The following is a 284,763-nucleotide window of genomic DNA, read 5'->3' as shown; positions in this document are numbered from 1 at the left end:
ATAACCACAGCATAGTCTTAAGGCGGTCCTTCTATACACCACGCTCATCTTTTGAGCATTGCATGCGGTATGCAATACAATTGGCCAAATTGGCGCTGCGTAAAGCAGTACAGAGCTCACCACTCTAACTATAAGCAGCTTACGAGTGTGTCGCGGCCCTCAAAATTTGGCATCATCCTTGCCCGGGTCATGCTAACATTAGACGACTTGGTCCAAACGTTTTGTAAGGGCTGCTTTAAATTCAGTCTCACATTTATCATCACTCCAAGATATTTAATTGCTGGCTTTGAAGTGATGATAAGGTTCTCCGTTCTGATACGGGCAGTGGTTTTCTTATGCCGCTTCGTGATAAGCCCTGAGTCCGTTTTATCGTTTGCGAGTGCTAGACCTTCATTTTTCAACCACCTCTTTATATCAGTGATTGCTTTGGATGAATATAATTCCAGATCCACTAGATCTTTGGCAACAACAATCATCGCTATGTCATCGCTAGGAATTGGGACGTTGACGACATCATTGTATATGATATTTCACAATAGCAGTCCCAGCACAGAACCCTGTGGAACACCCGCGGAGACAATGGTTTGGTTCCATGGTTTGTGTCGTACCAGAGCCTTCTATCTGTTAAATAGTTGTCGACTAGCGCAGTTAAGTGACACCAATCGCCGCCAATGACCCCCTTATAAGGTTCTAACTGGCAGAGTTGAACGCATTTTGCACGTCAAGGGTAATCACAGCACAATACTTGCTATAACCACCCCTTCCGTGCATCGCATTATTAGTTAAGTCAATGACCAGTTTGATGGCGTTGACCGTTTATTTGGCCGTACCGAAGCCGAATTGTCGGTCTGAGTTTCTACAGCCGGGAGGAATCTGCTGTAGATTATTCACTCCAACATTTTCCTCACAATGTCCAATAGACATATAGGCCTGTAGGAAGATGGTTCACCAGGAGGCTTACCAGGTTTAGGCAACAACACTAACCACCAAGCATGCTACAAACAACTCTACGAATATGTCTGGCCTCGACTTAATGGCCTCGACTTAATGGCCAGCTCAAGGGCTTTGTTTGCCGGGCGGCGGCCGGGCACTTTGTTGTCTCCCAGACTATCGCAAATCGCCAGTACTTCAGTCGTCATTACTAGGGGTATTACAGCCACATCTAAAAATGTCTGTAGACTGTAACCCCTTGTGCTCTCCTGAGGAAACAAACCCTGAACGATTGTCGGTAGGAGATCGGAACATGTAATTCGTGGAACTACCTGACCTCTAAATATCCACATCAGAACCCTATAGGCGCTCCCCCATGGGTCTATATCCGCCTCTGCGCGGAGTTGTTTGAAGCAGTCCCTCTTGTTTCGCTGTATAGCCAGCTTCAGGTTTCTGTGGGCTTCCTTGTAAGTTGGCTGTTTCACCTCATGGCCAATCCTACCCATTGCTCTCTGAGTCGCTGGTCTGGTCCGATGGCACGCCAACCGAAGATCTGACAATTCACTATTCCACAAGCAGTTGGGCCTCTACTGGGGAAAGTATAACGTCTCGGCATCGATGAATCGCATGCCTTCGCGATGCACTTCGTGATATGAAGGGCTCCTTCCGCGGGTGTACCTTGTATAGTGTCCTGGTCCAACCACACATCTATGAATTTTTGTTCATCAATTACTTTCGCAGACCAACCTGACGTTCTCCTTATTTTTGTACGAGCAGATTTCCAACCGCTTGACTTGCTTTTCAGGTCAAAGACTATTGTCTGATGATCACTATGGGTGTACTGTTCACTGACGTTCCAGGACATCAAGAACTAGTGACGGACTAACAAAAGTCAGATCTGCAATCGATTCAGACCCCCCTTTCCGGTAAGTATTAACCTGATCATCGTTAGACAATACTAGCTGCGTGAAAGCCTCCAAGAAACAACGCTCTCTTGCATTCGTCAGTGAACTTCCCCATTCTGTGCCCCATGCATTGAAATCACCGGTGATGACTTTTGGTTTCCGTCCTTTTGCATCCAGAACCAATCTGTCCAGCATATCCTTGAATTCGGCTAACGTCAGGGTTGAAGGATTATAGCAGCTGTAGACGTATATGCCGTCTATTTGTGACCATATGAACCCACTTGTGAACTGCCTCATGCATTCCTGTATGGCAAGGCCACCCCACCTGTTGGATCGGCTACCCATACATTATTGTTAGGGTTTCTATAGCGTTCCCTTTTTATAGCCACCTCTGATTCATGGGTGGTCTGCAAGAGCAGATCTTGCATGACTCTACAGTGATTGAGGTTGACTTGGATCAACCTCATTTTCTCGCTCCACTTAGCGCCTTTTTGAACTCGGGACACTTGTCGGTTGCTCCCTGTACTTTTCGAGTTCACAGACCTGTTGGTTCTCCCATACTTCCTTTTTCCGTCTGTGAAGTCGCTTCTCCGCTCGATGGAGTTCGTGATAAGTCTCCGTGCGTGCCCGCGTTCTTTGAGAATGCAACATTACTCGGTATGCAGCATTCTTCCGTTCCGTTGCTAGTTTACATTCATCGTCAAACCAGCCATTCCGACTCGTTTTGCGACTGGCGCCAATTATGTTTGTGGCCGTATGGCCTACTCTAAAAGTGGGTTCTTATATTCTCATCTTGAGAGCATTTTATTCATGTTAAAGGTTTTGTAAAGATGCTAACCTTATGAAATTATGTACACTTTTAACAGATAAAAAAATATATGGGTTTCGGGATCCCTTTCCTCAATAAGTAAAACAATCTGCCTTTATTAATTTGACTAATTTATTCCACGTTATCTGAACATTCACGCTAGTTATAGAAAACAAAAATTAGATGTGTTTTAATTGTAAGCGGTAAGAATTCAGTTTCTGTTTTTCATTAAAACTGCCGACGGGTTGGCCGACAAGAGTAGAGAGTCTATTTGAATGTCACTCTTGACATTTCTCACCCCAGTCTCCTTTTGGGCCGTCAGCTGATTCTACAGCCGTTCAATGCGGCGGTAGAGGCGAATTCTCGATGGCGTTCAAGGTTCGCACCTTCGATGTGCCGCCACATCACCTCCAACTGAAACCGCGCGGTTTCAGCGGAGGAAACCGACCACGTAACCCGCCCCCGGGGGCACTAGGCGAACCTGATGCCACGCGGGCGTTTTTTTTTTTTGCAGCCACAGGCGGCTCATTAAACGCTTTCAACTTCGACAAGAAGACCCACTTGGGTTCGCCTCGAGCGTCGAACTTGAACAAGTGTTCGCCTCGGCTCAGAACTCAAAAGAGGTCCCCGTATAGGGATTTTAGCGGCTTCCGAGGAGCGTCCATACGAATGAGGACCTGTGGACAAGTGTGCCGGGAAGGTGCGCAGCGTACGTGATGATTACGGATCGTACACCAAAGTGCGAGATCCATTCTCGACAGAAGGCCTCGGCACATGATTGTGCCGTAATGTCATTCGGAGGCATTGTTTCAGGCTACCGCGTAAACCTGTTGATGATTGTTATGCAAAATGTGTAGATGTGCCAAGATTGTGTATTGCGTGAAATACTTCTCGGCGAAAATCGGCGAGAATGAATGATCTGGGCCCCTTATCTGAGGTCTCCCAGAGTAAATAAGAGTTTGAGCCGAAAATAGGAAATTCCTTCAACTTGAATTTGGAGTTTTCCTCCAAGCTCTGAAGCTCTGCGTCGCTTCGGCGATTGCCGTATAATCGACCGCCGCGGGGACTATAACCTCCGAGATTTGAGACAAAGCGTCTGCAACAACATTGTCCTTTTCAGACACGTGTTGAATATCAGAAGTAAACTGGCTGATATAGCTCAAGTGCCGAAGTTGGCGAGGGGATGCTTTGTCGGGCTTTTGTCTAACCGCGAAAGTGAGGGGTTTGTGGTTCGAACGGTCTGCCCTCAAGGGAGAAACGGAAGTATTTAATTGCAAGGTACGCGGCAAGTAGTTCACGATCGTAGGCACTGCAATTGCGTTGAGCTGAGTTGAGCTGCGTCGAAAAGAAGCTCTACGATTCCCAGGTTTGATTCACCCGTTGGTGAAGAGCGGAGCTTCTCGCTGTATCAGATACGTCGACGAACACAGCTAGGTGTGCATCTGGCTGAGGAAATGCCAGCAGTGTTGTATCAAAAATCTGTTCCTTGACTGTCTCAAACACATGCGTGAACTCAGCAGACCATGCAACCTCGCGGAAGTCTTTGGTTTTGTGCGCAGATAATTAGGCGTTAAGGATCACCTTGGGTAAGAAACGACGATAGAAGTTCAACATGCCCAAGAACCTTCGCAGATTCTTCACCGCTCTTAATGGCCTTAACCTTATCTGGGTCAGTCGGTATCCAGTCAGGGGTAATCATATGGCCAAGAAATTTGACATGCTTCTGTAGAAATCTGTATTTTTCAACGTTTAGGACAAGTCTGGCCTCAAGGAGAAGTTGAAAAACGCGCTCCAAATGGTTCAAGCGCTCAGATTCGGACGAAGAAACGACCAACATATCATTCATGTAAACGATACAAAAGTTGAAGTTTCGTAGGACAGAGTGGATGAATCTCTGGAAACTTTGCGCACCATTGCACAAACCGAAACTCAAACTGGTGAACTCGAAGAGACCGAAAGGTATGCAGATAGCCATTTTCGGAATGTTTTCGGAAGTGACAGGGATTTGGTGATACGTCTTGGCTAGATCCAAGGCCGTAAGAATACTGCAGTTCATAAGCGAGTGCGCAAAATCATGGATGAGTGAAATGAGGTATCGGTCTGGAACAATCTGAGCATTCAGACGCCTATAATGTCCGCATGGCCGCCATGTGTCATATGGCTTAGGTACCAAATGAAGCGGAGAGGACCAACAACTATTGGATGGTCCCTGTTTCATGAAATCACTAAACACTTTCTTCGCAATAGCTAGCTTCTGGGGTAACAGTGGACGCACCTTTGAGAAGATTTGAGAGTCGGTAGTGTTGATGTGGTGCTTCATGTCGTGCTTAATTGGCTGAGAGAAATTACGTTCCGTAGTAATATTGCGGTACTTTCTGAGGAGTGCGCGAATGCGGTGGTCAGCAACGTCCTCGAAAATAATTAAAGGAGTGTCGTTTTTGCTGTTGGAAATTTTCCCTGACGTGTGTAAAGAGGTTACGGGGTCTATCAAGGCTATGTTCTGCAGGCCCGGATGGAAGTGGAGTTCGCGGCCGCCAGTTGTAGATTCTGTGGGGTTAAAGTGTTCGGACGGGGTATAGGGAGAACCAACACCTCAGCGCCTGTGTCGACGAGGAAGCAACGCCTGGTTAGGAGGCGATGATTATAAGACGACGTGGTACTGCGCTCGAGCCTAGTTTTTTGTTGCGTTAAACGTGCATCCGGTGGTACATTTAGTCGCTTGAGTTCTGCATTTGCGATGGTACCAGCAAATCGTTCTGGCCGATGACTTTTCTGGCGTGCTACTACCCGAACGTCCTTTTCGGGAAGCAGGCCTCGACCGGAATTGCGATCGAGATATACCCCCGAACGCAAAATACCGACCGTCACAGTGAGCTTTGTGACCGCGTCGGCCAGTGTCGCCAAAGTAACGACCGTCGCAATTAGCTTTGACGACTACGTCGCCTAGTACCGTCACCATGGTCTTGAGCTTGTTGACCTCCCGAGTCGCCTCTCAGGAAACCTTTGCGACAACGGGGCGCTCATACACCTCGTGTACCTTGTTGGCCGTGGCGGACAAAACCTCCAACGAACCCGAGTCTGCGCAGGCTAAGATGACGCGGGTGCTCTCCGAGAGTGACCGAATCAGCTGCAAATTTCTCCTTTGGATGACACTTTATCGAGATTGTATATAGCAGGTTTTTGGGCCCATACTGCTACATTTTCCCCAAGTGAGTTCTTAACTTGAGTTCAGAAGCCATCAGTTTTTCTCAAACTGGATTTTTTCAGCTCAAACACCTCACCCTTCTGCGGCATTCGAATGTTGCTGATATTTCCACCTAGATCTTTTAGGTCGAAGTCAGCTTTGACCTTTTTCAGTATCTCCGCTTAGGACAATTTTTTCTTGCTGGAGATCAGAATTGCCTCTGGGCGAATTCGCAGTTTTGCCTTTTTATTAACTACCTTCGTTCATCCACTGTTTTCATTCCTTTGGATTTTGCCGATTCGATTGCCAGAGGTCGCACTTGGGGGACCTGCTTTTTCTCTTCGATGCTTTTAATTCGGTTTTTCCTCTTAGGGCCTGTTGATTTCCCAGAGAATCCACATCTTTTCCCAGCACTCCCTTCTTTGTTGGGAGGTTAATTTCAATACGATTTGGAGTTACTTGGGTCACCTGTGGCACTAATGGGGCAGAAGATTTCGACTTCTCCTTGGAATTTTGTTCCTCCTACTACGAGTTGTTGTAGAGCACGCTAATAGCACACATCATAATTTTTATGGCTTGGTGCACATGGTGCTTGTCTTCGATGAACTCGGACAGCTCAACTATTTTTGCATCAGGCTGTGTGAAGGATAATTCCTCTGGATCAGGGCTCTGACCTTCATGAGTCCTAACTGGATTACTACTTTTAAATAGTCCTTCACATGTGGCATTATCTTTTATGATGTTTGGCATTGGCGGAGATTTCAAAGTTGACGAACTTTTTCTGAATCGGTCCTTTTCTTGATCCTGGGGTACCTGCTGCTGTCGGTCCTCTTGAATATGTGCGGTCGATGTTGTTGTCGTTTTTGTCGCCCAGCGATCTACTTTCAGCTCATCTCTCTTCGTTATTGGTGTTCTCCGTATGCATTAGATGTCACGGCCAAGTTGTCCACTGCCGAAGCGTTGCAATCGAGAGGTATAGACGATCGGGAGCCCGGTTGCTCACTCTTAAAAGCCGCAAGTACTGGGATTCCGAGCCCCTGCACCATAAGTTTCCTCCTTCTTACATCCAATCCGCCAGCTGGGGTCGTGCCTGATGGAAGAGCTGGCCACTCCTCCCAGGTCTGCGTGTCTGTATGTCTGTCTGTCACATGCACGGATAGCGCCGCAAAATTCATGTCAGGCGTATTGCTCAGCATGCTGGGCGGGTAACCCCCAAAGTCCATCCCAGTATTATTTCGCTTCCGTTACCGAAAACTGTACTGTCTGGATGCTTTGTTGGGATTCGTTGAGAGATCTGAAAAAGCCCTGCTGGTTTCTCGCGTATGTTGCGTTCTGGACACGTCTGGAGTGACTTTCGACATACCGTCGTAACCGCCTGCATACGGCAGAAAGTTTCTGCTTTAGTGTGTCCAGAATTTCAACTACTGGATGTTTCACTGGGGATGGCATAGTTCCTATAAACCCTCTGCACTTTATTCTTCACACGTCTGCTGGCATTGCCAGTGCTGATTTGGATCAGCGTAGCAATGTCCTGTGTTAGTGAGTCCCGCCGGCGTTCCAGACGAATTTTCTATGGTGGATTTCTTCGGTCACTCAAACCAATAAAACGAAAATGAATTTTCTGACCAACCTGGCACCACAATTGCGCCACAATACACAAGTGATTGCAGTAACAGCAGCGACATATCATCACACCGCCGGGATGCAATCTCATCACTGATTTGAGATTGAATTGATTGATGAATTCCCGGATTTGTTGGAGATGCATACAGCCCGGAGATACCTGGTCTACGAAAAGGATCCATTTCCGAGAATTCTGTACATGCTCTTTGTAATTCGTCCAAACCTCAGCAAAAACCTCAGTTGGACGGTGGGGAAAAGTGCTTCGGCGAGTACTGAAACTGTTGCCCGCAGTGGGGCGTGGTGTTATTGATGCCGCCGCCTCTGCTCCCATCGACTTTCAGTCACCAGTTTCCGCTCCCTGATATTGGTCGGGATTGTGTCGCTGCGAGTTATAAAGCGGTACTGGTTTGCGATTCGCTTCACAGGCACGTGCGTGAATTGCGGGAAATGCTCGACAAATCTCTGGTGCAACAAGAGGCAGTAAGATGTTGTCCCTGCCTCCGCCGTTATTCCGTAACTGCCAGGTTTGAGGATAGCTTCCTCAGTGAGTAATCTGGAAGACTGCAAAGTTCCTGCACTTTCCTCACCTACCTCCTGAGACACTACGGTCATTCAGACTGAAGCTATCCGTCCCTCCTCTTTTCACAACCGGGGTTGGGACCGGCTACGACGGAGTTTTATTATTATTATTAGTTCAAGTTAGCAAGAACATATTGACAACACTCTGGTCTACTCTCTTTACTTTTCCTCTTATGAACATTTATAATTTACATACATTATGTAAGGTGACTTGAATTTAGATTCAATTACTCCAAAGTTAATTACACGAACTTACAAATTAATTTCGAAATTTCCATAATAGTGCACCCTTAAGTCTGCCTATCCTAAGCACAAACCATCTGAATTGAATATGTTTTTAGAACAGAAAGCAAAGCCATTAACCGATTTTAGCAGAGACTTGAACAAGTTGTTTTGATGTGAGTGAAATTGACTTTGAGTGAGTGCAATATGGATGAAACGTTGTCTCTTCATTGAGTAGATTTCGCTTTGAAATCGAAGTTGAATTGATTTTTTTAGGAAAATATCTGAGGCGAGACGGAAAAATTTGGAAATCATTTTCATTTCAATTGTAAGGTAAAAGTACGGCCAGGATCTAAATGAATTCACTTAATTCAGGGCGACTTTAAGGAAATGAAGAGATGTGTCATCTGCAAAGGGTCAAGTATGAGATTTAATGCGAATACCTGTCACCTTGCTCAGCGCTTGGGTTTGAATGAGGAAACATTTCTACTTCCCTATTTCACCCCTATTTACCTTAACAGCGTAACTTAATCTAAGGACTAAACTAATTTATCACTGGAGAAGTATACAAAGAACAATCTATAAATATTTTGGACGAAAAGTCGAAAGAAACCTCCATTCGTTGAAGTTTAGATAAAAACTGACGGGCGGAGGGAGGAACTAGGATGTGGGTTGGGATGGGGAGCATGCGGGAGGGGTTTGGGAAAGGAAGCTAGGATTGGCGCTGGGGATGGGTGGGTTTTGAAAATTATGATGAGGAGTAGTTGTCGGTGTAGAAGATCACTCTTCTGTCGGGGTCGAAAAGGAGGCTTCGGGTCTGGAGAGATAAGATTTGAGGAAGCAGGTGAGTTCGTAGAATATTCTCTTCGACGATCGATCTGCATGGCCTGGATATGAAGGGAGTTGGGGGGGGGGGGGGATAGACATTTATCGAGGAGGTTGAGGGTATGACGGGTTAGGACGGCGTCGATGCGGGGCGTTTGGCAGGAGTCATAGAGGATCTGGTTGGAGATGTATTTGGAGCGGTCTTCGATTTTGTAGCTGTTAGAACAGTGGCCCAGGATTCTGCGAATCCGTATTGCCAGACGGAATTGAAAGCTTTCTTTATGTCGAGGAGACAGGCTAGGGATGGCGCGTTCCGGTTGAGACCCAGCAGGACGTCCGATTTGAGCGCGAACAGTGCATGCTCAACGGAGTGTTTGGATCGGTTGGCGAATTGAAAATCGGGGGTGTGAATGATTGGAGTCACAGTGATGTCAATGATGGCTTTTATGGTCCGCTCGAAGATCTTCACAGAGGATGATAGGATCGAGATGGGCCTGTAGCTATCGGCATTCAGAGGACTCTGGTTCGTTTTTGGGATTTGAACTATCGGAGCACTCTTCCAATCTGTTGGTAAGTGGGCATTGATTAGACAGTGGTTGATAATAGAGGACATGATGGGAGCAATGATAGGAACGCATTTCTTTAGAACAATAGAGGAGATTTTGGGGTTGTTTTAGGGTAGGAACGCGTTTTGTTGAACAGATTTGCCTAAACGTGAAAGGTTCTCCTGAGTTTCCTGTATGTACCAGCGTTGAGTTCGGTGTTGGAGGGGCGGTTATGGAGATATTGGGTGTAGAGGGTGAGGACTCTTTTGCGGATGAATCTGTCCAGTTCACGAATTTCTGAAAGTAGGTGGGAGGATTGCGGAGAGTATCAATTTTGAAATAGTCTCCACTTGAGGGTGTTTTTGTATTGGATATCATCAAGGAGAGTAATGAGGTTGCGTTAGTTTAAGGGACGTAATAGGATCAGTTCGTCAAAAATTTGCCGAATTGCTTCGGTGTATTGACGAACTGTTTAGTCGATGGTTTCGTTGGAAAGTGTACGGCTGGATGGGAGTAGGAGAGGTTGAAATTTAGTTTTGAGGGCCAGGTTGATGTGTTTCCAGTTTGCGCGCTGTAAATCTGGAACGGAGGGCGGGCTGGAACGAATGACCTTGCTTGGGAGCTCAAGTCTAGGACTATGGCATTATGGTCTCTGATGCCAGGGACTGTTTTGAGGAAAGGAAAGGTGTTTGGGTTGGGAATAACAGTTAGATTACTGCTAATCCGGAAGTGGTCTATGTAGGAATGGAAGTAGCTTTTATTGAAGGTTCAAAGGGCCGGCCTGAAATGGTCTAGGTTGATGGTGGGATGGGAAGATGTGAGGAAACGGTGGAGCTATCGAACCAGAACGGGTGTCTGGCGTTGAGGTCTCCATCGATAATTAAAGCTGATCGTTTTTCAGGAAGACGGGGCTGAGAAGCGCAGAGAGACTTGATGAGGAGGAAGTCGTATGTGTTGAGGGATTTGTTAGGACAGTAAATGGAGGCGACGAAGACCGAGGTTGATTGGGTTTCGAAGGAGATGGGGGTGGCTTCAATCGATTTGAAGGTGTTGGGAAGTCTGCGTTGCTGGGAATTTTTTCGAAATAAGGATGGCCGTTCCACCGCTGGTGCTGGGACCCTGAGGGTTGACCTATCGTCGGTCAATCTGGGAGAGGTTAAAATTGGGAAAGGAAGGGATTGTATCTATAGTTCAACCTAGTTTTACATAGGACAACTATATGGGGTATGTCCTCGCCAAGAAATAGTTCGAACTCGTGTCTGCGAGCTCGACTGATGATAGAGTTGATGCTCAACTCGATTATTTTAACGTCCATTAATGGATGCCAAGATACCAACCATTGAGTTGAACATCTGCAAGAATTCTTGCGATTTCGTCGCTTGAGAACGTGGTCTCTCGACTGGAGTTCAGCAGTCGGTCTATCAGCTTGCCTTCCGATACTTTTTCCCCGTCACTTTCGTGAACCCGTCGGGCTGTAGCGCGCTTATTCTGCTCTAAATTGCACAAATTTCACTTCTCTATAAATGTGTTCTATCATTTTGAAAATACTCCTGCTTCAAAGATAAATGTTCGCATTAAAAATCGTTTGCACTCGCACTAAACTGTCACTGTCTTGAAAAAATCTTCCGCTGTGAAAACACGTCCGATTTCGTCAAGAGCCAGACACTGACGCAAATCCAAGATCGTTCTATTTATACTTACTCTCTCTCTTTCCTCCTGATTGCTTATCTCGTCGATGGAACGGCTATTGGCATTTTCGACTACTTGTAATTTCCTTTCCTTTTCTCTGGAAGCCATGTGGGGGGCGGGGGCCGGGCGGTCGATTGAAGGTCACCACTTGCTGTTAGAGCGTCCTCCTCCTTTTGCTCTTGACAGTCGCCAGCGGAATACCGACTGTACCCGTCGAAGGACTGCCAAGAGTAGAGCCCCGCCTGGCCAATCGGCCAGCCCATTCATTCTTCTCTATGTTCCTATGATCGAGAAGCCAGAGGCGGGTAAAATTGAGCATATCGCCCAGACTCTTCACGGCGTTCCTGCACTGCCCCACCAGCCTGGAGGCTGGAGGAAATCCCTCGCTGGATACAAGGCCTTTATGGTCACTCGGTTGTCTGTCAAATTGCTAGGTGATACTGAGGCTCGGATTATGCCCAGCCATCGACAGGCTTCGAGTATCGCCAGTACTTTCGTTTGGAATGCACTGGCGAAACCTGCGAGACCATACGACTCGAATACACCACGTCCAGAGCTGAATTAATGATGTTGCCGCTGGCCGGTACGTGGATGGTGATTTCAGTTCAACTGTCGCGCGAGTACATTGCCGTTTCTACCGGTGTAATTGAACGTGGATGGTGGGCTTAACGCATAAACTTTTATGAGTTGTCGGACGAAGCAATATTTGCTCTGAACTAACCTTAGAAAATTTTGATTATTGTGGAGTAGTTGATGTACTACTCCAAGGGGAGCATCCGGGCTTAAAACTAGACGAAGCGACAGCCGCTATTATAGGTATAACCTGAATAGTGGTTGCTACGGGAACATTCGGAATAGGTGCATAAATCGACTCTGCTTCAACCTCGATGGATGGTAATATTTTTATCGGTGCAGCATGAGGTTTAGTTGCATTGCCAATAGTTTCAGTGATATGCAGCACAGGTAATTCGGTAATGGGCTGTGTTTCTATATTGGCAGGTACTAAGACTGACGAAAGCTGATACCCCGCCGAGGCAGATTCGCCGATTGGGTCTGTTTGTGTAATATTCGAGATTTTAAGCTCAGCTGACAGTAGCAGGTTCCTTGTTTAACGCTCGAGTTGCTGTGGTTAGTGCTAAGTTCCGGGGATATGATATTGGCCACTGATGAAGGAAGAAACTCGTTTTTTGAGAAGATCGTTGGATCATAAGGTCCAATTCCGCATTTTTTGAAGCAATTTACTGCTGCGGCCAAGGTACATATTCCTAAGAAGGCTATTCAAACAATTTGCTCATATTTTCTTCCGACCAATTATCTCTATTACTTTTTCTCACTGACACAAAGCCAGACATACGCGTCATAACCATAGAAACCGAAGCTGGTTCAAGATGGGGTATGCCAAGTTGTTATGGATGGCTTGAGTATTCACTCGCACCTGATTGTCAGACGGAATTTGTGGCGGTGTCATCATTCGAACCTGAAGTGAGATCCGAGTCTACATTGGCCTCCCTATATGTTCTGACGTTCAGCAAAGCTGAGGGATGGCGGTGTTAAATTATCACGTGACCGATTCGGTTAAAAATTGTCCCGTCTGCCCCCCCCCCCCCAAACGGCAGCTTTCATCTTTTAGTTGACTAGGAAATTCGCTCCTAACACATGGTTTACTGGATGCCTCTATAGTATGTGCTATAGTCACTCTTCTCTAGGAAACCAGCCCCTGTCCATCGAATTCTTATAACGCTATGATATTAGATTTATATTGGGATAGGGTGGCTTCTTATCGGCTCCTGTTCTGTGCAGGGAGCGCACGTTCCTTGACAAAATGTGCAAATCCTTTGTCCGTTTTCATTGCTGGTTCCGTCGTTGCAATGTCAGTCCGAGGCTCCTCTGGCGGTTGTTTGGCAAGTTGTTTTTCCATGTCGGTATGTCAGCCCTTCCCGACCCCTACCCTGGAGGATCAGTTGGTACAATTTGGCCCATTTTTAGGCGAACTCCCGTTCCTCCTTCTCCATCTGGAATTTTTCATTAAGAAAGAATTGCTAGCGCTCACAATGTAGAGAGGGGGATATGATTTCCTAGTAAAGCTGTTGGTGTTAGTTCAATAGGTGTTTCCCAGATTTTATGTTCCATCGTGTGTACCATTTCACGTTTTTGTTCTCTGATCTATTCTTTGACTGCGCGCCTCATGATCATTTTGCTTAATGGTAGCAAATATTGGTCGAAGGTCTCTTTGTAGACAAAAAATCCAGGCTTTTTTAAGTTCTCCGCAGTGTCAAGCAACGCATCAATCCTGAAAAATGCGTCCTCGGGAAAGAACAGGTAGTATATCTGGGATATTTTGTCTCCGCCGATGGTTTAAACCCCCCCCCCCCCCCCTCACGAAAAAAAACAAGAGTATCGAGAGTTTCCCTCAACCGCAGTCTTCCACCAAGCTTCGTCGCTACATGGGATTGCTGAATTATTACCGGCGATGCATCCCAAAGGCAGTCAGAATCCTGGCAACGCTTAGCGAATTGCTAAAAAATTTCCGCCCAAAAAGACAAAAGTCGAGATCGCCTGGACGCCGAAGCCTTTCTCCAAAACAAAGTCGCCATCGCTGAGGCAGCTATCACCACCTTCCTTAAACCCAATGTCCTATTGGATCTATGCACCGACTCTTCGGACTTCACCATTGGTGCGACCCTCGAACAACAGGATCTTCACGGATTATGGAGACTGCTAGCGTTCTTTTCTAGGGAACTATCCGACACCAAGATGCGCTACAGCACCTACAACCGTGAGCTTTTGGCCACCTATGCTGTGGTTAAGAATTTTCAGAAAATTCTCGAATGTAGATCATCCACGATTTATACTGCCCACAGGCCACTCGTTTACGCAGCATCCCAATGCTCGGATAAAGCGTGGTCCAGGCAAGCGCGCCAGCTTGAATTTATTCTGCAATGTAATAACAAACTCGCTCTCCTCAAGGGAGAAAACAAACTCTCCCGCGCCGCCACCATCTCCATATCCGCAGTGTTTGATCCAGAGTCCACCTTGGCTCAAGCCGAAGATTAGGAGCTTTAGCATATTCCCAGTACATCAAGCCTGGATCTCCAATTGCTCATAATCGACGATTTCTCCATCTCTTACGACGTCTCTAGGGGAACAGTTAGATCCTACCTGCCATCAGCTCTACGAAGTACGACCTGCGAACCAAGGATGCCATGGATAAATCTACTGCCTCTGGTCTTGCTTGGCATCCGTACCACTTTTAAGGAGGATTTGCAGGTATCCCTTATGGGGATGCTGTATAGCACGACTCAGGGTTCCGAGAGAATTCTTCTTCACTCAGAGTCTGCCCGCTTCTTTACATTCGCAAAGAGTTTTAGCAGCGTGGACTATTAAGCCAGCGGCAGCTTCGAGATATCCCGGAGAAGTCCGCGTTCTTTGCCCGCTCGTGTTCCCACGTTTTTAGAAAGGTAGAGACTACAGTGAGTTCTTGAGTGTTTTACGTAGGTACCTATTGTGGAGACTTAATCCTACTGACACGGATTGATTTTGTGACCACAATCAGAGCCCCGTTGTGACAAGTAACAATTGTACCAGTCTATACCAAGTGCATGGCTTAGCATTCATACTGGTGGATGCAAGACCTGCCTAAATCTCTACCGAACTAAGGAGTACGGCACCTGTGTTGAAACGCAACACCACGCCGATGCCCGAAAGTCTCTTTTCGTTTGAGCATCACCACAACCCCCATGAAGCTCCCACTAGGGGGCCAACCGCTAACAACCGAGCTGTACTCATACACAACAGGAATTCTCCCGAAGTATATGAGTCCAGGGGCTTATCTAGGTTCCCATGGTACCAGTATACCCCTAGTAAGGTTTCGTGACTATTACCACTTCAGATGAGTCCCCGTGCAGACTCGGGTCTGATCGCCATAATTAGGCCTTGCAGCATTCGCCTACTGCATCACGGCCGGCAAACCAATGCGATACAGCGTGTCCCGCTGCCACTACTTGGAGGTTCTCCTCGGCCACTTGGTTTTGGTTCAGCCACCCCGTCTTCCTCACCGCCACCTCTGAGCACCGGGTAGAGACTACAGAGAAACCCTCTAGCCGCTATACTTTGGCCCGTACCGAATCATATGCTGCAATGACGGCACGGACGGACACTATAGACATCAACGGCCAACATCTTACTGTCTCCACAGATTCCTTGAAACCAAAAGTTTTTAATTTTTTTGGAACTGATTCTCCCTTTGCGGTCCACTGTTTTAACTATATTTTTGTTTCGGGCTTATAATGGTATATCCAAGTTTCATCTACAGTAATTAATCTTCAGCAAAACTCTGATTTATTGCGCTTAAACTTCGCCAACAGAACGTTGGAAATGTTCATTCGAACACGTTTTTTGTCTAACATGATTAAACGCGGTACCCAACGCGCGGACAGCTTTCTCATGCTTAAATCTTCATTTAATATATGAGAAACACGTTCTTTTGACATATTCACATAGCCTCTGCTATCTCTCTCATTTTAATTCGACGGTCGTTTAGCACCATTTGGTGAACTTTAGCAATGTTATCGTCGATGATTGCAATTTCTGGACGTCCCGAACGTTCATTGTCTCCCAAGCTTATACGGCCACTTTTCAATTCAGCTGCTCAAAATTTCGAGTTGGTAAATGGTTGTGCAGAGTCCCCATACACAGCGTCTAACTCATCTTTGATTTGCATAGGCGTATTGCCTTTCAAAAACAAATTTTAATGACAGCTCGACACTCGATTTTTTCCATTTTTACAAAAAGACTCTCATCAACTCACTCAAACGATTGTCAAATAACAATTGCGCGTCTAAAATGGCTGAAATTTTAGTGAGTATCTGTCAAAAGCTGCGCAACCACATTCCTTAGTTTTTATTGACGAGTGCTGCTATCTTTACGTTGAGGTCGGAAACTTGGCAGACCACCCTCGTACCAGTTAAAAAAATGAATAAAATAAACTTTGCGTAGAGAATTAACGAGCTTAGGAAAGACTACGTTCTGTCTGTCTATTCAGTCTCAGGTTTAGTTTAGGTTTTCTTTTCAGATTTAGGTAACTTAAAAATATACCGCACACATCCTGCTTTCGGCACCATCTTCGCCTGAGCCGTATTGAATATTCTGTTACGAGAATACGACACGAGCTGCTTACGTTACGCCAATCACCGTATTGGCCGACTTAAATTTGATTTTCAATGCTTATGAAGGCAAAATATATCTTATAGAGCGTCGCGATGATTACTATTGTTTCCACTTCCTCCTCCTTGAGCTTTGGCCTTCGAACTCTCTATCCTTGGGATAGCCACGGAGATAATATGCCCTTTGATTGTTATACCAGAGTACAATGAATGTTTTGCATAATTCAACGAGCATTGCAGCCTTTTCTTTGGCGCGACTTCAAGCTCGCCTTATTAGGTTTACTTTTCGGCCCCAAAACTTTCTTACCTTTTATCCTGCTCAAAATTTCCAGAAGCTCTTCTCGAACTATTACTGGCACTACTATTATCTCTGAACTCCCTTTTGGCATTCAAGGTCCCTGCCTTGTGGAGGGAGGCCACCTCTTCCTTCTCCTCTCGTCTGGCCTACTCACATCTGACGAAGTTTTAAGTCCGACTTGTTCAGGATACTCTCAATGGCGATGATCTCTTACTTACTTCCTCCAAGGCCTTTCTAGTTGGAACCTTTTGCATTTTTGGAGCAGGTTTCTTTGGGCTGAAGTACCTACAAAAGTCGTCTACGAACCAAGTATATTTCATTATTTGTGATTTCAGCTTGGATAAAATTAGGAACAACAAGTCGGGAAACCGGAAGCTCGACGCTTCAGGCATGAAAGGTTTTGTTTGCTTCTTCTGGGAGTATATTTGAGTGTAGAACTATCCCATTTGTACGTAGCTCGTTATGTGCATGCATTAAGCATGTCTGACTTCCCACTTTAGTGCGATATTGCTATTTAGTTGCAGTAAATTTACACGGTAAAGTCAACTTTGAGCTACTGTAACTTTGTTGCTAATAGAATGATTTTGACTAAACTTGGGGATAATATGCTTCATATTATATTTTATACTACTACCAACTTTTATAATTCTGGGATAAACTTAAGGGGGGTTTTACTGAATTTCCCCAAAAATATGGTAATATACTATTATTAACTTAATTTGGACAGATATCGACTTGGAGAGTACTTTAAAGCCAGGACACCATATAGAGGTAGCTTCATCATTTTTTCCAGATTTTTCAGTTGAGTAGTTTCTGAGAATGGGTCCGTTAAAGAAATCATCCCTTTCCACCCCTCCCACTCCCCGCCTTTTTAACAAATCTCAAAACTAAGACCGGAAAAGTACTAATCGGGACCTTTCATCTGATACCCCACATGACTATATTCGGTGAAAAAAATTTTTTACACCCTCCTTTTACTCCCCCCCTTAAATCTCAACGTAGAAGTATATCACTGACTGCATGTTTGAGCATTCACAGTTCCCACCCTCTCACCAAATTTCGTGTCAATCGGTATAGCCGTTTCTGAGAAAAGTGCGTGTGACAGACAGACAGACGGACAGACGGTTTCTTTCGGCTATGGGTGGAGTCACCGAGCAGAAGACCATCATGCTCGAAACCGAAAAAGATTTCAGGCTGGTCCGCTAAAGCTCTGGATGAGCAGACTTTCATAGAGGTGTGGTTAGACCAACCTAATAAAGCCAGCACTTCAACGGAAAGAGATGTCCATGTGGCCCAATGCATCGCCAAAGCGTGTGACGCGTCCATGCCGAGGAGGTGCTCATTCCTCAGTAGAAGACCAAACTACTGGTGGAATACTGAACTGGCCAGCCTTTGTTCAGCCTGGCACCAAGCCAGAAGAGCGGTAGGCAGAATCGACCATGGGCAAAAAGAGCGCACCTATAAGGAAGCCCGCAAAACCCTCAAGCTCGCCATCCAACGGAGCAAGAGGGAAAGCTTTAAGGAGCTCTGTTCGGAAGCGGACGTAAACCCGTCCGCGATTCAGAGGTCGATCATCTCTGCAGATCACGTGCCCTTCACTCCTACTAAAAATTATCCAGGGGTTATTCCCTCAGCAAGAGGATTGCATAAACAGCTTCCAGTGACCTCTGAATGACACGGCAATACCACCAGAGACGAGCTGCTGGAGATCTGCGCTAGGATTGGAGATAACAAAGCTCCGGGTCTGGATGGCGTTCCGAATAGGGCCCTTAAACTTGCCGTGAAATCCAGACCGGACATGTTCGCTGAGTTGTTCGAAGCGTGCATGTCCGAGGGGATATTTCCTACATCATGGAAACGACAGAAGTTGGTGCTACTGCCTAACGCTGTCAAACCTCCAGGTGAGCCAACCTCCTATAGACCTATTTGTCTTTTGGACACTGCGGGCAAAATACTAGAGCGAGTAATCCATAATAGATTACCCCCGGTTGTTGGGAGCCAGTGAAGTCTCTCAGATTGGCAGTATGGGTTCCGTAAAGTCAGATCAACCATTGATGCCATCAAAATGGTTACTGGCTTGCTCGAAGATGCAATCCACGGAAAGGGCAGTACTAGCAAATATTGCATAGTAGTGACCCTGACCCAATTGGAACCTAATATGGGAATCTCTGGCGAAGATTGGTATTCCCACTTATCTTGCAGCTATTGTCAACAGCTATTTACAAGAACGGAGGCTTTGGTATGACACCGATGACGGACCCCAGGAGTACGTTGTCTCCGCGGGTGTCCCACAGAGCTCCACGGTGGTGGGCTACGTCGACGATATAGCGTGGTTGTGGTCGTAAAGGACCTCGAAGATGCTAAGTTATACTCATGCGAAGCGATTAGTGCTGTTAAGGGTTGGCTAGAGAGTTCTGGTCTGACACTTACGGAGGATAAAGCGGAAGCGGTCTTCATCACCAAGCGCCGTAAAAGAAATTTTGCCCGTATTCAAATTGGGAATCATATCATCACTTCTAAGTCTGCCATCAAATACTTACGAGTGATGATAGACCGGAAGCTTAGCTATAAGCAACACGTGCAGTATGTTTATGATAAAGCATCCACTGCAAGTGTGGCCCTGACAAGAATGATGCCGAATGTGGGAGGGCCACGGCATGCTTCCAGGTTGCTTATAGCTAGGGTAGTGTGTTCGATCCTGCTCTATGCAGCTCCAGTTTGGGGAAGGGCGTTGCAGGTTGCATTTAACGCTAACAAACTGAGTTCAGTCTACAGAAGAACAGGCCTTAGGGGAGTGTGCTCGGCATTCAGGACTGTATCAGATGATGCAGCATTCGTCATCTCTGGAATGATGCCCATTGACATATTGGCAGATGAGATGACGAGTATATATAATGCGAAGTCTATCTCTCCTTTATCGCAGATGAAGGACGCCGAAAGGGAGAGATCTCTAAATAGATGACAAAGCGTTGGAAATACACTGGAAAGGGTCGGTGGACTTACAGGCTCATCCCTGCCATCAAAGAGTGGTTGGAGAGACGGCACGGTGAGATTAATTATAATCTTACTCAGTTTACTCAGTATCTCACGGGGCATAGAGGATATCGTTATTACCTGTTTAGGTTTAAACTAGATACCTCACCCGATTGTCCAAATTGCGATGGAGTCCCAGAGGACCCAGAGCATGTATTCTTCCACTGTCCACGGTTTGTGAAGGAAAGGAAGAACCTAGAGGAGACTCTAGGAGAGGTGCTCGTACCAGAGAATGTGGTACGAAGAATGTTAGCATGTCAGGAAGACTGGGATGCGATCTCCATGGTCGTATCTATCCAGAGCAAACTGCGAAAGATAGAGGAGAATAGAAAAGCGCGGTTACGTACGCCGCGTAGAGACGAAAGGGGGCCAAGCTAAAATGAGCTGACTCCGCCCCATGATGTAATACCGCACGGTGGTTCCACGGGGAGTCGGGGGTGGTTTTCGTGGGTAAGAATCCCACACGCTGGCGTGTCCAGGCCAGTGTCTTTTGAAGATTTCCACCTAATCAAAAAAAGAAAAAGACAGACAGACAGACATTGAACCGATTTTAATAAAGTTTTGTTTTGCAAACAAAACCTTAATAAAAAAGACGTCGTAATGAAAACTATCAGTAGAAGGAAATTATGATGATTGAAGATTTTTTTGAAAAAGAAAACACAATTATTATTGAATAGGTTTCGGCGTTTGGGGAAAAAATCCAAATATTGAAAGAATAGAATTGTCCAGTCATGATATGCTGATTCAAATGCCAGGAAGTTGATGGACAACTTAATAGAAGTCTCCAGGAAATGTTTATACTCCTAAAGACTCAGACAAACTGAAAAACCGGCCCTAATTATTTATAAATACTACCCATTACCGGCCCAAGCGAGCCGGTGAGTTATTAAAGAAAAAAAGAGCAATTACAAGCAAAAAGCGCTCACTAATGGCCATTAGAGCTGACTAATGTTCCACGTTCTTGCGGATAATTGCCGGCTCATCTGCTACAAGCTCAGACCCAGTCGTGACAAAATCGTAATTAATCAAGTTTTATGTAAACGCCAACAGAAACCGCTCACCTGCCTGCTCAACACGCCTACCGCGAAGACAATAAGACTCCTCAGAGGTAAATTTCTGGTTTTCCGTTCCCAGCGTTATCTCAGTGCCCATCATAACCGCAAGCGTGCGAATTTGGCACAAATACCTTGGCCGAGTCATCGACCTAAAAATTGCGTATACTCTAGGCCTCCAGTGCCTTTTTAGCCCATCTTAAGCTGAAGTAAGTGATAAACACAGAGAGAGAGATTTCACCTGACTGCGAAGAGGCTTTCACGCTTACCACAGTGCGTAGAGTCGAGTGATTGGGCTTTAATATGGATTTGGTCCAGATTGGATGCTGACAATGGGATCAAAGCCACGCTCGATGATGAGGTAAGCTTTTCCGTATCCCAAAAAAAGATCGCAGCTTGGTTCTTGGGGCAACTTGGCAAGTCATGGCCTGAAGACTAAAATGCACTTTATTTCTTTTGGGGACACGCCAAGATCTTAACGGTGAGCATCTCTTGAGTGAAGCCGCGAAGAACCTGAACCTGAGTCAGTGTTTATTTGTTTTGATATGCCGCTGGGAAATGGACTGGCATTTCACTAAGCAATTAGCACGAAGATGAATGGAGAAAGTTAAGGGAACACTTGAAGCATTTCAATAACATTTTCTCGACGGGGCTGAAAATTGAAAGACTATCCAGTTTAGCTAAAGAGGCAACAATAGATTCACCAGCATATAATTGGCATTGTCTGTGGAATGTTCTCTAAGATATGATATATTGGCATAAATAATTCAACCTTGTGGTGAATGAACTGGAAAGTACCATTTAAAATAAACTATGTGAAACACCCTAACCTTTTCGAGGTTCATATTTTATAAAAGCATAAACATAACAGATATTTCGGGAGAAAAACACAAGATCAAGAGCACACAGGCTTTTTCTCCCTCTCCCTTGCCCTGGTAAGGTGTTTGAAGTTCTTAGGCCTGCTTGAGCGATTGTTCGTTTTTTCCAGCTCGGCCCCTATTGCTGTTAGGTTTCCAGTTCAGTTGTCTTCACGGTGTCTTCTTACCTCCTCTGTCTTGTTTGACCAATGCTTCGCTATCGTTGGTAGTCGCGTTTCCGATCAAAATTTGGCTAGCTGTTAATGCTTGGCCCAAACTTTTGTTTTATCACTACACCCCCCCCCTCCCTGGTTGCTGTTTCGCAGCATATTTAACTCTCCGCCTCATGGAATTTCAGGTCCGTGATTTTAATACTCAGGGATGCAGTTCTGACTTACCTCTCAGTAACCCACGTACGTTTTTTTTTTTTTTTTGGGGTAGGGTAGGTGAATGCATTTACGCACACAGTGTTGGACTCCCGATTCGGTACGTCGTCGGACTACCAACTAAACACCTCCCATCGTCAGAGAGCTAGCCTGGAACCGTTTGTCACATTACTTCGGGCTAGCCCCCGAACTCTCCCGCCTTGCGGAGCCTTCAAATCAGGGAATTCCTTTCACCAACGGGAGGGGAGAGGAGGAAGGGAACAGTCAGTTCAAGGAACCCCCTGCCATCCGGCTCCTCCACCGGTCGAGTTCTATCTTCTTAGCAACGAGAAGGGCCCGAACGTAATGGGCAACACGGTTCCAGCTGCCAGCAGTCCTCAGCATCTCTTCCACAATGTTGTCTGGAGAGAGATCCCCTGTGACGAACCCCATCCCACCTTCCACAAGAAAAAAAGTGTGGTGGGCGTCGTCCACAACTTCATTGCAAAACACACAATCCGGAGAACGCGCCTTTCCAATCTTGTGCAGGTAAGACTGAAAACCTCCATGCCCACTTAAAAATTGGGTAAGGAAATAGTCAGTCTCACCATGCTTCCGATTCAGCCACGCACCTAAGTTGCCGATAAGCCGCGCAGTCCATCTGCCTCTAGTTTCATTTTGCCAAGAGAGCTGCCACTGGTCTAGAGTGTGTTACCGTTCTTCGCGAGCAACCACCTCTCTTGGCTCATCTCCCTTGCGCTTGTATATGGCCTGACGCTCCCTAGCAAGAAGGGCAACGGGGATAACTCCCGCGATCACTATCACGGCCGGTTCAGAGACTGTGCGGTACGCAGACGCCTCCCGTAAAGCTCCCCGCCTCTGTACTTGCGCGAGGCGTCTACGATATACCTCCTTGTTAAGAGCGCCAGCCCATACCTCTGCACCGTAGAGCAGGGCAGACTGCGTTGAGCTCATCAGGAGACGTCGCCTACTAGACGTAGGACCCTCAATGTTTGTCATTAGCTTACTTTACGTCGAAACTCCAGTCGCAGCCTTGTTTGCTGCTGTTTGGATTTGCTCAGAAAAGCTCATCTTTGAGTCAAGAGTCAACCCGAGGTACTTTACCGCTGATTTGATTCGATTATCGACTCGCCTAACGATATGGGACGCAGGGTCGGAATTCTCTTCTTAGTCAGGATGACTACTTTGGTTTTTTCCAGTGCAAGGTTGAAACCATGAGTAGTCATCCATCCGCTTACCCGTCGCATCAATATGCCGAGTCTGCTTTGCGCCTGTTCGACAGTGCGTCCAGCAACAAGCGCTGCGACATCATCTGCGTAGCCGACCAGGCGCGACTCTTCTGGCATGTCGAGTTTAAGCAGACTGTCATAGGTAGCGTTCCAGAGATCCGGCCCTAGGATGGATCCCTGTGCAACCCCCGACGTGACCTCCATCCACCTTTGACCCTCTAGTGTTTCATAGAGCAGGGAGCGGTTCCCCATATAGTCCCTCAAAATCCGTAAGAGATAGTTCGGTACGTTGAAGGTATTGTCTAGTGTGCCTAGATTGTCTTTCCATCTTACGGAATTAAAGGTGTTTCTGACGTCAAGCGTTACGAGGAGCACCACCCGTCGAGTTCGGCGGCTATGTGCCTCTGCTCGTCGAACGGTGTCCACGACCTGCATGACAGCATCAATTGTCGATCTCCCTGCCCTAAAACCAAACTGCCGGGGAGATAAATCTCCGGCAGCGCGTATCGCTTCAGCGAGTCTATTTCTGATGAGCTTTTCGAGCAATTTACCAGCAGTATCAAGCATACATAGTGGGCGGTATGAAGATGGCAATTCGGGATCGCCTTTCCCTTTAGGGATCAGCGCAAGCCTCGCAAGTTTCCAACGAGCAGGGAAAATGCCCTCTTTCAAGCAAGCGTTGAATGCGCCGAGCAGTAGGTCTGGCCGGTGTTGGAATACCAGTTTGTACACCTCTGCTGGAATACCATCGGGTCCTGGCGCCTTCTTATTTTTCATAGGGAGGACTGCCTGTTCCAACTCTTTTACAGAGAAAAGTGGACAGTCCTCTGCGCTCTCCGCGCCGACGTCACCATCCCATACGGGGTGTGCAGGGAAGAGTGCCCTCACAATGCGGTCCATCTGCTCGGCCTTAAGTGAACAGGGTTTCCGCAGAGCCCCGATTTTTCGGTTTACAAGTTTGTAACCGAGTCCCCACGGATCCCCATTCACCTCGTCGATCAGCTCTTGCCAGCAGCGAGCTTTGCTCTTGTTTATTGCGCTGCGGAGTCTCCTTTTGGCTGATTTGTACTCCATCATTATGGTACATGCCTCCTCCCGGTCGCCTAGGCGTTGTGTTAAGCGGCGGAGCCTGTGGCACTCCTTCCGGAGCTCTGTGATTTCCACTGTCCACCAATACATGGAAGGTTTGCCGCGCCTCGATATCTTCCTGGGCATGGAGGCTCCGCAGACCGTCGTTATCAGGTTCATAACTGAATTTACGACAGTGTCAGCCGCGGCGCCACCGCCCCCAGGAGTACCCTTCAGCGTGGCCCCACCTGTTCCCAGAGTTTCGACAAACTTCCCGGTGTTCACTTTCGCGACGTTCCATACACAGAAAGATCGCTGGGGTGGCGCACACCGAGAGTTTGTGTCCACCACTTCGAAAGCAATGTATTGGTGGTCACTTGCCGAAAAGTCTTCCAGAACTCGCCACCTGTTCACCAACGACACCAGTGATTCCGATGCAAAGGTTACGTCTGGAATGCTTCCTTCGCAGCCCGGGCGTCGGAACGTTGGGGTGGATCCGGTGTTTAGAGCTACCAGTCCTGTTCTCGCCGCCATTTCCAGAATTCGTTTCCCTCTGGAATCTGTGTGAGGCATGTCCCATTCAAGTGCCCTAGCATTGAAGTCACCCCCGACCAGGATCCGCCCATTCGTGCTTAGGATAACGTCCTCCAAAGCCTCAAGCCTCCGACGAAAGTCCGGCATCGTCTCATTCGGCGTAAGATAGACACTAAAAAACGTTATCCCTGAATACCGAATCCAGACAAAGCCGTCTCCCCGGCCTTGGGCAAGAACCCCCAGAAGGGTGCCGTCCCGAACCCAGATGGCAGCGGTACCTGATACGTCTGGGTGCCATGAAACTGGGCCCTTGTTTCGGTACTGCTCACTGATGAGTACTAAATCATCATCATCATCAACGGCGCAACAACCGGTATCCGGTCTAGGCCTGCCTTAATAAGGAACTCCAGACATCCCGGTTTTGCGCCGAGGTCCACCAATTCGATATCCCTAAAAGCTGTCTGGCGTCCTGGCCCACGCCATCGCTCCATCTTAGGCAGGGTCTGCCTCGTCTTCTTTTCCTACCATAGATATTGCCCTTATAGACTTTCCGGGTGGGATCATCTTCATCCATACGGATTAAGTGACCCGCCCACCGTAACCTATTGAGCCGGATTTTATCCACAACCGGACGGTCATGGTATCGCTGATAGATTTCGTCATTATGTAGGCTACGGAATCGTCCATCCTCATGTAGGGGGCCAAAAATTCTTCGGAGGATTCTTCTCTACTAAATCAGCTGTACGTTAATGCAATGTACCAAAAACAGCTGCGAGGGGCGGGGTTTCACTGCCTCTTTGACTAAGATCGAAATTATCCTTAGGGTCCATCTTTGCTGGATGTTAGGTTCTCATAATGCTATTGCACGTTCTGTTTTCTTTGCCTATCAGACGTCTTCTCAAACCGCTCTGCTTGCTACGAGATAATTTATAGGTCGACCGTATTATTCACCGAAGTGGCGACAAAAAAACTTGAAATCAAATCCTTTGATCTGAACCTCGGTAATATTCACCATTTTAATTTCTAACAATTTCTAACACCAAATCTATCGACTACGAACCTGGCTCGGATGGAGAAGAATTAAGTATGATATAATGTCAGAGTCACATGAGCCAGCAACTCTTCCCTCACTTTCACAATGACTCGAATTCTCAGACGATTTTGACCTCCCCCGCTATCGCATTCCACCCTGCGCTTCTCCTCTTCTGAAAGAAGGAAGACCAGATGATGCGCTGCTTGGCGGACGTCATCCTTGCTCGCTGTCTTAATTCTAACTTGCCGGACAGCTTCACCAGATTTAGACAAGTCCTCGACTACTGGAACCAATTTCCTGTTCCGCAGGCAGCGATTCCTTTTCTTGACTAAGCCCAGGTCTGCCCCTGAATCCCCACCTATATCGTTTTTGCAAGTGTCTTAAGTACTTAGTTTAGAACTTCGCCTAAAATTTACTCTGTAGCGCCTGAACTTGTAACCAATGTTCTGTCGCGCAAAATCCCTCCTTGAGCCCTTTGCCTATTGAAGATGCCTGAAGTATGGCGCTTAATCAAAAATTGTGCCGGATCCAGCACCTATAGATCATTACCATTGTCAGTTAGCTGATGCAGTTGTACGAAAGTCCTCGTATGTAAGGTTCGCGACTGAGGGCATTTTTTAATAGTGCTTAAAACTATTATATTAACTGCAGCCTCAAATAATCCTCCATAAGAGTTAGCGACTAGTGCATGGCGGGTTGTGATGGCTCCTCCATCTGACACTTTTTATTTGATGAGGACCACATATGTTTTGGAATATGAAAGAGGGCGGCATCCTACCTCTATAGGTTGCCATTGCTAGCATCATCCTGATTGATGAGCATGTCTCAAAAGCTCCTCAAATTCAGTTCGAATTCTTCCATAGATACGTGCTCAGGGGAGATCTTCGAAACGATCGCTTCACCCGAACCAAAAACCACCCAGCCGAGATATGTGTCCTGCGCAAGTAACTCTTCAGCAACTTCTAACTCCTTCCGGAAGCAACTGTAGAATGATATCGGGTCTTAACAGAATCGGTACATGAGATGCATGCTTCGCGATGGAGTCAACTAATTTCTTATTAGGGAACATTGATTTGAATTTCAGCGCAGACGAGGGAGATCCCTTTAATCACTCGTTTAACAACGTGCGTTTTGGCCTCCATTTAGAATCTATCCTCAAAGTGGAGAATCAGACTTACAATCGATGACACCTTGCCTCTTGGAACTCCTGCTTTGGTTTCCTTGGTTCACCAGGCACCGAACTGAGACTTAGCGCATTTCTTTTGTTTAATCTTGATCATTTCATTTTTCGTTGCGACAGGGACCGCACGGCGTCGTATTAGTCCACTGGTGGTGGAGTCCTAATTGCAATTGAATATCAATTCCGAGCCGAATTCATCTTTTCTTCCTCTGGCTCACCATATGATTCTGTTGTTCCTCGTGTCTCCCCGCCTAAGACCCACCCGTTTATTTTATCTTGTATTTACCTCCCCTGTGCTAGCCCTTCCCATCCCAACGAATTGTCCGACAGCTTGCCGGAAATTCTTTCTCTCAAGTTCTCTTTCCTCTGAGGAGACTTTAACCCTCCCCATGTTCAATTTGGCCTAGTCGTCCTACCCTTCCTATTGCTTCCAACCACCTCTTCCACTCTTCCCTACTACTTACTTCCTTTATGAACATTTCGTTTGTCAAGAATTTCAAAACTTCATGGGCCGCACTCTCGATCTCTTCCTTTCTAAACTCCTTTGTGCTAGCTCTGTTTATTTCCTCATCTATCCCTCGCCCAGACGCCAAAAACGCATAATTCTCTTAAATTTAACTTTCTTTCCTTTCTTCTATCAATTTTGCTGATTTCACTGCGAACTCTCCATAACAATCCTGCCACCTTCTTTCATTTTACTACTCTTCTGTATTTACTCCTTCAATTACTACGCCCTCTACGCTTCTTCTTGATCCAGACTGCGCCGAGTCTCTCATCATTCCTCTCCTCACATCTTCTTTAGTTGAGTTCCTCATTGGTAATCTTGACACGGACCTGATCCTGACATGCCTGCTACCCGAACTACTGCCTCCAACATTTTGGTCTTTACCAACTTCGTTGCTAAATACCTTAATTCACGACATGCTATTTGCATCGATTTCGCCAAAGCTTTTCATACTGCTGTCCTCAATGTCTTCCTCTCCAAACACTTTCCACTCAATTTCTCCCCTTCAATCATCGCTTGGCTTTCCTCCTCTCATACGTTTCCTGCAAAGTTTCTTTCAATGGACACTCATTCCGTTTTTTCTTTCCTTCCTCTGGTGTTCCCTAAGGTTCCATACTTGGTCCTCTATTATTCCTATTTTTTATTAATGTCCTCCCCTACGTCCTCTCCTGTCCATGCTTGCTGTACGCTGACGACCCTAAATTATTTGCCTTTGCTTCGTCTCCACTGGACTGTATTCTTTTACAGTTCAACTCCAACTGGTTCGTTGGTGCTCGGTTAATGAGCCGGCTTTAAATGTCAGCTAATGGGACTGTATGGGCTATTCATTTAAATCATCCCCAACATCCATTCTAACTAACTCTTGGCAGATAACCCCTTTCAATACGGACCCTCGGGTGTAATCTTCTTAGTTTCAATTCCCACTTCGTTGACATCATCAATAGAGCGTCCAAAATGTCTGGTTTTATCCTACGTTCCTCCTCCGACTTTACCTCAATTCAGCCCTCCTTAACACTCTTTAACTCCCTTGCCAGAAACATCCTTGAATATTGCTGTGTAGTCTGGTCCCCCTTCCGCATCCGTGACTGTAGCGCTCTTGAAGTTGAACAACGCAAATTCACCCGGACCTTCTTTTACAAAAGAACCCTCCATTTGACTATCCGTCACGACTCCGCATCCTCTATCTCCCCTCCCTGCAGCAACGCCGTATCTTCCTTGATATGTGTACTCTTTTCAAAACTCTGCAAATAAATAATCATGACCGCAGACCAACTTCGGTTCTTGGCCTCTCCAAGAATTCATCTGCATTCGTTACGCCCTTGCGACTGCGTTCTCCAAAACTCAGCCTTATCAATCGAGTTCTTCCAATTATTTTGCGACTTCCTAAGTGATTGTCGACCAATTTTCACTTTATTGTTTGTCCCTCCGTTCTACGTGGCTAGTTCATGGGTGATTTCTGCCTTAATATAATGCAATTCCGCTATGTATCGTGTTTACTATTTACCATGGTCTCCTACGAGGTTTAAAATTTCCCTGAGAACTGGTCTCACGAAGGTCCTTACCTTACCTTTGGGTATAGAAACCGGACTACAATTGGTTGTTCGAATATGTTCACGCTCCTCGACAACGATGGCGCTCACTTTCTCCAACTTGAGGGGCAATTCCAACGCGATATAAGCTAGACATCCTTGGCAAAGTAAGATGCTGGCGCTGTGGAAAGTACTCCTCTCCCTCTTGTCATACTAATCGCACTGTGCTTCTTACTCTGGAAAGCCAAGTGGTAGCAGACGGAAATCCGGTGTCAGACTGTTTTTGATAGCTGCCGTAAGGTGCGCTCTCTTCACCTGGGGGCCGGTTTCTGACAGACTTCTAACTGCAAGGTTCCGGTGCAGGTTAAGGAGCATCACAATTGTACAGTGTTATGCACCAACGGAGGCTTCCTATATAGTGAAGAAGGATGCTTTCTACGAGCAATTACAGGCAGTACTGGGGAGCGCCGTAAGAGAATTGTGAGTCATGTTATTACCACAAGTCAGCCATCAAATATCTAGGAGTGAGTTAATGGCTTATTTTACGCTTAAAGCTAGAGAGGGACATAGAGTCAAAGGACCCAAGCTGTAGGGCATTGTAGGACCGGCAAAACCTCAGAATCGGAGAGTGAAAGTAAATCTCGAGCTCCGCGAAGGGTACACCAAAAATGTCCGCACTACGTGTGTTATGAGACTAGGCGATACGGAAAGTAATATCCGAGTTGGCGGAGCAGTCCATCAGACAATTGCAGAGTTTGAAAAGAGTACACATATCAAGGAAGATACGGCGTTGCTGTAGGGAGGGGAGATTGAGGGTGCGGAGTCGTGACGGATAATCAACCCGTGGAAGGTTTTTCTTGTAAAAGAGGGTCCGGGTGAATTTGCGTTGTACAGCTTCAAGAGCGCGGCCGTCACGGATGCGGTAGGGGGACCAGACTACAGAGCAGTATTCAAGGATGTTTTTGACAAGGGAATTGAAGAGTGTTAAGGAGGGCTGGATTGAGGTAAAGTCGGACGAGGAACGTAGGATAAAACCAGACATTTTGGAAGCTCTATTGATGATGTCAACGAAGTGGGAATTGAAACGAAGTTTATCGTCGACTATTACACCCAGGTCTTTGAAGGAAGTCAGTAGTGAAAGGGATTGTCCACTGAGAGAATAGGAAAAAGATGATGGGGAGGATTTAAGGGAATAGCGCATCCAGTGGCATTTGTTAACATTCAGTGTTAGCTTGTTGACCGAACACCAACGGGCTAAATTATCAAGGTTGGATTGTAAGAAAGCACAGTCCAATGGAGACGAAACAGAGGCAAACAATTTAAGGTCGTCTGCGTAAAGCAAATACGGACAGGGGAGGATGGAGGCGAGGTCATTGATAAAAAACAGGAAGAGTAGGGGGCCAAGTGTAGAGCCTTGGGGAACACCAGAGGAAAGACAGAAGGGACCAGATGAGTGACCATGAAAAGAAACTTTGCAGGAACGGTATGAGAGATAGGAGGAAAGCCAGGAGATGACTGAGGAAGGAAAGTCTAGCGATGAAAGTTTAGAGAGGAGAATATTATGGTCAACTGTATCAAAGGCTTTGGAGAAATCGGTATAAATAGCATGTACCTCCTGTCGTGAATTCAAGCATTTAGCAGCAAAGTTGGTAAAGACCAGAAGATTAGAAGCCGTTGATCTATGTTTCACGAAACCATGCTGCTCTTTGACAATGAGGTGACCGAAATGCGCGGTCAACCAGTCGTTGACGTATCTTTCTAGGATTTTGCAACAAGAGGAGAAAAGAAATGGGGCGGTAGTTCACAGCAAGGGAAGGGTCACCACTCTTGAGGATAGGAATGATAAGGGCCTCTTTCCAGAGACGGGGAAAGTAGCATTCATCTAGACTTTTGTTGTAGACTATACTCAGGGGGAACGAAATGAGTTTTCTACAGTTAAGGAGGAAGAGATTAGGAAGCCCATCGGGGCCAGGTCCGACATTGGGGTCAAGATTACCAATGAGGAACTCAACCAGGGAAGGCGTAAGTAGAGGAATGGCTAGAAATTCGGAGGAGTCTGTAGTTATGAAAGGTGTAGAGGGTGGGGAGAAAACATGGAAGAGAAGTAGGTTCAGAGAAGGGCGCAGGATTTTGTGCGGAGTTGGCAGTGGAGTTAGCAAAGTTGATAAAAAAAGGGAGAGATTGAGTTGGATTACGAGAGTTGCGAGCGTGAGACCAAAAGGGTTTTAAGTTATCGCGGATAAGGGCGGGTTCGATGTTCAATAGGTACCTTTTACACGCTTTTCTGACCATTGACTTCACAGTAGAGCGTTTAGCTTTAAAGTGAGCAAGGTCGGCGTCATTCTTAGAAGCTCGAAACTTCTTCCGCAGTGTATGTTTCAAGCGAATGTTAATATGAAGTTCCGTTGTGAACCAAATTGGGTAAGAACGTAGGCAGGGAGGGGAAGAAGGGACATAACAGGAGAGGAGATCAGAGAGGATATTGTAGAAGGTGTTAAGACCTTGATCACACGATGAATTGCTTAATATATGAACCCAGTTGAAAGAAGCTAAAGCTGAGTTCAGACCGTCAAAATTGCATTTGCGGAAGTTGAATTTAGTGAGTTTCGCTTCAAATTCAACTGCGGGGTGGTGAGCGTCAGTTTTGACATACGGGGATGTGCAAGGAAATAAAGAGAGGTGGCGCTCGGGGAGGGTGGAAAGGAAGAGATCCAGAGTGCGGCCCAAGGAGTTTTTGGTGTTATTGAAGCTCAGGGCAGAGCAAGTATACGTAAAGGAAGAAAGTGGGAGGGAAGAATGGGAGAGGTTGTTGGAAGGAATTAGAAGGCTAAGATGATTAGGCCAGTTGAGCATGGGCAGGTTGAAATCTCCAGAAAGAAAGAAAGGGAGGGAAGGGAATCTGATGGTTAGGAGTTCAGACAAACTGTCAAACAATTCTTCATACAGATGAGAAGGGCTAGCTAGCACAGGGGACATATACACAAGAAACAATGAACGGGAGGAATTTGGGCGGGGAGACACGAAGAGCAATACAAGCAAAAGGAAAGCCAGAGGAGGAGAAGACGAGTTCGGCGGGGAGTGTATCTTTTATAGCAATTAGGACCCCACCGCCGGTGGACTTACGAGAAGCATTCCGATTATATGATGATTATAGTTTTTAAAAATGCTATTCAATTACTATCCCGGAACGAATCTAAGGATGATAATTTCTTCACTGCCTTTTTAATTTTTCCAATCGCCACCACATGTGCATTCTTCATGTCCTCATCTCAGCATAGTTCGAACAGTTTTCGTAGTTGATGGTGAGCATTTCCTGAACACAATGAAATATTGTTCATAGATTTTCACGGTAGCTTGGAAATAACCATTAAAACTGATTAATACCGACCAAAGCCTCTCTATCCACTTCGTAATGAAAGTGTATCCTTCGTCATGCGACCTACCTGCCTGTTCATTTTTAGCCCACTAAATTCACTTCTATGCAGGACGAAAAAAGCCACCCCCGAACTTTTGATTTCCAGAAACAATGCAATTTATTTATATGCAAGGGAGTACCAGGCAGACTGGAAATGGAAGCACGGAGTCTATCCATTAACACAGAAGCCATTGTCTGGTCCCACCATGTAACCAGAAGCAAGAGAATGACACGTGACCATCAATAGATCAAATGATGTGAATGTCTTGGGCGACAAAAACCCTTTTAGGAAAATACTTTTCGACGTTTTACGGAGAATTTCATTCCCACAGAGGGGATGAAAGTGTTATTAACGCCCGGGGACAAGGCGAGACGAGGCAAGCACTGCCGTTTATCGGTTAAGGTTTCAACATTCATTATCCCCTTTAATAGCTGCCAGGGATCGATAATTATTGAACTTGGCATCCTTTATTCCGGAAGCAATTTCGTGCTTTGATCGCCATTAAGGTAATGCGGTTTAAGGGAAGGTTGTAAAGTTGCTTGGAAATAAGGATTATGTTCGTGGATGTTATACACGTGGGGTGTATTTTTGCTTGTTCAAAAATGGATTAATTTAGCAATTTTTATTGAAATTTTACAAATATATATTTGTTATAGAAAGAATTGATGGTTTATTAAAGATATTTTCGCATCAATCTAAATTTCTGCATACGTGAATGCTTCGGAAAAATAATTGTATTTGATCTTTGCTTTCATCATCAGAGAGGGACCTTAATTTAGGGAAGAAGTTGATGCTTGGAGGTATTACATATTGCACAGGCTAATTAATGTCTATTTCCTTAATTTGGACCAAGTAAAGAAAAATAATCTACACCTGCGGGGGATTGACTGCCAGAACATTGGACTTACGCATTTAGCCTCTGTGAAAGTCCGGGGAGGAGCTTTAATAAAAGGAGGGGATGAAGGAGGGAGGCGTGATGGTTGAGAGGAGAGTTAGCCTTGTCACATAGTACCTCTGCTCGCGTAACAATGCATTGCGTTTAGCGAGATTTTGTATCAGCGGGTTAGGGTGAGACAGCCACTTTTTCAGTCCGACGCTTGACAACTTGATCATGTGCGGAATTATGGGGCAAACCCCAGAAAGGTCGTACAGAAGAGAGTTTTGGTGAAATTTTAAGTTTGGCCTTCTGTATTTGGCCGTGCATTTCCTGAGTATCGTCCTTTCAAAGCGTTGAAGGGCTTCTGCTACGTTCGGTGACATGGTAGCCCATGCTGGGAAACCGTAGGTCGGGATTGGACGAATAAGATTTTTGTATAAAAGGGTTTTGGTGGCAAGGAACAGGGCCCGGCATGAGAGGAGGTTTTTAAAGGCAACTGAGGCCTTAGAGACATTGGCAATAGCAGATCTGACGTGAGGGTTGGATTTGAGTTGGTTGTTGAGGGAGATTCCCAGGTATTTAATGTTTGATTTCGGCTTGAGTGTGTGGTTAGCAATGCGTAAATGCAGGTTTCTGCTTTCTGGCACTGTGCGCCAGTGGCACTTCCCACTGGGGTTTCTGAAGCAAATAACCTCATAACGGTAAGGGCCCACCGGTTGAAATAAGCGATGACCCTATTGGTTACGATATTGAGAGAGAGGGAGGCTATTGAGGGCCTGAGACCACTTGCATATAGGATGGTGCCATCAGTGAAGAGGATCCCTCCTGACGCAGGAGGGCCATTGTCGTTGGGGGAAGAGGGCGGGAAAAGGAGTGCCTGAATTGCCGGAGTTGCCGTGGGGGATAAGTTTACGGGAGGGAGGGGAATATCGTGGAGGAAGATGTTAAAAAGTTTGGGGCCTAGAATAGATCCCTGAGGGACTCCTGAGTTTACCGGGAAGTCGATGGAGCGTAATCTATTGAAGCGGCAAGTTCTGTTGGAGATGAAGTCTGCGAGGGTTCTGAATAAGGGAAGGGGGCAATTGGACTGGATTAGTTTGTAGAGCAATCCCTCTTTCCAAACTGAATCAAACGCCTTTTCGAGGTCTAAGGCGCAGGCTACGGGTCAATGCCTGTTTTCCAGTAGATTGAGGATATGGTCTTGCAGGAGCAGCTCTGTGGATCTGAGGTTTTCAAGCCGAATTTATTAAGTGGAATGATAGTGAAGTAGTGTCTATTGAGGTGACTTAGTGGGATACGTTCGAAGATTTTTCCAATATTGGAAAGAAGAGAGATAGGCCTCATATCTTTGAGATCGCCCGAGCACCCTTTCTTAGGGATAGGTATGAGGAGGGCTGATTTCCAAAATACCGGGACGTGGCCGTTGTTCAGGCAGTTGTTGAAGAGGATGGCGAGACGTTCACTGATGGTAGGCACATACTTCCGCAGAACAAAGTTAGGGATGTCATCGGGGCTTGAAAATTTTTTATTGTTGCACCGGGAGATTGCAAGTTCGAGTTCTTCTAGGGAGGTAAAGAAGGAGGCGAACGGGCCTGTTCTGACTATATCAGCCAGGCATCTGAGAGAAAAGGACCAAAGGTAAGACCCTTCCAAGCTCAACCTTTTATCGCTGACAGCATTGGCGGTCGCCAATGGGGTCCGCTCGCGATTTGGCTCTGAATAAGTGGCTGAAATAGTCTACGCAGACGGATATTTTTTCCTCAGGGGAGTGACACTGAAGGTTACCTATTTTTTATCGGGACCCCAATTATACACATGCTGAGCATGTTCTGAAAATAATAGAACTGTTTTTTCCTAGGCGGACGAGTGAACGAGAGGCGGTTTCCAAGCATAGGATCGGTGGGGGGATATTGAAAGCACTGGAAAAATCGGCAGTTGGTTCTCGGCCGTTGAAGAGGGCAGGTCGCTTGTGTGAATGCCTGTCGAAATGCCTCGTCAGGCAGAATTATGGATCGTTTACTGGAGCAGCGATACACGATCAAATTTTGTCTAAAGATTAGTAAACCAGGCAAAAAGGCGCATAAGATGATTAGGGAAGCCTATGGTGGAGCTGTTATGATTAATTGCGTGTTTTTGAGAAGCATAAGTTATCCAGAGAAGTAGAGGAAGAACGGAAAAGGACGATATTCAACCAGTAAGCACGACGAAAATGTAGCGATGGTTGTTCCCATGCAACCAAATAACTTCCGGTGTGGCTTCGTCGCAAGAGCCACTTCAGATAAGTCCATTGCAAACTCGGATCCTAAGTTTCAGAGCATTTACCTACTGCGTTCAAGACCAGATAGTTGATGTGAATACAGCGTTTCCCGGTGTCACCACTTGGAGGTTTTCCTCTGACGATTTGGTGTCCTCGCCACTTCTGAGCACCTGAGATCGTGACAGAAAGCGTAGCCATGAGGAAAGTATGTTAAGTTGGTGCCGCGAGTTATCTCAGAGGAGCAAAAGGCCAACCGAAAAATAATCTGCCAGGATCTTTTTCATCATGTGATTGAGGACTTCGACTTTAGAAGACGACCCGAAAGCAAGCGACAGGGCTCAGAATGGCACACCATTTCTTCTGATCGACGTCATTCATAAAGAATCCGCACCACCCGAAAGAAGCATTTCGCGATGACACGACGATAAGATCCTTTTCATGTCATATTATCAAGGATGCCGCCAGAAAACCGTGCAATTAGTCCCTTATAAAGTTACAACTAAAAACATAACTAAAGTCTTGCTTCTTCTTTCTCTTCAGTTTTTATCCCGTTTACAAGTGGGGTCGGCTCGTCGTGACCGGTTTCGTCATTTAGTTCTATCGAAAGCCTGATCTGGATGCACTCGCGAGGCTTTCAAATCCCCATCCAGCGTATCAAGGCACCGTTTTTTTGGAAGGCCTTTTGGTCGCTTATCATCGAATTCGATGTTCAGACCAATCTTGGCAAGTGAATTCTCTTCAGAGCGAATTACATGACTATATCATCGAAGGCGCTTTTCTTGCACTTTTTCCATAATCGGTGCAACCCTATATCGATCGTTTTCACAACGTGTCACGCAATTATTCCAACGCAACATCTTCGTCTCCATTACCGCAAGATGCCGTTCATTGTCTTTTATAGTCGGCCAACAGTCGGAACCATAGATAGTAAGAAAACGGACGATATTGCCGGAAATTTTAGATTTGAAACGTTCGTCGATACGTCGATCACAAAGAACACCAGCTATGGAACGCCACTTCATTCAGGTTGCGTTAATACGTGAAACAGTTTCATGACGCAGTTCTCCATTGGGTGATAGCGTTGACCCGAGGCATTTAAATCGCTCAGTTCTGGGCGCGTTGACAGTGATTGTGCCTGTTTCATGGGGATCGGCAGTCAAAAATTCAGTTTTCTTCAGATTCAATCTGAGACTGTGTTGTTTGAGGCTAGAAAAATATCATTTGCGTAAAGCAGTGTACAGGGCGCTGGACATTGTATGTCCCGTGTGACAGTGTACATAACAAGAACAAAGAGGAGTGGTGAGAGGGCGCTTGCTTGATGAACACCAACAGAGACAGGAAACTAAGCTTAGGAGCCATTGCTTGATGATCACGTAAGATGGAATATCCTTCTTCAGAACTTTTCTCATCATCACTTTGCATCGAGGCAATAGGCGTGCCCCCGCCTGGGTAAAATGTGGGATGGGCGGACTGCGTGTCCATCCTAGGCCTTCTTCGTCAAAAAGTGGTGAAGCGAGCATAGAGAGGACAAAGTCATATGATAGGCGGATTCCGCTTCTATCAATCGAGAGTTTCTTCCATTTGTCTTGTAAGTTCTGATGACTGCAGTGCTGCGTCCGGTTTTAGGTTCTTCAGAGTCTTAGGACTAACTCCAAATGCAAATTTAGCGAGTTTCTTATGTTTCGCTTAACGTCCAGTATATTCTGCGAGACTTCATACAAGGACTAAGGCTCTTTACATTCTGGCCGATTTCCGTAAGAAATTTTTTTGCGCCTTTTACGACCTAGATCACCCAGGCATCCGGAAATGAATCGGTTAGTCACTGTAAACTATATCCGGCCATCCATGAACAAGGACATTCATTCTTGGGCCAAATAGTGCACAGTATGACAGAAGTGCAAAGCTACGACTACATATGACGAAAGAGGCAAACGTGTTCCCTCGGCTCACCAAGCGATTCCACACAATCCACCTCGATTTAATTGACTCTTTTCGAGACCCGACCGATTTTAGGTATTGTCTCACAATCATCGATAGGTTCACGCGATAGCCTGAAGCAATACCTCTCAAAGATATTTCTGTACAATCTTGTGCTAAAACTTTCTGTCTAGAGTTGATTCCACGCTTTGGTATTCTTGTAATTATAATTACCGACTAGGGAATTCAGTTGAGTCCTCCTTTTTCTCAGTTAGGCAAACTCCTCACCTTCAAATACTGCCGGACAACTACGTACCATTCGTAGTCCAGGGGGTTGCTAGAAAGTCCTACTATTCGTTCTACTTGGCCTCCAGATGGTCATCGCGGAGAATTTATTGCAAGTCCCGCGGAGCTGGTAAACAGGGACAACCTAAGAACACCCAAACTCAGTCGGGATTTAACACTACAGGTTTATTGCGTCTGCTCAAGGAAGCAGTATGAAAGCTGTTTTAGGGATATCGAATTGGTGAACCTCGGCAGAAATGTCGGCTTTCCGCCTAGCGTTTTTTACTTAGCCAGGCGGATACCGGTTGCTGAGCGTTAATTCGGGCGAAAAATCAGGTGGCTCTAATGTCCGCTGATCATATGATTTCCGCAATTGTCTTTGGAAAGAAATAATTTGCCATAATCTCCAAAAGAAAAGAATGGTCGACAAGTGCCCATAAGTTTTCTGCGGCTTCGACGACCAAGTGATGGAAGACGGATCGGGCTCAGAGGTATTCTCAGAAAACTCGATTATGGAACTGACCCAGTCTCTCGGCAAAATGACGACCAGATGTATACCATTTTATTGGCAGCAGAAAAATGTTTTTTACAAAAATAGCAAGTCGCGCCATTCAAATCTGTTCCGGCAATAGGGCAGCATTTTTTTTTGGAGTAGGATAGGTGAATGCGTTTATGCCCAGAGTGTTGCACTCCCGCAACAGTACCCAGTCGAACTACCAACTAAACACCTCCCTGTCATCAGAGAACTAACCTGGAAGCGTTTGACAAATTACTTCGGGCAAGCCCTCCCGCTCTCGCGGATTTTGGTGCCTTCAACCCAGGGAATCCCTTTCACAAACGGGAGGGGAGGGGAGGAAGGGAGTTGTTTGATCAGGGAACCCCTTGCCATCCGGTTCCTCCGCCGGTTGAGTTCAATCTTTTTCACAATAAGAAGAGCCCGGACATAATGTGTAACACGACTCTAACTGCCAGCGCTCCTCGGCATTTCTTTGACAATGTTGTCTGCAAAGAGCTCCCTTCAGTCTGCATGAAGCTGCTGACGAAACCCGTCGCACCATTCGCAAGAGAAAAAGGTGTGTTCAGCGTCGTCTGCCACTTCATTAAAGAACACACAATCAGGAGATCGCGCTTTCCCAATCTTGTGCAGGTAAGACAGAAAACCTCCACATCCGCTTAGAAGTTGGGTAAGGAAGTAATCAATTTCATCGTGCGTTCGGTTCAGCTACGGGTGTGGTAATAGCCGATGAGCCGCGCAGTCCATTGCCTCTTGACTCATTTTGCCGAGAGAGTTTCCACTCGGCAAAAGTGCGTTAACGTTCTTCACGGCCAACTACCTCTCTTAAGTTTTCGCCCGTACAGAGAAAGATAGCTTTACGATCCTTCGCGAGGAGGGCAACGGGGATCATTTCTGCAATCACCATCCCGGCCGGTTCTGAGACAGTACGATAAGCAGACGTCACTCGCAAAGCTCCCCGTCTCCGCACTTGAGCAAGGTGCTTACAATGTCAAGGGCATCGGCTGAACTGACTGCGTTGTTCCCATAAGGAGACGTCTTCTAGTAGATATAGGGCCCCTAACAATCGCAATTAAGCGACTCAAGGCCGAGACTCCAAATGAAGCCCTGTCCACTGCTGTTTTGATTTGCTCGAAAATCCTAATCTTCGAGTCGAGTATTTAACCAAGGTATTTAACCGCTGGTTTTGATTCTATAGTCAACTCACTGATCGATATGGGACGCAGGGTCGGGATTCTCACTATGGTCAAGATGACTACTTCGGTTTTTTCCAGAACGGGGCTGAAACCATGAGTATCCGCTTAGCCGTCGCATCAGATAATTCCTCAATATCCGCCAGAGATAGCTTGGCACGCGAAATGAGTTTTCTAATGTGCCTAGAATATCTATCCATCTTACGGAATTGGAGACTTTTCTGACATCAAGCGTTATGAAGAGCACTATCCGTCAAGATCGGCGGCTCTGTGCCTCGGCCCGATGAAATTCACCCACGACCTCCATAACGGCATCCACTCTGTATCGCCCTATTCTGAACCACCTTGGGGATAAGTCTCCGGCAGCGCGGATAGCTTCAACGAGTCTACTCCTCATAAGCTCCTCGAGCACTTTCCCGGGTCAAGCATACATAGCGGTGGTATGCAGATAGCAGCTGCGGGTCTCCTTTTCCCTTGTTGATCAGCGCGTGTTTCGATACCTTCCAGCGACAAGAAAAAATTGAGTAGCTTCTGCCAGCTGCGAGTTCTGCTTTCATTTATCGCGCTGCGGAATCTCCTTTTCGCTGATCTATACTATGCCTTTATGGCGCATGCCTCTTTGTTGGCTTGTAAACGTTGTACCACACGGCGGAGTTTATGAAACTTCCTCCGAAGGTCGGCAATTTCTGCCATTCACCAGTAAATAGAAAGCCTGTCACGACTGGGGACCCTCCGGGGCATGGAAGCCTCGCACGTCGTCGTTATCAGGTTCATCACCGAATTTACGACGGTTTCAGTTGCAACGCTACCACCCACAAAGAGTTTCGACGAACTTTCCGATGGTTACCGTCGCGACATGCCACAGGCAGGGGAAGCGTCGGGTTGGTGCACGCCGGAAAGTAGCTTCAACTACTTCGAACGTGATGTACTGGTCTTCACTTGCCGAGAAGTCGCCGCCCGTCCACGATCCTTGCAGAGAATGCAATTTTCGCTTGGTAACCTACATGACCGCATCTCGGCATGCTGTCCTCTTGTCCGGTCCTTTGCAACCTGCTGACGTATGTCCATAGTCCAGACACATGCAGCACTTGATCGGAACTATCCGCATTCATACCCTGCGTACTACCCACCCAATTTTGATTTTCCTCCTGCTAAGGAGTTTCTTCGCATATTGCTCAGGGACTTCCACCACGGCGAGCATTTGACCTCGAGTATTTGTAGAAGTGATACCTATCCAGACATTGATTACCTCTGGACATTCATGCTTTATGGACTCTTTTACTTCGAATTTTTCTGTGAGGCAGTCAAGATCTCCGATGTCTAGAGAGCAGACCAGTTTTAGACTAGAAACGGGAACCTTCTCCTCCAATAACTCCTTGACCGCTTCGCAGATCGTACTTTTGTTAGCAGTCTTCGGGCCCAGCTCGACACGAGGACCCCGCCACCCCTCGTTTTCCGTAAGGAAATAACCTTTGCTTCGTTGTCATCGAGTTTCATCCTGTAGCGGATTTCACTAAGGATTTCCGCAAATGTCTTGCCTTCCATGGGGTTAATGAGCAGAACCGAAGGTCTAGTCCTTCTTTGTTTCCTCGTCTTTTCTGCTATTGGCTTTTGGTTTGCAGCTTCCTTGTTTTTGGACAGACGGGTCTCTGGCGGCGTAGTCAGTTGTTTCCTTTTCCAAACGCACTCAGCTGTTCCTCCTTCCCTGATATTTCCCCGATTTTTTTTTGTTGGTTTAGGTTTATTCTCCACGGAAATTTCACCAGCGCATTGGGTGCGAGGGAGCCGGCAGCAGTAGTCAAGAACGAATGTACCGTCGGGGACACAGCCCAAGCTCTGGGCAACGCGGTTAACTACCACCGGTTCAAAGCACACTTCCCGACCAGGGTTACGGAAGGGTTGGCTCCTGATACACGCCACAACAAACACCTTAGCAGATCTAGGTTTACACTACCCCATCGGTATACTGCGCACACCTCGGGGACGTCACACACCGTAAGTGAGCCGTCAAAGGTCGCTGATCACCCCTGAGAGTCAGCACTAAATGGTAACAACATACCGAGGCTATTAGAGTGGGGTTGCCACCAGTTGCTGCTGAAACTTGTCCAGCTGAACGGAATATTCTTGATGTGGGTGACAGGACACTCGAACATCGCTGGTAATGGACGAGCTGACAGAGCTGAATCTGTATTGATGGAACCTTAGGCAATATTTGGAATCCACCGTCAGGTCTAGTTTGAAGGGTGAAATCGCAAGGATACAACCAGCCGAATAGGGAAATTTAAATTCCTGGCTGCGGATAGAATGAACTAGGGGCCATTAGACCGGCATTTTGATTGTTCCTTAAGTAGTGGGACAAGAAAACCCTGATAAGACTTTTAATAGACACTGCTCTTAAACTACCCATTGTGATGATGGATTCAGCTATATGTAGGCAATATGAGCAAGAGGGCGAGACGGACGTCACCTCATATCTAGCTACCTGGCCTCCTTATATCTCAGACGAAGATCCTCCAGTAAGGTTTTCTTCAACGAATAATCGGCGCTCTCTCCCTCTACTCCTGGAAGTTGTTCCCAGATTCATAGAAACCTAGGAACGTCTGGGCAAGCGGGTAGCTATTGGACGGGCAATTTTAAGTGATAGCATAATGGGCCTAACGAAAGGACTATGTACTTGGAGCTGCGGTTCCTCCTACTACAGTAAACTAACTAGGAAGCTAGTACCCCAGGAAGAAATTTGATTAACACAGAAAAGTAATGCTAACGCTAATTGTTTTTATTGAGGACTCGGGTATGGAGTACAGGAAAAATTCTTTGCCATATGCAAGGGAAAGGATAAGAGGATATCTAGATAGATTTCCTTGGCGAAATCGGAACAAGCTGGAGGAATGACGGGGATCAGCCGTGACCAACAAACGACAGAAATGGGTAGTTTCATGTGGCCAACTATTATCCAGGAATTATCCTTACTATGACTTGGACATTAATTCATCCAGGGTGAGAACCGAATCTTAGATAAGGTTTAATGCCCGCCCACCCAAACCGATCAATTTCCTGCAAGGATGTCAGCATCAGGACCTAAGAATAGAAGCAAAAAATCTTTTTGAATATAGAGTTGTGCATAGTGCATTGGCGAAGAGTTGCTACTTCTTTCCAGGACATAAAATTGAAAACCAGCTTTTCCCAATTTTTCTGTAACTGAATAGTTCCTTGCTTTATTACAAACTTCCGACAAATGGAATCATTAAGAGTGATTTAAACTGGAATAAATTGTAAACTTCAATTAACAATAATTAATTCCCATTTGCTGATTTCCATTCCGTCCACATCCCACGGGGAAAATCAACGGAAAATTCCCAAGATCCTCCTTTGATTTTCTTAAATATTCATAACTAATTAACGTTGATTGTCGTCACAATGAAAACTGCACTTTCTCGAAACATCCACAAACCCACTCGAAGGAAAACTAATATCAACGCCAACACAAAAACAAAAATTTCCCAAACTTTCATGTCCTTTTTTCGCGTAATAACCGAAAATGTGCAGAGTCGTTGATGCGAGGGCGGAATATGCTTCCTCCTACAAACATGGAGTTGTTGTTCGTTCGGCGATTGGGGATGTTTTGACCGACATCTATTTGGCGCGTATCAAATCAAGGATTCTCTGGCTCTGAGTACTACGCGGTGCATCAGAATATCACGATATGATCCTGACTATGACGTGTATTGTGAAACGCCTCCAAACTTGTTACACGAGACAGGACTGTGGGCCGATGTGACACGGGGCATGCGTTATTTGTCCGAGAGTCCTTCGGGGGGCGGTGAAAAATGGAGGCAACGTGAGGCAGGAGCTGTTTTTTGTATGGGGTGCGTTGGGCGTGTGGTGGGTGGTGGTAGTCCTTTACCCAATTAGTGTGACTGAAAATTTGGGGCATCTACCCCCGTCTCATCTCAGGGGCTATTCAGGGCTTGGTGTGGGGCCTTTGGATTGCTTTTTGCACACAACGTTATCAAAGCCGGGAAAGCTTTCGGGAGAGTTTCATTCCAAGTAATTTTGATGTTAATCCCTGAATAGTTGATTCAGACTACTTTAGTGTATCTGGTCGGAAAATTGCAAGGACTTCTGAGCTAGTAAGTGGTCTGGGTGGATATGAAGGTTAGAGTAAATGTTCTGCAGCGACGGAAGCAATTAAAATGAGGCATGGAGCTAAGAGGAAAGAACTCGAAGATGTTATTGGGGCGCTGCTTCTTCAGCCAAGAGCACATTAACGACTGTTATTCTGACGACAGCCAAGGGTTAAAGCCAAGCCGGAGTGTGGGTTGAAACGAACAGGTACTCAGCGTAGGTGTCGAAGCTTTCCAAGAAGGAAAACGGAGCCAAATGAATAATTCTTGGAATTCGATGAAATACGGAGCACACAATCAGACACCGGTTCGACGTTACTCAATGGGGTCTCCTCACCCGTAGGTTCGCTTCGAACAATAGTGCTCGCTATGGCGAGAAAGCGTCCATAGTAGCTTGGCACCTACACTATAGTGGGCCCCAAAGTTCCAATGTTGTGCTGCATGTTTCCCATAGAAGTTTATAAGATTCGAGCTCCATTTGAATAGACTATAACTGACTTCTTCTTCTTGTGGTATGTGTGCTTTTTCAGAGAGATCCAACCGGTAATGGAGGCACAACACGACGCTGTGCAGACTCTCAACAGCAGCGCGGTATCCACCGATCCACCACCAGCAGCTCCATAGATGTCAGTCCGAGACCGTATTCCCTGGCGAACGCTTTGGAGATGAGATTTTCTTTGAGTCAATCTTTAGAAAAATTGTTAAGTGTTATAATTTTAAGTCCAGAAAAGTTGAGTTTAAAGATTCGTTAAGGTCGGCAAATAATAGCCCAAGAACTGTGATCGTTATATAGTGCGGTTACGTTTTACTTTTCTTTTCAAGTTTTTTTTTTATTTCGAATCTTTTATGGGAAGTATCCGCGGAACTACGAGATAAATGTGATAATTCGCGACAATAATTTTATGGGTTTGTGGACACGGTACGTCTCTACGACAAAATAATAATAATAAAAAAATGTGAAAATCCAGTTATATAAAAGCTAAATAAATCATTGTATCTATAAAAAAAAATCCATTAAAAATAATCTAAAATGACTGTGCTGTGTCTGCCTATTATGATCCGCTGAAATTCAAATGAATTACTTCCAAATAAAATAATATTTTTGCTCTTCAAAGTGTCCCATTTACACTCAATCAATTTATTTTCATTTAATAAATAACAATCTCCGACTTGTCTACGTTTATTAATAAAAAGTTAATTCACGACAATAACAAATTGTGTGCATTGCGCCGTTTAGAAGAAGAAAAGGATTATCCGTGAAACTTGAATGTCAGCCATTTTGAAAAAAAGCCCAAAACGGATGCCATAATGCTACCACCAACACAACAACAACAACAACAACAACAACAAAACCAAGAACAACCATCGCTACCGTTACAATTTGTGAGTCCTTTTAAGCTCTCATCTCCATCATTCACCAATGTCAGGGAAAAAAGGCAACCGAACCAACAACAAAAGCACCAACAATATCGACAACATCATGTTGGGCTCTTCATCGTACTATTATTCGTCCTTGCATTGGTAATCGGCCAAGGTAAACATTTATAGAATTTATTCTTGTCTTTATGTAGGTCCTTTTTCCGCTTTGGCGGTGGGGGGTAGTTTTCCTATGTAGGTAACTGGAAAAAGTGAAGTGATTTTTTAAGGAACAAAGGAAGTTTTTTGAAGTTGAATTTGTTACTCTTGAAGAGTTGGTAGTTTTAATATGTGACCCCTTTCGTTCCAAGGAATATCTGATTTGACTATTTCAAGAAAGTCCTTTTAGAATTTTAGAAAATAACAACTAAATCCATTTTATTTTGATATTTACGCGAGTGTAGTTCAGTTTGACTAACATTCATAGGAAATAGTGAAGTTTTCCCCGAACCATTTTTGAAGTTACAGGACTTCCTTCTGATCAAATTATTTCAGTAAAAAACATTGTCCTGAACCCAGAAATCCTCTAAAACATTATTTGACCACCAACTACAGCCATAGTGAATGTTTGCTTTGTAATTTTTTTTTGTTCAAATCTCAGAGTAGTAAGAGACCCCCCACTGAAGAAAAAGTTAACTCCACTAGTTTTTCGAAAAAAAAAAGATCCGGTTTCATCCACTAATAAGCTCAGAATTGGCTGAGTTTCAGCTGAGAATTTTTCAATTATTTTCAAGGATATTCGTCGAAAAGGTGACAGTGCAGCCCCCACCGTGGCTTTATCCGGGAGGTTTGTGTCCTGGCATAGGGTTGGATTAGTTAGTTAGTTTAGTTAAATGGGGGGAGCCGCAGCTCCGAGCGCTCAGGCCATTATTAGGCCCATTGTACTATCCCCGTAAGTTGCCTATTCAATGGCTTCCCGCCTACGGTGTTCGCAGGCTTTAGCGAATCTGAGAACATTCTCAAGTAGCAGAGAGTGTGCAGATTCTTCATTGAAGAAAACCTTGCCAATGTGTCTTCGTCTGAGATCTGAGGATGCCGGGCAGCTGCATAAAAAGTGCAGGGCAGTCTCCTCCTCCACCTTACATTGGCTGCACACAGCCGAAACCACTACCCCAATCTTTTCCATATGGTAGTTTAAGGGGCAGTGTCCCGTCAAAAGCCCTACTAGGGTTTTCATGTCCCACTTCTTAAGGGACAACAAAAATGCCGCTCTAGTGGCCCGCTTGCCGGCAAGAGTCCAAATTTTTCCACTCGGTTTCGTGAATCATTGCAATTTCACCCTTCAGAGTAGACTTGACAGTAGATGGTCGGATTCCAAGAGCTGGTTCTGGGCCCACCATTGTGGATCCAGACCCTCGGCGAGCCAGTCTATCAGCCCCCTCATTACCGGCGATGTTAGAGTGCCCCGGCACCCACATCAGGAATGTTTCGTTCAGTCAGCCAAGTTTCAGCAGCACCTGATGACAACTCCACACCAACTGGCTTGATATGTTGTTGCCATCTAGTGCTGATAATGCCGCCCGACTGTCGGAACAGATTCGAATGGTGCGACCCTTCCATTTTTGTCGCAGACATTCTTCTGCTGCCAATGAAATGACATATATCTCCGCCTGGAATATGGTCGTCATTTTTCCGAGGGGTCGGGCCAGTTCTATAATCGGATTCTCCGAGAACACGCCTGCACCCGATCCATCCTCCGTGACTGACCCGTCGGTGAAGATTATTAGGTCTGTAATCTGAAAAGACTCATGGCCACATGTCGACCATTCTTCTCTTTCGGTGATTACGACAGTGTATGTCTTTTAAAAGACGAATCTGGAAACCATATGATCGGTCGGCATCAGGGCTACCGGATGTTTTCCAAGGAATTTCCAGATAGACGCATGCCCGTTGGATTGGCCGCCTTTCCACGCCCCAATGGTATCGAGCCTATATGCGTCGTTGGCTGCTTTCCGTTTCACCTCCAAGTGGATAGGGGGTAAATTTAGGATGGCTTCAAGTGCCGCAGTCGGCGTAGTACTCATTGCTCCAGTAATACTTAGGCAACCAAGTCTCTGAATCTGCGTTAGCAGCTTCCTGCTGTTAGCAAAGTTTAGTCTTGGCCACTAGACGATGCATGCATACATCAAAATGGGTTTTATTATGAATGTACACATCCAGTGTATCCGCTTGGTGAAAGTCCTCAGGCCTTCCCTATCGCACTCCTACAGCACCAGAGCAATCTGCAGGATTTCTGGTATTGTTCCTGGATATGATGCTTCCACGCTAACTAGGAGTCGAAATGTACTCCTAAGTACTTGACTGTTTGCGCCAGCTGGATTTCCGCCCCTGCTAAGGTGAGTAGCGTATAGCTGCCCCACCTGACGTTCCTAGTGAACATAACTAGTCCAGTCTTTCTAGCGTTCACCGTGAGTCCATTGCGGAGGCACCAGCTGTGGATTACATGCAGAGTTGCAGACAAGCGGTCACATACTGTGTCCGCAAACTTGCCGGTAATTATTACGGCTAGGTCGTCCGCAAATGCTTGCGCGAAGACTTTTTTGTCCTCCAGGAGCCACAGCATGGTATCCACTACCAAGAGCCATAACAGTGGAGAGAGAACCCCTCCCTGTGGGCAGCCCCTGAGACATCCTGCTTCAATAGATTTCTGGCCGACCGATATGTGGTTTTTTCGCCACTCTAGCATGTGAAGGATCCAACTGATTAACAGCGGTTCGATTCCATGCTGTCTTGCTGCATCACAAATTGGCGCAAATGAGGCATAATTGAAGGCACCTTCGATGTCCATGAATGCGCCTAAAACGTATTCTTTTTCGGACATCGCCTTTTCAATTTTTGCCGTAAGTTCATGGAGTGCTGTCTCCATGGATTTGCCTTTCTGGTAGGCGTGTTGCCTATGGTGAAGTGGCCATTTGGGAATGTGTGTATCCCTTATGAACCGATCTACTAATCTTTCTAGTCCTTTTAGCAGAAAGGACGTTAGGCTGATCGGTCGAAAGCTTTTTGCGTCTGTGTAGGTGGGTTTTCCTGGTTTGGGAATGAACAACACCTTCACATCCCGCCATATAATTGGAATATAAGCGTGTGCTAGGCATGCCCGATATATATTCCGAATGTGTCGACCCAGGGCATCCATTCCTTCTATTACTAGCGCAGGGATGATGCCATCCGGACCTGCAGACTTATATCTGTGGAACGAGTTAAATGCCCATTTCACTCGCTCCAGTGATACTACTTTGCATGCCAGATTCCAGTCTCTCGGTTGAGGGCTGTATGCACCTGTTGACCCCGAGATTAGATTTTGGATGCTGCCTGGGAAGTGTACTTCAAGCAAATGATTTGCCGTTTCTTCATCGCTTTCTGTGTACTTCCCATTCTGTAAACGTAAGTAACCCAGTTTCTGGCTACGTTCTTTGACCAGAATTCGCTTCAGCTTTGAGGTTGCCTCAAGAGAGTTAGTCTCTTCGCAAAAGCGTCTCCAAGATGACCGTTTGGCCGATCTTATGCTCTTCTTTAGAGCCTTCTGTGCCTCTTTATAGCGATTCCAGCTAGTGCTTGATTCGCCCTGCAGAGCACGATTAAGGAGCATCCTTGTCGTTCTCCTCTGTTTTGCCAAATCCGAGTTCCACCATGGTGTTTTCCCCTTCTTTGGCATCTTGAGTGGACAGCTTTCTTCGAAAGCTTTTCTCATGCTAGTTGTGATCATCTGGGTTGTCTTCTCAATTCCAGCAATGGATTTGATGTGCCTCCCAGGGATCGTGACTCGGGCGTTCAATTCTGTTTGATACATTACCCAATCTGTCTTCCTCGGATTCCGAAATGGAGTGGGTGGAGGTAGATCCATGCCCATAACGAAATCAATGCGTCTGTGATCCGATAGTGTGATATCGTTTGATACTCTCCACTCTCCGATCAGAGCCGCGATGTCAGGAGATGCCACCGTGATGTCGAAGACCTCTCGCCTGACCACGTTGAAGAAAGTGGGTTCATTACCCACATTTAGGATCTGCAAATCGGTTCCTACTAGATACTCCAGTAGTCTCGATCCTCTTGCATTGATGTTCGAACTTCCCCAGCATATATGGTGAGCGATGACATCACATCCTGCTATTAGCCCCATGCCTCTACTTTTGGCATATTGGATAGCTCTGATGAATGTTCCACTGAGAACGTCTTTTGCGTCGTAGGGGAAATATGCAGAGCACCATAGTGTCTCTTTATCTCCCTGTTGACTTTTTATGGTTAGCTTAGCCGATGTGGTGTCGCCATCACATAGGTCGTTAACCAGGTTAGCCTGGAAGTCTTTGAAGACTACCATTCAGGTGCGGGGTCGAACGCTTCCATTACCATACAATAGGTCAGCATGTTGGAAGTTTAGGCCCCTGACTGCCCCACCAACAACCCACGGTTCTTGTTTGAGGTATATAAATGTCTTGCAGCTATTGATCCGACGACTGATAAGTGCAGTCGCCGCTTTACAATGCTGCAAATTTACTTGGGAAATGTGGCACCTCATTTACGTTTCAGATGTAGATGCCGGGGGCTGCATGTCCCCTTCCATGGTTTTAGGAGCCGACACTTGTAACGTGACGGTCCCCAGCCCATAGTAGAGCCGGCAACCCGATTTTTCCCGAACTTTCTTAACATCAGGTTCGGAAACGCCGATAGTGAGAAAAGTTCCCGGCCTATCGGTTCTCTCTCCTGTTTTGCTGCCTAGCAGCAACCAGGTGGAAGTGTTAAGGTTGTTCTGTACACCAAGTTGTTCCAGAACCCCAACACCATTTCGCTCTTCTTCTGGAAGCCAGAGAAAGCACTTTTTGATCGATGGAAGCTCAGAGACCCTTTTCAAGGTTAATCGCGCACCCTCCCACACATCGTTAAGGGAGGAGCAGTACTGCCTGAGCCACTCGTTCGTGTCTTCGTCGGCAAAGTTCAGCCGTAACATTTTACGGTATACACCTACCGACTCAAAGCAAAGCTTAATGCCTTGCGCGGACGCAGTCCTTACAGCTAGGAGGAGTTTCCTCCTAAGCTGTTCGCACTGCTCAGTATCGTAGCCAGATGGATTAGAGTCGTCATACAGGACCCATCCATCGGCTTCGATATCCTTGACTGCAAATGAAGACCTAGCCGTTGTCGGCCGAGCCCTCTTTGCCGCCTTTTGTGTCGAAGAGTTAGGATCGTCCGAGGACCGGTGCCGCTTCGGTTTCCCCTTAGCCGCAGGTGCCCCGAACGCTCCTTTCCCCTCAACCTTGGCACAGCTCTTTGGTTGTGCGTTGCCCGGAGGCGATTTGCCCGGAGGCGGTTTGCCCGGAGGCTGTTTGCCCGAAGGCGGTTTGCCCGAAGGCGGTTTGCCCGGAGGCGGTTTGCCCGAAGGCGGTTTGCCCGAAGGCAGTTTACTGTGCGTGGACAGGTGCTTACCCATGGGCAAGACTTTAGCCTCAGCAGGTGGCTCCGATTGGAGCCTGGGGTCAGGAGTACTGACAGAAGGGGCCTGCTTCGGCTCATCCGTTAAGGACTGGGTCCCAATTGAATTGGTTCCCACTTGAATAAGTGGAGAATCTGAGTCTAGACTCAGGTTCTCCATCGATGAGCTCAGGGTTGCCCCTTCACTCGGGGTTGGATCGTCACGATCGAAGTTTAATTGTGTTTGCTTAGTAGGTTTGTGTTTTTGTTTTTTTTTTCGGGGAAAGTAAGTCGATCTCGGCAGAGCCCCTTTTTGCCGAGACAAGGCTAGTTGAAACTGGGGGTCGCCTGGTACCCAGAGTTCACCGTTTACGGCCACATCTTAACCCCTGTGACCATTCAGCCCTCGGCACGGTAGTCAGACCTTGGCTTGGGGTTTTGATTACCGCTTGGCTTCAGGTGTCACCTCCCGTTTCCTGAAGGATCTTCCTTACTGAGCTCCATCACCACGTCAAGGTAGGTAATCGTCGAGGGAGTTTTTTTTTGAAGTTACAGGACTTCCTTCTGATCAAATTATTTTAGTAAAAAACATTGTCCTGAACCCAGAAATCCTCTAAAACATTATTTGCCCACCAACTACAGCCATAGTGAATGTTTGCTTTGTATTTTTTTTGTTCAAATCTCAGAGTCGTAAGAGGCCCCCCACTGAAGAAAAAGTTAGTACCTCTAGTTTTTCGAAAAAAAGTTCCGGTTTCATTCACTATCCTCATAAGCTCAGAATTGGCTGAATTTCAGCCGAGAATTCTTCAATCCCTTTTAAGGGTGTTCGTTGAAACGGTGACAGTGCAGCCCCCACCGTGGCTTTCCCCGGGAGGTTTGTGTCCTGGCCTAGTGTTGGATTATCTAGATCCCAATCACTTTTAGATGGATACAAGAAAAGTAGCTATGGGTGCGCATTCAGGCAGTCGCCATCGAATAGTGAATGGAAGTAAAGATATTCCCACTTAGAAATATAAATTTCTTGCTGATCTGGGCTGCCATCAGTGCTCTTTTCTCCGGTGTAAGTAAGGTCTGGTTATCTGCCGCCTTATGAAGGCGTATCGAGGAGCGTGCCGTAGCCAGTCAAGCTGCAACTGCCGTAAATAATTTTAATTTGACTACCATATAACGCATACTACAATAGTAGCACAAGTAGCTTCAGAGGCGCAGAGAATATTTCGCCTCGGTATTTAACCGTATAAATATTTGGCCAAGTTTCACCTCTTGTGCATGAAATGGCTAGTCACTGTAACAAGCGGCCAAAAACTACTTCTACTAACAAAAGAGCCGTTTGGGTTCACGATCCTTCTGTGAAACTGCTCATTGCAGATCCAGTTGACTCCCCCTTTCGACCATAAATCCTGAGAGCTTAAGATCCTTAAATCCTGATTAATGAAAGAAGAGATGATCGTCAAGAATCCGAAGAAGGGAACAGGTCGTGAGTGCGATGATTGGAGGGTCATTTGCGTACTTCCTTCCGTCACGAAGGTAAAAGCTAAGATTATCACCATCATCAACGGCTCAACAACCGGTTTCTGGTCTGGGCCTGACTTAGTAAAACACTCCAGACATTCCGGTTTTGGGGTGAGGTCCATCAATTCGATATCCCTAAAAGCTGACCTATGCCATTGCTCCTTCGGTTTATCCTGGAACGCATTAAATAACATCTTAAAAGCTTAATCGATAGAGAGCAGGTTGGTTTCCGTTCTGGATCTTCCTAGATTCATCAACAACAAAAGCTTCCACTGCATTAACAGGGAGTAAATGTGAAATACTCTACGCAAGAAGGGCTTTGTGAAGAAACTAATATCTATTATCAGGGCGCATCGAGATAAGCTTTCTGAAGAAATTGAAGTTCTAAACGGAATACGACAGGGTTGCATTCTGATATCGATGACCTGCTTTAACCGGAGCAGCTGGAGAATCAAAGTGAAGCATGACATCTTTCCGCAAGCATCTTAGCTGTGCCAACCGCTTACCGGGTCATGGACTTTGGCCAAATGGCTCTGAGAGGCAGACAAAGTCAAATCGAGTACACCGTTGTACATGACGTACTACAGTAGTTGGCGGAGTTTGGAGTCTGGTGGAACACCCGTGGAGGCAACGTACTCCTGAGGTCTGTCATCGATGTCCGGTACCAGATCCTCGGTTCTTGTAAATCCCTCCGTCCCTAATACCTCACCCACCCTTCCCTTCCTTTATCCACTTTCATGCACACCTGTGTCGCCCTCCAGTTTAGCCTTTCTAGAAACGATTTAGACCGCACTCTTGACCTTTTCCTCTCTAGCCTTCCTGTCCGTTGCCTTTCCCAATCCCCTCATGCCCTGTCCCCCGTTGCCCCCGACGGCCATCATCTTGCTCCCGAATATGATATCCCCACTCCATTCTCCTGTTGCGCGCAAGCCTACCAAATTCAACTTTCGTAAGGCGTACTTCGAAGGTCTGAATTCTGCCCTGGCGGCAATCAACTGGACTCCCTTTCTCTTTCCATTAACGTGTGACCTTCTATGACATTTTACGTGATCTTCTTTCCTGTTATGTCTCCTCCTCTCCTAAGTTTTTACACTCTTACCCTGTCTGGTTCACCACTGAAGTCCACAAAAAAATTCATCAAAAACACACTATGAGGAAGAAGTTCCTCTATCTTCTAGAACCTATGCTGATTTAGTTTTTTTTAAAACTCTGCGTTCCTCGGTCAAATCCTTAATAGCTATGTCAAGAAACGAATATTTGACCAGTGTTGAATACTGACTAAAGCGCGGAAACCTCAAATCTTTCTGGTCCCACATTCGCAACTCTGGCTTTCTGCTCCATCCATTAAATTCTCTGGCTCTTCAGCAAACTCCCCCTAACTATCTTGTGATTTACTCTGTCGCTACTTTTCCTCAGTCTATGTTCCCCCTCCTTCCTCCGCATTCCTCCCGCTAGTAAATGTAGCCTGCCCCGCATCCCCTCTTACCCCTCTCCTTGTCGGGTACCTCATCGTCAAATTTGATGCCAACGTTAGCCTTGGCAACGATGGTATTCCAAACCTTTTTTTGCTCGAAACTGGTAAGTCCATTTCCCTTCCCCTATCTCTTATTTTCAACAAAAGCCTCGAAGAGAATCATTTTCCCGGTTTGTGGAAAGAGCCTCTCATCTTCCCCATTCATAAAAGTGGCGCTTGCCGAGAATTATCGTCCCGTATATTCCCTGCACTCCTCCTGTTCCAAAATTTTGGAAAAATATGTCAGCGACTGATTGTCCGTCCATTTTGGCCACCACATAGTGAAAGAGCAACACGGCTTTGTTAAGTGTAGGTCCAATGCCCACAACCTGCTTGACTTTATCAACTTTGTCGCCAAATGTCTTCACAGTAAAAAGTACGTACCATTTACACTGATTTCGCTAAAGCCTTGGAGACTGTAAATCACAAGATACTTCTATCCAAACTTTCGTCTCTAAGCGTTCCCATACCACTGCCGCGTCTTTTTTGATGGTTGCACTTCCCGCTCCTTTTCTCCTCTGGCGTCCCAGAGGGATCTATTCTGGGCCCTTTATTATTTTTATTTTTTATCAACGACCTTCCCCCTTCTTTACTTGTCCCTGTTTGCTTTATGCCGACGACCTTAAGCTGTTTTCCGCAATATCGTCGCCCATGGACTGTGTTTTCCTTCGATCTAACCTAGACACTCTGGTTCGTTGGTGCTCGACTAATGGCTCAGCATTAAACGTCGGAAAGTGCTCCTTCCTAAAGTCCTCACCCACTTCTTTCTCCTACTCTCTTAACGGACTTTTCTTATCATGCTTAAATTTCAATAAAGACTTCGGAGTTACCTTCGGCAATAAGCCCGCTTTGACACCCATTGCCTCGAAGTCATTAATCGAGCAGCAAAATCGTCAGGCCTTATACTTCGCTCCTACTCTGATTTTGACTCCATTCAACCCTCCTTAGCTCTCTTCAATTCCATCGTGAGGAATACCCTCGAGGACTGTTCCGCGATCTGGTTACCTTCCCGTCACTCTGATTGTCTTGACCTTAAAAATGTGCAACGTAAATTCACCCGGTCCCTCTTCTTTAAGAAAAGCTTCTCTCGTGTGGATTACTCCTCCCGCCTCCGGTTTCTGAACCTCCCCTGCCTACAACGATCATTCTGAGTGGCCGGAGACGACCTAGAGGGGAGAGCTATACCAAAACCTAAAAGAAATTGGCTAAATTTGCCGCGAAGGTCAATCCGCAACCAAAGCGCCCAAAGGACCCACCATATCCCCGAGCCTGGCTATCACAAAGGCGTGCAAGCACGTGTGGACGACCTTCACAGTCAATTTAGAAAACTTCTTTTAGGTTTTGGTATACCTCTTCCCTCTAGGTCGTCTCCGACCACTCAGGATGGTTGTTTGGTAATCGCAAACCCATTTTTAGCCATTACACATCCCACTGGTGCCGCTACTTTTCCAGCGACTCCCGCCTTACTGCTCTTTGACGCACTGTGTCCTTTTCAGATAAATTAATTCTTCTTTTCTCGTCCATTGGGACAATTCCTGCAATAACACACGCAGCCTCGTCTAAGATTGTCTTGAAGGTATATCCTAGGTGCAACTAAGCAAGCAGTCATGTTTTCCCCTCCTTCGATTACTTTCAAATTCTAGCGCTACCTCCCAGACCGGAGTGGCGTATGCAATGTTTAGCTAACCACTCCGACCGCAAGTAACCTGCGGTCAAATCTTAGACCTCCTATGTCTGGCTTTTTCGGAGGCATAGTCCAGGTGACACATGTATTTCATAGTGGACTTTGAAATGATGTTGTGGTCACCAACCCAAATATTAATTCTATTTATTTTCCTAAGGGTTGGAATCATGGTAGACCGCCTCAGTTTTTTGTCCGGCAAGGTATAACGTAACCATCTCCCGCCACGCTTATATGATGTTGATAGTTTCATCAGCGTACACTGCGGTATTTGCAAGATGTTTGACGGCAGGAACTGCGGCTAAATCATCCACGAAATTGGTTATTGTAGCCTCCTTTGGCACAGGAAGGACAAGAACCCTATTGTACATTACCTGTTATAGGAGACCCACGCCCTGTTCCTCTAGATCGTTGACAAATCCTCGTTGCTCCAAAGTGTGCAGCCCATAACTCCACGTTCCACCAATAGACCGTCTATTGGCGAAGGTCCACCCCCTCATATGGCTACATTCCATGGTGTCATCTCTTTCAATGGTTTTCAAGGACCAACCCTGATTTCTAGCTTTATTTGAACAAACCTCGTCACATGGCCCATTTTTCATCTGGAGGAAAATTTCCTGGTGGTTGCTGCGAATATAGCGCTAATTGAGAAACCAGACCATTCTCCTTGCTAATGTGGTGCTCGTATATTTGAAATCGGCTATTGAATCCGAGCTTGTCCCTCGAAAACTGCACATATTTGTGTCAAGTTTAGGTCCTAAACTAGCAGCGTATTATGTCATGGTTGCGTTTGGTGGTGCACAGAAACTATCTATGCAAATACTAGATATTTTTGTCCTGTCTCAAAATTACGTCACTTTTTGGGAGGCTTTACTTTCGCATGCCAGTTACATCTAGGGTTCAGTTCCTGCTCTTATTGTTGCGATGAGGCTCGGCCACTTAGACCACTTCGACCCCTGTCTCATAGATGGTCTCTGAAAATAGGTCCTGCGCTGCCTCGCAATAACTGAAATTGATTTATATCAGTCTCATATCTTCATCGCATCGAAAGCTCCCCCTACCCCCTGGGTATCTGCTCCTGGGTACGGCGTGCCAATAGCAACATTTTCTGCACCGCATTGAGCTATTACAGTGACCGGTGCATATCGCAGGAATGTGAACAAATTCAAGGTATTTAAAACAGCGCTTGAGGGATACCTGCTCTCTGTGTCGGTAAACGACCCAACGTATTTTTACTTCACCAACTGCCAGCTGTTGCTTCAACTGGCAGAGAGCCAACTTAATTTTTCGTTTGAAAATTGAAGGAACCTTAAGTCCGCGATCCGCTTGTTAGTCGGTTGTTCAGATCCACCTAAACTTGTTAGGCGGATTTTCTTTCGATATAATTCGCAAGAGTGAAAAACTTCCATTACGGTCCCACTGCTTCCAGGGCAAAGGTGAGGTAGCGTCTAATGAGTTGCTAACCACTTCGGTCACGATGCTCCCATGGCAAAGGTGAGGTAGCATCTGATGAATGGCCTCTGCCCCGGACGAAACGGCAAGTCGCCTTTTTTGAAAGATTGAGGGGTTCGTGGACCACAAACGATGGAAGGAAATTTTTCGTTGATGATGCAAGGAGTCCTGAGTCCGCACCCACCTGATGACGGGCCAGGCCACCTGGGAAGCAACTTTCTTTCTCTCTTGTGGCCCACAGTGGTTTATGCAACACAAACTGTGAAAGTAAATCTTTTGTTGAGAATGCAGGAAGTTTTGCGTCCATATCCACTTGATGAGGGACCAGACCAATTGGGAAGCAACTTATTTCCTCTCTGGTGGTCCACGAACCTCTCTTTTTTGGATTAAACACCCAAGTTTATCAAGACGTTTTCGTCCAGGGTAGAGGAAACTAATCTGACTCTGCTTCACCACAAGAGAGGAAGGCCTGGTCTGTCATCAAGTTGATGCAGAATCAGGACTCCGTCCAAACGCAGGACTAATTTGCACTCATGCTGTGTATGCGATTATAATTAAATGGAACGGTTGCCACCTGTTGCCGCTTTCGGTTACGCTGCTCCCAGGGCAGGGGTGAGGCAGCGTCTGATGAGTTGCCTCTGCCCTGGATGAAACTATCAGTCAACTTTTTTCAGTGGAAGTAAATTGATCTCAATTGGGCCGGTCTAAAGGTCTGGCCAATGTTTTCGCCTGTAGAACGTTTGAGGATTGATTGAGTCCCACGTCCGCCATCCACTTGATGATTTGGATGATAATCCATTTGAATGGAGTTCGTCTAATTGAAAATGAAATATAGTGAAGGGTTTGCGTCTCATTATCTTAACTTTGGGGAACATGACAATCCCTGGAACATAATAATTCCTATACAGTTTCGTATTTCCCGATATTGATTCTCCATTGTGTACCAACTAACTGTCTGGTATCCATAAATAAACTCCTCATCCTGCAACTTTGATATCGAAAAACAATGCCTTCAAGCTTTATTCTCGGGAAAACTGCGTGAGTAGACGAAAGGGTAGACAGAACGACCCCAATTTTCCAAGAATCTACTTTATGTCCAAACCCTTTTTGTTTCTTATTAACTAATTATCCTTTTAGAATGGAAATCACTTTGTCAGATATTCCTGGAAGAGTTTTTGAAATGTAAATTTGTCTGTGTATGTTGACATTGATTTGGATCCTAGCTAGACTCTGGGTCATACAAAATTCACGGGAAGGCTGTCGGTCTATTAATCGGTTATTTGTACTTTTTTTCGTCCTTTATTTATTATCGTAGCACTTCTTATTGGGTCCTGAATTTTATGATATATTTCAAATTCTTTATTGAAGTTTCCTAAATTGTGTGGGTGCAAGACTGAATTCTTCTGAAGGACAATTGTAAACAAAGCCTTTCCTCAGTGCGTAGTTTGGAAACTGTTAGTGGTTCTTCCGAGCTCAATATATATATTGAGTGGGTTGGTTGCCTTATTCAAGGGATAGTATCTTTACTAAAATCCACGATAATTATGTCAAAAAATTGAGCACTGGAGCCCCTTCCTCCTATCCTTTTGTAATGAACTAATGGGCACCGAGATGGTCAAACGAGCATCCCGAGTGGCCGGAGACGACCTAGAGGGAAGCGCCATCCTGAAACCTAAAAGAAACTGACTAAGTTGACCGTGAAGGTTTGCTGGCAAATACTGAAGCTCCATCAAAGCACTCAATCGACACGGACTAAAACCAGAAAATGGAAAACATAAAAAAACAACGGTTTGACCGCGCGCGGTGAGCCTTCAATCTCCGGACCCGAGGGCTGTGATCGAACGGAAGATCCTCGACGAGTCACAGTCTCGATCCCTGCTTCTTCTGCCTCAAATGTTTATTGAGGCGCGGCCTCTGGGATTCCGTCCCTTCCTCGACATTCTCAGGCAATTCAGGATAGTCGTCTAACCATCAATATCCTTTTAGTTCATCACAAATGGCGCCCAACGTAGGGTCATGTGCTTCGTAGTTTCAGGTCTAAAATATCTTAATTACAGGTTCCTTGAATCCGTGGAAGATAGCCTATTCCGGCTCACAACTTCATTTTGCATGTCGGATAGAGAGTCAATGGATTCTCAACTTCTCAACTTCCCGACTAAGCCCCACGTTGGGCGCCATTTATATCGGAAAGGGAATTGATGGTCGGACGACCATCCTGACTTGGGATAACTCTTTCCTCTAGGTCGTCTCCGGCCACTCAAGATGGCCATGTGACCATCTCAATTTCTATTAGTTCATTACAAATGTTAGGGACATCCTCCAAAATAATGGCCGGAGGGTGTCAAGGAAGGGAGAGAAGCTCCATCAGTCTTGGGTCTCTCCCCCCCCCCCCGCATTGCGGCACTCGGGTCCGTAGACTTACGGCTTAACGCGCGCGGTCGAACCCTTTTTTTTATTTTCCAGGTTTTCGTTTCTGTTCTGGTTCAACTCGTTAGGCCGTCACAAATTCCCTTGTTCGTTGACTAATTTTTAGATCCGGTACGGGCCTACGCATTGGTATAGACACGTTGATTTTGTAAAAATGGCACTTGAGGGATCAGCGCGTTCAAAGGACCCCCCCCCCCTCTACATTCCCAAGCCTGACTAGCAGAGGTGTGGAAGCAGGTGTCGACAGAGCGATTGGATGTGGGCTAACCTTCGTGGTCAATTTTGCCACATTTTTAGGTTTTTAGGATAGCCCTCTTGGTCGTCCTTGGCCACTCAGGATGGTCGTTTGACCATCAATTCCCTTTTAGTTTAGTATACTTTGCTGGTTAATTATGGATGAGTTCTTAGAGAAAAACCATAGTTAATAGAGTAGCGTATGCCAACAATGTGGACATCCTAGTTTCGGAATTGTTTCCCTTCGCTATCAATGAGTTAATGAAGGATTCTTTGAATAAGGTATGCTGTGGCGCCGGTGATAATCCAAGTTAAGCAGAAAGGATGCTGAAAATTAAAGTGCTAGACTTTAATCCACGCCTGCTGAGTGGTCAAAGTGTGAAGTATATTAGCCACAATGCTTACAGAAGTTAACTGGGAACAAAACATTGAGCTGGGGACCAGTTTCAGCAGAAAATGAAGGTTGCTAATAAAGAAGGTTTGTTGGATGTAACAGCTGTAGTACGTTCCATCTTCTTTTATGGGTCTCTTGTGTGGTGGCCTACACTCAAGAGAAGCTACAATACAACCAAGCCTAAAAGACTAAGGAGAGCAGCAAGTGCTGGCAAATTAACGCTTTGTTTTAGACTCTATCGAGCCTAAAAAAAATCATGTCTCCCTTCCTATATCATAGCATGCAAGGCTATCCGACTGCGAGAAGCAGGGTGTTGACGCTTTGTCCCGGATCTCTGAAATCAACATCCCAGCATTCAGAGCCTGCAGCCGAACTTGAAGGAATTCCCTTTTTTCTGCTCACCTTCTTTTATTTGCTCTGCGATCTCTGAAAAGGAACCTAGGATATATATTCCGACCAGGAAGTGTCTCACTCAGTGCAAGATCTTGTGCACTCTGGCATTCGGACAATGAACTGAGTAGCCTCCAATAAGTAATTCTGGCCGTCCATGAATAAGGACACAATAGCACAATCTTGTCTTGATCCTTTCTGTCGAGAATGGATTCCGTAAATGGGAGAGTGCCACACCGTTCCTATTGCAGACCAGAGAAAGTAGTTCGGATCTGATCTCTTCCTGGAGCTCGAAAAGATCTTACGTTTCAAACGCCAGCTGCATACCAGATGCAGTCCATTTGGATATTGGAACAATAACAACTGATAGTGAAGAGTATCATTACGGCGCGCAAGAAACCCTTCTATTGGCAGGTCTTGCTTTACTTGCTTTACTTGGCCTCCGTACAACCAGCCGCGAGGAGTTTGCCCTGTTGGCCAAGTATACGGGGAGGATCTATGATTCTCTGGCGAGCTAGTCCGCGACAAGAAAAACAATCTTGGGGAGACCGGATTGTTGCGCCTGCTATCCTTGGGAGCTAGTAGTATGCACCCACGTTCTGGTAAGGACTGTTGCCACCCGGAAACCATTGCAGATACCATACGAGGGTCCCTATAAAATGCTCGGAACACTCCTTCAGGCTGAACGTTGAAGGCCAGCCCAACACGACCTTTCACGTGACGAACGGCAAACACGAAAATCTTGATACTCCCCGTCATCCTTCCCAATATTATCTCCACAATAGCTAAAATAAGCCGCAGCAAACTCCTGCGACAGGTAAATAGAGGTGGGTCTTGGCTTAGGTAGGACCTCCTCGTGGAGACTTCTTGTGTCACTATGGTTTGTTGGTGGATATGCAGCATAGATCCCTGATGGATCCCATAACCTCCCTTAAGTTATCAGCAGTATTAGCTGTTAGACGCTATATTTTTGGCATTCCCACAACAGGATTCACTCCTAGCCATCCATCTTCACTGATGCCTCAGATTTCTTCGTCAAATAGTGATTCGGAGCAGGCAGCCGTTGGATTTCTCTCAAAGCAGTCGCTCAACTGAATTACAGCGCCTACGATTGTGAACTAATAGTCGCGTATCTGAGCATCGCATTTCTACCATTCACTTTGTTCACAAACCATAGGTCTCTCACTTCTGCTTTACGATAAAAGCTCGACAAAGCATCCTCTCGCCAATTTTGCGACTTAACCTTGCCCAGTTTACTTTGAACATTGAACATGGGTCCGGTAAGGACAACTTAGTGGCTGGGGCCTTATCCCGGATCTCTGAGATCAATATCCCAGACGTAGTCAATTTTTCGGCAATCTCTGCAGCCACACCCCCCCCCCCCCCCCCCCCATTTATTGCTGGCTGCCCAGCAATAAGAAAATTACAGAACAATCATTTGCTGATTCTCTCTGTCGAGAGTAGAGTAGCTTTGGTGTCCCACCGTTATTATTACAGACCAGAGGATGTAGTTCGGATCTGTTCCCTTCTCGCAGTTCGGATAGTTTTATGCGCAAGCGGACAGTTGCATGCCAGCCACAGTTCAATGGGATGCCAAAAAGCTGACAATGAACGGTGAGGGCCATCATTATAGCTCGTAACAATCCATCCTGTTCGCAGGTTTTACCTTTTGCTTCATTGGCCTCCTCGATGAAGCATATGCTGTTATTCCTGCTGATCTGGTGTACGGAGAGATCTTTCGACTTCCTGGCGACCTAGTCCAGGACAAGAGATGATCTTAAAGATACAAGCTTTTTGCGCTTGCTATTGGAGGCCGTCTCCAAATTGAAGTAGCCTCCGTCATGCTGTCACGCGTAGCCAGTGGTCAGCACCCCTAGGGAGTTCAAACTCTGCACCCACGCCCTAGTGAAGACTTATGTCACCCGGAAGCCATTGCAGCTACCTTATGAGAGTCTCTATAGAGCGCTCGATCGCGAGGAGTACTCCTTCAGACTGAACGTTGAAAGCCAGTCCTAGATGACCACCTACTTGACGGACGGCAACTGGATGAAAGTGTGAGTACAGCGTCCACTTTGACGTCAGCTAATCAGTCCCTGCGGCCGAGCAATCTCGCCACGGATCCTCTCGCCGAAACCCCTCGGTTTTAGCTGAGAGCAGAGTGAATTGGCGGAGCAATGCTTGAGACCCGTTTCATATCCCTGGTAGCACTGAGCAATGAGGCAAAATGTTAGCAAAGAAGCGGGAGTCTGCCCAGTTCAGCGAAATTTTTCGAAAAGTAAAGATCACACAAAAGTTTCAAAATTATCGAGTAGAATTAAATTGGAGGTAGTTTTTCACAAATTACTGTGAAAAATGGTAAAAGGTAATACCATATTTAGTACAGTAAGAAGTAATACCATATCTTGTTATATCTGTTATAGCTGAGCAATCTTCTGGCGTTCTGTCTTAGGTATTGGTCCTTCTTCTCTTTTTCGCAAATTGGCACTGATGTATTCATTTGAGAACCGATAATGTAGGGTAGTTTGAAAGGTCCGTTCTTGAAGGTCCTGGGGGTTTAAGGTGTGTACTTGCCGTGCAGTTATGATCTCAGGGTCCTCTTTGGACACGAAATAATTTAGAGATCACAATCAGAGCCCGCCATGACTGGTACAGCGATACTGGCTTATACAGAGTGCAGGCTCAGCATTCATAGCAGTGGATGAAAGGCCTATCCAATACCTCCACCACAGCTAAGGGGTACGGCACCCGAGCTGTACAGCGCCTGAGTCCCAAGGTGCTCTTTTATGTAGGCATAACCGCAACCACCATGAAACTCCCACAAGGGGCCTAACCGCAAATAACCGGGGCAGAGCACATACTGCAGGAATTCTTCTGCAGCATATGGTCTCAGAGGGCCATCCCGGTTCCCATGGTACCTCCGGTGAGGTTTCGTGACTCCTCGAGTACGTGGGGACGGCTTTCCTATAAAGTCCATGCAAAAATAAAAACTTCTTAATTGTTGAGGCAAACCTTTTTTTATTTTTCGACATAGCCTTCTCTTAGGCTTGTAGTCTGGAAAATAGCCATTCATTTCTGCAATCTCCTCCTCTTTTGAATAAAATCTATTTTCCGCCACAGCAAATAGTAATCCGAGGAAGGCAAGTCTGGAAAATAGGAAGGGGGTTGAATTGAGTTGGAACTCTATTTCCATTAATTTTGCGATCACAAATGCTGAAGCAGGAGCTGGTGTGTTGTCGTGATGGAACTGGATTTTTTCGTGGGCCAATCAAGGGGAATTTTTGCAGCTCGGTTTTCGGATGGTTTAAGGACGAAGGGCAATATGCACCTGTAACAGTTGTATCCTTTTCCAGATAGTCGATGAGGATAATTTCTCGCGAATCCCAAAAGACAGGCGTCATAACTTTTTCAGCCGAAAGAACTGGCTTCCTATTTTTTGGCGAACATTTCCCCTTGAGATAACCCATTGTTGAGATTGTTCCATGATCTCAGGAGTGCATTGGTGGATCTCACAGTGAAAAGACGCTTAAAGTCTTGCGGATTCTTCTGGAACAGCTGTAAGCCGTCCTTGCAATACTTCGCACGATTTGGTTTTTGGTAAGTTATTCGAGATGCCCCCAGCATCAGCAATGGTACGCACCTTCACTTTCCTCTCACCCATCACCATATCATCGATTTTATCAATGATTTCTTGAGTAGTAACCGCAACAGAGCGTCGAGAACATTCAGCGTCACTTGTGCCCATATTGCCACTCGGAAAATTTGTTCTAATCGAAGGATCAGATTCACCATAACGCTTATCTAGCCTCTCTTTAGTCTCCTGAGGTGTTTTCCCTTTCATAAAGTAATGTTTCATCATCGCACGAAATTCTTTTTCGACCCTATTTTGAAAATCATTCGACATCCTCGATTCAAACGAATGATAAATACAAAGAAATATACCGATTTGACAGAAACCGCGTGCTTGTTCTTCCCAGATATGCGACTAACTAAACATACAATACGCGCCGGCAATGCCATCTCTCTGACTTTCCACGGACTTTTCAAACGACCCTCGTACATGCGTCTATTCTATGGTTCTGTCGGTGTCAATTTTTTTAGAAGGGCTGTCTTTTTAAGGGTTGGTGTAAGATAAGGGTTATTAAAATAGGTTTAACGTCTCTCTGTTTGCCTGTTTTTTTCAGCGTTTTAAGGTGGAAAGTTTCAAAACCTACTACTGGCTCCTGCCATGCAGTTATGTGGGACTTCTACTCACTAAAACTACCTCCTTCTCATTCCACTCTCCCCACAGAACTCCTATAAAGTATTGGGTCGTGGCGCTGGACCAGCCTTAGCTACGGTTCATTATGGTTCACTCCCTTTCTTATTTTCGTTGGAGTTCTTCCTGCCTAAGCTGTTGGTGAATAGCTTGCAGTTCTTTTACAACTTGGTTCCAAGGATTCGTTGACTCTAGCATGAATTCCACAGTATTTTCGAGTGTTAAGCGCCTGTCTGCGATCACTTCAGTTCTTATCCGGTGCGCGATGTACCTAGGGCAATTAAATATGACATGCTCCGCATTTTCAACAACCTTACCACATCTTGGGCAGTTTGATGACTCGTCGTGACCAAATCGATGTAAATAGGCACGATAACCTAAATATTCCCTTAAGAATTGAATTAAATTGTAGTTTAATTCGTCGCTCACCACCAGGGTCTATTTAGCACCTTCTTGTCTGGACCTAAAATCAAGGAACCGCGGCAGGTTTTATGATCTCCAGAAGCCATTCAAGCGTTTAATACTACCAAGGAACAGTTGGTAGGCGGTACATTTTTAGCATTCCCTCAATGGTATACACCCCTAGCCGTGCTCACCAATGACTTAGACATCGCTGAACCGAAGCTGGCAGCCTACAACGCCTACGATTATGAGCTGTTAGATGCGTATCTAATCATTAAATATTTCCATTTTTCGCTCACCTATGCTGCCACACACAGACCATACTTTTGCTTTACGACAAAACCCCGAAAAAGCAGCCCCTCGCCAAATTCACCAGTTTAGCCGGTTTACTTCGGACATTCAACAACAGCATTCAAATTGTTCCGGATCTTTGAGATCAATGTCCCAATCGTGGTCGGTTTTTCGGCAAACTCTGCAGCCCAGAAAGATACCACAGTTCTTCAGATGCCTGCAATCGAACTCGAAATACAGGTCCGAGGCCCTATCTTCAGCTTACCTCCTTCTATCTGTTGTAAAATTCTGAAAAGGACCGCGACAATCCGTTTTGGTTGTAGATCTTCCCTTTTGTTTTACTTGGCCTCTGTTCAGTCACCCCCAAGAAGCTTGCCCTCCTGGTCTTGAATACTGGGAGGATCAATGATTCTCCGGCGACCTGGAGAGACAAATCTTGGAGAGACCAGATTGTTGCGCCTGCTACGGAAGGCCGCCTCCAAATTCTAGCCGTCTCTACAGGTCGTTACCCGCATCCAGTGGAGCTCCCTTAGGGAGCTCGAAGTCTTCACTCACGTTCTGGTCCGGACCGATGCCACCCGGAAACCGCTGCAACCACCATACAAGGGCCCTTATAAGATCTTCGAGCACTTCTTCAGATTGAACGGTGGAGCAAAGTCCAAGCCGGTCTCTTTAAACATACCGAAGTCATTCTTTCAGGCAACGGACGACAACTGGAAGGAAGAATGAGCACTGCATCTATTTTGACGTCAGGCGATCAGTTCCTGTGGATGAGCAACCTTGCATGAATCCTCTCACGGAAACTCCTTGGTTTCGGGTGGGGACGTAGTGATAGTTGAGACCCGCTTCATAAAGTGATCTTTTCTTTAACGGGCTCATTATCAGAAACTACCTAACCGAAAAATCGGAAAAAAATCAAGAGGCTGCTACTATATGGTGCCTATGCTTCGAAATAGCCTCCATACCGATATCTGTTCAAATAAAGTTAATAATTATACATTACGATAATTGTTATTAATTGGCTGGAAAACTTCCCTTAACTTCATCTTAGTATCGCAATGCAGCAATATAGGTTATGATATAGAGCATGATCCTACCAAGTTTGGTGGAAATCGCACTATTACTAACAAAGTTATGATAGGTCAAAGTTGTAGTTTCTTTGCAAATTCCAGACTTTGAATGTCAATATCATTTGAAAGTGGATATTTTCACATAATATATGCATATGCTACATGCTACGCACTAATGGGTCAAATGCACACTCAAATGTCTTTATAAAAGAAATACACAAAACCTTTCATACCTGAAGGGTATAGCTACCGGTTTCCCAACCTGTTCCTTCTCCAGATTCTGGCCTGTTCAGAAGCGAAGTTGGCTCGTCTTGATCGGTTGCGCCATCTTTTCGGACATATGTAGGCCTGATCTCTTATGGTTCTTGCTGGCTCGGCAATTGACGACCCACCTGGAGGACCAGGTTGATGCTCTGTTAACCTCTTTTTCGAAAAGTACGATTTAGTATGATGAAGTTATCTCAGCTAACCGAGAATCCACCTATACCTCAGTTATCGCTGTCTCTTATCTCTGCAGATTTGTCTGAGGGGCTGGGGTTTTTTTTTGGGGGTAGGGTAGGCGAATGCATTTATGCACACAGTGTTGGACTCCCGGTTTGGTACGTCATCGGACTACATTACTTCGGGATAGTCCCCGAACTCTCCCGCCTTGCGGAGCCTTCAAATCAGGGAATTCCTTTCATCAACGGGAGGGGAGAGGAGGGAGGGGAACTGTCAGTTCAGAGAACCCCCTGCCATCCGGGTCTTCCACCGATCAAGTTCTATCATCAGACTGAAAACCTTCATGCCCACTTAAAAATTGGGTAAGGAACTAGTCAGTCTCGCTATGCTTCCGATTCAGCCACGCACCTAAGTTGCCGATGAGCCGCACAGTCCATCTGCCTTTAGTTTCATTTTGCCACGAGAGCTGCCACTCTTCGCTGCCGGTCTTCGCGAGAAATCACCTCCCTTGGCTCATCTCCCTTGCACTTGTATATGACTTGACGCTCCTTAGCAAGAAGGGCAATGGGGATCACTCCAGCGATCACCATCAAGAACTCATCAAGAGACGTCGCCTGCTAGACGTAGGACCCCCAATGTTTGTAATTAGCCTACTTAACGCCGAAACTCCAGCTGCAGCCTTGTTCGCTGCTACTTTGATTTGCTCAAAAAAGTTCATCTTTGAGTCAAGAGTCAACCCGAGGTACTTGACCGCTGATTTTGACTCGATTATCGACTCGCCGAAGGATATGGGACGCAGGGCCGGAATTCTCTTTTTAGTCAAGATGACTACTTCGGTTTTTTCCATTGCAAATTTGAAATCATGAGTAGTCATCCATCCGCTTACCCGTCGCATCAATATGCCCAGTCTGCTTTGCGGCTGTTCGACAGTGCGTCCAGCAACAAGCGCTGCGACATCATCTGCATAGCCGACCAGGCGCGACTCTTCTGGCATGTCGAGTTTAAGTAGACTGTCATAGGTAACGTTCCAGAGGTCCGGCCCTACGATGGATCTCTGTGCTACCCCCGACGTGACCTCCATCCCCCTATGGCCCTCCAGCATCCCATAGAACAGGGAGCGGTTCCTCAGATAGTCCCTCAAAATCCGTAAGAGTTCGTAGTTCGGCACGTTGAAGGTATTGTCTAGTGTGCCTAGAATGTCTTTCCATCTTACGGAATAGAAGGCGTTTCTGACGTCAAACATTACGAGGAGCACCACCCGTCGAGTTCGGCGGCTATGTGCCTCTGTTCGTCGAACGGCGTCCACGACTTGCATGACAGCATCAATTGTCGATCTCCCTGCCCTAAAACCAAACTGTCGGGGAGATAAATCTCCAGCAGCCCGTATCGTTTCAGCGAGTCTACTTCTGATGAGCTTTTTAAGCATTTTCCCAGCAGTGTCAAGCATACATAGTGGGCGGTATGAAGACGGCAATTCGGGGTCGCCTTTCCCTCTAGAGATCAGCGCAAGCCTCGCAACTTTCCAACGAGCGGGGAAAATGCCCTCTTTCAGGCAAGCGTTGAATGTGCCGAGCAGTAGGTCTGGCCGGTGTTGGAATACCAGTTTGTATACCTCTGCTGGAATACCATCGGGTCCTGGCGCCTTCTTATTTTATCATAGAGAGGACTGCCTGTTCCAATTCTTTTATAGAGAAAAGTGGAGAGCCCTCTGCGCTCTCCGCGCCGACGTCACCATCCCATACGGGGTGCGCAGGGAAGAGTGCCGTCACAATGCAGTCCATCTGCTCGGCCTTAAGTGAACAGGGTTTCCGCAGAGCTCCGATTTTTCGTGTTACAAGTTTGTAACCGAGTCCCCACGGATCCTCATTCACCTCGTCGACCAGATCTTGCCAGCAGCGAGCTTTGCTCTTGTTTATTGCGCTGCGGAGTCTCCTTTTGGCTGATTTGTACTCCATCATTATGGCACATGCCTCCTCCCGGTCGCCTAGACGTTGTGTAAAGCGGCGGAGCTTGTGACACTCCTTCCGGAGCTCTGCGATTTCCACTGTCCACCAATACATGGAAGGTTTACCGCGCCTCGATGTCTTCCTGGGCATGGAGGCTCCGCAGACCGTCGTTATCAGCTTCATAACTGAATTTACGACAGTGTCAGCTGTGGCGCCACTGCTCCCAGGAGTACCTCTAGTGTGGCCCCACCTGTTCCCAGAGTTTCGACAAACTTCCCGGTGTTCACCTTCGCGACGTTCCATGCATAGAAAGATCGCCGGGGTGGCGCACACCGAGAGTTTGTGTCCACCACTTGGAAAGCAATGTATTGGTGGTCACTTGCCGAGAAGTCTTCCAGAACTCGCCACCTGTCCACCAGCGACACCAGTGATTCCGACGCGAAGGTTATGTTTGGAATGCTTCCTTCGCAGCCCGGGCGCCGAAACGTTGGGGTAGATCCGGTGTTTAGAACCACCAGTCCTGTTCTCGCCCCCATTTCTAGAATCTGTTTACCTCTGGAATCTGTGTGAGGCATGCCCCATTCAAGTGCCCTAGCATTGAAGTCACCCCCGACCAGGATGCCCCCATCCGTGCATAAGATAGCGTCCTCTAAAGCATCAAGCCCCCGACGAAAGTCCGGCATCGTCTCATTCGGCGTAAGATAGACATTGAAAAACGTTATCCCCGAACACCGAAACCAGACAAAGCCGTCCCCTCGGCCTTGAGCAAGAACCCTAAGGAGGGTGTCGTCCTGAAACCAGATAGCCGCCGTACCTGATATGTCAGGGTGCCATGAAACTGGGCCCTTGTTTTCGTACTGCTCACTGATGAGTACTAAATCAGCTTTGGTCTCCACAGCGAACTGCGCTAGCAACTCGTGAGCGGTTGCACTCCGGTGCATATTGATTTGTAGGATGCGAATCATGCTGACCGTGTCCTAGCTCTTTCCAGTTCTGCTCTGAAAACTGGATACCGCCCCGATCCCGCAGTGTGCGCAACGCTCTCATCAGTCGCGCTAAGGTCCCTGCATAGGACGCAGCTTTCCTTTTCATTGCAGGTGTTTGCTTTATGGCCTGCCTAACCGCATTTACGGCATGTTGCCCTTCTGTCAGGTCCCCGACAGTTTGCAGATGTGTGCCCATAGTCCAAACATCTGTAACATTTGGTTGGGGCGGCCCGAATTCGTATCCTACACACTATCCAACCAATTCTTATTTTCCCGCTGTTTAGAAGCTTCCTCGCGTATTGCTCGGCAACTTCCACCACAGCGAGTTTTTGGCCTCGGGAGTTCGAGGAGGTGATACCAATCGGGACATTGGTTACCTCCGGACATTCGCGTTTGATGGCCTCTTCTACCTCGTTCTTTTCCGTAAGACAGTCAAAGTCTCGGATTTCCAAAGAACACGTGGGTTCGAGCCTGGAAACCAAAGCTTTTTCTCCCAGAAACCGCTTGACTGCTTCACAGAACGTGACTTTATTTATAGTCTTCGGACCTAGTTCGATTAAGACTCCACTACCCTTCGTTTTACGAATAGAAGACACTTCTGCTCCGTTACCTTCGGGTTTAATCTTTTAACGGATTTTGCTGAGGACTTCCACAGAAGTCTTGCCTTCCGACGGCTTAATAAGCAAAGCTGGAGGTCTAGTCCTCCTTCGTCTCCCCACCTTTTCTTTTGGCACTCCGTACTTCGTGCCCGCCTTAGTTTTAGGCGTCTCCTTCAGATGTCCCTTCCTCCTTTCGTTTTTTACCAAGTTCGCTCTGCAATGGGCTGTCAGCGATCCGTTTGGTACTCGTGGTGTTCTCGTCGGAAAGCGAGGGGCTGGGTTTGGCACTAGCGTCCATGTACACCTCATCTAGTGGCAAGTGTGACAAATTTGAGTGTCAGATAGAACTCCCTAACTCTGTGCAGTATGAAGGACAATACAACACTTTCTCATACTCAACAAATAAGTTTGACAGCTTAATTATGCTTCACAGCTCCCAATCACTAATTAAAATCTGATCATGCAAAACAACGCTTATCCAACTACTCGTGAAGCAACAAACATTGTTTTTCTCGCCATTTACAGTGAAGCGTTCACACAATTTAGTAATTTGAAATTCAACTGGCGACCATTGTAAAACTTTTGCTTTCAGCTCGGTCGCCTTCCGCAATTAACGTGAGCCATGTAGAAAATTTATAGACCATCTAAAAGTGTTTACTTTCACAATACAGCCGGGCCCGGTTCGGCCTATTGCTGCGATACAATTAATTAAATATTCCGGCCATACTTTGTCAGTAAACATCTAGTGCAATTGCAGACAGACAACGAACGGCAGCAGCACCATGGATGGGCGACCAGTGAAAGTAGTTTCAGATGTAAAAGTTTCCATCAGGCATTTTGAGTGATTCCTGCAAAATAAACCTGCCGCGCTGTTTGCCAATAGTGCCCATATGTACGGGTAGACTATGAGCATTGCATGCTGATTCCCTATATGTGTGTCTTACGTGTGGCTCTGCTCCGCATGCAACGTGCAATTGCACTTTTCTCCCGATGAGTTCTTTATGGACCACTTGAATCGCATCGTTCAGATACGAGTATCTGGTCGTTTTGCAACGTCCGTGATGTCTTTATTTGCTGCAATGAATGCAGCGCAACCACTTTACTGAAATCTGTGAAATTTCTGCCTTTTGTGTTCATTTCAATTGAAGGCTTCCCCGGTTGCGAGCTCAGTATGCGGTAATAGTTGATATCTAAAGATGGCCTTATTTCATTGTTACCGTAATAGGAGCCATAGAAATGGAGGTAGCAGGTTCGTGCAGCATTTTTTGGATGAAAATGGTTTCGAACTATTTCGCGGGTATTGAGTGTTACTTCCATCAATCTCGTCAGCCCACATCATAAAGTCTTGCATACTGTTTTTGGTCAACTTCGCATAACCGCGATAGTAAACTCTCTTTTCGTAAAAAATGAAGCAATTAACGTCGTTCCCTTTACTAGTGGAATCAAATTCCTTTTATTTATTTTTCCTTTGAAAATTCCAAAAGTCCACCTTCGAAGGGGGATCGGCTCATCTAGGTCGGATTCGCCACTTTCTTTGATCATAAACTTGGTTCAAGTGTAGTCGAGAGGGGTTGTTAGTAGTGTTAAGCCTGTCTATCTATCATTATTTCAGAGGACCTTTGAGCTCGTTGAACCTTGAGGCCAGTTCCACTCCCCTAAAGAGAAAAAATCTGCCTGCGTAGACTACTTCAGCCACTTATTCAGAGCTAGAGCAGCCCCCCCCATCAGGGGATCGTCAGTCACCTTTAACGGGCCGTTTACAATGTGGGGAGTGACGTTCTCGGGCACGTTGGGCAAGTTGCTCTGACCTCCTAGCTGGCAGTATACCTGCGTCGTAGGTAGAGTGAACCGCGAATGACCAGCATACGTCGGGACACACTGGGAGTCCCCTGAGCCGTTGACAGCTCTCTGTCGATGTCGATGGGGTGATGTGAGCCTAGCTGTGCCAAGGTGGTAATTGCGACCTTTACAAGTGGCCAGCCCCTTCGGGAGCCTGGTCGGGTAGTGTACATTGACCGAAATCGACGAAGTAGCAGGGAAGAAGGATGAGCTGACTGCGTTTGGGCGCAGTACAAAAATCCGTCGCCTACCACAGCGACCAGCGAAAGAGGCAGGGAAGTTTGAAATACCCGATGTGACGCCGAGACGCCCAAATAAAGAGGAAGCCTTACGCACGACTAATGGTGCGGGGACGGCAACTCCAATACCCTGCAATGTCCCTGTTTCGAAAAAAAAGTCCAGTCAAAATTGTTAGTGCTGAGCAACAAACCGAATCGGAGAGCAGTCGACCATGCTAACTAGAGCCGAAGAGGAAAGGCTCATCAGGAAATGCGCGGCAGTGGTTAAGCGTATGCGGTCAGCAACGTTTCTCCAGAGTAACGTCAGCAAAGGCGTCAAAACCGAGCTGATGAAACTGGAGGTACTACTGGGCCGCATCTCCTTCTACATGCGAACGTGGAGAGCAGCGGAAGACGATTGGAAAGCAGAAACAGCCGCACTTCCCGCTGAGAACACTGCTAGCGCCAAACGGACAGCAGATAGCAGGGAGCACTGCAAAGCGAACTGAAGAAAAAGCGGAAAGAGGACGACGTGTCTGATGAAGACTTTATCAAAGTAGTTGCCAGGGCCCAAAAAAAGAAGGCGAAGAAGAATAAAAGGAAACAACTAACTACGCCGCCTGAGACCCGTCTGCCCAAAGACAAGGAGCCTACCCACCAAAAATCAGAAGCAAAAAAGATGAGGAAACGTCTGCTCTGCTCATTAAGCCCACGAAAGGCAACACATTTGCGGAAGTCCTTAGTGAAATTCGCTACAGAATGAAACCCGAAGACAAAGGAGCAGAAGTGTCTTCCATACGGAAAACGAAGAGTGGCACAGCCTTCGTCGAACTGGGCCCTAAGACGACTAGCTCTTTTTTCTAGTCTTGAGCCTAGGTGCTCTCTAGAAATCCGAGATCTTGACTGCCCCATGGAAATAGTCGAAGTGAAGGAGGCCATAAAGTGTGAATGTCCAGAGGTAACTAATCGCTGTGGTGGAAGTCCCCGGGCAATATGCGACGAAACTGCTTGGTAGTGGGAAAATCAAAATTGGGTTGGTAGTATGCAGGGTACGAATGCGGGTAATCCCCATCAATTGCTACAGGTGACTGGACCATGGACGTCAGCAATTTGCAAGGGACCTGACAGGAAGACAGTATGCCGGAGATGCCGTCAGGTAGGCCACCAAGCGAAGACCCTGCAATGAAAGGGAAAATTGCGTTCCCTGCATGGATTGTGGCGCGTTTGGTGAGACTCGGAATGGCGTCCAATCTTTAGGGTGGAAGTAGAAAAGGCTAGGGCGCGATTACTACGATCCACATTCTACAAATTAATATGCACCAGAGTGCGACCGCTCACCACTTGCTAACGCAGTTCACTACGGAGGTAAAGCCTGATCTAGTGCTAATCACCGAGCAATACCGGAATAGGGACCAGGCTTCATGGCACTTATTGGGTACCGCCGCCATCTGGGTTCGGGACGACGTTCGACTTCGTGTTCTTGCCCAAGGACGGGGGAATGGGTTTGTCTGAATTCGGTGTTTAGGGATAACGTTTTCTAGGTGTGACGCCGAATGAGACGATTCCGCACTTTTGGGGCTGGCTGGATGCCCTGGAGGACGCTGTTTGTGCTGGTGGTGATTTTAATGCTAGGGACTTTGAGTGGGTCATGTCTCAGCCAGACTCCAGAGGGAAATAATAATAATAATCATTGGCGCAACAATCCATATTGGATCTAGGCCTTGAAGTGTGTTAGAGCACTTCATTCAAGACCGTAACGGTACACTACAGTATAGTGTAGGAGGCAATGTGGTCAACATTGCGCTGGCCCGAGATTGTTACCCTGATTTGACTCAGGTACTCATTCACAGCTGAGTCGACTGGTATCCGACGTCAAATCACGATACAAATTCCACTGTCACCAGTGAGACTTGAACTGCGACCTTCTGTACGACAACCTTGTGCTCTAACCACTTGAGCTATCCGGACACTCCAGAGGGAAATGGATCCTGGAAATGGCGCGAGAACCGGGCTCGTAATTTTAACCACCGGATCGACGCCAATGTTTAGGCGTCCAGGCTGCGAAGGAAGCATCCCTGACATCACTTTTGCGTCGGAATGTCGGGCACCATCGGTGGACGGGTGGCGAGTCCTAGAAGATTTCACGGGAAGTAATCACCAGTACATCGCGTTCGAAGTAGTTGACGCTACTTGTCCGGCGTGCGCCAACCCGGTGCTTCCTTTGCGTGTGGAATATCGCGTGGGTGAACATCGGGAAGTTCGTCAAATCTCTTGGAACATGAAGAGTTGCTCTGGAGGGGGTTTGGGGGGAGGGGATGGTAATGTCGCAGCTGATTCAGTGATGAACCTGATAACGATGACGTATGAGGCTTCCGTGCCCCGCAGGGCTCCAGCCGTGACTAGCCTTCTATGTACTGCTGGACGGCAGAAATTGCCGACCTACAGGGGGAGTGTCATAGCTCCACCGTCTTGCAGAACGTTTACTCGCCGGCAAGGCGGTATGCGCCAGCAGAGTATAGATCATCAAAAAAAGAGACTCCGCACGCGCGATAAATAAAAGCAAAACTCGCGGCTAGCAAAACCTGGTCAACGAAGTGAATGGGGACCCGTGAGAACTTGGCCACATGCTTTTCATTTGGAAAATCGGGGCTCTGTGGAAACTCTGCATACTAAATACCGACTAGATTGACCGTGTTGAACGGGCGCTATTCTCCAGATATCCCGCACGGGTTGACGTCAATAGCACGGAAAGCGTCGAGAATTGCCCCCTTTTCACAATGAGGGAGCTCGAAGAAGCGGTTCTAACCATGAAAAACAAGAAAACCATAATCCCGTATGGAGATTCTCATTCTGAGATATTAGGATGTCCATGAGATCTTCCGTCTCTACTGTTGCAGTCTTCGGGAGAAAAACTGTCACCATGGTATATCTTCCCCAGCACATGTCGACAGTTCTGCTCCTTCTCAGGCTCGCAATTTAGGAACTATGATCCTAAGCCAATCTGCAGTGTCCTCCGTCGCGCAGTCCACCAATATGTGACCTGGTCGAAAGCGAATCCCGGTTAATACAAGTTTCGTTGTCCATTACTTGTACAACCGCCTGAGGACAAGGTCTTCGATAGTTTCCTTCTCCTCACAAGTGGGCATTTGCTCGGGAAACGTTTTTGGCAGTATGACCAGTCGAATGTCCTTGACCGCGCTAGGGCAGCTAATTTTGGGCTTCCTGTTTCCGTGACCCCTGACCTACCCGGTTTTTCTCCCCTCTTAGGTTCAGGTTTGGATTTTTCGGGAGCATTCCCTCATGCGGGCTAATCTCCGCTTCACACCGCTTTCATGGCTCCGATAAAGATGGCTTAGGTCTGCCCTGAGTCTTCTTAAGGGCCTCTTCTGCTTTCAGGCAGCTGCGTCACTGAGACATGTCTCCTTCCTGACGTCTGATATATTGGTTTCCGACGCTCTTTTGCTTGTCCTTGCTTTTTGAGCAGTGGTCTTTGTGGGTTGTTATTCTCACAGCATACCAACGTTGACTTTTGATCTACTTCTTGACGCCCCAACTTCTCCGTTCTTGGGTGTAATCACCTGGTTCTCAGTATTTCGGAGATGTGCCTCCGTCTGGTTAACCAGTTTGTGTGCGGTACGGGGTCCCACTTGTTTGGATGCAGTTTTCTTTATTTTTATAATTTTATGCATTTAATTCCCACGAGTATGGGTAGCACGGTAAAGTCAAACTTACTCACTGAGACGATCAGGTATCATTGAGGCCCCGTTCGAATACAATCAGTAATCCCGACTGTAAACTATCCAATGGGCACAGTTCGCATGACACCCTGGATTGGGGGAGGCGTTTTTCGATTCCCCAGTGTAGATTCGTGGTATTTTGTTAATAGTATGATCCTGTCGTAGAGGGTGTGGCTACCACCGTCCACTAACGGTCATGGTAGACGAACGGCTTGGCCCCTGGAAAACCACACATCACCCTAGAAGAGAGACAGCTCACTCTCAGAGAGAAACGGGTTGGCCCTAGGGAGTTATATTCCGCATCAATCTTCCCTGCTTGACTCAAAACGTGGTGCCATCTAGTGAAGCCCATGGTGTTTTACGTAGGCACCTGTCGTGAGACTTATTCCTACGGTTCTCTTAAGACACGGATTGATTTTGTGACCACAATCAGAGCCCCGCTGAGACAAGCAACAACGGTACCAGTCTATACCAAGTGCATGGCTTAGCATTCATACTGCTGGATGCAAGAATTACCTAAATCTCTACCGAACTATGGAGTACGGCACTCGTGTTGATACGCAACACCACGTCGAGGCCCCAAGGTCTCTTCTCGCTTGAGCATAACCACAACCACCATGAAACTCCCACTAGGGGGGCCAACCGCAAATAAGCGAGCTGTCCTCACATACAACAGGAGTTCACCCGAAGTATGTGAGTTCAGGGGCTTTCCCGGTTCCCATGGTACCAGTATACCCCTGGTAAGGTTTCGTGACCAATTTGCCACTTCAGATGAGTCTTCGTGCAAACTCGGGTCTGATTCGCCTACTGAATCACGGCCGGCAAACCAAAATGATTACAGCGTCTCCCGGTGCCACCACTATGGAGGTTCTCCTCGGCCACTTGGTTTTGGTTTGGCCGCTAGGGTTGCCGCCCCATCTTCCTCGCCGCCACCTTTGAGCACCTGGTGCCATCTAGTAGAAAATTCCGGTTTTTAATTCACACATTTAATAAAATATTTTCAGTCAGTGGATCTGAATTACATTTTTTTGTGGATTTGTTTTGCCGTAGTTCCTCCATGTTGACTGAATTAAAAGTTAAATGAATTTTCCGACAAGGATATACACGAGGGGCATGGGTAGTGAGAGTATAACTCAACTACCTGACACAGTCCAATTTTCATCATATATTACCTCAGTAGCCAGAACCATATTCCTCGGAAAACATAACACTCTAATTAGAAATGTGTTTCTCCCTTGGGTCAAGCACTACATGGCACAATGCTCCAGTCTATCAAATTTCCGTAAATGAAAGAAATCCCATATTAAAATCAAATCTCAGCCTTCTGGATTGAGCTAATCTCGTATTTCAAAATATTTTCAACGCATCCCCCATGACCATTTGGTCCGTCGTCGGCAGCAAAAACAAGCATCCATAGTATCCTGTGCAAACACAAATCTAATAAATGTCTCATTTCAGCTCGTCCTTGCGTTCAGTTTTCTCGCCAGGACGAGGGAATCTTTTGTGGAAGTCTCAATACCCAATGTGTAGACGACCTCGTTTTCCTACTCATCGTTTGTTCAGGACTTGAGTCAACAACCATCGTCCTGCTATCTATCAGATGAATGAGGATAATATGCAACCCCCAAAGGCAAATACAAGAGTCAGGTCACAAACATTAACCGACGCCTTATCCATCTAGACTCATCCGAAGTGCGAGGAAGACACCACCAAAGTATTCCAGTGACCCTAGTCCTCCGCCCCCCTCCCACTGCACCGAAGATGCACACGGAATAAGATGTCTCCAGATAAACAAGCATATCAATGAAGGAAGCTGGAAATTCGCTCCTGGGTGACCTTTTTATATCCATTCAGCAGATAAACACCGCTTCCCATCAATCACAATCGAATAATTGACAATTTCTGTATCCTCTGTCTTCGTAATCAATCGTTTTCTGATTTTCACCGACACCTACTAAGAGCCAGGCCCACGCAGCATTGTCATCCTGAGACATACATATTTCCTGGAGCTCCCCTCAAATGGGTGACACGCTCATTATGCGTGAAAATGAAAATGCCAAATTCATTGACTTTTATTACAGCATCATCCCTTCGAAAGGAATATCTCAAGGAAGAGGTCAAATGTCAAAAGAAATGAAAATATTTTTCTCATTTTTGAATTGGAATGAGTGTCAGTGTTTGATTTAGGACGAAATTGGAGATGGGAGTCGTCAATAAAAATGGAAGAAATTGGAGAGAAGACACAGTGAACGAAAATAAATGAAACATTTGGGTTAAGTTTAAATTTTTTTTTAAAAAAAAGGAACTATGTCTAGTGTTTGTAAAGCACGAATTGATCTGGTCCGCAGGAGATTTTTGAGCTCCAGAAGCTCGGACATTTCGCAGGAATCACCTATTTTTAACTTGCTTACTTACCTGCGAATTTGAGGACCGGAAGGCATATTACAAGGACATGACAGTTAGGTATACCCTGCTCTAAGCAGCAATAAAATTTCTTAAAAAAATCCCAAATGAGAACTAAAATTGGTTTGAAATGAATCGAGTTTCCAAGTTCTGGACGTTATGTCCTGGCAGGCAGCCTGGACATCCTTGATTGTGAAAATCACGCGAAGTTCTTAAGTTTTTAGCGCCAAACATTACACCGATAGCTTCATTTATCATACAAAGGCAGGTTAGAGTAAAGTAAGTATATATAAAGGATGATGATGGTGAGGAAAAAGAAGGTTAAAGATTTCTTTTAGAAGGCGCGGACATGCCACCTGGGATAATCTTTGTCGTCTTTTCACTATCACCTTGTAAGCCCACTCAAAATTTGCATGAAATCTGCATGAAACATGCAGCTCTCAAAGTTGATTCGTCGATTTCGTTATTCTATCGAAACGGGGGGGGAGGGAGGGGGGGGGGGGATAAGGAGACGTATGCCTCCGTCAACCAATGAGTGATCTGGATAACTTTTTGTCTATTCGTATTATTCAGGGATAAGTCGGGTTCGAGAGCCGCGGAAGATGTGTCCTCCTCAAAAGTTTTCGCGATCCACCCGGGCAATCAGCGCGCTATTTTGCGAGAGCCCTTAGTAGCCTGGAGTCACTGTGAGTATAATAATAATAATCGTTGGAGAGGATCAGGAATTTGAAACGCGTTAGGGTACTTTCTTCAAGGCCGTAGTGGTACAATACAGGACTTCGGTACCCTGGAGGTACCGCGATAAACATTGCGCTCGTCCGTGATTATTACCCTTATTCGATTCAGATACTCATTCACAGCTTAATCGACTGATATTTGACATCCAGTAACAATACAAATCCCTCTGCCAACAGTGAAATTTGAACCGCCCAAAAGTCTAGTGTTCTAACCTGAGCGACCCGGACACACACACAGAGTGTGAGTATAGTCCTCACTAACTTGTCAAGCAACTCCTCTGCCTAAAGTAACACTGACGTATGTTAAGTCCAGTGTATGAGGTCTCAACATTTACGAAAACCACTTTCAGCTATGCGAATGGCTCGAGTAGAACAGATGTTTTCACCTTCGTAATTCGGCAGCCTCATTCAAGAGCTCGTGCGCTAAAATCTTCTACTGTGCTTATCGGCCTACACTCAGCAGCTACTCATACTCGTCAAGTGCAACGTTGGGTTGAGCATAGTAGCTGTACTTGTCAACTCCTTTCTCGGTCGCTCTGATAAATCCTTCCCTCTTGCGGGTGATCCATAATTTGTTGGAATGCTTGTTCTTCGCAAGCTCATAATGCCACTTAGCCGGTTCGTCAAATGGAATCACTGTGATTTCGTTATGGCCCACTAATTACAGCCAGACCTCGTGGCTCTCGCGGATGATTTGCGAGAGTAGGTCCTGCACCGCCTGACGGTAGTTAAAATTGATTTGTATCAGTCTCATTTGCGATTTATGTTCAAGGCTCTTCTTTTCTCCGCGCATCTGCTGCTTCCTTCTTCTCTTTCCTGTACTTGGCGATATTACCCTCCACTTCGAACCTTCTACATTGCTTCGTTTTTTTTGCTCGAATTGTTACATGTCTACGCGATATGGCCGGAGCCGAGACACCTAAAACACTGTTTCAGTGCCAGCTACTCCCTTAGTTGTCACATAACCTACGTATCACTGCTGCCAACAGTTTCTTACTATAGGAAGACCCAGCCGAACACTGATCATGAAAATTGCTCGTCAAGGTTAATGTAGTAAGGAGTAGGTAGTAAGTAGTACTGTTTGTTGGAATATGGTAGCCATTCATCACTTGGTGGGGTATAGCGCGTCATGCATATAGGGAGTAATAACATTATTTGTAGTAGGAAAGCTACTAGATTTCTTTGTTCCTCCTTTCGTGGACCGTCTAATACAGTTAACGTTATCCCCCAAATTCGTGAGTTCCGGTTTTCCGCCCGCCCTCCTAAGAATATCAGCGTGATACCCTTACCCTCGTTTAAAGATGATGAATACCTCTGGTCCTATCAAAAGTCACCTTTTCTAAGCTTTCTCCTGGCTTCCACATCCTCCTTGGGAGTCCACTCACTTTATCCGTAATTGCGGCTTCAGCCGTCAGCCTCATCTGATCCACTTTCTTCTTCCCCTTCTTTCCCTTTTTCCTGTCCTATTGATTTGCTCAAACTTTCACGTAGCGTCTTTCCCGGTTTCTACTTTCCCGTATTGTGAATGAACGTCACATCTTTTGCCTCGATCATTTTTCGCTCTACGTCTTTTGGACCTTGCCGTACCCCAAACTGACGCCTCTTATCATAGTCCTAATATTCTTACAAATATTCTTTGAAAAATTCGCAGAGCTTCATGATTAACCAGCGTTCCCAATCGGTCGCTATATATTACCTTGCAAGGGTAGTTAGGCGCAAGAGTTTCTTCCTTTGCGTATCCTCCGGCTTCTGGGGGAAGTACTTTAAATCTCAGCGACGGGTCAGAAGATTAAGAATCAAGTTTGTTCTGAACAGTTCCATCGATAAAACTGGTTATACTCTCTCCCGCGCGCTTGTAATATTTAACACAGTAGCCAAGATTCCCGCTACTGAGGCACTGCAGTCATTGGATATCAACGGCTAGCACTGAGTTTTCGAAGTCATGCACCGTAACTTTAGGCTTGCTCTTCCCCTTCACGTTCCATCATCATCAACGGCGCAACAACCGGTATCCGGTCTAGGCCTACCTTAATAAGGAACTCTAGACATCCCGGTTTTGCGACGAGGTCCACCAATTCGATATCCCTAAAAGCTGTCAGCCGTCCTGACCTACGCCATTGCTCCATCTTAGGCAGGGTCTGCCTCGTCTTCTTTTTCTACCATAGATATTGCTCTGATAGACTTTCCGGGTGGGATCATCCTCATCCACACGGATTAAGTGACCCGCCCACCGTAACCTATTGAACCGGATTTTATCCACAAGCGGACGGTCAAGGTATCGCTCATAGATTTCGTCATTGCGTGCGCGGATTTCATCATCGTAACTGTTATCGGTTGTGATTTTCGACCCTAGATAGGAGAAATTATCAACGGTCTCAAAGTTGTATTCTCTCTCCACGTTCCAGCCAATTTTTATCCACGGGTGGGCGGTTTGTTCTCACCTACCCCGCCTGTGGCTAAGTAGACCCGCAAGGTTGCATCTACCTTTTCGTCCTACTTTAAAATACCAATTATCATTCGTTTTGGATTTTCTGTTCCTTCCTCAGCCTTTGTCAAGTTCAGAAGCAGGGTCTGCGCATGTTGATCAGTTGTGCCATACTAGGTCAAAGACCTCGCTATTCAAAACAATCTTGGCATGTCAGCAGATGTGACGAGAGGAGTGTGTGAAGGGGTGATTTTTCTCAGGCCTCAAGTTTTTTTTGAGAGCCTGGAATAGTAAAGTGTTTACTCCGGGCTAAATGGATATTTGGTAATATAGAAGGGATCCTTTGTCAAGGCTTGCAAAAGCGTTTTGAACAAAACTGACCATACCAAAATTGTGGGGATAAAGGGTCTTTTGCCAAGGAGTCCGAAAAAATCCATGCTATTCGAAGGATTTAAGGACATAACAATAGTCATATTGCTCCTTGTGCCAGTTACCCAGATCACTTCCAAAATTGTACCTACAGAAATTTTTCAATTGATTTGGGGATCGTGAATTAAACAGGTGGAGCGCTAAAATGAGCGCTCCGCGGTCAAACCAGATGGAATTACAAGATGCAGTTTTGTGTTCTCTTGGTAGGCTGCGTGTATTTGAACAATTGCTATGATCCTTGAAGTCTTATTTTGACAGTGAACGAGAACATGCTTCGAAAGCCATCTCTCTTCGGCCTATGATTGTTAATGACCAACAAACACCCAAGGAAGTTCGACTGACTGTTAGCAATTGGACAATTGGAGATGGTACTGGTATCGAAAAGAACGGTCTGGTTCACTGTGTGATCGAAATTCTTTGGCACGGTGCTGAGGCACAATATGTCTTAAAACACAATGACCACGAAGTAATACTTGTCCATATCGAGGAAGCCTGCAGGAAACCTGCAAGGCTGCAAATGGGGAGATTATTAAGCCGTTTAGAAGAAGAATTGTTCCAGCTAACTTTCATAAGAGTAAGGTTAAACCCGCATTAGAAAGGTTCCTACAAAACCAAGTGGAACGAAACGAAACGAAAAAGGAGACATTAATAAGGCCTTCAAAGACGCGGTAAAGATAAAGCCAGACACGTTTACCAAGGTGAGGGGAGATCTTTCCAGCATCATCAGGATAAGCGATCCATTTTCTCAGTGTCCCAGGTATGTATCTTTTAAGCATTATGGGGAAAGTGTTGAAGCGGATACTGATTGCGCTAGCTAGCTAATGGCCTGCCAGTTCCTCAAATTGCTAGCTTGAGTATAGAACTGAAATTTTAAAATTGGATACCACCTAACTGATGTAAAGAATGCGAATTGGGCCGATTGGAAGCAAATTGGGAGATATCTAGCCACGGCTGATATCCCCGGTTATCTTGAGGAGATACGACTCTGATAAAACAGTGATGGTGGTCTCAAATAATATATCGCCTTCGCGGGTATTCCACAGTGCTCTGTGTTGCGGAAGCAGCAGTGGAAACTTTTGTAACTACGATACAAAATGTCCAGCGATAGTATGGCCCAGACGATAATAACGTCGAGAGTAGTTTATTTTACCAGGGCCGGATTTCTTTTAGAGGCTGAGAATTGACACGATTTAGCGGAAATTAAATGAATAATAGAAAGGCCATAATAATTTTCACCCCGGACCCAGTTTTTCTCTCTATGGTCCTGCATTTCAGTCATCGTCAGCGCGAATTATATGTCCATACTACCGAAGACAACTTCCTCGTAATTTTTCCACGGTCGTTGCAACCCCATGTCGATCGCGGATATACTTAATTCGGATGTGATTATGGTGTGCCTATTGCTGCGAGGCACTGTTCATTGTCTTCTATAGTCGGCCAACACTCAGAACCATAGAGGGCAACAGGGTGGACAACACTCCGGTAAACTTTGGGTATGAGATGTTCGTTGATACCTCGATTAACAAGAACGCCAGTTGTGAAACGCAACTTTCGTGTGAATTTCACCATTGGTTGATAGCATTGATCCGAAATTTTCAAATTGCCCAGTTTTCATCAGGTCACTGCCACTGAGAGTGACAGTAAGGTATCCATTCGACTTGTACCTTGACCCCGTTTGGGGGAGTGCAAACTTTTGCTAAGAATCCGACCAGGATAACACTTTTGGTGCTACCAGTTTGGTATACATCACTCATTCAATTGTATGGTAACACCTTCGGAAAATCACCTGGTAATTATCTTCAATCGATCCGTAGATTCCTGCAAAAGTATATAGAAAGAATATCTTCCCCTTCATATAGCTGAAAATGGTCTTCCAATGGATTAAAGTATCACTTTTCATTGTAAAATCTCACAGAAAGGATTAGCGAAGTTATTCAATATCAAACGCCTATAAAAACATTTTCGCTAATGAATGAATGCCACTATTATCCTCCCCCTCATTCCACGCTATTGCCAAATCCATCTTCATTTATAAACTTCAAACAATCCCGAGATTACCCTAGATTTCAGCTCCAGGCAAAACTCCCATTTCCACGAAAACACTGCTGAACTGAAACGGGATTTCGCCTATACTCTCCACCCCTGATTTGAAAGATTTCGCAGATTTCGAAAGAGTTGTTCGTTGCTTTTGTGCACCCTCTCCACGAAGGACATGAAAAAAAAACATTGAAGGGATTAGAAAACACTAAGCACCAAACTCCTGGCAATACGAATAGTAAGCACTTTTACATTTCACGAGCTTATCTCCCATTTGAGAATCTCCTTCTCCTTTTCGTCTCCAAGGAATAAATCCTGGACGAACGGGTTTTATTTGCCCATCTGTGAGTGGTTCGCCTGGTATTTTCGTCCAACCTGGCATTTATGATAGTCCGTAGTTAGCTGGGAAAACGGGCAAGACCATACGACGCGATTAATGCTGAAGTTTGTGCAAGGATTTGAGACGAATATAATCCAGCGAAGCAGCTATGTAATGGTCGCGAATTTCGATATCGTTCAAGGATGGTACGTGGTATGGAAGAGCAGAGCCAAGGAGGTGACAATGAAGCAATTGTCCCGCTTGGAATTATTATTACTTCTCATCCTTTTTCTCGACTATTCGAAAGGGTACCCATTCCATTTGATTTTCTCTGCATTCTCTTGTTTGCAAAAGGACATTTTTTAAAACGAGGACTATTCAATCTTAATAATGTGACCCCAATCTCAACTTCCGCTCACATCCCTGAGCAAACCGGCTCAAAAATAATTTTTCTTCATATTTTCAGTGGAAACTTAATGCACAATTGCGATGGAATACCAGAAAAAAAAAACCCCTAGGAACACGTTCATCCTGACTTTTTTATCAAAAACAGAGCAGGTATCCATTCACCGCGTAAATCCTTTAAGATCCTGTTTAAGCAATTTACTGTAATGGCCGTAAAACCCTTATATGTGTGATTATGTCGTATACATTATATTCTACGATACGCTTGCCATCCAAGGACGTGTGCATCTGCGTTTCCATATCCTTTTTGCTTCCCGTTCATCAGCAAATCGTCCGCACGCCAACGTGAAGAACGTGAGGAGTTGAACCGAAACCTCATCGGTTGTCACAAGGGAATCAACTTGTTGGTTTCATCAACAGTCTCGTCCTGTCTGCACGGTGTAAGGACCCATCAAACATTGCTGTATGCGTTCGCTCTGCCAGAAGTGACACTAACCCCGGGTCCAAATCTCGCATGCGCCAATTTTCGCAATTATCCTACGATTGTACGATACCCGGCCAGGATACGTGGATGCGAGGGATGCGAAGACGCTGATTTGTAATCGCCGTAAAGGGATGGCATTAGACGCAGATTAGAAAACATTTTTCTATTTGATAGTGAATTGGAAGCGAATCAACACCGACGTGGTGGACGTCCTGGTGCTCTGTCTGGTGATTTGCGATAAGTTGAAACGATTAAGTCAAATAAATGGTAATACTCGGGGATTATTTCCACCCTGGCAGCTTTATTTGGTCGATTCGCGTAAAAGATTCCTGTAATTTGCAGGGATGAATACCGTGACCTGTTTTAATTTAGTACAATAGATAACGCGGAATGGAAAGATTGCGAGAATATAATTATGCTCTTAGTTGAAACATGTGCCGCGAAAGGAGCAGATAAATGCTTCATAGGACATTGAGGAAATGAGGGTCTTGCTTAATGAGGGAATGCTTCTAAATTCTGATTATCTGCTCAGGCTCACGCCTCCGATGAAGCGGCCGCGGGGTCGTTGAAGGCCTTCAGCATCGACAAGGAGACCCACTTGGTGAGCGCCTCTGACATCGAATTTCAACGGGTGTTGGCCTAGTTCCAGAGGCCCTCGTATGATAGTTGCAGCGGCCTCCGAACAGAGTCCACCCGAATAAGGACCTGCATAGACGTCTCAAGGTCCTTGGGGGTGTTGATCTCCGCTGCCGCGTGTCGGGAAAATGGAGTTGGCCGCACCTTCGAAAATGCGTTCCTGAGCAAAGGCAGCATTCCTGAGTTGCTTAACCCCGACGAGGACGGGAGACAAGGACCGCGACCACGACCGATCGTCGCAAGCCATTAAGGCGGCCTTCAGCGTCCAGTGCCAATGTTCCAACGTATCATTGGACTGCCAAGGAGCTTTCCTAATTCCACGAAAAGAGTAGATTCGAATTGCATTCCCTGGTCCGTGATGATTACGGCTAGAACACGAAAGTGAGGAATCCACTCTAGACAGGGAGCCTTATTTATTTATTTATTTATTTAATGAGGACAATACACAGAAAGCAAATTTCTTATTACATATTGTCCTCAGAGGGAGGAGCAAGTAAATGACATATTTTGCGCTTAAAGCTAGAGAGGGACATAGAGTCAAATGAACCAACCTGTAGGGCATTGTAGGACCGGCAAAACCTCGGGATCGGAAAGTGAAAGTAAATCTCGAGCTCGGCGAAGGGCACATAAAAAATGTCCGCATTACGTGTGTCATGAGACGAGGCGATACGGAGAGTAATATCCGAGTTGGCGGAGCAGTCCATCAGACCATTGCAGAGTTTGAAAAGAGTACACATATCAAGGAAAATACGGCGTTGCTGTAGGGAGGGGAGATTGAGGGTGCGGAGTCGTGACGGATAATCAACCCGTGGAAGGTTCTTTTTGTAAAAGAGGGTCCGGGTGAATTTGCGTTGTACAGCTTCAAGAGCGCGGCCGTCACGGATGCGGTAGGGGGACCAGACTACAGAGCAGTATTCAAGGATGTTTTTGACAAGGGAATTGAAGAGTGTTAAGGAGGGCTGGATTGAGGTAAAGTCGGACGAGGAACGTAAGATAAAACCAGACATTTTGGAAGCTCTATTGATGATGTCAACGAAGTGGGAATTGAAACGAAGTTTATCGTCGAATATTACACCCAGGTCTTTGAAGGAGGTCAGTAGTGAAAGGGGTTGACCACTGAGAGAATAGAAAAAGGATGATGGGGAGGGTTTCAGGGAATAGCGCATCCAGTGGCATTTGTTGACATTCAGTGTTAGCTTGTTGACCGAACACCAACGGGCTAAATTATCAAGGTTGGATTGTAAGAGAGCACAGTCCAATGGAGAGGAAACAGAGGCAAACAATTTAAGGTCGTCTGCGTAAAGCAAATACGGACAGGTGAGGATGGAGGCGAGGTCATTGATAAAAAACAGGAAGAGTAGCGGGCCAAGTATAGAGCCTTGGGGAACACCAGAGGAAGGAGAGAAGGAACGAGATGAGTGACCATGAAAAGAAACTTTGCAGGAACGGTATGAGAGATAGGAGGAAAGCCAGGAGATAACTGAGGGAGGGAACTCTAGCGAAGAAAGTTTAGAGAGGAGAATGTTATGGTCAACGGTGTCAAAGGCTTTGGAGAAATCAGTATAAACAGCATGTACCTCCTGTCGTGAATTCAAGCGTTTAGCAACAAAGTTGGTAAAGACCAGAAGATTTGAAGCCGTTGATCTATGTTTCACGAAACCATGCTGCTCTTTGACAATGAGGTGACCGAAGTGCGCGGTCAACCAGTCTTTCACGTATCTTTCTAGGATTTTGGAGCAAGAGGAGAGACGGGAAATGGGGCGGTAGTTCACAGCAAGGGAAGAGTCTCCGCTCTTGAGGATAGGAATGATAAGGGCCTCTTTCCAGAGACGGGGAAAATAGCATTCGTCTAGACTTTTGTTGTAGATTATACTCAGGGGGAGGGAAATGTGTTTTCTACAGTTAAGGAGGAAGAGATTAGGAAGCCCATCGGGGCCAGGTCCGACATTGGGGTCAAGGTTACCAATGAGGAACTCAACCAAGGAAGGCGTAAGGAGAGGAATGGCTAGTGATTCGGAGGAGTCTGTGGTTATGAAAGGTGTAGAGGGTGAAGGGCTCGAGGGGGAAAACACTGAAGAGAAGTAGGTGCAGAGAAGGTCGCAGGATTGTTGTGGGGAGTTGGCAGTGGAGTGAGCGAAGCTGATAGAAGAAGGGACAGAATGAGTTGGATTACGAGAGTTGCGAGCGTGAGACCAAAAGAGTTTTAAGTTACCGCGGGCAAGGGCGGCTTCGACGCTCAATAGGTACCTTTTACGCGCCTTTCTGACCATTGACTTCACAGTGGATCGTATAGCTTTAAAGTGAGCAAGGTCGGCGTCATTTTTAGAAGCCCGAGACTTCTTCCTCAGTGTATGTTTCAAGCGAATGTTAATATGAAGTTCCGTTGTGAACCAAGTTAGGAAAGAACGAAGGCAAGGAGGGGAAGAAGGGACATAACAGATCATCATCACATCATCAGATCAGAGAGGATATTGTAGAAGGTGTTAAGACCTTGATCACACGATGAATTACTTAATAAATGAACCCAGTTGAAAGACGCTAAAGCTGAGTTCAGACCGTCAAAATTGGCTTTGCGGAAGTTGAACTTAGTGGGTTTACGCTTGGTTTTGGGTTTTGAACGAGGGAGCTCCGCTTCAAATTCAACCGCGGGATGGTGAGCGTCGGTTTTTACATACGGGGATGTGCCAGGAAATAAAGAGAGGTGGCGCTCGGGGAGGTTGGAAAGGAAAAGATCGAGAGTGCGGCCCAAGGAGTTTTTGGTGGTGTTGAAATTCAGGGCAGAGCAAGTATACATAAAGGAAGAAAGTGGGAGGGAGGAATGGGAGAGGTTGTTGGAAGGAATTGGAAAACTAGGATGATTAGGCCAGTTGAGCATGGGGAGGTTGAAATCTCCACAAAGGAAGAAAGGGAGGGAAGGGAATCTGACGGTAAGGAGTTCAGACAAACTGTCAAACAATTCTTCATACAGGTGAGAAGGGCTAGCACAGGGGACATAAACACAAGAAACAATGAACGGGAGGAAGTTGGGCCTGAGGAGGAGAAGACGAGTTCAGCGGGGAGTGAATCTTTTATAGCAATTAGGACTCCACCGCCAGTGGACTTACGAGAAGCATCCCGGTCCCTGTCACAACGGAAAGTGGAGTACCCTTCGGGGAGCTCGGAGTATAATATGGCATCGTCTAGCCAGGTTTCGGAGATACAGATGGCATGGTGTTGCTGAGCCAGCGCGGATAAATTGAAGGCCCCCAGCTTGGTTCTCAAACCTCTGACGTTCTGATAAAATATACGGACAGTGAACATGGATCCAGTTATATAGCTCAGCGAGGCAGGCGGGTTGCCCTGAAATTTACCCGCGAATTGGGGCGCTTATACGGCTTTATGAATACACCTTCAGGCCAGAAAGAAGGGTTGCCGAGGACATCAACTTCGTGTGGGTAAGTAACCTTGAAAGATGCAATGACCCGGTCGGTGTTGTCGTCTTTTGTGAGTTTAATGCAGGACAGAGGAGAAAGTAAACCAACTTTGCTTCTTATATACTCCAGAACATCGTCCGTAGACGTTGTGAATGCTAGCCTGGAGATGAAGAGCTGTTTAGGTGGGGATGCCACCTTTAGCTTGGGGCCACTGGTATGGCTGGTTGAAGTGCCAGGATATATGGCGGTAGCGGGAGGCGGAGCTTCGTTGGCGACTGGAACGATGTCATAAAGTGGGGCGGCTGTGTTCCGATTCAAAACTTGCTGAGGAGGCTGCGGATATTGTCCCCTCGTAGGCGCGATGGAGCGAGACAGGATCGGAGGCTCTGTGGACCGTAACTCGTCGCATGGGGGCCGCTGGATTAGGGGTGTAGAGCCAGTGGAAGCAACCCTGATGTAGGAGGGCATTGCAGGCGAATTCAATACAGAATGAGAGGCCTGGTGCGTAGACTCCTGAGACGATGTTGAGGCCACATTGTTATGCACAGTAGAAAGCGCCTTTTCGGAAGCCACAGTCTCGTCTAACGGATTCCTGAGCCGTAGGGAACACGCAGATGACGACGTCGATCGCTGCATTTTTGGCACTGCACCAGTGCTGCGGTTCACGTTTTCGGCGGAATTCAGTGATTGGGCTGAATCGGGGGGCTTGGTATGGTCGTCCTTCGCAGAAGGAGATGCAGACGCGGCTGGAGGTACAGTAGATACAGTAGAAGAAGCCGCCGGTAGAGGGAATCCATTTGAATTCGGTACCAAAGCGGAAGTCTCGTCGGCACGCTGAATGGCGGCCAAGGTCGAGGACTGTTTATTGAGCAACTGTATTGCCTTGGCACATGATTGACGTAATGCCAGACAGAGGTATTACTTCAGGCCACAGCGTAAACCTGTCGATGATTGTGAGCCAATACTTGAATTCGTGCGAGTCTCAAAAAGGGCCGATTATGTCGAGGTGGGTGGTGTCGAAGTGCTTGGTTGACCTAGAGAATACACCTACCTCCTTACGTACGTCCTTGTTAACCTCCCACTTCTGGCACGCGATGCACTGTCTGGCTCAAGAGTTTACGTCCTTGTTCACGGATATTATTTTTCAGTGACTAACCGGTTCGTCATCCTGATACCTGAATGCGCAAGATTGCAACGCAACGTCAGTGAAGGGATGAAAAACGGGCTAATGAAACTGGAGGAGCTCTTGGACAGAATTTCGTATTACAGGTGGACATGGAATGTACCAGAAAATTCCCGAAAATAGCCGTGTCCGTCGCTGAGAACAGCGTAACCGCCAAACGAATCGCAGACACGATTCGCTGGGAAAAAATTAAAGTAGGAAGGGGCATATGATGGAGACTTTATTCAGGTACTCTTCAGGGGTCAAAGAATGAAAGTAAAGATGAACAAAAAAGAACAACACGCCGTGCCATCAGAAAAAGCCCTGCTTAAAATTAAGGTGGATCCGAAGGATGGAGCGCTGAACGAAAAGGCGGGGAGGCGATGGAGGACTTGACGGCCAGCTCTGCTTATTAAGCCGATGGAAGGCAAGACCTTTGGGGGGGCGCGTTAGCTAAATCCGATATAGGACCAAGCTCAAAAACAGCGGAGCGGTTGGGTGCTCAATTCGGAAAACGAAGAGTTGATCCTCGTCGAATTAGGTTCCAGGACGACAGATGAAGTTATCTGCTGTGAAGCGATCAAGGGCATACTGGGGGAGAAAACTTTGATTTCTAGCCTAGAATCCACGTGCTTTCTGGAAATCGGAAACCTTGACTGGTTGACAAAAAAGACCGGGGTAGAAGAGGCCACCAAACACGAATGTCCGGAGGTAAAAAATGTCCGAATTGGTATCACCTCTGCGAACTCCCGAGGTAAAAAACTCGCTGTGGTGGAAGCTGCCGAGCAATGCGCGAGGAAGCTTCTGCACAGCGGGAAAGTCAGAATTGGTTGGGTGATCCGTAGGATACGAATCCGGGTCGCCACAACCAAATGTCCGAATTGACAATCGGCTGGAATGAATGGCCTGGGCCCTTTATTTGAGATCTCGCAGGTAAGTAGAAATTTGAGCCGAAAATAAGAAACTCCTTCAACTTGTATTTGGAGTTTGCCTTCAAGCTCTGAAGCTCTGCGTCGTCCTTTTGTGCCTCAGCGATTACCGTATAATCGACCGCGGCGGGAACTGTGATCTCCGTGATTCGAGACAAAGCGTCTGCAACAACATTGTTTTTACCAGACACATGTTGGATATCAGAAGTAAACTGGCTGATATAACCCAAATGCCTAAGTTGGCGAGGGGACGCTTTATCGGGCTTTTCTCTAACCGCGAAAGTAAGGGGCTTGTGGTCCGTGACCACGGTGAACGGACTGCTTTCAAGGGAAAAACAGAAGTATTTTATAGCGAGGTATGCGGCGAGTAGCTCACGATCGTAGGCGCTGTAGTTGCGTTGAGCCGGGTTGAACTGTTTTCAAAAGAAGCTCAATGGTTGCCAGATTTGATTCACCCGTTGGTAAAGAGCGGCGTCTACCGCTGTATCTGAGGCATCAACAAACACAGCGGCGGATGCATCTGGCTGAAGAAATGCCAGCAGGGTTGCATCAACAAGCTGGTGTTTGACCAACTCCAATGCATGGACTTCAGCAGACTACGCAAACTCGCGGGAGTCTCTAGTTTTGAGCCCAGACCAACGGACGTTCAGGATCGTTTGCGCAAGAAACAACGATAGAAGTCCAACATTCCCAAGAACCTTCGCAGATCCTTTACCGTGGTTGGAAGGAGAAACCCCTTTATCACCTCAACTTGCTCCTCTGAATCAGGTTGGATACCGTAAGGGGTTATCAACTGGTCGAGAAATTTTACATGCTTCTGGAGGAATCTGCATTTCTTAACGTTTAGGGCAAGTTTGACCTCAAGGAGACGTTGAAAAATGCACTCGAGATGTTTCAGATTCTGAAGAGCAGGCTACCAAAATATCATCCATGTAGTTGTTTCGTCTAGTTCAGTTCAAGTTTTGCAAGAAAGAGTGGATTATTCTCTGGAAAGTCTGCCCAGCATTGCCAACCCGAAAGTCATCCTGGTGAACTCGAAGAGTCCAAAAGGTGTCCAGACAGCCGTTTTCGGAAAGTCTTTGGAAGCGACAGGGATTTAGTGGTACACGTTGGCTAGATCCAAGATCGTAAAAAAACGGCAGTTCATAAGCGAGTGCGCAAAATCATGGATGGGTGGAATGGGGTAGGTATCTGGAACTGTCTGAGCATTCAGATGCCTATAATCTCCACATGGCTTTTTAGTTTAGGGACCGAATGAAGTCGAGAGGACCAACTGCTATTGGAAGATCTGCCAATACACAGTTTCACTAAGTCATCAAACTCTTTCTTCGCAACAGCAAGCTTCTGGGGTGAAAGTGGACCTACTTTTGAGAAGATTGGAGAGCCGGTAGTGTTGATGCGGTGCTGCACATCGTGCTTAACTGGCTTGGAGAAACTACTTTCCGTAGAAATGTTGGGATACTTTCTAAGGAGTGCACGAATGCGGCAGTCGGCAACATCCTCGAAAATTATCGAAAGAGTGTCATTTTATCGGGTAGATATTTTCCGTGACGTCCGTAATGAGGTTGCGGGGTCAATCAAAGCCTTGTTCTGCAAGTCCATCAGCAGCCCATAGTGACACAGGAAGTCTGCGCCTAATATGGGGATGTTAATGTCCGCCAGAACGAAACCTCGGCGTAGTCTGAGACTCAAGTCCTGCTGCCTGTAACTATAGGCGTGAATGGGAGAAGAGTTCACGGCCGCCAGTCGTAGATTTCGCGGAATCAAAATGTTCGGACGGGGTACAGAACCTCCGCACCCGTGTCGACCAACCAGCAATGTAGTTTAGGGGGTCCAAGATGGTAAGGCCACGTGGTACTGCGCTTCGGGTAGCCGTCGCCGAGGCACCCAGGGAACCTAGTTTTTTGTTGCGTTAAACGTGCATTCGGTGGTACATTTAGTCGTATTACAATGGAGCCAGCAAATCCTCGAGGCCGATGAAGGCCCCGGTGTGCGACTACCCGAACCAAAAAGCACACCTCGACCGCGGTTGCGCTCCTCTTACGTGTCTTCATTTTCTAGGTGTCGATCTTGGCCCGTACCTGCGCGATTCTTTTTTTGGGGCATTGAATCCCTGTGCCGCTGCCTTCACGATTTTGGCAATTTTATGGTGGATTTGTGGTTAGAAAATTGGTAACTTTGAGAAAATGAAATCTGTGAATTAAAAGAAGTCAAATCGTTCAAGCCAGTTAGTGCTGGAACATCAAATGAGATCCAAGGGAGGCCATTCAAGGAGATTGCGTGCCTTGCGATTTGATGGATCAGTGTTGACGTCTGTTCTTCTGATTTCTCTGTAACCGGAAGAGCTCCGCGCACAGAGTTTAGCAGAACGTAAGTGTTTGAGTTTACTTTGCTATTGTGTGCCCAGGACAATTAGCCCTCGGGTCTATCCAGGACCAGGACAGCCATAAATAAAGCAACCTAGATACCTGCGCATTCATCGCAAGAGAAAGGAAGGGAGAGAGGAGGAGGGGGGGGGGGGAATCCACGACGGATCACAGCATCCATCATTGTTTCCCTTTGCAATGAGATTTACAATGAGGCCCGGCTCCTGAGGTTCCCCCTTCCTTGACATCCTCCAGCCATTATTTTGGAGGATGTCTCTAGTGTGTACGAGTTTGCGAGGTCAAGCAGGAGGAGAAAGGAAGAAAGTTCTTAAATTGAAGAAATTATCTAAAATGCATGGTATATTCATTCAAGCGAGACCAAAGCGTGGAAATTCTTGCATTTCCGAGATTTGGGTCGCCCCCCCCCCCTTTCCATCAAGGTACCACCTATGCGAATCCCACCACTCTGCATTTTTGATCGACTTTTCGACCCGGGGGTCGTGTAAATTTTTGATTTTCTTGAATTTCGGCCAGCCTCTCCGGAGTCAGAATTTTGTACTGAAGTAAAAGACCTTCCCAATTATCCTCCGAAACCGACTCAACAGGGGGTCAACAGGTATGTCTATTACCTTATTAATAATTATGCTGCATTTTGGCGCTGACGAATCTAAACGGTAGAAAATTCGCCATTTTCCCGGTTTTGTTCAATAGGTTGAACCTCGTCAACTCGGATGTATTTTCTGTACAACCTTGATCATCTGGATCTTTACCTTGTTCAAACTCATCTATGTGAAGCGCTGTCTAGTTTGGTGTGGAAGCCTGCGATACTTTACACTGGCTAAAAACTATCACTTTCTACTCCCACTTCCAAAATTATCGAGGGATACATATGCTAAGAGACTGCCTGTCGTTTTGTTTCGGAGATTTCATTGTGAAGATGCAGCAAACTATCTACATTAACGTAACCTAAGCATTTCATTTCGTGGGTCACTACATGTCCCCTCCCCCCCTTTCCGCATAATGCAACCTAATTTCCTCGTAGGCTTCAAGCAACTGCTCATCGCACTTTCCTTCCTCGAATCCTTCTTCCCCTGTATGGTTGTATGTTGTCTTTGAGAGACTCTTGCAAATTTCTCCTCTCTGAGTAGTGTCTTCGAACGCGGAACCAAATTCAGGACAAGAGAGAGAATCAACCACCAACCGACTCATCCAATCCGAAGCGATGTAAATACTTCCTCTATGGACCGGGTCCAGCAAGGGTGCGTTAGGTGAAAAACCAATTATCCATATTTTCGCTCGACCCATCTCTCAATACAAAGGATCAGTGTATGGGCCCAACGGTCTTTTTCGGAATTATCCCACCGTTGCTGCGATCTCGTGTACAGCTCTTTTCGAAACCCCGCAGTCACTTCCGCCGGATTCACTGTCCTTTTCCGGTAGAGACAGTGTGCTTGATTCGTTAGAAGATCCAAGAGAATCATTTCCACGGTGACACAACCTGCCTCACCCAATACCGTCCTATGTGCACTGTACACCCTCAGCGCTATTAACCGATGTGCCGAACTTACCCTTCCCTGGTTCACTGTGTTATTCGGTGAGCACGCCCAGAGAGGGGCCACGTAAAGCAGGATGGGTTTCATCACCTGCAGGAATCTAACGATCGATTTTGAAACATCCTTGTGATTACAAACCCGAATTTTGACTGTGTTGTCTTTCCGGCCAGGTCGTCTGCAAAACCAATCAGCGTTGCTTCCCTTGGCAGGGGCTCCAAAACGGGGTCTTGGGGAACACCTGCTATCACAACATATTCCTCCGGCTCATCGTCCTGTTCGTGCCAAAGAAGGCTCTCCGAGAGGCAACTCTCGATTATCCGAGCTAAGTAACCAAGGACATCCAGTTTAGAAAGAGTGCCTTTAATCCAACACCAGTTAGTCGAGTTAAAGGCATTGCTGACATCCAGCGTTAGCGGCTGGTGCCTCCCGGGCTAGCTCTACGACCGTTGCAATGGCATCCACCGTGGAAACACATACTGCCACTCCGATAGACCACCCGCTAGCTCGACGAACGGAAGCATCCAGTTATATGTTACCTTCTCTAACGTCTTTCCCTGACAATCACTGTGGGTGTACTGTTCACTCACCTGTCAGACCATCTCTCTCGTCGACGAGGCACTGTGGTAGGTCAAATTGACGATCGAGCCTAGCCCTTTGCCTCGGAAGATGAGCAGGCATCCAACGTTGCTTAGTTCAATGTCCAACTCCGGGACACAATGTCGGAATTCAATTTTTAGTCACATGAAACCACTAGCAGCAGTTGAAACCATTAGCAGTCATCCATCCATCCGTCCAGCAACAAGTGCCGCGACATCATCTGTATTACCGACCAGGCGGGACTTTTCTGGCATATCGAGTTTAAGCAGACTATCCCAGGAAGCGTTCCAGAGGTGCTACCCCCAATGTGACCTCCCTGCTCCCCTGACCCTCTAGCGTCTCATAGAACAGGGAGCGGTTCTTCAGATAATCCCTCAATATGCGTAGGGATAGTTCGGCACGTGGAAAGTATTATCTAGAGTGCCGAGAATGTCTTTCCATCTTACGGAATTACAGGCATTTCTGACGTCATGCGTAACGAGGAGCACCACTCGTCCAGATCGGTGACTGTGTGCCTCCACTCGACGAACGGTATCCATGACTTCCAGGACAGCATCAACTGTGGATCTTCCTTCTCTAAAGCTGAATTTTCGTTAGGATAAGTCTACAATGGCACGTATCGCTTCAGCGACAACAGTATTAAGCATACAAAGTGGTCGGTATGAAGATGGCAACTCAGGATCGCCTTTTCCTTTGCTGATCAATGCAAGCCTCGACACCTTCCAACGAGAAGGATAATACTCTCTTTCAGGCAAGCGTTGAATGCATCGAGTAGTATATCTAACCGATGTTGGAGTACCAGTTTGCATACCTGTCCTGGGTGCCATCGGGTCATGGCGCCTTTTTGTTTTCCATAGAGAGGAATGCCACTTTCGACTCTTTTATAGAGAAAAGTGGGCAGTTCTTGGCGCTCTCCCCACTGCCGTCATCATCCCGTTCAGTGTGCGCAGGCAATAGTGCCGTACAATGCGGCCCATCTGTTCCGTCCTAAATGAACAGGGTTTTTGCAAGGAGATTTAGACCCCGGGAGTTCGCACGGTTGATACCAATTCGGTTAGTGGTTACCTCCGGACATTCGCGCTTGATGGCCTCTTCCGGATTTCGAGAGAGCACATAGGTCTCAGGATAGAAGTCAAAGCTTTCTTTTTCAGTAAACCCACTCCACAGAACGTACCTTTATCTGTTGTCATCGGGCCTAATTCGACGAGGACTCCACCACCCTTCATTATACGAATGGAAGACATTTCCGCTCCACTATCTTCGGGCTTGATCCTATAATGGATTTTGCTGAGGACTTCCGCAAAGCTCTAGCCTTCCGTCGGCTTAATAAGCAGAGCTGGCGGTCTAGTTCTGCTTCGTTTCCCCGCATTTTCTTTCGGTGCTCCATCCTTCGCATCCACCTTAATTTTAGGCAGAGGTTTTTCGCGGCCTCCTGTCTCTCTTCGCTTTTGAGCCCTGGAGAGTACCTGAGTGAAATCTTCTTCAGAAACCCCTTCCTCCTTTCTTTTTTTCCGCAGTTCGCTCTGCGATGAGATGTCTGTATTCCGTTTGGCACTTGTGGTGTTGTCAGCGGTGGCCCTGTTGTTTCTGCTTTTCGCGTATTTTCTGTTACACTCAATCTCCGTCTGTAAGAAATTCTGTCTAAAAGGTCCTCCAGCTCCATCAGCGCATTTTTCACCCCTTAACTGCCATTTTCCTGGAGGAAAGCCGCAGACTGCATGCGTTTCAGAACTGTCGCCCATTTCTTGATAAGCCTTTTCTCTTCGGATTTCGCAAAAATAGTCGGCAGTGCTCCCACTCGGCTTAAATTCAAAGCCATCTTCCTCAGCAACAGCACTGCGTGGTACTGTCTAGGTTTCCGTCTCCTTCGCAAGTGCCGCATCACTTTGCGAGTCTTCTTCTCTGTTTGCGCATCTCAATGTCTCGTCGAGTACCTCGGCCCTTGCTGCACCCTTCGCTGGGTGCTGGGGCGAGTGATGCATTTTCGTGTTGCGTTCAAACGCAACTCATTTGCCATTCCCACTATCTGCTCATTCGTAATGTTTGTATTCGCCATTTAAGTTTTTACCAGCCCATCGAGTGGGGCACAATTATCAAGAACGGATCTACCCTTTGGGACAAAGCCCCTACCCCAGTTCCTTGAAGCCTGACCTACGCTTAGCTGATCCCGGAGGTCAACTCAGGGCAACGTAGTCTACTAAGACTGGTTCAGTGCACACTACCCGACCAATCACGAGGGGATCGAGTCTCTGGCGGTGCGGTGTGGGGGAAACCCCGTCATACGCGGACTGCCGCATACGCTTCTAACTGTTTTCCATAAGACAATAGACTAAGCTTATGTCGAAAAACATAAAGATTGGTCAAATCAACCTGCAGCATGCCAAAGCTCCCTCCTACCTGTTGGCAGCGAGAATGACAAAGCTACAGGATTTCCCCTATATCTTTTTGGTGCAAGAACCATGGGTTCGATTTAACAGAATCTGTGGTATTGGATCAGTAAAGGGGGCTAGGATCTTCTACGACGAAATATCCATAAGACCGAGAGCTTGCGTCTTGACGGTTAGAGGCAACTATGCTGAGACAATATTGTTTCCAGGACTTAGCTACGGTCATCATACAATACCAGATAAATGGCGAGAGGAAAAACATCATAGTTGCCTCCGCTTATTTACCCTATGATCCTTTGTATCCTCCACCGACGCAAGAGCTTAGGGATCTGGTGGCGTATGCAGAATCAAGTGGTCTCGAACTCTTAACAGGTTGCGATGCGAATGCTCAACATATTTGTTGGGGCAGTAGCAAATGCAATCTAAGAGGGGAGAAGCTATTTGATTTCATCACTTCAACTGGTCTTATGACTGCAAACGTAGGGTGCGCCCCTACGTTCGTGGGACCGAGAAGAAACGAAATAATTGACCTAAGAATCTGTACCCCAAAATTGTTAGAGTTGATTACACACTGGCGAGTGCTAGACGTGGTCTCACTGTCAGATCACCGATATCTAGAATTCAATCTGACTATTGCGGGCGAACAGTTTGCAGTACAAACATGGAACCCTAGGAAAACGGATTTGGCAAAGTTCAATGAACTTCTTGGCAATAAAGTACAGTTCCCTAGGCGACTAAGGACTCCTTTGGTGCTGGAAGATGAATTGAAAACTCTGAACTGCACACTTTTAGAGTGCTATGAAGAGGCTTGTCCTATTTCCGGAGGCCAAAGCGGTAAAACGGTTCCTTGGTGGAACCGAGAACTGCAAAAACTCAGGAAATCAACCAGGCGACTTCTAAATCGTGCTTGCAAAAGTAACAAGAACGAAGACTGGTTAAATTTCAGGAACTCACAACGTAAATGAAACGAGACTCCTTTAGAGCGTACTGTGAGGAACTGGAAGGCGAAAGGGAGACGTCAAGGCTGTGCAGAGTCCTCAAAAGGGATGAGTCGGCCAAGTTGGATTCTCTTAGAAAACCCGACGGTACTTTCACGAGCTCCAGACTGGACTCAGTAGAGACCCTCCTGGAAGTACACCACCCGGGAGAACGGGTGAGAGAAGTGGTAGGGGGAGAGTTGACGGTTCTTGCAACCCCTTCAACACGCAAGTGTTGCAAGGGGAACTGGAACACTGCGAAAGCGGTTGTTACCCATGAAAAGGTGAGAGCTGCCATACTGCCCTTTGAACATTTCAAAGCACCTGGCATGGATGGCATCTACCCGGCAATGCTAAAGGAGGGTATGGAGCATTTAGAGCGACCTCTAAGAAATATTTTTCGAGGATGTCTTGCTCTGGGCTACGTGCCTTCTTCTTCGTAACAGGTTAAAGTAGTTTTCATACCGAAACCTGGGAAAGATGACTATTCTAATCCAAAGAACTTCAGACAGATCAGCTTGACTTCATTCTTGCTAAAGGTTTCGAGAGACTCGTGGAGCGTCACATTCGTGGAAACGCACTTAGGTCACACCCACTTAGTGAAAACCAACATGCTTACCAACGTGGAAAGTCCTGTGAGTCTGCTCTTCATTCTTTGGTCACAAAGATAGAGGATGCAACTTTGAATGGTGAGTACGCGATGGGGGTGTTCATGGACATTGAAGGGGCTTTTAATTAAGTGGATCCATGCTATGCTAACGCAAAGATTGTTGCGCGCTGAGGTAGAGGTCGATCGCTACCTGACTACGGAAGCAACGAAGGGCTGTCCCCAAGGAGATGTGCTTCCGCCGCTTCTGTGAAGTATGCTGATCGACTCACTGCTATGCGAACTGTAAAATTTTCCAATACACGCTCAAGCTTATGCTGATGACGTGGCTGTACTTGCTGTTGAGCGGGATCTTGGAACGGTGTGCAGGAATATACAGCGTGCTGTTGATTTGATAGACAGCTGATGCCTTAGACATGGTTTGTCAGTTAATCCAAATAAAACCACAATGGTTTTATTCACAAAAAGGAGAAAACTGGATGGACTTTGCCTGCCTGAGATAAGGGGTACTGTCCTTCAACTCTCCGAAGAAGTGAAATACCTGGGGGTCACTCTAGATAACAAACTTCCTTGGAACAAACATGTAGAGGTAAAGATAAAACGAGCTCTCACAGCTTATGGGCTGTGCAGACGGACCTTTGCCTCGACATGGGGACTCAGGCCTCATGTGGTAATGTGGATATACGTTGCCATCATTAGGCCGATGTTTGTATATGCATCCGTAGTGTGGTGGGTTAAGGTGAGACAAAAAGGTTTTCACCGTAAACTAGCCGCACTGCAAATAACTGTTTGTCTGGGTATCACTGGTGCCATGAGCACGACATCCGGCGCAGCTCTGAATGCACTACTCAAATTGCAGCCCCTGGATATATTTATTCAGAGCACTGCAATGAGAGCAGCTCATAGGCTAATTCGATTAGATCTATGGGAAAACAACGGATGTGGGGGGGGGGGGGCACAGAGCATTGGAAGAGTTACTGGGAGGACTGAATCCGGTTCTTACAATGCCTTCCGATTTTCGTGTCCCCACACATCTGTTTGGTAGAAGATATGTAGTTACCCTGAAGCGTAGAGAGGACTGGGAAGACCCAGAGGAATGCGTGGCGGGATACACGGAAGTCTTCTACACCGATGGCTCAAAAACAGAAGAGGGTTCTGGAGCCGGAGTCTACCTCTCGAATAAAAACGAGAAGTGGGCTTTTCCTTTGGGGCAATATGCAACGGTTTTTCAAACCGAAGTTTATGCCATCCTAAGGGTGGCAAACTGGGTGATTGACGAGTGGTTGAAGGGCAGGCGCATCGCAATCTGCAGTGACAGTCAAGCTGCACTGAGGGCATTGAGCAGTCCTTTGATCACCTCGAAAATCGTTCAGGAATGCAGAAACCGTTTGAACTCTATGTCTAGATTCAATACGGTGGAACTACTCTGGGTACCTGGTCACTGTGGCATAGAGGGAAATGAAATCTCGGACTCTTAGCAAAAGAGGGGTCAATCTCCCCTATGCCGGGACCGGAGCCAGCAATTGGAGTATCAGTGGCATTGGCTAAATCTGTTTTCAAAAACTGGGAACAAGTTTCCCATAATGACAGGTGGCAGAGCCTAAATGCTGCTCGACACACCAAACTTTTCCTGCCAGAACCCAACATACGAGCCGCAAAGTTTATCCTGTCGAAAAGCAGGAGGACTTGCAGGTGTATTGTGGGCATTCTGACAGGCCATAATTCACTAGCTGGGCATATGTTCAGAATAGGAATTACCGAAGATGATACGTATCCATCCTGTAATGAGGAAGCGGAATCCACGGAGCATTTCCTATGTGAATGCCCCGCCTATGGACACATCAGGCATCAGATCTTTGGTGCCGATGTCCTCCAATTGCGACGGGTAGCATCACATCCACTAACGGAAATCCTGCGATACGTTAACGAATCCGGAAAATTCCGGCCTGAGTGCTCAGAAGCTGTAGCTTCTCCCACACCATACACACACACACTGTTTCGACTGTTCCTTGGCTTTTGGTATGTACCAGTTAGGCCGAGATGGTGATCTGAAGTGGTCTTACTGCTGCGCTTGTTATTCCAGGTCAGCAAACGTGACCCCCATCGCGCCGACACCTCTCTAATGGCCAAAATTTCATACAGGATATGACCCACACGCACTGTCTTTCGAGATGCTTACTGTCTCAGCTATCTCGCGCACCTTCAATTGGCGGTCTGTCAATACGAAATCGTGAAGTTTTGTCACGCTATCCTCCATGATAGTCGTTTTCGGGGCATCTGGGCGTGACTCATTTTGATCGCTGGTGAACATTTTTGATAAATACTCATAGGCAAAAGCAAAAATCTCGTCCCAAGGGCTTTTGCGTCTAGAGTTGAACTAATGATGTTGCGGCTTGCGGGTGCATAGACGGTGCATTCAGTTCAACTGGTGGGCGGGTGCATTGCGGGCTCTTCCGGCATAACCGACAGGCCGAACTGTACGTGATGGCGAGCTTTACTCGGTTTCCTTTTGTTGAATAATTTGCCTTGAGAATGGCTACTTATTACTAGGGAATCTTTTTTTGCTTTTCTGACTTCCAGCATTTGATTATAGTAAATGAAAAGGGTCACTTTCTTCTATTTGTTGATAGGAGGTGTCAAGGAAGAGAGGATAGCCTACAAGCTGGACCTCATTAACTCCTGAGTCATAGAAGAATCAGTTCGAAGTTGCAATTTTTTATGGAAGTTCGCACCCTCAGTCGCGATATCCAGGTTTCCCTTATTTGTCTGAATGAGCTATTTATTATAGCTTATTTCAGCATTGTCCGTCCAATTTACAACTTAGTGGATCACTACATGTTCCTCACTAAAATAAAATCCATTAACTGTTCTCTCATGGTTGGCTACATAGTAAGGTTTTGTTTTTTTCCCAATAGCTGCATTCGGTTCCCCTGTCCCCCACATGGGGAATTATCGGAAACGCCCAAATATTTCACAGTAATTCAAACTTTAGATGCTCTTTCTCCCGTCCTTTGTTATGGAAATCTTTTTGGCATCCCTGACCTCTAGAAGTAAGGTTATAATATGGATGTCTACACCTTTAAAAGGTAACTAGCCTACCCAAATTAATTTAGAGCTTTCCTCCTTCTTTTGGTAGCTTTTGATAATCATACTAAAATGTATATAAGATACATTACTAATAGCAAAATCTTAATTATACAAATGCCTTGTGAAAAATATAAAGGTATACTGCTATTCAAATAAACTAAAAGGGAATGATAATATTATTTATCGATTGCCAATATTATGAAAAGCCATGAAATCTTACCACCTTTTCTAGTTTTTTTAGTATCCATTATTCACAGGTCGATGCCCGATTATAAATTCAAAATTTACCAATAAATTTGCATAAAGATTTGTATTCATTTTAAAATCAGTTAAGTTTGCCTCAGGCACGCCCATTATTCATGAACAATTTAAATAAATTCAATGCGAATCGACAAATTTGAATATTTTCTGTGGTTTTTTATCCGAAATCTATAAATAAACCAAGCATGAAATTATATTTTAAAATATTTATTATTTCCGCGAAAGTGATATGATTTGAATTTTGGGTTCATGCTTGGATATGTGTTATCGAACAAAACTGGGAGGGTCAAACGAAGACAAGGAGGGTAAACAGTCCATGCGTTAAACATGGTTAGTTTTTAAAATTTTGAAGAAACTCAAAACGCGTAAAACTAAATTTTTTATTTATTATAAAAACCCTTTTCTACACCTCCTTGCAGCATCTAGCAGAACTCACTAAAAGGGGAAACTCTAAAATAATTTATTCCTATATGGTACATCCAGCTGATCTTCATGACAGCAATAGCAGCACAACAATATCAACGAAGAGAAAATAGAACAATTTTTTTAGCAGAGGAGTAAGGAGTTTTAGAGAGATACGTTGGGCGAAATTTTTTTCAATTAAGATTTTTCTCTTTGTGGGCGGGTGGGTGCAAAGAAATTTAGAATCGAGAAAATGATATGTTGGCAAGAAACAAGGATCTGAGGATAACTTGATGTAGGCAGTACATATCCACGTTCATTACCAAAGATCCATCTTTGCACCATGAATTGAAAATCCCCAATTTTTGTAGATAACAAAAAAACAATTCCTCCATAGAAGCGTCTACAAAAAAAAACCTCTGATTAAGATTTATCTCCTATAATTTCATCGCTATATCTACATTCAGAATATCTTTTGCGAGTTTACATTTTAGTTTCTCAACAAATAACAGGAGCCATTATCCACGCCCGTCAATTTAGTTTAAAAAGAATAAATTTAATTCTTTTTTTTTGTTGAAATTCCCACTTAACTCTGATGTAAAATGCAATTAAATTATTATAAACTCATCTCTTAAAAGCTCGATTATTCACATGTGAGACACACGCTATGGATTGCTTCCCTGGGGGGTAATATGATTCGCAGTGGGAATACCGACAATATGCTATCGAATGATAATTGAAATGTCGATAATTCCACTGGTTTGTGCCGGTAGTCAATCTTCTTGATTTTTGCCGACTTTCAGTGGTGGTAATTTGAAAATAAAAGTTTGCAGTAGATTATGGGTCTTATGGACACCTTCCGTGATTACATAGATACCAAGTCTTAATCTTCGCGTTGTACTTTTGTAGATGGTAATAAACCTGTTGGCGCTATTAAGCTGATAGTTTTTTAGGAAACTGGTGCTTTATGATTTATTGGTCACTTCGGTATTATTACTTACAGAGTTATCCCTATTTTTTTACAAATGTGAGCAGACAAGCTTATTCATATGTACCTCATATGTTCTGCTTTGTCATGGGAACAAGGACCTAATTCTTTCCATTATAGCATACATATTGGTACAACACAATCGGCTTAATGGTCGAAAGGACATTTCAAGCACAGAATGTTGGTCCTCATATACGAGGATGCACATACACAAAAGATGAGGTACAATCCTTTTAATGAAGCATCATTTGTGCATATGAAATGAAAGAACCATTAGCTCATGTCCTTCTGCTCAGTCACCTGCACATTTTAGCCAAATTGGTATTCACTAATGCAACTGCAGAAATATTAATAATTGGCCTTTTTACTGACATATATGTACGCAATCAAAAGTTCCTTTCCGGACTTTATTTAAAATCCTCACCATACTCATCCTAGCGATGCTTGGTAGGTCCATCAGGATCATATTCATTTTTAAGGGTTTGTTTGTAAAACAAAACCTTATTAAAATCGGTTCAATGTCTGTCTGTCTGTCTGTCTTTTTTTTTTTTTTTGTGAGGAGGTGGAAATCTTCAAAAGACACTGGTCTGGACACACTAGCGTGTGGGCTTTTTACCCACTAAAACCACCCCCGACTCCCTTCCTGCCCCGCGGAACCACCATAAGGTATTACATCACGGGGCGGAGTCAGCTCACTCTAGTTTAATCCCATTTCTTCTATACGCGGCGCACGTGACTGCGCTTTTCTCCTTTCCTCTGCCTTTCGCAATTTATCTTGAATAGATGCGATCATGGAGTTGACCGCATCCCAATTCTCTTCATGTGCTAGCATTTTCGGCACCAGATTTTCTGGTACCAGCACCTCTCCTAGAGTCTCCTCTAGATTCCTCCTTTCTTCCACAAATCTCGGACAGTGGAAGATGGATTCTCTGGGACTCCATCACAATTTGGACAATCGGGTGAGGTCTCCAATTTAAACCTGTGAAGGTATTGAAGATATCCTCCATGTCCCGTGAGAAACTGGGTAATATTATAATTAATCTCACCGTGTCGTCTCTCCAACCAGTCCTTGATGACAGGAATGAGCCTGTGAGTTCACCGACCCTTTCCCGAGCATTCCCACCGCTCTTGCCATCTATTTATGGATCTCTCCCTCTCAGTGTTCCTCGTCTGCAATAAGGGAGAGGTTGGCTTCGCATTGTATATATTCGCCATCTCATCTGCCAAGATGTCAATCGGCACCATTCTAGAGATGACGAATGCTGCATCATCTGAGACAGTCCTGAAGGCATAGCATACCCTCAAGGCTGTCCTCCTGTATACTGCACTCAGTTTGTTAGTGTTAACTGACATCTGCAGTGCATCCCTCCAAATTGGGGTCCAATAGAGCATGATTGAGATCACCACCCTGGCTATAAGCAACCTAGAGGTATGCCGTGGCCCTCCCAAGTCCGGCAACATCCTCGCCAGGGCCATACTAGCAGTGGACGATGTATCGCAAACATACTGCACGTGTTGCTTATAACTGAGCTTCCTGTCTATCACCACCCCCAATATTTGATGGTCGGCTTGAAAATGATGATATGATTCCCGATTCTTATATAGGCGTAGTTTCTCTTCCGGCGCTTCGTGATGAGAACCCCTTCTGTTTTTTCCTCCGCGAGTGTCAGACCTGAGCTCTTTAGCCAACTTTTAACAGCACTGATTGCCTCGCTTGAGTATAATTCAGCATCTTCAAGATGCTTTGCGACAACAACCAGTGCTATGTCGTCAGCGTAACCCACCACTGCGGCTTCCTCCGGAAGGGGAAGATTAAGTACATCGTTGTACATGATGTGGTGATGATAATGGTGATGTAGTGGGCCCAATACGGAGCCCTGTGGTACACTCGCGGAAACAAGTACTCCTGCGGTCCGTCATCAGTGTCATACAAGCGCCTCTTTCCGTTAAATAACTATCGACGATAGCAGAGATAGGCGGGAATACCAACCTTCGCTAGGGATTTGCGTATTAGATTCCAATTGGCCGAATTGAATGCATTTTTCACGTCCAGGGTTACTACCACGCAATATTTGCTGGTAGTACCCTTTCTGTGAATTGCATCTTCGGCCAAGCCAGTAACCAATTTGATGGCATCAATGGTTGATCTGGCTTTTCGGAACCCATACTGCCGATCTGAAAGGCCGCCTTGGCTCTCAACAACCGGGAGTAATCTATTATAGATTACCCGCTCTAACATTTTCCCCACCGTGTCCAAAAGACATATGGGTCGGTATGACGATGGTTCACCTGGAGGTTTACCAGACTTAGGCAGAAGTACTAACTTCTGTCGCTTCCAAGCCGCCGGAAATATTTCTTCGGACATGCACGCTTCGAACAACTCAGCAAACATGTGCGGCCTGGATTTCACGGTAAGCTTAAGGGCCTTATTCGGTACTCCGTCCAGGTCCGGCGCTTTATTCTCTCCTATTCTGCCGCAGATCTCTAGCAGTTCGTCTCTGGTGACTGGAGGAATTGCCGTCACATTCAGAGGTGGTTGGAATATGTCGGTGCTTTCCTCTTACTGAGGGAATAACCCCCGAATGATTTTCAGCAAGAGGATGGGACACGTGATCTGCGGAGAGGAGCGGCCTCTGAATCGTCCCATCACTATTCTATAAGCACTCCCCCACGGGTTTATATCCGCTTCTGAGCAGAGCTCTTTAAAGCATTTCGTCTTGCTTCGCTGGATGGCGAGCTTGAGGGTTTTGCGGGCTGCCTTAAAGGCGCACTCTTTCTGCCCCTGATCGACTCTACCCACCGCCCTTTTAGCCGCTCTTCTGGCTCGGTGGCAGGCTGATCGAAGGCCGGTCAGTTCATCATTCCACCAGTAGTTTGGTCTTCTACTGGGGAATGAGCACCTCCTAGGCATAGACGCGTGACATGCTTTGGCGATGCATTGAGCCAGATGGACGGCTCTTTCCGTAGAGGCGCCTGCTTTATCAGATTGATCTAACCACACCTCTATATAGGTCTGCTCATCTAAAGATTTTGCAGACCAGCCTGAAATCTTTTTCGGTTTCGGGCGTGATAGTTCTTTGCCCTGTGGCTCGACACATGTCTTAAAGAAGATTGCCTGGTGATCGTTGTGGGTGTAGCGTTCGCTGACGCACCAGGACATACCACGCGCCAGCGCAGCGCTAATAAAGCTCAGGTCTACAACCGAGCCTGAGCCCCCTTTCTGAAAGGTGTTCACAGCACCTTCGTTAGCCAAAACCATGTCCATCTGCGCAAAAGCTTCTGATAGACTGCGCCCCTTAGCATTTGATTCTCTGCTACCCCACTCTAGGGCCCAAGCATTGAAATCACCAGCAATCACCTTTGGACTTCGTCCCCTTGCGTCGAGAACAAGATTATCAAGCATTTGCTCGAATTCAGACAGTGTCAAACTTGGTGCGGCGTAGCAGCTGTATACATATACACCACTTATTTTCGCACACACAAAGCCACTGGCTGCCTGACTTGCAGTACATTGTATGGCCTGTCGACCACAAGCTCATATCGCCGCTCCACCAGTCGAATCTGTGACCCATACGCCACCGTGACGGTTTCTATACGGTTCACTTATGATGACAACTTCCATCTTCCATTTTCTCATTGCAGTGAGCGCCTTCCTAAATTCCGGACATTTGCCACTTCCGGCAATGTGCCGGTTATTCTGTCCCTCTTTTGCTTCGCACAATAGACATTTGCACTCTCTGGCAATATGGCCTTTCTCCCCACACCTTCTGCTCTGTCTGTCTGTCTGTCACATGCACTTTTCTCAGAAACGGCTATACCGATTGACACGAAATTTGGTGAGAAGGTAGCAACTATGGACCTCCAGACATGCGGTGAGTAATATCCTTCTACGTTGAGATTTAGGGGGTGTAAAAGGGGGGTGTAAGCATTTTTTTTTACCAAATATAGTCATGTGGGGTATCAAATGAAAGGACTCGATTAGTACTTTTCGATGCCGGTCTTAGTTTTGAGATTTGTTAAAAAGACGGGGAGTGGGAGAGGTTCAAAGGGATGATTTCTTTAACGGAGCCATTCTTAGAAACTACACAACCGAAAAATCTGAAAAAAATCGTGAAGCTGCCTCTGTACGGTACCCAGGCCTCTGTTCAAATTAAGTTAATAATAGTATATTACTGTATTTTTGGGAAAATTGAGTAAAGCCCCCCTTAAGTTTATGTCAGAGTTATAAAAGTTGGTAGTAGTATAAAATATAATATGAAGCATATTATCTCCAAGTTTGATCAAAATCATACTATTAGTAACAAAGTTACAGTAGCTCAAAGTTGCCTTATCGTGTAAATTTACAACCCGAAGTACTAAATCTGATATGCTAAATGTTGTTAACGGGCTACGTACAAATGGGATAGTTCTACACTCAAATATACTCACACAAGAAACAAACAAAACCTTTCATACCTGAAGCGCCCAGCTTCCGGTTTCTCGACTTGTTTTAATTATCTCCCCTCAAATCTAAAATTTATTGCAGTGTCGTCTGCTCTTTCGCTTTCTATGGTTCTGAGTGTTGGTCGACTTAAAAGACAATGATTCACGAAAGAAAGCAGCTCTCTAATCCTGCAGCTAGAGATCTCTCTCAGGTCCTCAAAGAATGGTTTATTGATTGTCCGAAATCTGGCTGGACATCCGCAGAGGAAGTGCTTGAGGGTTTCTCCCTACTCTCCGCAGTTTCGGCAGTGTACGATATGCCGAGTCTGGCGGCATAGTTCCCTGTAGACCTGTGCCCTGTACAGACCGTGTATCTCCACGCATCTGGTGCAAGAACTGTCAAGATCAGGTGCCTTTATGTACGGGCTAAATCCCCCTTGACTGGGGGCAAGTGGTGAGCTTTTTCCATCTGACAGCTGCCAACGAGGCACATACTGTGCTTACCTTGTGACTACCAAGAGAAGAGCCCAGTCTGACCAATCTGTCAGCCCACTCATTCCCTTCTATGTTCCTGTAGCGCAAGTACCGTATGACTCGGCTACACTGTGTGTATCCAAGAAAACTTCCACAACTATTCAACAGACCATCTTTGATTTACCGGTGAAGAATACAACCTTACAACAAAGCTAGGATGTTATTACGGGAATAGGGCTTCGTTTAATATAGAGGTCTAGAGGGGTAGGACTGCAGAGGATCCAGGATTACATCTAGATACTTTACATTGGCGGAAAGAACCAATCTTTGTTCATTCAGCCGCTGGAAGTGGAGTTTGGGTACCCCTGTGTTAGTGATGAGCAGCATCTGCTCCGTTTTGGTTAACTTTATGCTGACTCCGCATCGAGCGGAGGGAAACATATATGACGCCAAAATCACCAAATTGTCGACATTTCTTTCATTGCTATCAGCCAGACCACCGGGGAAATGGCGTCGCCCTGGGTGAAGTGACTACCTCTCAAATCAGAGTGGATTATTGTAGTTCTAGTCATTATCAGTCAGTCAGTCAGAATCTCTCCAACCCTAAACTGACTGAGGCTTCCTTGATAGATATAGTAATAACTTTGTATCCAAGAAGGCAACAAAAAGCTTGCACTGCAGTGAGGGTTTGACATGCTAATTATCTCGTGGAAAGCGGTTGTTATTGATTTGCCTTTGAGGTAGGCGTGCTGAGACTTACAATTGTTCCCTTCATAAGTGTCCAGGACGCACTCTAAGGTCTTCAGCACGAAAGAGATTACGTTGAATGGTCGAAAGTTCTTCACGGACATGTGGCTACGCCTGCCCGCTTGCGTTATAAAAACCATGGACGTGCGTCTCCAAGAGTGTAATACGTATCCCAAAAAGATACAACTCCGATAAATTTGGACAAACCACGCACAACGTTTTTCTTGCTGCATTTGTAGCACGACTGTCATTATGTCATATGGGACCGGGGATTTATAATCGGAGAAACTGTTTATATCCCAGGCGATTTTATCCTCGATAATTCTCAATTTGATGGTCTCACAATACTGGGTCTTTATAAACCCCAAGTAAGGTTCTGATTCACAGTCTTTCTCGCTTCCGGGGAACTGCGTCTGAACCAGAAGATTCCGTCCAGCAGTCTTTCGAGTTTTTAAAAAAGGATGGGTTCGCATTTTCCTTGAACACAATCTTACTGAGTCTCGCATATGCTTTCAATGTTCTGATAATAGTCCAACCAGGACCGCCTCTTGGATCGACTTGTACTTCTTCAAGTAGTCCTTATATGGCTGCCAATATTTGGGTCTGTGGTAAATTTTGGGGACCTAACTGGTCAGCTTCTTAAGGTTGAACAAATTCAGGGGTGCCAATGAGGACTTCCGCAAAGTTTTGAATTTTATCGGCTTAATAAGCAGAGTTGGCGGTCTGGCCCTCCTTTTCTTTTAGTACTTCACTGTTCATGTTCGCTTGAACTTTAGGAAGAGGATTTTCTAACAGCGCTGCGAGCTGTTGCTTCTTGTCCCTTTTTGCCTTCTTCTTTTGAACCCTAGAGACTACCTAGGCGAAATATCCTTCCGATTAATAATTTACGATGGAAATTGAAGACAGCGGAGAACCCACATTTTTAGATTTGAATATATTAAGGGAGAAAAGGGGATCCTCTTTGATGTTTAAGGGAAACTCACCCATACCCAATGAACAATTGCGGAAAGTTCGAACCACTGCCCCCCCCAAAATGACTCCATTCTATACAATGATCTACAGACTGTTCTCAGTGCCCTTCAGTACCGAAAAATTTACAATGAAGAGGAGTACATCATCCACACTGAAATTAAGAACAGCTTCCAACCATCACCCATGAAAAAAAAGCTAAACATCAAGAGCTCTGGATGTTGGCATCCTTCGTCAATAACATCGAAATGAACAGGAGATTACATCTCCTAGGCATAGACGCGTCACATGCTTTGGAGATGCATTGTATCCCATGAAGGGCTCTTTCCATGGAGGAGTCTGCTTTAATTGACTGGTCTAGCCACACCTCCCTGAAGGTCAGCTCATCCGAAGCTTTTGTAGATCAGACTGGTTTCGGACGTACAGGTTCTTTCCGCTGTGGCTTCGTTCAAAGTTGAAAGGAGATTGTCTGGTGACCACTGTGGGTGTAATACTTGCTGACGCACCATTGCCGGGTTGATATAGGTCTCTCTTGAACCAGACCCCCCTTTTCGAAAGGTGTTTACTTCACCTACTAACTAAATGCCGCTGATGTGGAGTTGGTAGTGGATGAACTCCTGGACGTGTTAACAAATACTGGAATACAAATCCAGGGTTACGCGGACGACATTGTTTTAATCTGTAGGGGCAAATATGAAGATACCCTATGTGGTAGAATCCAAACTGGACTAAGGATTACTAGTGCGTGGTGTAGGAAGATGGGACTGCGAATCAACCCCAACGAGAAACAGAGGTCAAATATTTGGAAGACACATGTCGGAAAGCCACGAGGGCTCTGATGACTTGCAGATCCATAGCAGGAAAAAAATGGGGTTGCAGCCCGAAGATACTACTTTGGATATATACTGCAATAGTAAGGCCAATGACTACCTATGGAGCGGTAATCTGGGCAGAAAGAACCCAACTCAGCACACAAGCCAGGGAATTACATAAGCTCCAAAGGCTGGTTTGCATGTCTATCTGTGCTGCACTAAGGACATGCCCAACGGCATCCCTGGAGGTCCTTCTGGGATTAACCCTCTCCATCTGCACATACAGATGCAGGCAAGGAGGGCAATATTCAGGATGGCCGGTAGTATGAGTGAGGCGGGGACCTGCCTAAATCGAAGGAAGATCGATATTCTTTCTAGGCGGTATCCCGAATTACTGATACCAAGGGATAACATGACAACGAGGTTTCACTTCGATAAGAAGTTTGAAACACGTTGGAGTAACAAGGCAAACTGGGAGAGCGTGGCTGCGACATATGGCTTAAACCAGCGGCTGATTAATTGGTACACTGACGGATCCCTCACAGCAAAGCGGGCGGGTGCCGGTGTCATTGGTCCAAGGAAAATGTACTTTGAACCAATGGGCAGGTACACTAGCATATTCCAGGCGAAAATATACGCCATAGACAAATCTGCCTCCTTTAATCTGGAAAGGAACTATAGGGGGCAGAACATAGCTATTCTCGTCGATAGCCAAGCAGCGATCAAGGCACTTAGGTCCAACCAGGTGAACTCTAAACTAGTATGGGAATGCCTTGAGAGACTGAATACACTCGGCTCGTCCAACAAGGTCTGGATACTTTGGGTTCCAGGCCATGCTGGGTTGGAAGGCAACGAGGCAGCGGATGAACTAGCCAAGAAGGGAGCAGGGATGCCTTTACATGGGCCAGAACCCTTCTGTGGAATCGGAAACGGTTTCATGGCTATGAATCTAAGAAACGAAGAGAAACGGTTGAGGGAACTATATTGGGCGGGCCTACCAGGGATGGAGCAGTCCAGAGTGCTTATTGGGGATACGAACCCATGCGTACAAAGGAGTGCTTAAATCTCACCAAAAAGAACCTCCGAATCATAGTGGGAATTCTCACTGGTCATTGACGGTTGAACTATCACCAAGGGAAGCTAGGGATATCTACGGACACTGGCTATAGGTTTTGTGAGGAGTATGACGAAACCTCTATACACGTCCTGGGACAGTGTCTGGAACTTGTGCAAAGTAGGTCGAGGCATCTGGGAGAACACTTAATACCAGATGCAAGGCTGAAAGGTCTAGAAGTAGGGAACATACTAAAGTTCCTAACGATTATAGGCCTGCTTGAAATACTATGATCAATAGGTACACTATAACCAGTAAAAAGGGCACAATAGTTCTTCAAGGACGCGGTGCAACTTTCCCTTAATAGAATAATAATAATAATGTGGGTGCTGTTATCACGCGTCAACAACAACGAAATGAACAGAAGAATGGGGAATGTGCATCTCTTAGGTATGGACCCGTCACATAGTGGTGCATTATACCATATCCTAGAGCGCTCTCCGTGGAGCGGCTGCTTCAATTGGTTGATCTAGTCACACCTCTATGAGGGTCAGCTCATGCGAAGTTTTTGCAGATCAGCCTGATTTCAGACGTACCAGTTCTTTGCCCTGTGGCATCCTTCATAGTTGAAAGAAAATTGGCTGGTGATCATTGTGGGTGTAATCCCCGCTATCACGCCAGTGCAGGGCTGATATAATTCTCTCTTTAACTGGACCCCCTTTTCGGAAGGTGCTTACTTCACCTTCGTTGGTCAGAACTATATGTAACTGCGCCCACTTGCATATCCATCTGCTGTCCTTTTGCATCAAAAAAAGATTGTCAAGCATTTTTTCCAATTTAAGCAGTGTCGAACCTAGTGGGGCATAGCAACTGTACACAATACAATATTTACGCTTGCTTACCCAAAGCCACAATCTGTCTATCTGTCTGCCACATATACTTTTCTCAAAAGCAAAATTTAGTAGAAAAGTTGGAATTGTAGGCATCCAAACAAGCAGTGAACGACGTCATTCAGATTCGCAAAATAGGGGAGAAGTATTAATTCTTTTTGCGGAGTATAGTGAAGTGGGGTATCAAATGAAAGGTCTCGATTAGCACTTTTCGAAGCAATAATAACGGCCATGTAAAATTCTATTCCTTAAACAAAGTATTTCACCTCTGGCCAAGCTTTCGCTTAAAATATGGCTGGATTTACGTTCAATATAATTCGCAGTCATGTCGTGTTCTGCGAATTGTATATAAAGGAGCATTCAAAATCTGCGAACCAGTCACGCTGCTCGTAGGTCAGAGGTGAGGCAGCGTCTGACGAGTTGTTTCTGTCCTGGTACGAATCTATAAAGCTGCTACGACATATGGACGATTTGGCAAGTGCACTAAATTGTCTAAACAAACTGATTCAGCCTTTTATCTTCATTTTTCACGCGAAACTGCGCGAATGTACATAACCGAAGGGTGCAATCATTAGCGAAATGCCCTTAAGAGAGCTAGAAGCACTTTCTCTTAATACTCAATCTGCATAACGCATTTCAAATTGCTTCAATTAAGATATCATTGGTTTAATGGAAATTTTCTGCGCCCTTGTTATTATTGCGTGCATTTATTGTTGCACTTCTGAATAATAATTACTTATTCGTGGAGTATCCTCAAGTAAAACGCGAATCGATGGTTCTCACGTGATCAATTGAAGTATGTCAAGTAAATACTGTTCTACTTAGAGGTAGTAATTTGATACAATGAAAGTGGTTAAACTTGATCGTGAAGTAACTTAAGCAAAATCTTGGCAAAAGCACTACAGAACGCTTAAATTTAAAAGTATCTTGACCATCAATTTTAATAATATAATACTGTTAGCGATAGATACATATATACCACAATGGATAATTAGGTCAAGAGAATGATTTCAATGTTAATCTATGCCAAAAGGTGTTAATAGTATATTTTAATATATGAACAAACGACATATTTTCTGATTTAGATATTTTATCTTATATTTGATTTATTTTCGCCTTTTTTGGGATAATGCGAAGACCAATTGACAATATATGTACATGAAAAACTAGTTTCTTATGACGAACTCATTATGGAGGACCAATGTATCTGACGGGAAGGTTAATGGATTAATATAATAAAATACAAAATAAATGTGACACTTCAGAAGCAGCATATGCTGCAGCCATTTGCGTACGTATTGAAAACTGTGATGGTTCCATCGCCATTAACATCGTGGCGTCAAGGTCGCAAGTTGGCCCGTTGAAAGTACAATTGGTTCCGCGCTGGGAACTGTGCAGCGCAGTGCTGTTGTGACCTAATGGCAACCACATAAGAAGCCTCATCAGCCTCTATTACTGGACGGACACAATGATCGTCCTACAATGGTTTCAAAGTCCAACAGCAAAATAGAAGGTGTCTGTCGCCAATAGAGTGAGCCACATCAACTCTACGTCTGTCATTAAACAATAGCGACTTATAAACGGCCAAGCAAATCCAGCAGATGTTGCATCATCATCATCAACGGCGCAACAACCGGTATCCGGTCTAGGCCTGCCTTAATAAGGAACTCCAGACATCCCGGTTTTGCGCCGAGGTCCACCAATTCGATATCCCTAAAAGCTGTCTGGCGTCCTGACCTATGCCATCGCTCCATCTTAGGCAGGGTCTGCCTCGTCTTCTTTTTCTACCATAGATATTGGCCTTATAGACTTTCCGGGTGGGATCATTCTCATCCATACGGATTAAGTGACCCGCCCACCGTAACCTATTGAGCCGGATTTTATCCACAACCGGACGGTCATGGTATCGCTCATAGATTTCGTTATTGTGTAGGCTACGGAAGCAGATGTTGCATCCCCTAGAATTTTCCCGAAATTGTTAGTTAACGATAGATTGTGGTGGATGGACCGGACTAGCTAAGTGAACATCAGCACAAGTGGTCAAAATCGAAAGTTCCTTCCAACGAAGCTGTCACTAAGAATTGCGGCAAAAAACCACATGCTTGACGATCTCGAAGACAGCAGAGAAGAGAGATTCTCTTGATTAACAAAGACCGCTAAAGTGATTGCGTATTGCAGGAGGTGGAGGACAACCCCCTGTAACTCATTTTTGAAGGCAGATGATCTCCAACAAACGGAAACCACTCTTATTACGATGATCTAGCAAGAGGCATTTCCAGATGAAATCGATTTACCCAAAACCAACAAACCCTTGGCATGAACTAGTTCGCTGATTAGCTGAACATCATTCCTCGATTCCAACAATTGATGGGAGAACTACCGTACGAACGAGTACAACCCGGCAATCCCTTTGCTCGAGCTGGCGTCGACTTTGCTGGGCCGAGCACGATTAAATGAAGTAACCGAGCTAAGACCACCAGAGCATATATAGTTGCGTTTGTACGTCTGCCCGTAAAGGCTGCACATCTTGAACTCGCTAACGATCATTGCAAGGAGGGGTGGGTGTCTCACCTTGATAAGGGCCAATAGCACCAATTTTGTACGCGTTGTCAAACTGTTGTATGAGGCGGCAAGAAAGATGATTGATGCAGCACAAGGAAAACTAGCAATAAAAAACATCAATTGGAAGTTTATTCCACCGGGAAGTCCCCAGTTTGAAGAGATTTGGGAGGTAGCATTAAAGTGTCATTTGGTCGAATCCATCGGTGCGCACTTGTTATACGTGGAAGAGATGTTTACACTGTTAGCACAGATCGAAGCATGCATGAGTTCGAGCCCCTTTGACACCATTGAGCACTGATCCACATGACCTCACCGCTTTGACTCCTGGTCACTTTTTGGCAAAGGAACATCTTCTTGAATTACCAGATGCGGAAGACAACGTAACTAAAAAATGGCAATTAATACAAAGGCTCAAGCAGCAGTTCCGGCAGCGATGGAGTCTTGAATATTTAACGCAATTACAGCAACGACCAAAATGGTTTAGTGAAAATCGGAAAATAAATGGGGATGATCTAGTCCTCATTAAATATCAAATTTATAGTAACTGTCTAATATGCCCTAAAAGCTCAATCATCAATTTACGGATCATCATGGTAGCCCGTCCCAGAGGACTTATATCTTCGTCACGAAAACTTGCACAAATTATTAAGTGATGGATCCGGCCATCGAGTTCCGTCTGCAGATACAGATCTCGTATTTATAGCTCTTCGATAATAAATATTGATAGAACGACACTTTGGTTCCATTAATCCTTGAAATTATCCACTTTTATTATCCCATCACAGGGAGTAACCCGAGCTAATTCTTGATTTCCGCTCCTGACTTCTGCCCAGGTAAATATTAAGGGCTTCTTGAATGTCACTTTCTTTTCCACAGTCCACCACTTCAAGAGGTTTCCTAGGTATAAATTCTAACCCAAAATAATTTGACTCCCTAACAAGAGACTGGAATATTTGTCAATAAGCAAGAAATCAAAGAAATATTGGGTTTCGCTTTCATAGGGTATCTGTTTGAAAGCATCATTGCAAGTGAACTTAAAGAAAGATCGGGGGATGGAGGACCAGCAACCAAGTGACTAGAATTGCACCTTGGCCATTTAAGCATTAGGGTTATTTTTATCGATATCTTTTCTTGCCCCGGAGTTACCTGGCTCGTGCCTAAAATCTCTTCTTCGCTCCACTCCAGATTTCACTTCACTCTATAAATAAAACAGGCGTTGAAATTGTGTGCGGTCCACGTCCGACAACAATTTATCGATTGGGCGGCGTAATTCGATAAACAGAAGGTCAATTTTATTGAATCAATTTTTGGAAGTAAGCACAAGCTGCCACGGCGGCTTCGGAAAGTACTAACCGAGACCTTTTGTTTGATACCCCACATGACTATATTTGGCGAAAAACAATGTACACTCCCCTTTTGCATGTATGAGCCCCCCCCCCCCCCCTGAATTCAATGTAGAAGGTTTTACACAAAACCATGAAAAAACCAGCTAGTAAAGGCCATCCACATTTGTAATCAAGCCAATGCGCCACGCACATATGCTGTATTATTCTGAGTTGTTAGTTGAGAGGTTGAGGTGTTCGGTTTTATATAGCCTCATTTTGTCCTTGCAGTTGATTTAGCCTTATTGTTGCTTTTATTCTGCTAAAGCACTCCACTCAAGTTTTCTACGGATAAGCTCACCAGGCGCCTGTCAGTAAATAAGACATTTCACCTGAATCACTTGTTGATGGATCTGACGCTTGGTGACCGCCTCCCCAGCCAGCGACGTCTACCCGAAGCGTATCAACACGTCTTCTTGCACTGTACGACCCCCTACGTAGGCGCATTTATCTGATAGACACAGGCACAGAAGTCTCACCTGTCCCCATCTCCAGACCCAACAATCTATTTCCTCAACTTACGGCTACAGGCAAGCAAACGTGAGTCTTTGCTTGCTTATGACCTTTTCGTGGCACTTCATTTTGGCTAACATCATTGTCCCCATATCAGGCGTAGACTTCCTGTGTCACTATGCGCTGCTGGTAGATATGCAACATAGGTCCCTGATAGACACCACAATCTCTCTCCGATCGTCAGGAAAAAAATCAACCTGTTCTAACAACAACACCCTTTCTGTCATTTTTGAGGACGTTGGCAATCCACGCATTAGCGCACTCCTCCAAAGATATATACCGGAACATTACTACCGAATGTAGTCTCTCTCAGTCAGTTAAGCATGATGTGCATCACCACATCAAAACTACTGATTTCCCAATCTTACCGAAGGTGCGTCCTCTATCACCCCAGGAGCTTGCCGTTGCGCGGAAAAGTTTGATCAAATACTTAAGCAGGTTCCAACAGCATCTCCCCTCGAAATGGCGAATGGCAACTTTGTGAAGATTATAGACGCCTGAATGCTCAGGCGATTCCTGACCAGTACCCGATTTCACTCATCCAAGACCTTGCCAAGCAAGCCCAAAACGATTTCCTTCAACAGGCTGAAGCCTTTCTTCCAGGATGCTGAAGCGAGAGTGCCGGTCGATCGCGGTTAAGTAGCCTCGCCACGGGTTCTCTTGCCGAAACCCCTAGGTTTCAGCTGAGTACGGAGAGCTGTGACGGAGCGATACCCAGCGCAATCTGTCACGAGGCTGATTGGAAGTAGGCTTTGCCGGCTCGGTTGACAATTTTGGAAATTGAAAAAATAAAAGTATTTGAAATGATTATTTATTAAGCTTACTAATACCGATATTTCGGGAACAGCTTTTAGTTTCTCCAAAATACTTATCCTCCCTAGAGAATTTCAGAAATACCCCCTGTTCACACTGTAGAAAGCTTTCTAGAAATCTATACAGGGCAGATAGAGCGAGGACTAAACTGTGTTCTATAATGGCCCGAAGGGTGTTGAAGGGGTCGTTTCAAGTGGATCCAGAATAAAAGCTAGTCTATCCCCACCTTGGTCGGGTTTTTTAAAACTTGTCTGGTCAAAAAAGTTTCATAATCCTTGATGGTAGCAGGGATTGCATTAATGGTCATTTTGAATTTGATGGCAGGAGCGATATTCAAGTGGAAGTAAGTGACAATCAAATGTTGTCCGTCTCGAGGCCAATGTCAATGTCAATTCTTTTTTTCACAAAATTCTCGGTTGGCATTTGGCTAGGTGACCAGACCCTTAGCGGGCCAGTCTGTCAGTTTCCGCAATTATCAGCGAGGTTTGAATACCCTCGCACCCACAGAAGTGTTTCATTCAGTCGCCCAAGTTTCAGCAGTAGTTAGAGCCACCTCAGCACCAGCTGGCTTGATATAGTGTTGCTAACTACCCTATTATCGATCGAAAAATGTTGTCAAGTAATGATCCAGATTTAGAACGAATGTACTAGCAATTTGAAGTAAACTGACTCTGAACAATATTTCGCTTCGGCAGGAGTGGACGACTAGATCTCCTTTTCAAGTAACCTCGGAGCAGACCGAAAGAAGACTGAAGACACTGCTCGGCCGCCAACTCATACAGAAACTTATCTACTTAAAATGGAGATATTGGGATTTAAAGTTTTTCTAAAGATATCTCCAATTTGTTTTCAAAATTTTCCCAAATTTTTAAACCATATCATTTTGCCTTTACCCTGCTCATCATTTTATAACTTTTTTCGGTCCTAGGTTCAGTCTGGATGGAACTGAGATACTGACGTTGAAAACTTTTCAAAACATTCCTCCATTTTTCCCAAATATTTCAGTGTAGATCGATGGTCAAAATATCAGAGATTCCCTCTCCACATGCTCTACATTTTTTTTAACCGAACATAGTCATATAAGGAGGTCATCTCTTTCACAGATCTGTTCGCAGAAGCTACTCAATCAAAATGTCTGAAATCTGAAAATGTTAAACTGGGGCTATTCCACGTCAATATTCCCCTTGTGCTTCCACATTGGAGTAACACATGGAGAGGAGAGGAGACGTTTATAGTAATGCTGACTATGTTATGCAACTCCTGAAAGGAGGAGGAAGAGAGAGAAAGGAACTGGCGACTCAGAAAAGCCGACGTGTGAGTCGCAAGCAAACTAATATTCATATAGCAAATTCCGCAGAATAGTTATAAGTGAACGCAGGCTTCACGAGAAATTCTGCGGATGCAAATTATAAAGCCTTACCCTGATTTTGCTGCTGACAATCCCTTAGGTTTTATGTTTGTAAAATAAAATGGTCTCTTGCCTCTATAAATTGAGCTACGAAAAAAACCATTTTTAATGCAACCTCAGTGGAACGTATCAATCGAGTCTTGCCCGTTTGAGATTGAGCGTGTCAACTCATTTTATCGTTTTTGCTCTGAAAGTTTATTAATGAGAGAGAGGGAGATAACATAAAAAGCTTAAAGCTCTATCGTGCTATCTCTCCCTAATACATAGGGCCTTATGGAGAGGTACACCACTTACTACTATAGTACTAAGGAATTCTGTAAAGAGAAAACAGCTACACTTTGAAGTAGTTGTTTGAATCTGCGAAATACGTTTCATTAGTTCAGTTCAGGTTGCTCAGGATATATTATCTTATCATCACTGACCAAAATGTGTTACGAATTACTTTCGAAGAAAAGGAAAGAAAAATAAAACCGGTGTTAACTTCTGTCCCCTAAAGATCCTTTATTCTAACAGCTACCCACCATTTAACTGAGTCGAAGTCAAAATTTTCAACAAAATTCTTGTCCGTACACAAGAGCTTGTATCGTGATATGTCTAAACAATACTTGAGGTCCTTTTGAGAACAACCCTGCGGTCATCATTTATCGTGTTTACCATTACTCCCAAGGAATGTGGAAAGTTAAATACTTCGATAGCAGTATTGAATGAAAACTAATGAACAGATATTAAGTTTTCAATACCCAGCATAACTGCCGCGATTTCCATACAATTCACAACATCAGCCCTCCCTTTTAATATCCTTCGTCTAATTTACTAAACATCAAGCCAACTACCCAATTCCTCTTTATCAAACCATTTCAATCTCACATAGCTGACAGGTACCCATGTCTATGCAAATTCTTCACATAATGGAGAGATAACATCGTGGAAACCCATGCCCGCCCCACGCGTTAATGTCGGCTCGAAGCTTGCAAGTGAATACAAACAGTAGTCACGTGCCGAATGGAATTAGAGAGTACATCAAATGGGAAGTCCTTTCATCGATATCGTAATTAAGTTCTCCCTTTGGCAACGTTTTGTTTGCTCGGCATTACAGTAAAAATTCAGGCTCCCGATGCGCTGTATTCCTCCGCATAGTCCTGATCCTGGGCATAGTGTTTTCAGGAGCGGCACTCACTGTTCTAATACCATGTCCCGACCGTAGACAGTGGTACTCGAATAAATCCATCTGAAATCCAGGCATGTAATGAAATTTTTTTTTCATCCATCTCAAGAGCTTGAGGACTGAACTCTCTGATGATTTCGCTGGTTGCCTTTGCTGAATGGTCTGCATGCTCGGTATCTCTCTGTCTCTCACAATGAACGATTTCCAAGGAGTCGGACAAATATTTACACAAAAGTCCCAACGCTTAGGAGACGAAATCCTGATGGAACCAACGCATTCGAATTTTATTAATAACTTTTGGGAGCTTCCCGGAAAATGAGAAGAGACTTGGACTATTGATTTTAACCCGGGGTCGGTGGATTATTGGAACAATCTTTGCTCGTTCCAGTCCTCAGAACGACTTTAAATTTCATCCCCAGAGACTGACCCACATTTAGATAGCTTCATTTTGATATCATCGACAGCTTCATGAGGAGACGAAGGTTTCCTTGAAATCGCTGCCAGCCATAAGCTCCAATTTTACTACGAAGTGGATTTTCCGCTCATATACTCCTGACCCATCAGTCGTTGCCTAGGGGTTAAATATAAATTTTCATTTATTTATTGAAAAATCGATAAATCCTGATGATGTGTCCATCATAATTATATTTGAGGGAGAATTGAGACAATGGAGGAAGCGTGGCACCTCGACGTGGTGCTCAGATCGAATAATTGCATCTGACATAGATTCTCTTCAAATTTAATTGAGGGAATGTCGTTGCCTAGTTGACACGTTTCCCAGTCGAATGGGGGAGGCAAATCGATCGGTTACCATGGCTTTCCCGATGGAGATGTTCGAAGTTTCAATGCCATCTCTAATTAGTGTTATTTCAGATTAGAATTTTGCTGATGAATGCTTTTCCCGACGAAGAGTCTTAAGTTGAACTTTGAAGAAGGAATATTAAGGGATGGAATCGATGGATGCATTACGATAATGGGGCTTGATTCTGCTTTGGGTCCGTTAGTGTTCTGGAATTTTTCAAAGTGATTTCGCGACTAGCGTAAATGAGGCAATTTTCACATCAAAAGAGGGACGAAGGCAGCTACAGTTTTGTATCCGGGTAGAGGGAATTCATCAAAGAGAAAGTCCCAGGGAACAGAGCCCTGACCCAGAGACCTACCTGTTATACAGCTTGGGACTAAAATAGTTGAGCTGTCCGAATTCATCAAGGACAAGCACACATGCACCAAGCCATTAAGAACATGGTGAGAGCCATCAGGGTGCTTTACAATAGGTCTCAGGAAGAAGTAAGAAAGCCTAAGGAAAAACCGGATATTCCAGCCCCAACAGTGTCACAGGCGACCCAAGTGACACCAAAGCACAAGGTCACCGATCATGCGAGACAAAGAGGGCGAAGCTTTGGTGAATCAACAGGCACCAAAAAGGAAGAAAGGAGTCTCGACCAGTCCAACAAACGGAACTAAAAGTTCAGAAGGGCCCAAAGTGCCCAAAGTAGGAGCGTCGACTTCAGTCTTTGTCCCGTTCACAAGCGGGGTCGGCTCGTCGTGATCGGCTTCGCCATTTGGCTCTATCGAATGCCTGATCTTGGTGCGAAACCGAAAGAAAATAAAAGCGGTGGTTGGACGAAGGTCCTGAACAAGAAAAGAGACAAGAAACCAAAGATGCGAATTCGCCCGGAGGCAATTGTAATCTCCAGCAAAGGACATCTAACGTATGCGGAGATACTGAAGAAGGTGAAATCTGACCCCGACCTAAAAGACCTAGGCGGAAATGTCAGCAAAATCCGGAGGACCCAGTAAGGGGATCTCATGTTTGAACTGAAAAAATCCAGCGGGGGGAAAACTGACAGCTTTCGTAACCAAGTTTTAAATTCACTTGGGGAGAATGTCGCGGTTCGTTCCCAAAAACATTCAATGCAAGGATCTCGATGAGGTAACATCCAGAGAAGAGATCTGCACTGCCTTGAAGGAACAATTCAAGTTGGAGGATTTCAGGGAAGAATCCATCGTGAGCCTAAGAAAGGCTTATGGCGGTACTCAAATGGCCACAATGCGACTGCCAGTGGAGTCAGCGCAGAAGTTGTTGGCCGTGGGGAAGGTTCGAATTGGATGGGTTGTTTGCCGACTAAGGGAACAGATCTCCTTAAAAAGGTGCTTCAAATGCCTAATGTTTGGACACTTCGCGAAGGCATGCACTAGCGGCATCGATCGGTCCGATCGATGTTGAAGATGTAGGAAAAAAGGACCTATTGCCAAGGAGTGCAATAGAGACCCCAAATGCATTCTGTGCGAAGGAAAGGAGGGAAGGGATAACCGGCATATTGCCGGAAGTGGTAAATGCCCAGAATTTAGGAAGGCGTTAACTGCGGTGAAAAAATGAGGTTAATACAAATAGACCTTAATCATTGCAGGGTCGCACAAGATTTGCTTGCGCAGACCGCTTACGAATCCGCGATAGAGATTGCTATCATTAGTGAACCGTACAGAAATCTTGACGGTGGTGTATGGGTCACAGATTCGACTGGTGAAGGGGCGATATGGGCGTGCGGTTGTCAAGCCATACAATATAGCATGGGTCAGGCGGCTAGAGGCTTTGTGTGGGCAAAAATATGCGGTATATTCATGTATAGCTGTTACGCCCCACCGAGCCTCACACTGCCCGAGTTTGAAGAACTGTTAGACGATCTTGTTCACGATGCAAAGGGACGGAGTCCAAAGGTGATAGCCGGTGACTTTAATTCGTGGGCTATCGAGTGGGGCAGCAAAGAGACTAACGCAATGGGGCGGTGCTTATTAGAAGCATTCGCCCAGTTGGATGTGGTTCTGGCCAACGAAGGCGATATAAACACTTATCGGAAAGGGGGAACTGGGTCAATTGAAGATCTGACTTTTATCAGCCCTGCGTTAGCACGTAACATGTCCTGGCAAGTTAGTGAGGACTTCACGTACAGCGACCACTAGGCAATCACCTTTGAACTAAGAATGGAGCCACAAGGCAGGAGACCCGCACCCCGGAAGCCAAAATCCAAAAGAACACCAGGATGGTATGCAAAAGCGATGGATGAGCAAACATTCACGGATAGAGCTCTTCATGTTACACAAAGCATCTCTCAGGCATGTGACGCGTCGATGCCTAGGAGATGTTCATTCCCCACTAGAAGACCCAATTATTGGTGGAATAGTGAACTTGCCAATCTTCGATCGATTTGCCACAGAGCCAGACGAACGGCTCAGAAGGCAATAGGTAGGATCGATCAGGGGCAAAAGGAGCATGCCTATAGGGAAGCCCGCAAGAACCTCAAGCTTGCCATCCAGAGTAAGAGGGAATATTTTAAAGAGCTCTGTTTGGTAGCGGACATAAATCCGTGGGGTAGCGCCTATAAAATTGTGACAGGGCAATTCAGAGGCCGATCATCTCCGCAGATCACCTGCCCTATGCTCTTGTTGAAAATAATCCAGGAGTTATTTCCCCAGCAAGAGGGGGGTGCTGACACCTTCCAGCACCCCCTGAATGTGACGCCGATTCCACCAGTCACCAGGGACGAGCTGCTAGAGATCTGCAGTCGAATAGGCGATAGTAAAGCCCCGGGTCTTGACAGCATACCGAATAAGGCTCTCAAACTTGCCGACAAAAGTAGACCGGATATGTTCGCGGAGCTGTTCGAAACGCGCATGTCCGAGGGTATCTTTCCAGCGACGTGGAAGCGGCAGAAGTTGGAGTTGCTGCCTAAGGCTGGCAAACCGCCAGGGAAACCGTCCTCCTATAGACCCATATGTCTTCTAGGCACTATGGGGAAAATGTTGGAGCGGGTTATTTATAATAGACTACTCCCAGTCGTCGAGAGCCAAGGCGACCTTTCAGATAGGCAGTATGGGTTCCGTAAAGCCAGATCAACCATTGGTGCCATCAAAATGGTTAGTGGCTTGACCGAAAATGCAATTCACAGAAGGGGTTGTACCAGCAAATATTGTGTGGTGGTCACCCTGGATGTGAGGAATGCATTGGACTCAGCCAATTGGAACCTTATACGAAAGTCTCTGGCGACGATTGGTGTTCCCACCTACCTCGCCGCTATTATAGATAGCTATTTGCATGAGCGAACATTGTGATATAATAATTGTGGACCCAAGGAGTACATTGTCTCCGCGGGTGTCCCACAGGGCTCTGTACTGGGCCCACTACTGTGGAACATCATGTACAATGATGCGCTTAACCTTCCGGTTCCGGAGGAGGCCACGGTGGTGGGTTACGCCGATGACATAGCACTGGTTGTGGTCGCAAAGCATCTCGAGGATGCTGAGTTTTACTCAAGCGAAGCAATCAGTGTTATTTAGGCTTGGCTGGAGAGTGCTGGATTGGCACTCGCTGAGGAAAAGACGGAAGCGGTCCTCATCACTAAGCGCCGCAAAAGAAATTGCGCCTGCATCAGAATCGGGAACCGTATCATCACTTCCAAGCCGGCCATCAAATTCTTGGGGGTGATGATAGACGGAAAACTCAATTTTAAGCAGCACATAGAGGATACTTGTAAAAAAGCATCCACCACGAGTATTTCTCTGGCAAGGGTGATGCCGAATGCAGGAGGCCCGCGGCATACTTGCAGGCTGCGCATAGCTCTATCATGCTGTATGCAGTCCCAGTTTGGGGAAAAGCACTGCAGGTTTTAGGCAATACACATAAACTGAGTGCGGTCTACAGAAGAACATCCCTAAGAGTGTGTTCTGCCTTCAGGACCGTTTCAGACGATGCAGCGTTCCTCATCTCGGGAATGATGCCAATTGACATCCTGACAATCGAAATGATGAACATTTATAACAGCAGGTCCATCTCTCCCTTATCGCAGGTGAAAAAAGCTGAAAGAGAGCGATCTATAAGCAGATGGCAACAGCGATGGGACCAGTCAGAAAAGGGTCGTTGGACTTACAGGTTGATCCCTTCCATCAGGGAGTGGCTGGAGAGAAAGCGTGGGGGAGATTATAATCTCACCCAATTTCTCACCGGCCATGGAGGATACCTGTACAGGTTTAATTGGACACCTCGTTTAATTATCCAAACTGCGACGAGGTCCCAGAGGACCCAGCGCACGTATTCTTCCAATGTCCTTGGTTCGTGGAAGAAAGAAGAGACCTAGAGGAAACCCTAGGTAAAGTGCTATCACCGGAAAATTTTGTTCGGAGTATGGTAGCTTGCCAGGAAGACTGGGATGCGATCAATTTCATGATCGCAGTGATCCAGGAGAAACTGCGAAAAGCAGAAGAAGTGAGGACGGCGCGGTTACGAACCCCGCGGGAAGACAGAAGGAGACCTAGCTAAAGTAGCCTTAGGAAGTTGGCCAATGGGAAGGTGCTACCCTGTTGGTAGAGTTGCCGGATTAGTGGATTTGGATGATTCTCCGTTCTTTCGAAAAACCGTTCCACCAAATTGAGAACGAATTCTCGAAGAGGTTGTACCTTGGCGCGCCGATACACTTCGGCGTTTCTTCCAACCTTCTTGGTCTTTCAATTATAGGAAAGACCAGTGCAGTGCCTTAAAATCCGGCGTTCGAATGCCTCACATTTGGACATGGTTCCGGTGGAGCAAGTGATCCACGTAGGCGCTCCATAGCAGATAATGGGTCTGATCAGGGTCTTGTAGAGAGTCAGTTTGGCCTTGGTGCTGAGTCCTACCTTCTTGCGAAGAAGAAAGCAGATCCTACTGAGTGCACCTCGTGCCTTACCGATAACGAGCTCAAGATGGGGCTTGAACTTAAGGAGTTCGTGAAGTTTAACTCCTAAGTACTTAATGGTCTGGGAATTGCTCACTATAGTGTTTCCGATCTTCATTTTTAAACGTTTAGCTTTTCTGTGGATTCCTCTAGAACCTAGGTATCTAGCTTTCCTCCGAAAGGTCCAGAATTGCGGAAACTCGGGGAAGTTGCCTAATTACGTAATTAGAAATTTCGTCAGGTCCGGCTGATTTTTAACCGTTTAGGTTTGAGGTCAAGGCGGTGAGTTGTGATAAACTCAGGAAATGTTGCGAATCCGTTGGTTTTACTGAGGAGTTCGTTTGGGAGAATGTCACTAGCTTATTTGAATGCCTAGAGACGGGATTGGCGATAGTGGTTTCAACCATCGACACTATTGCCTGGTTACTTTGAGGCGGAGGGGTATTGAGCTGAGACTCAAATGATTCCGCAAGGACATGCGCCTTTCTGGCGTCTCCGCAGATTGGTTCCTGACTTGAATTTGCCCCAATCAGTGTGGGTGAATGATCTGATGGTTACCTTAACTCGCTTCTGCTGTTGTGAAGTTGAGGCCATTTTGAGTTCAAGTACAGAATGGTCGGACATGCCTGGGAAAGTTTTACAGGAACTTACCTGAAAACTTTGCTTGGTTTCATCAGACAGCAGGAAAAAGTCAATGATGGATTGACTAGCGGGTGTTGTCGGCGAATTCGGCGAGACCACCTCAATGTTGGCTGGCGTGAAAGGGTCGTGGATCCATTTAAATTTTCTGCCTTATCACGCCAGGATTTGTGCCGTGAGTTAAAGTCGCCACCGAAGATAAGATATTCTGATTTTAACTGGAGATCGCCCAAGGCCTTTGTGCTGTATCCGGTGAAATTGACATTATATCTATGGCTTAGATGAGTCTCCGGAACGCAAAATATGTCTGCTTTCAGAGTGTCAACCAACGCTTGGGCAGTGGCACGTTGTACATGTGAGACCAGGGACGCGGAGTTAAATGTGATTATGTTTAACTCCATAGATTCATTAACAGTTGGATTGCGGCAATCTGTCGCTGTTCATACGTCTGGGCGGAAGCGAGACTTTCGATCAAGTTCCTGAAGGCCAGTTTGTTGCCTTGTTGAGCTTGAGGTTCTGCAGCTCTAGGAAGAGTATTCCTAGCTGCTTCGGCGTACGATACGCCTGGCCGGGACAAGCTTTGTGACATCTGTGTAGCCGTTTGCTTGGTCTTTGCGGTTTCCGCATTCTTTTTTTTGCCCTGCCAGTCCCTTCTGGCAATCATATCTTTGTATCTCGGGCATCCGCGGTAGTTGGCAGGATGTCAGGTCTGGCCGCAATTGCAGCAATGCGGTGTCTCCGCCGATGGTGTGGGACATTCCCCGCGAACATGTTTTTTGCGCACTTCACGCACCTGTGCACAATAGAACAGTTGATGGCGATGTACCCGAAATTCTAGCAGTTGTAGCACTGCACTCCTTGGATTGGCTTGACTTTCTCAAGTGAAATCTTTTGGTGAAGTATATATTTAACTTTATATACTTCACTGAGCTCTTGGGAGGGCTCGAAAGTAGCTATAAAAAGTCCTTCATCGGGAGCGTCGGATTTTGGCTATGTAGAAGCTATGTCTGCTCGCCTAACTAGGTTTCCAACGCTTTTCAATTTGGGCTCCCAGGTTTTATACGCTCCTTTTTATAATTCCCAAAACACGACAAGGGTACGAATTATATCCAAAGTAAATCCGTTCACAGTTCGATCCAAAGCGGACTTAGTACTCTTTAATCCTTGAAAAAAGTTAATAACATATTTTTGGGCAAAACTATAAAATTATCTTTAGAGGTGAAAAGAGGTGGAAGAGATCCCCCATTATTCCAGAGGAAATTATAACACAATTGTCACAAATATCACTGATTACCCGCCAACAGAAACCCCATAACATAAAATCACCGATCAAATCCCTAACTCCCCCCGGCAAAGTATCAAATCAATGCGACAAGTGAAAATGGAAAAGCCACCCCCAACACTTGAAATGGAACCATCAAATATACTCATTCTGCGGCAGAATCCTAAGGTACTCACAACTTAACGGTTGCCATACAAATCGACATTGCATAGGAAAACATATCGCAAATAGGGTGAGGTGCAGTGAATTGCGAAAAGTGTTCGTGTGTAAATGCGATAACACGAATTTTTAAGGGTGCGGAGGTAAGGCAGGGTTGGAAAATCTTCGCGCTATTGCGAAAGCTGGAAATGAGAACAAGGTGATATCAATACGGCAAGGAGTGATTTTGCACAATTATGTCTTGAGTTGAAACAGTACGTTGACATACTTGCGCCATTATCCTTGAGCGGGTACGTTTGGATGTGGCAGATAGAGTAGGGAAACTGTCGAAATTTTCAAGGAGTTTTCCCCACGCGAAAAATTCTTTCACACAGGAAATATTGTGTTCGAATGCGATAGTCGGATTAAGGCAGCTGGGGATGTAGATAGTACATTCATACTAATTTGGAGTTAATCCAGTTCATCGGCGGAATATACACGGTCCTGATATTACAGGAGCACACGTCTACCCTAATATGGGGGGCCGAATTCAAAAGAGTAGAATCATTTTTGATGTGATATTTTATTTCCGCCAAAAACCTTGTATTAATTTTATTCCTATTTCCCGCAAATAATGAAGACTTAACCGATGTGCATTGAATCCTAAATTCAGTGGAATCTCCTTTCACAGTCCTGAACATCAGGACCTCCCTTCATAGTCCCAACAAAAGACCGAACCCACTTCCAACCCACCATACCCACCTGACTTCATCCTATAACGTCCTCATTCATATAAATAGTGAAAAATTGTTAAAATAAGTCTCACGTTCTATTTTTGAATGTTTCCTAAAAGTGAGTATACGAGTGTGGCCGCACGTGGCAGAATAATGTGCTACTTTGAAATATGGCGTAATATTTCAATTTGACTGAGAGAAATACATCAGCCGTGGATGAACGTAAGAAGCTTTATAAATTCTTTGTCGCTTGAATAAAAACATGATGTAATCAGTAATGCAATCCTTTGGCACTAGAAAATTGCATTCAATATGTCCCCCAAGGTCCTGAGGGTTTAGCGTGAGTTCCTTCTCTGTATGCATATACCCACTGTCCTCTTTGGACACGGATTGATTTGGTGTGACTATGCCAGTGTCCCGCCTTGACTAGACTGGTGGCATTCGTACCAGTCGATGTGAGATTTATCTAACACCTTTGCCTCAACTAAGGGTTACAGCGCCTGAGCTGTCAAGCAGGTCCACGTTTGGGCTCACAAGGAACTTTGCCCGCGATATTGGTACTATAAGACTCCCACAAAAGCGCCAACCGCAAATAACTAGACCGAAAACATAACTTCCTGGAGTTCCCAGAGAGCCATCTTGGTTTCTATGGTACTATATATCCTCCGCGGTTAGAGTTCCTCAGGTAAGAACCTTGTAAAATCGGATCTAATAACCCTCCTCGATTACGTGGAGCTGGTACTCCCCAACGACTAGACTACAATTAGATCGTGCGCAAACCGCTAAGAAGCCTTTCCATCAGTCACATGCCGCCCTGAGTACAACACAAGGAGTCACAGGACAACACTAACTCAAAACAGTCTGAGCTGGTAGCTGTGATTGAAACAGCGTCCAGGAACTTCGTCCTTCGTCGGAACGCTCCATATTCGCATGGATTATCCCATCGAAGCGTATCACTGCAAGCAAGGCACTAGCTAACACCGAAGATATGGTTCGCTGTTGAGGAAAAGGCAACAATACCTTTCTGTCCTACACCGTCATCGAAAACTAGAACAACAGAAGTGACCTATACGTCAAACACACAACAAAAAGTCCCATATATATGAATCTAGGACCTCTCCTGCTTCGACTGTTTTCACATCTCATAATACCCCCCAACATATGCTTCATGATCTGTGCGGGGTCCAGTACCTATCTCCCGAGATTGTGACTCTCAAGTAAGTCACTTTCTTCCGATATTACAACAATGGTTCATTCGATTTGAACGATGTCAAACAACAGAAGTTGGGCTTCAACAACATCGCAACCGGTTTTTCCGTTGAGGCCGCAACACCAAATTTTTAAGAGCGCGCATTAGCAATGCACCTTTATTCAGTATCCCGGTACACTTGCCTCTTTAAAAATTCGCGTAAGCAATGCAGTGATTCACTGAACTAAGGTCACCCAAAAGTTTATCCATCATTAGGCTCCATTCATATTCATCCACACACGCTCTTTGACGCTCTGGACGAATGATTTCCTATCATGGAAGAGAGAGGGAGAGATAATTCTGGTAGACACACTCAACAAATTTGGACAACAGAGTGACTAACTTACGTAGTCAATTCGACAGCCGTACTACCTTTTTAAAGAAAGATGGGATGTTTCCACCAAAAGTCGTTGGACCATAATCCTCTCTAAGATATTGCCAAAAGCCGAAAAAAGAGATATGGCCTTGTACGACCGAACATCTTCCGCCGACTTCAAGAGAACAACAACCTTGGCGGTGTTCCGGAAAGCAGGGAAGTATCCCTCCAGTAAGTAAAACTCATGCAATCATTAGACATGAAATAGGATGACCCGCCAGACGGGGCCAGTCATTCAATCCCAGCCAGGCGACTGCCGAGACCTGAGCCTCGCATGCTTTCCTCGATGTCACAAGACGGCAAATTTCCTCCTCAGGCTCAGGTCTCGAAAACAACTCAAACAACAAAGCACAAACTCTATCACGCCATGTCAACATAAGGTCTCTGTACACCTTAATGCCTGCGCTGTGATTTCGTTCCCCTTTCCATATCGAGTGCGCTTTTCTCCAAGTGTCATCACTGTGTTCACCGACGAAACGCCTTCAGTCTTCTTCCTTCGACAGCTTCAAAAACTTTTTGTAAGACGATCTCGCCTGTAAGAGAACCTAAGTTGTCAATATCAACCAGGGGATTAACATAACTTCGATGACGCGTCCTTTGTAATCTATTCCTCTCAGCGTACTGGGAAGAACATAAGTCCACCGCATCACATGCTTCTGAACCCTCTGTTCGAACTTCCTCAGCATGTCATCATTCATGATACACATCTCCACTATCTCATCCGCTGTTAAAAGCACAAGCTCAGAGAGGGGAGAGCGGCTGGGTAGCTCCTCCATCCGTGAAATATATTCCACTCCTTACACCTAAGCCTAATGCCTTGAGAGACTGAATACACTCGGCTCGTCCAACAAGGTCTGGATACTTTAGGTTCCAGGCCATGCTGGGTTGGAAGGCAATGAGGCAGGGGATGAACTAGCCAAGAAGGGAGCGGGGATACCTTTATACGAGCCAGAACCCTTCTGTGGACTCGGAAACGGTTTCCTGGCTATGAATCTAAGAAACGAAGAGAAACGGTTGAGGGAACTATATTGGGCGGGCCTACCAGGGATGGAGCAGTCCAGGGTGCTTATTGGGGGATACGAACCCATGCGTACAAACGATTGCTTAAACCTCACCAAAAAGAACCTCGGAATCATAGTGGAAATTCTCACTGGTCATTGTCGGCTGAACTATCACCTAGGGAAGCTAGGGATATCTACGGACACAGCCTGCAGGTTCTGTGAGGAGGAGGACGAAACCTCTATGCACGTCCTGGGACAGTGTACGGCACTTGTGCAAAGTAGGTCGATACATCTGGGAGAACACTTAATACCAGATGCAAAGCTGAAACTTCTGGAAGTGGGGAACATACTAAAGTTCCTAACGGTTACAGGCCTGCTTGAGATACTATGATCAATAGATACACTATAATCAGTAAAAGGGGCACAATAGTTCTTCAAGGACGCGGTGCGACTTTCCCTTAACAGAATAATAATAATACACCCAAGTATACACTAGCAAATGATCGCCGGTGGGAGGTCAATACTCAGATTCACACCACTATTGACCAGAAGAACCTTCACGGTCATTGTATCTATTCAACAATCTTGGTGATTGAACAAACACCCACATAACGTCAATATCGCTAACACCCCTGAAACTCTCAAATGTATAAATATTTGACGTGACATCCAAACGAACCAAATCGTGCTTCACAAATGTTTAGGACAACACCTACGTACCTACGGTATCAACAAGTGCGCTGGTCAGTCTCGCCATATAGGGCAGATTGCATACGCGTTCATACTCAGGATGAATGGTGCTGTAAGTCATCTGTAGGTGGACAGTACATGCTTTACCAAAATGATCGTCGCAAAAGCCCCACTCATAAGTGAGACCCTCAAAACAAGCGCAATCAAGGTATGTATAACAACGACCGCCTTGGCCGACCCCTGCATTTCTGCAGGTAAGCCACTGATCCAGCCATTGGCTGCCCAAGATTTCTGCAGCATGGCTACGCTAATGCTTTGCTCGGACATATGGTGGCCAAGATCGTGCATCACGACGATTACTCTAGGGCAGTTCAACTGCAGCAGACTGAGCGCTGGCACCCACCTAATCATCATCATCGTTAACAGCGCAACAACCGGTATCCGGTCTAGGCCTACCTTAATAAGGAACTCCAGACATCCCGATTTTGCGCCAAGGTCCACTAATTCGATATTCCTAAAAGCTGTCGGGAATCCTGAACTACGCCATCGCTCCATCTCAGGCAAGGTCTGCCTCGTCTTTTTTTTCTACCATAGATATTGCCCTTATAGACTTCCCCAACTGGATCATCCTCATCCATACAGATTAAGTGACCCGCCCACCGTAACCTATTGAGCCGGATTTTATCCACAACTTGACGGTCATGGTATCGCTCATAGATTTCGTCGTTATGTATGCTACGGAATTGTCCATCCTCATATAGAGGACCAGACATTTTTCGGAGGATTCTTCTCTTGAACGCAGCCAAGAGTTCGCAATTCTTCTTGCTAAGAACCCAAGTTTCCGAGAACTGGCAAGATCATAGTCTTGTACAGTAAGACCTTTGACACTATGGTGAGACGTTTCGAGCGAAACAGTCTTTGTAAGCTGAAATAGGTTCTGTTGGCTGACAACAACCGTACGCGGATTTCATCATCGTAGCTGTTATCGATTGTGATTTTCGACCCTAGATAGGAGAAATTATCAAGGGTCGCAAAGTTGTAGTCTCCTATCTTTATTTTTCCCGTTTGACCAGTGCGATTTGATGTTGTTGGTTAGTTGGTTTTCGGTGCTGGGTAACACAGATGACCATCATTTAAGTAATCAAATGTGCCCTCGAAATCCATGGACCACGGACACCACAGTTTTTCATATGCATTAAGGGGTCGTCAGTAGATCCGCCAGTTGGGAAGCTGGGCTGCCTTTTGGACGCCAGATGGGATATTTTAATCCACAGTCGTCAGACCATAGTCCTTCCCAGGACTTTGTCAGATATACCCTAAACGAACAATAATTACCTGTATCCTCCGCTGGCGATTTCAACAAGCATTCTTCCAGCAGGAAGGAAATACCCCTTTCGTAAGCAACACTCATACAAACATTGAAAATCATATGGAACGGGCCGCCCAACGGCTCGGCACTTTTCGCCAATCTCGCCCCCCCCCCTTTCCAGCTAGATGAATTCCAAGACCTGAGCCCGCCATGCTGTCTTCGATCTCAAATCACTGGAGAGGAGGAATTTTCTACCCTTCTTCAGCGGAATCGCCTAGCAAATACAGAAGAATCTAACCTCGAAAACCCAGTAAGACTCAAACACTATTAGAGATCCTCCATTCACCTTAATGCCGGTAAAGTCAGTATGCTCGCTGACGAAATGCCGCTAGTCTTCTTATTTGACTGCCTCACCAACTTGGTATAATACGATACACCACGCCTCTAAATGAGTCTAGGTTGGTCAACGTCAACCAGAGGATAACTTCGATGACGTATGTTTTGAAGTTTGGAAATCTCTTCCTCAGACGATGAATTTTCCTAAGCTTATTGCGAAAAGCATTTCTCCACCATATGGCGTGCTTTTTAGCCCTTTGTTCGTGCTTCCTTGGCATGTCATCATTCACGATACGTATCCACCCATTTATCATCTCCACTTGCTTATCTACTAACAAAGGCATAAGTTCAAAGAGGGAAGGTCGACGGGATAACTCCTCCATTCAGAAAACATATTCAACCCAGTTACACCAACGCGTTTTCCAACGAATTGACGCAAGTGCAGGATCGACATTCATAGTCACACTCCTTTTGACTAATACGACCTTAATAAGAGTGTGATCACTGGCATTGCATTCATTCAACAATCCCCATGTCTGGACAAACGCCTTTGCTGTGACATTCATACATGAAACGCCTATATCACTGACGTCTCTGGAAACAAATCGTCCTTGACACCCTACATCCCCTACATATACCAAGGTAGCAAGCTGTACGCTGAGCAAATCCTGCCGTGCCACATAGGGGAAGCTGCATTCTCATCCATGGCCAGGGCGAATAGCGTTATACGAAAATGCGTAACCACCTCATCCAAGTACGAGATATACTCCTTCAAATAATATACAGGTGGAGAGTACATGCTTATCCAAAATCATTGTCCGAAAGGCCCCACTATTTGGAGACTGTCAAAACACACGCAATCTAGACGCGTGTTATTTGTAACAACAGCCGTCTTGGCCGATCCCTTGCCAGTAAATACCTACATATTTGCAGAAGGTTCTTGACGCAGCCATTGGCTGCCCTAGATTCTGTGCATCACAAATGTGGTTCTTACGCAGTTCAACTGCAGCATTCTGAGTGATGGCACCTAATGTGGGCATTAAATATACTCTTCTGGCGTAAATAGGGCACAACGTCGGTCTGAACATATGCCCAGGCGAAAGTTCCCGGGATTCACAGTTCCAGTCGTACATTTTATTGCTACATAAAGAGGCCATATTCTTCGCCTGCAGTCAGTAACCCTTTGATCGAATCCTACACACCTAAAACATGCCGGCAGCATGTCATGCAACCAGATCACGGAACTAAAACACTTGACGTACACTCTTTCGGTGGACGTCAACTTGTCCATCACATCCAGCTGTTTTTTTAATAGTAGCATCGCTAACTACCTTAAGATCCGTCCGTACTGAGCTTAGGAACTGACTTCCCGGAATTAACCGAAGGACATCTGGTCCAACAAGTGGTAGTCGTAGATCTGCAGCTTCTGTTCGTCCGTACTAGGGCACCAATGTGCATCATTAACGATGGTACGAAGTACCAACTTCTGGGTTTCCCCCCACCTTCCTACGCTCCTTTTCGGATGACACTTGTAAGGCTACTCCCAGACTTCCTAACTCAAAACTCTGGGACCACCTTACGCATTACCAACTGCACCACTTCCTGAGGCGATGCCTCCTTATTGCGACTTTTTACCAAAATCGACCATGTCGCTGCTTCGGCAGCGCTGGCAAGCGGATGGCAACAGGAGTAACCTATCGCCCACCAGGCGTAGTTGGCACCGCTACATTGTGGGCTAATTGGCCGCCTTTGCCCGTGTTTAATCCATCAGGCTTGTTCTTATACAGAGCCACCTTCTCCGCCATCTTCGTCAGTGCATTGTTGTTCTCCAGGAATATTGTAGGACGAAAAAGCTGACGTCACCGTTAAAACTCTATAATAATCCACTGTCGAGAAAAGATGCTGACAAAGTTGCTGGTAGGAATCAAAGAGCAGTACAATAAGCAGTAGGTATCAATAAAAAGGAGAATTGCAGGATAAAAAATGGGTTCACCAAAGGAGTGGACCTTCTTCCTGGCGGAACATTCAAGCAGACTCCTGCCCAAGCTTCTTACATTACGACTAGTCAACGTGCACACTTAGACTGAAGAAAGGATCCGGACTTTACAGTCGAATCTTATTCAAATCACTACCTTAAACTGACGATACAATATTGCTCGAGGAGGACGTGCACCAAGGAACAAAAGGAAGGCATAGTCCTCATAAGGTCAAAAATAATTATGACTACCTCGCGTTGACTCCGCCTCTATGAGGAATATGATAGTAATTACCATAAGCTTTCCACATTTCCTCATAGGCAAATAAAACTAGCTATTTCCAGATTTATTATGGCCGCTGTCTTTAGAGCTCAGAGTTAAAAATACACTGCAAAGGTTCCGCCTCAGTAGCGCAACAATCAGAATCCGCCTGCCTTAGTAAAAAAAAACCTGTCCGGGTTTTGCGCTGAGGTCGACCAATTCGATATCCCGAAAAGCTGTAGCCAGCATCGCTAGACTTTACCTCTAAATACTCCACTCCTGGATAGGGCTTCTCGGCTACGGCATTTGGTTATCGAAAACAGTTCACAGATGGTTCCTGGAATGTGCGTCCACACTCTTTGAGAACGGTTCTGTAATGTTCGCAGGCTTCTCGAAATTGGGATCGAAGGACCCCACAATGCTCGCTATCTCAAACTTAACTGAGAATTCCTGTTTTATAAGCCAAACATTCCGAGCCTAAAAAAAGTGAGATATTGGCGCTCTGGAGAATACTCGCTCTCTTGCGAGACTGCTCTTTTATACTCTTGGAAGCCCAATGGTATCAGACGAGAAACTGGTGACGAAGTATTGTTGACGGCTACCTCAAGACATATTCGAGCAACCTGGGAACTGGATTTTGACAGTATCTTCACTGCAAGATTTCGGTCCAGGTTCACCAGGATACTTTCTATGAGGAACCATACTCAGTCCAGAAGAAGCCCCCTAAATATGTGATGGGGAGGATGCCTTGGTAACCGTAACAACAAGTTGAAGGTTTTGTAAATTTCTGTTCCCTTATTTTCAATGGTATTGTTCGAACAAAAGGCCTGCCGCAAGGTCAATTGAAGTTTGGCAACAAACCTCGAATCAGATCGAAGAAGTGCCAGCATCGGCCATCACCTGACGGTCACTTATATTCGCTGACTTTCGGCTTCGTCTGCTTCCAGGACGACAGGGTGCCACCTTGTCAAATTCAATAGTGTCGTCTGTCGGCATACTACAAATTCTAAACAACCAAAGTGCCTTTATCTCAGGTGCGGATGAAATTATCGGCGTTATCCAGAAAGGATGTCGCAAGACCAGGCTGACTGCGGAAGCATGGAGGAAGATCGATTAACGTAAGGAGCTGGAAGCAAGCAGGGATAAGCGCGGTTCACTGAAGCTCCGTAAGCATGGCAAAGTACGAGATGTGTTGCTTACTTTCACTGTGACAATAGGAATGCGACTACATTCCACCAGAAGCGGCCGTAAAGGACACTTATTTCCTTATAGTGTATTGCATTATGAAAAAATTGGTAGGCAGTGATAAGTCGTTTGATGGTGGTGTGACGGACGTACCAGGTGTACTCCTAATTAATTTCCGGTTTTTTTTTGTGAATAAAACACATAATTTCAAGGGAACCGTAATAGTTATTTTATTCGAAATATTTTCCATCGCTTTCTACACATTTCTCCCACCTTTCTGGTGATTTGTGAATACCACGCCAGTGGAACTGACTGTCTTTGGAGTTGAACCATTCAGTGAGCCATTTCCGCAAATTTTCGGAGGAGTCGAAGTGCTTCTCAAAAAGTGCGTGGCCCAATGAGGCGAAGAGGTGATAATCCGATGGGGCCAGGTCTGGTGAGTGAGCCGCATGGTTAAGCACCTCCCACTTGAGTTTTTCCAGCGTGTCGCGAACGACTTTCGACTTATGCGGTGGTACATTGTCGTGGAGCAAAATCACCTTCTTCTGCCTTTCTCGATATTCTGGTCGGTTCTCCGCAATCGCTCGGCTTAAATCTTTCATTTATTATTTGTAGCGAACGGGGCTCACAGTTTCGCTAGGTTTCAGTAGTTCAAAGTAGATCACACCGGTCTGGTCCCACCACACACACAGCATAAACTTCCGATCGTGACGATTTGGTCGTACCGTCGATGTCGATGCTTCACCTGGACTCACCCACGATTTGTTGCGTTTAGGGTTCTCCAAGACAATCCACTGTTCATCGCCCGTAACAATTCGATGGAGAAAAGATTCTGTACCGTTGAAGCAGCATTTCGCACGTCAATTTTCGGTTCTCCATTTGTCTCTTGGTCAGTTCATGCGGCACCCACTTTCCACACTTCTGAATTTTTTCCATGGCTCGCAGACGTTTCGAAATTGGTTGCTGTTAAAGTCCCAACGCATCTGCAAGCTGTCGTTGCGTTTGCATGCTTGCAATTCGGCGTCATCAAACGATTTTCGCTTGCCGGAGCGTGCGGCGTCATTTAGGTCGAAATCTCCATTTTTGAATTATCGAAACCACGTTTCACATATTCGAAGTGTTAATGCACGACCGCCATAAACTTCCGCAAGTGTACAGTGGCTCTCGGGCACTTTTTTTACTTGATTGAACATGAAAAGCAATGCATGGCGCATATGCTCGAAATTCGGTACGTACGCCGACATATTTGACGCGCAATAAAAACTTGCTGGAGGAACTTTTTGGGAAAACGTCAACGCAGTTTAGACACTTGGCAGCAACTAGATAAAATGACAGGTATGTGTGACCAACAGCGACACAAAACATAAAACGCCATCTATCGAAAAAAACGGAAATTAATTAGGAATACACCTGGTAAACGGTGGGGTTCTCAATTACGATGAAGAGCAGCTGAAGAACTGGGAAAAACAATTGACCACGGTTCTAAATCGTAGTCCCGCATCTTCTGGATGATATGATAAGGGTATTGGAGTGCTTCATACTGTCGCAAAGATAATATCTAAAATCGTCCTAGAATACCTAGAAAGCTTGGCCGTCAACGCGGAATGCTGGTATCTCAGAGGAATTTATAACGACTTCAAGCCATTGTCAGGGTACTCTGGTCTAAGACAATAATTCATAAAGAACTTCGTCAGCATTCGGGCCAAATTTCCGATGTCTTGATGGGAAGACGGGAAGGTCTATTGAAGGGAACAAGTGGTTCCCGAAATATCGGAATTTGCAAGCTAAATCAATATCACTAGCGAATAGAAAGAAGCAAGCAGCAGAACGTTCCTAAATATCTCGATACCACGCGTTCACTTCCATCCCACCCAAGCACCATGAACATCATAGACTGCACATATGAACTTACTTTTAAAATGGACTTCTCCCCTCGCCTCAAGTAACTTTTCAACTATTAAAAGAAAAAGGACCAGAAATGAAAAAAGTAATGCTATAACCGAAAAAAACCAATCCATTAAAACCTATATATGGTCGTAAATCAGCCGTCACAAATGAAATGGATTGCGTATTTGTGCTATTTGGTGAATAACACATCAACACATTCAACATTATCAAAAGGAAATGGAACACACAGGACACAAGGAAAAAAAACGTTGATAGCGTATGGAAGAAGTACCGCGGGAAGGAAGCACACCACGTAAACCTAAAAAGGTTGAAGAAAATTTATTGACTTCACAGCAGGTTATCGAAGAAAAATGAAACTGGAGTAGGACGAGTCGAGAATGTCCTTGTTGAGGGCTGGCATGGTAAAAAACCGGTACTGTTTCAAAGGGTTAGGAACAAGACACAGTGCACCTATTGACGTGCATTCACCAACATGTTAAGGGTTAGATATGCGGTTCCCCGTTTTTAAATCTACACTTCTTTGTGGGGTTGGTTGATGCATTCACTTGGATTTTATTGTTATTCGTTTCTTTTTTCGTAGCACGATTAATTTGATGTCGATCCTTCGAGATTATTAATTGATTCGGGAGCTACATATGCATATGTGAATATACAAACATACAAGAGGGTGAATAGCTTACCTTCAAAAACCAAATAAAATTTACGGAATTAATATGAAATAACAGGTATCCGTGGATTACCGGGTTTAACAGTCAGGAACAGGGAGACTTCCCCGATAAAGCCCTCTGTTCAAAAAATACTTGTTAAACAAATTCTCGAACTTCACAAGGACCACATTCTCCTGTCCTTTAAAATTACTAATCCGTATGAACTGGAAGGGGTGAATCTTATATCGTCATCTTCACTGAGTCTCATAATTTAGCACGCTGGTGCATTACCCAAAATGGCTCAATCAACTAATTCCTCGCTACCTACGTGTACCCTGCAGCGCAGTACTAATAAGCTCATACTGAAGCTATAATCTGCAGTGCCTTCATACATCAATGTTGTTTCAACTGGCTCTGCATCACCGATTGAGCTATCCACCAAACTTCGGATGCCCAACTCCGTACTGCCAAGAATAAAGGGTCTACTAAAGATCCATAAACCTGACAACGAATTCTGGGAAATTATAACAGCCACAAACTCGCTCTCATAAAATATCGCCAAATGGCTGTTGAATAGGTTTAAGGAACGAGGTGGATTACCAGCTGAAAAGACCATCTGGAATAGAGAAGTCCTCATCAGAAAACTAAAAGATGTGGAATTTACAACACCGGGTGAACGACTAGTGTCATTCGAAGTGGAAGCCTTGGGTCTAAGCATCCCAGTGAAGGAGGCACTTTGTATCTGGAGGAGTGACTATTAAGTAAAAATCCCACATCCTTGGTGTGGAAACGAGAAACAAGGATGCTCATGAAACTTGGAGGGGTATGCATGTCGGAGAGCTACCTGACATTCAGAAGGAAGTTCTACAAAGAAACCAGATGGGAACCCCCTTTCACCCTTTCTGAGTGACGAATTCATGGACAAGATTGAGAATGATCTACATTCCCAAGGTCTGTTCCCAAAGATCTGGCCAATGTCTGTATATGATATGTTCGCCATTGTCCATGAAGACAAAGTGGAGGAAATGCTGAAGGTCCTGAATAAGGTACATTGGAACATTCAATTTATAATTGAGGTAGAGGCCAATGGAGAACTCCCGTTTCTTGACTTAAGGATCATTAGAGAGGAGAAAGGGATCTCTTTTGACATCTATAGGAAGCTGATGATAATTCGAACCACTCCCATTCACATAAAATGACCTCTTTCCATGCCATGATTCGCCGATTGTTCATCGTGCCCCGCAGTGAAGAAATATTTATGAAAGAAAAGGTATATACAGGGTGCGGCAGCATAACTTCCTTTTTTCAAAACTCAATAAAAACTATTGTATGCATCGGAAAATATTTATTTATTTTTTATAATGTAGGTACATGTCTAAAGTTTTTATTTACATTGTTTTGAAGATCAAATCTGTTAGGTGACGTCCCCCATTCTCTATACATTGCGTAAACCGATTTCTGGCGTTTGTCATGACTCTTGTTAGTATAGCAGGTGTTATGTTGGCAATTTCTTCTTGGATGTTGGTCTTCAAATCTTGTAGGGTTGTTGGACGGTTCACATAAACACGGGATTTCAAAAAACCCCATAGAAAAAAATCACAAGGGGACAGTTCGGGAGAGCGTGCCGGCCATTCCAAATCGCCTCTAATTGAGATAAGGCGCTCTGGAAAGTGTTCCCTCAAAAAAGCCATCGATGCTCTTGAAGTGTGCTGTTGCACCGTCTTGTTGGAACCAAGTGTCCCCCAAATCCAAATTTTCTAGCCGTGGGAAAAAAAATTCTGCAGCATGTTTATATACCGGTCCGTATTCACTGTCATTGTAACCTCATTTTCCTCAAAAAACCAGGGACCAATAATTCCAGCTGAGGAAATTGCACACCACACTGAATGTAGTGACCCATGTAACAATTGATTTGCGGTCTGGGACGGAAGCCAACGGGGCTAAATTATAGCGATTCCAAAATGCACGCTGTGTTGCAATAACCGAACATCCGCTTGAAAAGTAAACCTCAACGGCAAAGGCATGATGGCGACTGAACCGTGTCGGGACAAAACTTTACAGTATCCGCTCTTGAACGAGACCACTAGCGCTCCGCTATGACATCAACTAACTGAGTGGCGCGCATTTTGAAAAAGGAAGTTATGCTGCCGCACCCTGTATAATCGACAATGGAGTGAAGAATGGCTTCCAAATATCGATTATTCAAAGACTCATATGGAAAAAGGCGAAACGGCAAGATATAAGGACAATGACATCCCTCGTTAATAACTTGGAAGGGAAAAGAAGAATAGGGGTCGCACAATCTGCGGTTTCGTCGAAACTGATAAAAACGAAGAAAGGATTAAACATCGATATGGTACCTTGGAGTAGGGTTTACCAGCTCGTCCCCCAAGAACTGCAAACTAAAACATGAATCCAGCGAGATATATAAAGTAACAAGTCCATATTCCAGAGTCCACAACCTAAAATACTAGTTTCGGTACGATGGGGGTTTAGCTAATGACTTTTTCCGCACTTGTAGGAGACTGACCGATGGAGCCCGAAACTCTTCAGACTTATTACCAAACAGAATTTTTCACACTTCACGAGATCGGATCGAAAGCAAAGAAAAGGTTGTACTTGCAATGATTTGACTTGATTTACTTGAGTGTGTGAGTTTGATTATAATATTTTAAATTTAAGAGGAAAACGCTAAAACTTTGTTCAGTCACGAGCGATGTGATCAGCGCCGCGGTTGGATACAGAAGAGACCGACTTATTTCCATCCGGTCCTTACTGTCCCAACCAACGGCATTTTTTTACCGCTGGTTCTCCACTCCCCTGGTGCGTTCAGAAAACGAGTGAGTGGAGAGTTTCGGAGTTCAGCGCCATCTACCCGTCCGCATCCGCAACATCCGAAATAAATTTCGAATGCTGCAGATCCTGCCGCGCCACATCACTCCGCCCCCAGACGAAACCTAGGGGGTTTCGGCGACGGATCCCCGAACTTCGTTCGCCGTTAATCCACAAAGCGGACACGACGTTGCTTCGGGGCGCACACGGGTTTCAGCCTGGACAAAGAGACCGCCTTTTTGTGACTACCGATCTCGAGCTGGAAGAAATGTTCTCCCCGCACGAGAACGCGGTACGGGCCCTCATATGGAGGCTGCAGCGGCTTCCGGACGGCATCCGTCCTGATCAGCACGTGCATGCACGTGTCCAGTTCCTTAGGCGAACAAGCAGGTATGGACGAGTGTCGAGTGGGTGGTGGCGCTTTGATGCGTCGGAGATTGTCCCTCAGCAGACGCACCAACCCCGACTCCGTGAGACCCGATCTCTTGTCGAAGACCGGATCGCTTGGGAGTCTTGGGTTCTCCCCGTAAACCAGCTCCGCGGGGCTGGCAGCAAATTCCTCTCGGCGGGTTGTACGAAGGCCGAGTAGGACGAGAGGCAAGACTTGAGTCCAGGACGGGTCGTCGCGTGCCATAATGGCGGCTTTCAGCGTCCGGTGCCAACGTTCTAGCATCCCATTGGACTGCGGGTGGTATGCAGTAGTCCGCTGGCGTTTAAAACCCAGGAGTTTGCCTAACTCGGAGAAAAGGGTGGACTCAAATTGCATTCCCTGGTCAGTGATAATCACTGCAGGGACGCCAAAGCGAGGTATCCACTCTCGGCAGAGGGCTTCGGCACAAGATTGCGCCGTAATGTCCTTCAGAGGTATTGCCTCAGGCCACCGCGTGAACCTGTCGATGATTGTGAGGCAATACTTGTAACCGTGCGAGTCTCGCAAAGGCCCTATTATGTCGAGGTGTATGGTGTGGAAACGCTTGGTAGTGCGGGGGAATGAGTCCACTTCTTTCCTTACATGCCTGGAGACTTTACACTTCTGGCATGCGATGCACTCTCTGGCCCAGGAATTGATATCCTTGTTCATGGAGGGCCAGAAGTATTTTCCGGTGACTAACCGGTTTGTTGTCCTGATGCCGGGGTGCGCCAAGTCGTGAACTGCGTGGAACACTTCCTTGCGAAATGTGGCCGGAATGTATGGCCGAGGTCCCTTTTCCGAGTCTTCGCAGCAGAGCGAGAGGTTTGAGCCGAAGATGGGCAACTCCCGAAATTTGTATTTGGGGTTGGACTTGAGGCTCTGAAGTGCTGCGTCATCCACTTGCGCCTTGGCAATAGCCGAGAAATCGAGTGAGGCGGGGATGTTAACTTCGGAGACACGAGACAAAGCGTCAGCAACAATGTTGTCCTTCCTGGACACGTGCTGGATGTCTGACGTGAACTGGCTTATGAAGCTCAGGTGTCGAAGCTGACGAGGGGACGCTTTGTCGGGCTTCTGTTTCAAAGCGAACGTGAGAGGCTTATGGTCCGTGAACACTGTGAACGGCCTGCCTTCTAGGGAGAAACGGAAGTATTTGATGGACAGGTATGCGGCGAGCAGTTCGCGATCGTAGGTGCTGTAGTTCCGTTGAGCGGGATTCAACTGCTTCGAGAAGAAGCTCAACGGCTGCCAAACTTGGTCCACCTTTTGGTGAAGGGCAGCACCTACTGCGATGTCAGAGGCATCAACAAAAACGGCTAGGGGTGCATCTTGTAGAGGAAATGCCAAGAGTGTAGCGTCAGCCAGTTGCTGTCTGGATTTATTGAACGCGCAGACAGCCTCTTCAGACCACACAATCTCTCGTGTGTCTTTTGTTTTGGGGCCAGACAAGTACGCGTTCAAAATGGACTGGTGATGGGCGGCCTTGGGCAGGAAACGACGATAAAAGTTTAGCATGCCCAAGAACCTCCTCAACTCCCTCACTGTTTTTGGACGCGGGAAGCTTGTGATTGCTTGCACCTTGTCTGGGTCGGGCTGTATTCCTTCAGAGGAAATGGAGTGGCCGAGGAATCTCACCTGTTTTTGAAGGAATTTGCACTTCTCAACGTTTAAGACTAAACCGGCCTCAAGGAGACGTTGAAAAATGCACTCGAGATGGGCTAAGTGCTCAGACTCAGTAGAAGAAGCGACCAAAACATCATCCAAATAGACGAAACAGAAATCGAGGTTTCGCAGGACTGAGTGAATGAACCTTTGAAAGGTTTGCGCCGCATTGCACAATCCGAAAATCATTCGGGTGAACTCGAAGAGTCCAAAGGGTGTGCATATTGCCGTCTTTGGAATGTCTTCAGGAGCTACTGGGATTTGGTGGTATGCCTTGGCTAAGTCCAAGGTCGAAAAGATGCGGCAATTCGCGAGGTGATGCGCAAAGTCGTGGATGAGTGGAATTGGATATCGGTCAGGAACAGTCTGTGCGTTTAGCCTTCTGTAATCCCCACAGGGACGCCATTCGCCATTTGGCTTAGGGACCATATGTAAAGGGGAAGACCAACAGCTGTTTGAGGGCCTGCAGATACCCTGTTGAACGAGTTGTTCAAATTCTTTCCGCGCGATAGCCAGTTTCTGGGGTGGTAGAGGACGCACCTTTGAGAAAATCGGGGAACCAGTAGTATTTATGTGGTGCTGCACATTGTGCTTTACTGGTTTCGAGAGGCTACACTCGGTAGTTATCTGGCTGAACTTTTGGAGGAGTGTCCGAACACGAGAGTCGGAGATGTCTTCCAAAAGAACGGAAAGGTTATTGTCAGCGTGAGATACCATTTGGCCCGACGAATTTAGTTTGGTTGTGGGGTCTATAAGGGACTTATTTTGCAAGTCCACCAGCAACCCATAGTGACACAAGAAGTCTGCGCCTAATATGGGGAAGCTGACATCCGCCAGGATGAAACGCCACGGAAACGTCCTACGCAAGCCAAGACTCACGTCCACTTGCCTGTACCCGTATGTATTGATGCGGGAGGAATTTGCTGCTGCCAGTTTGAGGGGTTGTGGAAATAGTCGATGATGCTGGGGTACGGGAAGAACCGAAACCTCCGCACCCGTGTCGACGAGGTAGTTGCGCCTGCTGAGGGGGTCGAAAATAGTTAGGCGACGTGGCGCTGCGCTCTGGGTGGCCGTCGCCAAGACCCCCCGCGGACCTAGTTTTTTGCGGTAGGCGCGAATTTGCAAGGTAGCGTACATCTTGTCGCTTTATCTCCGAACTTACGATGATACCAGCAAATACCTTGGTCCGCAGGCTGTCTTGACGACCTGCTACCCGAACGCCCTTTTCGTGTGGCAGACCGTGAGCGAGCTCGCGACCTGGCACTCGAACGCTGAGCGTCCAACGTCGCCCGCATCTCGGCCACGCTGGCAGTTAAGGCCGCGATCTCGCGCCGTAAGTCGCTCGCCTCATCCGACGGTGGTTGAACGGCCGCTATGGTTGGGCGAACGTACACCTCCTGTACTTGGTCGGCCGTCGCTGCTAGTTCCTCCAAGGAACCGGAGACGCAGGCTAGGATCGCCTGGGTGCCCTCCGGGAGCCGACGCAGCCAGAGCGACCTGATCAGATCGTCGCCGATCTTGCTCCCACCCAATTGCCTCATTTCACGAAGCAATTGGCTGGGAGTTCGATCACCCAACGTTAAACCCGCCAGCAAGTGGTCTAATTTTGCCGACTCGCTTGCCGACAGGCGCCTGATCAACTCGCTCTTGAGCTGCGAGTACGATGCCGACTTCACCACGTCGGACACCAGAAGTATGGACTCTTCGTCCAGGCCGACCACCGCGTAGTTGAAACGGGTCGCGTCCGATGTGATGCCGGACATTTGGAACTGTGCTTCCAAATGCACGAACCACAGCTCGGGGTTCCGCCGCCAAAACGGAGGAACGCGTACGGCGAGGGCGGTCACTTGTGGGTCCGATGGGCCTGCCGCGTCTTTATTGTCAAACGACATTTTTCTTACCGAAAATTACGAGATTGAGATGCAGACGCGGTGAGTTTATACTGAAACGCGGTGAACTTTACACCGACACGGCAGGCCGCACCCACAAATGCACGCACGAAACGAGAAAAACAACGACCGAAGCGGACGCTCTCCAGCGCAGACCAAAAACACCAAGGAAATGTAGAACCCGCGATGCGAAACACTTCAACGCCGTCTCTTGCAGCGATTTTACTTTTATTATCACTTTTTTTTTTTAAATAATATTTCAGCAAACAATTATTTTGACAGAGATGGATGAATTGAAAATGAACATTGTTGGAATATAAATTTAATTTGAGTTCCTAAAACACGTAGCTGCTGTTTGGCTTTGCTCTTTCACCAGAATTTTCAAATCGGCAAGCAACTGTTCATCGGGCGGGGTGGGCCACTGGCCGGGGCTCGGCGCAGCGTATCCGTAGGCGCTTCGTCGGCTGCAAGGAAGCAAGAGTTCCGGAATGCGTTGGCTCAGCTGCTGCTGCTGCTTTTTGGCCGGCTCGTTGCGACGGGTACAAAAAGACGATCCCTGCCGCTGCCTAAGTTGGGCGGATGTCGGCCGGACAGCTCCTCCGATCTGTTGATTCCCGGCTCGGGCTGGCGTGAATGCGATCAACAGTCGCGGGTGATTCCTTTCACCGGAGCGGAGGTTTGAACTTGAGATCCTTGGGCTGTTGCTGATCGTTGCCGCGACTACTCCTGTCCCTCTTCTTCTTTATCGGGGTCACCACTTTAGCTAATGACTTTTTCCGCACTTGTAGGAGACTGACCGATGGAGCCCGAAACTCTTCAGACTTATTACCAAACAGAATTTTTCACACTTCACGAGATCGGATCGAAAGCAAAGAAAAGGTTGTACTTGCAATGATTTGACTTGATTTACTTGAGTGTGTGAGTTTGATTATAATATTTTAAATTTAAGAGGAAAACGCTAAAACTTTGTTCAGTCACGAGCGATGTGATCAGCGCCGCGGTTGGATACAGAAGAGACCGACTTATTTCCATCCGGTCCTTACTGTCCCAACCAACGGCATTTTTTTACCGCTGGTTCTCCACTCCCCTGGTGCGTTCAGAAAACGAGTGAGTGGAGAGTTTCGGAGTTCAGCGCCATCTACCCGTCCGCATCCGCAACATCCGAAATAAATTTCGAGGGGGGGAGCTTGTCGATACTAAGGGAACCAGAAGGGAGCAGGTTCAACCACGGCAGGGGCAACGTGCAATCGAAGCCTCTGAGAGTGGTGGCCCTTTTTTCTTTCCTGCATCCGGAATCCACCAAAAACGATAATTAACCTTTAACGGCGATTGAATCTCACAAGGATCTGGGAGTGACGTTTGATAGCAACATCGTATTAACCTTCATTGTGTCGACATCCTCAATTAAACTTCGAGAATGTCTGGATTCGTCCTTCGCTCTTCCCAGTTCATAGATACCTGTGGTTCTGTGATTATCCTTTTTGATTCTTTCGTCCCCAATATTCGCAAGTAAGCTTCCCTGATATGGTCCCTCTACCACAATTGTGACTAGCATACAAAAGAGTTAATTCAAAGGAGGTTTTCTCGTTCCCCGTTCTTTAAGAAGAATCTTCACTAATCGTCCTATCCTGATCGGCTAGGTTTCCTTAATATTTCTACAACACCGAAGAACTTTGATAGACGCTTGCATCCTTCAAATTTTGCAACGATCTGATAGATTGTTCAATAGCTTCCGAGATACGTGGCGATGGATCATGTTATAACGTTCAAATCCTAGGTATTTTCAAGGTGCCTTTCGCGAAGCTCTTTTGTTACTTTTATTCCCCTGAGCCTAGAATGCTTCTCTTTTGTAATCGCTTCCAACTTGATCCTTTGGGTTCATCTTTTTCCTCACTAAAAAATAAGGTTATGGCTGTATTGTAAATTTTATTTTTTACTATTGCAAAAATATGTCACTGGAGTTTCCTTTGTTTATTGTATTATTTATTTAAAATAAAATAAAAATAACAGGTGCCAACACATATACCTTCTAACATCCACATAGCATCTTCCTGAATATCATTTACAGAAAAAAATCTATGACGGAGTTTACTAAGAAAAAAGGCCACCTCCCAATACACCTCCCTAAAGACCGAAGGTTCAGATTTAAAGTCAATGCGTCCATTATCCCATTTTGATGGTCTCCCTTATAAGTCCTGTCAGTCTATCATATTGGATTTTTCCCACACGTGTACATACTGACTGTCCCAAATCAACGTCCTCTCGGTGAACCCTCCAATTAACTTCTTCCGGCCAACAAACAAAGCAAAAATAAAAAAAACTCCGAAAAATCCGAACTCTTGTCCTGAAAAAATGCCCCCACCTTCCACCTTACGACCCAAATCAACTAAAGTTACCATAGCCACAATTGAAACCATTTCGTAAGTGTTCAAACGATTTTTTCACCATCAGATCCAACTACGAGGACCAAGCCCGCCCAGCTTTAAATTGAGGGTGACTTGTTATGTTTGCTTGGCATAATTTAAGCCAAGAATCTACATTCCCACATGCACATGCACCCGAAATCATTTTCTAGCCCAAAAGCTAGCGCGAACACAGCCCGAGGCCAACCTAAAGCAAGCCCAAAACAGTCCAAAAGCCAGTGCGAAGCCAGCTAAAACCAGCCCGAAGGCAACCTAAAGCAAACCCAAAGCCAGTCCGAAACCAATCTAAAAGCCAACCCGAAGCCAGTCCAAAGTTAGGCTGAAGCCAACCTAAAGCAAATCCAGCCCGAAGCAACCAAAAATAAGACAAAGGCCACCCCGATACTCGGCGTCGACATCTACAAATGCCACCGCAACTTGTACTACGAAGAGCGCTGATATTAGGTGATGCTATATTACATCACTTTTGTAATGGGATGATGCTAGCTAATACGGTGATGCTTGGTAATGCGATGATGTTTGGTAATGGAATAATATTTGGTAAAGGAATGTTGCTAGGTAATGTGGTGAGGCTCGGCAATGCAATGATGCTTGGTAATGCGGTGATGCTTGGTAATGCGGCGCTGCTTGATAATGCGGCGATGCTTTGTGATACGGTAATGTTGTTATTTTTGAATCGCGCTCGGTGATGTTAATATGATATCATATTTAAGGTGATATCATTTTTGTAATATTACATGTATCACCTCCCCATCTCTAATAAGCTAAATATCGCAATTTCTATTTTGAAAATGAAAAATCGTAAATGATTTCAGATATTAGAAAGCTGCATATAAGGATCTGGATTCTAGTGAACCAGGGCATCTAAACTCCAACCTATTCAACATTTCCGACATAAAAAGTGTCAATCGTGCCAACAATTCATTCAGATCAAAGTGCCCCATTTTCCGGTTCAATAACCCCATTCCATCAAGGGCCCGGGTTTTGAGATATGCTACAAGCAGTTAACTTCGCCATTAATCATTTTTCGTATCTTATCGATCCGCACCTCTAATGACCGAGTTCAACGGGTAAAATTTTATCTTGAAATCGCTCCGATAAAACCGAAAAAGTAGGTTTATGATGCCGAAAGACCATAGAAAGGTCCCGATGAATTAAACCCCACACGGTTGAAAAGAAGCGAGAGAAGGGCCGGTTGGTAGAATGCAGCTCCCAGGCACAACTTTAACTCAATTTTCACTCTTCGTCTATAATAGATGCCCCTCCCCTCCCCTATTCTTGGACTATGTAGCTTCTCCTTGTAGAAGAACTAGAAGATTTCCAACTTATATTCCGCGTATGGAATTTTCCTGACATTTGACAAAAACGTAAATGATGCAACCTTCAGCGTAATCGAATATTGGATTCAATTATTTGGATCAGTTATTTTTCCTACATGCTAGTATCAGATTTGTTTTACTTAGCAAAAGACGACAATCAATAGACAGGATCCTGAAGAGGTGGGAAATACACGCCATTGCAAATTACCTTTCATACTTTTTTCCGATCTAGGCCTGACTTGATAAGGAACTCCAGACATCCCGGTTTTGCGCCGAGGTCCACCAATTCGGTATCCCTAAAAGCTGTCTGGCGTCCTGGCCCACGCCATCGCTCCATCTTAGGCGGGTCTGCCTCGTCTTCTTTTTCTACCGTAGATATTGCCCTTATAGACTTTCCGGGTGGGATCATCCTCATCCATACGGATTAAGTGACCCGCCCACCGTAACCTATTGAGCCGGATTTTATCCACAACCGGACGGTCATGGTATCGCTCATAGATTTCGTCATTGTGTAGGCTACGGAATCGTCCATCCTCATGTAGGGGGCCAAAAATTCTTCGGAGGATTCTTCTCTCGAACGCGGCCAAGAGTTCGCAATGTTTCTTGCTAAGAACCCAAGTTTCCGAGGAATACATGAGGACTGGCAAGATCATAGTCTTGTAAAGTAAGAGCTTTGACCCTAAGGTGAGACGTTTCGAGCGAAACAGTTTTTGTAAGCTGAAATAGGCTCTGTTGGCTGACAGCAACCGTGCGCGGATGTCCTCATCGTAGCTATTATCGGTTGGGATTTTCGACCCTAGATAGGAGAAATTGTCAACGGTCTCAAAGTTGTATTCTCCTATCCTTATTCTTCTTCGTGTTTGACCAGTGCGGTTTGGTGTTGTTGGTTGGTTGGTTTTCGATGCAACTTTGTATTTTGGAGCAAAAAATTCTCGTCCCTCACAAAAGTTCTTTTACTCGCCTTGGAGCTTGGGAAAGACAGTCTTTGACCACTCTTCTTACCACCAGAACTTTCGTTTTAATCCAGTCCCATCCTCCAACTGGAGTGAAGCACAAACTACCGCTGAAACTTTTCCGGCTGATATTCACTTCCCTCCAGCTTCATGCTGGTCCTTTCCTTTTTGAAACGAAAGACTTCATCCTCAGTTATATGGTTACTGTGCCTTCCCTGATCGATGAGACATCCTAGAGGATTCCCTGGCTATCTTTAAACCAGTAAATACACAATGAATGGTGCCAAAGCAACTTTATTTTCTCAAGACTACCTCGTTGATCATCCGTAAGCAGTATGATTTCCTATAGAAATGAAGTACTTTAAACTTGACGATTTCTCCCCACCTTAGTTGACCAAAAGGCTCACATCTTTGTGGACTTCCTTCTTGCTTTTGGATCCGTCTTCTTCTTTACTGAAAAACATTTATCATGGTACTCCTTCCGCTAATTTATGTTCCTGCCTCAAGGAGGTTCTGGATCGCATAGTGTCTAAGGCCAGCCCTAGCATTCTGGGATCTTTCTGTGAGATTTTAGAGAGGTCAATAAGTACCTGGATATCTTTTTCTCCCTAGGCTCGCTCGTTTCTCCATCCTCGATCCAAAAGGTCCTAGGCGTAGGTATAATCTTCTAAATAGACCCTCTTGGAAGTCTACCATTGGCTTCGCAATGCCCCTCAACTTGCTTTGGGGTAACATCAAATGCTCTCCCTAACGAATACCGGAGCCGTCATAAACCGGATTGGGTCGGGGGCAGTAACCCCGATCCATGAGGGTAATTGCCTATTAACTATAGCCGCCTGCACTGTGCACTCCCTAATCACCTTTGAGTGAGTCCATCGAGATGGAATTCTTCAAAAGACTCTGGCCTGGATTTTTAACCACTAAAACCACCCCCGACTTCTCCCTGCCCCGTGAAATCACCATAAGGTATTGCATCATGGGGCTGAGTTAGCTCATTTTAGCTATTTCTCCACTCTTCTATGCGCGACGTTTATAGCCGTGCCTTCATCATCTGTCCCGCTTTCCGCAGTTGGCCCTATTTAGCTCAAACATGAGGCCGCCTTTCTGAGACCATCGGATCTTGCTGACATTTCCAGATCCAAATCTTTTCGGTTGGGGTCAGATGTCACCTTCGCGTATGATAATGATTGCCTCCGGGCAAATTCGCACTTTTGCTTTGTTCCTCGCGGACCTTCGTCCATCAATCATTTTGGTTTTTCTTCGATTGCTGACGTTTGCACTTGGGGTACAGCTTCTTACCTGCGCTGCTTTTTGCTCCGTTCTTCGGAACTGCTTGTGTGCTTTCTTTCTCTTGGGTGCCTGCTGATTCCCTAGAGGATCATTGCATTTCTCCCGGATTCTTTTCTTTGCTAGCAGGTCGCTAACACTACTGTTCGGTGTGACGTGGCTCACCTGTGGCACAGTTGGAATGGACAGTTTCGGCTTTTCGTTGGGACCTCTTTCCTCCTCCTGCGACTTATTATAGAGGACCCTAATGGCTCTCACCATGTTTTTAATAGCTTGATGGACATTGTGCTTGTTCTTGGGACAACTCAATTACTTTTGCCCCAAATTGGTGGAAAGGTAGTTCCTCCGGGTCAGGACTTTGTTCTCCATGAGTCTTGGCCGGATTACTCCTTCTAAACGCACCTTCCCCTTAGCATTTAAAGTATTTTTCTACGTTTTATATTTTACCTCGGAGATCGAAGAATTGAGGAGTTTCTCCTGAATGGATCAATGGTCTCGGAGTACCTCTAAATCATTTCTAGCATTAGAACCCACGGCGGCCAAGATACCCACCACCGAGGCACTGCGGTCGAAGGATATCGATGGCCGGGAGTCCGCTTCCTCACTCCCAATAGCCGCCGGTGCTGGGGTTCCGAGCCTCTGCCCGGTATGTTTCCCCTTTTCTCTCTCCTTTCATGTTGGTTTTATTTTCTGGGCTTCTTTCCCGTAGCCATTTTGATCCACACCTTCACTCCTCATAGGAGTGTCTGTTTGTCCGTCCAACTGTCTGTTTGTCTTTTTTTTTTTATACGTTGGAAGGTGGAAAGGTTCAAAACCTACCGCTGGCTCCAGCCATACGGTTATGTGAGACTTTTACTCACTAAAACCACCTCCTTCTCCTTCGCTTACCCCGCGGGACTGCCATTTCGGTATTACATCGCGGGGCAAGATCAGTTATCAACTGCGGCTTCTGTCGTTATTTGTCACTTTCCTCCGAAGCTCCTCCCTCCTCAGCAGATTGTGGATCGCCTTCATTAATTTTTCAACCGCCCTCCAAGATGTTTCAGAGGCTAGCATGTGGTCCACGATATTCTAGGGTGTCAACCGTGCCTCGGCGTTAATTTCCGCCTGCGCTCTGTGTGCAGCGAACCGCGAGCAATTAAAAACAACATGCTCCGCATCTTCCGGAATCATCACGCATGTTGGTCGTCACGCCCGAAGCGATAAAGGTATGCACGGTACCCTCCGTGTCCGCTTAGGAATTGAGTTAGGTGGTAACTAACCTCACCGTGCCTTCGCTTGATCCATTTAGAGACATCTGGAATAATCCTGTGTGTCCAGCGTCCTTTAGGTGAATCATCCCACCTTTTCTGCCATTCCAAAATAGAATCACTTTGTGCCAATTGCCGACGATTGGTATAAGACTTACCGATTGCATATAATGGGTCATAGAGGCGTCGACCCTCATTCGTCAAGATGTCGATGGGGATCATGCAGGCTATCACACAAGCTGCTTCATCTGAAGTTGTACGGTAAGCGCGTTCAATCGGTGTGGGGCTGCGATTTTTCTTCTGTTTGCTTCCACCTTCAAAGACGATGCCCAGACTGGAGCTGCAGAAAGCAAGATGGAGCTAACAACTCTCGAGATCAGGAGCCGACGGCTTTGCCTAGGACCACCTATATTTGGCAACATTATTGCCAACAAAGGAGCCACTCCGGAAGCCTTGGTTGCTAAATTTTCAAGATGAGACTTGAATTTCACTCTTTGGTCAACCATAACTCCTAGGTATTTAAGCGTTGGCTGCGACTGTATTATGTGTTCTCCAATCCTGATCTTTATCGACGTCGTCTTCCTTCGCTTTGTAATCAAAACTACCTCGGTTTTATGCTCCGCGAGTGTCAGACCAGCTTCCTCTAGCCAAGACCTGATTTCAAAAATAGCCTCGTTTGTGAGTACCTCGATCTCATCAATGTCTTGTGCGATGATAGTTACTCCGATATCGTCTGCGAAGCCAATGATTGTCACCCCTTTGGGGAGTTGTAACTTTAAAATTCCGTCATACATTATTATCCACAGGAGAGGACCGAGGACTGATCCTTGTGGAACCTCGCAGGTTGTTGTATACGTTTTAGGTCCATCGTCCGAATCGTAACACAATATCCTCTCCCGGAGAAATTCCATGACTATGTGCACCAGATATTTAGGAGTGCCCAATTTGGTTAAAGCCGCATTCTTCACGTCGAGAGTAACGACCGCGCAAGATTTATTGGCCTCCATTGCTTTTTCCGCAATTTTCGTCACCGTGCTGATGGCATTGACAGTAGATCTTGCCTTTCGGAATCCGAACTGCCTGTCTGAGAGACCACCCTCCCTTTCTGTGATTGGTACAAGCTTATTGAAGACGACCCGTTCGAAAAGTTTGCCGATGCAGGCATATAGGTCTATAAGACGAAGGATCACCCAAAGGTTTATTTGGCTTCGGGATTAGCACAAGCTTCTGTTTCCGCCACTTTCTTTGTGGCAAGTGGTAAATGCTTCCGAGAACCGCCTTGGAACTGTCTTGACGCCCACTGTCAGTGCTTTATTCGGAATGCCGTCTAAACCTGGGGCTTTATTTTCGGCAATCTTCTTCGCGGCTTCCAGGACTTTTTTCGTGGTTACCTCGGGAATTTCACCGGGATCTACCTGGACAGTGGGTAGGTTCGACTCACTTGAAACGTATGGGAAGAGAGTGGTAATGATTTCCCGCAGCAAATCAGAGTTGGTGATCGGCGGTGAGCGCTTTCCCTTGATTGTTGCCATAACTGCCTTGTATGCACCTCCCAATGGGTCGAAATCCGCTTCCTTACATAATCTCTTGAAGTGTTCAGTTTTACTTCTAGAGATGGCTGCTCGCAATGCTTTCCTCGCCTTCTTATATTGGTTGTGCAACTCTTCAGACTCAGACCGGTTTCTGCTACGTTGGCCTGACCACCTGTCTGTCTGTCTATCCGTCTTTCTATCTATCTGTCTGTCACACTTTGTATATCAAAAACGCTTACGGACCCGTGAATGCCGTTGCATGCAGGGGCTAACAGTCTTCCGCGTTGAGTTTATGAGTTTCTCCTACATGGAAAAGGCGGATGAAATCAAATGAAGTCGGTATTATTTTTCACATTGGGGAGGAATGCGGGGTCCGAAAGTGGTCAATTACTTCAACGACCGGTTCTCAGAAACTATCGAAAGCAGCGTATATTTTTTTTGGAATTTGACTGGGAACCACCCTTAAATTTATCCACTAACTTTCCGAATAATATAGGCTGTACTGTAGAGCGCGGCACTGCCAACTTTGGTGGAAATCGCACAATTTCTAGCTCAACCTCCGTCCATAATCAGTGGCTAAAAGTGGCATAAAATTTCATAACAAAGTAATGAAAAAAAAAATCTGAATTTGAAATAGAAAGTTCTGAATTTGAAACAATCAATTAAGGAATCTGTTTGGGGAATTCTAAATTTGATTTGGGAAATTCTTAAATTGTCTTCGCAAATTCTCGAATTTTTAAAAAATTCCGAAATTAGTTTATGAAATTCTGAATTTGGTTGAGGAAATTCTGAGTTTAATGCGTTCAATGCAAGTGTTTGAACATCCGAGCTTTGGCAGGAATCTTGTGAGAGACAGGTAACCTCCAGTTGAGTCAATGTTCTCCCTTAGAGACACAAAAGTTACCTTATCTCACATTTTAGGTAAAAATGTAAAAGCTACTGTGTAGTAGCATTCATATTTCTTTCCTCTTGCTTCACAATACAATAACGGCTAGACTTCAGTATAAGAAGGCACAGCATACCTTGCTGTCAAAACTGACTACCTTTCATCCTTCCGTCAAAGTCTGATCAAAATTTACAGGTTTTAAAATCAAAATAAATAGTTTGTAATGTACTGTGTGTCTCCGTTTAAATAAATAAACCAAATGTAACCCCTCAAAACATGTCTCTGCTGCATTCGCTAGTATCCCTTTTCAAAGAGACCTTATTGTCAGCCCCCGTTAACTACACCAGTAGTATACTGGAATTACTTGTCATGCAACCCTTGGACACAATCAAAACTCGAATACAACTGACGCCTCCTTGGCATAGACCAGGTGGAATCATCTTTTATACTCGAAAAATCTATAAAGAAGAAGGTATTCTCAGCTTTTGGAAAGGGCTTACCCCAGGAATTATTGTGAGCATACCAAGACGAGCTGCCAGGAATATATCATATGATAAGTGTGTATCGTTATTCACCTTCGATGAGGATGGGCCGGACTATACTGTAAGAATTTGACACTCCTTGGTCTACCAAAATTAGGTTTCCTAAAAATCCTCCCTTTCTATTTAGACATACGCATTGTCAGGGTTCGTAGCAGGAGTGCTGGACGCAGTTATAATAAACCCCTTCGAAGTTGTCAAAATAGTCCAGCAACTCGATGAATCTAGTCTAAAAATGGCACCAAAGCTAAGTAAAGTAGTTAACGAAATCTACAAATCAGAAGGTCCTGGAGGATTTTTCAAAGGAACACATGTCTCACTGATCCGTGGAGGTCTCTTTAATATGATTTTTTATGGAATCTATGAAGCTTTACAACAAATACAGCCTATAAGGGATACCGAACCTGAGCTTCTACGTCAAGCGAAAATAGCCATGAAAACAGGTGTTATTGTTACGCTGGTGGTATACCCTCTCGATTTAGTGAAATCTTATGCTCAAAGCAACTGGGATGGCTATTCGTGTTGTCCAAAACAGTTTCGCAGATACTCAATTGGTGACATATTTAGACACATTGTTAGAATGCAGGGTTTTTGGGCAATCTACAATGGCCTTTTAGCCCGTTTACTACGAGCTCCTTTAGGGGCAGCTATGGTATTGCTGTCATATGAAAATTTATATGAGTATCTGGAAAGAGAGGCTTAATTATTCCGGAAAGATTCTGAATTGTAACATATACGATTAGGGTCTCAGGGTTTAGATTGCAACTATTTAGATTGTTTCCATCGCATTGGTAGGTACGAATCCATTGCCTGTCGTCGATTGGGGGTGGGTAAAAAGTGTTAATTCATTATTGAATAATAAATTATATATTCTAATATTTTTCGAAATAAGTCAAATTCTTAGTTTTCCCTTTGGGACGAAGATATCAACGACATATTGGATAATGTCAATGTCGGTCTGCCGCGAAACGTTATATAAGATAGGTCCCCAAATGGATCCTTGTGGTACACCTGATGTTACCGGCAAGAGATCGAAAAATTTATTTCTCACACTGTTTTCGAGAAGTTTGTATATAAGCCAGTTTACCCATATGGACTGGACCAGTCCAGTTGTCCAGATTATATCAAGGATCTGAGTGAAATTATGCGGTATTTCCAACGATAAATTATCTGAAATAATAAAAAACTTGTTGTTTCTTTTTCGTTGGTGTGTATATTTATTCTTGCAAATACCGATACTTCGGGAACCACTTGTTCCCTTCATCAGTGCTAACAAGTTTGCTCATCTCCCTTATTGCCTCCAAGTGGTAAGAAGTCACAGACCTCGAATCCACCCGCGGCTTTGAGAAATCAAGTCCTGGCCGAGGCACGGATTTTGGAGGCCCCACCTAATTCATGTTCCCTCACGGAGAAATATGTGGAAGATAGGCTTTCCACTTCAGTGGAAAACTTCTGTCTACAGCGCGGTCAGGAAAAAAGGATAGTAAAGCAACTCCCTGAGGAGAGGAATGATAGAAACTGGAAACCTGACTACGGCCAGCCTGTCGTTAACACTGTTGCCTAACTCTTCCAAAATACGAGGGAGAGGAGGGCTCGTCGTAACTTTAGTCGCAAAGGAGAAAGGACTACAGGCTTGCCTGTCAGAACCTTCTCCCCCGCCTGTACCAGGAGAAACGGAAGAATGGGAAGCTGATGATGTGCACGCAACTTGTCGAACGCCAGTATGTGGAAAGAAATCCATGCAGTCCGGACACCGTGAACCTAGGAGGGCTCCCAGCCGACGACAACAGAAGGCACTGTGAAAGAAGGCGAACTTTTTGTGATTAAGGATATGGATGTTGCTACACCACCAACTGTGGCGGTATCCAGAGAAATCGAACGCAAGAAAGCGGAACTTTCGGTAGAATGTGAGGACAAGCTGGTAGCCCTGGTGCGATTCACACTGAACGCAACAGACTTTTCAGTTAGTGGCGGTGTTCATATTGGACTGCACTTATCGCTACAAAAATAAGAGTTAGTCAAATTAACGTGCAGCATGTCAAAACTTCTTCCTATCCACTGGCGGCAAACTTGCGGTAGTGTCCTTAAATATTTGTGATTCAAGAGCCATGGGCTCAATTGACAGAATCTCTGGTATTGCATCAGTCAAGGGGACTAGGATCTTCTTCGATGAAAGATCCTCGATACCGAAGGCTTGCGTTATGAGGTCAAAACTGTTAGAGGTAACCATGTTGAGACAATTCTGTTCCTAAGACCTGGTTCCGGTCAACTTACAGTGCCAGGTTAACAGTAAGAGGAAAAACGTCATAGTAGCCTCTGCTTACTTACATTATGATTCTTTGTGATCTTTGTGAGCGATACCATGACCGTCCGGTTGTGGATAAAATCCGGCTCAATAGGTTACGGTGGGCGGGTCACTTAATCCGTATGGATGAGGATGATCCCACCCGGAAAGTTTGTAAGGGCAATATCTATGGTAGAAAAAGAAGACGAGGCAGACCCTGCCTAAGATGTAGCGATGGCATAGGCCAGGACGCCAGACAGCCTTTAAGGATATCGAATTGGTGGACCTCGGCGCAAAACCGGGATATCTGGAGTTCCTTATTAAGGCAGGCCTAGACCGGATACCGGTTGTTGCGCCGTTGATGATGATGATTCTTTGTGTCCTCCGCCGACGCAAGAACTAAGAGATCTGGTAGTGTATGCAGAATCAAGTGGCGTTGAACTCTCAATAGATTGTGATCCGAATGCTCAGCAGATTTGTTGGGACAGTATCAAATACAATCCCTACAGGAGAGAATCTGTTTGATTTTATCACTTCAGCTGGTCTGATGACCGCGAACATAGGGTGACCTAACAACCTGTACTTCAAAGTTGTTAGAGTTGATTAGAAACTGGCGAGTGCTAGATGAAGTCTCCCACTCAAATCACCGTTACTTAGAACTTAATGTGCCTATTGCAGGAAAACAGCCTGTAATACAAAGACGGAAAACGGATTAGACAAAGTTCAATGAAGTTCTTGGTGACAAAGGTGAGCTCCCTAAGCTACTAAGGACTCCTTTGGCTGGGAAGATCAATTGGAAACTCTGAATTGCACACTCTTAGAGTGCTTTGAAGAGGGTAGTCCCATTGCCCGAGGGCAACGTGGTAAAACGGTTCCACGGTGGAACTGAAAACAGCAAAGACTCAGGAAATCAAGCAGACAACTTCTGAATCCCGATTGCAAAAGCAATAAAGGTGAAGACTGGTTAAACTTCCGGAACTCACAGCGTGAATATGAGAGGATCCTAAAACGTTCGAAATGAGACACTTTTAGAGCATACTATGAGCAACTGGAAAGTAAAAGAAAGACCTCCAGCCTGCGCAGACTTCTTAATAAGGATGACTCGGTCAAGTAAGACTCTCTTAGAAAACCGGATGGTGCTTTCACTAACTTCAGGGTTGAGTATATACAGACTTGGATGTACACCACCCGGGAGAACAGGAGAGAGAAGAGAGAGAGAGAGAGAGAGAGAATTGATAGTTTCTGCAAAAGGTGTTTCAAGTGGAATTGGGACACTACGAGAGTGGTTGTTACCAATGAAAAGGCGAGAGCTGCTATACTATCACTGGAACACTTCAAAGCACCTGGCATGGATGGTATCTACCCAGCGAGGGTAGAGGGTATAGAGCACTTAGAGCAACTTCTAAGAAATATTTTTCAAAGATGTCTTGCTCTGGGCTACGTGCCTTCCTCTTGGCAAAAAATTAAAGTAGTCTTCATACCTCAGCCTGGAAAAGATGATATTCAAATCCAAAGAACTTCAGGCAAATCAGCTTGACAGCATTTTCGCTGAAATGTCTGAAGATACTGGTTGAGCGTCATATTCACGAGAAGGCACGAAGGTCGCACCCACTGAAAACCAACAAGCTTACCAACGTGGAAAGTCCTGTGAGTTTGCTCATCATTGTTTGGTTTCAAAGACACAGGACGCAATTCTGAAAGGCAAGTCCACGATGGTGGACATTAAAGCAACGTTTGACTCTGCACCCTTCCAAAAGCTCTCTGATGTCGGCAGAGAGCACAGTGTTGACAAAACGAAACAGAAATTGCTGTGTGCTGAAGTGGGTGTTGATTGCTACCTAACAACGGCAGGGACGACAGGGTCCTCAGAAGAAGCTGGCTATCGCCACTTCTCTGGAGTATGCTGGCCAACTCACTACTATGTGAACTGCAAAATCTGCCAATACACGCTCAAGATTATGCAGATAACGTGGCTGTGGCTGTTGGTCGAGATCTCGGAATGGTGTGTAGAAATACACAATGTGCCGTTGATTCTATCTGATCTAGATTCTAGATGATCTAAATTCAGTACGGTGGAATTACTCTGGGTACCTGATCATTGTGGTATAGAGGAAAATGAAATCTCGGACGCTTTAGAAAAGGGGGGTTAAATTTCTCCCATATCCGGACCGGAACCAGCAATTGGGGTGTCAGTATCATTGGCTGATGCTGCTATCAAAAACTGGGAACAAGCTTCCCATAATGGCAGGTTGTTGAGCCTTAATGCTGGTGCACACACCAAACTTTTCCTCTCAGAGCCAAACAAACATATTGCAAAGTCCTGTAGAAAAGCAGGGAGACTTGCAGAAGTATTGTGGGCATTCTGACTGGTCATAATTCACTAGCTAGGCATGTGTTCAGAATAGGAATTATCCAAGGTGATACGTGTCCATCCTGTAATGAGGAAGGAGTTCACGGAACATATTCACATATGTTCCTATGGACGCATCGGACATCAGATTTTTGGCGCTAATATTCTCCAACTGGAGAGGGTGCACAAACGGTAATCCTGCGATACGTAATTGAATCCGGGATATTCCGGTATACGGGGAATCGGGTAGAATGGACTACTAAGGTCTGAGTGTTCAGAGGCTTCGCCTATCCCCAGCTCAAACAAGCCTACCAAAATCTTGAGCGATGTTACGGCGCAGGCATATACAGCCGTCCTGGAAGAAAAACTATCACCTATGGTATACTACATGACATCAGCAACACAGATGTACACGGGTTCTGGGGAGAACTTAAAGGCATGATCATGGAAGTCGCAGAGAAGGTCCTGGGATACAATGCCGAGTGAACGCGAATTGACTGGTTTGACGATGAATTCAGAATATCACTCGATGCAAAGAACGAAGTTGACAGACAATATATCATATTCTCGCCGAGCTGTTCAAATCCGGTGGGTCGGGTCTACTAAATGCCATACACCAACTACTGCTGCGAATCTGGGAGGACGAGGAGATACCAGACGACTAGCGCAGGAGTATCATCTGTCCCATCTACAAAAAGGGAGATAGATTGCCTTGTGAAAACTGCAGAGACATTTCATTTCCATCCTATAAAATACTGACGAAAGTTATGAAGAATAGAATAGGACCATACGCCGGACGACTCATTGCCGAGTACTAAGGTGGTTTCAGGCCAGGTCGCTCCACAACTGACCAGCTTTTTACCGTTAAATAAATCCTGCAGAAGTGTTGGGAATATAACGTGGGCGTGTTCCAAATCTTTGTCGACTTCAAGGAGGCATACGACGGTATAGATCGTGGAGTACTGTACAACATAATGCTGCAATTTGGTATACCAGCTAAACTAGGACCACTGACGAAGATGACCATGACGACCTCTATCTCACAGGCTTCAGGATCCAGAACGCTCTTCGACGTAGCACCCGAATACGTCATCCGAGCAATAGATACCAACACCAGCGGGACGCTACTCATTAAGTCAACACAATTGTTGGCGTACGAAGATGATATCAACATCATATCTCGAAAACTGACCGACTCAGGGGAATTCTGCATACTCTTGACACTACTGCGAAAGAAGTTAGACTACGCATCAATGAGAACAAAACGAAGATAATGGTGCAATCCAAAAGTAGGACGCGAGCTCATTCGAGCATCGATTTAGAGGGCCTCTACATCGAATTCGTACACAGCTTTATATATCTGGGTAGCAGCCTGTCAAAGGACGCTAATGAGACTGACGAGGTGAAGTTAGTGAATAAGACTTTGTTCTTGGACCTTCCCATAATGAAATCGAAGCATGTGCACAGAAACACCAAGCTCTGCGTTTAAAAGACCATCATACCACCTTGAAGTGCGAAACCTCGACCTTAACCAAAGCCTCCGAAAGTTTGCTAAACACATTCGAAAGGAAAAAAGGTTATGAACGGACCGCGGACAGGGCGAGACTACGAAGAAGACCGAGAGCACTGTGGGAAAGCGCAATATATACGGACCTGAGAAACTACTAGGACTCCTTAGCCAGGGGCTCCAGAAGAAAGTAAGAGCCCCATCGTCTAGTTTTGATTCATACCTGCAAATGTGTTGATTGAAAGATGATGGAGTCAGTAGCAATGATTTTATTGTTAGCTGTGGCTATCCTGCGAACCCCAGTTTTCAGCTGAGTCCACCGGTACGACATCCCAGAACTAGATAACTCAGGAGAATCGAAGAGAACTCAGAGTTCCAGGGAGACCTGAACCAACAACTAAGACGTATGCCCTAGTTAGGGGACACCAGCAACTACATATATAATTTCAATAAAGTCCTTCATTTGAAAATAAATGTTCACAAAACATATATTTTTTCGGCATAGTATATGTTTCCGTTTTGAGACATGCTGAAATGGCAGTTTCCGCATTATCCTGTAATCCATAACGAGTTCATTGAACATGCTTTCACCCATATATTCCTCCAATTCAGCAAATAATCCTTCCTCTACCCTGTCATATACTATCCACATACCACCCCCATATGCCTATATATCTAGTACGTGTGGAAGTTCTGCCCATACTAGACACATAATAAAGCCCAGTCTCCATAGCGCTACCAATTTCCTTTGCCTCAAACATGCATGTGAACATACAAACATACGAATGTACCCCCATTTATCGTTACAGTAATCATATCCAGTGTCCTCCCTTTATTACAAGCACAATTGCGGAAACATAAAATTACTCTTCCTGGCACGCTACCAGTGAAATGGTACAACCCGCTTTCAACTTTCTGGAAGAAAATTTGTTCTGTGCATGGAAAAATTCCGCTGGAATGGGAAATAAGTCATATCCGTTTTCCGTTACTGCAATAATAGTGCGATAATAATGAATTGATGACTTTTAGCACCTCGAAATAATCGAATTGGAAACCATGCGTATTTGCGTAGTCTGTGTGGGGGTGGAATTTATATATCGAATTTAGGAGGTGGCGGAGTATAACCAAGTACATATGTATCTGTTTTCACGCACTTATCTGTTTGACATGGAAGATTTGTATAGTTGGTAATAAGGATTTAATCTTCTAAAGTAATCTTCAGCAAAATTCAGCATAACTGCGTCCCTACCTTCCCTACGACAACCATAAAGATGTATCATATCCTTAGATACTTAATAAATTCAAAATAGATAATTCCTCTCCCAAACTAGCTACTTTGATCCTTTCCTTATATTCTGACAAGAGAGGGTTGGAAAGACGGGATTCCCCTCGGGTCCAGAGTTTTGTTGGGGGTCCGTAATAGAAACTTCAATGGAAAAAGTGCTAACAGTTGGGCTCCCATAATTTTTACCCCAAGCCCGTTTGATTTCCACCCCGAGTCTGGATTTCCTCTCTCCCTCCCTCCCTGCTATCTAACGTACTATTTACACATTTTAATTAAACTTAAATAGTTTAAATTCGTACTAAAACCATCTTTTCTTATTTTACTTGCAGCAAACGGGGGTGGACCTCCAGAGCCTTATTACGGTCGTCTCATCGGACAATTTGTAGAGTTTGCACATGGGATTAAAGTATGCATTATAATTTCGCAGATTTATCTAGATTCATTATTTTCAACACTGAATTACCATCTTTTTTTTCCTCTTTTGATAGGGTACCGTGTATGCAGTAGACGAATCAACAATTTTCATAAAAGGATTTGCATACGACGGTACCGGACCAGATGCATTCTTTTGGGTTGGTAAAACAGCTCGACCCAGCCCCGAAGGATATATTATACCATATCCAGAGGAGTATGTTGGCATGTAAGTAGATATGAAAAGATTTAAGTTTGGAATATTTTTTTTTTATAGATGGAGGTAGAAATCTTAGAAAGACCCTGTTGCGCCAGGTTGCAGCAGTGTGTGGGATTCACACCCACTAAAACCACCCCCACTCTTCCGCCCCTCCCCGCGGGACCACCGTGAAGTATTACTTCGCGGGGGAGGCTCTGGTTCGCTATACCAACTCGTCCATGTCACGTCTCCGTCGCGCCGCCCTCCGAGCTCGATCCAACTCCAGGAGTTTTGTCTGCACTACGGCTACTGCCTCATTTACCGCCATCCAGTTTTCCTCCGACTTCAACATCTCTTCCACCAGGTTGGAAGGCTCGATGTCCGCCCCTAAGATGCTGTTCAACCTCCTTTCCGCTGCAGAAATCTGGGACAATGGAACATAACGTGCTCCGGGTCCTCGAGTGTAGTACCGCATGCAGGACAGTTGGGAGACTCGTCCAACTCGAAGCGATGCAAGTACTTCCTATAGCCACCGTGTCCCGTAAGGAACTGTATCAGATGGTAATTCAATTCTCCGTGCTTTCGGTTGACCCATTTCTCGATGCACGGGATCAATGTATGGGTCCACCCGCCCTTGTCGGAGTTATCCCATCGTTATTGCCACTTGCCAGACAACTCTCTCCTGATGGCTTTTCGGAAATCCGCATTCACCTCGGCTGGATTTGCCTTCCGTTTTTCGTAGAGCCAGTGTGCCTCGCTCGCTAGAAGATCTATAGGGATCATTCCTGCGATAACACACACTGCCTCCGTCGACGCCGTCCTAAATGCGCTGCACACCCTTAGCGCAATTGGCCGGTATGCCGAACATATCTTCCCCCGGTTGACAGCGTGGTTCAACGCTCCCGCCCAGACAGGGGCCGCGTATAGCAGGATCGACCTCACCACTCCCGCGATGAGTAGCCTGCGACTATACTTCGGCCCTCCCACGTTAGGCATCATCCTTGCAAGGGATGAGCTGGCATTTGCTGCCTTCTCTGCCGCATAATCCAAGTGTCCCTTGAAACTCAGCTTGGCATCGATCATCACCCCCAGGTATTTGACAACCGATTTTGAGACGACCTCACGATTACCAACCTGGATGGAAACCGTGTTGTTCTTCCTACGGTTGGTAATGAGGACCGCCTCCGTCTTTTCGTCCGCCAGGTCCAGCTTGGCCATTCGTAACCATAACTTGATGGTATGAATGGCTTCATTTGCATAAAGCTCCACGTCCTCGGGATGCTTTGCAATTGCAACTACCGCCAAGTCGTCCGCAAAACCAATCAGCGTTGTCTCCTCCGGCACGCGAAGGCCAAGCACTCCGTCGTACATTATGTTCCACAGCAGCGGTCCCAATGCAGAACCTTGAGGCACACCTGCTGTCACAATGTACTCCTTCGGCCCGTCGTCCGTCTCGTACCAGAGAAGTCTGTCCGAAAAGTAACTCTCGATGAGCCGAGCCAAGTAGCTAGGAACACCCAGTTTGGCCAAAGCGCCCTTAATGCAGCCCCAGTTGGCTGAGTTAAAAGCATTTTTGACGTCCAGCGTCACCAGAGCACAGCATTTGCCCATGGCCATTGCATTTCGAGCCAATTCTATGACCTTTGCTACTGCATCGACCGTAGAACGGGCTCGCCGAAACCCATATTGCCGCTCTGAAAGACCACCCGCAAGCTCGATGAACGGGAGCAGCCTGTTGTATATCACCCTCTCCAACATCTTCCCCATGGTGTCTAAGAGACAAATAGGGCGATATGAAGAAGGCACCCCGGGTAGTTTTCGGGGCTTCGGTAGCAAGACCAGCTTCTGCCTCTTCCACTGGGCGGGAAACACACCTTCCGCCATGCACGATTCGAATGTGCTTGCGAACCATCTTGGTCTGGCCTTGATCGCCACCTTCAGAGCCCTGTTCGGAATTCCGTCCAATCCCGGAGCCTTGCTGTCCCCAATACGTCTGCAGATTTCCCAAAGTTCCTCTTCGGTAACATCAGGGATCGAGAAGACGTCCTGCTGAGCTGCCAGTTGGGGTTCTCTTTCGTCCTGCTCCTGCTGCGGGAAAAGAGTTGCAATTATTTGCAACAAGAGCCGTGGGCATGTCACCTGAGGTGATTTTCGCCCGCAGATCTTCTTCATTACAACTTGGTAGGCTGTACCCCACGGATTCGTATTAGCCTCCATGCAGAGCTTCTGGTAGCATTCCCGCTTGCTTCTCCGAATGGCCTTCTTAAGGTTGCTTCGCAGATCCCTGTATTCCTCCTCACGCTCCTGGTGCTCCGGCCTTCCCCTTGTCCTGTGGGAAAGTCTCCTCGCTCGGAGACAAGAGGATCTCAAGGCAGCGATCTCCGTGTTCCACCAGTAGTTTGGCCTCTTGCCGTGGTGCAAACGTCGTCGTGGCATCGTAGCGTCGCATGCTTCGGTTACACACTGAGACAGCTGTGTGACCCTTTCCACCGCTGTTCCATCCGGATCATGGGCTCCCTCCAATGCGGCCAGGAATGTCTCCTCGTCGAAAGCTCCGATAGACCAGCCAACCACCTTAGCCTTTCCACCTCCAGAGCGTCGTTGACTGCTTCCCCGGTTCCCAATGCGGAGGAAGATGGCCTGGTGGTCACTGTGGGTGTAGTGCTCACTCACTTGCCAAGCCATCCCCCTCACCAGTGAAGTGCTAACAAATGTCAGGTCAACGATCGAACCCGACCCTCTTCCTCGAAAGGTGGGCACGCATCCAACGTTGGCCAGCACGATGTCCAGCTCCGCAAATGACTCCAACAGAATTGGACCTCTGGTGTTCGTCGATCGGCTTCCCCACTCCAGGGCCCACGCGTTGAAATCGCCCGCAATGATTTGAGGGCTGCGGTGTCTAGCATCCAACCAGACTGTCTAACATCTCCTCATATTGTGCTAAGGTTGCACTAGGAGGAGCGTAGCAGCTGTAAATATGGACACCGTTGACCTTCGTCCTTATAAAACCGGCTGCCGGAGGGCCATGACTTCCTGAATGGCCTGTCTTCCGCACGCACAGATTGCGGCGTTGCCAGACGCATCCACCGCCCAAGTCGCACCACCGTAGTTTCTGCACGGCTCGCAAATAACCGCGACATCGACATTCGACTCTCGAATGGTTTGTGAGAGCAGGTCCTGAGCTGCCTCACAGTGATTGAGATTGATTTGTATCAATCTCATTTGCCTGTGCGGTTCAGCTCCCTCCTATATACCGGACATCTGCTGCTTCCCGCAATATGCCGGCCGTCCACGCCCTCTTTCCCACTACATAACATACACCGTGGATCTCCGGTGCAATCTTTGATGACGTGGCCCTCTTCCCCACATTTCCTGCAACTCCTCGACCTATCATGCTGGCTAGTGCATGCCGGCGCAAAATGGCCGAAATCGAGGCATCTGAAGCATCTCTTTAGAGAGATTTGCTCCCTGAGCCTGCACACGACCCAACCTACTCTTACCTTGCCCGCGGTAATGAACTTAATAGCTGATTCCGCCGGCAAACTAATAATAGCGGTCTGTGTGCCACCATATGCCTTCTTCATCCTTTTTATAGCACTCTGGTCTATATTTCCAAGGTTGAACTGCTGCTTTAGCGCAGCACAGATGTCCTCCCGTGAGGTGACTTCATCTAGGTCCCTGCATTCGACCACTATATCCTGTTTCCGAGCTCTTACCTCAGCTTCCTCTCCAAGTACACATTCCACCTTCCCGCGGAAGTTATCGGCCGACTTGTCGGCGGATTTACTTAACTCCAGCATCAGATCCCCTCTCTGTGTTCGCCTGATACGGCTCACACTATCCCCCAAATCCTTCAATTCCGGGTCTGACTTCACCTTTCGGAGGATGTATTTCCCTTCTTGGAAATAATTATTATTTCCGGGCGGAGCTTCTTTTTGTCCTTTTTCCTCTTGTGTGTTAGTCCATTATTCGGGCCTCCGGGCGTTGGTTTCTTCCACTTTTGTAGGTGTTGTGGCTGCAATCGTGAGATTACCGACTTTCGCGGGTACTCTCGCCGGCTCCGCCTTCTTTGGTGAAGAAGCTTTTTTCTTCTTCGGGACTTGCTGTGGTCCAAGAGGCTCGCTGGTACCGTCTCTAGCCCGTTTTCCTGTCTTGCCGCTTGCTTTATCACGGGGAGGCGTCACCTGCGTTTCCCTTGTGACCTTGCCAACTGACGCTTGGGAATTCTTTTCTTCGAGTGCCTTGATATAAGACAATTTAATGCCTCTTATCAAGGCTCGAATATTTTGGTGGATATTCCGCCTCTCCTTGATGAACTCGCACAGTTCATTTATTCGTTCCCCGAGTGTAACGAACGCCATTCCGGTATGTTCCCGTTTGCTTTCGCGCTTTGCGCCACAAGGAATGATCTCGATTAAGGGACTATTCGTATTTCTTTCAGAGTCCCGCAACGAATCTCGACTACCAAAAATAACCATTGTTCTCGGTGGTGATCTCCCAAGCTTCGAACTCCTCCTAAAGGGATCCGGTGTGGACCTAATTTCCACTCCACCATTATCTCTTGTAGCATTAGATGCCACAGTAGCCAAGTTTCCCACTACTGAGGCACTGCGGTCGTTGGATATCGACGGCCGGGAGCCCGCTTGCTCACTCCCAAAAACCGCCGGCACTGGGATTCCGAAGCCCTGCACCGTAAAAAAACTACTTTTCTCCTCTTCCATATTTGGTTTAATTTCTGGGTGTCCTTCCCATAGCCAATTTTGATCCACGGGTGGGCGTTTACTTCCCACCTACCCGGTCTGCGCATAAGCATGCCCATACACGCACATCTCCGGATGCGTGCATGTGCATGCCCATGACACGTTCGCCGAGCATTCCCTTATCCGCACGAAGGGACGCGCCTGATGGGAGATTTGGCAACTCCGCACAGGAAGTTTAGAATATTGAAAGGACTTCTACAGCGAACTACTGATAAGCATTGGAAGATACATTTTTAATTCTGCCAAAGTAAGAAATATGTCCTTGAAACTTCAATGCTTCTGCTTTTGTCTTATTATTTATCTACTGATCCTGCTCAGCTTGTAGATCCTCTCCTTTGTTTAGACTCTACTGAATGGTAGGTAGATAGGAAGGTAGGTTTCAGTGGCCGCTCCGGGGAGCACAATTAGCGCAAACTCTTAAGACCGTGACTGCTGTTATAAGAGAAGGCTGGCAGAGTCTAGCCGAGTCAGATCCCCAGAACCAGCCCATAGCATTCACGAAGGGAAGTAGCTCTCCCAGCCTGCAGCTAGAAACCTCTCTGAGATCCCCAAAGAATGGCTTACCCAATCTCCGCAGCCTGACTCTAACTAGAGCTCGGCAATCTCAAAGGAAGTGTCTGAGAGTTCGCTCCTCCCTTCCGCAGCTTCGGCAATGCAAATTGTAGGGTATACCGAGCCTGACGGCACGGTCCCCTGTAGGCCAATGCCCCGTGCAGACCGCCGAAACATTGTATGCATTTGCACGCGTCTGGCACAGACGTGATCGTGTTTTGATCGGGTTTTGTTATAACCGGGCCAAACCTTCCTTGACTTGGCACAGGTAGTGAGCCTTCGCTATCTGAGGTCCGCGGCTGCCAAGTAGCGCGAGTAGATTCGGCCCTCAACAGTCGCCAGCGAGACACCGAAGGACTACCAAGAACAGAGTCCTACCTGGCCAATCCGTCAACCCGCTCATTCACCACTATGTTCCTATGATCGGGAGCCCTGAGGAAGGTGAGTTTGAACGTTCCGGCCGGAGTTTTCAGCGCGTTTCTGCACTGCCCCACCAGCTTGGAGGATATCGTCGCTGAGTACAAGGCCTTAATGAACGCTTGGCTGTCGATCAGAACATCTTACGTAAGTTACTAACCATTCGACCATTTAAAGGGCAAGGGATCATGCGGGAAGGGCTAACTATGTCAAAATATGACCTTTCCTTTAAAGTAATTCCTTCTTCACTAGCATTTTTATGTGAAAGTATCTTTGGTTGACAGCCACGGCTTAATAATCTCATTAAGTCATGAGTTCAGCTCAAGATTTCATTTCAAAGTTGCTTTAAGGCCATACTATCTGCTGCGATATGATATTATTTCTCTTACTCTAGGTTAGGGTAGTTTAAGGAAGTAGGGTAAACTGCATGTCCAAGCACTGGGGCTTCCTGTATTATAGGTTTGCCCAGAAGGCTTTTTGCCACCAACGCTCCCAGGAATTCGTCTCTTATGTGCGCATATTTTTTGTTGGAGAATACCTCACCGAGTTTTCTTCATCTGAGGTGTGCAGTAGCTGAGCAGGTACATACGAATACAGACTGCCTCCTCACATCCACTGCATATAATCAAGAGCGCATCCCAGTCTTCCTGACATGATCGCTTCGCATGAGCATAACTCAGAATCTTAGAGATCCTTTGCGACTTCAACCAGCGGTGTATCGTCGGCCTTACCCACCACCGTGACTTACACCCGAACCGGAAGATTAAGCGCATCGTTGTACATGTACAATATCCAGCTCGTGTACAATCATGTACAACGGTATTCTGTGGGACACCTGCAGAGACAAGGTACTCCTAGGGTCCGTCATCAGTGTCATACCAAAGCTTCCATTCTTATAAATAGCTGTTGACAATAGCTGCGAGATTGGCGGGAATACCAATCTTCGACAGAGATTCCCGTATTAGGTTCCAATTGGCCGAATTGAATGCATTTCTAACGGCCAGGGTCACCACCACCCAATATTTCCTACGACGAAACCAGTTACGGAACCCATATTGCCTATCTAAGACCCTGACTACCAACAACCGGGAGTAATCTATTGTAAATTACTCGATCAAGCATTTTCCACACAGTGTCCAAAGGACATATAGGTCTGTAGGAGGTTGACTTACCTGGAGGTATACCAACCTTAGGCAATAGTTCTAACCTCTACTGGTTCCACGATACAGGAAATATCCCCTTGGACATCCACGCTTTGAACAACTCAGTCCGGTTTGGATTTCACGGCAAGCTTAAGGGTTTAATACGCTATCAAAGAGCTATCAGATCGTCACTGGTGACTGGCAGTATTTCCGCTGGAAGCTGTCAGTACTGTCCTCTTACTGGGGGAATAACCCCTGGATGATTTTTAACAAGAGGGACAGGCACGTGATCTGCGGCGATGGACGCCCCCGGAATCCCCCCTCACGATTCTGTAGGCGCTCCCCGACGGGCTTACGTCCGTTTTCGAACAGGGCTCGTTAAAGCATTCCCTCTTGATCAGTTAAATGGCAAGCTTAAGAATTTTGCAGGCTTCCTTATGGACGCGCTCTTTTTGCTCTTGGTCGATTCTACCTACCGCCTTCTGAGCCGCTCTTCTGGCTCGCTGGCAGGCTGATCGAAGGCCGACCAGTTCAGCATTCCACAAGCAGTTTGGTTTTCTACTGGAGAATGAGAACCTCTTACGCATGGACGCGTCAAATGTTTTGGTGATGGATTGGGTCACATGGACAGCTCTTTCCGTAGAGACACCCGCTTTATTAAACTCAATGAAGGTCTGCTCATCTAGAGCTTTTGCAGAACATCCTGACATCTTTCTCGGTTTCGAGCATGATGGTCCTCTACCCTGTGATGTCACCCATTGATTAAAGGAGATTACCTGGTGATCGCTATAGGTGCAGTCCTCATTGACGCACCAGGACATACCAAGTGCCAGTGCAGGGCTGACAAAGGTTAGGTCTATGATTGAGGCCCGAGACCTCCCTTTCTGAGAGTTATTTACAAAACCTTCGTTGGCCAGAATTATATCCAACTGTGCAAAAGCGTCTTATAGATTGTGGCCCCTTGCAATTGACTCTCTCTGCTACCCCACTCAAACGCCCAAGCACTGAAGTCACCAACAATCATTCTTGGACTACAACCGCTTGCGTCAAGAACAAGAATATCAAGCATTTCCTCGAATTCGGACAGTATCAAACTGAGTGGGGCATAACAGCTGTACACAAAAACCCCATTCATTTTCGCCCACACAAGGCCACTGCCCATATTGCCGCCCCAGCAGTCAAATTTATAACCCATACGCCACCGTGACGGTCCCAATAGAGTTTGCTAATTATGGCAACTTCCACCTCGGATTCGTAGGTGGTCTGAGTAAATCCTAAGCGATCCTGTAATGATTGAGGTTCATTTGAATAAACCTCATTTTCTATTTTTTTGTTTGTTGAGGATGCTGGGAGTCCTGAGTCCACATCCACTTGATGACGGACCGGACCCTAACACCCTTGTTTAAAAAGTTTCATAAGTTGCCTCTGCTCTGGACGAAACCGTCAGTCAAGATTTTTTCTTTTCTTTTTGAACTTGGTTGTTTAACCCAAAAAGAGGAGTCCGTGGACCACAAGAGAGGAAGTAAGTCGCTTCCTAAGTGGCCCGGTTTGTGTGAATGCGGACTCAGGACTCCCAGCATCCTCAAAAAAAAAAAGACACCTCCACCTGGTGTAGGTTTGAACTTAGGACGGATTTGACTTCAATATAATTCGCACTCAGGTCGTGTTTCCAATTATATATAAATGGAGCGATTACCACCTGTCGCCACTTTCGCTCACGCTGATTCCAGGGCATAGGTAGGGCAGCGTCTGATGAGTTGCCTCTGCACTGGACGAAACCGTCAGACAAGATTTTTTCTTTTCTCATTGAAATCAGTGCCATCCTAAATTCCAAGCGTTTTGTACTTCCGGCAATATGCGGGTTATTCCCTCCTTCCTGTCCTTCGCGTAATAAGTCCCTATTGCACTCTGTGGCAATATGGCCTTTCTCCCCCCCCCCCTCCCCTCTTTGTATCGATCGGCCCGATGAATGCCGCTGGTACATGCCTTCGCGAAATGACTAAACGCAAGGCACTTGAAGCACCCCTTTAGAGAAATCTGCTTTCTCAGATGGCACACAACCAATCCGATTCGAACTTTCCCGACTGCCAACAACTTCTGTGCTGCGTCCACTGGTAATGGCAATGGGAATATTTTCAAATTTTAGCTATGTACGAGTGAAAAAAGTAGCATTAGGAAATTTCTCACACAAGATGAACAGAAAACCTTTATACCCGAAGCAGCCAGCTTCCGGTGTTCCGATTTGTTTTCTTCTTTTGCCGCTCCTCACTGCCTACCTTTGTCCATTGCTCGGGTTCACGACCTGTCGGATTGTCTGTCAATATTGACTCCCTAATCGAGAAGCTACCAACCTGCCCTTCTTTGGGAAAGCGGCTTTTTTCTTCTTGGCCCTTTGCTATCTTATGTTAAGAAAGTGTCACTTGCGTTTATCGCGTTCCTCTTCCTCCTCTACTGCCCCAACATAGGACAACTTTTTTTTTTTGGGAGTAGGGTAGGTGAATGCGTTTACGCACAGAGTGTTGGACTCCCGCAACAGCACGCTGGCAGGCTACCAACTAAACACCTCCCTGTCATCAGAGAACTAGCCTGGAACCGTTTGACACATTACTTCGGGCTAGCTCTCCCGCTCTCCCGGCTTTGGGAGCCTTCAAGTCAGGGAATTCCCTTCACCAACGGGAGGGGAGGGGAGGAAGGGAGTTGTTAATTCAGGGAACCCCTTACCGTCCGATCCCTCTGCCGGTCGAGTTCAATCTTCTTCGTAGTAAGAAGAGCCCGAATATAATGCGCAATACGATTCCAGCTGCCAGCGCTCTTCAGCATCTCTCGCACAATGTTATCTGGAGAGAGCTCCCCTGTGTCTGAATAAAGCTGCTGGCGGAGGCCGTCCCACCTCTCGCAAGAGAAAAAGGTGTGTTCAGCGTCATCCGCCACTCTATTGCAGAACACACAATCAGGAGATCGCGCCTTCCCAACCCTGTGCAGGTAAGACTAAAAACCTCCATGCCCACTTAGAAGTTGGGTAAGGAAGTAATCAATCTCACCGTGCTTTCTGTTCAACCATGGGTCGAATTCGTCGATGAGCCGCGCAGTCCACTTGCCCCTTGGCTCATTTTGCCAAGAAAGTTTCCACTCGTTAAGGGTGCGTTGACGTTCTTCACGGGCAACCACTTCTCTTAAATTTTCGCTCTTACGGCGGTAGATAGCTTTGCGCTCCTTGCCAAGGAGGGCAACGGGGATCACTCCCGCAATCACCATCACAGCAGGTTCGGAGACGGTGCGATAAGCAGACGCCACTCGCAAAGCTCCCCGCCTCTGCACTTGAGCAAGGCGTTTACGATGCACCTCCTTGTCAAGGGCATCATCCCATACCTCCGCACCATAGAGAAGGACGGACTGCGTTGCTCCCATGAGGAAACGTCTCCTAGTTGATATAGGGCCGCCGACATTCGCCATTAGCCGACTCAAGGCCGCGACTCCTGATGCAGCCCTGTCCGCGGCTGCTTTGATTTGCTCGAAGAAGCTCATCTTCGAGTCGAGCATTAAACCAAGGTATTTAATCACTGGTTTTGACTCTATAGTCAACTCGCCGATCGATATGGGACACAAGGTCGGGATTCTCCTTCTGGTCAGGATGACTATTTCGGTTTTTTCCAGCGCAAGGTTGAAACCGCGAGCAGTCATCCATCCGCTTACCCGTCGCATCAATATGCCAAGTCTGCTTTGCGCCTGTTCAACAGTGCGTCCGGCAACAAGTGCCGCAACGTCGTCTGCATAACCGACCAGGCGCGACTCTTCAGGCATATCGAGTCTCAGCAGACTATCGTAGGAAGCGTTCCAGAGGTCCGGCCCTAGGATGGATCCCTGCGCTACTCCCGACGTGATTTCCATCCTCCTCTGGCCCTCTAGCGTCTCATAGAACAGGGAGCGGTCTTTCAGATAATCCCTCAATATCCGCAAGAGATAGATTGGCACGTGAAAGGAGTTCTCTAGTGTGCCTAGCATATCTGTCCATCTTACGGAATTGAGGGCATTTCTGACATCAAGCGTTATGAGGAGCACTATCCGTCGAGATCGGCGGCTGTGTGCCCCGGCTCGATTAAACGCATCTACGACCTCCATAACAGCATCCACTGTAGATTTCCCTGTTCTAAACCCGAACTGCCTTGCGGATAAGTCCCCGGCAGCACGGATCGCTTCAGCTAGTCTACCCCTGATGACCTTCTCGAGCACTTTTCCGGCCGTGTCAAGCATACACAGCGGTCGATATGCAGACGGGAGCTCCGGGTCTCCTTTACCCTTACTGATCAACGCGAGTCTGGCCACTTTCCAGCGACAAGGAAAAATGCCCTCCTTCAAGCACGCGTTGAACGCTTCGAGCAGCAATTCTGGCCGTTGGCGGAACACCAGTTTATAAACTTCCGCCGGGATGCCATCAGGACCTGGCGCTTTCCTGTTTTTCATAGTGAGAACCGCTTCTTCGAGTTCTCCCATTGTGAAAAGGGGGCAATCCACGACGCTTTCCGCGCTATTTACATCAACCCGTACAGGGTGTCTGGGGAACAATGCCCGCACAATGCGGTCCATCTGGTCGGTGCTCAATATGCAGGGCTTCCGCAGAGCCCCGATTTTCCGAGTGACAAGCTTATAGCCAAGTCCCCACGGGTCATCATTCACCCCATTAACAAGCTTTTGCCAGCCGCGAGCTTTGCTTTTATTTATAGCGCTGTGGAGTCTCCTTTTTGCTGATCTATATTGTGCCTTTATGGCACATGCCTCCTCGTTGGCGTACAAACGTTGTGCCAAACGGCGGAGCTTATGACACTCCTTCCGTAGGTCGGCAATTTCCGCCGTCCACCAGTACATAGAAGGCTTGTCGCGCCTGGGGCCTCTCCGGGGCATGGAAGCCTCACACGCCGTCGTTATCAGATTCATCATTGAATTTACGACGGTGTCAGCTGCGACACCACCACCCCCCGGAGTGCCCCCCAGCGCGGCCCTACCTGCTCCAAGAGCTTCGACGAACCTTCCGATGTTCACCTTCGCGGCATTCCACACGCAGGGGGAACGTCGTGTTGGTGCTCGACGGCAAGTAGCGTCAAACACTTCCAACGCAATGTACTGATGATCACTTGCCGAGAAGTCTTCTAGGACTCGCCACCCATCCACCGATGATGCCAGAGATTCCGATGCAAAAGTGATGTCAGGAATGCTTCCTTCACAATCTGGGCGCCGAAACGTTGGCTTGGATCCGGTGTTTAAAACTACGAGCCCAGTTCTCGCCGCCATTTCCAGAATCCGTTTCCCTCTGGAGTCTGATTGAGGCATGCCCCATTCAAAAACCCTGGCATTAAAATCACCGCCAACCAGGATTCGTCCCTCCGTGCTCGAAACGGCGTCCTCCAGAGCATCAAGCCGGCGCCGAAAGTCCGGAATCGACTCATTCGGCGTCAGGTAAACGCTAAAAAACGTTATCCCTAAACACCGGATCCAGACAAATCCGTCCCCCCGGCCTTCGGCAAGAACACGAAGTCGAACGTCGTCCCGAACCCAGATGGCAGCGGTGCCCGATAAGTCAAGATACCATGAGGACAGGTTCTTGTTTCGGTATTGCTCGCTAATCAGCACTAGATCAGCATTTACTTCCGCAGCGAACTGTGCTAGCAGCTGGTGAGCGGTTGCACTCCGGTGCATGTTAATTTGCAAAATGCGGATCATGGCGTTCGTACCCTAGCCCTCTCCAATTCCGCCCTGAAGATTGGACACCGTCCCGAGCCCGCAGTGTGTGCGACGCTTTCGCCAGACGCGCCACGATCCCTGCAGAGAACACAACTCTCGCTTTCCTTGCAAGTCTTCGCTTGATGACCCGCTTGGCCGCATCTCCGGCATGCACGCATGAGAACGTTAGCTCTAATACAGTTGTCTACGACCTTCTCCGCCATTTTGAGTACGAACAATGATAGGCAAATTGGTCTGAAAGATTTAGGGTGAAAAGGATCCTTTTTACCCGCTTGCGGATTAAAGAGCACTTTTGCCCGCCTCCATGCCCTTGGTATATATCTCAGGGCTATGCTGTCCCTTACCGCCCTTAGAAGAAGAAGAGATTCTAAGATTATTTCTAGGCCTCTCTAGATTAGTGCTTGAAGGATGTCCTCTACTCAGGGTGATTTCAGTAGTTTCAAAGTTTCCACTGCCCACTTTACCCTAGCTTCCGGGGATACCTCTTTTGCTAGTTTCCCGATCTTCTTTTTTCACCTTTTATTCGTTGGTTTGTCAAGCAAAATGTTGTCGCATGCTGCCGTGGTGTAGGACCCCAGGAAATAAGTTCTGAGAAGCAGATATACTCTGTTCTCCTCATTCTCGATAAATATCCCTGTTTTTGGCTACAGCTTTATAAAGCCTGTTGCTTCTGTGATCTGTTCGACCTCTTCACAGAATTCCCTGAAGATGTTCCATTTTGCTTCCCTGATCACGTTGCTATACGCAGTCAGTGCATTTTTGTACCTCAGTCAGTCCCCGGGTTGTTTTGTCCGGTTGAAGAATTTTTATACCTCTGTTCTCATTCTGGCTAAGTCCATTGTCCATTGATGAGTTAATTGTCTTAGTCAGACAGCTAGCCTCATATGCATCAATGACGACTGTATTGAGGTTTTTCAACAATGTTTCTAGTTTCAGTTCGCTCCTGATGTCACCGCCTCCTTGAAGGTGATCCATGTTGTTGTTCAGGTGCATTGCATAGGAATCTCAATCCGTTCTCCTGCTATTCCTTCTTATTATTTTTATTTCGGAGTTGCGAAATTGAGTGTTCTTCCGACATAGAGGGCTCATTCGACATTCTGCAATTCCCGATCAGCCCGTCCATCAGAGTATTTTCTAGAGTTATGTATGGTACCACTTGTCAGGTGCTGGTAATGTTGGACTGTTGTTTACATTGTTATATATTTTTAACTTATTGCTAAGAATAGATTAAAGAAGGGATTCACCTCTTCGATTGGTGTGGCAGCCGAGGAGAAGTGGTAACGCCCTCCTGTCACAGTACTTCACCAGTTTAGCGACTAGCTCCGGTGGGATTCGGATGTCATCTCCTGGGAAGTAGCAGGATGGTACGACTGCCTCTCAAGTGTTCCCCCCGGCTTCCAATAAAGCTTGGATAGCCACAACGTCGCCAGGTAGGCACTCTTCACTGAGCTGCAGGTCTACTTCTTTGACTAATTCAGTTCCTTTCTCCGAGGTGCTTTTCCCGGGCTTTTCCCTATGCACACGCGCACAGGTATATTGCCAAATCGATAGATGATATGGTAACTCCGACGTTTGGTTGGTCATCTACCCCGATCGTGAGGACTCTACCTTTGCCCTCCACCTTGCTTCTGAAGACTCTACATAATCGCGTATAGAGATTCACCAGCAATTAGGAGGTCCATAACATCGTTCGTCCCTATGTTTGCGGCTTTCGGGAGAAACACTGTCACCATGTGTGTTCCTGTACATGTTGATAGTTCTGCTCTTCAGTACATGTTGATAGTTCTGCTCTTTCTCGGTCTTGCAAATTCGGAACTACGGTCCTTAGCCACTCTGCAGTGTTCTCCGTCGCGCAATCCACTAGTATGTGACCTGGCCGAAAGCAAATCCCGGTGAACACAAGTTTTGCAGTCCATCCCTTGTACATCTTCCTGACGACAACGTCTTCGATAGTTTCATGCTCCTCACGAGTGAGTTTTTGCTTGGGAACCATTTTTGGGAGTATGGCCAGTCGATTGCCCTCCACCGCACTAGGATAACTAATGGCGGGCTTCCTGATTCCTTGCCTTCTCCCCTAACCTACCCGGCTTTTCCCCCTCTTGGATTCAGGTTTGGATTTTTTGGTAGCATTCCCTTCATGCGAGCTAATCTCCGCTGCTTCCGGCTTTCTTCTCCAATAAAGATGGCTTAAATCTGTCCTGAGCCCTCCTAATGGCCTCTTCTGGTTTCAGGCCTTTCTTCAGATTACGCAGGTACCATTTAGCACCTGCGTCACTGAGGCCTGCCTTCTTGCTAACGTCTGTCAGGTTATTGTCCTCGCAGCGTACCAATGTTGGATCCACTGCTTGACGTCCCAACTTCTCCCTTCTTTGGTGTAATCAGTACTCAGAGATGTGCCTCCGCCTGGTTAACCAGTTTGTATCCAGTACGAGGTCCCGCTTGTTTGGTTGTAGTTTAGGGGTTAGGAGGTCCGCCTTTCCATAGCCGCCCCCCCCCCCCCCCCCGTTACACGGTATGCTCTAATTTACTCACTAAGGCGACCAGGTATCAGTGAGGTTCTGTTCGAATATAGTCAGTTGCTCCCAACTGGAAACTATCCAATGGGCATGGTTGGCATGATACCCTGGATTGGGGGAGGTGTTTTTCGACTCCCTAGTCTAGATCCGTAGCGTTTTGTTAATAGTACGGTCACCTCGTTCAGGATGTGGTTATCACCACGCACTAACAGTCTTGGTAGACCAGAGACTTAGCCCCCGGAAAGCCACACGTCACTCTAGAAGAGAAACAGCTCACCCTCAAAAAGAGATAGGTTGGCCCCAGGGAGCTATATTTCGCATCAGTCTATCCTGCAGTGCAGTGCAGAAACACCGACGCGAATCAAGACGTGTGCGCAGAGATTCAGGTCCCTGGAGATGTTAGCCCTCGTCGAAGAATGACGAGATAGCGGGGTGATTTAAATTCTGCCACGGTGTCCCGGAGCAAACGCAAAAACCCAGTGGTTGAAAGGGCCGACTTGGTATCGAAGGCAGGATCCCTGGGGAGTCTCGAATTCTCCCCGTATACCACCTTGACGGAACTGGCGGTAAACTCGTCATGATGGGCTGCACGTAGGCCAAGTAAAACGAAGGCAGGACTAGCGACGACGAAGAGACATCGTGTGCCCTTATAGTGACCTTCAGTGTCCTATGTCAGCGTTCCAGCATCCTATTGGATTGCACGTTTCCCCAACACCAAAAACAGGGTAGACTCGAACTGCATTCCCTGGCCAGTAATGACTTCGGCCGGAACTCCGAAGCATGGGGGGGGGGGCGAACGATTGTGCGGAAATGTCGGTCAGAGATATTTCTTCAGGCCTAGGAAGTACCGGAAGTATTTTATTGCCATGTACGTGTTGAGTTATATTCAATTGCTTGGAATGGAAGCACAGATTTAGTTCACCTTTTGGTGAAAGGCAGCATCTACTGTGATGTGGTATTCATCGTTGAGGACTGTAGCGCGAGGAATGTAGCTTCAGCCAGCTGTCGCTATCTCAAAAGCTTGGACGGACCCTGTAGACCACACAATCACGCGTGAGTCTTTGGTCTTGGGTAGCCATTGAGGATCGCTTGAAGTTGTGCGATTTTGGGCAAGAAACGACGATAAAAATTTAACGTACCCAAAAACCTTCGCAGATCCTTGACCGGGTTGTGAGAAGTCTATGACGGTCTGAACCTTGTCTGGATCCGGTTGGATACCCTGAAGGAAAATCATGTGGCCGAAAAACTTCACTTGCTGTTGAAGGATTTTGCACTTTTCAGAGTTAAGTACAAGACCCTTCAAGGCCCTGATCCAATATGGATTGTTGCGGAATCAGTTTGTAATTCCGCGATACCGGGAGAACTGAGACGCCTGCGCCTGTGTCAACCAGGTAATGGCGTTTCCTCAAGGAATCCTTTATTATCAAGCGACGTGGGGCTGCGTTCTGAGTAGTCGCCGCCATGATATAGCTGCAGTGAGTTTAAGTTAAAAGGAGTAGTTTCTGCAATCTTAATTATTTCATCTAAGACCGGATAACTTTTCCTCTGGTTACGAGGTCATACAAGAGCGGGACTTTCGCTTTATTAGTAGGGGCCAGGTCCACAAAATTTTGGGGAGCCAAGTTTGAAGCTTCCACCGGAACAAGTTCCGAAGGTGTCCAGGCTTGAGGTAAGTACAGAGATTTCCGAGGGATTAGTGGTAATAACTTTGACAGTTTATGGGGGGTTGACAGTAACCTCATCTGCCACCACACATCTAGGGCGTAAAATATCAGTTTCGCCTTGAAGTGAATAGCCGGGAATAGTCAATACATACATATGCACCTACTACGAGTTATGTACAGATGAGGCAATCACGTTCCTAAATATTCCTAACCCAGCAAGCCTTTGATGCCCGAAACGACAAGTTTCCGGTGCCCGACCTGTACGTAAGTAAAAAAAACGAAAAGGAAGTTTATTAAACCTCTTTCTTTTCTGTATTATTTACTCTTCTGAGAATTAATGAAGATACCTAAATGCCTCAGGTTTATAACCAAAAATATCCCGTAAACATCAGAATTTCAATATAACCCTTGCAAACAAGAATTGTATCTGGAATTATGAAATGTTGCTCTCTACTCCTTAAATTACTTCGACAAACGCTATAATCCTCCTACATCCAAGTTGGGGCCTTCAAAAAAGGACAAATCAGACAACCACCGGGCACCTAATCGGGCCATGGGGTGAACATATTCCCCTTCCCCACCCTAAACAAACCAACACATTTCACATCATTTAATTTTACGGTTCTCATTATTAAAGTCACTGATTCACGGTATTCATGTCAATTCAGCATTGAATCCACCCTTTACGCTTACGTACGAAAAAAAAACAGATTCCCATTCACTTTTCAAACCGATCCTTGTTTCAATTCACCGAATCTCCCGCCGGGAATTCACCGTAACCATCTCTGCTCACCCTAAAAAATCTTTTATCTCACCCACGTGGGTCCTCGCCTTCCACTTGCCTGAAATCATCCTCGTTAATATCAGGACATTGAGAGGTTTACTAACAAGAAAATCCATTCCCTTAAATATCATATCACATAATCCAGTGGAAGTTGGAGTTTTGAATTTCCTCCTGGATGATGCCGATTTCATTTAGTGGATGTGACTTTGTTTTCATCCCCCGAAAATCAGCCGCTGTCTCCACAGTTACTTTTATAACCGACAACAAAGCAGAGTTACTCGCCGGGGGTGAGGTTGATGAGAGAACTGTTCGCAAAGGAGTATCTACTGTGGGGTCGGGGATGTGCGTGAAAATGCCTCCCCTCGGCTCCTTCCTTTAAAATCTACACATCCGCGGAGATGCTCAATACCAACAGAATGCAACAAGAGAGAAGGACATCAATTGATTGAGTTCATCATAGCGTATCAAATAAATTCTGATAGGAAAGATATAAATATGATATCGGTTTGTGTTTTCCCTTGGAGAAGGGGCGGCATTGCGAGTATCTGTTTGCTCTTATTTCGGGAAATTTATCCGGCAGCAAACCATGCAGTACAAACGAGATTTTAGTTGAATAGAATTTTCCTTGGCTTATTCGGTTATGTTGCAAAAAAGATACTTTGTTATCGATTATGTCCGTAGGAACGGCAGCAAAGGACTCTATCGAACGGGACAGATTAGACATAAAGGAATGAACGGATGTGATTAGTTTCACGCTTATTGCTTTCATATTTTCCAATTATCGTCTCGCAACTAATACTTGTGCTTACGTTTGGGGCAGCTTTTCCGGGCGTATGTTAAGGCGAATATATTATATAATATCCCCATGGGAAACAACCGGAATTGATGGTTACTGATTGATTTCCGACAAGAGAATAGTCCAAGTTATTCAGCTATCCTTTGAAGCAGAAGAGCATGATGTGGAGAGGATACTATGCTTTTCCTGAGCAAAGCATCTGTGCTGTGCATCTCGTTAATATCTTTCAAAGTGAAGCATTATTATTGCTGTTCTGATGCTAACCCCATGGCAAAAAATGTAAAAAAGGAGTTGTCAAAAACCTATCAATGGCCTTCATCATCATCAACGGCGCAACACCCGGTATCCGGTCTAGGCCTGCCTTAATAAGGAACTCCAGACATCCCGGTTTTGCGCCGAGGTCCACCAATTCGATATCCCCAAAAGCTGTCTGGCGTCCTGACCTACGCCATCGCTCCATCTTAAGCAGGGTCTGCCTTGTCTTCTTTTTCTACCATAGATATTGCCCTTATAGACTTTCCAGGTGGGATCATGCTCATCCATACGGATTAAGTGACCCGCCCACCGTAACCTATTGAGCCGGATTTTATCCACAACCGGACGGTCATGGTATCGCTCATAGATTTCGTCATTATGTAGGCAACGGAATCGTCCATCCTCATGTAGGGGGCCTTACCCTTCAATAAGAACCTCTTTGAGGGTTTCGCTCTTCTTTCAACAATTTCCGCAGTACATTTTATAAGGTATGTCCAGTGGTCTTCTATTGGCCAATGACACTTGCAGACGATTCAGTTCGTCCTTGAACTGACCCACCAACTTGAAGGATTTGGATGGCGGCTAGCCTATCAAAAAGCTATATTTCCCTTGGGAGTCGGGTCAGTCGCAATCACCCATAAACCTCTCGCATCACCAATATATCCTGGAAGAGTATTTTATTCAGATATATTGTCCTTCTGAGAAAACTCCAGTTCTAAATCACAGTTCACTTTTGATCCGTCAGTCAAAAAGTGCTCTTGGTGCGGAGCCTCGCTGCCATACCTACTTCTTAGTAGCATTATAGCCCATTTCAAGCCTTGACTTTTCAAATGCATTGCCTCCAGTTCCTTTAGTTAATCACCTCGTCAGCTAGTTTCATATATCAAAGTAAGAGGAAATTTCGGCGTCGACTAAGTCCTCTCGTCATTTCTTCGTCTTCCCTACTGGTCTGGAGTTATCAATTATTCCCTTGGAAAACCCTTCTGAATATTCCCGAGTCCACCATTCGTTGGAGTTGGTCACTTCATTAAAGCTGTCGCAATTTCCTCACTCCCTAAAACTACTCTCACTTCTCCACCTATTTCCCCATGAAGTGTTACTAAACGTGTTTTCGCTTGCATCATCTCTCAATACACGGGATCTTTGGGTCAAATGAACTTTTCCGGAGATATTCAACCTTTGCTGCCATTCTCCTGTACAATTCATTCTTAATGGCTTTTCGGAACTCTGCAATCACATAAAGTGAATTTTCCCTCCCTCTGTAGTAGAGACTGTGCGCCTTTTTCACCGGAACATCCAAGGGATTCATTCCCGCAACTGTGCGCACTGTGTCCTTCATCACACTACATCACACCGAATCTGCAGGCATTATCCGTAGTTATCCCTAACTTTCCTAGGTGACAATTTATTTTGCAGTGACCAGTGAGCATTCCTACTATGATCCGGAGGGTCTTCTTGACGAGGTTTAAATAATCCATCGAACGCTTGGGTTCGTTGCCCCCCAGAGTACCCTGCACTCTTCCGTATCCAATCCTAGTGAAGCCCCTCAGCAATTCATCTTCGATTATCAGCATCGTAACCATTAGCCCATTTCAGAAGGGCTCTTTCCATGTAGTCAGGTTCCTACTCCTTTTATGGCCAGCTCTTCCGTTGCCTCGATGCCTTCTAACCCAATGTAGTTTAGAACCCAGATTATGCAGGCCTTATTGAGCGAGCCGAGCATGCTTCATTTGTTGAGGCATTCCCATACCAGTTTGAAATTCACCAGGGTGGACCAATAGTAAGTCCCTGAATAGCCACTTAGCTGTCAATCGAATCAGCAATGGTCTGCCCTCTCTAGTTGCTTTCGAGATTGTAGAAGGCAGCCGATACTGTCCTATATTCGCTGCACACCGTCAGCGCAATAGACCGGTGTGCCGAAGTCATCCTCCTCCGGTTAACGCCATCGTCCATTGCTGTTGCTCAGACAGGAGCAGCGTATAGCAGGATGGATTTCAGCTCCTCTGCGACGAGCGGCCGCCAATAGTTTTTTAACCCTCCGATACAGGACATTATCCTTCATCATCAACGATGCAACAACCGGTATCCGGTCTACGCCTGCCTTAGTAGGGAACTCTAGACACCTCGGTTTTGCCCCGATGTCCACCAATTCGATATTCTTAAAAGCTGCCTGGCCTTCTGACCTACGCCATCACAACATCTCAGGTAGGGTAGAAGATAGATTCTACATATCGGGTTGTTCTTCCCTAATGTCAATATAGTCAGCGTAGGCCATTAGTTGGGTGGGCTTGAAGAGGATGGTGCCCCTCGCATTCACATCTGCATCGCAAATCACTTTCTCCAGGTCCATATTAAAAAGGACGCATGATAGAACATCCTTTATCTTAGGCCGCTGTTGGTGTTGAAAAGTCTGGAGAGTAATCCTGCTGCTTTTATCTGGCCACGCACATTAGTCAGGGCGAGCCTAGTCAGTCTCATGAATTTCTTCGGGATACTGAATTTTCTCATGGCTGTGTACAGTTTTACCCTGGGTACGCAGTCAGAGGCGGCCTTCAAGTCGATGAAAAGATGGTGCAACTGATGGCCATATTGCATGGAGTGAAGCCTCTTTGGTATGAGCCAATGATGTTCTGGGCGTATGGGGCTATCCGGCCCAACAAGGTAACGGAGAATATCTTATAAATTGTACTCAGCAAGGCGATGCTTCTATAATTGCTACACTGCGTGATATCTCCCTTTTTATGTCTGAGTCAGATAATGCCTCGTTGCCAGTCGTTAGGTATTAATTCGCTGGTCTGCACCTTGAGCATAAGTTGATAAACCGCTTGCTGTAGTTGGTCACCTCCATATTTAACCAATTCGGTTGTAATTCCAGCGGCCCATGACGTCTTATGGTTTTTAAACCGATGAATTGCACGGACTGTTTCTTTCATGCTTAGTCCGTCGTCTTCAGTTGGAGGGACCTCCAACTCGCCGATGTTCTGGTTGTTGAGCAGTTCAGCAAAATACTCAACCCATCGCTCCAATCAGTCGGAAATCAGATTTCCCTCTTTTCCCTCTTTTCCCTCTTCTCAGGATGAGCATCAAGGTTTATAGGGCTTCATCCTGATGACTTGTTGCTAAAACTTCCGCGCCTGGTGTAGTTGGTCCCTATACTTTTCGAGTTTGTTGCTTCTCTCAGACTTCCTTTTTCCATCTGTGAAGACGCTTCTCCCCTCGACCTCCCCTCGGGATCCATTTCACCTTATAGGTATTATGAAGGGTTGTGTTGTAGATGGCTTCAGTATTCACTCTCACCTTTAAATTTTCTTATGTCGCGGTTATTGTTACGTTTGTCGCTCCAATTTGCTTCCGACCTCAGGGTCTCCTTACGAGATTATGGGGTCCGATAATTACTTTAAGAGTTCCGTTCTACCTTCCTCTTTTCTCCGCCAATCACGACAATGTAGCGGGGCATACGGAGCAATAGAGGGACTCCCCTAATTTATTACCTGTGGTAATCCATTTATCTATGCTTTCGTTTCGCACATCTCCCAAAACGCCTCATCAGTATATGAGACTAATCGCCTGCTTTGGAGTTATTCCACTGTTGCTGATATCTTCTGTACAGTTCCTTCTTACGGACTTTTCATATTTTCATAGTCACATCGGGCGGATTCACCCTCCTTCTCTGGAGAGAAACTGCACCCCATTCACTGAGAGATTCATGCAACGAGGCACATTGTCTCATCTAATACTGTCCTACATGCCCTCATCTGCCAAACTCATCATTCTTTGATTCACCACGTCGTGTAGAGCTCCCTGTCCCCCACCCCTTCATCACGTTTAGCAGCATGAATTTCACCACCCCTGCAGTAAGCAGGCGGCGACTATATTTGCCCCTCCAATACCAAGCATCATCCTTGCTAGAGATGAATTACCCTTTTCTCCCTTTCTGGCGCATAGTTTCCCTTGGAACTCAACTTGACATTGATCATTACCCTAGGGTTTCTAATGATCAATTGTGGAATCACCCTCATGTTTGCCAACACAGGCTTTGACAGTATTGTTGTCCCTTGCCCGAGAACAACAGGTAAAGGTACGTTCTGTGAGACAATCGAGGGGCTACTGGGAGAGAAAACTTTGGTTTCTAGTCTAGAACCTACGAGTTTTCTGGAAATCCGAGATTTTGACTGTCTCACAGAAGAGAACAAAGGAGTAGAGGCCCTCAAAGGCGAATGTCCGGAAATAATCAATGCTCGGGTTGGTAGCACCTCTGCGAAATCCCGAGGCCAAAAACTCGCTGTTTTGAAAGCTGCCTAGCAATACTCGAGGAAGCTTCTTAACAGCGGGAAAATCAGAATTAGTTGGATAATATGTAGGATACGAACCCGGGTCGCAACAACCAATTGTTACAGATGTTTAGATTATAAGCAGGTCTGATGAAAGCGTTGCACACACTACGGGCTCAGGGCGGTGCTCGGTCTTCAGAGCAGAATTGAAAGGAGCTAGGACGCGGTTAACATGATCCGCATTCTTCAAATAAATATGCATCGGATCGTAATCGCTTGTGAGTTGCTAGAGCAGTTCGCTGCGGAGATCAAAGCTGCTCTAGTGAAGGGTATCGGAACAGGGGTCCAACCTTATACACTTCGACATATCAGAGATTGCTGCCATCGGTTCATGTCGGCACCAACCTTATGATTCCTGCCCAAAGCCGTGGCGTGTCGCCTAAGGATCTTATCATTCCTTCCTTCTATGCTCTCAGCAGTGCCTATATCCATAACTCCTTCATCAATTTGAACTCTCAGGATAGATACTCTAACCGCTCAACCATTCTCTGATTTTCCACCAAATATACCTTGAGGACCCCTGACGAGCCCTGGATTCCTTTCAAGGGTCAATCCAATGGTTTTGCATGTGACAGTTGATCCCGAAAGCCAGCTAGTCCAGGATGCAAACTAATCTAATGTTGTCAAAACCCTCCAGTAGCCTTGTGACTACCGCGTTGAAACATTTGAGATAAGAAGTACTATACAGGTCCAGGAGTAGAGGACCCGCTTTCTCTCCTTATGTAAAAGAATATCAAATCAACAACAAAAATTCGAAAAGCTATTCCTCTTCTTCACTGTATTTCAAAAAGTTTTCAACACCCACTTCCTTCTTTCTCCCCATAAAAAAGATGGTTAAAAAAGAAAAAGAGGAGGCGCCAAACCCTACCTGAAATGTAGCGGTGGTGTTGGCCAGGACACCAGGCAGCTTTCAAGGATATCGGATTCAACCTCGGTACAAAACCGGAATGTCTGGAGTTCCTTACCGGTTATCATACCAATATAAAGGTGACACGAAGCATTCGAGGTAAAGCAACGCCTGACGAATTGCCTTTGCACTGGAAAACCTTCACACCCTTTTTAAAATGTTTATGTTTTTCAACAATAAAGGACAGAAAATTCGACAGCAGTGACAGTTTCATGAGGAAAGAACACGGACGACCTGTCTAAACTATTAACCTTCGTCTCCTTTCTCATTAATAGTACATTTGTCGAGGTTCTACAGTCCCATCGCCCTCCTGGTCCTTGACTTTCATGATCTCCTTTCTCCAACCATTTTGATCTTCGCCAGCAGAATGTACCCAACGCAATCAGGGGTTTTCAATCGGCCTTCGCTCATACGTTCTCCTTTAGAATACCCTTTCCAGTATTCGAGTGTCGCTCATACATTGAAAGTTCCCAACCCATTGCAACTTCCGAAGTTTGATTACTGTATTTTCATGATTGCGGAGGAAACTGTAAGCCAGTTCTCCTGGGACCTCGGCATCACCGGGTTCACAATTCTGCCCAACTTCTCTCAATTACAAACCTGCGAGCATTGAGAAATCACATGCTCTAGAGCCTCCTGTATGCCACTACATCTAGGGCAATTCAGAGAGTCATCCAACCCAAAGCGGTGCAGATACTGCCTGTAGCAGCCAACATGTCCCGTGAGGAACTCTGTGCTATGTGAAAGTTGGCCTTCCCATGTTTCCACGCAAGCCAACCCGTCCCATCTGCGCTGCCAGAGATCATGCGACTCAGTTGTTGCCGCATTCCTACGCTCTGTGTGTCCCTCCATACGTTTCGCCTGGTGTAGCACACCCATTTCTTTCGCCAGAATATCGACAGTGATCATGCCACCACCACCAATACTGCCTGAGGTGGTTCTAAAAGCACTGCAAACCCTCGAGACCATCAGCCGGTACACACGGTCTGGGTTCGGTGTTCAGGGGCAACATTTTTCAGTATCTATCTAACACCCAATGAGACGATTGTGGACTTTCGACGGAGCCCCGATGCTCTGGAGGACGTTATCTTGGAAACAGGTGACGGATCCTGGTCGAAGGTGGCTTCAATTCCAGGGAATTTGAATGGGAGATGCCTCACCCTGATTTCAGAGGGAAACGAATTGTCGAAATGGTGGCGACAAACACCGAATCCACACATATATAACCTTTGCGTCGGAATCACTGAGGTCCGGGGTAGCGAGTTCTGAAAGATTTCTCGACTTTGAAGTTGTTGAGACAACCCCTCGGTGTTTGCCGTCCTAGTGCTCTTTCTGTGCATGGAACGTCACGAAAGTGAACACCGGGAAATTTATCGAAACTCTTGCAGCAGGTGGAGCCGCGCTGTAGGGCACACCTTAGTTGGTGGCACTGCAACTGAGACTAACGTAAATTCAGTTTAGAACCTGACAACGATGGCCTGCGGAGCTCCCATGCCTACGAGGGCATCGACACGTAGCAAACCTTCTATGTACAGGTGGGCGTCGGAAATTGTAAATTTCCGGAAGGAGTGTCACAAACTCCGCGGCTTTACACAAAGTCTAAACAACCGGGACGGAGCATACAGCACAATCACAGAGTGCAGATTAGCCATAAGGAGACTCCACAGCGCAGTAAACTGGAATAAACCGCGCCGCTGACAGGACCTGATCGACAAGGTTAATGAGGACCTGTGGGGTAATCCGAAAAATAGCCGCTCTGCGGAAATCCTCTTCACTCAAGAACGAGCAGATTCTACGGTCACTATTCTCTGCGCATCCCGTACGGGATGATGACAGTAGTGGGGACGGCGCCCAGAACCGCCCACTTTTCTCTATAAAAGAGTTTCTGTCTCCTCTATGAAAAACAAAAAGGCATCAGGAGCCGATGATATCCCAGCAGAGGTATACAAACTGGTGCTCCAACATAGGCGAGACCCACTGCTTGGCGCATTCAAAGCTTGCCTGAAAGAAGACATTTTCCTTCTCGTTTGAAGGTGACGAGGCAAAGGGGGAGGGGGAGCTGACGTTCAGTGGCCGTCCGCATACTGACCAGCAGATAGTCATTCACCTCATCTGATGGTTTCAATATTGCACTGGAAAAAACCAAAGCAGTCATCCTGATCAGAAAGAGAATCCAGATCCTGCATCCATATCGATCGGCTAGTTGATAATCGAATCAAAACCAACAGTTAAGTACCTTGGACTGACCTTTGACGCAAAGATGAGCTTTTTCGGGCAAATCAAACCAGCTACTGACAAGGTTTCAGTTGGAGTTTTCAGCTTAAGTCGGCTAATGGCAAACATTGGCGTTCCTATGTCTAGCAGGTGACGAACCCATCAGAAGGATGGGTTCCACGCAGTATATTCTGCTCTACACTGCAGAGGTATATATAAGTTAACGCTCTTAGCAAAGAAATATATCGTAAGCGCCTTGTGCAAGAACAGAGACGGTGACAGCTTGGTGAATGGCATGTGCGTACCGCACTGTGTCAAAACCGGCCGGTGCTGACGATTGCGCAAGCGATTCTCTCTCTCAGACAAGAGGTTGGAAACTTGGGTGGCTAAATCGGAAGCATGGTGAGACAGACTATTTCCTTACCCAGCTCTGAGGTATGCTTTGAGGTTTTCAGTCTTACCTACACAAGATTGAGAAGGCACAATATCCTGATTGAGTCTTTTGCAATAGGGTTGTGGACAACACCCATCAAACCTTTTCTTCTTGAGGAAGGTGGGATGGGATTAGTAACAACTTTATTTAAACACAGCACTAACAGGTGGAGACGTGTTGCATATTACGTCCGGGTTCTTCCCGTTGCAAAGAGAGGAGAGCCTGACCGGTGGTCGGAAGGCAAAAGGTTTCTTAAACTAAAAGTTCCGTTCCTACCGTTGGCGAAAAAAATTCCCTGATTTGGGGGGGGGGGGGGGGAGGGGAAGGGGAAGCTCGGGGCTACCCCGAAGTAATGTGACAAACGGTTTCAGGCTAGCTTTCTGACGATGAGGCGATGTTTAGTTGGTGCTCCGACAGTGTACCATTGCGAGAGTCCAACACTCAGTGCGCAAAATCATTCTCCTACTCTACCCCCTCTGCATTCCAAGTTTGGCAGATATGACATAACACAGAGTTTTTCTTTGATTACTTGGTCTAGGGCCAAGTTGAAGATCGCTGGAGCTCCGCGTTAAAAAAATGGATCAGTTGGAGTATTTCGAATTTGGACCTGCGAAACTAAGCGCGTCATAATTGCTCTTGCGAGACGAGCCAGTTCGGCCGGGATGTCAAACTGGATGATATCGTCATCGAATACGTTGCAACCGATAATGTCATATGCTCGATTATTGTTTAGAATAATCAGGGGCGTGTTTTTGCGAATATACATAGGAGCGGTTTTCACCTGTTGCCACTTTCGGTCACGCTGCTTCCTGGGCAGAGATGAGACAGCGTCTGATGAGTTGCCTCTGGCCTGGACGAAACTGTTAGTTCCTATTTGGTCATATGCGCGTTTGAGGTCCACGAATATTTGGTGGACGTGGACAATGAACCCTGTTATACTCCTGTATCTAATACTACTGTGTTAGAGCAACGTTGATATTTTTCTCACTAAGGAAATTTAACAAGTTAGATGAGGCAAACTTTGAGTGATGCACGTTCATTTGTACTACGCTCAGTATTACCCTTGTATATAGATCGGGCATGGCTGTCAGTACGTTAATTTCGATTACTAGCAAGGTCGCTTTACCAGTGAATGAATGGTCGTCCAGTTTCGAGAAATGAAAATGTCGCTTCCACTTTTTCAGTACCTCCAGGCACTCTCCATTTATGGGGAATAGAAAAGGCTGTTTTGCGCGGTTCTTCCCCCTTCAACCTGACCCAATCGTGCAAAACGCTTAGAGGTTATAAAGGGGCAGACATTGAGGATTCCGCAGCCAAATCCAAGCAACCAGTCTCCTGGGAATCTTTTCATGCCATAACTGATATCAGCAGATTCCAAGAGAACGAGCCCTCGGATACTAGGAAGTGATGCCCGCAGTCAAAGAAGCACTCTATGATCTTTTCCATTTCACTGTTCCATATGCCCGACTACAGTTTTCCACTTATCAAATCACCAACTACCAGCGCTACCTGTAAGTGATTCCTGGCTACCTTACTGAAGAGAGGAGTTCCATCTCTTCTGCGGTTTTTGATCCCGATAATTTTCCTTCCTTTTCCTTGTTTGTAATCTAGGAAATCCAATACCAAAAGTTCCAGAATAGGTTTACTACAGCTACAGCCATTTTGACAGCACAAGTCTCTAAAAACCGATAGTCCTTATTTCATTCGCCCTACAATTAGTTTCAGCACAGGGGTGCGTGCATGTCTACTAATTGAAGGCAAGCAACTCGCCCTCCGATGATGCTCCTGGGATTATTTTCTCTGCACCTGGAACCATTTTTGTTCCAAGAAAAGATTCCATATGCGGTTACAAGAGTTTTACAGGCGAGAAGTCCTTCCTCGTTAACCTGGCTGTCAAAATAAAGGTTTTAAGTGAAATAAAATATTGAAACCACCCCCTTCACCACACAGTTACAGATACATTCTGCGCCACTTAAGGCATAAGTCCTGATGATGATCTACTAGGGCGGCTCGATCCAGCCCTTTCTTCAGAATTTGTCGTACCCCTTATGATAAATTTCCACCGGAACAGGGCGGAGCAGTACATTATGATGTGGGAAGCTATTTTGTTCCCTAATTTCCTAAATTCTCAGGTTTCGCTGGTATTTCCAAATCAGTTTAGAGTTGATTAGAGGTGACGTCAGAGTACAGAGGTCATACTTCCTGCGTAAATTCTTCCTGACAGGGGAGGGGTTATACCTAGTATATATATTTTGGATTCACTTCGTGGCATTGGGAGAGGGACACCACATATCCTGGGTAACTAGTAAGAAAATTATGGACTCGTTCATGACCATTCCCTCTCGTTATCGTTCGTTTCGATAAGCGGATTATTCGATTAATAAATTAAATTATTCCTTTTAAGGGTTTAAACGATAATGCTTCCCGGCTCCGTCTCCCAATTCAAAGCAGTAAAGCAACTCCTGCAATTCCTATCCTGAACATAATTTATCCACCAAAACTTTCTGACAAAATGACTTTAAATGAAGACAACCCTTTCTAAGATGCACTCATTAAAGAACAAGCGAAACTACCAACTTCCTTGAAAATCTCCCGCCCCCTCTCGCTGTCCCTTAAATCCGTTTTATTATGAAGACTGCATTAACTCATTAAAATGCAAAGGGGTCCGTTTAAAATTCATCAGGACAAGCATTTAAATTCATTATCACGTGATAAAATTACTGACATTTTGCATTTCCTTGGCCTCGTCCTGCCTGTGTTGCGGCTTCATGGAAAAGGGGTGGAAAGACAATAGCGAAGACAATCCAATGGACGATTGCCGATTGTACTGTTTTTTTCATATGCGCTCGTCACACAGTTGGGGGTAACCGAGTTTGAATTTGAGTTGCTCATTGTTAATTGGTGTTGGCTCAATTACTCAAATTCAAACCTCGTTAAAGTGAATGGAAAACAGGAGGAATTGGCGATGGTGTTTCAAGGTGGTGATGCGTAGTGGGAAAATCAATAAATGTCCCTCATTTTGGAGCGATTGACGTTTAGTATCTGAAGTGAAAAATTGGTCTAGTATTTGGTCCGTACTGAGTTGTTACTGAGCCATTTGGGCCCGCCTCCAACGTTAAGCTTGAAAGAGTGCTCCCGTCGCTTCAAGGGTGGATGCAGCGGCCTACGAAAGCGTCCACCCCAATGAGGGTCTGCGAACACGTCTCGAAGTCGCTGGGGATGTCGACCACCGGAGTCGTATGTCGGGAAGGTAAAGACGGCCGCAGTTTCAAAAACAGGCGCAGCATACTGGAGTCGTTTAACCCTACCCCGATATCCAGCACAGGGTCGGCGCGGAGTCGCAAATTCTCCCCGGAGCTGCCCCTGAACTCCTCTCGATGGGCTAAGCGAAAGGTGAGGAAGACGAAAAGCAAGAACCGCGACCACGACGGATCGTCGCGAGCCGTTAAAGCGGTCTTTAGCGTTCCATTCCAACGCTCCAGCATCCATTGGATTGCGGATAGTATCCAGTGGTTCAGTGACGGTTGAAACCCAGGTGCTTTCCTAATTCCGAGAAAACAGTAAACTCAAACTGGATTCCCTGGTCCTTTATAATTACGTCTGGTACACCAAAGCGCGGGATCCATTCTCGACACCTAACTGTGCAGTAATGTCAGTCAGAGGTATTGCTTCAGGTTACTGCTAAAACTTGTCGATGATTGTGAGACAATACTTGCATGCGTGCGAGACTCGCAAAGGGCCAATGATGTCGAGGTGGATGGTGCCCCTACTTGTTTTTTACGTGCTTGTTGATCATACGCTTCTGGCACGCGGTGCACTGCCTGGCCCAAGAGTTTACTTCCTTGTTCATGGATGGCAGATGTATTTTTCGGTAACTAACCAGTTCGTCGTCCTGATACCTAGGTGCGCAGGCTCGTGTACTACGTGGAATGCTTCCTCGAGAAAATCGGACTGAATAAATAGCCTAGATCCCTTGTCTGAGGTCTCGCAGAGTAAGTAGGAGTTTGATCCAAAGATAGGAAACTCCTTGAACTTGTATTTGGAGTTTGCCCTCTGGCTCTGAAGCTCCGCTCTGTCTTTCTGTCCCTCAGCGATTGCCGTATAATCAACCGCGACGAGGACTGTGGCCTCTGAGATTCATGACAAAGCAAAGAAGTTAACTGGTCAATGAAGGTCAGTTGCCAAAGTGGGCGAGGAGATGCTTTGTCGGGCTTTTGTTTAAACCCGAAAGTAAGCGACTTGTGGTCCGTGAGCACGGTGAACGTCACGGTGAAGCGGAAATATTTAATGGAGAGGTACGCGGCGAGTAGTTCAAGATCGTAGGCACCATAGTTACGTTGAGTTGGGTTGAGTTGTTTCGACAAGAAGCTCAACGGTTGCCAGGTTTGGTTTACCCGTTGGAGAAGAGCGCAAGGCTAGTTGCCGTTTGGCTTAGGGACCATATGGAATGGAGATGACTAAAGGATATATGAAGGTCTACGGCGATGGTCGGAAAAGTCCGGTGTCGTTTCGCAGGTGGAACTTTTCCCTGATTGTTTTGGAGAGATTTCGGGGTATATATTTGTTTTGAAGGTCCGCCAACAGCTCATAGAGACACAGGAAGTCTGCACTGAAACTGGGGGTTCTAATATCCGCCAAAACGAAGCGCCACGAAAAAGCGAGTAGACTTTTGGTCCGGAAAAGAAAGGAGGAAGGATCCGGTCGGGAGAAAACGGAACTACGAAAATTTTCCCCTTGACCCAACTCGGCATCCCTTCTGCTCCCCGGACACAATGTTGTTGGTTTCGAGGTGCGCATTGACCCTTCTACGATGTTGCGAATTTGTAGAGAGTTGGTAAGCAAGTAACCGGTCTTGTGTCTGCGGGGTCTTGCACCGTGTCCCTCTTAAGGATAATGTAGGTAATCCCTACAGTGAGGAAGGGTGAAAATTCCTCCGGCCAACCCATGACCTCATTTATACTGTGTCCCAACAGTATACATGGTCGATACTGGTGAACTTTTTGTAACAGAAGTTCTGCACCCGATCCAAACTTGGGCCCCTCCAGTTCTTTGAGCTGTTTATGGGTCGTCGAACTTCCTCTTCGGTAACATTCACAAAATTCATGCCAGGTGTATTGGCATGGCGGGTGCCGTCGGTGGCGATCCACTCAGCATGCTCAGCATGTTGGACGGCTAACCTCCAAAGTCCACCCCAGTATTCTTTCGCTTCCGTCACCGAAAACTGTGTTGTCTGGACGGACTTCCTCTGTTTCTCCTCCGCCTGGACCTCGCAAAGCCTTCATATAGGAACATCCTCCAAATAACAGCCTGAGCATGTTGTGTGTCTGGACAGCTGAGTGGTTAGAGCACAAGGCTGTCGTACGGAAGGTTGCGGTTCAAATTTCTCTGGTAGCAGTGGGATTTGTATCGTGATTTCACGTCAGATACCAGTCGACTCAGCTATGAATAAGTACCGTAACACTGACCACATTGCCTCTTACATGTTACTGTAGTGTACCGTTACGGTCTTAAATGAAGTGCTCTAACACACTTCAAGACCCTGATCCAATATGGATTGTTGCGCCAACGGTTATTTTTATTATCATGTCAAGGATTGCATTGAACCTCAGGGGCCACACCTCAATAACCATCTGAGGCAGAAGAAGCAAGGATCGAAACTGTGATCTGCCGTGGATTTTCCCTCTCGATTGCGACACTCGGGTCCGGAAACTTATGGCTCCAAGCGCGCGGTGGAGTCATTATTTTTTTATTTTTCCAGGCTTAGCTCGCGTTCTGGTTTGTCTTGCCCCCTGTTCGTTAAGCTATTTTTATATCCATTGCGAAACCACGCACTGGTATAGACATGTGAATTTTGTATAATGACACGTGAGGGATCGTAGCGCTCAAGGACCGCCCCCCCCCCCCCCCCCTCGCTTCCGAGTCTGGCTAGCACGTACTCCGATAGAGCTTCAGTATTTGCAGGCGCACCTTTACGGTCAATTCCGCCAACTTTTAAGGTTTTTGGAATAGCTCTTCCCTCTAGGTTGTCTTCGGGCACTCAGGATGGTCGTTCGAGCATTTTTCATTAACTTCATTACACACTTTACCACGTTTCCTTTATTTTCGGCGATTTAGGGAAATTCTTTTGTTTTCTGCCGACCATCACTTTTTTCCTAGCTTCTGACGGTGCGAATCTCTCTGAAAAGTTCAAATTTATTTATACCACTTTTTTTTTAAATCTTACGTTGTGGCCCGCTTCTGCACTCTCCGACGGTCAGAACTAGAAGAAAGAAAAAGGGGAACGATACGGCCTCGTGGCAGGTCACCATATGTGCCAGCGGCAGTTCAGTGCATCGGTGGAGGTGTTCTCACCACCAGCAATGCAGTCGAGCAGCCATACACCAAGAGACGTGTTGACTAGAAGGCGGTAGTGGCAGTGAATTGGTCAGATTTTAAGAAATGGCGATAACTCCGTTGTTGGCTATTACATGTCGTACAACCCACTATCCCAGAGTGCAAATAAGAAGAGTGTGTAAAACTCAGAACCTTGGTTTTGTTAGTGTTAATCTTCAGCCTAACATTGATTGCCTCCCTTTTGAAATACAAAACCATTTGGCCAAATTCCATAACTTTGTGAGCGAGCAAACAGATGTCATCAAAGTAGTCGATTTATTTGAGGGGAGATGTCATAATTCATTGGAGTCCTCCAACCAAGGGACATGAAGAACGTCACCAAAATTTTGCGTTATTGTCTGTTGCTGCGATAATAGTTAGTAGTTTCTATGAAATGCTCCTCCTGCGTATTACATTCTAGATACACTCCCTGCTCATTTTGTCAAAATCTACGGAAAGGAAATGGATCAGAGATCAGCCTGCTCCCTGTTGATCAAACTTTCGAGATCTTCCTTAATGCATCCTAGGATGATTTTAGCTAATATCTTTTCGACAACCCAACACACACAGATACCCCTCTATTGTAGCACTCAAGACAGGTGCTCCTCTTCAAACCTTGCATGAATGGGCACATGTTTCGGACATCGACAAAGGTTTCAGTTACGACATGACCTCTATCCTAAGTAACTAAATATTTCATGATTGTGTATATCCGTGGCCTTAACTCGCAACACAGACTGTTCAAGATTACCATTCTTCTTCTTTTTCTTCAGCCTTTGTCCCGTTCACAAGCGGGGTCGGCTCGTCGTGATCGGCTTCGCCATTTGGCTCTATCGGATGCCTGATCTGGGTGCAATCTCGAGGCTTTTAAATCCCCATCCAGCGTATCAAGCCACCGTTGCTTAGGTCTGCCTTTTGGTCGTTTACCATCGACTTCGATGTTCAAACCAATCTTGGCAAGTGAATTCTCGTTTGCACGAATTGCGTGACCATCGAAGACGCCTCTCTCGCAACTTTTCCACGATCGGTGCAACCCCATAACGATCGCGGATATCCTCATTTCGGATGTGATCTAAACGTGTGACGCCACTAGTCCAATGTAGCATCTTCGTCTCCATTACCGCGAGACGCCGTTCATTGTCTTTTATGGTCGGCCAACACTCAGAACCATAGAGAGCGACTGGACGGACGACATTGCGATAAATTTTAGATTTGAGACGTTCGTTGATACGTCGATCACAAAGGACACCAGTTGTGGAACGCCACTTCATCCAGGTTGCGTTAATGCGTGAAGCAATTTCATAACGCAGTTCTCCATTGGCTGATAGCGTTGACCCGAGGTATTTAAATCGCTCAGTTCTGGGCAGATCACTGCCGCTGACAGTGATTGTGCCTGTTTCATGGGGATCGGTCGTCAAAAATTCAGTTTTGTTTAAAATCAATCTGAGACCGTGTTGCATGAGGCGATCATTCCATTTTTGAACAAGTTGCTCGAGATCATTTTTGCTATCAGATGCTAGGAAAACATCATCTGCATAAAGCAGTGTGTAGGGCGCTGGACGTTGGATATCCCGTGTGACGGTGTCCATAACAAAGACAAAGAGGAGTGGTGAGAGGGCACTTCCTTGATGAACTCCAACAGAGACACGAAGCGGTTTTGATACACCCACCATACTTCGAACTTTACTTTTCGGATCGTGATAGAGCAATTGAACCCAGCGCACGAGTTCTTCTGGCACGAAGTGTTGTCGTAAAGCATACCAGATGAGTTCGTGTGGTACACGGTCAAACGCTTTGTCTAGGTCCAGAAATGCAATGTAAAGAGGGCGATGCTTTTCACGGTGTTTCTCCATGAGTAACCGCGCAGCGTGTATTGAGTCAGTAGTTCCGCAGTTCTTGACGAATCCGGCTTGATTCACGGTTATTTCAACGATTTCGCGAATACGGTTGTCAAGAATGCGTTCAAAAATCTTCATGGTATGAGAAAGTAACCGGATCGGACGGTAATTTGAACATTCTGCTGGGCTACCTTTCTTTTTCCATATTGGAGCAGTGGTACTTTCTTGCCAGTCAGATGGTGTTCTTCCTTCCTGAATAACCCGGTTAAAGAATTCACTGAGCCACAGTGTTGGGTCCCAGCTCTTCGCTTTCCAGAGCTCAGATGCGATGTCGTCAGGTCCTGTTGCTTTCCCCGATTTCATTTGTTTTATTGCCTCCTCGACTTCAGTTGCGCTGACTGGTGGAACTAGTCCAAATGTCGGCAATGATTGTGGAAGTGGAGGATGAGCAAATTCTTCAGTTGAAATCTGCTCGAAGTATTCTCGCCATCTATCCGTTGCGGCTCGACGGTTGGTAAGCAAAGTACCGTTCTTGTCATTAACACAACAGAAGTGTTCGATATCCTGTGTGCGTTCATCACGGCTTTTAGCAAGTCGATGAAGATCTCTCTCGCCATCCCGAGTGTCCAGTTTATCGTAAAGATTTTTGAAATGGTTCGCTCGGGTGACAGCGACCGCTTTCTTTGCTTCCCGGTTGGCATTCTTATAAATTTGCCAATTAGCAGGCGTTTTATCGTCGAGAAATTTGTGGTAGAGGCGTTTCTTTTCACGGACCTTCATTTCAACATCATCATTCCAAAGCCAAGTATCTCGGTTGATGTACCGCTTACCCGGCTTGGTGACCCCGAGGGTTGCAGAGGCCGCTTTGTGGATCGTGTCTTTCATTTGGTTCCATGATTCTTCCACATTCGTAATGGTTGGCAATCGTATGAGTGAGACCGTTTCTTCTTTCTTCTCACCAAATCGCCACCATTTAATGCGCGGCGGGCCAGTGCGTTCCTCACGCCGTTTTATCGGTGGCTTGATTCTCAGGACAGCAATCAACGGCCGATGTTGAGGTGCGATGGTCTCATAGGGAACGACTTTGCAATCAGTGACAGTGGTAAAATGTTCGCGTCTTATGAGAATATAGTCGATTTGCGTTTTATTGTTCCCACTATAAAATGTGGGAAGATGAGACAATCGTTTGATGAACCATGTATTCATAAGTACAAGGTCATGGGTGTCCGCAAAATCGATTATACGCGCGCCACCTTCATTACGCGCTCCGAACCCCTTTCCCCCATGGCACCTGTTACCGTCTGCGTTTTCACCCACATGATCATTAAGGTCGCCGGCAATGATTATGTAATCGTCAGCAGGCACGTGACAAGTCTTTTCATCGAGAAGTTGCCAGAAGGCATCTTTCTCGGCGTCAGGTCGACCTGTCTGTGGTGCATACGCGGTGAAGAAGTGAATAGTGCGATCAGCTGATATAATGGTGAGCTTCATCAGCCGATCATCAAATCGTTCGACTTCTGTAGTGGTATCACGGAAACCCTCTGAGATGGCAATGCCAACACCATATTGAGTGTGTGGGTTACCAAAATAGAGAAGTTTGTAGCCGTTTTTACCGCGTTCGCGATCAATGTCGCAGCTTTTGGAACCAGACCATCGGGTTTCTTGCAGAGCGCAGATGTCAATGCACCTTTTCCGAAGGGCTCTTGCGAGTTCCTCGGTCTTTCCAGTTAGGGTACTAACATTTGGCGTGCAGACCCGTATTTGTTTTGTTCGTTGTGTGCGGACTAACTTGCTTACGTCCTGACGCCGTCCATGCGTCAAGAACCCTTGCCCATTTCTCGACAGGACCGGGGCCCGTCCTGCCGCGTCGACTGAGGTGGACGCCCTAGCATTTCTCCAAGGCCTGTGACTTAATCCGATCATCATGTTTGTAACGACATTCTATGCATTTTCTTGGTCGACCTGTCGCGGGGCCTGTCACCAAGAGAAATCAGGTAGGATTTAGCATAGTAGAATAACTCCAACTATACTCTATTTATCTCTTTCCCTGATCTCAGCATTTTATTTTTGTTTTACTGAGGATAGTACAGAGTACGTTGCCTCAAACCCTCCTCCTTTACCTGGGCTTGGGATCAGCATACTATGTTAATAGCATGGCGGAGTTTGTTCAAGATTACCATTATTAAACCGAATAGTAAGGCGAGACTGTTCCTTCATCCCCTGCATGACGTCACCCGATGTAGAGTACTCCAACCTCACACGTCAATGCAATATAAGTAAAGCACCAAAGTTGTCTAGAGATCAATTATCCACACCCTGGAGAAACAACAGGCAAAATGCAGCCCCTAAAGCCTAATTGTACAACTTGCTATAAACACATCGCGAATCCTTTCAAAATGGGAACAAATTCCCTTGACTTTTTGCCATCCACAATTTCATTCGAAATTTTTAATGAGGAAAAGAAACGCATATACTTATTGGGGTTGCATTACATTTAATTATCAAGTAAGGGTAACAACCTTGCAGTGCAAAGTGAGGAGTAGAGCTCAAAGGACTCAGAAGACTGAGTCCTTTGAGCTCTATTCCTTCCACACTGATACAAAAACCGAACAAACTCTTCACTTCGTACAATGTTGCGTGCAAACATTTTTCTAAAATCCTGCGCTTTCCATACATATTTAGACTATCCTCCAAGGAACAAGAAGGAATTCAAAAGGAAAACAAAACGCGAAAACCTCAAGATTCACTGTCTTCATTTCAAATATCCTTTACCCATGCAGAGTTGCTTTCATTCATCCAGGCCATCCGCCTACTCGACGTATCATATCAATCAAAAGGAAGAAATAAAACCACCCAAGTCAGTGTAAACTCAAGGACAAGTTACATATTGCTCCGCTTCCACTTCGCATCCTTGCACATTCACATATAAATCTTTAGAATCATTCAAGGCTACCGGGAACATTGTCATTCCGGTAAACCAGAACACTATTATGTGCTTAAAGAACAACATTATTCCTTTCCCATATCCGCTTGCGTCACCCCCCCCCCCCCCCCCCCCCCGAATTCGCCCGGTACGTGTGTGTTTACCACGGGATATCAACCCCACAAAAGGATGCGCTCATGCTGTGAATACAAATCTTCGTTCGGGATTCAGGATTCAGGATTTTCAATTCTTACTATTGCCATTTTCGAGTGAGACGTATCGTTGCCACCTACTACATCCTTGCCGTGCTCAGCTACCGAAAATCTTACATTAACTCGCTCGATTTTCTCCTTATGGATCCTTATGGATCGTGTATGCACACATTGAGAATGGAAAATCGGGAAAATCTGTAGTGAAATGGCACAAATTCGGATTGAATACATATACACATGGTACAAGGACGACGATAAGCGTTCTCGTTTTAAGGTATTTTTTTTGGTTTGAAGGGTGGGAAGTGGGTTAAAAGCACAGAAACTTAAGTGCCTTCAGCTATAAATATCCGATTTGTTGTGTGATTTGCAAACGTACGTGGCTTCACAAATAGCAATTATTATCAAGCGCTGGGGATGATTTTCAGTTGAGTGCGGCAAGGCTAGATTTGAAACACAAACCACGGTAAATGAAAAACCTCCTTTATCAGATCCATACCATATTTGCTCCTAATTGCATGTCATCGGACGCATTTTGCCTAACGGCCCGATGCAGGCAATAGAAAAATTTTTACATACAAGGAGAATCACCTGACGGGGGAGGATGGCCCATAAAGAGACTCATTCGGTAAATCATATCAGCTCTGTACATTTGTAGTCCCTGTTTTTGATTAACGACGAAGGGCCATCGTCCGCCACTTTTGTCAACGAATGTGTTTGACTAGCGAAAAGCAAATGCAAGTCTTAATTATTTCAAATAACGAATTCGCTGCTTTTCAATTGCCCAAAGAGGCACGCGGGTCCGGAGGCAGTTAGCAATGTCATGCTGGAGGGTACTCCAGCCGTCATAGATAGATTGACCGCTGCCGAGCGTGTCTACGTAAAGTGGTTCAGCTATCGGGCGAGATCGCACGATATGCTGCCAGCTTGTTTCCGTTGCCTTGGGTTCGACCATAGGGTCGCAGACTGTAAGGTGAGGGACCATGTGTGCGCTCGTTGCTCACAGAGGGGCCATATGGCCTCCATTGTAGGAACTGTGCGTTCCGGAGACTTCCGGCCGGGCATATGCTCCGGTCGATGACGTGCCCCATATACGCTGCACGGGTGGCTAGGGCCAACGCACGTCACTGAGCGCCTGTCGTTCAAACTGCTGCAGCTGGACTGCGCCAGAGCGGCTGCCGTGATGCATGATCTCGGCCAGCACATGCGTGAGAATAGCATTAGCGTGGCGATGTTGCAGGAACCCTGGGCAGTCAATGACTGCGACAGAGGATTACCTGGCGACATGCGGGTGTTCACTGCTAGGGGGTCGGCCAAGGCGGCCGTTGTCGTTAATGATACGCGTCTAGATTGCGTCTGTGTTGAAAGTCTCACTAATGAGTGGGGCGTATGTGTATCAATCACGGGGCCTTTAGGACGGTGGTACTGTTTGAGTATGTACTGCCCGCCTACAGACAACCTGGAGCTGTATTTTGCGTACCTGGATGAGGTGGTTCCGCGTTTTCGTGGAAACCTTTCTTCCTGGGAATAGACGCGAATGCGATCTCCCCTACGTGGCACAGCAAGATTGCCTTGCACACATCTTGTCACCGTGCTATACGTAGGGGGGAAGTATTGTCCGAAGTGTTGCTCAAGCACGATTTGTTTTGTCTGAATGTCCCGTCAAGTGTTTCTACATTTGAAAGCTCCAGGAGCGTCAGTGATATAGATTTCACTTGTGTAAACTTTGCAGCAAAGGCGTTTCTCCAGTCTTGGAGATTGTTGGATGGATGCAATGTTAGTGATCACACTCCTATTGAGGTCGTGCTGGTCAATAGGGATGCGAACGTGAGTGTTGCTCCCCCCCTTACGCCGCCGCGTTGGAATACGCGTGGGTGTAACTGGGGTGAGTATGTAGCTCGGATGGAGGAGTTAGCCGGCCGCTCACCCCTCTCTGAGTTTATCCTATTGTCTGTGGATGAGAAGGTTGTGTTGCTGAATGAATGGATGTCTAGTGTGAATGATGACATGCTGACGAAGCCCGAACGGAGGGCTCGGAAGCAGGTCACGTGGTGGACGAATGCCCTTCGTAATAAACGGAGGGAAGTCCGTCGCCTGAGGAAGAGATTCCAAAGGGCGCGTCGTGATAGTGGTGTTGACTCTGTTGTTGATGTTGACCAGCTTAGGTTCGCCTACAGGCGAGGTGTGTATTCGTATAAGGTGTTGTTAAGAGAGTCGAAAGAAGACGACTGGAGGCGGTTCGTCGGTGAGCACTCTGATGACCCTTGGGGTAGGGTCTACCGGATTTGCAGAGGGAAGCGTAGTCACGACGTAGCTGGCATCATGGTAAACGGTGAACCGATGCTGACTTGGCGTGACAGTGTTTGTGCTCTGCTAGGTGAACTTTTCCCGAGATCTCGATGTCTCCGGACGGTCACGCTCAGGGAGGGGAAGAAATTCCTCCCCTGGCGAGTTGCTAGATCGGGGAGAGCATGGCGAGGCTCCGGTCTCGGAAGTCGTCTGGCTGGGATGGGATGACAGGCGAGATGTGCAAAGCCATCTGGTAGGCCATCCCATCTCATGGCCAGTGTCTGTTTGAGTGTTGTTTTCGGGAGGGTTATTTCCCTGCATTCTGGAAGACTGCCAGGGTGGTTGTGCTCCTGAAGTCGCCAGAGAAGGATAAGAGTAGTCCTCGGTCGTACAGGGCGATATCTCTTCTCCCGGCCCTTGGCAAGGTCCTGGAGAGGATTATGGTCCAGCGACTGGCGGTGAAATCATCCCATCTGACGTCTGACAGGCAGTATGGCTTACGCACTGGGAGGTCCACCGACGACGCCTTGATACATGTTAGGAATTTTGTTGTCCGTTGTCCTCGGAAATACGTCCTTGGAATATTTGTTGATTTCAAAGGCGCATTTGACTACCTAAGTTGGTCCTCCGTGTTGTCCAAAATTCGTGAGTGTGACTGCCGGGAATTGGCTCTGTGGAGGAGCTACTTCCACGGTAGAAAGGCATTCGTCCAAGGTGTCAATGAGCGTGTGTGGATGAATGTTGAGCGCGGCTGCCCGCAGGGATCTATCGCAGGTCCATTTATATGGAATCTGATGATGGACGAACTGCTGGCTGAGCTTTTTTCCGTGGCTGAATGTGTTGCTTACGCGGATGATCTCATCATTCTTGTTGAGGGGAGCACTCGCCGTGAGCTCGAGCAGCAGGCTGCCGAATACATGCGCATCGTTAATGCGTGGTCCAGTAAAGTCGGTGTCGCGATCTCAACGGAAAAGACCGTCGGGATGATACTTAAAGGCATCCTACGTCGTCCGCCTTGTGTAAAGTTGATCGGAGGGTCTTTAAAGATCCGGCAGAAAGTGACCTACTTGGGAGTCACGATCGCGGAACGCATGTCTTTGGTCGCGCACCTGCGCGAGCTCAGGCTACGCTTAACTAAATTGGTGTGTATGATGAGACGAGTGATGAGGTGTGAGTGGGGTTTAAGCAGGAGAGCTGCTAGATCCATTTATGTGGGGCTCTTCCTTGCGTGTTCCACGTATGGGTCCCCTATGTTGTATGACTTGGCACTGACGGTGAAGGGCAGGCAGCTGCTCTACGCTTGTCAGCGAGTGGCTTTGTCAGCATGTCTTCCTATATGTCGTACGGTCTCGACCGACGCCATGCAAGTCTTGTTGGGTGTTCCACCTCTTGATCTGGAGGTAGTCCGGCGTGCCACGGCCTACAGGATCAGGAAGGGCGTACCTTTGCTGCAAACAGATTTAGTAGCTGGTGATCAGGTGGAGGGGTTAGGACCGCTTGCGGTCAAGAAGTTGTTAGACGAGAGTGTAACATCTAAGTGGCAGCTTAGATGGAACGAATGTGGGAAAGGTCGGGTCACGTATAAGTACGTTAGGAATGTGTCTGCCAGAGGAAGTTCCGTCGTGGACTTCGGGCTTGAGATGGGCTTCCTCCTGACTGGGCATGGTAGCTTGAATGAGTTCCTCTTCAAGCGCAACCTTGCCTCCAGTCAGGGCTGTGTTTTGTGTGGGGCCGACTCGGAGGACTGGTTACATGTTCTCTGTGTCTGTCCAGCGTACAGTGACATCCGCAATCTAGACGACATGGACGTTCACGTATTGAACGGTATCTACGATGTTAGCCAGTGCCTTGCTAGCAGCGGGACGCTTAAACGCGCTAATGCATTCGCAAGTGCTGCCTTCCGACGAAGGAGGGAGCTCCTCGACGCTGCTTCGCTTGCAGTTGATGGGCGAATGGCCTAGTGGCCGTGGTGGTCAGCCACCAGTTTTGTGTGTTTGATGTTAGTGTTGTCTTGTGATGTCCTTTGTGTTGTGTTGTACGCAGAGCGGTAGTTAGCTGGTTAAAGGTTCCGTTGTGGTTCTCGGCCTCGGGCTGATTCCAGTTAACCCGTTGGGGAGTTCCGTCCCCACGTACTCGAGGAGGACGATCAGACCCGATTCTGCAAGGAACTCATCTGAAGTGGCTGTGCCACGAAGCCTCACCGGAGGTTATCTGGTACCATGGGAACCGGGATGGCCCTCTGAGAGAATATGCTCCAGGAGAAATCCCGGCCCGGTTATTTGCGGTCAGCCCCCTAGTGGGAGTTTCATGGTGGTTGTGGTTATGCCTACATCACGGGCAGAGCTCCTCGGAGTTCAAGCGTGGAGTTGCGCTGTACAACTCGGATGCCGTACCCCTTAGTTGCGGTAGAGGTGTTAGATAGGCCTCGCATCCACTGGTATTAATGCTGAGCCTGCACTCAGTATAGACCAGGACCGCTGTGCTTGCATGGCGGGTCTCTGATTTTGGTCTCAAAATCAATCCGTGTCCGAAGAGGACCGTGGGATTATGCCTACACGGCAGGTACTCACGTTAAACCCCCAGGACTTTCCCAAAAGAGGCAGATGACAGGGAAGAAATCTTGGTGGTCTTCTCCTGTGATAAATACATTTGATGGAGAACTGTTTAAAGACCTTTATCTATATTCCAAATCATTTTGTTGTTCAACAACAAACACAACAAAAAACATCTCGAATGCTTGATCGATAGAGAGCAGGCTAATTTACACTCTAGATCCTCCCAAACTAATCACATCAACACTCTACCGATCATTTTGGAACATTACGCGAAGTTAAGATCTACGTTTCACCTGCTCTTCATCGGCTTCGAGAAAGCTTGTCTGAACACCAAAGCCAAGTTAAGACTGTTCTCTAGTAGTGTTCTTTCTATGTTGCTGTATAGGATAGTGAACCCCATTGGTACTTAAAAGCTCCAACCCTTTGGCAACGCCTGTCTGCGTAGTACTTTCGAGTTGCGGGGGCCTGATACTATCACATTGAGTGGGTGCACAGGCCTCGGACCAGTACGCATTATGATCAGAAGGCGTAAGTGGCAGTGAATAGGTCACACATTAAAGAGTACCGACAATCGCATTGCCGGCTACACTATGAAGGAGACCCCACTCCCCGAGATGTCCGAAGAGTGGGTCACTGTTTTCTTCAGCTTTTACTGCATTATTATTTGATTTTAAGTTATTTTTCTCCCTCTTAACCGGCCGCGCATTAACCGACCAGTCACTCTTTTTAAGGTTTTGTGTAGAAGACAACATCATGCTTAATGGGTTCAGAGAGACTACGCTCGGTAGTGATGTTGCGGTATTTTTGAAGCAGTGGGTGCATATATGCATCGGCAACATCTTCAAAAACAATGGAAAGAGTGCTGGTTGAGAGGAATGAGATTTTTCTTGATGGCCTAAGTGAAGTTATGCGGCCAATGGGGGACCTAATATGGATATTCAGTAGCGAACCACAGTGGCACAGAAATAAGTGCTCAAGAAGGGTATACTGATGTCCGTGTTTATGAAGTGCCAAGAAGACATTCGTCGAAGTCCAAAACTCAAGTTTACCTGCCTGTATCCAAGGTGTGTATCGACGAAGAATTTGCTACCGCGAGGAAGAACCGAGACTTCAGCTACTGTATCGACCAGGTAGTTACGCCGGCACAAGGGGTCATAGATTGTGAGGCGATGTAGTGCTGCATTCCGGGTAGCGGTAGCCAGAACTCCCGGCAAGTCTGATTTATTTTGTGAGAAATTGCAGGGGTTGGTACATTTTGTAGTCTTTTCAACGAACTTGCGGTGGTACCAGTATGCGCCAGTACTTGCCGAAGATCCCGACGACATAGTCTCCGATCACCCATTTCGGGGGGGGGGGGGGGATCTAGACCTTGATCTAGTTCTACTCCCCGAACGCAAAGCACCGACAGCCTCAGCCAACTCAGAGACGGTGGCTGTTAATGCTGCCACCATCTGCTGCAGGTAAGCCACCGGACCTAAGTTGTCGTGTGACACCTTACCAACCATGGGTCGCACGTGGGCCTCATGGATTTTGTCCGCGATGACGGTTAGGGTATCCAGAGACCCCGAATTCGCACACGTCAGGATGGCCTGTGTGCTCTCCGGAAACCTCTGCAGCCACAAAAACTGTTGCAGCTCAGTGCAAACTTTGTCACCAGCCAACTGCTTTATCTAATGTAGCAGTTAGTTGGACGCAGGGTCACCCAGCGTTCGCTTTATCAGTAAGCGGTTAAATTTATCCGTCTCACTTAATGACAGACGTTTTACGAGTTGCTCTTTCAACGGCCAATAAGAGCAGTCCTCGAGGACGCTTAGACAGTCCCAACTGCTTCCTCGTCTTGCCTGATCACCGCAAAATTAAAACGGATAGCATCCGCTATGACGTCGGCCAAAGTGAATTGGGACTCGAGTTGAAGAAACCATGCTGCAGGGCTCCTACGCTAAAATGGCGGCACGCATACCGCCAAGGTAGTTACCGCGGGACTTGCCTCTATTCCGGAGGACATCGTTTAGCGAACAACTCAAGAAAAATAACGCGCAAGTGGAACGAGTGGAGTTCAAGACAGAAAAAAGTGAAAGAGCGAAGGAGAAGGAAAACAGTCTCGCGCCGTTTCTTCTTATTATATTTATGTTTTTTTTAAAATGACAATAACTGCACTAACTACACCGCGTGCCTTGCTGATAGCGAGCTTAAGGTTTGGTTTAAATTTGAGGAGTCCATGCAGTTTTACTCCCAAATATTTGATCGAGCTAGATCTGTCCACTGTAGTGGATGCCTCTAGAACCTAAGTGTCTAGATTCTAAATGTGCAGATTTGGCTGCCCTGTTAGAGTGGAAGTTCCATGCGAAGATAAGCATGTCATCGGCGAATTGAATCAGGTCAACGCTATTATCGGGGATCGGAACGTCAGCTGTGAAAATATTATAGAAAGTTGGCCCAAAAATGGATCCTTGCGGTACTCCTGAACTCAGCAATAACTTTATTTCCGTATTTGTGAAAAATCCGTTTGAGTTTCCTATGCCAAATTTGTCTGACTTTCGTGGAAAGGGACTGAGTTATGCTGAAACCTGTCGACTTTGATAATCCTTGTATTTCAGCGTGTAGCAGTCTTAATGGCGTCTGTGACAAAATGGTGGCTTCGTCGATCTCTATGTCTGATAAGCTTCGGTCAGTTGCGATTTTTTTCAAGTTCAGCCTTGGTGCAAGGTCTGACTTGAATTTGTAATAGTCAGTGTGGGTGAAGGATCTTACGGTGGTCATCACTGGCTTTCACAGATGGGAGGACGAGGAAAGTTTAACCGCAAAAATATCCAACATGCCTGGCAGCGTGTTGCAAGATGTCACTTGAAAGTTCAGAGAAATTTCCTCCGATGGAAGGAAGTGATCGATGGTTGATTGACTACTGGGTCTTGTCGGAGAATCTGGCAAGAACAAATCTAGATAGGCTGGCGAGTAAGAGTCTTGGATTCATTTAGGAGGAGGATTTCCCCCATTTCTATTGATTGCCGTATTGCCCAGGAGGTGTACCTCGAGTTGAAATCGCCACCGAAAATGAGGTACTTGGACTTCAACTGGAGATTGGCCAGAATCTTTAGATCTTTTTTCCCAGTGGCTCAGTTAGAGGATGGCATTTAATTTTGACGGAGACTACCATTATCCGCCTACCATCAGTGGTTCTTACTATTGCTGGCGGGGCGGAAGAGGGCAGCAGGTTTTCTATAAGGACTTTCTCAAATTGATAGTCCTTCCTGACTAAAAGGACAGCGCTTGTGTTGTTGTCGTTTCGGATGATATTATACCCGTTGAATTGCACGTTATGCCTGCTATTGAGGTGAGTTTCCGAAACGCAGTAGAAATCTGCTTTCAGACTGTGAACCAACACTTGGGCAGTGGCACGTTGAGCGTGTGAAATCAGGGCGAAGTTCGTAATGAGTTTTTGGCAGCTTGTGCGTATAATACGCCAGGACTAGCCAAGCTTTGTGACAGCTGCGTCACTGCGTGCTTGGCTCGGAAGCCCTTCTCAATTTAGTAGCTTCCTTCCTAGCTACCATTTCTTTGTAAGTTGGGCACCCGCGATAGCTCGCTGGGTAGCCAGCTTGGCCGCAGTTGCAGCAAAAAGGCCCTTCGGCTTACGGTCTTGTGCATTTCCCGCGACGATGAGTTTTTGTGCACTTAACGCACCTGTGAACAATTGTACAATTTTGGTCAATGTGCCCAAAGTTTTAGGAATTAAAACGCTGCATCCTTTCGAAACTTTCAACCTTTTCCAAGGTTACCTTTTGGTGAAGGATATATTTTACCTTCAATAATCCCGATTGCGATTTCATCGGGAGGGTTGGAGTTTCACTATGCAGAGCCTTGTCTCTTCGTGTGATGATATTCGTGACCATTTCAAGTTGGAATTCGTGCTGGTCGGTGTTTAGCTCTTCAAGGATATCCGCAAGGTCCGTTTCCCAGTCGAGTCCGCGGAATGACTAATGACTGGGTGCAAAAGGAAAGAGGAGTCCGGGTTGTGGTATTAAGCCCTTGCTCTTTCAAGAGCGCGAAGACCTTGACGTGATCTTCTGCCGTCTCCGTGAATATTGTGCCATTGTGCCTTTAAGGGACGCTTTTAGTCCCTTAGTCTTAAAAATGAAGGTACGTTCAAACCGTACCCAGTTATGACAGGAATCTTAACTTTTTGGGGTTTGCCGAGTTGGGGATATTTGGAAGGACCGGGGGTTGCCTGTTTGGGGTCGTTCCAACACTGACTTTAGGTTTAAGCTGTATCCTCCTCCCGACGAAGTCGATAATGACCTCAGGATATGTTGCTGGTAGTCCCACGCTGTGCATATCGCATGTTTCTTGTAGTACTTGTCGGTGCTGCTGCACAGTGAGTTTCTCATATTGAGCCGCCACCGAGCCGGCTCGCACTGTCTCTTGGAGAGCTGCTGGAGCTGTCTGATAAGTTGTTGTTGGTACTCTAGTTGGTATGCCATTACCGCCTTTCCACCTCTGAGTTCCTCTAACTCCTTTCTCAAGTCCGGATGAGTTTCCATTTCTGGGGAGCCCATAATTCCCTCCTGCTCTGAAAGGAACTCCCTACGGAGTATATTCTTCGATCTCTTGGCGGACACCACTGTCTTCAAGTCCGTCCTCTGCGGATGTCGAAAGACGTCCTCGATGTGTTCACTGAAACGATACAAAAAACCATCACTCATTCCCAGCTGAGTCGACTGGTATCCGACATCCAGTTACGATAACATATTCCTCTGCCACCAGTGAGATTTGAAACGCGACCTTCCCCTACGACAGCCCAGCGCTCTAACCACTTGAGCCATCCGGACATCCGGATTGTGTAAGATGAGCACAAAACCTTTATACCAGAAGTGCCAGGAATACCGTAATTCCGACTTGTTTTTTCTTGTTCTTCCTACACTCTCTGATTTGAAAGACTTTCCCGGGGGAGAGGGAACAACTCTTTTACCTTGTTTTGCATATCTGGGCCCTTTTTTCTCCGAATTACCTACCCGAATTACCCCTGCCGGACAGTATGTTTATGCGGGAAAAGATTATCGAAATTCAAAGCGAAGGTAAAAGATATGAACCCTTCCTTCGTCACGGCATTTGTTTTCGAAAAAGTTCACTGACGGTTTCGTCCTGGGCAGAGGCAACTCTTCAGACGCTGCCTCACCTCTTTTTTGAAAACTTGAGTGTTTAACCCAAAAAAGAGGAGTCCCTGGACTCCAAAGAGGAAGTAAGTTACGTCCCAAATGGTCCGGTTCGTCACCAAGTGGGTGCGGACTCAGAACTCCAGCATCCTCAACAATAAATTGGTGATTAACCAAATTGTCATCTCACCTGGTCCTGGTCCAAATGCATATTGCATTTCTCTTCGACCCTCTTTTATCGAATCTTTGCATCGATAAAATAAGTTCCTTTTCTCTTAATGTAGGGATGCACCCCTGTTAGCTGCCTGAAAGAAAGCGTGTCGATTAAAGCATGAAATTCACTCAATTTACAAAACGATCGATACAGATACTTTTTTCCAATACACCTCCACACACTTCACTAAAAACTGGGGAGAAATATTGAAATGAATTCTACTGGAAGCGCTACCCCATAAATATGCGAGCACCTAACATCATGAAAATGCATCATAACAAGGAAATCGAAAGACAGTGAATTTCCCTTTCAATCCAAGTTGAAAAGATGAAGGGATGAATGATTTCTGTCCTGTTTAATTCACAATACTCGTTTCGTTGTTGTCGTCGTCATAGTCTCCGTACTTCATCATAATCCACTTTAATGCATCCCCATTGTTAAGGCCACGTGCCGGGCTTTATTAGTTCGTTTCACGGCTATGTTAGCACCCTATAACGGGCGCGTTCATGTCATGTTCAATTTTTCCATAAATAAAAAAAAAAATGCTGACGAGAGCATAACACAATGATTATGATGCCACGTTGGAAATTATTAGATCAGCAGTTCTTGGTGTTGGGTTAAAGTGAATTGAAAAGGACTACGCATCTCCTGTGTGCAATCTAAAGTTGCAAGGGTAGTGCTTGTAACTATTCTTTGAAGTGTCAGGAGTCCTGTAAGGGTCTTGATGGTGATAGGATGGTACCGGGTCAGCATTATGTTGTGTGCAAAAGGATTCACATGCACCTGACATGCTATCTTGGGTTGAAGTTACCTAGTTTACCGGTGACGATTTTCCAAAAAAAAATGCCTATTTTCCATTCGCAGCATTACCTATTCCTTTCGCTGGAATACCTATCACTTTCTGAGTTAATGGAATCCCGAAGGTCCGAGACAATCAAAGTTGGCCGGAGTGGACCACAAAAAGGGAGCTATCCCAAAAACCTAAAATTTTTGGCGAAATTCACCGTGAAGGTGCGCCCCTGCAAATACTGACACTCCACTGAAGTGTCCCGTTGACAAGCGCTTGCACGCGGCTTTGCTAGCCAGGCTCGGAAATGTCGGAGGCCTTTTTAAACATTTCAGGCCCTCACGTGTCATTATACAAAACTTCAAGCGTCCTTAAGCCGATGCATTGGTCCGTACCCACGAAATATCGGGAGAACCCAGTAGAAACCACACAACCTAAATTGGATAATATAAAAAACAACTGGCGACCGCGCATGGAGTTCCCTAAAACTCGGAACCTCAACACCACGATCGAGGCGATAGATCCACAGCAGATGTCCTCAGTTGGTGGTTTTCCGTCCATAGATATTCAGGAGGCGCAACCTTTGAAGTTCCCAATTTGGCTTCGCATCTATAACCCATAAAAACAGACCATATCCCCCTGAACTTCGAAAACCCAAGAAAATTAAAAATTTAGAAGAAATGCAAGAATTTCAACCCTACGAGGTCAGCGAACCGAGATATCGTAGATAATGCCCCGCCTGAAGGCCTTCACAAAACCCAAGAAAATTGAAAGTCTGCACAACCCCGGGGTAGGAAAATTGGCCAAAAAGTCAAAATCGTCGGATTGTTGCGGGCAATACCTCGTTCGAAAGAGGATGCGGCCAAAATTCAGGAAATGCAAGAATTTCAACCCTACTAGGTCGGGGAGCCGGATTATCGTGGATAGTGCCACGCCTCGCAAGTCTTCAGAAAACCCAAGAAAATTGAAAATCTCCACGACCCCGGGGTAGGAAAATTGGCCAAAAAATCAAAATCATCGGATTGCTGCGGGCAATACCTCGTTCGAAAGGGGAGGTGGCCCAGATTCAGGAAATGCAAGAATTTCAACCCTATGAGGTCGGGGATCCGAGATGTCATGGATAATGCCCCGCTTGGGAAGCCTTCAGAAAACTCGAGAAAATTGAAAATTTCCACCATCCCGGGTAGGAAAACTGGCCAAAAATGCAAAATCGTCGGATTGCTGCGGGCAATACCTCGTTCAATAGGGGATGCGGCCCAGATTCAGGAAATGCAAGAAATTCAACCCTATGAGGTCGGGGAGCCGAGATATCATGGGTAGTACCCAACTTGGGAAGCCTTCAGAAAACCCAAGAAAATTGAAAATCTGCACGACTCCAGGTAGGAAAATTGGCCAAAAAGTCAAAATCGTCGGATTGCTGCGGGTGATACCTCGTTCGAAAGAGGAGGAGGAGGCCCAGATTCAGGAAATGCAAGAATTTCAACCCTACGAGGTCAGAGAGCGGAGATATCGTGGATAGTGCCCCGCCTCGCAAGCCTTGAGAAAACCCAAGAAGATTGAAAATCTCCACGACCTCCGGGTAGCAATTCGAAAGGGGACGCGGACCAGATTCAGGAAATGCAAGAATTTCAACCCTACGAGATCGGGGAGCCGAGATATCGTGGATAGTTCCCCGCCTCGCAAGCCTTTAGAAAACCCACGAAAATTGAAAATGTCCACGACCCCGGGCAGGAAAATTGGTCAAAAAGTCAAAATCGTCGGATTGCTGCGGGCAATACTTCGTTCGAAAGGTTAGACGGCCCGGATTCAGGAAATGCAAGAATTTCAACCCTACGAGGTCGGGGAGCCGAGATATCGTGGATAGTGCCCCGCCTCGCAAGCCTTCAGAAAACCCAAGAAAATTGAAAATCTGCACGACCCCCGGATAGGAAAATTGGCCAAAAAGTCCAAATCGTCGGATTGCTGCGGGCAATACGTCGTTCGAAAGAGGAGGCGGGCCAGATTCAGGAAATGCAAGAATTTCTACCCTACTAGGTCGAGGAGCGGAGGTATCGTGGATAGTGCCCCGCCTCGCGAGCCTTCAAAAAACCCAAGAAAATTGAAAATCTGCACGACCCCCGGATAGGAAAATTGGCCAAAAAGTCAAAATCGTCTGATTGTTGCGGGCAATACCTCGTTCGAAAGGGGAGGCTTCCCAGATCCGGGAAATGCAAGAATTTCAACCCTACAAGGTCGGAGAGCCGAGATATCGTGGATAGTGCCCCGCTTGGGACGCCTTCAGAAAACCCAAGAAAATTGAAAATTTACACCACCCCCGGGTAGGAAAATTGGCCAAAAAGTCACAATCGTCGGACTGCTCCGGGCAATACCTCGTTCGAAAGGGGAGGCGGCCCAGATTCAGGAAATGCAAGAATTTCAACCCTACGAGGTCGGGAGCCGAGATATCGTGGATAGTGCCCCGCCTCGCAAGCCTCCAGAAAACCCAAGAAAATTGAAAATCTCCACGACCCCAGGGTAGGAAAATTGGGCAAAAAACCCAAATCGTCGGATTGCTGCGGACAATACCTTGTTCGAAAGGGGAGGCGGCCCAGATTCAGGAACTGGAAGAATTTCAACCCTACGAGGTCGGGGAGCCGAGATATTGTGGATAGTGCCCCGCCTCACGAGCCTTCAGAAAACCCAAGAAAATTGAAAATTTCCACGACCCCCGGGTAGGAAAATTGGCCAAAAATACAAAATCATCGGATTGCTGCGGGGAATACCTCGTTCGAAAGGGGAGGCGGCCCGGATTCAGGAAATGCAAGAATTTCAGCCCTATGAGGTCGGGGAGCCGAGATATCGTGGATAGTGCCCCGCCTCGCAAGCCTTCAGAAAACCCAAGAAAATTGAAAATCTCCACGGCCCCCGGGTAGGAAAATTGGGCAAAAAGTCCAAATCGTCGGATTGCTGCGAGCAATACCTCGTTCGAAAGGGGAGGCGGCTCAGATCCAGGAAATGCAAGAATTCCAACCCTACCAGGTCGGGGAGCCGAGATATCATGGGTAGTACCCAACTTGGGAAGCCTTCAGAAAACCCAAGAAAATTGAAAATCTCCACGACCCCCGGTAGGAAAATTGGCCAAAAAGTCAAAATCGTCGGGTGATACCTCGTTCGAAAGGGAAAATGGCCCAGATTCAGGAAATGCAAGAATTTCAACCCTACGAGGTCGGGGAGCCGAGGTATCGTGGATAGTGTCCAGCCTCGACTTCAACCTAGTGGCCTCGCAAGCCTTCAGACGCCCGGGTAGGGAAATTAGGCAAAAATGTAAAGTCGTCGGATTTCGCGGGCAATACCTCGTTCGAAAAGGGAGGCGGCCCAGATTCAGGAAATTCAAGAATTTCAAGTCTTCGTCGTTTATAGCCCAGCCGATCTTATCCTCGGTAATTACCGATTTGATAGTTTCGCACAGCTGGGGTGGCCGCATACCCTCCAAGCAAGGTTAAGGTTCTGACTCGCAGTCCTGCTTGCTGGCGAGAAAGTGCGTTTGAACCAGCAGCTCCAAGGTTTCGCTGGAAGATTCCGTCCAGGAGCCTCCCGACTTTTTAAGAAATGATGGCCTGTTATGTTCCTAGGGCAGAATCTTACTGAGCCTCGCAGATTCACTGGTGCTTGCGATGTTCTGACAATAGTCCAACCAAGACGGCATCTTGGCGGTCCTGATGGCCGACTTGTACTTCTTCTGGTAGTTGTATGCCTGCCAAAATATTTTTGCCTCTAGCAGATTTTGAAGATTTCTTTGGTTAGCTAGCTTAGGCTGGGCAGATCTTCATTCCACAACGGTGGCAGTGTCTCTTTGCTGTACTTAGTAGGGCACGAAATTTTAAAGGCGATATCGTATGACTTTTCGAGAGCCCCGACCTTTGACTCCAGTTTGTCTGTCGTGCCAATCTTGTCAATTTGCGCACCGGAGAATTTGTTCTTAATTACTTGACCAAACTTTCTCCAGTCGATCCTTCTGGAGTCTCTGAAGGGTTTGGAAACCCCTCTTGGGGTCTCTGAAGGGTTTGGAGACCTCTGCGGTGAGATCTAGGCTGAAACGTATCCAACTGTGATCAACTCCAATCCTCCACCCTAAGAATCCCATTGTCGGTTATTAGGGTGATATCAAGGACCTACTCCCAAACGTCACAGTTCTGCGAGTAGGGAAGGAAATGGAAGGTTGGTGTAATGCCCCTGGTACACACCGATAGGTTTGAAGTAATAAACTTCTCCCAGAGAAAACTAATTCATGTTCGATGGATAAGGAAATGACCTTGAGGCTTATATTTTTAGGAAATTGTTATATATTGCCATTGAACCGTCATCCTTCCCTTATATAAACAATATGGAAAAATTCCAATTTCAATCATATCCTTTTCATATTACTTGGTAGCAATGAACTGATTTTTTTCATATTTTCTTTCAGAGATCCGCCAATTCTTCAAGCGCACAATAACTCAGATATAATCTTACGATTGCCTATGGGAAAAAGGATACGAGATATCAGATGGCTCTCAGTTTGGTGTCGCAGATTTACAGTAAGTAAAAAATAACTTTTCTAAAGTTATCTAAGCATTCAAAGTAAAGCATCCTAACAAGCGTGGACTTGCTCCTTACAACTTGACGAAAAACTCTTGCAATCAAGGACTCTCAATAAAAAAAAAGTTACATAATCTCGGCTCAAAGCCGCCACTAAACAAACTTCTTTGTTCATTTAAAAAACTCATCGAGTGTTCTATAAATTTTTTCGGTAAACCAGCCACCCATTCAACCATCATTTGCTCAAACATTAAAACAAACGCATTACCGTCCCCAAAAAGGAAGCTAAGTAACCACTGCATCCACAGTCTGCTCACTATTTTGCTGTTTGCCAGCACACTATGCCAGTTCCATTTCTTCATGCCCCCATTTACCAACAATAAATCCTTTGACTCCGAAATGGAAGTTTGCGTGCATGTAATAACCCCGCAAGGAACAACATAAAAGCTTATAGATAACATCTCCAACAACAATATATGTAGATCCCCAATAGCATGGCCGCCATTTTTAACGTAACACACATAACTCCGCCGCCGGCCGCCATATTAGTTAGGGAATTTCTCTATGTCCCTGCATGGATGTATATGCAAACATCATACTCTCGTATATTGCATTATTCGAAAGTTCTGTGTAAGCTTCTTTTAATGAGACTCCACTAGATGGTTTTTTCAGGAGCGACAATGCTGCGCACGCAACCCTCAGCCTCCCCCATTCTGCATGGCGTTTTGCCACCACCCACAATGGTCGATACAACTGGCGCGAAGCCCCAACTTGGAAACAAGCTGAGGAGCACCAGTCGTTATAGCTCCAACCTCCCACGGTGGTCGGCAATCCATGACCGTCGGGTGTAACCAATTTTCCAAGGGCCACGTACTCTTTACGAGGGTGGTATGTCGACGTGTTGGCCGCCATACTTTATTTTCAGTGCAAGTTCCTTTTGGTGATGGAGCTCTTATGTTAGCGTCAGATACTAGCTTCGTCCTGGGTATGTTAGGAATTAAACGTGAATTATATCGCAATTTTAGGAGTAGAATTCATCCCCAGATTAGGCGTCGACAAGTCATTATCCTTTCTCAATTTTATTTGATGTGCAGAGGTGGATAAGGACGCCGTTGTGCAATGTCCTCCATTGCAATGCTGCGTATCACTTTTCCTTTCGGTTTCGTCTATCAGTTACCTGGAAAAGGACCTACAAAATGACATTTGCAAAACTTCTAAGGAGTCCTTCACAATATTATGCAACATGCCTGCATAAACGAAGCCATACCGCCGAATATCCTTACGAAAGTTCGAGACTCCTTTGTATATACGTAACAGAGTAACCACATAAATAACCATATTTACATAGATAGCGAGCAAGCACAATAGCAGTATTGGCAAGGACCAAAGGGTCCTTTCGCCTGAAGACAAAACTTCTCGCTGTTTTTCACCGAACCAAAAGGACATCCCGAGGCAACTGCTGCCTTTGGCTCCGTTTTATCTCGACGTTTTCACGAAAAATACCACAACCACATTTGGCTTCTATGCCAACCTAAGCGGATTTGTCGATAAAGGATGTCATATTTTTGGGTTCAGTTCAGCGTACACTAGCGGGGACATGTTTCTTTGTAATGAATTAATCGCTTAAAGAGTCATCGCAGGACGGTATATTCGACAGGAAGATTTAAGTTCTACTCCCAGGTGGACGCGAATGTGAGACTTCAGCAAAAACTTCATCTGTGGATTAGGGAAAGCATTCAGCATGGAAGTTGGCACAATAATAGTTTTTCTTACTGGCACGATGGCAACAATAAGCGGTTTTTGCCTAAGGGTTCCTGTTTTGTGAAGAGCAAACCCAGGAAGGGAAGACTTTCAAGTTTTTAGTGCTATGACTATTCCTGCGACCTATGCGAAATCGTTTGGGTCACGCCACTAGATTTATCTGAATGCCAGAGTTCAAATGCTGCCATTGTGTGGCTATTGTATCTTCATCAATTTTATCTATTTCATTTGGGGGTTTTTCACTAAAGCGGTCATGATTGTTGGAGTATTATGTGACTATAACAGAGATAGAATCAGTAGATTAGGTAAACTTTTCGAAAAACTAAGCTCAGGCCTTAAAAAGGATCTCTTAGGAGGATTGACGCGAAAAAAAGCAAAGTTAAATAGAGAAAATTATTATAGTGCAAGGAGAAGGAGATTGATGAGGGGGTCCTTTAAGCGTGATCCCTCACATGTCATTTGTAAAAAATCAACGTGTCTATACCGACGCGTGGGTCCGCACGGGACCTAAAAATGACACAACGAACGAGGGAATTCCCGGAATAAACCAGAACGGGAGCTAAAGCTGGAGCCACAAGTTTCCGAACCCGAGTGCCGCGATCGAGAAGGAAGCTGGCGGATCGCAGTCTCGATCCTTGCTTCTCCTGCCTCGGACCACAGTTTCGATCCTTGCTTCTCCTGCCTCAGATGGTTATTGAAACGCGACCCCTGAGGCTCCCTCTCATCCTTAACATCCTCAGGCCATTATTGGGAGGATGTCCCCTAATAAGGATTTTGTGGGGTAAGGGAGGAGGAGAAACGGAGCAAGTCCTCAAATGAAAAATTTCCAAGTAAAACAATCATCATCATCAACGGCGCAACAACCGGTATCCGGTCTAGGCCTGCCTTAATAAGGAACTCCAGACATCCCGGTTTTGCACCGAGGTCCACCAATTCGATATCCCTAAAGGCTGTCTGGCGTCCTGACCTACGCCATCACTCCATCTCAGGCAGGGTCTGTCTCGTCTTCTTTCTCTACCATAGATATTGCCCTTATAGACTTTCCGGGTGGGATCATCCTCATCCATACGGATTAAGTGACCCGCCCACCGTAACCTATTCAGCCGGATTTTATCCACAACCGGACGGTCATGGTATCGCTCATAGATTTCGTCATTGTGTAGGCTACGGAATCGTTCATCCTCATGTAGGGGGCAAAAAATTCTTCGGAGGATTCTTCTCTCGAATGCGGCCAAGAGTTCGCAAATTCCCTTGTCGTAGACCGTTGTTGATGTCGAATGGTCTTGAGAGTGATACTGCTGTTTTTATCTGGCCTCGCACATGTGCATAACTGGTCGCCTCCATATTTAACCAATTCGGTTGTAATTCCATCGGCTCCTGGCGACTTATGATTTTTTAGCCGATGAATTGCACGGACTGTTTCTCCTAAACTTGGTGGTGGCAGTATTTGTCCGTCGTCTTCAGTTGGCGGGACCTCCAACTCGCCGATGTTCTGGTTGTTCAGTAGCTCATCAAAGTACTCAACCCATCGCTCTAATATGCCCATTCTGTCGGAAATCAGATTTCCCTCTTTGTCTCGGCAGGATGAGCATCGAGGTGTATAAGGCTTCATCCTACTGACTTGTTGGTAAAACTTCCGCGCCTGGTGCGGTTGCTCCCTGTACTTTTCCAGTTCACAGACTTGTTGGTTCTCCCAGGCTTCCTTTTTCCGTCTGTGAAGTCGCTTCTCCGCTCGACGGAGTTCATGATAAGTCTCTGCGCGTGCCCGCGTTCTTTGAGAATGCAACATTACTCGGTATGCGGCATTCTTCCGTTCCGTTGCTAGCTTACATTCATCGTCAAACCAGCCGTTCCGACTCCTTTTGCGACTGGGGCCAAGTATGTTTGTGGCCGTATCCATGATAACGTTCTTCAGGTGATTGTGAAGATCATTTGTTGATGCTTCATCTCCAGGTCCTCTGTTGACTGCAGTTATTGCGGCATCCATTTCCCTCTTATAGGTGTCGCGGAGGGTTGTGTTGTGGATGGCTTCAGTGTTCACTCTCACCTGATTGTCAGAGGGGATTCTAGGTGGTATTGTTATTCGAGCTCGGAGCACCATGCCAACGAGATAGTGATCTGAGTCTATATTGGCCCCCCTATATGTTCTGACATTCATCAAGGCTGAGAGTTGGCGGCGTTCGATCAACACGTGGTCAATTTGGTTGAAAGTGGTCCCGTCTGGAGAGGCCCACGTATGTTTGTGGACCGCTTTCCGCGCAAACCAGGTACTTCCAACAACCATTTCGTGAATAGTCCGCAGTCCGTTGTCATTTGTTTTTTCCTGTAATCACTTTTTCAACATCGGTCCATATCCCCTTGGCTTTCACCATAAGCTCCATGATATTTTCGGGTGTAAAGTGCTCCCCGGTTGTAGCTTCTAATGTAGCCCTTTGGGTTTCGAATCTGGGGCTGTGAAAAAAGACGTGTTCTGCGTCCTCTGGAATGTTTGCACACTGTGGGCAATATGGCGAATCATCACGCCCAAATCGATACAGATATGCTCGATAGCCTCCGTGTCCGCTCAAGAATTGAGTTAGGTCGAAACCTACTTCGCCGTGAGGTCGCTCGATTCATTTCCGGATATCCCATATGATTTTGTGAGTCCAACGGCCTTTTTCTGACTCGTCCCACTTCTCTTGCCATTCCGCGACAGTTTCAGCTCATGCGAACTGTCGCCGACGGGCAGGAGATTCTCCGGTGAGGTACGTTCGATCGTAAAGTCGTTGTATTTCTTTCGCCAGAATCTCAATCGGGATCATTCCTGCTATCACGCAAGCTGCTTCATTAGAAATTGTTCTGTAAGCACAACATGCTCGGAGTACACTTATGCGATACGCAGCTCCAATCTTTTTCTTATTTATCATATTTTCCAGTGCATCTGCCCATACTGGGGCTGCATACAGTAGGATCGAACTGACCACCCTTGAAATAAGGAGTCGACGGCTCAGCCTTGGGCCACGCTTGGTAATAAGTACTACTTCCGTCTTATGCTCTGCGAGCTGTAGACCAGCATTCTCTAACCAGGATTTAATCTCATAGACTGCTTCATTTGCATAGAGCTCGACTTCCTCGAGAAGGCGTGCAACAACCGTCACACCAATATCGTCCACAAAACCAATGGAGGCCACACCAGTAGGAAGGTCTAGGGTCAGTACCCTGTTATACATAATAATCCACAAGAGTGGCCCTAGAACAGACCCTTGTGGAACTCCGCATGTCGTTTGGTAGGATTTCATTCCTTCATCTGATTCGCAGCACAGAGTCCTATCGATTAGGAAGTCGGCAACAATACGCACCAGGTACTTCGCCACACCTAAGTTAATTAGGGACTCAAGTATCTTGCTCCATCTAGTGGAATTGAAGGCATTCTTCACATCAAGTGTAATCACTGCACAACATTTGCCCTCGTCAAGTGCGGTCTTAACTGTGTTAGCTACTAGGACAAGTGCATCCGTTGTAGATCTCCCCTTTCGAAAACCGAACTGATTTTCGGAGAGACCGCCATCCTTTTCGGCAATTCGAATTAATCTGTTATAGATTACTCGTTCGAATAGTTTTCCAGTATTATTTAGAAGGCATATCGGCCTGTAGGACGAAGCTTCACCCAAAGGTTTGTTTGGCTTAGGGACTAGAATTAATTTCTGCTTCTTCCATTGTGTAGGAAATGCTCCTTCTTTAAGGAAGGCAAACATATTTGGAGCTATTTTGACTGCTGCCTTCAGAGCTTTATTGGGGATGCTATCCAAGCCAGGTGCTTTATTTCCAACAATTTTATCTGCAGCTTCGAGGGCCTCCGTTTCACTTACCATGGGAACTTCGGCGGTGTCTATCTCGACAGTGGGAAGGTTAGCGGTACTCACATTCTGTGGGAAAAGATCCGTTACTATTTCATCAAGCAGAGTAGGGAAAGAGATCGGTGGGGAGCGTTTGCCTTTAACTTTCGATATTACGGTTTTATAGGCGCCACCCCAGGGGTTCGTGTCAGCTTCATTACACAGTCGCTTAAAGTGTTCGCATTTATTATACTTTTCATGATGGCCACATGTATAATAGTTTCTTCCGAGCGTTTTTATATTCTTCATGTAATTGCTCGTATCCAGATCGGTTTCTATTTCGCTGACTGCGCCTTCTGGCCTTGAGGCAGGCCTTGCGGCATTCTCCGATTTCAAAATTCCACCAAAAGTTCGGAACTCCCTTCTGTGATACAACATACCTTGGCATGGATGCGTCACATGCTCGTCGCAACTTCTCGCCAATCTGCAGAACTTTATTTTCTGCGCTTCCTTCAAGCGCTGTATTTTTCTGCAAAACCTCTCCGAAAATCTCCTCGTCAAACCTATTAGCTGCCCACCTTTCAGCTCTCGTCCGAGACCGTTTCATTCGTTTCGTTCTGTCTGTCTGTCTGTCACACCCGATTTATTCGGAAACGACTGGACCGATTGTCACGAAAATTGGTGAGAGTATGTAATCTGGTATTCCCTGTACGTGCAGTAAGTGGCGCCATCTTGTGTTAAGTTTAAGGGGGGGCTCCCCATACATGTGAATGGAAGGTGCAATTTTAATATTTGATATTGGGTGAAACATGGAGGAGTGAGGGCTCAAAATATGACCCCCGAAAAGTGTAACAGGTCTCGTTCTCAGAGCCTATCCAACCGAAAAATCTGAAAAAAAATCACAGTGGTACATCTCTACTAAATCTAGGCCTCAAAATATATCCGGTTCCGATATCTGCACAAATAAAGTTAATAATAGTATATTTCCACATTTTAGAAATTTACCCGGCACTCCTCTTATGTTCATCCCAGAAGTACAAAATTTGGCATGCGTGTAATGAAGAACATAATGCACAGTTTGGTCAAGTTTGAAGAAAATCCAATTATTATTAACAAAGTCATAGGGGGTGAAACTTCACTTTTTTTTTTGTGAATTTCGTGCACTATACAACCTGCATGACGTCATCATCACATATCAATTCGTCAATACCACAACGAAATGAGTTCTTATGAATTGGGTCGCAGAGAATTATTTTGTTTTAGTTTTCTAGTTATCTGTCAACCAGACATGTGCGTATGTAGGTATATAATATATGCGTGCTAATGAACTTTGCGGGTAGTGCCTAATTCAAATAGATATAAGAAGTAAATCGGAAATATGGGTACGATCCATTTATATACGTGCATATATGTGCACAGTATTCGGAAATTGACAGTTTGTTTGTTTAGGGTGAGCGGATATCTATGGCTGTAATATGTACGTATGTCTCGTAGTTTGGAAAAATATGAAAGATTATGTTGAATTTGTAGTTATATACGGATAGAAAAATGTGCGTTGGAATTTCCTACATAAGATGAACACAAAACCTTTATACCTGAAGCACGAGCTTCCGGTATTCCGACTTGTTTTATATTTAGATAGATTAGAATTAGCCAAAAAAAATTTTCTAATTTTCGAGCCGATACTACACCAGGTTTTCAATAAGTTTCGTCATTTGATAACAACTGGAGCTACTTGGTCCTCCGTTTTATTTTTCAATGATGGCACCACAGTTTAATAAACACCTGGGAAGTTTCATGTAAATCTGTCAACTAATTCGTATATTGACAGCTGTTCAAAGTTAAATCCTACGGTCCTCTTAAAACACGGATTGATTTTGTGACCACAATCAGAGCTCCGCTGAGACAAGTAACAACGGTACCAGTCTATATCAAGTGTATGGCTTAGCATTCATACTGGTGGATGCAAGAATTACATAAATCTCTACCGAATTATGGAGTACGGCACCCGTGTTGATACGCAACACCACGTCGAGGCCCGAAGGTCTCTTCTCGCTTGAGCATAACCACAACCCCCATGAAACTCCCACTAGGGAGCCAACCGCAAATAACCGAGCCGTACTCACATGCAACGGGAGTTCAGCCAAATTATGAGAGTCCAGGGGCTATCTCGGTTCCCATGGTACCAGTATACCCCTGGTTTCGTGACCAATTTGCCACTTCAGATGAGTCCCCGTACAGACTCGGGTCTGATCGCCGTGATTAGGTCTTTGGAGCATTCGCCTACTGAATCACGGTCGGCAAACCAAACTATGGAGGTTCTCCTCGGCCACTTGGTTTTGGTTTGGCCGATAGGGTTGCCGCCCCATCTTCCTCGCCGCCACCTCTGAGCACCTAGCGGTACGGAAGAAGGGAGGAAATTGTTCCCGAAATGTCGGATTTTGTTAAATAAAAACCACTACTAGCGACGAAACGGTGTTGCGTTTCAATCTTTTAAGCTTTACGCTAGAAACACCGTTAACACACATTGACTTTAAACATATTCGTGCGGGTGTCAAAATCATAAAGGACATCCAACCTAGATACATCAGAATCATAGCAAAAATTACGGTCATGAAATTCGGAAGCAATTATTTACATGCACAGAGGCACAAAGAGGTACCAGATTAATAATCTTCAAAACACTTCCATAACTATACATTTTATACCAGACGAAGGGAAGTAGAATTTACCTATCCAATAACAATACTTTTTACAACCAATACCAAATGTAATCATGAGCAAAAAAGATATTGCAGAGCAGAAGAAAACAAAAATGTCAACCACTACTTTATACCTTCAAACATTCAATTTTCCGCCCTACTCACACCCATGCTGTTTACACAAAAACTTTTCCACGCTTATAATAACTCTTTTCCATTAGTACTTTTCATAGATTTCCAAGAGGTTTTTCCTCTTCCGCTCTACTAAATACTCCCATTTTCTACATCACCCATTAGCCCTGAATATGACAACACTCTTGTATTTTAAATCTCATTGTTATCATGGAGTCTTTGTTTAGTTCTGAGAAAATGAGGGTAACGTTCATGCCATGGAAGCAATGATGTACAAGTCCTCAAGAAATTTCAACATGTCACGATTAATTCTAGCAAACACCAACATTTATCCCAAGGATTTATCTACTTACAATTGTGGGAAGATGAGACATAATATTATATATGTGTATACGATAATACGAGAATAGATGTATACTTACCAATCGATACGATAATCTAGACTTTCCGATTTCAAATATGTACACACATTCCCAATTATAAAAAGGTCAAATCCATTTTCAACATCAATTAGAGAACCAAAGAAAAAAGATTTAGAACCAATCTTTTTTCCTTTCACATTGAACTACGTCTCCCACTGTCTTAGTCCACTGACTTCTCACTTTGGAAAAACATCCATTTTAGGGCCAAATCCTGAGGGCTTCAAATATGAAGAAAAATTTTGGACCGGCCTTATACACGTATGAGAAGACCCCTGAAGTATAGACTATGCACCCAATGTCATCTTGTTTCTTTATTGCCTTGAGTCGAGCTGCTATAGAAATTCATTTGATTGTACACAGCATTGCCCCCTTTCCTATTAAATAGCATCTTTTATCTTTCTTCACATCCTGACTTAATATTAATAAAAATCAATGCAATGCTATGTACCTGCTTATGTTAGCGTGCAATTACATATATTTTGCCCAAGCGATTTCTCTTCAGCAATATAGCGATTTATGTAAATGATGCTGCACTGCACTAGTCCAGTACATAAGTAAAGTCGGATGTTACTATGACGAGCCGGATAAAGCAGGGATCAACTGGTACTTCAAGACGAGTAGATCTAATACATGCATTTAGTTCTGAAGAAGGAATGGTAGAAGAATATCGTATACTACATGAAAGGAATTAAGAATAGCACTTACGTTTGTGATACCGTCTACTCACTTTAGATTACTGGTTACCAGAGCATTTAGATTTTTCGGTAACTATGAATAATATAGAACGGTATAGTTTTTCAGTAAAAGGTTGAACGACGTGGGTCAATTTAGCTTAAAAGAAAAATTTCTGAAAAAAAAGCGACTTAAATAGCGATCCCAACATTGGAAGTTGTAAAACTATTCTTTGGGATTGTTTAGAATGAGAAAAGGGAGAAAAACTCGCGCTTTTGATTGAATAGTGCTCACACAAGTGGATTTTTGGTTTGCCAACTTTAAAGTATCACGGCAACAGGGATAACGATTTTCGCCATTGTGGATGACTGGTATTTGATTGGACATCAGCTGGGTGATAAATGAACCATACTTGATACTTCGTCACCATTACCGCAAGACGCCGTTCATTGTCTCTTATAGTCGGCCAACACTCAGAACCATAGAGAACGGCAGGACGGACGATATTGCGGTAAATTTTAGATTTGAGACGATAGCCAGGTCAACCATTGATGCTATTAAAATGGCGCTAATAGGCTAGGCCGAAAGTGCAATTCACGGAAAAGGTTGTACCAGCAAATATTGCATGGTAGTAACCCTGGACGTGAAAAATGCATTCAATGCGGCAGAATTGGAATCCAGTACGGAAATCCCCAGCGAAAGTTGGTATTCCCGCGTATCTCACTGCTAGCGTTGATAGTTACTTAGCTGAAAGGGGGCTCTAATGGGGACACGGATAACAAACGCCAGGTGTACGTTGTTTCCGCGGATGTCCCGCAGGGTTCCCTATTGGACCCACTACTGTGGAACATTATGTACAATGATGTACTTAATCTTCCTCTTCCGGAGGAGTGTTACAGTGGTGAGTTACGCTGACGACATAACGCTGGTTTTTGTCGCGAAGCATCTTGAAGATGCTGAGTTATACTCAGGCGAGGCAATCAGCGTTAAAAGTTGGTTAGAGAGCTCTATTTTGACACTTGCGGAAGAAAAAACGGTAGCGGTCCTCATCACTAAGCATAGGGAGAGAAATTATGTCTGTATTAGAATCGGAAATTATATCATCACTTCCAAGCCGACCTTCAAATACTTGGGAGTGGTGATAGACAGCAAGCTAAGTTATAGGCTACATGTGCAGTATGTTTGCGACAAATCATCCACTGTAAGTATGGGCCTGGTAAGGATAATGCCGACCGTGGGAGGACCACCACCTCTCGATTGGGTGGTGACGTCAATCATGCGACCCCAGTTTGGAGGAAGGCGTTGCGTATATCAGTTAACGCTAACAAACCGAGTGTAGTCTACAGGAGGGCAACTCCGAGGGTATGCTTTGCCTTCAGGACTGTCTCAGATGATGTAGCGTTCGTCATCTCGGGAATGATGCCAATTGACGTCGTTGTAGATGAGATGGCGAACATATACTATGTGAAGTCAACCTCTCGCTTATCGCAGATAAAGAAGACTGGAAGAGAGAAATTCATAAATAGATGGCAAAAGCGTGGGAACATTCGGGAAAGGGTGGACTCACAGGCTCATCTCTGCCATCAACGAGTGATTAGAGAGACGACGGGGTAAGATAAATTATAATCTCACCCAGTTTCTCACGGGACATGGAGGATATCTCCAATACCTTCACAGGTTTAAATTGTAGACCTCACCCGACTGTCCAAATTGCGATGGAGTCCCAGAGCACCCAGAGCATGTATTTTTCCACTGTCCGAGATTTTTGAAAGCAAGGAGGAATCTAGAGGGGACTCTAGGAGAGGTGCTGGTACTAGAAAATCTGGTGGCGAAAATGATAGCACCTCAAGAGGACTGGGATGCGGTTAACTCCATGATTGCATCTATCCAGAACAAATTGGGAAAAGTAGAAGAGGGGAGAAAAGCGCGGTCACGTACGCCGCGTATAGAAGAGAGGTGACCAAGCTAGAGAGAGTTGACTCCGCCCCATGATGTAATACCTTATGGTGGTTCCGAGGGGTGTGGAGTCGGGGGTGGTTTTAATGTGTTTCTGGCAACAAAGGCTAAGTGGCAATCCCGTTGGCGTACTTCGTGGGTAGTCCTGTTTGGACTATTAGCCTACCGAGTCCCGGGGAACAAACAAAAAACAGCAACAACTAGCCTAGATAGCATATCAAGGTAGTTCAATTGAGACAGTCTAGTGGAACATGGTGCAAGGATGGTCCTCTTCAAGTCACGTACAGTGTGACTATGGCTTAGTGTTGTAATATGCGTTCTGCAGTTTAACGCTAGTTAATGTTTGGAATCTAATAATGGAATCTAATATATCCAAAAAAACTGTACACGGCCATGAGAGAATTCGGTATCCTGACGAAATTAATAAGACTGACTAGGCTGACCCTGACCAATGTGCGAGGCCAGATAAAAGCAGCAGGATCACTCTCAAGACCATTCGACATCAACAACGGTCTACGACAAGGGGATGCCCTATCATGCGTCCTCTTTAACCTGGCCCTCGAGAAAGTGATCCGTGATGCTGAGGTGAATGCAAGAGGTATGATCCTCTTCAAGTCCACCCAACTACTGGCCTATGCTGACGATACCGACATCATGGGAAGAACCACCCGAGACGTACAAACTGCCTTCATCCAGATCGAGCAGGCGCTGATTGGCGCGAGATCTTGGGCTGCACATCAATGAAGGCAAGACCAAATATATGGTGGCAACGTCAGCACCGAAGACGAATCAACCAACAACATCAAACCGCACTGGTCAAACACGAAGAATAAGGATAGGAGAATACAACTTTGAGACCGTTGACAATTTCTCCTATCTAGGGTCGAAAATCACAACCGATAACAACTACGATGATGAAATCCGCGCACGGTTGTTGTCAGCCAACAGAGCCTATTTCAGCTTACAAAGACTGTTCCGCTCGAAACGTCTCACCATAGGGTCAAAGCTCTTACTGTACAAGACAATGATCTTGCCAGTCCTCATGTATTCCTCGGAAACTTGGGTTCTTAGCAAGAAAAATTGAACTCTTGGCCGCGTTTGAGAGAAGAATCCTCCGAAGAATTTTTGGCCCCCTACATGAGGATGGTTGATTCCGTAGCCTACACAATGACGAAATCTATGAGCGATACCATGACCGTCCGGTTGTGGATAAAATCCGGCTCAATAGGTTACGGTGGGCGGGTCACTTAATCCGTATGGATGAGGATGATCCCACCCGAAAAGTCTATAAGGGCAATATCTACGGTAGAAAAAGAAGACGAGGCAGACCCTGCCTAAGATGGAGCGATGGTGTGGGCCAGGACGCCAGACAGCTTTTAGGGATATCGAATTGGTGGACCTCGGCGCAAAACCGGGATATCTGGAGTTCCTTATTAAGGCAGGCCTAGACCGGATACCGGTTGTTGCGCCGTTGATGATGATGATGCTTATGCTCGCTTATGCATTTGGGAGAAGGTTTTATCGAGACAGTTGTAACAGTTGACTTCATAAGCCAATTCACTATGGAAATCTATTACGTATCAGGCGAGAATAATCGTATCAGGCGAAAATAATGCCGTGACATATGCCCGTCCTGCTATTATCAATATGTATAGATATTGCCCTTATAGACTCCGACCTGCATCATCCCCATCCATACGGATTAAGTGACCCTCCCACCGTAACCTATTGAGCCGGATTTTATCCACAACCTGACGGTCATGGTATCACTCATAGATTTCGTCGTTATGTAGGCTACGGAGTCATCCGTCCTCATGTAGGGGGCCAAAAATTCTTCGGAGGATTCTTCTCTCAAACGCGGCCAAGAGTTCGCAATTTTTCTTGCTAAAAACCCAAGTTTCCGAGGAATACTTGAGGACTGACAAGATCATAGTCTTGTAGTTTTTGTAAGCTGAAAGCAAAGCCATGGTTCTTATTAAAAATTTGCTTCCTCAAACCGGTAGGAATGTAGAAGCGAATTTCGCCGCACTGCGTATTACAGTGCACGGAGATACCGCTGCCTAAATGAAACTTCAATAATTTGCGCTTATTAAATTCCAAAATCTTTGGTAATTCCTCATCTACTCGCTGGATCGCGGGAAAGACCGGCGTATTGATACTAGCAATACGGGACAAGGCGTCTACTGCCACATTATCTTCGCATCCTACGTAACAGATCTCTATAGTGAATTGACTTATGTAGAGCGCCGCTATCTTCTTACTAAGGCCTTCTCCGATTTCTACCAAATTCATAGGTAACCAGCTTAAAGCCTTAACTGTCACAGAAGTATTTCAAACTGCTGTAAATCGCTTGCAGTTGGCAATCTTACGTACTGTATGATTTGCGCAGGCGTGGCACCCATTGCCATGTCTGACAGCGAGGATTACATCTCTGTCCAGATATTTCAACAGCCTAGCATGGGCATGCAGATGTGGCGGCTCTGTGAAAACTGGTTCCAGTCCTGGAGTCTAAGATGTTGGATTTTTGTCCTTTTGGCTCCGGCAAACATTCGATGTAGGGGCGCCTGTACGTGGGTTGCCTAAGTATCCCCTATAGAAATTCACCAGCCCCAGGAGTCTCTTCAGCTGATCTAACGATGACGAATTTTCATATTCACGAATTGCTGCTACCAGCACTGTCCGGCAGGGGCCTTGATTCGTGTCCATTTATCTGGTATCCTAGACAATTTACCGTGGAGGTTCCGCAAATGTATTTGGCAAATTTAATGTACTAACTAAACTGCCGATGCTCCTCTGGTGCCATTGACTCTCCCAGGATATCATCGGTGTATGCGAAGCAAAATAGGAATCCTCTGAGAGTAGTTTACATGTATCGCTAAAAGCCTGTGATGCGTTCTTTAGGCCAAGCGTCATTACCCGAAGTTCGAAAAGCTCGAGGAGGATGATAACTTCCTTGGGTACGTCCTCTCGTGTTAGCGATATTTGGTAATACGCCTTGGAAAGGTCCAGCATTGTGAATATTTTTCGACCCTGCAGGTACATATCCGGTACCCACCGTAACCTATTGAGCCGAATTTTGACGGTCATGGTATCGCTCATAGATTTCGTCGCTATGTAGGCTACGGAATTGTCCATCCTCATGTAGTGGACCAAAAATTCTTAGAAGGATTCTTCTCTCGAACGCGGCCAAGAGTTCGCAATTTTTCCGAGGAATACATGATGTCAGGCAAGATCATTGTCTTGTGCAGTAAGAGCTTTGACCCTATGGTGAGACCTTTCGAGCGGAAGTAGTCTCATATCTTTATTCTTCCCGTTTGACCAGTGCGGTTTGATGTTGTTGGTTGGTTGGTTGGTTGGTTTTCGGTACTGACGTTGCCACCATATACTTTGTCTTGCCTTCATTGATATCCAGCCCAAGATCTCGCGCGAATTGCCGCCTGCTCGATCTGGATGAAGTCAGTTGGTACGTCTCGGGTCGTTATTCTCATGATGTCGGTATCGTCAACATAGACCAGTAGTTGGGTGGACTTAAAGAGGATCGTACCTCTTGCATTTATCTCAGCATCACGGATCACTTTCTCCAGGGCCAGGTAAAGAGGACGCATGATAGGGCATCCCCTTGTCTTAGACAGTTGTTGGTGTTGAATGGTCTAGAAAGTGATCCTGCTGCTTTTATCTGGCCTTGCACATTGGTCAGGGTCAGTCTGGTCGGGATACCGAATTCTCTCATGGCCGTGTACAGTTTTACCCTGGCTATGCTATTATAAGCGACTTTAAATTCGATGAATACATGGTTCAACTGATGTCCATATTCCCACAGTTTTTCCATCGCTTGCCACAGAAAGAAAATCTGATCTGCTGCTGGTTTGCCTGGAGTGAAGCCTCTTTGGTATAGGCCAATGATGTTCTAGGCGTATGGGGCTATCCGGCCTAACAAGATAGCGGAGAATATCTTATAGATGGTACTCAGCGACGTACCTCTAATAGTTGCTGCATTGCGTGATATCCCGCATTTTATGTATAGAACAGGTAATACCTCTTTACCAGTCGTCAAGCATTGATTCGCTGTCCCATACCTTGAGCACAAGTTGATGAACCACTTGGCGTAATTGGTCGCCTCCATATTTAACCAATTTGGCTGTAATTCCATCGACTCCTGGCGACTTATGGTTTTTAAGCCGATGAATTGCACGGACTGTTTCTCCTAAACTTGGTGGTGGCAGTATTTGTCCGTCGTCTTCAGTTGGCAGGACCTCTAACTCGCCGATGTTTTGGTTGTTCAGTAGCTCATCAAAGTACTCAACCCGTCGGTCCAATATGCCTATTCTGTCGGAAGTCAGATTTTCCTCTTTGTCTCGGCAGGATGAACATCGAGATGTGTAAGGCTTTATCCTGCTGACTTGTTGGTAAAACTTCCGCGCCTGGTGCGGAAGCCACCTGTACTTTACGGGTTCACAGACCTGTTAGTTCTCCCAGGCTTCCTTTTCCGTCTGAGAAGTCGCTTCTCCGCTCGCTGGAGTTCATGATAAGTCTCCGCACGTCCTTTGAGAATGCAACATAACTCGGTATGCAGTATTCTTGCGTTCCGTTGTTAGCTTATATTCATCGTCGAACCAGGCGCACCGACTCCTTTTGCGGCTAGGGTGAAGCATGTTTGTGGCCTTATTTATGATAACGTTCTTCAGGTGATTATTAAGATCATTTGTTGGTGCTTCATCTCCAGGATCTCTGTTGATTGCGGTTATTGTGACATCCTTTTCCCCTTTATAGGTGTTGCGGACCATGCCTACGAGATAGTGATCCGAGTCCCTATTAGACCCCCTATATGTTCTGACATTCATCAAGGCTGAGAGGTGGGGGCGTTCGATCAACACTTGGTCAGTTTGGTGGGAAGTGATCCCGTCACGTAGAGGTAGAGATAGGGTTTGGTAGTAGAGCTGTTGGTGTTATTTCAGCAGACGTTTCCCAGGTATTATGCTCTATCGTGGGGACTAACCAACGTTTCACCCTGGGACCTATACTACCCTTTGACCCGCCTATGGTCCGCTTTAATAAAGCACCCACTGGTATGTCTAAAGCGTCACTATGTATCCTGAGAATTACTTCTCTGCGCGGGTGTCTCAACAACGTGGCATTGGTTTGCTGACGTTTCTTCGCTGTAAAGGCTTGTTCCAGTTCTAGAATCCAAGAAATTGGGATCTTACCCGTCTTTTTAGCCCCGGTTAACATTCAGTGCAGGAGCGCGTGTACATGGGCTGCCCTGGACAAGTATGACTATAGAAATTCACCATAAACAGGAATCTTTTCAGCTGACCTAAAGATGGTGGTTTTTTATCAATTATTGTTACCTTTTCCAACATCGGTTTTGATCCGTATTCATCTATCTGGCATCGGTGTACGCGAAAAAAAACGGATGTCCTCCGAAGGTGGTTTCGATGTATCGCTGGAAAGTCGTTGCGGCGTTCTTTAGGACAAACGTTATTACCCGATATTTGATGATATTTGGTAATACACCCTGGTGAGGTCCAACGTTGAAAACCTTTACAACCCTGCAGTTTGTACGAAACATCCTCCAGTTAAGCGATTGTATACATGTACGGTATAGTGACTCCATTTAGACGATAGTCGCCGCTCGGTCGCCAAGTTCCATTTTTCTTCGGGTCGAGATGTAGATTACTGGCTGGCTGTTAGAGGGACCCCAGATTTCTTAGGCAATCATAGATTCGAACTCTGTCTTAGCAATTTTAAGATTTTCCTGGTTTAATCTCCGCCCTCATTTGCTCCGCTGACGAACTCGTCGTGGTGATGTAGTAGAACATTGCTCATTCTACTATCTTTGCTGTGCTAGAAGAGACATCGACGAACTTCCGTAACAAGTTGCGGCATTTCTTTGGCGATCCTGTCAATTCCTATCGTATTTTGATGCTGACAACCTCCTTAGTTAGGTGCCCTCCTCTTATGCGTACCAGCACTCGATAGTACTTCAGAAACTTGACGCCCAGGATCGGCTGTTCAATGTCTGCGACTACAAATGCCCAGAGTTCCCAAAATAGGTCGAGGTTGAGTGGCCTTCCCCATATGTCTTATTGGTTGTGAATCTTGGCAACGTAAAGTGTTAAATCCTTCTTCTCCCCAGGAGCCACGAGATGTCGGTCCCTGTGTCTTCGAACACTTTGGACCCCATTTTTCCAATGGCTATTATCAGGCAAGTTTTTTTGGTAAGTTCGACCCCAGACGCCTGAATACAAGGCTGCCTTTCTAGTTTTTCAACTTTTGATAGCTGATCGCCTGCGATAACCGCTAGATCTAAAGCGGGCTTTCCATTAGCGTTAGCGATTCCTATCGCTTGATCTCGGATGTACCTCAACATTCAGTTCACTTAATTGATTCACCATTTGTCGTACTAGGTCCGACAGGGATGAATCTCCTCCACCACTTTGAGACGGTCCTGCGGCAGGTTGGTGTATGATCGCGGTTAGTTGTTGTATTTCCGCAATTCGATCTGCAGCCTCCGCTTGTCTGTGTCCCTCCATAGCTGCTCTATAAACAAACCATCATACTGTGTCCGAGTACTGTGCGTCAACTTTTTCTCTAGGTTTTAGCCCTGTAGCAAATGCCTCAGACGCGGCATGGGGTTTTTGATTACAGTGTTTGGATCTAACTGCAGGAGTCCCTTACGTTTTGGGCTATCAATTGAAAAAAAAAAACATATCTCCGTGTCCTAAAGTCCTAAAGTCCCATTCTCAGCAACTAGCGGCGAATAAAGTTCGTAGGATACGTAATGCTTTGCTGCTACTATCACAGACTGTTTCAAAAATAAGGTTCCGAACACTGTAACTTTGCCACGCATGAGGCCAAGCGAAATCTGGCAACACCCCCTTGTTCACTGGTTCCCTCACCATCGTTCCCAACAACAATCACCCATCTGCGATGATCACTACCAGGCTGACAGCCATCCACGGTGGAGTCCGTCATCTTCGTCCCCGCCAAGTGCGACATTCGTGCGGTCATCTGATTTTTGCACGCAAAAAGTTACCACCCATAGAAATCGATTGCCAACTAAGTCAAATGTATGGGGAAACGTTTATAAGCATTCAACATGTTCGCAGATGTAGGGAATTCGCTGACGGAGTTGTGGCGAAGATTGACCGAATCATGCTGACGATCCGGCAATTGACTGCTGAAACTCCTGAGGCTGCTGAAGCCATGCTTTCAGAACTCCGCAGCCAGCAGCGGGACGTCTGTGCTCGGGAGTTTTTGGGTGAAAGGGACGAGTATACCGAAGACTTTTTAGACTCCATTGTTACGGGGGATGAAACGTGGTGCCATTACGCTACAATCTCGCCGCACAGAGCCGCCCAAACGAAAGAAGTTTAAGCAGAACCTATCGGCAGGGAAAAGTCATCGCAACAGTGTTTTGGGACCGGCGTGGTATACTGCTTATCGAGTTTATGCCTAAAGGAACCACAATAAACTCAACAAGTTATTGCGAGATCTTGAAAAGGCTCAAAAGGGCAATCCAAAATCGTCGTAGGGGAAACTCACGTAAGGCGAAAGACTGCACCATGACAACGCGCGTCCGCATGTCTCGCGACAAACGAAGGGCTTAATCGAGGGATATGGCTGGGAAGTCATTGCCCATCCTCGTTACAGACCTGACACCCAGCGATTTCCATTTATTTCAGAAGTTGAAGAAGCACCTCGGTAGTCAACGATTCGAGACGGCTGCACGACTAAGTTTCCAGGTTTCTTAACGGGTTGGCGCGGATTTCTTTGAGGCGAGAATGCACTCATTCACCAGAAAAAATGCGTCTTCTCCTCAGCTTTCAACTCCTCCCCTTGTCCTGCACCTTCTCCCCTCCTCTTCCTCTTCGTCTCCTCTCCTCTTCTAAGTGATTTCCTCATTTCCTCTTCCTTGTGACCAAAAAAGGAACAATTTCTTCGATGACATTGAATGTTGCGTTTTTAAATTGATTACAGGATGACAAGTGAATGCAAAGTAAGAGACCAGAAGAATCGAGCTATCGGCTTTTATCTTAACCATAATTTGATGATTTCTGATCATTTATTGTTTGGTGCATGATGTGATCGGAAGGTGAAAGTGACAGTGAACAGGTCACACATTAAGAGGGGCAACTATTCCATTGTTGAGTGGGCCGTCCCAAGAACAATTGGCGAAGAATAGTAGAAGAAGAGTATGAGCATCTCAAGAAACCCTGGAGGAAGCTAAAGCGCATTTTAGTAAACCACGAACAATGGCACGTAAGTGTGGTTAACGCGCTATACCCTACCAAGGTGTGAATGACAACCATATAGATATTATTTTAATCTGCATTGCAGCGTCGTTTTGTTTCATGTACAACAAAGTTGTCTGCTAAATTGCTGTGAATCCAATATAAAATTTTACTTGGAGAGGGAGAGAATAAACGGTTTTCTTACAAATCCTCCTAGAAGATGACTTCCACTATTTTTCGAGTTGAAATGGTAAAAATTGAAATCATATTTGAATTTTTCACAACGATCCTGGAACAGATTTTTTTCCAAAATATATTCATTGAGAAAATCTTTACAATAAAGTTTTCAATGAAACTGCTTGATACTGCAAGAAATGTCAGTCAGCTTTATTAAGATAGAAATATCTATTTATGAATCTTATAAAACTATTTTGCGCGTACTTACAGACAAGAACATTAACGTTCGCTTTAAATGTGATATTAAAAACGCTGATTCTATTTGATAATATCACACTGTGCATAGGAAATTCGCGCATCTTACTGTAGAAGAATGTAAGGACGTGTATAGTATAGATACTCATATATAATATATTCTTGGCTAGTTCGTCCGCTGCCTCGTTGTCTTCCAAACCAGCATGGCCTGGAACCCAAAGTATCCAGACCTTGTTGGACGAGCCGAGTGTATTCAGTCTCTCAAGGCATTCCCACACCAGTTTAGAGTTCACCTGGTTGGACCTAAGTGCCTTGATCGCTGCTTGGCTATCGGTGAGAATAGCTATGTTCTGCCCCCTGTAGTTCCTTTGCAGATTAAAGGAGGCACATTTGTCTATGGCGTAAATTTCCGCCTGCAATATGCTAATGTACCTGCCCATTGGCTCAAAGTACATTTTCCTTGGACCAACGACACCGGCACCCGCTCCCCCTGCTGTGAGGGATCCGTCAGTGTACCAAGTAATCAGTTGCTGGTTTAGGCCATATGTCGCAACTACGCTCTCCCAGTTTGCCTTGTTACTCCAACGTGTTTCAAACTTCTTAGCGAAGTGAAACCTCGTTGTCATGTTATCCCTTGGTATCAGTAATTCGGGATACCGCCTAGAAAAAATATCGATCTTCCTTCAATTTAGGCAACTCCCCGCCTCACTGATACTTCCGTCCATTCTGAATATTTTCCTTCTTGCCTGCATCTATATGTGCAGATGGAGAGGGGTTAATCCCAGAAGGACCTCCAGGGATGCCTTTGGGCACGTCCTCATTGCCCCACTGATACACATGCAAGCCAGCCTTTGGAGCCAGCTTCCCTGGCTTGTGTACTAAGTTCAGTTCTTTCTGCCCAGATTACCGCTTCATAGGTAATCATTGGCCTTACTATTGCAGTATATATCCAAAGTAGTATCTTCGGGCTGCAACCCCATTTTTTTCCTGCTATGGATCTGCAAGTCATCAGAGCCCTCGTAGCCTTCCGACAAGTGTTTCCGACATGTGTCTTCCAGAGTAATTTTTGGTCTAGCGTGATTCCCAAATATTTGACCTCTGTTTCTCGTTTCACCTCCATATCATGTAATGTTATGGCTTTCAGGTGATCCAGCTTACGCCTCCTAGTGAATGGTACTATGGTGGTTTTGGTTGGGTTGATCCGCAGTCCCACCTTCCTGCACCAGGCACTAGTAACCCTTAATCCCGCTTGGATTCTATCACATAGGGTATCTTCATATTTGCCCCTACAGATTAGAACAATGTCGTCCGCGTAGCCCTGGACTTGTATTCCAGTATTAGTTAACACGTCCAGGAGTTCATCCACTACCATACTCCACATTAGCGGCGATAGTACTCCACCCTGTGGACAGCCTTGAGTGGTGTTCATGATAATAGAATTTGTACCTGTTTGTACCTCTATTTGTCTGCTTTCTAGCATTTTGCCCATCCAGAGTGCCAGGGTGTTTCCCACTCCTTTGCGGCTCAGGGCATCCTGTATCTCTGTGTGCGATGTGTTGTCGAATGCTCCTTCGATATCCAAAAACGCGAACAGTGCAATTACTTTTGTTTCTTTGGCATCTCGTAGTACCTCTGTCAACTGTGTTTCAGTTGACCGTCCTGCCCGGTAAGCGTAAGCTTCCCAGTGAAGTAGGGGATTATGCTTTAGAACATTAGTTCTAATATAGTTGTCTATGACCTTCTCCACAGTTTTGAGTACGAACGATGTTAGGCAAATTGGTTTGAAAGATTTAGGGTGAAAAGGATCCTTTTTACCCGCTTTCGGAATAAAGACCACTTTTGCCCGTCTCCATGCCCTTGGAATGTATCGCCGTGCTATGCTCCCCTTACCACCCTCAGAAGAGACTTTAAGATAATTCCTAGGCCTCTCTGGATAAGTGCTGGGAAAATGCTATCTGCTCCGGAAGATTTCAGTGGTTTAAAAGTTCCCACTGCCCAGCTTAGCCTAGCCTCTGAGCATACCTTTTTTGCTAGTTTCCAGTTCTCCTTTCTGCTCCTTTTATTCGTTGTTGGAGTGTCAGGCAGAATGTTCCCGCCTGCCATCGTAGGGTAGGAACCCGGGAAAAGTGTTCTGAGATGCAGATGTACTCTGTCCTCCTCATTCTTGGTAAATATCCCATCTTTCTTTTTCAATCAGACAGAGGATATTCCCCCGTCTTTGGCTACAGCCTTGTACAGCCTGGTTGCTTCTGTGATCTGTTCAATCCCTTCACAGAATTCCCTAAAGCTGTTTCGTTTCGCTTCCCTGATCGCGTTGCTATACGCAGTCAGTGCATTTTTATACCTCCGCCAGTCCCCGGTTTGTTTTGCCCGCTTGGAGAGTTTTCGTGCTCTGTTTTCATTCTGGCCAGGTTCCTGTTCCACCATTGTACATCCCTTGATGACTTAGCTGTCTTCGCCGGAAAGCTGGCCTCATATGGGTCAATGACGACTGTGTTGAGGTTTTCCACCACTGTTTCTAGTTCCAGTTCGCTTCTGATGTCAGCGCCGCCTTAAAGGTGGGCAATGTTATTGCTCAAGTGCGTTGCGTAGGATTCCCAATCTGTTCTCCTGGAATTCCGTATTATTCTTTCTAGTTCGCAGTTACCCTCAATGTCGAATTTGATTATCCTGGGATCAGACATAAAGGGTTCATCCGACGCCCTCTTCTCACAATACTTCGTTAGTTTTCCGACTTGTTCCGGTGGAGCCCGGATTTCATCTCCTGAGAAGTATCCCGATGCCACGAGTGCCTCTCGAGTGCTCCTCCCGGCTGCCAATGAGACCTGGATAGCCACAAAGTCCCTGGTTAAGAACTCTCAAAGACATATGTATTTTAAACTACGTTTAAGGATTATGCAAGCTCTTAGTTTTTCACAAGAGGAGTCCCAAATTTCCTGCATGCTTCCTCCTTGCAGACCGCGAATCTGCCCCCTGTACACCCAGGGCTCCTGAACCAACATTATTCCAATGTTCTCCTTGGAACTTGCCCTTGCAATTACTGCAGATGCAGCATTCGCACGGTGGAGGTTTATCTGGGCTATCTTAGTGCTGGCCATTGGCTCCGTTATTGTTTGGAGCTCTTCTCCACTGTCGGAGTATCGCCGACATGGCGCTTTCCTGCGCATCGTTGTCCACCCTAAACCTCTGAACTCCTACTAGGTCTAGGTCGTCCAGCTTCTGCCCTTCACTGGGCAGCAAGTCTACTTCCCCGGTTGATACAGTCCTTTCCGCCTCTATGACTTTCGAAACTTCTTCGGGGACTGCGGTATGTTTTTCACCCGGTGTCTCCTCCGAGGTATCTTTCCTCGGCTTTCCCTGTGCACATGAACGGGTATAATGCCAAATCGGTAGTTGATATGGCAACTCCAACGTTTGATTGCCTCCAGGGATCGGTCATCTACCCCGATCGTGAGGAGTTTACCTTTTCCCTCCACCTTGCTTCTGAGAACTCTCCATAGTCGGGTGTGGAGATCTTCATTCTGGTCTTCCGTTTCTATTGTCGCGGCTTTTGGCAGAAAAACTGTCACCATGTGGGCTCCTGTTATATCATCCCCAGCACATTTTGACAGTTCTACTCCTTCCCAACCTGGCAATCTAGGAACTATGGTTCTAATCCATTCTGCAGTGTCCTCCATCGCGCAGTCCGCCAGCATAAGGCCTGGTCGAAAGCATATCCCGAGGAACACAAGTTTCGATATCCATCTCTTGATCATCTGCCTGACGACAAGGTTCTCAATGGTTTCCTGCTCCTCATGAGTGAGTATTTCCTCGGGAAACATTTTTGGCAGTATAGCCAGCCGAATGCCCTTGACCGCGGGCCTCCTGGGTCCTGCCTTCACTTCGGACCTGTCCGGGTTTTCTCACCCCTTGGGTTCAGGTTTGGATTTTTTGAGAGCATTCCCTTCATGCGGGCTGATCTCTGCTGCTCCCCGGTTTCTCGGTTCCGGTAGAGATGGCTTAGGTCTGTCCTGAGCCTTCTTAAGGGCCTCTTCTGGTTCCAGGCCTTCCTTCAGATAGCGCAGGTACTATTTAACACCGGCGCCACTGAGACCTGTCTCCTTCCTGACGTCTGTTATATCTATCTCAGACGTACTTTTGATGGTCCCTGCTCTTTGGTTCGTTGGTTGTTGTCCACATAGTGTGCCAATGTTAACCTTGGACCAACTGCCTGACGTCCTAACTTCTCCCTTCTTGGGTGTAATGACCTGGCTCTCAGTAATTCGGAGATGTGCCTTCGTCTGATTAACCAGTTTTTGTACGGTACGGGACCACGCTTTATTGATTTTCACTTTCTTTTCGTTTTTGTTTGTAATCATTTGATTCCCACGAATATGGGGGTTAGGAGGTCCACCGTGCCATAGCCCTCCGTAGCACGGCAAGGTCGAACTTACTCACTGAGGCGACCAGGTATCAGTGAGGCTCCGTTCGAATACAGTCAGTTACCCCCGACTGCAAACTATCCAATGGGCACGGTTCGCATAACACCCTGGATTGGGGGTGGTGTTTTTCGACTCCCCAGTCTAGATCCGTAGCATTTTGTTAATAGTAGCTTCTTGGTAGACGAGAGGCTTGGCCCCTGAAAAGCCACGCACCGCCCCAGAGGAGAGACAACTCATCCTCAGAGAGAGATAGGTTGACCTCAGGGAGCGTCAGTCTATCCTGCAGTGCACTACTTCACCCTTGGGTAATGCGGTAATGGAAACGAAAATGTTGCATTGGACTAGTAACGTGACACGTTTTAATCACATCCGGGATGAGGATATCTACGATCGATATGGGGTTGGAAAAATTGCGATGGTATGGTCACGTATTTCGCGCTAATGCCTGTATAAAAGGCAACTAAAATTAACTATTCAAAATATAACATTCAAAACAATACAATTTTCATATTCTCCATTTTCAGGTTGACTTTGGCGAAGTGTTCATTCCACCTGGATTAGATGTCCCAAAACCGCGGGTTTTGCCCGAATTCAAAAGACTGGCACACGGGTTACGTTCTAGCAATATAAGTGTATTAGATGCGAAAACATTTTATATTCCCAATCTACATTATGACGGGGCGGGTCCTGATGCATATTTCTGGGTTGGAAATGGTTCAGAGCCAAACGTCTTAGGAGTTAAGGTAAGTTGTATAACATAGACTTTGGAGACAAATGAGAAAGGTTAACCAAACGTATTTATTTATCTGGATATGTAGGTACCGAACGAACTAGGATCACTTGAACCCTTACGCGGATATCAAGGGGAGGATATAGAAATTCAGTTACCAGGAAATTTGACAGTATACGATATTCAGTGGCTAGCCGTTTGGTGTGTGGAATACCGACATAACTTCGGGCATGTGATAATTCCCAATGATTTAGACGTACCACCGGCTCTGGGACAAACGAAAATAACGGTAAGATAATATGGTTTACACAGATTTTATTCTAAAGACCTTTTGTGAAACTTATATGGGTTATAGACTGGCTGTAGACTTATTATTACTTTGTAAGGAATTCACTGACTCTTCCGGCTTTTGCACCCTATGTATGGGTGGTCGCCTATGCCAATTTACTGATACCTGACCGAAGATTTGATCTGGAAACACTGAAACCAGGGTAGCCCTCTGTAAGTTGTAAGAATGGCGAGTTCGAAGCAGAATGAAGGGCCTAACAGCAAAAAAACTACCCCCTCCCTAGGAAGGCGTAACAGTCCATTTTTAAAGTCGCTTTATTTTAAGTTCCTGACAGTAAGGGAGTTGCCTGGTGGTGTACTGTGAAGCGACTTATTTTCTAATGACTGGTCCATGAGGATGGACAACTGGCATTCCCAAAAACCTTAATCACTGCTGATCCATTCCAAGTACCACTAAGCAATTGCAAGTATCCGAAAACACCACCGAGGAACTACAATCGAAATAGTGCGACTTCGTAGCCACAGTACGAGTGGGTACTAATAGTGGATGAAACCTAGGGGGTTTCGGCGACTGATCCCGGAACTTCGTTCACCGTTAATCCACAAAGCGGACACGACGCTGCTTCGGGGCGCACACGGGTTTCAGTCTGGACAAAGAGAGCGCCTTTTTGTGTCCACCGATCTCGAGCTGGAAGTAATGTTCTCCCCGCTCGAGAACGCGGTACGGGTCCTCATATGGAGGCTGCAGCGGCTTCCGGACGGCATCCGCCCTGACCAGAACGTGCGTGCACGTGTCCAGTTCCTTGGGCGAACAGGCACGAGTGTCGAGTGGGTAATGGCGCTTTGATGCGTCGGAGATTGTCCCTCAGCAGACGCACCAACCCCGACTCTGTGAGACCCGATCTCTTGTCCAAGACCGGATCACTTGGGAGTCTTGGGTTCTCCCCGTATATTAGCTCCGCAGGGCTGGCAGCAAACTCCTCTCGGCGGGTTGCACGTAGGCCGAGTAAGACGAGAAGCAAGACTTGAGTCCAGGACAGATCTTCGCGTGCCATAATGGCGGCTTTCAGCGTCCGGTGCCAACGTTCTAGCATTCCATTGGATTGCGGGTGGTATGCAGTAGTCCGCTGGCGTTTAAAACCCAGGAGTTTGCCTAACTCCGAGAAAAGGGTGGACTCAAATTGCATTCCCTCGTCAGTGATGACCACTGCAGGGACGCCAAACCGAGGTATCCACTCTCGGCAGAGGGCTTCGGCACAAGATTGCGCCGTAATGTCTTTCAGAGGTATTGCCTCAGGCCACCGCGTGAACCTGTCGATGATTCTGAGGCAATACTTGTAACCGTGCGAGTCTCGCAAAGGCCCTATTATGTCGAGGTGTATCGTGTGGAAACGCTTGGTAGTGCGGGGGAATGAGCCCATTTCTTTCCTTACCTGCCTGGAGACTTTACACTTTTGGCATGCGATGCACTCTCTGGCGCAGGAATTGATATCCTTGTTCATGGAGGGCCGGAAGTATTTTCCGGTGACTAACCGGTTTGTTGTCCTGATGCCGGGATGCGCCAAGTCGTGAACTGCGTGGAACACTTCCTTGCGAAATGTGGCCGGAATGTATGGCCGAGGTCCCTTTTCCGAGTCTTCGCAGCAGAGACAGAGGTTTGAGCCGAAGATGGGCAACTCCCGAAATTTGTATTTGGGGTTGGATTTGAGGCTCTGAAATGCTGCGTCATCCTCCTGCGCCTTGGCAATAGCCGAGAAATCGAGTGAGGCGGGGATGTTAACCTCGGAGACACGAGACAAAGCGTCAGCAACTATGTTGTCCTTGCCGGACACGTGCTGGATGTCTGACGTAAATTGGCTTATAAAGCTCAGGTGCCGAAGCTGACGAAGGGACGCTTTGTCGGGCTTTTGTTTCAAAGCATATGTGAGAGGCTTATGGTCCGTGAACACTATGAACGGCCTGCCTTCTAGGGAGAAACGGAAGTATTTACTGCTCAAATACGCGACGAGCAGTTCACGATCGTAGGTACTGTAGTTCCGTTGAGCGGGATTCAACTGTTTCGAGAAGAAGCTCAACGGCTGCCAAACTTGATCCACCTTTTGATGAAGGGCAGCACCTACTGCGATGTCAGAGGCATCAACAAAAACGGCTAGGGGTGCATCTTGCAGAGGGAATGCCAAGAGTGTAGCGTCGGCCAGTTGTTGACGGGATTTGTCAAACGCGCGGACAGCCTCTTCAAACCACACAATCTCTCGGAAGTTTTTGCCAACTGCAACTTTAACAGGTGCATCGTTTGATTCTGAGATCGGTTCAGATTTAACGTAGGGATCAAGTTTTCCATCTTCAAGGTTCGATACGAAGTTTTGCAAACTTTCAACAGAAAACTCATCCTTCATTATGAATTTCTGATTCTTAGCATCACGAGCCAAGATCAATGGCTTTTCACCGGTGTAATCGTAGCCGTATTCATTGATTTCATGTTGGAAGTCATCCTTAACGCTAATAGCGAAATTGATTTGTCCCGCGAATTCCTTTGCGACTTTCAATACACGATTACGCCAGTAGTTAGTTCCTTTAGGATTCTTGACATAGTCGACATTGTAGTAGGCAACAACAAGTGGAACCTTGAATTCTTGAGTGGATTCACGGGTGCGATGACCGACCAAACCATGGAAGTTAGCCTGTACGAATTCAGTCAATTCTCCAAGAGTTTCGCCCTCAAACTTGACAGAGGAAGGTTCAAATTTGTTGTGCAATTGAGGAGCACGGAAGATTACGATGGCGTTAGCTTCTCCTGCTTCTTTCAATACTTCAGGTGCAGTGCTGTGACCAAAACGCAATTTCTCACGCATTTTATCAGCATATTTGAGGAAAGTTCCCTTCAAATCGCTCTCCTTCTCAAATAGACCAACCACTGATGTTTCGGGACTTTCCAAGAATTTCTTGAAGTCAGCTACGGTTAACAAATCCTTTGATGCTGGCCCAACTTGAGCTCGCATATATTGTATTTATTCGCTGGCCACGTCCCAAAGTGAGGTTTGTCGGGCACGGGATTCGTTTGGCATTCCACGTACTTTTGTAATTCTTGTTTAGCGTAGAGAAGTGAACAAGAAGAGATCGGCTAATTTCCATGCGGTCTTCTCCTGTCCTAACCAACGGCACTTTTTCACCGCTAATCCTCCACTCCCGTGGCGAGTTCTAAAACGAGTTGTAGCGACATGGTAATGACATGACAGCACCAACATGGCAACGCCTTTCAACAGCTGATATGCTCAACAAAGTAACGTCACTATATGGATCGGCAAGGATATAAATTCGACGCCATCGGACTCTTTTACAAACTCTTTCTCTCGACCTTCTCGGTGTTTGTTGAATAAATGGGTAGAACCTTAAAAACATACTTTTTCATGTTTCTACAGAGTGGAGAGTTCCGCGCCATCTATTTGTCCGCAACAGTCGAAATAAATTTCGAATGCTGCGGATCCTGCCGCGCCACAGTCCTTTGCCAAGACTCCAGTAGGTCACCGGATTCCACGCAAGGAATTGAAGACACGCTTGCTGAAGAGCCGGGTCTATTATTAAAATTTTACTTGGAGGAAAAGCGCATAGGTTCCGAGCACGGTGAAAATGTCTGCGTTGCGTATATTATAAGAGAGAATGTGACAAGTAAAGCCGTTAAAGGCGGAGCAATCCATCAAACGGGTCGAAAATTTGAAAAAGTTACATAAATCCAGATAGGCTCTACATTGTTGTAGGAAGCGGAGGTTAAAAGTTCGAAGGCAAGGGGAATAGTCCTCACGGGAAAGTTTTTTTAGGGAGGTGGGAACGGGTGAATTTACGTTGTAACTTTTCTAAGGCAAGACAAATACAGTTACAGGAGGGTAACCAAATCACGGAGCAGTACATAAGGCAAGGAGACTATACACAGGAGATCCAACTGCCAGCACATTTTTTGAAATTTTATAGAGACGGAAAAGTATTGCATATCTTCAACCGCGACGGGAGTTGCGCGAGCAAAATTCCCGTGTTAGCGGCATGTATGTAATGCAGTGCATTTGTGTGCGCCCACCTGGTTACGAGCACATGGATACGATCGTCAGTATAAAGCCAACTGGGACAAGTAAAGAGGAGACAAGATTGTTGATAGAGAATGGAAATAATAAAGGGCCCAGAATAAAACCTTGTTAGACGCCAGAATGGGGGGGGGGAGGAGCAGAATTTGTAACCGCAAAAAAAGACTCGGAAGGATCAGCTGGAAAAGTAAGATTCAAGCGCTGTTTCAAGTGATATGGGAGCACTAAGAGAGGTGAGGTGGGGCAAAAGTGTCTTGTGATTTACAGTGTCGAAGGCTTTAGAAAAATCAGTGTAAATAGTATGCACTTCCTGCAGAGAATTTAGATATTTGGCCAAAAAGTTCGTAAAGTCGTTTAAGAAATCATGTTGCTATTTCACTATGAAGTGGCCAATGTGGAAGGGCAACCAATCGCTGACACACCTTTTCAAGATTTTCAAACAGAATAAGAAAAGTTAAATAGGGCGGAAATTCTCGGCAAAAGAGCAATTGGCACTTTTATGAATGGGGATGACAAGAACCTCTTTCTATATTCTAGGAAAATGGTTCTCTTTAAGGCTCCTCTTAAAATTATGGATAGGGGAGGAGAAATTGACTAACCAGTTTTAATCAAAAAGAAACTTCAAGGTTGCCAATGAGATACTCGACTAAGAAAAGGGTAAGGATGGGGAGAGATAAGGATGTGGAGGGCTGAAAATACTGAGAAAGGAGAGGGAACATAGGCTGAGAAAAAACAGCGGCAGAATAAATGACAAGATAGAGAAAGAATACCAATTTTCTCTCGATTTACGTAGGAGAGGAGTCAATCCCAGGAGGACCCCTACCGATGCCGTTGGCCAGGCCCTCATTGCCCCATTGATACACGCAAACCCGTCTTTGAAGTTTGTGTAACTCCCTGGCTGTTGTGCTGAGTTCAGTTATTTCAGCCCAGATTACCGTCGCTTAGGTAATCATTGGCTTTACTATTGCAGTGTATATCCAATGCAACATGTTCAGGGTACATCCTCATTTTTTCCGTAAAATAGACCAACAAGTCATCATAGCCCTTGTGGCTTTCCAACATATGTTTCCAACATGTGTTTTCCTGAGTAGTTGATGATACTATAGTGATTTTGGCTGCATTGACGTGCAGCCCCGCCTTCCTACACCAGGGACTAGTAACTCTTAGAATCTGTCCGTCGTAGAGATATCAAGCAAAATCCCATTGACTTCGGCCGTGGAATAAGACCCCGGGAAATGATTTTTGTTTGGGATATGAGGAAATGGAGAGCAACTTACTCTCACGTTTTATGGTCCACGGATCCCTTTTTTGGGGCATAGCACCCAAGTATACAAAATAAGACGGCTAACAATTTCGTCCAGGGCAGATGGGCTGCCCATCTGACGCTACCTCACCTCTGCTCTGGCATCTAAGGGAAGGATCCGTAGACCAGAAAACTTGAAAGTAACTTGCTCTCCACTTGGTCCGGTCGAGATCAAGTAGATGTGGACTTAGGATCCCTCATATTCCAAACAAAAATCTAGCTTTGGCCTATCTTAGGCTCAAAATATTGACGATTTAAACTTGGATATAATTCGCACTCTTGTCGTGTCAACTGTTCCCACTTTCGGTCACGCTGCTTTCAGGGAAAAGGTGAGGCAGCGTTTGATGTGTTGTCTCTACTCTGGACGAACCCGTTTGGCGTCTTTTTTCCCGGAAAGCAGATGTATCCTACCCTCCCGATTCTCAGCAAATATCCCTTCTTCAGACAGGTAAAATATATTGCCTGTATATAAGCCTGAATGCTTCTGTGGTTTGTTCGACCCTTTCACAGAATTCCCAGAAGCTGTTTCATTTTGCTTCCCTGATCGCGTTGTTCTATGCCTTCAGTGCCCTTTTGTACCTCTGCCAGTCCCCGGTGTGTTTCGCAGAGAAGAGTTTTCGGACCTCCTTTCTCATTCTGGCAAGATTCCTGCTCTATCAGGGTACGTCCCTTGATGACTTAACAGTTTAAGCCAGACAGCTGGCCACATGTGCGTCAATTACGACTCTGTTAAGGTCTTCCACCAGTGTTTCTAGCTCTATCTCGCGTCAGATGTCACCGTTCACCTGTTGGTGAGTCATGTCACTCAGGTGTCTTGTGTAGGAGTCCCAGTCTGTTCTCTTAGGATTCAATTATTCTGTTTACTTCTAAGTAACGAAAGAGAGTACATAAGAGTATTGGGATAAACAACATGAAGGCTGGAGAGGACAAAATCTTCTTCTTTTCTTCTTTTTCTTCAACCTTTGTTCCGTTCACAAGCGGGGTCGGCTCGTCGTGATCGGCTTCGCCATTTGGCTCTATCGAATGCCTGATCTGGGTGCAATCTCGAGGCTTTCAAATCCCCATCCAGCGTATCAAGCCACCATTGCTTAGGTCTGCCTTTTGGTCGTTTACCATCGACTTCGATGTTCAGACCAATCTTTGCAAGTGAATTCTCGTTTGCACGAATTGCATGACCATACCATCGAAGACGCCTCTCTCGCAACTTTTCCACGATCGGTGCAACCCCATAACGATCGCGGATATCCTCATTTCGGGTGTGATCTAAACGTGTGACGCCACTAGTCCAACGTAGCATCTTTGTCTCCATTACCGCGAGACGCCGTTCATTGTCTTTTATGGTCGGCCAACACTCAGAACCATAGAGAGCGACTGGACGGACGTTCGTTGATACGTCGATCACAAAGGACACCAGTTGTGGAACGCCACTTCATCCAGGTTGCGTTAATGCGAGAACAAAATAACAACTGCAATTTAAGTTATTTCTGGAAAGGTGGAATTGGAGGGCGGCACAGGTGTTCATGAAAGTAGATCATGGGAAGGTATGAAGAGCTTTTGTTAAGAGTTGGAAGGCCGAATGTATAGAGTCAGTAGAGCATAGGAAGACCAAAGTCCCCACAGAGAATGAAAGGAAGAGACGGAAACAATACGGTTAAGAATTTTGATGATCTGTCAAACATATCTGCGTAGAGAAGACAAAGGTCAAAATATAGAAAGTATACACATTCATACAATGACAGAGTCGTAGGGAAAAGAAGAGGAGGAAAAGGTGCTTTCAGGAGAGAGCTATCAAGGCGGCAACCGCCAGTTCAGTTAGCTAGTTCAGCGCCATCTCTATCACAACGAATGAAAAAGTGACTTTCGAAAAGCTCGAAATCTAAAATCCTTCCATCCAGCCAAATTTTAATAATGCAAATGACATGGTATTGAAAAGTTTAGGATAAAACTAGTAAAAACTCGACAGCTTGGTCCCCAGACTCCTTTAATTTTGGTCTTAGCAAATCGTTGAGGAGGGGCAGAGGCGCCTAAGACAATCGTTCATGCTTTCGTAAGCAAAATTCAATCGTAACCTTTTAAGGTATGAACCTACCGATTCAAAGCAAAGCTTGGTGCTTTACTATGATACAGTCCTTACAGGCAGGAGGAGTTTTTTCTTAAGCTTTTAGCGTGGCCAGATGAAATGATATCATAATATAAGACCCATCCATAGACTTCGATAACATTGACTTAATGAGTTGGTTGGGATTGTCAAAGGACCGCTGCCGCTTCGATTTCCTCTTAGCCGCAGACGATCCTTTCCCTTCAACGTTGGCACAACCCGGAGCTTGTGGTTTACCCAAAGGCATTGTTTAGTACGAAGCCAGTTTTTGCGGAGACAGTTTCTTGCAGCACCTTGGCCTTTGCTGATAGGGCGACTGGAGCACAGAGTCAGGGTAAGTAGATCAAGCTCTACATAGTCCGAGGATCGACTGGTGCCCAGAGTTCACCGTTCTTGGCGACTTCTTAACTCCTCTAGTCATTCAGTCCCCAACATGGTAGGCAAACCTTGCTTTGTGTTTTAATCACCGCTTGGCTTCAGAGACGAGGAGAGGCTTTTCTTTACTGCGCTCCCTTTCCACAGCAAGGTAGGTAGAGGGAGCAGTGAAGCAGAACTTTGCGATATACTTCGTCATCATTGTGACTTTAAGGGATGATCAGGACGTCCCATTTGAGTGTCTCTATGCAGGTTTCAATGAGTTTGACCACATGAGCTCGAGCATTGTCATACAGAAGAATCACTTTTTCGTGCCTCTTTTTTCTTTTTTGAGGAGGTGGAAATCTTCAAAAGACACTGGTCTGGACACACCAGCGTGTGGGATTTTTACCCACTAAAACCACCCCCGACTCCCTCCCTGCCCCGCGGAACCACCATAAGGTATTACATCACGGGGCGGAGTCAGCTCACTCTAGCTTAATCCCATTTCTTCTATACGCGGCGCACGTGACCGCGTTTTTCTCCTTTCCTCTGCCTTTCGCAATTTATCTTGAATAGATGCGATCATGGAGTTGACCGCATCCCAATTCTCTTCATGTGCTAGCATTTTCGGCACCAGATTTTCTGGTACCAGCACCTCTCCTAGAGTCTCCTCTAGGTTCCTCCTTTCTTCCACAAATCTCGGGCAGTGGAAGAATACATGCTCTGGATCCTCTGGGACTCCATCGCAATTTGGACAGTCGGGTGAGGTCTCCAATTTAAACCTGTGAAGGTATTGGAGATATCCTCCATGTCCCGTGAGAAACTGGGTGAGATTATAATTAATCTCACCGTGTCGTCTCTCCAACCACTCCTTGATGGCAGGAATGAACCTGTGAGTCCACCGACCCTTTCCCGAGCGTTCCCACCGCTCTTGCCATCTATTTATGGATCTCTCCCTCTCAGCCTTCTTCGTCTGCAATAAGGGAGAGATTGGCTTCGCATGGTATATATTCGCCATCTCATCTGCCAAGATGTCAATCGGCATCATTCCAGAGATGACGAATGCTGCATCATCTGAGACAGTCCTGAAGGCAGAGCATACCCTCAGAGCTGTCCTCCTGTAGACTGCATTCAGTTTGCTAGTGTTAACTGACATCCGCAACGCCTCGCTCCAAACTGGGGTCGCATAGAGCATGATTGAGGTCACCACCCTGGCTATAAGCAACCTAGAGGTATTCCGTGGCCCTCCCACGTTCGGCATCATCCTCGCCAGGGCCATACTAGCTTTGGATGATTTATCACAAACATACTGTACGTGTTGCTTATAGCTGAGCTTCCTGTCTATCACCACCCCCAAGTATTTGATGGTCGGCTTGGAAGTGATGATATGATTCCCGACTCTAACACAGGCGTAATTTCTCTTCCGGCGCTTCGTGATGAGGACCGCTTCCGTTTTTTCCTCCACAAGCGTCAGACCAAAGCTCTCTAACCAGCATTTAACAGCACTGATTGCCTCGCTTGAGTATAACTCAGCATCTTCGATATGCTTTGCGACAACAACCAGTGCAATGTCGTCAGCGTAACCCACCACTGTGGCTTCCTCCGGAAGGGGAAGATTAAGTACATCGTTGTACATGATGTTCCACAGTAGTGGGCCCAATACGGAGCCCTGCGGGACACCCGCGGAAACGACGTACTCCTGCGGTCCGTCATCAGTGTCGTACCAGAGCCTCCTTTCAGTTAAATAACTATCGACAATTGCGGCGAGATAGGCGGGAATACCAACCTTCGCTAGGGATTTCCGGATTAGATTCCAATTGGCCGAATTGAATGCATTTTTCACGTCCAGGGTTACTACCACGCAATATTTGCTGGTACTACCCTTTCCGTGGATTGCATCTTCGGCCAAGCCAGTAGCCAATTTGATGGCATCAGATTGAATTTAAACAAAACTGAATTTTTGACGACCGATCCCCATGAAACAGGCACAATCACTGTCAGCGGCAGTGATCTGCCCAGATCTGAGCAATTTAAATACCTCGGGTCAACGCTATCAGCCAATGGAGAGCTGCGTTATGAAATTGCTTCACGCATTAACGCAACCTGGATGAAGTGGCGTTCCACAACTGGTGTCCTTTGTGATCGACGTATCAACGAACGTCTCAAATCTAAAATTTACCGCAATGTTGTCCGTCCAGTCGCTCTCTATGGTTCTGAGTGTTGGCCGACCATAAAAGACAATGAACGGCGTCTCGCGGTAATGGAGACGAAGATGTTACGTTGGACTAGTGGCGTCACACGTTTAGATCACATCCGAAATGAGGATATCCGCGATCGGTATGGGGTTGCACTGATCGTGGAAAAGTTGCGAGAGAGGCGTCTTCGATGGTATGGTCACGCAATTCGTGCAAACGAGAATTCACTTGCAAAGATCGGTCTGAACATCGAAGTCGATGGTAAACGACCAAAAGGCAGACCTAAGCAACGGTGGCTTGATACGCTGGATGGAGATTTGAAAGCCTCGAGATTACACCCAGATCAGGCATTCGATAGAGCCAAATGGCGAAGCCGATCACGACGAGCCGACCCCGCTTGTGAACGGGACAAAGGCTGAAGAAAAAGAAGAATGGTTGATCTGGCTTTACGGAGCCCATACTGCCGATCTGAAAGGCCGCCTTGGCTCTCAACTACCGGGAGTAATCTATTGTAGATTACCCGCTCTAGCATTTTCCCCACCGTGTCCAAAAGACATATGGGTCGGTATGAGGATGGTTCACCTGGAGGTTTACCAGGCTTAGGCAGAAGCCCCAACTTCTGCCGCTTCCATACCGCTGGAAATATTCCCTCGGACATGCATGCTTCGAACAACTCAGCGAACATGTCCGGCCTCGATTTCACGGCAAGCTTAAGGGCCTTATTCGGTACTCCGTCCAGACCCGGTGCTTTATTGTCTCCTATTCTGCCGCAGATCTCCAGGAGCTCGTCTCTGGTGACTGGCGGGATTGCCGTCACATTCAGAGGTGGTTGGAATGTGTCGGTGTTCTCCTCTTGCTGGGGGAATAACCCCTGGATGATTTTCAGCAAGAGGATGGGGCACGTGATCTGCGGAGACGAACGGCCTCTAAATCGTTCCATCACGATTCCATAAGCTCTCCCCCACGGATTTACGTCCGCTTCTGAGCAGAGCTCCCTAAAGCATTTCCTCTTGCTTCGCTGAATGGCGAGCTTGAGGGTTTTGCGGGCTGCCTTGTACGCGCACTCTTTCTGCCCTTGATCGACTCTACCTACCGCCCTCTGAGCCGCTCTTCTGGCTCGGTGGCAGGCTGATCGAAGGCCGGTCAGTTTATCATTCCACCAGTAGTTTGGTCTTCTACGGGGGAATGCGCACCTCCTAGGCATGAACGCGTCACATGCTTTGGCGATGCATTGAGCCAGATGGACAGCTCTTTCCGTAGAGGTGCCTGCTATATCAGGTTGATCTAACCACACCTCCAAGAAGCTCTGCTCATCCAAAGATTTTGCAGACCAGCCTGAAATCTTTTTCGGTTTCGGGCATGATAGCTCTTTGCCCTGAGGTTCGACACATGTCTCAAAGAAAACTGCCTGGTGATCGCTGTGAGTGTAGCGTTCGCTGACGCACCAGGACATACCACGCGCCAGCGAAGGGCTGACAAAGGTCAGGTCTACAACCGAGCCTGACCCCCCTTTCTGGAAGGTGTTTACAGCACCTTCGTTAGCCAAAACCATGTCCATCTGCGCGAAAGCTTCTATTAAACTGCGCCCCCTAGCATTTGATTCTCTGCTACCCCACTCTAGGGCCCAAGCATTGAAATCACCAGCAATCACCTTTGGACTTCGTCCCCTTGCGTCGAGAACAAAATTATCAAGCATTTGCTCGAATTCAGACAGTGTCAAACTTGGTGGGGCGTAGCAGCTGTATACATATACACCACTTATTTTCGCCCACACAAAGCCACTGGCTGCCTGACTTGCAGTACATTGTATGGCCTGTCGACCGCAAGCCCATATCGCCGCTCCACCAATCGAATCTGTCACCCATACGCCACCGTGACGGCTTCTGTACGGCTCACTTATGATGGCGATTACCATCTCTGATTCGAACGTGGTCTGCTCAAGTAAATCCTGAGCGACCCTGCAATGATTGAGGTTTATCTGAATAAACCTCATTTTCTTATTGCAGTGAGCGCCTTCCTAAATTCCGGACATTTACTACTTCCGGCAATATGCCGGTTATCTTGCCCCTCTTTCACCTCGCACAATGGGCATTTGGGGTCCCTATTGCACTCCCTGGCAATATGGCCCTTCTCCCCACACCTTCTGCATCGATCGGATCGATCAATGCTGCTGGTGCATACCTTGGCGAAGTGCCCAAATATGAGGCATTTAAAGCACTTCTTTAGTGAAGTCTGTTCTCTTAAACGGCAGACAACCCATCCAATCCGATCTTTTCCGGCAGCCAACAACATCTGCGCTGCCTCCATTGGTACTCGTATTGTTGCCGTTTGAGTACCGCCATAGGCTTTTCGTAAACTTACAACAGACTCCTCTGTAAGTTCTTCCAACTTGAATTGCTCCTTCAGAGCTGTACAAATTTCTGCTTTTGATGTTATTTCATCGAGATCCTTACATTGTATGTAGATCTCATGTTTTTGGGCACGAGTGCGAAAGTCATCAGCCTTGCCCACGCTGGATCTTTTCAGTTCGAACATGAGATCCCCTTTCTGGGTTCTTCGCATTCGATTCACATTTCCGCTCAGATCTTTTAGGTCGGGATCAGCTTTGACCTTTCTGAGTATCTCCGCGTAGGACAGATTTCCCTTACTGAAGATAACAATCGCATCTGGACAGGTTCGCAATTTTGCTTTTCCTTTCGCTTTTTTGCTTGTAACCTTAGTCCATCCATCGTTTCCGTTCGTTTTGGGCTTCCCAACGCTGGTCGACTTTTCTACATTCGCTGTACGCTTTCCTCCTTCAGAGCTATTAGTGCTGGTTTTCAGAGTTTCCTGTCCGCCTTTTTTTCTCTTAGGTGCCTGCTGATTATTTGAAGGATCCCCCTCTTTTTCCCGTACTCGTTTATTTCGTCGCGTTTCGATGGTAGTACGATTAGGTGTCACTTGGGTCGCTTGTGACACTGTTGGTGCAGCGGGGTTCGGCGTATCCTTAGTATTCTTTTCTTCCATCTGCGATCTATTATAGAGGACTCTAATGGCTCTCACCATATTCTTTATGGCTTGGTGCACGTTGTGCTTGTCCTTGATGAACTCGGACAGCTCAACTATTTTGCCCCAAGCTGGATAAATGGTAATTCCTCCGGATCGAGACTCTGCTCCTTATAAGCCCCGACAGGGTTACTCCTTTTATACGCTGTTTCACTTTTGCCAGTTATTGATCTTGCCTGTACTTTTTCCTTCATCGCCTTTAGCATTGGTGGAGATCTCAAAGTTGATGAGCTTCTTTTGAATGGATCCTTATCTTGTTCCTGGAGCACCTCTTGCTTTCGCGCATCTTGAGCATATGCTGTGGGTGTTGTTACAGTTTTTGTCGTCCAACGATCCATCTTCAGTTCATCCTTGGTTGTTCTTGCTACTGGTGTTCTCGGTAAGGTCGTACTTCGCTTGAACACTTCCTTCTCCAGATCCAAATCACTTGTAACATTATATGCCAAGGTGGCCAAGTTGTCCACCACCGAGGCACTGCGGTCGAGGGATATCGACGACCGGGAGCCCGCTTGCTCACTCCCAAAAGCCGCCGGTACTGGGGTTCCGAGCCCCTGCACCGTAAGTTTACTCGAGTTTACTCCTTCTCTCGTCTTCCATGGTGGTTTTATGTTCTGGGTATCCTTCCCATAGCCATTTTGGTCCACGCACCAGAGATGAGCAAACACTAGCCCATACACAGTCAGAAAAGAAAAGTGCATGAACACATATTTACACATCAATAGGTATGCCCCTATCCGCCACCTGGGGTCGCGCCTGATGGGAGATCTGGCAACTCCTCACATTTGAGTGTCTCTATGCAGGTTTCAATGAGTTTGACCACATGAGCTCGAGCGTTGTCATACAGTAGAATCACTTTTTCGTGCCTCTGCTCGTATTGTAGCTGTTCTTCACGCAGTGCTCGGCTCAGTCGCATCAGTTGAAGTCGATACCATTCCCCAGTGATGGTTTCATTTTTTTTCCACAGCTCATAATAAATAACACTGACCTGATCCCACCAAATACAAAATTCCTTCGCAGCGTATAAGCATGACTGGGCAGTCCCTATTGCTTCATTTTCTTTGGGTGGCTTTAATGAATCCACTTTTTATCACCCGTCGCGATGCGACGAAGGAAACCCTGCTGCTGAAGCAGTTGTTCACGATTGAAAAAACGACGCTCAACCTCCTTTGAATTCAAATCATAAGGATTCTAATTTCCTTTATTTTTAATAATTTCCTACGTTTACAATCGCTTGGGGGGTAACTCCTAATACCGAAGCAAACTGTTCTTGCGTTCGCCATCGATCCTCATCGAACAATTTCTACAACTTCGCGTCTTCGAAGTTTTTGGTCTTGCTCTTTAAAATGATAGAACCAATCACAACATATTGTTTCACTTAGAGCAGCATTTCCGTAAGCTTTTTTTTAACTCTGGATGCGCTTCAGCCGCGGTTTTCTTTGAATGAAGTAAAAGTAACAAGCAAATGACGATTATTTGGCACAAAATCAGAATTTATCACGCAACTTAAAGCATATGACGTTGCAATAGAATCACTAAGGTGTCAAAGCGACTTGTTTACCATATGTCTCAGCTTGCTCATGACGTTTTAGATATGTTAAAATTGACCAGCTGAAGCCATCTATTGCCAAAGAGCGGGAACATAGTTGGGCATCTAATATATGTTTTTTTTTTGGAAAAATTCAACCTGACGAAGGAAGGGGAGTTATTTCTTCAAAAAAATAGAAATTTCGAAAGATTACCATTGAATAATTTAACTGAGTTGCTTTAAAGTATGTTAATTCATTTCTTATTATTTGTCAAGGCATTTTCTTTTTTAATGTGTACATTTTTGGTGGATTAGCTACTTAGAACACCAAGGATACTTGGTTTGATACCATAATCAAACTAATTGGAAAAAGTGGGATATTAATTGCTACTTTAAGATTTATTTAAGATAGATTTATCATTTTGTGATATTTATTTCTACTAAACCATGGCAACATACATAAGATGCATTTCCCATTACAACATTACTGAATACGTTACTCATTGTTCGCTCATTTCTCTTCCCTTAAAGCCGCCATGGTGGTATAACCCCGTAAGTATTATGATTCTCACAACTTTGTTACATATCATTTGTCGTCCATGTTTTGATGTTGTCATTTTGTTGTTTTTTTCTTTATGTAAGTGTCTTCGTTCTTGCTTTTTACTTCAATGTTTATGCAATACTTACACGAAAAACTACTTCATTTAAGCCTTTTTATGTTTATCATTTTTTAGAAATATTTAAAATTATTTTAAATCTTGGATTTTTTAAAATAATAATTTAATAAAATTTGTGTGTCATGTTCTTTGGTATCACGTTGTATAGAAAGTAAGCACTTTTATTTGAAATATTTTTATTTGTAATAAAATTTAGCCCTGTCGCCACATTATTTTTTTAAGGCATCCTGTCGTCTTTAAATATGTGAAAATTCTGATACTTTGAAAAAAACGTGGAAAAAAAAGGAATAATTACCGAAATTAATCCACGCACATTACTACACATGATATGGTATCAAACCTGATTGACTGCATTGAACTTAGGAAAATCATTTTGATTTTCATCCTGTCTCTTCGACCTAAAAGAAAGACCTTTAAACTATCTGAATTCAACTCAAATTTTACCGAGCCTTCTTTTGTTTTTCTTGCTAGACAACAACGACACCACGCCCCAAGGCAAACAACTGCCGTGAACTGCTGAGCGGACGTCTGCAGGTCAAGTGGGAGATCCAAGGAGAGTTCCTTTTCGTGGAACTCTTTGGGAGAATTAAAGAAGACCAATACATGGCCTTCGGGTTATCTGGTGCACAAGGACGACCTGAAATGATTGGAGCAGATGTTGTAGTCGCATTTTATGATACGACCAAACGAGTCTTCATGGCTGAGGACTATTACATATCGCATTTGGCACAGTGTGATGGGAAACAAGGAGTATGTCCTGATGAAAGAATCGGTGGAAAGAATGATATTATTGTCTGTGAGTAAAATAAAAAATATAGTTTCAGCACCACCATGTTTGGCTTGGTATGACCCATGACCTCTTTTCAGTGAGCGGTGATCGGAAGAACGGTGTAACTCATATCAAATATAAAAGACTCCTGCAAACAAACGAACCCATCAACGACCTTGCGATCCCAAACAACAGGGACGTGTCAGTCATTGCCGCAATAGGACCACTAAATGCCAGAAAGGAAGCGAATGCACACTCCCATTCGGACGTGAATGCCGATGACATTAGGATAGAATTCAACTCAAAGGTAAGTTTATATATCTTAGAAAATGCGAGCCTTTTCTGGCAGGACGAGCTCTTTGATTATACCCCTTCCAATTTTCCTATACTAAGGACTATACATCTCTTCCTTCCTACATTCTAGAATGATCACTCCTGCACATCATCACTCTACGATATCAAGGATAAAGATGATCCTGAACCATGGCCTACGCGTATATTAGCAGGAACTACTTCAATATCAGCACGGATAGGACCAACTGGTGGAAAGCGCGGATACACTGCACTCACTGGTCATCCATCATGGGGAATCGCTTGGTATTTGAATGATCTCTTGATCCCGGAATTATATGTAGAGCGAGGTGAAACTTACATATTTTCGGTAGAGGGAGGAAATAATCCGGCACAACCAGCACGGTAAGTATCGGATTCCACTGAGAGCCTGGAGATGAGGGTCCCCACAATTTAAAACATGTCGTATATTCTAGATATCATCCATTCTACATCACGGACTCACCTGAAGGAGGTTTCGGACAAAAATCTGCTGAAGCTCAAAGGCAACAAACAGTCTATGCCGGAGTTGATTATGATTCGAACGGATATCCTTTCCCCACTGCAGGTAGAATAGATATTTTTAAATCATATTTAACAAGTGTCAGTCTACATTCCGATTTTCTACCCTTCTAGCCGGACGGTATTGTGAGTGGGTTCACAAGGGTGTTGATAAGTCCGCCGTATCCGAAACGTTTGAAGATTATATGAAAACAGTTGAATTAGAGTGTGAAGGAGGTGAGCCAGCTATATTGAACTGGACCGTGCCGGATGATGCTCCAAATCTATTGTTTTATCAGGTAAGCTTTTTTAGATTTTATAGGGATTATCCTTGGCGGCTGGTAGCGGCCAAGAAGGGAGAGCTATCCCAAAAACCTAAAAAAATTTTCGAAAATTACCATGATGGTCCGCCCACACTCCTTTTTGACAGCCGAACTCGAAAAAGGGAGGGGCGTTCCCTTTGAATACGCGAGTATCTCACCTATCACTGTACAAAACCTCACGTGTCCTGGAACCAATGCCAGGGTCCGCAGCGTAACCTGAAACAAGACAGACAAAGAGGATATCCCGCGAACCCACCGCAAGAAAACTATGAGCCAAAGTGGAAAAAGAAAAAAATATCTCCTCGAGCGCCCGCGTGGAACCGTAAAATTCGAGATCCAAGAGCCAAGATCGGGAAGGAAAATTCACCATGGATCACATCCTCAGTCAATGGGTCTCTTGCCTGAGATCGTCATGAGGTGTGGCCTTTGGGGTTCCTACCTTCTCTTGGTATACTCAGATCATAATATTGGAGGATACCCCTTTGCGGTGAGTTGACTCCCACTGTTCCCCGTTCATCGCGATCTAGATCCCTTGCATCTCCGTTCTCTGCCATCTTTTCCCAGGTTCAGTTCCTAAATTATATCAGAAACGCTAAATAAATCCAAAAATCCAAAGGTGGGAGGGGAAATGAGGGGGCATTAGCTTCCAGGAAACAGGCATGTAACCTTTTTTTTTTGTTTTTATGGATGGAGGTGGAAATCTTAGAAAGACGCTACTGCGCCAGGTTGCAGCAGTGTGTGGGATTCACACCCACTAAAACCACCCCCCCTCTTCCGCCCCTCCCCGCGGGACCACCGTGAAGTATTACTTCGCGGGGGAGGCTCTGGTTCACTATACCAGCTCGTCTATGTCACATCTCCGTCGCGCCACCTTCCGAGCTCAATCCAACTCCAGGAGTTTTGTCTGCACCACGGCGACTGCCTCATTTACCGCCATCCACTTTTCCTCCGACTTCAACATCTCTTCCACGAGGTTGGAGGGCTCGATGTCCACCCCTAAGATGCTGTTCAACCTCCTTTTCGGCTGCAGAAATCTGGGACAATGGAACATAACGTGCTCCGGGTCCTCGGGTGTAGTATCGCATTCAGGACAGTTGGGAGAGTCGTCCAGCTCGAAGCGATGCAAGTACTTCCTATAGCCACCGTGTCCCGTAAGGAACTGTGTCAGGTGGTAATTCAATTCTCCGTGCTTTCGGTTGACCCATTTCTCGATGCACAACTCTCCCCTGATGGCTTTTCGGAAATCCGCATTCACCTCGGCTGGATTTGCCTTCCGCTTTTCGTAGAGCCAGTGTGCCTCGCTCGCTAGAAGATCTATAGGGATCATTCCTGCGATAACACACACTGCCTCCGTCGACGCCGTCCTAAATGCGCTGCACACCCTTAGCGCAATTGGCCGGTATGCCGAACATATCTTCCTCCGGTTGACAGCGTGGTTCAACGCTCCCGCCCAGACAGGGGCCGCGTATAGCAGGATCGACCTCACCACTCCCGCGATGAGTAGCCTGCGACTATACTTCGGCCCTCCCACGTTAGGCATCATCCTTACAAGGGATGAGCTGGCATTTGCTGCTTTCTCTCGCGCATAATCCAAGTGTCCCTTGAAACTCAGCTTGGCATCGACAATCACACCCAGGTATTTGACAACCGATTTTGAGACGACCTCACGATTACCAACCTGGATTGTAACCGTGTTGTTCTTCCTACGATTGGTAATGAGGACCGCCTCCGTTTTTTCGTCCGCCAGGTCCAGCTTGGCCATTCGTAACCATGACTTGATGGTATGAATGGCTTCATTTGCATAAAGCTCCACGTCCTCGGGATGCTTTGCAATTGCAACTACCGCCAGGTCGTCCGCAAAACCAATCAGCCTTGTCTCCTCCGGCACGCGAAGGCCAAGCACTCCGTCGTACATTATGTTCCACAGCAGCGGTCCCAATACAGAACCTTGAGGCACACCTGCTGTCACAATGTACTCGCTCGGCCCGTCGTCCGTCTCGTACCAGAGAAGTCTGTCCGAAAAGTAACTCTCAATGAGCCGAGCCAAGTAGCTAGGAACACCCAGTTTGGCCAAAGCGCCCTTAATCCAGCCCCAATTGGCTGAGTTAAAAGCATTTTTGACGTCCAGCGTCACCAGAGCACAGCATCTGCCCATGGCCATTGCATTTCGAGCCAATTCCACGACCTTTGCTACTGCATCGACCGTAGAACGGGCTCGCCCAAACCCATATTGCCGCTCTGAAAGACCACCCGCAAGCTCGATGAACGGGAGCAGCCTGTTGTATATCACCCGCTCCAACATCTTCCCCATAGTGTCTAAGAGACAAATAGGGCGATATGAAGAGGGCACGCCGAGTGGTTTTCGGGGCTTCGGTAGCAAGACCAGCTTCTGCCTCTTCCACTGGGCGGGAAACACTCCTTCCGCCATGCACGATTCGAATGTGCTTGCGAACCACCTTGGTCTGGCCTTGACCGCCACCTTCAGAGCCCTGTTCGGAATTCCGTCCAATCCCGGAGCCTTGCTGTCCCCAATACGTCTGCAGATTTCCCAAAGTTCCTCTTCGGTAACATCAGGGATCGAGAAGACGTCCTGCTGAGCTGCCAGTTGGGGTTCTCTTTCGTCCTGCTCCTGCTGCGGGAAAAGAGTTGCAATTATTTGCAACAAGAGCCGTGGGCATGTCACCTGAGGTGATTTTCGCCCGCAGATCTTCTTCATTACAACTTGGTAGGCTGTACCCCACGGATTCGTATTAGCCTCCATGCAGAGCTTCTGGTAGCATTCCCGCTTGCTTCTCCGAATGGCCTTCTTAAGCTTGCTTCGCAGATCCCTGTATTCCTCCTCACGCTCCTGGTGCTCCGGCCTTCCCCTTGTCCTGTGGGAAAGTCTCCTCGCTCGGAGACAAGAGGATCTCAAGGCAGCGATCTCCGTGTTCCACCAGTAGTTTGGCCTCTTGCCGTGGTGCAAACGTCGTCGTGGCATCGTAGCGTCGCATGCTTCGGTTACACGCTGAGACAGCTATGTGACCCTTTCCACCGCTGTTCCATCCGGATCATGGGCTCCCTCCAATGCGGCCAGGAATGTCTCCTCGTCGAAAGCTCCGATAGACCAGCCAACCGCCTTAGCCTTTCTACCTCCAGAGCGTCGTTGACTGCGTCCCCGGTTCCCAATGCGGAGGAAGATGGCCTGGTGGTCACTGTGGGTGTAGTGCTCACTCACTTGCCAAGCCATCCCCCTCACCAGTGAAGTGCTAACAAATGTCAGGTCAACGATCGAACCCGACCCTCTTCCTCGAAAGGTGGGCACGCATCCAACGTTGGCCAGCACGATGTCCAGCTCCGCAAATGACTCCAACAGAATTTGACCTCTGGTGTTCGTCGATCGGCTTCCCCACTCCAGGGCCCACGCGTTGAAATCGCCCGCAATGATTTGAGGGCTGCGGTGTCTAGCATCCAACACCAGACTGTCTAACATTTCCTCATATTGTGCTATGGTTGCACTAGGAGGAGCGTAGCAGCTGTAAATATGGACACCGTTGACCTTCGTCCTTATAAAACCGGCTGCCGGGGGGGCCATGACTTCCTGAATGGCCTGTCTTCCGCACGCCCAGATTGCGGCGTTGCCAGACGCATCCACCGCCCAAGTCGCACCGCCGTAGTTTCTGTGCGGCTCGCAAATAACCGCGACATCGACATTCGACTCTCGAATGGTTTGCGAGAGCAGGTCCTGAGCTGCCTCACAGTGATTGAGATTGATTTGTATCAATCTCATTTGCCTGTGCGGTTCAGCTCCCTCCTATATACCGGACATCTGCTGCTTCCCGCAATATGCCGGCCGTCCACGCCCTCTTTCCCACTACATAACATACGCCGTGGATCTCCGGTGCAATCTTTGATGAGGTGGCCGTCTTCCCCACACTTCCTGCAACTCCTCGAAATACCATGATGACTAGTGCATGCCGCCGCAAAATGACCGAAATCGAGGCATCTGAAGCATCTCTTTAGAGAGATTTGCTCCCTGAGCCTGCACACGACCCAACCTACTCTTACCTTGCCCGCGGTAATTAACTTAATAGCTGATTCCACCGGTAAACTAATAATAGCGGTCTGTGTGCCACCATATGCCTTCTTCATCCTTTTTATGGCACTCTGGTCTATATTGCCAAGGTTGAACTGCTGCTTTAGCGCAGCACAGATGTCCTCCCGTGAGGTGACTTCATCTATGTCCTTGCATTCAACCACTATCTCCTGTTTCCGAGCTCTTACCTCAGCTTCCTCTCCAACTACACTTTCCACCTTCCAGCGGAAGTTATCGGCCGACTTGTCGGCGGATTTACTTAACTCCAGCATCAGATCCCCTCTCTGTGTTCGTCTAATACGGCTTACACTATCCCCCAAATCCTTCAATTCCGGGTCTGACTTCACTTTTCGGAGGATGTCGGCATAGGACATATTTCCCTTCTTGGAAATAATTATTATTTCCGGGCGGAGCTTCTTTTTGTCCTTTTTCCTCTTGTTGCTCACCTTAGTCCATTGTTCGGGCCTCCGGGCGTTGGTTTCTTCCACTTTTGTAGGTGTTGTGGCTGCAATCGTGAGATTACCGACTTTCGCGGATACTCTCGCCGGCTCCGCCTTCTTTGGTGAAGAAGCTTTTTTCTTCTTCGGGACTTGCTGTGGTCCAAGAGGCTCGCTGGTACCGTCTCTAGCCCGTTTTCCTGTCTTGCCGCCTGCTTTATCACGGGGAGGCGTCACCTGCGTTTCCCTTGTGACCTTGCCAACTGACGCTTGGGAATTCTTTTCTTCGAGTGCCTTGATATAAGACAATTTAATGCCTCTTATCAAGGCTCGAATATTTTGGTGGATATTCCGCCTCTCCTTGATGAACTCGCACAATTCATTTATTCGTTCCCCAAGTGTAACGAACGCCATTCCGGTATGTTCCCGTTTGCTTTCGCGCCTTGCGCCATAAGGAATGATCTCGATTAAGGGACTATTCGTATTTCTTTCAGAGTCCCGCGACGAATCTCGACTACCAAAAAGAACCATTGTTCTCGGTGGTGATCTCCCAAGCTTCGAACTCCTCCTAAAGGGATCCGGTGTGGACCTAATTTCCACTCCACCATTATCTCTTGTAGCATTAGATGCCACAGTAGCCAAGTTTCCCACTACTGAGGCACTGCGGTCGTTGGATATCGACGGCCGGGAGCCCGCTTGCTCACTCCCAAAAACCGCCGGCACTGGTTTTCCGAAGCCCTGCACCGTAAAAAAACTACTTTTCTCCTTTTCCATATTTGGTTTAATTTCTGGGTGTCCTTCCCATAGCCAATTTTTATCCACGGGTGGGCGTTTACTTCCCACCTACCCGGCCTACGCATAACCATGCCCATACACGCACATCTCCGGATGCGTGCATGTGCATGCCCATGACACATTCGCCGAGCATTCCCTTATCCGCACGAAGGGACGCACCTGATGGGAGATTTGGCAACTCCGCACAGGCATGTAACCTAAAACTAAGTCAAATGTATCTGGCACTCAGCCGAAACATGAAAATGAAACGGGAAGCCGGGAAATGACTATCTTCCACAAGTTTATGATTGGCCCCACGTTGGGGGCCATTGTAATGACTAAATTGAATGATCGACGGTCAGGAGACCATCTGGAGTAGCCAAAATCTACCTAGAAGGGAGAGCTATCCCAAAATCCTAAAAATTTGGCGACATCGAAAACCCCTCTCAACTATTGAAACTCCACTAAAATATTCAAAAGGACCCCACGCATTCCCTAGCTGGAATGGTAAGAATTTAGCCCAAAGCCATAAAAAGGAGTTCAAAGCAATGCAAAACTAAATAAGGATTTATTGGGCTCTAAGGTATTAAAAGGAGGCAACTCATCAGACACTGCTATCCATAAAATAAATCTGTGGCCAAAAAAAAAGTGGGAGACAGACGACTGGTCCCATCCGACATTGAATCAGGACTCCGTCAATCCTTAAACAAAACCTGAGGCGATATTGCCCTCCCGTTAGAGATACGTAGCTGATGTATGTAAGACCACAAAAATCATATAACCTTAAAGTTTAATATCACATTACCATCAGCGAGCGCGATCCAGACATCACCAAACATCACGTCATTACATAGCATTACAACATAACTTAACATCACGGAATCATCAAAGTGATATTCCTGATAATTTGATAATATCGGGTTCCGACCGTAATATAAGATGTTGGGAATAGGGTTAGGGTGAAAGATGATGTTTGTGATATTACTTTGCAATCACACTTTTCTTGAAAAAATATAAGGTGTTTCGCGAATCTTCACAGATGAACGCACTGACAGTTTGATATTCCACATTTGAAGAACAATCGTCAAGAACTTTCGTACTAGTATGGGATCTATACAATCCAGACGCTGGACATTGATCAGTCAGGTATACCGGACCACATAGTAGTCAAAAAAAAAATTGGGCCACTTGTAGTTACCTGTCCGACAGCTATCGCGTCATTTATCAGTTACCCTTTGCGGTCATTCGATCCAACTCGGGAGTTTGTAGAGGGCTGGCAAACAAGTTACTGGTCATGTCTATATGGGCTCCGAAATCGGGTCCCTTTCAGAGAAATACCAAGAAGTTCCTGCTATGGCAAACAGTGGAAATTCCTCCATCCGTCTTTTCTGCTTCTTTTTTAACGTTTGCCCTTTTCAATAAGATCGGTTTATTTTAACATGACTCCCCAATTCTCTCGGCCATAAGTTTGGCTGGAACAGAGAGGTTCTCAAATCACCATCTAACACATTAAGCTATCTCTTCTTTGGTCGGCTTCTGGGTTGTTTCCCAATCAACGTAGCTATCGAGTTATAACCGACGCAAACAAGACGACAGTACTATCAAAGACGCCTCTCCCTCGTATTTCTATGATCCCGGCCTGGATTCTTGAAATTATCACTCCGCCCCCAGCTGAAACCGCGCGGTTTCAGCGAAACAAACCGACCACGTGATCACGCCAATGAGGGTCACTGGGCGAATCTGACACTCCACGGGCGCTTTTTTAAAGCGGCTACCGGATGGTCGAAGGCTTTCAGCCTCGACAAGGAGACCCACTTGGACCCGCCTCGTACGTCGAGCTTGAATGAGTGCTCGCCTCATTCCAGCACTCAAAAGGAGTCGCCGTATGGTGATCACAGCGGCCTCCGAGGAGCGTCCACCCTAATGACGACCTGACCGGACGTCGGGAGGGTGAAGTTGACCACATCTTCGAAACTGCGTCCCTGAGCAGACGCAGCATTCCTGAGTTGCTTAACCGTGCTCTGATGTCCAGCACAGGGTTGGCGAGGAGGCCCAGATTCTCCCCGTACACCATCTGCACGGGGCTGATCGTGATATCCTCTCGTTGGGCTATACGGAGGCTGAGGAGGGCGAAAGGAAAGGACTGCGACCACGACGCCTTAAGCTTCCCGTGCGTTTCCAACGTTCCAGCATATCATTAGACTGTGAATGGTATGCAGTAGTCCTATGCCGTTTGAAGCCAAGGCACTTTCCTAACTCCACGAAAAGAGTAGATTCGAATTGCATTCCCTGGTCCGTGATGAGAGAGGGCCTTGGCACACGATTGTGCCGTAATATCAGACAAAGGTATTGCTTCAGGCTGGTCACCTGTCGATGATTGTGAGGCAATACCGGAATCCGTACGATTATGTCGAAATGGATGGTCTGGAAGCGCTTGGTTGACCTTGGGAACTACTTCCTACCTACCTACCTACTTCCTTTCGTACGTGCTTGTTGACCTTATACTTCTGGCATCCGATGCACTGTCTAGCCCAAGAGTTTACGTCCTTGTGCATCGTCCTCCTGATGCGTAGGTGTGCAAGATGGTGTATTCCGTGAAATTCTTCCTTGCGAAAAACATGTATGAATGGTCTGGGTCCCTTATCTGAGGTCTCGCAAAGTAAATAAGAATTTCAGCCGAAAATAGGAAACCCCTTGCATTTGTATTTGGAGTTTGCCTTCAGGCTCTGACGCTGTGCGTCGTCGTTTTGTACCTCGGCATTTGCCGCATAATCGACCGCGGCGAGGGCTATGACCTCTGCAGCAACATTATCTCTTCCAGACAGGTGTTGGATATGACATGTAAACTGACTAATATAACTCAAGTGCCGAAGTTTTGAAAAGGAGCTCAACGGTTGCCAGATTTGATTCGCCCGTTGATGAAGAGCGGCGCCTACCGCTGTATCTGAGGCATTGGCAAACACTACTAGGGGAGCATCTGGCTGAGGAAATGCCAGTAGCGGTGTATTAACAAGCTGTGGTTTGACTGTCTCAAACGCATAAATGGTCTCAACAAACCACGCAACCTCGCGGGAACCTTTAGTTTTGAGCCCAGACAAGTAGGTGACGAACCGCTTTGGACAAGAAACCACGATAAAAGTTTAACATACCCAGGAACCTCTGCAGATCCTTTACCGTGGTTGGTAGGGGAAAGTTTTTTATCGCTTCAACCTTGTCTGGGTCAGGTTGGATAAAATCCGGGGTTATCAAGTGGCCGAGAAATTTTACCTGCCTTTGAAGGAATCTGCATTTTTCAACGTTTAGGAAAAGTTCGGCCTCAAGGGTACGTTGAACAATGCACTCGAGATGTTCCAAGTGTTCAAATTCTGAAGAGGAAGCGACCAAAACATCTTCCGTATAGACGAAACTAAAGTTCAAGTTTCCCAAGACAGAGTGGATGGACCTCTGAAAAGTCTACGCAGCGTTACTCAAGCCATCACCATCTTGGTGAACTCGAAGAGACCGAAAGGTGTGCAGATGGCCTTTTTCGGAATGTCTGTTCGTGATGCACCTCAGCTAGATCCAAGGTGATGAAAGCACGGCAGTTCGTTACCGATTGCGCAAAATCATGGATGAGTGGAAAGGGGTATCGGTCTGGAACTGTCTAAGCGTGCAGACGCCTATAATCTGCACATGGTTGCCATTCACCGTTTGACTCAGGGACCAAATGAAGTGGTGAGGACGAACAACTATTGGAAGTTCTGCAAATACCCTGTTTCATTGAATCGTTGAACTCTTTCTTTGCAACAGCAAGCTTCTGGGGTAAAAGTGGGCGCACTTGTGAGAAGATTGGGGAGCCAGTAGTGTTGATGTGGTGCTGCACATTATGTTTAACCGGCTTGGAGAAACTGCTTTCCATAGTAATGTTGCGATACTTTCTGAGGAGTGCGCGAATGCGGTGGTCGGCAACATCCTCGAAAATTATGGAAAGAGTGTCATTTTGGCAGGTAGAAATTTTCCCTGACGTCGGTAATAAGGTTCCGGAATCTATCAAACCCTTGTTCTTCAAGTCCACCAGTAGGTCATAGTAATACAGGAAGTCTGCGCCTAACACTTACCTGCCTATAACCAGCGGATAGAAGAAGAGTTCGCGGCAGCCAGTCGTAGATTTTGCGGAATTAGAGTGTTTGCACGGGGTGCAGAGAGAACCGACTCCTCAGTGCCCTCGTCGACCAGGAAGCAACATCTGCTAAGGGGGTTGAGATTGTAAGGTGACATGGTACTGTGCTTTGAGTATCCGTCACCGAGGCACCCATCGAGCCCAGTTTTTCGTTGCGTTAAACGCGCATCCGCCGATACATTTAGTCCCTGAAGCTCCGTATTTACGATGGTACCAGCAAATTGTCAAGGCAGATGAGGGTCCTGGCGTGCGACTACCAGAACGCCCATTTCGGGAAGCAGACCTCGACCGTGATTGCGATCGAGATCTACCTCTCTAACGCAAAGCACCAATCGTCGCGGCGAGCTTTTTGTGACCGCGTCGGCCAGTGTAGTCACCATGGACTCTCCATTTCCCGAGTTATGTCTCGGGAATCTTTTGCGACCACGGGGCACGCGTACAGCTCGTGTATCTTGTCGGCCGTGTCGGACAACACCACCAGCGATCCCTAGTCCGCACGGACCAAAATGGCTCTCCCGGAGAGTCATAGAAGTCAGTGGGACTTCAGCAGCTCAGAGCCGACCTTATCTCCACCCAGTTGCTTCACTTCTCGAAGCAACTGGCTGGGGGTACGGTCGCGTCAGGAAGTTTCATTTCCTTACTTACTGAAAGGCGTATTACCAGCTGCTCTTTCAAGCAGACGTATGAGCACTCCTCCAGCACGTGACGAGTCCACTGGTCTCCTCGTCGAGGCCGATGAGGGCGTGGTTGAACCGGGTGTCGTTCGCCGTGACACACTCCTCTTTTTCTTCAGCCGTTGTCTCGTTCACATCGTGATCGGTTTCGCCATTTGGCTCAATCGAATGCCTGAATCTGGGTGCAATCCCGAGGCTTTTAAGCGCCTGCTGATTTCCCAAAGGATCTACATCTTTTTCCCGCGCTCTCTGGTTTGGTGGTAGGTTGATTGCAATAAGATTAGGTGTCACTTGGGTCGCCTGCGACACCGGTGGGACATCAGATTTCGACTCGTTCTTGAAATTTCTTTCCTCCTGCTGCGATTTGTTGTAGAACACTCTAATAACTCTCACCTTATTTTTAATGACTCAGTGCACATTGGGCTTGTCCTTGATGAACTCGGATAAGTCAACTATTTTTTCACCAAGCTGTGTGAAGGGTAATTTCTCTTGATCAGGGCTCTGCTCCCCATGAGTCCTAACCGGATTGCTACTCTTAAATATTTTGCATTCATTGACCATCCCTCCGTTTTATCTTTTATGATGTTTGGTGGAGATCTCAAAGCAGACGAACTTTTTCTGAATGAGTCCTTCTCCTGGCCCTGGAGTACCTCCTGCTGTCGCTCCTCTTGAATATGTGCGATCAGTGTTGTTGCCATTTTTGTCGTCCAGCGAACTGCTTTCAACTTAACTTTTTTCGATTTTGTTACTGGGGTTCTTCTCCGTAGAGTGCTACTTCGCTTGAATACCTCCTTTTCCAAATCAAAAACACTTGTAGCATTAGATCTAACGGTGGCCAAGTAGTCCACCGCCGAGGCACTGCGGTCGAGGGATGTAGACGACCGCTTGCTCACCCCCAAAAGTCGCCAGCACTGGTGTTCCGAGCCCTTGCACCGTAGATTTGTTTCTTCTCACGTCTTCCACAAACTAACACTCCGGTGCGCAAATTGGTAGGATTGGCATGACAGACGAACTGGAGTCAAAGTTCGGGGCTCTGGAGAAGGCATTTAATACCGCCTTTAAAGTATCGTGTCCTGCTAAGTACAGCAAAAATACCCTGCCACCGTGGTGGAACGAAGATCTCTCTAGTTCAGGAAGCTGACTAGAGAAATCTTCAACATCTGCTACCGGCAAAAATACTAGCAGCCATACAAGGACTGCCTAAAGAAGTACAAGTCGGCCATCAGGCCAAGAGGCGGTCATGGTTAGACTATTGTCAGAACATTGAAAGCACTAGTGAATCCGCAAGGCCCAGTAAGATTCTGTCCAAGGAACATAAGAGTCCATTCTTCCTTAAAAAGTCGGAAGGCTCGTGGACGGAATCTTCTAGCGAAGCATTGGAGCTGCTGGTTCAAACGCACTTTCCCTCCAGCGAGGAGGACTGTGAGTCAGAACCTCGCTTGGAGGGTTTGCGGCAACCCCAGCTGTGCGAGACTATCAAATCGGTAATTACCAGGGATAGGATCGGCTGGGCTATAAACAGCTTCTCCGCATACAAATCTCCAGGCCCAGATGGCATAATGCCAGTCATGCTACAGAAGCAGCAGGAAAGGGTTATGCCGTGGCTTCTTAAGATTTACCAGAGCTGCATCACTTTGGGATACGTACCACAGTCCTGGAGGCGCGCACGAGTGGTTTTCATACCGAAAGCGGGCTGGCGCGGTCATAAGTCTGGGAAGGACTTTCGACCAATCAGCCTCACCTCTTTCGTGCTGAAGACCCTAGAACGCGTCCTGGACATTCACTTAAGGACGATTATGGAGAGAACGCTTTTCTCTAAGTCCCAGCATGCCTACCTCAAAGGAAAATCCACAGAAACCGCCCTCCACGAGGTAATTGGCACGGTTTAGCGGTCGCTGCAGTACGAGCAGTATACCCTTGCTGCCTTCTTGGATATAGAGGGAGCTTTCAACAACGTCAGTACCAACGCCATCAAGGAAGCCTTGACCGGTATTGGATTGAAGGGGTATCTCACGCATTGGATTATATCCATGCTGAGTTCCAGGATAATCCAGTCCGATCTGGGAGGCAATCACTTGACCAGAGCTGTGAACCGAGGCACGCCCCAGGGTGGCGCCACCTCACCGGTGCTTAATAGTAATGGACAAAATTTTACGTACATTGGACAGCAACGGGGTGAAGGTGGTGGCGTATGCTGACGACTTGATGATATCAGTATCAGGGATGTTTCTGTCCATTATGAGCGACATCATGGAAGGAGTGTTGCAAAAGGTGTGCCTGTCGGCCGCAAGATGCGGACTCAGCATAAACCCAACCAAAACGCAACTGATGCTATTCACCACCAAGACAAGGATACCTGAATTCCATCTACCACGGCTGAATGAACAAAGATTGGTTCTTTCCTCTAACGTAAAGTATCTGGGTGTAATCCTGGATCCTAAGCTAAATTAGAGGTTGAATATAGAACTGAGGGTTAAGAAGGCCTGTATAGCCTTCTATGCTTGTAAGAGAACCTTTGCAAAGAAAGAGGGTCTCCGGCCGAGGATGGTTCTCTGGATGTACACCGCTGTAGTGCGTCCGATCCTGACGTACGGCTCTATTGTATGGTGGCAGGCTTTGAAGAAGAAATACAATAGAACGAAGTTTAAAAGGATTCAAAGAACCGCTTGTGCAGGTGCTACGGGGGCTCTGCAGTCCTTCCCGGCAGATGCTTTCAATGTACTCCTGCATCCCCTCCCACTAGACCTCCACATCAAATATGTTGCAGCGTGCAGTGCCGTCAGACTACGTGAGTCCGGATGTTGGACAGCGAAGTCTTACGGCCACAGCAACATCCTAGACGAAATACCTCGAGAAATCTGGGCATCCCCCACGGACTATGTCACACGCAAGCTGAACTTCACGAGAAACTTTGTTGTGGACCTTCCAACCAGGGCAAAGTGGAAGACCGGCGGCGTGTTGCAAGACTATAACACGGTATTCTTTACGGGCGGATCAAAGATGGCCTATGGAGTCGGCGCGGGGGTTTTTTCGAATACACACGGTGTATCCAAGTCGTATGGTCTCCCAGGTTTCGCCAGCGTATTCCAGGCGGAAGTACTGGCGATATTGGAAGTCTGTCGATGGCTGGAGCGTGATTCGAGCCCCAAGCGTAACATAGCCATTCTGACCGACAGCCAAGCGGCCATCAAAGCCTTGTACTCAACGACGACATCTTCCCGGCTGGTGGGGCAGTGCAGAGAGGCGCTCAACCATCTGAGCGGCATGTTCAAGGTCACTCTCCTCTAGGTTCCCGGGCATAGGAACATAGAGGGGAATGAGCGGGCTGACGGATTGGCCAGGCAAGGCTCTGCTCTTGGCAATCCCTCGGCGAATACAGTCGGTGTTCCGTTGGCGGCTGTCGGGGGCGGATTCTACTCGCACTACCTAGCAGTCGCGGGCCTGAGATGGCGAAGGCTTACAAGCTGTGCCAAATCAAGGAGGATTTGGCCCGCTTATAACATAGCCCGATCACGAGAGCTCCTGTGCCAGACGCGTGCAAATGCATTCAAGATTACGGCGGTCTGCACAGGGCACTGGCCCATAGTGGACCATGCCGCTAGGCTCGGCATACCCTACAACTCGCATTGCCGAAGCTGCGAAGAAAGAAGGGAAACCCTCATGCAATTTCTCTGCGACTGCCCAGCTCTGGCTCGAGTCAGGCTGTGGACACTGGGTAAACCATTCTTTGGGGACCTCAGAGAGATTTCTAGCTGCAAGGTCGGAGAGCTGCTTTCCTTCGTGAATGCTACGGGCTGGCTCTGAAGATCCCTGCTGCTTCCCTGTTCCTATAACAACAGTCACGGTCTTAGGAGTTTATGGCATCAAAATGGCGCACCAAAGCGCTAATTGGGCTCCTCGGAGCGGCCACTGATACCTACCCTATCCTACCTTCCACAATAGTTTTATGTTCTGGGTATCCCCTGTGTGGAGTTGCCAAATCTCCCATCAGGCGCGTCCCTTCGTGCGGATAAGGGAATACTCGGCGAATGTGTCATGGCCATGCACATGCACGAATCCGGAGATGTGCGTGTATGGGCATGTTTATGCGCAGGCCGGGTAGGTGGGAAGTAAACGCCCACCCGTGAATAAAAATTGGCTAAGAGAGGGATACCCAGAGATAAAACCAAACATGGAGGAGCAGAAGAAGAATGAAGTTACGGTGCAGGGCTTCGGAAACCCAGTGCCGGCGGTTTTTGGGAGTGAGCAAGCGGGCTCCCGGCCGTCGATATCCAACGACCGCAGTGCCTCAGTAGTGGGAACCTTGGCTACTGTGGCATCTAATGTTACAAGCGTACGGGAGGAACTTGAACTGGCTCCAGTGATGAAGCTCGATTTTTCGCAGATCCCCTCCCACACGGCCACAAGCCCCCACGATCGCTACCCCCAGTGGGAAGCGTATAGCGGGAGTCTTCGATGAGGAAGAATCGAAACTTCAAAGGCGGATGCGGAAGCTTGGAGGAAGGTAGAACCGCGGAAAAGAAATTATCGGAGGAAGATTAGACCGGAGGTGATTTTCATTTCCAAACGGGGCGAAGGGTCATACGCCGACATTCTCAGGAAAGTGAAGGCAAACCCCGAACTTACCAATTTGGGAGACAGCGTCAGCCGCATTAGACGGTCCCAGAAGGGAGATCTTATGTTGGAACTTAAGAAATCCAAGGATGTAACCGCGGACAAATTCTTAAGCCAAATCGGGAAGACTTTAGGGCAGGAAGCCGACATAAGAGCTAGCAGGCCGGAGATCACTATAATCTGCAAAGATGAAATCACGACGAAGGAGGTAGGTTCGCGAAGCGTTGGAGAAACAGTTCGATCTTGCCGGACTACAAGAGTCCGTGGTGAAAACGCTAAGGAAAGCCTATGGGGAACACAAACCGCCATCATCAGCCTACCAGTGGAGAACGCACTCAAATTGTTAGCAGCAGGGAGAGTGAAAATAGGCTGGGTTACGTGTCGCCTTAGGGAACAGGTGGCGTTAAAATGATGCTTTAGATGCCTTGGCTTTGGTCACATTGCGAAGTCATACACTAACCCAAATGAGAGGTCAAAGCAATGCAGGAGGTGCGGAGTGGAAGGCCACATCAGCAAGGACAGCGGAGCTGACCCAAATTGTCTACTGTGCAAAGGAAAGGAGGGTGTGGACCATCGGCACATTGCGGGCAGGTGCCCGGAATACAGGAGAGCCCTTAGCACAAATCGCAGATGAGGTTGATACAAATCAACCCCAACCACTGCGAGGCGGCGCAGGATCTACTCGCGCAAACCATCCGCGAGAAACACATCGATGCGGCCATACTAAGTGAACCATACCGAAACCGCGGTGGTAGCGTTTGGGTCAAAGACCAAACGGGCCAAGCAGCGCTGTGGACTTGAGGAGAACAAGCCTTCCAGGAAATAATGGAGCACCCGGAGGAGGGTTTCATCAGAGCGAAGGTGAAGGGTATCCACATCTACATCTGCTATGCTCCACCCAGCACTACACTCGTCGAGTATGAGCGGATGCTTGCTGCTCTTGTTTTGGATGCAAGAGGACGTTGGCCGATCATAATAGGAGGCGATTTCAATGCGTGGGCTCTTGAATGGGGCAGCCGGATAACTAATGTCAGGGGACGTGTTCTCCTCGAAGCATTCGTGGAGCTGGACGTGGTATTGGCGAATGTTGAGTCTTCGTACACTTTCCAGGGAAGGGGCCTGGGGTCTATAGTGAATCTGACATATGTGAGTGCCACTTTAGCCAGTAGAATCGCTTGGCATGTCAGTGAGGACTATACTCACAGCGACGACCAGGCAATCTGCATAGAGATCAAGGGCGGATCGAGCTCGAAAAAGAGTTTGCCGGGTGATATGCTTGGCTGGACAGTGAAAGCTTTCGAGGGGGACACGTTTTCCGCGGTGCTCAAATCCGACATATCTCTGAGTGGTACGGCTGGAGAAAAAGCCACCCAGATCACTCGATGGGTGACGGAAGCATGCGATCCTACTATACATACTACTATATAGAAGGCGATTGCTCCCCAGTAGGCAACCCAACTACTGGTGGACCAACGAAATCGCAAGTTTGCGAGCCGCATGTTTTCGGGCAAGGAGGCTTTGCCAGAGGCTCAGAGGAAAACCCGGTGGCGACGGTCGAGAGGAGGCACACAAGCAATTGCGTGGCCGCCTAAAGGAAACGATTCGGAGGAGCAAAAACAACTGCTTCAAACAGCTGTACGACCATACCGACATAAACCCTTGGGGTGAGGCTTACAGAGTGGTGATGAAAAGGCTGCGGAAATCACCCCAGATGACCTGTCCGCGCCTCCTGGAACAGATTGTTACCACTCTGTTCCCTCACCACGAAAATAGGGAAAGGCAAATTTTTGTCCAGCTAAATGACGGCATAATACGGCCTGTAACTGTAGAGGAGCTGCGGGAAATATGTGGTAGGTTCGGTGACAACAAGGCCCCAGGTTTGGATGGCATCCCCAACCGAGCTTTGAAACTGGCAGTGAAGACTAGGCCCGACCTTTTCGCCAACACCTTTGAGGCGTGCCTAAAAGAAGGAATATTCCCTGCCCAGTGGAAAAAGCAAAAGTTGGTGTTGCTTTCGAAGCCTGGCAAGCCACCTGGAAACCCAGCGTCGTATCGTCCTATCTGCCTGTTGGATACAATGGGGAAGATGATGAAGAGAGTCATCTACAACAGACTCCTGCCCATCGTCGAAGCCAGCAATGGTTTGTCGGAACGCCAGTTTGGTTTCCGACGCGCCCACTCTACGGTGGACGCAATTGGCATGGTGGCAAACCTGGCAAAAGGTGCACTGATTTCTGGCGGCTGCTGTGCCATGGTGGCGTTGGATGTCAAAAACGCATTCAACTCAGCCAACTGGAATAGAATTAAACGGCCGTTGGCTGACATAGATGTCCCCGGATACTTAGCGAATTTGGTGGAAAACTACTTCTCAGAGGGGACTCTCTGATACGGGACGGATGAGGGCCCCAAAGAGTACATTGTCACAGCCGGGGTACCACAGGGATCGGTACTTGGTCCCCTGTTGTGGAATATCATGTATAATGGGGTGCTTGCTCTTCCCGCCCCAGAGGGGACTACGATTGTCGGCTTTGCTGATGACCTAGCTGTGGTTGTTGCAGCAAAACACCCAGAAGATGTGGAGGTTTACGGAACAGAAACAGTGAGAGCGGTAAAGTCCTGGCTAGAAAAGGCCGGGCTGACCTTGACGGACGCGAAAACATACGGTCGTATCAAAGCCGGCTATCAAATACCTGGGGGTAATAAGTTGACACCAAATTGAGTTTTAGGGAACACCTAGAGTATGCATGCCAAAAGGCAGCCAGTGCCACCACGGCACTTGCAAAAATGTTGCCAAATATTGGTGGGCCGAAACATTGCCGGAGGTTGGTGCTAGCCGGAGTAGTGCGCTCCATCCTCCTCTACTCGTCACCTGTGTGGGCAGAGGCGCTTGCAAACTCTCAGAGACGGAAGCAGGTGAACTCGGTTTACCGGCGGATGGCTTTGAGGGTTTGCAGTGCTTTTAGAACCACATCAGATGAGGCAGTATTGGTGGTGGCAGGCATGATCCCGGTTGACATTCTGGCCAAAGAAATGAGTATCCTGTACAATGCAAGACATGCACAGCGTAGATATGCGGCAAGGTCAAAGTCGCTTGATCTCTGGCAACGCAGATGGGACGAGTCTGCGAAAGGTCGGTGGACGCACAGGCTCATTCCCAACATTAGGGTGTGGCTTGAGAGAAAACATGGGGAGACCAACTACCACATTACCCAGTTCCTCACGGGACACGGTGGTTGCTACAGGTAGTATCTGCACCGCTTTGGGTTGGATGATTTTCCGAACTGTCCCAGATGCGATGGCATACCGGAGGATCCAGATCATGTGATGTTTCACTGCCCACGATTTGCGATGGAGAGAAGGAGCTTAAACCAGGTGCTGGGCAGGAGCGGGACCCCGGAGAGCTTGGTTACTGAGACGCTGGAGTCCGAGGTGAAGTGGCTTGCGATTGGCTCCGCAATCATCCAAATGCAGGAGGAGTTGCTGAAGGAACAAAGAAGGAGGAAAGCTGCAAATAGGAGAAGGATCAGTGCCTAAGAGCAAACCTACCCCGCGAAGTAATACTTCAATGGTGGTCCCGCGGGGCTGGGGCTGGAGAAACCGGGGGTGGTTTTTAGTGGGTGTGAATCCCACACGCGCCCGCTGTAGTTCCGACGTTCGGGCGGCGGAGCTACGGCGGACGTGTCTTTGTAAGATTTTCCACCTCCGTGTACGCACAAAAAAAAATGTTCTGGGTATCCTTCCCATTGCCATTTGGGTCCGCACACCAGAGATGAACAAACACTAGCCTACGCACAATTAGAAAAGGAAAGTGCATGAACACATATTTATACATCAATATGTGTGCCCCAATCCGCCAGCTGGGGTCGCGCCTGATGGGAGATCTGACCGCTCCTTATACTCCTGTCCGTCTGTCTGTCTGTCTAGCTATTGTCACGAAATTTGATGATATGTGTTAGATGATATTGGTGGCGCCATTTTGTGTTGAGTTTAAAGGGCATGCGAAAGGGGGCCGTACATTTCTTTTCACAGAATATGGTCATGTGGGGTGTCAAATTAATGGGCTTGATTAGCACTTGCAAGAAACGTAGGGGAGTAAAGGCTCAAAATGTGTGCCCTGAAAAGTGTAACAGATCTCGTTCGGAAAACCGAAAAATCTGAAAAAATTCATAATAAATAATAAATAATAATCATAATAAAATCTATATTTTATTGATTTTAGTGCTACACTCACAACAATCTAGGCTGGAAAATCCATATTGTCGATCGAGGCCAACCGTATCCTTTCAACAGCACCAGTACCGCATCAACCCACCTTCAAATTGCCCAAAGTCCTATTCATTTCATCTTTCTTTCAACACTTTTCACATTGATAATGTTAAAGACAATTATTATCAATTATAAAATTGCCTGATAGTTGTAAATGAACAAAGTGTTAGATATTAAACTAATAAATGAAATTGTAGTTTTTTCTTACCGCACACTTTTTCTTATACAACAAACACTTAACTATTGTTACAGTAAATTCAACAAATTGTCATAAACTACCCATTTTAGTGATAAAGATGATATTAACTATTAAGTTTTAATTACAAAATGAATTAGCTAATCGATATCAAATACTAATTTTATATATGAGAATGGTAAAGAGGCCGGCGAGCATCCATCAATGAGTCTTGAAGTAGTCATTCATCTATTTCAATGAGTACTTGAAGATACATTGATGGAGTCTCTGGTGAAAGTTAGTATCTAATCGAAAGTCATATTGGCATGCATCAACTCTAACACGTTTTACAGACCTAGATATATTACATTTACGACAAACACATCAATTTACAACCAGGCTATATCGCATCAAAACATATCTTTGTGAGAGTGTTGAAAGTGAGTTAAGGTACATGTGATCTATCAATGAATGAAAAGATGGAATGAATAATGAATGCGGTGGGACCGATAACTTAGTTAATAAGAAATTATAAATTTCACTCTATCGAGAATTACCAATCGAACGAGAATGAGGTGTAAGTAAAAAACAGCATGAAAAGTAGGAAACAGTTTTTTAAAAGTAAATTAGCAAAATGAGAAATATAATTTAAGCCGAAGTAGGAAAATCAATGAATGCATATATATATACATATAAATGGATCTTTAATCTAAAAATTGCAATTTGAACTGAAAAAGATGAAACAAAAGGGTCTGACTATGAAATATACAGAAACGAAAACCTAAAATTGAATGACAATAAAGAGAAACAATACGAAAAAATATACACAAATATAAATTAATAAAATTATCATCTCAATTTTTAAGATTCATAGATTTCAATTGATCAAATGTAAGTTTAACTGTAATAATAAAAATTAAAGAATATTCCATTACCACTATCAAATAATAACAAAATTTGTTACAATTAAGGGTGCTTTATTGAAATAATGAGAAAGAAATATTCTGCAAAGAGAACAAAAAAAAATCATCACACTTCACTTTTACGACAATAAAATCCACATAATAAAATTAGAATTTAAAAAGTATTATCTGTAAGATACAATTTAGATTAAAAACTAAAGACAATAAGAATTTCTGATGTTATTGAAGGATACTATCAAATTAAACATAAACCATCAAAAATTATTAAGCTTTCCATATAAAAACAAAGATACTTATTGCTATGAGAAGATAACTTTTGTTAAAATATAAAAATTCTATAAAATTTATTTACAAATTTATCCACTAATTTTGAATAAGACAATAATAGTATAGATGGGTATGGGGTTACCAAACATGTAATGTATTAGATTATTATTTTTGTTTGTTGTTTTTTTCGTTAATAAATACTTTTTTAATGATTATTTTACTCTTTTTATCTATTAAACCATTTTGAATGAAGGTTTATTTTCTTAAAACCTTCTAAAATTTGTTTTTCAGTTCGGTTTTGCCATGGTTTCAAGGCACCAAGCAAAAAGTTTAACTCAGTTAAAGCCATAAAAATGGTTTGATTTATCAAATTTTTGTTATATTTTTAATTTATTTCTAGATATAAAGTCCTGGCCACTGTTGTTTCCACTTTGTGAGTATATAGATAGAATTAGTACTAATTATCTTTTTTTTGTAATAATTTTACCTATTTTTTTGTGTTTGTTTATATTTGCAAAATTAACTTTGGGCATTATAATTAATAATCCGAATTTAATGACAATTCAACGAAATATGAAGTAGAAAAGAACAAAACAAGGCAAATTTCTATCAAAAGGTTGAATATATAAAGTGAACAATTAAACACTCCTCTTCATAGCCCAAAGATATTTTTTATAATCACAAATTTGACAAATGAAAAGAATTTAGATTCTAGATTCCACATTTCAAACTCCAGATACTGTTTTTTAAGGTTTTGTGTAAACACAAAACCTTATTAAAATCGGTTTACTGTCTGTCTGTCTTTTTTTGTTTTCGGCGTTGGAAGGTGGAAAGGTTCAAAACCTACTGCTGGCTTCTGCCACGCAGTTATGTGAGACTTCTACTCACTAAAACCACCTCCTTCTCATTCCACTGTTTCCACGGAACTCCTATCAAGTATTGCATCGCGGGGCTGGATCAGCTTTTAACTGCGGCTCATTATGGTTGTCTCCCTTCCTTGTTTTCGTCGTAGTTCTTCCTGCCTAAGCTGTTGGTGAATATCTTGTAGTTCCCTTACAACCTGGTTCCAGGCATCCGTTTTTTTTTTTTTGGGTAGGGTAGGTGAATGCATTTACGCACACAGTGTTGGACTCCCGATTCGGTGCGTCGTCGGACTATCAACTAAACACCTCCCCATCGTCAGAGAGCTAGCCTGGAACCGTTTGTCACTTTACTTCGGGCCAGCCCCCGAACTCTCCCGCCTTGCTGAGCCTTCAAATCAGGGAATTCCTTTCACCAACGGGAGGGGAGAGGAGGAAGGGAACTGTCAGTTCAAGGAACCCCTGCCATCCGACTCCTCCACCGGTCGAGTTCTATCTTCTTAGCAACGAGAAGGGCCCGAACGTAATGGGCAACACGGTTCCACCTGTCAGCAGTCCTCAGCATCTCTTCGACAATGTTATCTGGAGAGAGATCCCCTGTGTTTAAATAGAGCTGCTGACGAACCCCATCCCACCTTCCACAAGAAAAAAAGTGTGGTGGGCGTCGTCCACAACTCCATTGCAAAACACACAATCCGGAGAACGCGCTTTTCCAATCTTGTGTAAGTAAGACTGAAAACCTCCATGCCCACTTAAAAATTGGGTAAGGAAATAGTCAGTCTCACAATGCTTCCGATTCAGCCACGCACCTAAGTTGCCAATGAGCCGCGCAGTCCATCTGCCTCTAGTTTCATTTTGCCAAGAGAGCTGCCACTCGTCTCGAGTGTGTTGCCGTTCTTCGCGAGCAACCACCTCCCTTGGCTCATCTCCCTTGCGCTTGTATATGGCCTGACGCTCCCTAGCAAGAAGACCAACGGGGATAACTCCCGCGATCACCATCACGGCCGGTTCAGAGACAGTGCGGTATGCAGACGCCACCCGTAAAGCTCCCCGTCTCTGTACTTGCGCGAGGCGTTTACGATATACCTCCTTGTTAAGAGCGCCAGCCCATACCTCTGCGCCGTAGAGCAGGACAGAC

The 284,763-nt window shown here is 46.2% G+C and overlaps 3 protein-coding genes across 3 annotated transcripts; 2 read left to right on the top strand and 1 right to left on the bottom strand.

The window, feature by feature from the left end:
* The first annotated feature begins 44,129 nt into the window (after positions 1-44,129).
* Positions 44,130-282,980, top strand: LOC119651633 (protein Skeletor, isoforms B/C). The gene is made up of 12 exons (XM_038055297.1): positions 44,130-45,293; positions 165,959-166,035; positions 166,118-166,269; positions 219,528-219,639; positions 244,712-244,930; positions 245,006-245,206; positions 260,950-261,274; positions 261,346-261,554; positions 261,672-261,943; positions 262,015-262,145; positions 262,214-262,377; positions 281,354-282,980. The coding sequence occupies exons 1-12, from the start codon at positions 45,068-45,070 to the stop codon at positions 281,543-281,545; spliced, it is 2,280 nt and encodes a 759-aa protein (XP_037911225.1). The 5' UTR covers positions 44,130-45,067; the 3' UTR covers positions 281,546-282,980.
* Positions 157,807-159,253, top strand: LOC119651634 (mitochondrial 2-oxodicarboxylate carrier-like). Its single transcript, XM_038055298.1, has 2 exons — positions 157,807-158,267; positions 158,334-159,253. Exons 1-2 carry the CDS (start codon positions 157,941-157,943, stop codon positions 158,904-158,906), a joined length of 900 nt encoding a protein of 299 aa, XP_037911226.1. The 5' UTR covers positions 157,807-157,940; the 3' UTR covers positions 158,907-159,253.
* Positions 245,633-248,207, bottom strand: LOC119652940 (protein disulfide-isomerase A3-like). Its single transcript, XM_038057330.1, has 2 exons — positions 247,447-248,207; positions 245,633-245,696 (listed from the first exon to the last, which is right to left on the bottom strand). Exons 1-2 carry the CDS (start codon positions 248,202-248,204, stop codon positions 245,633-245,635), a joined length of 822 nt encoding a protein of 273 aa, XP_037913258.1. The 5' UTR covers positions 248,205-248,207.
* Positions 282,981-284,763: the final 1,783 nt, after the last annotated feature.

Source organism: Hermetia illucens, chromosome 3, assembly GCF_905115235.1.
Source record: "Hermetia illucens chromosome 3, iHerIll2.2.curated.20191125, whole genome shotgun sequence".
In the NCBI taxonomy this organism is placed as follows: domain Eukaryota; kingdom Metazoa; phylum Arthropoda; class Insecta; order Diptera; family Stratiomyidae; genus Hermetia; species Hermetia illucens.
This window is presented reverse-complemented; position numbering and strand designations above follow the sequence as displayed.

Coding starts and splice junctions, on each gene's coding strand:
- LOC119651633 (XM_038055297.1), top strand. CDS start 45,068: ATGCTACCACCAACACAACAACAACAACAACAACAACAACAAAACCAA. Junction 166,036..166,117: donor AGTTTGCACATGGGATTAAA/GTATGCATTATA, acceptor CTCTTTTGATAG/GGTACCGTGTATGCAGTAGA. Junction 261,275..261,345: donor AAAGAATGATATTATTGTCT/GTGAGTAAAATA, acceptor ACCTCTTTTCAG/TGAGCGGTGATCGGAAGAAC.
- LOC119652940 (XM_038057330.1), bottom strand. CDS start 248,204: ATGCGAGCTCAAGTTGGGCCAGCATCAAAGGATTTGTTAACCGTAGCT. Junction 245,697..247,446: donor AACTTCCGAGAGATTGTGTG/GTTTGAAGAGGC, acceptor TTTCGATTGTAG/TTCCTCGGTGGTGTTTTCGG.
- LOC119651634 (XM_038055298.1), top strand. CDS start 157,941: ATGTCTCTGCTGCATTCGCTAGTATCCCTTTTCAAAGAGACCTTATTG. Junction 158,268..158,333: donor AGGATGGGCCGGACTATACT/GTAAGAATTTGA, acceptor CTTTCTATTTAG/ACATACGCATTGTCAGGGTT.